The following is a 259,533-nucleotide window of genomic DNA, read 5'->3' as shown; positions in this document are numbered from 1 at the left end:
CTGTCTCAATAGACATTCAGCTTCTGCATGGTGTCCCTTCTACAGATATTTCCATGGTCACTGTACAGCAGAATTGACATCCATTATGTCCCCATTCTGCTAAACCTACAGAAATAAAAGCATCAGCAGCTTCCCATCTCATCCTTTTACATTTGAACTGCATGCTTACTGAACCTGTAAATGGAATCTATTATTCCATTTACCTCAGTTCTGTGAAACAGCCTTCTCCATGAAGTATGACCTCAAGCTCTTCACAGAAAATATCAGCAGATTAATTTGTTCTTGATCTCCAGTTCATACAACTTTTATTTGCACTTGTTGATTTCTTTTGTGTGGGCAGTGAATTTTCCCTGCAAAGAACTTTAATGTTTTGTAAGATACATCACCTTTTATTAGCAGAAGTGACAAACTAAATTAACTTAAAAACCAGAACTATTGTTACTTAATAATAATAAAAGTTGATGCCCTACAAAACAAAAACAAAACAAAAAAAAAATTGCAGGGAAAAGTCATTTTATATAATAGTATTAATATTGCTGGAGAGATAAGAAATCAGAATATACTAATGCTAATTAAAAAAATAAAATAAAAAATTTCTCTTTAGTCATTGCTAAACTGATTAAAGTTTTTCTCTTCCCTCCTTTATTTATTCTTTCCTTAAAAGTAAGCTTTAACAATTGAACACCTTATGAAGAATTTAAAAAAACACCTCTTTATATGGTTGTTTAATTGCCTGTTGAAATTAAAGCAGCTCTGTTTCACACTTTTCTCAACTTGCTTGTTTTATTACCATATTGATGCAAAACATTCTGATATATTAATATTTATTAATCAGTATTTTTCATGAATCATATATTTTTGGTTATAAACCAAGAAAAAAAAGTGTGTACCTTGGATGTCACATGGTATCCAAGGTACAAGATGCCTCATTAAGGTGGATCACATATTGCCCACACCAGTTGTCATACCTTTTGTTGAATTCATTCACACTGTCTACACTTCCGCCAAAACACTCCTTTGCACCTCCACTGTATCTGCATCACATTGGAAACTAGGACAAAATCTGTGCACAGTAGTCCAGTTTAAGTCATATAAAGGCCTTGTAAAGTGGCAATGACTTATTTTTACATGCAATGTTTCTTTGAGCATTGCAGTTATCCTCAGTTATTTTTGCTAAGTGCTCCTGCCCCCCCCCCCCAAACTTCAACTTCCTCTGTTAAACCTCCAAAACCCTAGTCAGTTTCTTCTAGCATTATCCTGTAATATATATAATACTCCAAAGTGAATATCTCATTATACCAAAGTGCATAACTTTATGTTTATTAACAGTGAACTGATAGCCATATTATATGTCCATGTCCCTAGTTCCAGCCTAGTTAAATAAATCTTGCAAGTGCAGGTCAGTTGTATTCCTGATTGTACTGCCTAACTCTGCATCATCAGCAAACAGTTGTATATCTCCTGTCAACATTTTCCTGTTGTCATTAATGTAAAGAATGAATTACAGTTGTCACCACTCCTCACCTTAAATCTTGTAGATTCACCCCCATACACCGTGAATTCAATTATAAACATATTACAAGCAAACAATTTAAAATCCATTTCCAATATATAAACCCATATACTCCAAATTGTGCATCAACTTTCCATTCTTTATTATATAGGATTCTTTAGTAGTCCAAAAGTATCATGGTGTATCTGCTGCACTTGTCTAACTCAATTGTAACAATGTTACAAATGTGAGCAAGTTATAGACATACCTTCCTTTAGGAAACCATGCTGTTCATTGCCAAGTTTAGATTCTCTATCACCTCATTTCTGTGTGCAAACTCATGCCATTTCAGCTGAACCCTCTTTTAGTATTATTAATATTACAGGCAACTCCAAGGAGTCGATAGACTCATCGAGGGAGGCCTTAACATTATGTCAAGAACAACTATTCGACATTTGCACAGTATCTATCATACCTCGCCTTGAACTCATTCACAGTCATGGCACCCACAACAGACTCTGCCAGCTTATTCCACTCATTCACCACTCTCCAAGTAAAAAACATAGCTCTAACACCCTTCCTAACCACACTCTTGCCCAGCTTCCATGTATGGCCCCTAGTCCTCCTGCCACCAGTCCTATTCTCAAAAATATCTTCTGAATTAATCTTATAGAAACCCTTCAGTAATTTAAATGTCTCAATCATATCACCCCTTTTCTGCCTATCAACCAATTTCTGCAACCCACAAATCTTCAACCTGTTCTCATAAGGTTCATTCCATAGACCTTGGTCACTTGTCTTTGGATCCTCTCCACCTCCTCCCCATCAAGAAGAAACCCTGGCACCCATATCTGAGCAGTAGTCTAGTGGGGTATTATCAAGGCTCAATACAGATAACCTGTTTGTCTCTGCTTGTTAAAGTATTTTTCAGCAACCAAGTGATTTGATGAGCTGATTTAGCCACTTTTGTGATGTGTCAACTAAACTTCAACTCCCTATCCACAACACTCCCAAATCCCTAACCTCGTCAGTCTCCTGGAGTATGGTTCTACCAATGTGATATACTGCTGCTAATCTTTTCACCCCATAATGCATAACCTTATACTTTGCCACATTAAATTGACATCCATTCTCCTTAGCCCAGTCCTCCAAATCATCCTGCAAAATGTTGACATCATGTGCACTCACTATTGCTCTGCCTAACTTTGCATCATCAGCAAACAAATGAACACTTCCTCTCAGATCCTTTCCTATATCGTTAATGAACAAATTGAACAGTAGTGGTCCAAGAACAGAACCCTGTGGCACACCACTAGTCACAGGCCATCTTTTGGACTCTACTCCTGAATAAACTACTCTCTGATATCTCTCCATCAACTACCCTCCCATCCATCTCACCAACCCTATATCCATCCCCATATGCTCCAGTTTACTGATTAGAATTCCATGTGGTATCCTGTCCTTAGCAAGGTCCAGTAGAATCACTGTAAACCCATTACCCTTATCCAGTTCAGCCATCACTGTGTTATAATTCGTGAGCAAGTTACTGAGGCATGATCTACCCTTCACAAAACCATGCTGTCCCCCAATACAGTATCCCATTTTCATCTATCCAATCCTGTATTTTCCTCTTGACTATTTTCTCCAAGACCTTGACAACGATTCCTGATATGCTGATGGGTCGGTAATTTACAACAGCAGTCTTTGAACCTCCTTTATGCAGTATCTGTGCTTATATGTCCTTTTAGTCGCTTTTCTTGTGCAATAGCTCTAGTGACTTACTCCTCATACTGTACACTTTCCAGTGTAGAGGTAGCAGTGATTAATACCTGCTACATGTTCCCACAAGGGTGGGGCTGTAGGGCTCTAGCCTGGGGGGGCCCATCTTGTCAGGTCGGCCAAGTGAGACAAAAGACAAAGAGAAACTTTATAAAATATGAATGAATATGTGCTGGGAGGGGGACTACTAGCTTTTGCAATCATTTCGAACCCATTATCCATCTTTTCAGACTTATGGTTACTCTTCTAAACTTCCCATTCAAAGGGATTTACTTTAGTTTTTGTTCGCCCGTCTCACTTTCTCCTTCAACACAACACAATTAAAGGCTTGAAAAAATATTTCAGATCTTATAAAGGTATATAGAGGCCTGTGTAGCTCAGTGGAAGTGGTGCTTGCATTCTCTGTGCTTGGTCGCTCGAAATTTGACTTAAGTTCAAGTCTAGTCGCCAACCAGAGGAACTTTTTCAAAGCCTTTCTTCGACCGATTCCCGAGTTTGTCGATCACGGGCAAGCGGGTTTTTCATTCCGTGAACTCAAGAAAATCGACTGTAGTACCCACATTATTTCAGACAATGACATATCTTGTTAGGGTTAGGTACCAAGAGATGGCAGCACTTGTTTGCCAGCCTCTTCATCAGTGGCTGCTATAATTAGTGATAGACATGGGCCAGCTATCTCTGATTGGCTACTGGTGGAGATTGAATTGACCACTCAGTCTCCAAAAAGCTAGATAGGGTGTAAAGGTCTCGCCTACTCCCTATTAGGGAATAAAAGGCGTTAGCTGATATTTTTTTTTTTTTTTTTTGATAAAGGTATGCTAATGACAATGTTTGGCACAAAATATTAGCAAATATTGACAATAAGAACATTATTATACAAAGTAAAGGAATATCTCTTGAGGTTGAGTCCGCACTTATAAGAGAATTAGTGCAAGAGATACAACACTTACGTGACTCATTGGAAAGTGTTGCCCAAGAAGCAAAAGTAGTTGCTGAAGCAATCTGTGTGTAATCTCAATTTTGCGAAAATCGAGAAACTACTGTAGAACCTGAACAAGATTTTAAAATTTTCGTAATTTATCCAGTATTGGATTTCATTATGAATGATTTAAAAACAAGGTTTGAAGCAGCAGATAATATATGTGAATTACTCATCGATTTTAAATTTCCACAAATTGGATGATGGTCAACTTATCGCAAAAGCAGCAAAACTTGTGAAAAAGTTCTGTGAGAAGAGTTACTGAATGAAATTCTTCACCTTAAAAGTATTCATAAGATAGTTTTTGGCACAGAAACAAGTCTGGTGAGACTTCTGAACACAATTTATGACAAAAACCTGCGAGGTATATTTGCCAATATCTACCTTGCCATTAAACTATTTTGCACAATACTGGTTACTGTTTCTTCAGCTGAGAGATCATTCAGCAGACTGGCCAATTCATTGAAAACATGGCAAAGAAGCACAAGTAAGAAGCATCAAGAAAGACTTAATCAACTAGCAATTTTGTACATCGAAAATGATTTGGCTAAGCGATTTGATTTTACTGGCATTATATATAAATTTGCGTCGAAAAAAGCTAGAAAATATACTTTGAAGTAATTTTGAATATTATTATTAGTTTGTATTATGTAGATGGGGGTAGTTTTGTAAAGAAATATTACTTTTGTGTTATCATTTGAACTAATTGATCCTAAACCATGGAGACTGTATAGCAATGCCTTGTCATTAACCTGAGCGACAGGTAGGGGCCCGCCAAAAATCCTAGCCTGGAGGCCCGCTTCAGGATGTAGAGGCAATGACCTGCTAACATTATTACCACCACTCCAGAAATATTTATAGATAAATCGGTATTTATACCATGCATATACAATAGAATCATCAATCACTGTACATTCTTTCCACTGCTGAGATTCAAATTATACTGCCAGGCCAAAGGCATAGACATTTCAGCTGAACCTTCTTTTAGTATCTGTGCTTATATATCCTTTTAGTCTCTATTCTTATGCAATAGCTCTATTGACTTACTCCTCATACTGTACACCTTTCCAGTGTAGAGGTAGTATTGATTAATACTACCTCTACAGCTAACAGCTATTAACTATTGGTTAATAGTCGTTGATAGCAAAATAAATACTAATTAGTTGAACCATCTCCTATATCTGCCACCCACATGCTGTCTGCATTCAGTAGTTCTTTCACATTCATTCTTTCTTTTGCAGTATATAATGATAGAATTCTTTTGCATTATCTTTACTTGCAGAGCCAGATTCTTTTCATACTCAGATTTACTTTCCACATAATACTAGTAACTCCTCTGGCCTGTGCCTTATAATTTTCATAGCTGATCATCTGTATGCATATGGTGGTCCTTACACATCATGTTTTTCTTAAGAAGTTCTTGCTTCATAAGATTTCATGTTATTTTATTTTCACCCTATTTAATCTTTGAACTCTAGGGACATTTCCAATATTGTATTAAGTATTTTTTAATGTTTCCCATGTGCTACCAATAGTTTTCTCATCAAGTAACCAATGCCATAAGACTGAACCTAGTATTCCCCTCAGTTGGTAATCATACTTTCCTGCTTTGTAGTTTAGCATGTAACCTTTTCTGAATGGAACAAAGGTAGGACAGTCATGTCTATATAAATTAAAGATTCCTAGAAATTATATACTTGGTTTAATCCTTTATCCAAGTGTAGGCAAACAAATTTCGTGCCTGAAGTATTTTCAGGACTTGGGCAACTCATATATAGAGGCTAATGACTTCACATCACTTGCCTTGGTATCCCATAATGCAAAGCACATATCCTTGCTGACACATATATTGCTATGCATTATATGTGGCCCAGACCAGTTTTGACTTTTAACCCCTTAACATACAAAGATGTCTGGGACACGTCTTTTGTTTATTGCACCAAAATTGATTTTGAATTTTGGTTTCACATATAAATACAACCGAATATAGACGCTAGACAATCTTGTGCCTATTTCCTTTCAGCTGAGAAAAGTTGCCAATGGCGTATATCAGCTATTTCGTTTGCGTTTGCACAAATTCATCATTATTTTTCAAATAATGATGAATTTGATCCAGCAAATCACCCTCGCCCAAAAAATTGGCAGAAAAACGACCACTTTCTGATTTTTAATTGGTACGTTAAGAGGTTAATGAGGTCACATCACTGGGAACCAGACCCAGAGGTGATATTAAGGTTGAAGTAATGCAGAAGTCATATTTTCATATGAGTAGACAAAAGGTGTTGCACCTTATTATTAAAATACTCTGGATTAGAGATAGTTGTTGGAAGTTTTTCCACTTGGTTATACTCTCTAAATTAAAGATACCAAAAAATTATACACTTGCTTCAATCCTTTCTATATATACTAGTTGCTCCAGTCCTGAAAATACTTCAGGTGCAAACTTCATTTGCTTAAACTGGTTTAAAGGATTAAGCCAAGTATCAGTGACCAGCAGTATGAATTCCACTACTCGCAACCTTCGGCTGATCTTTTTGCCTTCACCGCCTGCCTCTGGACTCAAGCCAAAATTCATGTGGTTGTCCTCGACATTTCAAAGGTATTTGGTCACGTTTGTCACAGGGACCTACTTAACAAAACTGCCATCCTATGGCCTGCCTTCCTCACTCTGCAACTAGATAGTCAAATGTATCACTCGTCGCACACTAAGTGTCATGGTGGGTGATCTACTCTCCTTACATTTCAGCACCAACAGAGGAGTCCCCCCAGGGTTATGTTCTTTCGCACTCTTCCTCTTGTACATAAATGACCTGCTCTCACAAATTTTTCCAATCCTATCCATAGCTTTACCGATGGCAGTACACTCCATTCCTCCCTTTCATTTGACAAACCTATAGTTCTCAAGTATAGAATCTTCATGATCTCCATGAACAACCTTGTAAACTCCAATGGCACTAAAACAGTCCCGTCTGATCTCTCGAAAGAAAGCGCTCATATCCCTTCCCCTTACCTTCAGTAATACTGAAATATTCAAGCATGATCAGATTTCTCTACTAGGGCTGATCTGCACCTTTGATGTTTCCTGGCACAACCACATTTCACCGATAACTACTACAGCCAACAAAAAACTTGATGTATTTTTTCACACAAGACACTTCACATCTTCACAGCTGCAAACTCTATACAAAGCCTCAAAATCCACTCTAAGATTCTATCCAGAAGAGAGCAATCCAGTTAATTAATGATCTCACATACCCACTTCAATCCCTCTTGTTTCTGCCTTATGTGTCTTCTACAGATATTTTCATAAACAATGCTCTGTTGAATTGGCCACTATTATTCCTCCACTCTCCTCCAAAATCATCAAAACAAGAGCCACTGCTAACCAACACCCTTTTACCGTCCATCTTGAAACACAACAAACCAACTTCACTGCCTCCTCTCTCCATCTTCATGAAAAATCTGTTACAATAGTCTAGTTCTATAACAGATTTGGCATGAAATCTGTTGGAGCAACTATTTATTCTTGTCAAAAAACCTTGAAGACTCGCAATGGACGCCTTTAGGAACATAATATCATAGGCATGAAATAAACAGCTGAGTCTTATATTTCTCATTTTTATACGTTGAATGCCACTTTCCTTCAAAATACAGTCCACAGAGATGATGAATAAGCCTGTAGAGATAGTGTGTGCCCTTATCTTAAACCTGATGTCACATCAACCCACCTTCCTGTACTTCTTTCAATTCTGTCAGTGATACAGACTGTATATTGCCATGCACAATGTCCCATTTTACCTTCCTGTACTTCCTTCACTTTGCAACCTCATTTACAAAACAGGAGTATGGCCTAAAGATTTCACAGAGAGTATTCTTATAACAATTGAAAAGAAAAGCAATCCTGCTAAGTGCAATGACTACAGAACTATAAGCATACTCTCACATGCCTCCAAAGTACTGCTAAGAATATTAAATCAAAGACTGTATAATAGATTGGAGTATTTTCTGGGGGATGATCAATTTGGATTTAGAAAAGATGGAGGAACCAGAGATGCAATTGGAGTAATGAGAACCATATGCGAAAAGAATATAGAAGTAAATAAAGAAGTTTATATTTGTTTCATCGACCTTGAAAAAGTATTTGACATGGTGAAATGGGAAAATCTGATGGAAATATTACGCAAAATAGGTTTAGATTGGAGAGACCGAAGGTTCATAGTTGAGTTATATATGAACCAGACGGACATAATAAAGACAAAAGTAGGAAAAACTAAAGAATGTGTGATTAGCAGAGATATAAGACAGGGATGATGCCTGTCACCGACACTCTTCAATATATTTGCAGAAGAAATGATAAAAAAAGCATTTTATGAAGAGGAAAGAGGAATCACTACTGGAGGAAGAACAATACAAAATATTAGCTTTGCAGATGATCAAGTGCAATATTAGCTAATACCGAAGATGAACTACAGCACCTAATGCAAAAATTTGAAAATATATGCAAGAAATATGGTATGAATTAACGCAAAGAAAATAAAAGTGATGAGAGTCTCCAGGAAACCAGAAAGTATCAAGGTGATGATGAATGAAGAAAGTGTAGAGCAAGTGAGACAATACAAATACCTTGGTAGTATAATACAAGAAAATGGAAAATGTGACATGGAAATAAAAGAAAGAATTAACAAAGGAAAATATGCCTTTTATAGCAAGAAAAATTTGTTTATTAATAAAATGAATAAAAATCTAAAGAAAAGGCTTATTAAGTGCTATATTTGGAGTATGACCTTATATGGGTCAGAAACATGGACAATTAGGAAGAAAGAAGCTAAAATGTTGGAGGCATTTGAAACGTGGTTATGGAGAAGAATGGAGAAAATAAAGTGGACTGAAAAAATCACCAATGAAGAAGTAGTACAAAGAGTTGAAGAAGAAAGGAATTTACTAAAGACTACAAGAAGAAGAAAGCATAACTAGATAGGACATATATTAAGAGGAGACAGCCTACTGAAAAGAATGATAGAAGGGAAAATTGAAGGAAAGCGACCAAGAGGAAGAAGACGACTAATGATGCTTGATGATATAATGGGAACAAGAAGATATCAGGAAATGAAGAAGGAAGCAAGAGACAGAGGAAATTGGCGGAAGAGAATCTGTTGAGTTATACCATTGGGCCTGTCAAGAGACAGAACACTAATGATGATGATGACTTCCTTCAATTCTGTCAGTCTATATACAGACTGTATATTGCCATGAACAATGTCCCATTTAACTATATAATTATATAATGATAGTGTGTGTGTTTTGAAAAGCTTTTTCATTGGCACCATTCCAGATATCTACAAAACCAAAGTGATGATTCTTGTTATGTAGGCTGTTATGCTGTTATATTATTCTGGGAGAATGATATGAACTGAAGTAAAATAGACACCAAATTTAATTCGTGACAACTAGATATAGTAGGAACGCTTGATTTTTTAATAACATCAATGAAATTACGAATATATCTTTAAAAACCAGGTTGTATTCTTTGAATTACTTCGAAACTTGAAAACAAAATTTTAAAATAATAAGCTAATGCCTTTTTATTCCCTTATAGGAAGTAGGCGAGGCCTTTTAACCCTATCTAGCTTTTGGACAGTGAGTGGGCAGTTCAATCTCCACCGGTAGCCAATCAGAGATAGCTGACTCATGATTATCACTAATTGTAAGCCGACACCGATGAAGAGACAGGCAAGCAACCCTAACCGGATATGTTACTGTCTGAATTAAAATGTGTTCTGCGGTTGATTTTCTTGAGTTTATGGGATGAAAATCCCAAGCTTCCAAGAGGAAAAAATCCGTGCCCGTGCCACAGATAGACTAACTTCTGAACCGGTCGAAGAAAGGCTTAGAAAAAGTTCCTCTAGTCGGCGACTAGACTTGAACATAAGTCTAACTACGGAATTTTCCAAATTCATCCAGTCTTCTTTTCAGGTATACTCCTGAGGATTAATTTGAGAGTTTTCGTGTGAAAAAATGCTATCCGACCCATTTTCTGTTAATATTCTTTTCATCAAATTCCATTTTTCTTTTTGGTTAAAAAAATCACCTGATAAACAGGATAACTGGAGCGTTATTATTCGCTAAATCTTTAACTGGGGAATGTGAAGCTCATCTGAGCAAGCAGAGGCATAACTAGGGGAGGCAGGAGAGGACGGTCCACCCTGGGCGGCACTTTGAATCTTTTTGAACTTTTGCAGGTAATTCTAAAATACAGTCTCGAGAACTCATTTCCAAATATTGTAATACTATTGCGAATTTTCCTCGCAATTGCTGTAACTGTTGCTAGTTTGCGAGAAGAGTTTTTCTAAACAAAATTTATTAAGAATTACCTACATTGTTATGAAATAGACTTCGCCAATGTCATCGACAATTTGCTAACATAAAAGCAAGAAAAATAACATTTTAGAATGTTGAAATTAAAGTTTTACTTCAAAAATAAACATAGTGTTTTAATTTATTTCCCTATACGTAGTTTTTTTTTTACTTTTTATAGTATTTTTGGTGTGTATTGAGAGGGGCGGAAAACTCAGGGACCGCCCTGGGCAGCAAATGCTCTACTTACACCACTGTGAACAAGAATATCTAAGAAATTATTATAGCCAGAATTTAAAATCACGTCTTTAAATGTTTGCAAATACGAACATTTTTCAATTAAACGTTTTATTGTTCCTTTTCCACAACAATATCAGAATGTTATGCAGTCTCTTCTTATTTTCTAATTAAAAAAAAAAAAAAAGCACTGGATCCATCTCTCATTTAGAATAAATAGTGTTTTTTTTTTTAATGAAAATTAACTATTATTTAGATATTGGTCAAGTGTATGTGAATAACTAATTTAATTACCAACTGATTTCGCTAGCTTATGCTGTCTGCTTCTTCAGGGTACAATCATGAAAGCAAAGAAACAAAAATTACAAGCTATACGTTAACTGACAATTCTATTTCAATAACAAAATAGTAGTGCGCGTGAAACAATACGCGTGTAGCAGATACATGAATGAATATTTTATATAAAATATCAAATTTCAAATATAGATCCTCTGATATTTTATATAAAATATCAAAGGATCTACTCCTAAATGGCTACCCTAGAGGACTTGTTAACAAAATTCTCTTCTCTGATATACCACAAAACAACGTGATGACACCTAATATATAACCACTATAACTATTCCATACGTTGGTACCATCTAAGGGAACACATCGGCTATGTTAGAAACAACAGACAAGATATTTCTGGCCTTTGTTCCCACTTCTCTATAACCAACAACATTATTGAATGGAATAAAAGTCTTATGACATATATAGAAGAAAACTACCGTTCCAGAATCTTCAAATAAGCTGCTATAGTCCTCATTCCACAAATAACCTCAACAGGAACCAGGGTTCGAGCCTGCCAGATATTTGGAAGACTTTAATCAGATCACTAAACACACAGGAAACGAACTTCAGTGCAAACTACAAAATGCATCTCAACTAGTAAATCATGTATCCGCGACACGCATAGTGTTTCACGTGCACTACTATTTTGTTATTGAAATAGAATTGTCAGTTAACGTATAGCTTGTAATTTTCATTTCTTTGCTTTCATGATTGTACCCTGAAGAAGCCGACAGCATAAGCCGGCGAAACTAGTTGGCAATTAAATAAGTTATTCAGCTACACTTGACCAATATCTAAATAATAGTTAATTTTCATTAATCTTTGTAATCAAGAATTAAAAATTTCTAGTGTTTTTTTTTTTTTTTTCGTTTTAAGATAGTCCATTCTACATTAACACCCGGTTCACTTTTTGAGCATGTTTAGTTTAAGTTATGAAATATCTGACTAGTTGTCAATTTTTGAATGCTCACCCAGAAGAAGCATTACCTGCCTGCATATTATTGTACAGTATCAAAATATTGCAAACAGAAGAAATTTCTGTATATATACATAAAAAAGCTTCACTTGACAGCTTGTAGCAACAATATACCAGGTTCTCATTGACGCTTCCAGCAATTGCTATTATTGTTTGTTTCTTTCAAACAGTTTCCAAATAATTCATTATTATTATTATTGTTTTTGTTGTTAAGTACTCCATGAAGTCAAAAGACTCATCGTGGGAGACCTACTCAATCCATTAACTCAATACCTATCGTCCATCTCCTTACAAATTCACAGATAGGGTGCTCACAACCACCTCTGCCAATTCATTCCCCTCATTCACTACTCTCAAAGTAAAGAGGCTAGTTTGCACAACCTTACTAGCCACACTCTTATACAGCTTCCAAGCGTGACCCGCGTCCCCCCCACATACTCACCATGCAATGAAAAAGTTCTGTGTCAATCTTAGAGAATCCCCTTAGTAACTTAGGTTTAATAATATTCCTCTCCTCAACCTGGCAGCTAAACTCTGTAACTCCCACACTCTCAATCTATCCTCATAGGGTACATTCTACAGACTGGTCACTAGCTTGGTCATTCGTCTCTGAATCCTCTTCACCGCAAAGAAACGCAGGTGATCACATCTATGGACAGTAGTCAACATGTAGCCGAATCATAACCTTATCAAGAAGGACAGTAGCACTTGTTACTATCCCAATGTTCACTTGTCAACAGTGACTTCCCGTACATAAGCACTGAGAAACAGCAGGGAAGCACCCCTAAGGAAAAAATAAAAAATTTGTACTTCGTTTGTGTTTATAAATAATAACAATGCTTACAACATTATATAAATGCAATACAACATGTTAAAGGTTACAGCTTATGTTTCGACAGTGATTGAATAGTTAATAATTGGAATTGTTCAATTAACGCTTTAGAACGTCAGGGGTCGCCAACCTTCTTTGACCATCGACCCCTTCAAGAGTTTCTTGACTTTTTATAGAACCCCCCCCCCCCTCTATTTTACTATTACGTAGTTATAATAGGACAAGCAAAAAAGATGCTTATGTTATGCGAGTTTTTAGATTGTTTATTTTATAGTTACAGTGTTTATTGTATGTATAATATAATATATATTCAAAAGATATATTTCGGTGATTACACCACATTTTTTTATTATTCAGTTATATAAAACACTGAAATAATAGTTCCCTACAAATTTCGTAAATCGTACGATTTATATCTTCAGGGGGTAAATAGTATAACTTAAAGTTTAAACAAGAGAATTAATAAATACAAATCATAACCGTCTGGCTATTCATAAAATTCAAATAACAGAATGCAGATATATATAACGTTATTGACGTTGAACAATATTGGACGATGTCACGTGTTCTTGTTCTCGTTCATACAGTCCGAGCTCAGATTGAGGTAGATTTTTTATTAGAGCTGACCACACTTGATGGAGAATTAAACCTTGATTTTTATTACATTGGATTGGGTTTTTAGCATATTAGCAGCTTCTTTAAATGTTCTTATATAGCTGTTGTTTTCTATGTATGACATCGTCGTTTTTTGCCATAGTACATCGTGTCCAGTGGAAGTGGCATGGAAAGCAAGACCCATTTTTTGTTCTCTTTTGTATTGTACGTCTTTTTGGTGTTCAGCCATGCGTATTTCTCCAGATCTTCCTATCTGTCCTACGTAGCAAATCCCACAAGAGCAATGAATTTTGTAGACTCCTGTTTTTTTTTTTATAATAAAAAATCTACCTTAATCTGAGCTCGGACTGTATGAACGAGAACAAGAACACGTGACATCGTCCAGTATTGTTCAAGTCAATAACGTTATATATCTGCATTCTGTTATTTGAGTTTTATGAATAGCCAGACGGTTATGATTTGTATTTATTAATTCTCTTGTTTAAACTTTAAGTTATACTATTTATCCCCTGAAGATGTAAATCCTACGATTTACGAAACTTGTCGGGAACTATTATTTCAGTGTTTTATATAACTGAATAATAAAAAAATGTGATGTAATCACCGAAATATATCTTTTGAACCAATTAGTCACAGAAGTCTACGCCTGTGGTGAGTGCTTTTGGCATAAAGTTATACAACTAGAGAAACTACGCATTAAACATCTCAACTTCATTAATCGTCTAATTTTCCTCATCCGATGCAGAGATAACGAAGTCATCGCGAAATTCATCAAAATCAAACGCATATTCCACACAAACAAGGCCTCCAGAATTTATCATAAAATGGAACTAGCTTTTCTTAGAGAAAGAATTACAGTCACTACAGCTGAATTAGCATTAATTAGTAATAACACTTTTTCTCCTCATAATGAACTGGCCACATCTTTTCCATCCTACCTATGGAACAACATCGATAGTGTTACATTTAACAAAGGAATAGCGATCTCAGAACAGAAGAAACATACATTAATTCATAAGTTCAACGTACTCCTTCAGAAGAAGGAAATACATAAAAAAAACAACTAGATCATTCAAAAGTGGTTATTAATCTTTCTTCGAGAGTCCTAACAAAAGAGGAGAATAATCTTTTACTTAAGGGTTTTAACTTCGCCTTAACCCCACGTTTCCTACCAAAAATTGATATCATAGCACAAATAGAAAAAGAAATTAGAAATCCATCGGACAACACGGCAGATCTTATCCGTATAGAAAGTACAGCTTTACTATTAAAAAGCAGATTACCTCGTAGGAATTTACCTTATAATGAATACGTTTGCCTTAAACAGTTAAAGGATGACAAAAATATTGTCATAATAAAAGCGGATAAAGGCAACGCAACTGTCGTTTTAAATGCTACAGAATATGATAATAAAATGAAATGTCTCCTGGAAGATACCAACACCTACAAATCCATAGACAGAGACCCGACTTGGCCTACACACAAAAAAACAAACGATCTAATAAAAAAAGTGCCTCTCTGTACGGAAGAACTTAAAAAATACTTACAATCAAAACATCCTTTGATACGAAGAATATATGGTGTTCCAAAGATCCATAAGATAGACACACCTTTAAGACCAATAGTAGATGGAAGAGATTCACCGACTTCCAACTTGGCGAAATACCTCACCAACATGATTTCACAACATATAGGGAAAACATCTTCCTTCATAAAAAATAGTAAACATTTCATACAAAAAGTTAAAGATATACATATTGGTCTAACAGACATCTTAACAAGTCTCGACATTATCAGCTTGTTTACAAACGTCCCGAGACAAGAAATTTTGAATCTCCTAGAAGACCTATTCCCTCTGGACATCTTGAATCTTCTTAAACATTGTATAAACAATACTTTTTTCACCTATAAAGATAGAATCTGGGAACAAAAAGAAGGACTGGCCATGGGTTCATCATTATCACTGGTATTAGCAAACTTATTTATGAAAAAATTTGAAAACAATGCTCTTAAGAATTGCCATAAAAAACCAAAAATATGGATACACTATGTGGACGATATTTTCATCATATTCAGTGGAACAACAGATGAACTAATCAATTTCAAAGATTATCTCAACAATTTGCACAACACCATAAAATTCACTTTAGAACAAGAAAAAAATAATAAACTTCCTTTTCTGGATATTCTATTAGAAGTTAATGAAGAAAGTAAATTCTCCTTCTCAGTATATAGGAAGCCGACAAACACTGGAAGATTTCTAAATGCAACCTCACACCACCATCCTTCACAAAAAATAAGCTTAATTAAAACTCTTCGAGACAGAGCACACAATATCTCCAGCACACAAGAAAGATGTAATGAAGAACTAAAATACTTAACACAAATCCTCCAACAGAATGGATATGAAACAAAAACCATCAAGAGAATCCTTAAAATGCCTCCAGCTAACAACACAATAAAACAGGATTACAAAAATGCAATCTCGCTTCCTTATATCAAAAATGTTACAGATAAGCTAGCTAAATTAATGAACAAATACAACATAAAAGTAGCCTTCCTTCCTATGGAAAAAATCTCAAGATTCCTACATCCACCAAAACCACCTCATCATCCTCTTAAAAAACCAGGAGTCTACAAAATCCATTGCTCTTGCGGGATTTGCTACATAGGACAGACAGGAAGATCTGGAGAAATACGCATGGCTGAACACCAAAAAGACGTACAATACAAAAGAGAAAAAAAAACGGGTCTTGCTTTCCATGCCACTTCCACTGGACACGATGTACTCTGGCAAAAAACGACAATGTCATACATAGAAAACAACAGTTATATAAGAAAATTTAAAGAAGCTGCTAATATGCTTAAAAACCCAACCCCATGTAATAAAAATCAAGGTTTAATTCTCCATCAAGTGTGGTCAGCTCTAATAAAAAATCTACCTCAATCTGAGCTCGGAGACTGTATGAATGAGAAGAAGAACACGTGACATCGTCCAATATTGTTCAACGTCAATAACGTTATATATATCTGCATTCTGTTATTTGAGTTTTATGAATAGCCAGACGGTTATGATTTGTATTTATTAATTCTCTTGTTTAAACTTTAAGTTATACTATTTACCCACTGAAGATGTAAATCCTACGATTTACAAAACTTGTCGGGAACTATTATTTCAGTCTTTTATATAACTGAATAATAAAAAAATGTGGTGTAATCACCGAAATATATCTTTTGAACCAATTAGCCACAGAAGTCTACGCATGCAATAGTATATATTATTATATTGACTTTACGTCAAAGGGATACGTTTTTTGTTTTTGGCGACCTTCTTAATATTACATATTTGATAGGAGGGATAAATTATATATAAAATATAAAAATTAATTTAGATAACAAAATAACAATAATACAATCTTCCCTATATACTGTGTGATTATAAAATAACGTCAAGTGTTCAGAGCCCTCTAGCGAGTAATGTATTGGACGAAACACACCAATATTCGGTAGACGTACACAGTGGAACATGGGGATTCTATTTAATGGAAAAAAAGGTACCAAAAGTCGCCAACAGGGGAACGTTTGGCGCTGCCAAATTAATTTTAGTAGGTGTGACTAATGAATGACTAAATGGCAAATGAGAGACAGCACACACCAATTTCATGATGTTTATTGTTAATTACGAATGAGGTTCAATATGACCACCATTCTGATGTTCCAGGAACTGCATACGGTGCACGACATTTTCCACAGTGGCTCGCAACATATCGGAATTGATTTGTCTCACGTGTAACGTTATTCGATCTTTCAAATTTGGAATATCGGGTACATGTCCTTGATACACAATGATTTTAAGAAATTCCCACAGCCCAAAGTCACAAAGATTGAGATCAGGCGATCTCGGTGGCCATGGCGTAGGAAATGCATGACTAATGATTCCTTCTGTCAGAGAAATGCTGTCGCAAAACACGCTGTACCTGAAATCCGATGTGGGGTGGTGCACCATCTTGCATGAAGATGGTCGAATCGAGATATCCTCTTTGCTGCAGTTGTGGAACCACAAAGTTCTGTAGCATATTGGCATACCTGCTAGCATTGACAGAACAGGTCACTGGTCCATTTTGGCGATTTTCCTCGTAAAAGTATGGACTGATGATAAAAGATGCCGTAAATCCGCACCACACTGTGACTTTGGGCGAGTGGATAGGCATCTACGGACACACGTGCGGATTAATAGCAGCCCAAATGTGACAGTTGCGTGTGTTAATATCGCCGTTCAAATAAAAGTGCGCTTCATCACTCCATAAAATCTGCCACGGCCATGCATCATCCACTTCCATGCGCGCTAAGAATCTCAAAGATATGACGATTCGTGTGGTTGCATCACCAGGGTGCAATTCTTGAACATGACTGATTTTATAGGGGTAAAACTTCAACATCTGATTTAGGATTTTACACACCATTGTGTATGCGATATCCGTTTGCTGGGATACTGCTCGTGCACTGCTAGTACCTTGCACATTCGTCATCTCCTGTTCCACAATAGCAGTTGCAACTTGTTTAACTTGTTGGTGATTGATTGGTCTGCATCCCCTGCCTACCTACACTGCTAGAGTTCCAGTAGTTTCAAATCACGGAATCAGTTTTCGTAAGTTTGTTCTAATCGGTCCTTTTCCTAAATTTTTCATATGCCGAATATCACGAAGACAAGCACTGACATTATTGTTCCACTGATAATAAGGTTTGACTAACAAAGCACACTCACATAAGGTAAGAGATATCGAAAAACAGTTCGTCTACGAATGATAAGAAATCTCACAGGCTTTCATTTTATTGCATGATCGCTCACAAGAAACGCGATAATGCAAATTAATGCATTTTACTCTGTAAACAGCGCCAAAATTTCCCCTGTTGGCGACTTTTGGTACTATTTTTTTTTTTCGTTAAATCGAATCCCCATGTTCCACTGTGTACGTATACCGAATATTGGTGTGTTTCGTCCAATACATTACTCGCTAGAGGGCTCTGAACACTTGACGTTATTTTATAATCACCCGGTATATGAAAATAAGCCTTTTATTAACTTAGTATACAATTTACTAATGCTGTCAATGTGAAGGGTATGCCTCGTGACTCTTGACAAGATTAGCAATGTTGGGTTCAAAATTAGTAAGTTTCAGCCTTAAATCGCCATGGAATTCTATATCTAGCTTATTTCTTTGTTTTGTTAAAATGGAATTAACATGGCTGAAACCAGCTTCAACCATGTATGAGCTTGGAAATGCAAGCAAAAAGGGGTGTACCACTTCAGAAAGTTTTGGAAATTTTTCCACAACATTTATATTCGTTCAAAAGTAACTTAAAGTCATATTTTTAAAAAAGCGTCTTAGCGTCAAGATAACTGACAATTCAATAAGTTCATATTGTAAGTTACATTCGATATTTTCAATAACTGCAGAAAATGGCATGATAACCCAATCTGGAATGTGAATGTTTTCAAAATCTGCAAAGCTCAATTTAAAATCATCGCTCAAATTTTGAAGATATTTTGTATATATTTCTAAGTCTTCATCTTTTACTTCCAATTGCCGTAGATTCGAAAAGTACTGAAAATCTTTTTGGAAACAATGATGATTTAAATAAGGCTAATTTAGCTTAGAAGCCCAAAAGAATCGTCCGAGCTTAAATAATCGTGACATCTTTACCCTGTAGACAGGTCTGTACGTCGTTAAATTTTGAAAATAAGTCCGCCAAGTAGAAAATATGATTCTTATTTCTCTTCAGTTCATCACTCAAAAACAAATTAACATCTTTAAGAAACTCTAGGGTTGAGTCGAATATTTCAACAAATCTTTGTAGACTTGCACCTCTAGACAACCATCTTACTTTTGTTTGCAAGAGTAATTGGTTTGATCTTCATCATTTTTTTCACAAAGTTTGGCAAAAAATCGCGATTTATGAGGATGAGCTCTGATTTGATTAATAGATTTAATACAAACTCTTAGAGTATCATGCAGTTCGTCACTGAGAATTTTTGCCTCCAAATGGTTTCAGTGCAACACAGAGTAAATAGTACGCACACTTTGAAGTTTTTCTTTCAGAACGGCAGCATTGTTACTAAAAGTTTTTTTTCACAAAGAAGACACATGGGCCTCATTTCGTTCCTTAATGAAGGAATATATCCAAGTTTCAAATATTGTAAAGAATATTGTCTGCATTTCTTTTTAGAATCTGAAGCTGCCATTGTGGTTACTGGGGTTGTAACAAAATAATTAAAATTGAAGTCAGTAAGCAAAAGTCTAAATAATATACCTACTCGCGTATTTCTATAGGATGAACAAAACTACCAGCCCTACTCAACTCTTCAACATAGAGAAGTTTAGTTCGTGAATGAATAACGATTGAACTATATCTATGCTGATGAATTTTAGAACATTAACTCTCACTTGTATGTCGATACGCAAAAATGAAACTGGGATCGAATACGTGTAAGTATAAGTAAATAAGTAACCGCGCACGTGTTGCAATCTCGCTCCTGCTGCGCCGGCCGGGCAGGAACCACCGACATCCGTTTATTGGAGGTAATCCATTCAGGATGGAGGTAATCCAAGTTAATCGAATTAAATATTACCCATACAATGATGTCTTATATTTTTCTATCGACCCCCAATCGACTCCTGAGCCTGAATCTGCCCCTAACAATGTTATATCGACCCCCAGGGGTCGATATCGACCACTTTGGTGACCACTGCTTTAGAACGTGATAATTCGACGCTGCTCTTTTGGGCAGTGTATCGTATGCTTGCGCGCGTTATTTCTGTGAGATACGAAACTTTTATTATTAGAGCGTGTCCGTGGTGAAGGTGAACTATTTTTTTTGCAAATCTTATTTTATTCTGTTAAAATAACATATAATTATTTATTTATTATAGATACAAGGCTGAATTATGACGAATGTCACTGTTGAAAATATGAAAAGAATTAAAAAAAAAATCAGCAAACGCCTTTTTATTCCCGTATATGGGGATTAGGTCAGGCCATTTAGCCCTATCTAACTTTTGGAGACTGAGTGGGCAGTTCAATCTCCACTGGTACCAATCAGAGATAGATGGCCCAAGGCTATCACTAATTAAGCGGTACACAGTGAAGAAAGACGGCTCAAATGTGCCGCCATCTCGTGGTCTCTAACCCTAACACAATATATTTAATGTCTGAAATAATGTGGGTTCTACGGTCAATTTTCTTGAGTTTACAGGACGAAAAACCCGAGTTTCCGGGAGGAAAAACCCGCTTGCCCGTACCAGAGATCGACTAACTCGGGAACCTGTCGAAAAAAAGGCTTAGAAAAATTTTCTCTAGTCGCCGACTAGACTTGAAACCAAGTCTTCCTTCGTGCGGCCAAATGCTGTGGTGTGCAAACGTCACATCCACTGAGTTTATTTGTATCAACAACAGCAGCTGTGTACATTTAAAAATAAATATATATACAGCTATTTACAATTTGTACATATGCTGCTAATTCTATTTGGCATTTTCATTTACTCGTTACAATATACTTATGACACCTGTTTTACAATCACTGTTTAAATAAGATACAACATGTCACATGCTCAATTTCTATTTTCCTTATTGTCCTATTGAATTGTTTGAGCTGTTATTTTGTTGGTATATGTTACATAGTGATTTCAGTCTATTTATAAGTTCCATTATCAGATCAGTCTATTCACGTTTATATATACATATATATATACATATACATCCACATACATATATATACCTACATATACATCCATATATATGTTAGTATTGACAATTTCCATATGTACAATTCGTTATACATATATTTTCATTCTATATCTTTGTTCACATATTTTGGATGATTATTTTATTAACTTCATTTAAATGCACATCTTATTCTTAAAATACATACATTGCTTATGTTTTTATTTACATTTATATCTGCATATCTTTTGGTAGTATCTCTATACCTCATGCAGATTTTTTTTTTTTCGTAGGCACTCTTATTTTTTACAAAATGAATTCCATATTGCTTTAACATTATATTGTTTGCGTAACTTAAGAGGTAAACTGTAATTTCTTATATACAAAAGTTTTCTGAACTGCAGAATTAGTTACAGGTCTATAAATGGATAACATATCCTATTAACATTTTGGGTTATTATCATGTTATGAACTTATGTTATCTGCATTTCTTACAATTGACATTTCTACCATCCTTGTGTCTGTATATACAATAACATATACATATTTCTGGTAATATATCTTAATCTACATATTTATTACTCGAATAGTACTGACTTATCTTAAGGAGTAATTGCTATTTACATTTACATTTTTTCTTTTTTTTTTTCCCTTACACAATTAGATATACACATATATAACATTCTTATCCCTTATATATAGGAGTACCTATATATTATTATTAATATTTTTATTATTTTTTAAAACTTTTATTTATTTATTTATTTTAATTATTTTTTATATATATATATTTTTTTTCAATTTATTTATTTTTATTTTATTTATTTTTATTAGATTTGATATCTTGTTGTCATTATTCCTCTCATTGTGGCGAATGCGCCTACGTTAACAGCACCTTTGTCTGGGATTATGCTTTTTGTTCAGATAATGGGTTATCATTTTTGTTTACCACTAACTACGGGGGTTCCATTATCGGTATAAGTTTTATTTTTCCTTCTTCTTCTTCTTCTTCTTCTCCTTCTTCAATTAGGCCGAGTTTCCTCCATTGCTGTGTTGTTATGCTTTTGGTTTGTGTAGTGTTTATGATAATTTCCTTTAAATAATTGTTAATTTTTGCTATTATTATTATTATTATTATTATTATTATTATTATTATTATTATTATTATTATTTTAACGGTGTCTCCATGGAGTCAAAAGACTCATCGCGGGAGACCCGACATTGACACACTAACCATTATTTACACAATACCTGTCATACCTCTCCTTAAATTCATTCACAGTTGAAGCATTCACAACCAGTTCTGGCAAAGCATTCCACCCATTCACAATCCTCAAAGTAAAAAATCTAGTCCTAACACCCTTGTTAACCACACTCTTACACAATCTCCAGGGATGGCCCCTCGTTCTCTCACATCCTGCATTGGTCTTAAGAATATCATCAGTATCAATCCTGTAAAATCCCTTTAACAATTTAAATACCTCTATCATATCTCCTCTCCTACGTCTATCAGCTAGTTTTTGGAGCCCACAGATCATCAATCTATCCTCATAGGGAACATCCCACAGACCTGCAACAATCTTTGTAACCCGCCTTTGAATCGTCTCTACCACTTCCGCATCACCAAGAAATCCTGGTGACCAGATCTGTGCACAATAGTCCAAATGCGGCCTTATTAATGCCTTATAAAGTGGAACAATAACTTCCCTATCCCTGCTTGTTAGTGTGTTCCTCAACAACCATGTAATTTGATGTGATGTTTTGGCAATCTTAGCAATATGCCCTTTAAACTTAAGTTCTCTGTCCACAATAACTCCCAAGTCTCTTGTCTCATCAACTTCCTGCAGTTCAGTTCCGTTAATATAGTAAACAGCATGCGATGTCATCCTCCCGAAGTGCATCACCTTATACTTAGCCACGTTGAACTGACAGCCATTTACCTCAGTCCATAGCGTCAGCCTATTTAAGTCATCCTGTAAAATATCCACATCATTTGAATTGATTATCGCTCTTCCCAATTTTGCATCATCAGCAAACAAGTGGATATTTCCATTCAAGGTATTTCCAATATCATTGATGTACAAATTAAACAATAGAGGACCAAGAACTGAGCCCTGAGGTACACCACTAGTCACTTGCCTTTTCCTGGACTCAGCTCCTCCGTAAACCACTCTTTGATATCTGTCCGCCAGCCATCCTTTAATCCAAATCACGATCTTCGGATCCAAACCCATTTGCTCTAATTTATGTAACAGAGTTCCATGTGGAATCCTGTCAGAAGCTTTTGCAAAGTCAAGCAGTATCACGGAGTAAGGATTTCCTTTATCCAACTCCACTGTCACTTTATTATAGAACGTAAGCAAATTACTTAGGCAAGACCTACCTTTCACAAAACCATGTTGCCCCTTATAAAGTATCATATTGCTGTCCACCCAGTCCTGAATTCTAATTTTAACTAATTTCTCCAAAATCTTAACCACCACTCCAGATATATTGATTGGTCTATAATTTGCAACATCAGTCTTACAGCCTCCCTTGTGCAATGGAACTATTTTCCCCTCTTTCCACTCTATTGGCACTTTACCAGAACTGAGGATTAAATTAAACATCCTGGTTAGAGGAGTTGCTAATTCTCTTGCACATTCTCGTAACACATGGGCCGATATGCCATCTAACCCAATGGCAGTGTTAGCATTAAGGTTCTTTAATATATTAAGCACCTCAATTTCATCTATCTCTATATTCTCATCAGTCAATGGCACATCTGACACTGCACTATCACTACGAAGATGGTACACTTTTGCGAAATGATCACTAAGCAACTCAACTATTTGATTAGCTTCAGTAATTTCCTTACCATCAACACTTTTTAAAGTAATCTTTCCATGGATATTCTTCCTTTTACTAGCCACATAGCGAAAGAACTCTTTAGAGTTTCTTTTGGATTCATCAGCTAGCTTCCTCTCATAATTAGCTTTGGCTTTCCTTACCATACAGGTTACTCTCTTTGCCTGTACCTTATATTGCTCATTGGAACGCTCATCACCTTTTTCTTTATATGTCTTCCACAACCTTTTCTTTATCTGCAACTCTTGTTTAATAGTATTAGTCATCCATTTTACTCCTACTTGATTTCTCATTCTGACTCTGGGAATACAGTCTGATACAGCTTTCTTCAAATACTCATTGAGAATCTCCCACGCACCATCAACATCTCTCCCCTTGAATTTCTCATGCCATAATACAGCTGAAAGCTGACTTCTCAGCTTGCCATAATCACCAGCCTTGTAATTCCACATATACCCATTCTTAATAGAATATTCAGTACATCTTTCAATCTCCCAGGTCAAGACCACATGATCGCTTTCCCCAAGTAGACACATTGTAACTAAATTACTTATTGATATGTTCTCCGATGTTATGACCAGATCTAACACTCTAAAATCTCTTGTCCCTTCCATCACATTCTGTCTCAGGTAATTATTTCTTAACAATTGCATAAACTCCATTTCCTTTGTTCCTTGTGACCATTCCTTCCCCCAATCTATGTCCCCAAGTTAAAATCCCCCATAATTTGCCAATACATGCTATCTACATTCTCCCTTATTCCCCTTGGATTATAGCAACAACCAATTACATATTTCGCCTTGTTAATCTCTATCTCACACCAAACAGCCTCTAATGAACTGCCCTCTACATACCTGTCACAGTGAGGTACTTCTATCTTTTTTGGCTTTAATGTTTCGTCTATCATTAATAAAACCCCTCCCCCCATTCTGTCATCTCTGTCCTGCCTGAAAATACTGTACCCCTTACATTCAATCCCAATAACTATATCATTCTTGGTTAACCAAGTTTCGCTAACTCCTATAATTTTTGGCCATGTTGTACTAAGAAATGACAAAAATTCTTCACACTTATTCCTAATACTTCGAGCATTGGTATACATAAACTGCAATACACCCTTCCTCCCATAATATCCCTGTGTGCGAATTACCCCACTCTGTCTACTGTTAACATTCTGCGAACAATTAATCCCAGTTTCACAACGATTAATGACCTTAGTACTATTTACAGCTAACTCTATCACCTGCCTCCCTAGCAAATCCCATTTCCCTGTTTATGACCCTTTACTCTGTCCTTTATCAATAAATGTTCTAAATGCCAAGCTCCTAATCCATTTAAGTGCAAACCATCTCTCTTAAAATACTCCTTCCTTTTATCAAACTCATCCCAGACATTCATAAAATGAATATTCAGTTTCATTTCTTTGCAAAACCTTTTACACAATCTGGACACCATTCCATTTACTATAATTGCTCTTCTGTTCATTTCATCACGATCAAATCGTGGTAGCACACTCATGATCTTTCCACTCTCACTCTTTGCATTCATTGCAATCATTAAATTCTTCAAATCCCATCTTACAGAAAATCTTTCGCTACGTAGATCATTCGTCCCTATAAGTGCAATAATCTTACTCACTCTATCTTTCTGCAATTTCACAGCCCTAGTTATATCCTTAATCTTTGACCCTGGATAACACGCTTTAATTACTCTACCATCCTTCACACCCTTAATTATAGAATTCCCATACAGCACAACATCTTTTTTGCTTCTTCTTAACTTGACATCGTTTACTCCCACCGATGCTTGTTTTTGTTCCTGAACCTCTCTCACATTCTTTAGTATATCACTCAGCAATATTTGTGTATCTATTTCTGCACTATTTATTCCATGCACATATTCACTTCTGTCATTCTCATACTTTGTCATTCTTAATCCCCCCATACTTCTTATTCTATAAAAAATATTAGAACATATTGGAATTCTAAAAGATAGATTATACAATTTGGCCTGATCAAAATTATAAAATATATTACAGTCATTTAAAAATGTCCGTTCATTTGTTTCAGGAGAACTTGCACAACACAGTCTACTCCACATGCTACTATCCGATACATTGGGATATGGCTGTATAAAACATGTATGTTCCCTATGTGACTGATGGTAGCTAACTGCGAAGTCTTGATGATCACTTAAACTTGGGATATTAGTCAAACCAGATGTATCATCATATATTACATTAAAACTTCTGCGATCATACGAGTCACTTAATACAGGCAAAACATTTGATATATTAGAAGATGTGGAATGGACTGCACAGTCTTTCGTTTCTACTTTGACATCAGATTCAAGAGGGGATACTATAGAAACACAAGACGTTAAGTAATCTGGATTGACATAACCAGCAACCACAGAAGAAATGGCTGACTCAGATGACATACCCAAGTTTGTGACTGGCAGGTGAGAATCAACCGTAGTATGTCTGGTCTGGTGTCTCTTCCGTGTATTTTGTCACATCTGTGGGACTATATTGCATACATTGTTATCATTATGATTATTAGTTCTGTTTTTTTTTTCATTTTTTGTTCTTCCAACCAAAATAATGTGTTTTCAGAGAATGGTTGTGTCTTATGTAGGAATTTCTGTATGGTGTTCCATACTGTGGACGTTTTGCTACAGAACATCATAATATGATATATTGTTTCTCGGTCGGGACAGAAATAACACTTCGCTGGGCCTTGTAATGGTATTTTGTTGGCTACACACCACATTTTTGTGGGGAGACAGGCATGATGTACTTTATAGAAGAATGTTTTGTATTTTGGTGATATTGGAAGTCGGAAAACTTTGCTAAGCACCGAACTTAGCCTAATTTCTCCTTTTCTTATTTCCCTGTGTTGGGGAGGTGAGAATGTCACTTGACTTAATGTTTTATATAGTTTTCTTGGTTTGATTGTCAGTAAGGTTTCGGTATCTGAGTGTTTCATTATATATGTGTACCCTTCGGCTATTTCTTTGAACATTCTCGGGCTTGGTTTTTTTATATCTGGAAGTGAGCTTATAAACCTATGCGGCAAACACTTTTGTAAGAATGTTGCCGTATAGGCATGATAGGTTTTTGTGTGTGCTTGGGCTGCTGTTATTGCCCTGCCGATGAGAGTTTTCAGATGGATGTTTAGCAATGGTAAACCACCAGCTTTAACTTCATGGAAGAGTGTTGATCTGCGCATGGGTTCATACTGAGAGCCCCAGATGTATGTAGCGCAGAGCCTGTGTATTTTTTCGGCCCACCTTCCGTGATACGGGGTGTTGTGTATCTTGTACCACAGGCGAGATGTTAGGTAGATGTTGCAAACCCGGGCCCTTCCTCGGACGGACAGCTGTCTAGGGCGCTTTGCATTAATTTTCTTCTTTATGCCGTCATGGAGTTCTTTCCACTGTTCTTCGTGTGATTCTGAGCTTCGGATGTTGACGCCCAGAACCGGTATGTAATTATTCACATGTATTCCTGAAGGAATCCTTGGTTGGTTTTCCCACTTTCCAATTATTTTGCAGTGGGATTTTGCTAGATTCACATTCAGTGCTGAGGCTATACTGAAGTATTTTATTATTTTGAGTGTTCTATAAAAGGATTTTTGTGTTCCTAGTGTTAAAGTGACGTCATCAGCATATGCCAATATTTTGGCGTCACTTTCTCCGTGTATATGTGTTCCTTTGATATTGTTGTTTGTGTTAATGACTATAATGAGTGGTTCTAGGGCTAGAACAAATAGAGCCATGGATAGTGGGTCTCATTGCCGGATGAAACATTTTATTGGGAAAGAGGCTAAGAGAGAGATTTTTATTAATGATCAGCCTACTTTCCGCGTTTCTGTACAAAAGCTTAATCGATTCTTTCCAGTTTACTCCAACTCCTATTCGGTCTAGTGTTTCAAACAGGTATTGGTGGCTAACTGTGTCAAATGCCTTTTGAATATCTAGCCCCATTACAATACATGGATTTTCTGTGAGGCTGTAATAATCGCAAATGCATTGGAGGTGCATTATAGTGTCAAGAATATTTCTTCCTTTCACTGAACATGATTGTGCTGGTGAGATAAGTTTATGGAGGTGCTTTTGCATTCGGTTTGTAAGTATTTTAGATATTATTTTGTAATCAGTATTCAGTAGGGTTATGCCTCTCCAGTTTTTTATGTCTTGTAACTTCTGTTGATCCCCAACCTTTGGTAGTAGTACAATGTGTCCTGTGTTGAATTTTGCTGGCGTTGTCTGTGTTGTAATCATCGTGTTGATCATTTTAATAAAAATATGTTCAAATTTTGGGATATATTCTTTATAGAATTCGCCTGTTAGTCCATCTTCACCTGGTGATTTGTTATCCGGGAGCTGTTTCACTATAAGGCGGCCTCCTGCTGGGTGATTTTGGGGAGGAGTGATAGGAATCTTTCTCTTTCTTCCTGACTGCTGGGTTTTTCTTGAAATAGTGAAGAAAAGTATTTTTGAACACCACGAATTATTTCGGAGTCTTTGTTTAGAGTTTGGCCTTCGTATGTTATAGTTTTTATTCTGTTTTGCATTCCGTTGTTTCTCAAACAGCCATGCTGTCGAGGTCTTCCCTTCATCATTTTCAATTATTTTGAGACCAGCACGTAGTCACGCTCCTTCTATTTCCTGAAACTGTTTCACTGTTATGCGGTTTTTAATTTCTTCTATTTCTGTTCTGATGTTTTCATTATTTCTGTCATGGTGGTGATACAATTTTGATAATTTCTTCGTGTCAGCGTTCTGTTTGTTCCTTTGTTGCTGCTTTTTTATTCTACTAATTTTGATTGCTGTTTGTTTTGTCATGTGTTTAAATTTCTCCAGGCTGTTACAGCATTTTCTATGGATTCTATTTCCTCAACTATTTTCTCTATGTTATTGTTGAATTCATCGTCATCTTTAAGGTGTTTATTAAACTTCCATAGGGGGAAATTTCTGTTTGTAAACTTATCAGCTGTTTCTGTTTGTTGATGTTGTAGTTCAGCCATCACCATATGGTGATCGCTGAACATGACAGGTGTGTGTTGTACAGTTTGACCTTTATATTTCTGAATGTTTGAGTGATATGCGGTCTATTCTAAAGTCGTTTCCGGGTGCAAAATATGTGAATTCCTTCTTTTGGGGATGCAAGATTCTGAAGGCATCTGATAGGCCACAGTGGGTGAAAACTCTTGTAAAATTTTTCTGCGGAAGTAAGTTTGGGTTTCTTGATCCTTTTGTGGTTGTTCTGTAAAGTTCATATCTCTTGCTATTATTGGGTTATTTTTTTGTTGAATATAGTGTCGCACTTCCTCCCAGAAGGTGGTCTTATGATTATGTGTGGCTGGTCCATATATGTTAATTATGTTGTGTATTTTTTTCTGCCAAAAGCTCGACCTCCGGAACTCTATGCCTGATTACGACATTATGGGATAATATTTGGAGGTTATCCGATTTTTTTTATTAGTGTAGTAACTCCACCTATTCCATTAGTCTGAGCCTCATCAGCAACAATATGGTACATTGTTTGTAACTTGTATTTGAAGCTGTTTGATGGGTCAGTGTTGTTGTGTAGTCTAGTGTCTTGTATCATAAGTATATCGGGTCTGTGTAGAAAGATTAAATTAACTGTTAGTTGAATCAATGTTTTATTATTTAGCCCGTTTACATTTAGTGCAATGATTTTTAGATTGTGAGTCATAGTTAGAAAGTTGAAAGTTTTCTAGAGCCTTTTCTTTCCAGACTCTTAGCTAATTATTTTGCTTTGGGTTTTGACTTCCGGCTTTTGGTGATGTTAGGCGTAAACTTCATTTTTGCTCTCTTTACTGGGATCTGTTTAGTATTCCATTCTGATTTCTCTACTTCGTTTTCTAAATCCGTTTTACTTTTTTCTGTAATTTGTGTTACCGAGATGGTTTGAGTTATTTCAGTGTTTGAAAGTTCTTCATCTTCAACCGGGCAATTATTATTTAATTCTTCATTTGTGTTATTCGGAGTGATTTTTTTTTCTCTGTAGTTTCAGGTTTTGTTACTTTTTTTGAATCTAAAACTGACCTTTGGCTGTTAGTCCCCTCGCCCGCCTGGAAAATCCCTTCCTTTGCCTTTAGCAGAGAGTTATTCTCATTACATTCCTCGTGCCCGTAGGTGTTAAGCCCTGGGGTGCTGCCTTCATTGACCCGATTCTCTTCCTCATATTCAATAGTTGAAGTTATTTCCTGGAAGTATTCTGCTTTTTCGAGCTCATCGCATGTGTTCGGTGGACTACCCGAAGGGCGCGTGGCCAACATGGAGGCAGATGTCTGCCCTGGACATTGTTTAATATCGTGTCCGATTCTCTGGCATCGCTCACATTTCGATGCTGTGCATTCTCTTCTTAGATGACTTACCTGCCTGCATCTGAAGCATACAGGAGGTCTTCCTGGAATGATCACTAAGCCTGGCATTTTAGAAACTTTTATAATGTACGGGATATTTTCTATTCTGGCATCGTCATTCAATGTAATAGTCAATCTTTTTTTGTTGGATAATACATACGCCCATTCTTTATCTTTTATATTGGATACATTTTCAGTACATTCTATTTTACCAAATGATTCAAAGTGCATGCCAACTAATCTATTAGATATTTGGGTGTGTGGGGGGTAACCAATGAATTAAAATATCTAATTTTCTAGATCTCACAATGGGGATAATTTCACATGTATGGTTATTAAAATTAAGTGATTTTAATTTGCAAATTTTTCTTTCAAAGAAACATGTTTAAATGAAATTATGAAAATATAACTGAACTTTAAGGAGCCAAGGTGCCATACATCGGAACCTCTTACCTTGCCTTTCAAACTTTTGATGATATCCAGTTCTGTATATGGGGCGCCAGAAGGATCACACTTTAGGATGCAGGCCTTGCTCCAATCTAGTTCATCTGGGAGATTCAACGATGAGAGAACATCTGAATTGAAATCCTTCATTGTACTGGCAGCAGGTGACTGAAAGACGGTCGCTGATGCCTGTTCCATTGTGTTATGTAGATTTGTTACTGTAGAGACTGGGGGTGTATCCTTCAGAGATCCAGTAGCCTTTGTACTTGAAGAGGTATTGCAAGATGAAACATTTCCTTCCGGTAGTTGTTGAAAGCTAGTAGCCTTAACAGGTAAGCTTGTATTAGCAATTAAAGATTTTTCCGCGATCGACGACATGCTGTATGAAAGCAGACGGTACGTTAAGGGCAACGTGCCCGCACTGGTAAAGGCTTAAGCAGCACTAATCCTCTTACGCTCGAACACTAAGGAGCACACAAAAACACGTCTGCTCTGATCTGAGTCCAAAACGCTCTACACACCACATCCACTGAGCTACACAGGCTCAGAAAAGAATTATATTTTTTCAATTATCGTTTCACGAAACAAATACACTGGTTGGTCGATTGGTAGAGCCTCTGCTACCAATGGCTCAGTTAAGTAAGTTTGAGCGCGGTTAGTAGTTGGAAGGTGGCCAATTGTTCGATGCTGTTGGCACACTCTCCCTCGATGAGTCTTTGGACTCCCTGGCGGTGTCAAATAATAATAATAATAATGACCTAACGCAGTGTCAGAATTATTGCGTTTGGCGAAATAAAGCGAGACTCGCCGATATTCGTTTGCGCTTGTGATTGCACGTTACAAGGTCATTCCGACACTGCTTGGTTGGGCAGTGTATAAACTTTTATTATTGGTGTTTGTTCGTAGTGAGGGTGAAATATTTTTAATAAAGCAATTTTTTAATATGTAAATCTAATTATTAATAAATTAGTTACTGATTAGAAAAAAAAATTAATTATTATTAAAAAATTTTTTTTTGTATATGCAGCATCCCCACTTAAAATTTTAACCAGCCGCCACTGCTTGTCAATGTGTTCTTCGACATCCAAGTAAATCTCTGAGCTATTTTGTCAACTCTTGCAATATGTCCTCTGAATTTCAAATTTTTATTCACCATCACCAGTAGATCCTGTTATGAAGACCTTGCCTACACCCTATAAGGGAAAAGGCATTAGCAGATTTTTTTACTCCCAGTACAGAGCCCTGAGGCACTCCACGAATCACTGTAACATTTGATTCTACTCCATCATGAACCATCCTCTAATGTCTATCTATCAGCATGTCTCCTTTCCATGCCACCAACCTCATATCCATTCCCATTTGCTTCACTTATATCATATTCCTATCCACGCATTCCTGAGTTTTACTTTAACCACTCCTTCAGAAATATTAATTGATGATTAATTTGCTACTTCTGTCTTAGATCCACCTTTATGTAATGGAACTATCTTACCCCTTTTTCCCACTCCCTTGAAACCTTGCTAGAGTTGAGACATAGATTAAACAACTTCATTAGTGGCACTTTCAGTTCACTTGCTTATTCTTGTAGCACATGAGTAGACATATTCCAGGCCCACTGCAGTATTCGCATTCATATTTTTCAATAAACTGAGTTCCTCTAGTTCATCTACCTGAATACTCACATCAGTCTATGTCACTTCAGTAACTGTAAAGTAACCATCCGGATGATATACCCTTGCCAAGTGATCACTAGGTAATGGAAGTATTTCTTCTGCCTCTGTTACTTTCCTACCATCAGCGCTCAGTAAAGTATCTCTCCATAATCATTCTTTTTCTTACTTGATACCTAGCGAAAAGACTGTTTGAAATTTACTTTAGCCTACTTAGCTCCGATCACATTGTTGTTTGTATTCCTTCCAGAATGCTATTTTTTGTAACTCCTGATTTTTATTGCTAGTCATCATTATTATTATTATGTGACACCTGCAGGGAGTCCAAAGACCCATCGAGGGAGGGCATATACTCTACAGCTGTCCGTCTCTACCACTCAACCCACCAACTACAGTGAACTGCATCATCTACATTAACACCATTTACTGCCCACAACCACCACTAGCATTTTCACAGACAATCACAAACATTCATGCCCACAGTGGGATTCAAACCGTCGGCAGTTGGCTGGAGAGCGGATACGCTAACCACTTGGCCTACTAGGTCATGCACTTAATCCCTACTTTGTTTATCTCCGTAACCCTTGGTATGATAATGTTTTGCTCTCTTTAACCACTTCCCATACACTGACATTCATTCCTTGTTGTTTCATATGCTGTAAGTGGCCTTTTAAGTTCATTCCTTGTTGTTTCATATGCTGTAAGTGGCCTTTTAAGTTTGCCATCATCGCCAGCTTTGTGGTTCCGTACAAAACTTTCTAAACTGAAATTAAAACGTGTTGAGCAATCTTGGAACCAAGACTGCATGGTCATTTTCCCCAATCAAAGATGCAGCTAATACTGTAGTTATAGATAGATTTTCTACACTCTGAAACCTCTGGTCCCTTTCATCACATTCTATTTCAATTAATTAACCCTTAGTAACTGTATAAATTCCATTTCCATTTTGCTATGCGCCTTATCCTCCTTCCAATCTATATCGCCATAATTTAAGTCTGTCTTGATAATTGCTTGACCTGCACTCATTGTGCTAATCTGCTGATTCATGTCGGTGACCTCTTCTTCTGGACCCTCCCCAGTTCTATAGCAGCAACCATTAATATATATTTTTCCTATTAACCTCTATCCCACACCAGACAGCCTCAAATGAACCATTTCCATCAGATGAACAATCTTCCTTAACTTTTAGTTTTGTTGGTTGAAATTCTTCAGCTATCATTATTAATAGCGCTCCTCCTGGAAATATCTTCTCTGAAAATACAATATCCATTAAATTCTATCCCTGTAACTATATTGCCTGATAACCAAGTCGAGCTGAGCAATGCAAAAACATTTCTCCTTTATTTCTATTACTTCGGGCATTCGTCGTGAACATGCATTTCAACATCCCCTTTGGCTCACAGTTAGCCTTGGATGATATCATTACCTGCCCATTCAGATTCTAAATCAGGGATACTGCACCCATCTCTTCACAATCATTCCTGCACTCATACTTATCTATATCAGGTGTGGTTATTTCCACACAGTCATTCTTGCACTCACATTTATTAGTCCCAGGAGTGGCCAAGCACATGCTTATTTGCTTACCCCTGATATATTTACTTTCTCTGGTTTTTCACTTCCTGGACAACACTTTCTCCAAGCACACCACCTCCAAAACCATTTAAGTCAGTCCCTCAGATATGTACCCATCCATACGTCCAACAAATTTACTCCGCACACCTGAAAACTGCACACCATCCCTCTTACATAAACTTCTCATTAAGCAATTGGTAATCATGTCCCTTCCCAATTCCATCCTATCATATCGATGCAGCAGACTAGCATTCATTACTTTCTTACTCCTAATTTTTGATTTTTTTAATGACTCTTTCATATCGGCACTCATTGCATAATTATCACCATTTAAATCGATTGTGCCTCCCCAAACAATTAACTTTTTTTTTTGCTTCTTTCTCCTGCAAATTTACAGCTTTACTAAGATTCTTTATATTCGCACCTGGAAAACGGGTTTCCGTCACTTTCTCATTAAGTATTCGATGTATCATCGAATCCGCATTAAATGTTATTTCTTTCCAATCACTTTGTAGCACTTTATGTTTTTTTTTTTTTTTTTTCGTTCACTCTTTCTTTCATACTCAGTCCTGTACACACGCCAATTGTTTCTCTAGTCGCTCGAGCTAACGAACGACTAGATTTTAACATTTTCAACTACTCTCTTTAAACTGTCATTCGTATTTCCTACACTATCATTCACGCTTCAGATACATTCTCCACAATCCTGCCTTATATCCATAATATCAGTCACTTCATTCTTTCACTCCCAAACGCCTCCACAGCACAATTAGAAGAACGACGGTACGTTTCGCCTTTTATTTTTTTGGAAAAGGCCTAAGTTCGATTCTCGTCATGACAGGAGGAATCTTTATATGACGTTTTCAATTGAAGGTGAGTTAGCCGATCTCATACGGGGGTAGCAGGGTGTTTTCTTCCGGAAACTCGGATTTTTCATCCCGCATACAGACAAATCGGCCCCTCAGAACACACGCAATTTACAGACAAAAAATATTAACTGTGTGATGGGCAGTAGATGGCGCTGAAGGTGATGATTGGTAGTAGAGTTTCGGTGTAGTGGTGGAGACAGAGAGTTGTACAATAGGTGTCCTCCCGCGATGAGTCTTCGGACTCCTTGGAGGTGTCACGAATAATAATAATAATAATAAAAAACACGACTCGCATTTCTTACACTTGCTTCCGAAACAATTCTGACAAATATTCTCCTCATTCTCGCTTTCATACCACAAGCCATACGCTCTCAGCAACGAATACATTAAACACACGATCCATCGCCCAAAATCCCCAACGTTGATGTCAACATCGATGATCGGGTGGCCATTTTTCACATACCATCAGTACTATAACGAAGAACGTTTTTGATAATAGTCAAGACTAAACAACACGACCTAATAACACAGTCAAAAATAAACAAAATATTATATTAAACAACACCGCCGATATCTACTAAAAATAATGAATTATCTGATCCACACGCATATGGTTGGAATATGGAATATCGCCTTGTCCCCCCCCCCCCAGTAATAAAGCTCGTGGGAGGATAGAATACAGTATTGTGTTTGGGTTAGCGAACAACCATGGCAGCAGTTGTCAGCCGTCTCTTTCTGGGCGCTGTTTATAAGAAATTATTATTATTATTATTATTATTTTAAGGGTGTCTCCATGGAGTCAAAAGACTCATCGCGGGAGACCTGACATTGACACACTAGCCATTATTTACACAATACCTGTCATACTTCTTAAATTCATTCACAGTTGAAGCTGTGAATGAATTTAATATATACTATAATACAAGTACTTAAATATTTTAAGTACTTGTATTATAGATATTTATGTATTATATATATGAGATCGGATAACTCAACTTCATTTTAAAAAGCCCATATAAAGGTATTATTTCTGAGAAAATTCCAGCCCATATAAAGATTCTCCTCATTAAGAAGAGAATCGAACGCAGGTTCGTTTCCAATTGCGCTACATTACAGCACAGCAACTAACTTCAGTGATGCCTGTTCAAATAATTGTAACATTTGATTACGAAGAACAGCAATAAGGAAATTAATATCTTGATTGGCACAAATGTTTTGTTTGAAGAAGTGTATTTCTAAGGAAACTATAGTAGTTAATATTGGTTTTTTTATATATACATGTAAATGACCGAAACTACAGCTTATTATTATTTTTTAATTTTTCATATTTGTATATTAATATCGAATTAGGAAATGCAAAGTAAGAGTAGTACTGTCCCCTATCTTTCATTAAGTAGGCATATATAGTATGTGTATACTATATATTTATTTATTTGTCATTGGTAATTATAAATTTATACAAACAACTTGATAATCATTTTGATTACAACTGAGAACCTCAAAGCGGATATGCTGCCTATTGAAGGTCTGGGAATGACGTCACTAAACGGCAGGTGACGGTGTCCACTGAATGTGAGAGCGGCAAGCTTTTAGCTTGCGAAAAAATGGCTGCCAAAGAAGGCGATCAGCGGAGTACAGAGGTTGTAAGAGGTCAGATATTCGAAGTTGCCCCGCGTTACACAACATTGGCTTATATAGGCGAAGGTGCATATGGCATGGTTGTGTAAGTATATCAAAATAGTTTTGTCTTTTGAAGTATTTACCATTCGGTGTTCCCAAATTGTGTGCATGATTTTTCACCTTTGCCACAAATTGCAATAATTTGAATACGAGGACATAATATTTATATACACGGTCTATATCACTTGCATCTCGTTTCTCAGTGTATACTATACTCACACATACCATTAACACTTTAATAATAATGTAATAGATAACATTGCGAACAATCGTGGATACAGAATTAAGCGTAATACATACTTGCTTTATAAATTATGTATATGTATATTTCTTACATAAATATTCATCACCGAAGATGACAATGTAATGTAGGAGGGTAACAAGTGTTAAACAAAGCTTTTCCATCGAAATGTTAGGAGCGACATTACATACGGTAATAATAATTTGTGATTACAATGATGTGGCGCTGTCGCCGGTAACCCTGGCTCTACATAACATTTCGTCATCTAAAGATGTTGATTCTTATCATACCGGAATTAACACTCCCCAATCGTAATGTCCAGATATCAAATGTAAAAAAAAGAATTTTTTAGTTATCCGATAATTTCTGTATAACTGGTACTTTTTTTTTTAAAAATTATATTGAAATTAGTCGCATAACGTAAACGAAATCAATAATGACAAGACGTCTTTAATAACTATGTCATGATGGGCAGTAAGGTTGTCATTATTTAAATTGGGTACCTGGAAATTATCACTTTCATAACTAAAAAAAGAGGTAGACTGGTCTTTTGTGATGAATAGTAGGATTCTAGATGTCACAATAATATATAAATATGCATGATTGAAAACAGAAATTCTTCTCTCTTTCATTCCTGAATGTAATTTATTTTATTGATGACATCAGCAGTTTGTTGTTTAAATAAGGAGTAATCTTCACTGTATTTCTCATATTATGTTCAGTAGCAGATTATGCTCCTTTGAGTCTCTAGGCACAATTTTGTTATAAGTCCCTTTATGTAAGAGTGTTTTTTTTTATATTAAAAAGACAATAAAATCCTTAAATAAATAATTACAAGTTTTTTTCTTTATTTATAAGTATTTATTTAATTTGTCTAGTTAGTATTACAACTTACAATGTTACCTTTTATGCTTTATAATGTTACCATAATTTAACATATTAGCTATATTATTTTCTGTAAACATTACAGATAAATCGTTTAAATGAGTCTGCCCTAAACTATTTCTTAAATAATTTTTTATTCTTTTAAAATATATTAGAAAATAAATCAATAATAAATATAAATGTTCACTAAATTTTTAGAAGGATATTATCTTTTCTGCTATGTAATTTTTGAGGCCCCTTGGATGAGGCCCTAGGCTTGCACCTAGTGTGCCTATTGGATAATTCACCACTCCTGAAACCTGACTTGTTCATTATATCTACAGGTTTTCTTTCTTCTTAATACTTATCCATACATAGTGTTGATGTGCTATAAGTTTACAGCTCTTGTATGTCAAGTTGATATATTAAAATAAATAAATAAATAAAAATATAAATGCATTTTACAAAATATGAGATGTTTGCTTCTGGTGCTAAGGACTCTGATTTACATGCATGCACGCACACACAGACACAAAATAAAACAATTAAAACAAATTAAAACTAATTTAAACAATGACAACCTTCAAAAGACATATTTCGGTGATTACACCACATTTTTTTATTATTCAGTTCTATAAAACACTGAAATAATAGTTCCCGACAAGTTTCGTAAATCGTAGGATTTACATCTTCAGGGGGTAAATAGTATAACTTAAAGTTTAAACAAGAGAATTAATAAATACAAATCATAACCGTCTGGCTATTCATAAAACTCAAATAACAGAATGCAGATATATAACGTTATTCACGTTGAACAATACTGGATGATGTCATGTGCTTGTTCTCGTTCATACAGTCCGAGCTCAGATTGAGGTAGATTTTTTATTAGAGCTGACCACACTTGATGGAGAATTAAACCTTGATTTTTATTGCATTGGGTTGGGTTTTTTAGCATATTAGCAGCTTCTTTAAATTTTCTTATATAACTGTTGTTTTCTATGTATGACATTGTCGTTTTTTGCCAGAGTACATCGTGTCCAGTGGAAGTGGCATGGAAAGCAAGATCCGTTTTTTGTTCTCTTTTGTATTATACGTCTTTTTGGTGTTCAGCCATGCGTATTTCTCCAGATCTTCCTGTCTGTCCTACATAGCAAATCCCGCAAGAGCAATGGATTTTGTAGACTCCTGGTTTTTTAAGAGGATGATGAGGTGGTTTTGGTGGATGTAGGAATCTTGAGATTTTCTCCATAGGAAGGAAGGCTACTTTTATGTTGTGTTTGTTCATTAATTTGCCTACTTGTCTGTAACATTTTTGATATAAGGAAGTGAGATTGCATTTTTGTAATCCTGTTTTATTGTGTTGTTAGCTGGAGGCATTTTAAGGATTCTCTTGATGGTTTTTGTTTCATATCCATTCTGTTGGAGGATTTGTGTTAAGTATTTTAGTTCTTCATTACATCTTTCTTGTGTGCTGGAGATATTGTATGCTCTGTCTCGAGGAGTTTTAATTAAGCTTATTTTTTGTGAAGGATGGAGGTGTGAGGTTGCATTTAGAAATCTTCCAGTTTTTGTAGGCTTCCTATATGAGAAGAAGAGTTTACTTTCTTCATTAACTTCTAATAGAATATCCAGAAAAGGAAGTTTTTTATTTTTTTCTTGTTCTAAAGTGAATTTTATGGTGTTGTGCAAATTGTTGAGATGATCTTTGAAATTGATAAGTTCATCTGTTGTTCCACTGAATATGATGAAAATATCGTCCACATAGTGTAGCCATATTTTTGGTTTTTTATGGTAATTCTTAAGAGTATTGTTTTCAAATTTTTCCATAATTTACGCCTGCAATGACAACCTTATTAAGCATTCTGCCAGAATGCTTAATAAGGTTGTCATTGTTTAAATTGGGTACCTGGAATTATCACTTTCATAAGTAAAATATGGGTGGACTGTTCTTCTGTGATGAATAGTGGGACTCCACAACTCCCAATACGTATTCAATTTGCAGCAAGTAAATACTAGCTATCCATAGTACTATGTACTAATGATACATTAGTACATAATGTATCCACTAAAAGTGTAAAACTTTTACAAAAGTACTTTATTTACATTTTTCAATATTTATTTTTTACTTTATATGCTATTTCTTTCTTAATGTCCTGAGCTCACCCAATAAAATGTGTATATTAAGTCTCTTTCTACATTTTGCTATAAACTATGGATTTATAATATCTTCTATTTCACTATATTTTTTATGAAAAATTTATGCTTTACAGCTCTATACTTTAATATCTTATTATGCACCCACTGAGAGTTCACTTATGATGATTCTAACTTTCTGACACATCCTGTAGTTTTTGTCTCCATTTCAACTGGAAGTTCTTTGAACTTTTGGAATTTTAAGCATGATCATCTTTTATGGCAACCAACAGCTACAGAGCAAGTGAAACTTAATCAGCACAGTAATAAAAGAAAATTAGGGCCTCTGAATACTTAGACCCAGTCATAGGCCTGATTCGTCAGCTATGCCATCCCAGATAAAATTGGGGGGGGTGTGCTGAGATGGTGCTGTACCTCCCAATAAAAGGTCTTACAGCTGTTGTATCATTATACGAAATAAATAAAAAATCCTCAGCGTTTTTAGCATGTTTAAAATAATGGGTGGCTGCATTCCAATCTTATGGAGTACTTGACACTCGTAATATCCACACTGCATGTTAATCCATACATCTAGACAACTCTCTCTACTGATAAACATGCAGTTGTTTGCTGTGGGGGGGTGGGTGGAAAAGTTGTAACAGTATTTATTGCAAGACTGTGTATATGGCCTGACTAAGGTATACAGCAGAACCATAACCACCCGTTTCAACTTGTGAAGGTCCTCTTCAACTGAGAGTGGTGGGGAACAGGAACCTGAAGTTTAGGGGTTGTATTGTTAAAATTGTGATGACATCAAAATGATATCAGAACACTTAAACTTCAGATTCCTCTCCTCAATTACTCCCAGATCCCTCTCTGCTCCTCTACCTTCTTCAAAATTTCCATATCAGTATACACTGTATCATATCATTGTGTATGAAATTTCAAAATTAATTTACAATTTTGCAACACTGAACTGTTAGCTTTACTAACACAGAATGTTCAGGTCTTCTTAAAAGCTACAGCATCTGCTCTTCTACTCATAGTTCTCTCCAACTTGGCATCATCTACAAACAATGGTATATCTCCAGTTAAACTTGTCCCATTATCATTAACATACAAGTTAAACAGAAATGACCTCAAAACAGACCAACTGACACATCACTGGTGAATGTCTTTTTCAATGATACCATGCACAGCTTGCTAATATCTGTCCGACAGCCAATCACCTATATAACTCGCTAAGCTGTTATCTAACTCCACTTGTTCTAATTTAGTTGTCAACTTGTCATGTAATAGTCTCTCGAAAGACTTTGTGAACAGTTTCCTCCTTGAAGAGTTTATAAAGATGCATATAAAAACTTTTCTGAGATCATGGAACTTAACTCAGTAGTTTATTTTACCTTTCTTTCTTTCTTTCCTTCCTAGCTTTCGTATAGTTGGCTAGCCTTCCAGTTACTCAGCAATAGCTATTCTAAAAACCTCACTACTAATGACAAGTTGAGATTCAAAGCAAAACTTTAGTGACAACATGGCTGCCATTGCTGCAGTTTCTGCATGGTGTAATAGTATAGCATAAGAATACTAATATAACCAAACATACAATAATATACATCCCCATCCCAATGGCTTTAAGGCCTTTAAGGCCCACAACCTTCCAAGCATGCTTGGATTTCGTAACCGAAATACAAGGATAGAATGGTCACTCCTATGCCTCAAGATATTCTTGGCTGTATCCCTGTGTGTTCGCGGGGCCGGTTTGCCTGCTTGCGGGATGAAAAATACCAGCTAAACTGGCGGAAAAAACCCTACTGCCCGCGCCCAAGACCGGCTAACTTGGCTATGGCTGAGGAAGATCCTTCAGCTCCTCACGTCTCTGACGGGAATCGAACCTAGGACACTCCTTCCCCAGGCATATGGTTGCGAAGCGCAAAGCCACTAGGCTAACCGCGCGGACACAATAATATACATGCAACATTATTTCTATGCAAATTTCCTAAGGATTGTAACATTAAGGTAAGTAAATTGATGACTGAAATATATTTTAAATCTTCTCATGTATCACCTCCACTTAACTACATATACGGCTCTGGTAATACTACATGTACAACTGCATTAATAAATGCAAATACACATATTTAATCGTATAACAAAAACACATTCTTCATTAATGAAATTTTCACTCAGTATGTATAATACTGTAAAAAAAAACATAAGTAATTCATAATTATGTGAAATTTTTACACCTATCCTTTCCTGTTTACGGAAAGCCTACCAACACTGAAAGGTATATCCATCATCTCTCACTAGACTGCCTAGAAATATAATATTATCAAAACTTTAGCAGTTGGAGCTAGAACTGTTTACTCTATGCTAGTCGCTCTACAGAAATCAATTGCATCTGAGACACCTTTTTTAGCCAAAATGAATAGTATTTTCTGAACATTCCTTCCCCCTCTCTCTCTCTCTCTCTCCCTCAGTCTAGAACACAAAAAATGCATTGCTTTTCTCTACATTAATGGCACCTCAGAAAAAAATTTTGCATGTTCTAAAAGGCATGACATATAGACCTTTTTCAAGCTATACCAAATAGCCATCCTCATCTGATCAAAAAAGATCCTCATCATCTAGATCAGTGACTTTTAATTTTTTTTCAGGAAATCACAACATATGTTAAAGTATTAATTAAAAAAACTTGAATCACCTTCCAATATTTTGGCAATGTTACGTTGTCGTCTTCTGGGAACATAAAACTATGATATGTGTATGCAGGCACTAACAACGAGCAAATGAGGCTGAAGAAGGCAACTGGCTTTGGTCCTAGAATCCTAAAGGTGCCCCCTAGTGGGCTAAATTGGGTTGTCTTAGCTGATGTTCTAAGGTAAACTTCCCAAATTTGGGGCTGGCTCGTGCACCCAAATTTGTTGAGATTTGGGAAGTTTTTTAGAGCTGAGGCTGATTCCAAGAACAATCTTTCATATTTGTATTTGCTATGGTAGTAAAGTGGCTTTCTTCTAGTGTATTCTGTGATGGGTATCTAGTGCATGGTCCGCAAGTCCTGAGTGGCTGTATTGGTGAAACCGGATGTAGTCTTTGTGTTTGAATATCCTGATATTAGCTGTCCTGCCTGTTTGGCCATAGTAGGACAGTTTACAGCTGCAAGGGACCTGGTATACTCCAGGTGGGTCTAGGGGAAAGTGACTGGTCTTTGGTGGAGTGGATAAGGGATGCCAATTTCTTATGTGATTTGTAACTGGTAGTCAGGTCATATTTTTTTTTAGGATTTTTGTGAACTTTTCAGACATGCCCTGGATATACGGAATGGTGATAGATTTAGTGTAATCTCTGTTAAGAAAGGGAGGGGGTGGTGGTTAACTGTTTTTAATATTTTCTGGATTTTTTGGGAGGTTGTAGCAATTGGCTAAGAAGGTTTCAAGGATATGGTTAAGTTCAGTAGTTAGGACATTGTTGTCTGAACAGATTAATTTAGCCCTGTTATATAGGGTTTTTATAATCCCATATTATTGTGAGGGTGTGTGTGAATGTATCTACCTGTATGTGTTGGTTTTCTGTAAACAGAGAAAGCCAGGGATCCATCAGGCTGGCATGTAATCAGAGTGTCTAGAAAAAGGAGACTGTTTGTTTGCTTTCTTTTTCCAAGGTGAACTGGATTCTGGGGTGTTGATTGTTTAAGTGTGTTAAGAAGTTGTGGAGTGTGTGTCTAAGCCATGTGGCCAAATAGCGAACACATCATCCACGTGGCATAGCCAGACAGTGGGTTTTTGTTGGGCTGAGTTTAAGATTTTTTTTCTTTCAAAAGTCTCCATATAGAAGTTTGCCAGGGGTGGAGAACCCATGGCTGTACTCTCTATATGTTAATTTTCCCTGGCAAACGAAATAGCCTGAGTTCATGGTGAAGTGAAATAGGGCTGAGATATCAGAAGGAAATTTGGCTTGGATGGGATCTAAGGTATCTTTGAGTGGGACATTTGTGAATAAGGAGGAGACATCAAAACTGACCATTATGTCAGTGTGTTGGAGTGTGAGGTTCTCTATACTGGCTTTAAAGTGGGCTGAGTTTTTAATGTGTGAGCACTTTGGCTAAATGTTTGGCTAATTTGTATGTGGGGTAATCAATGCCATCCACAATGGGATTTAATGGCACATTCTGCTTATGGATTTTTGGTAGTCCATGTATTTGGGAGAAGGGGGTCTAGAGTTGAAAGGCTTTAGTCTGCTAGTCACTTCCTCAGGCCAAGAAGTAACCTTCTTAAGGGCCTTTGGAGAGTTCTGATTTGGGAGTTGGTGCGATCATAAAGTGCCTGCATGCACGTATCATAGTTTTATGTTCCCAGAAGATGGCAATGTAACATTGGCGAGGTATTAGAAGGTAAAAAATTAATCGCGTAACCAACATATAAGTTTATCTACAGGAATCTAGATCAGTGATGAGCAACCTTTATTCTTCCATGGGCCACAATTGAAAACCTAATATTCCATACAGGCTGCAATCAACACAGTATTAAATACTTGAACATATTAATTAAAAATTTTTAATTTATGGGATGGAATTTGTTATTTTCGACATAGATTTACAATGAAAAGTTTTTTTTAAAATTTGATTTTACTTTTTATTAGTAATACTTTCAATGTATACGTACATAATTTTTTTAATCGAAAGAAATTAAATAGCTGCTGAAATTTAATTAATGAGATATTTGGCTCTATTTCTCATCAATGAGCTTTTCAATATTGGGAGATATGTTTGAAATTGCAGCTCTAATACAGTTTTTTAGTTGTTCATCATCAAGGTGATTTGACGATCATTTTTGAAGAGTTGTTCACGCAGTTAAGTACTATCAAATAAACTCATTATTTGCCTGGAATTGGTAGCCAGCAACGGAAATTTATCACTGAAAGTAGCTCTTATAAAAGTCAATAAGACTAACATTTTGAGACTTATTTCTTAGTTCAGTGTTGCTTTGCAAATCAATTATTTCCATTGGAAATTCTTCAGTAACCATTTCAATGTCTATATTAAAGGGTGATGAGAAAATATCAAAATTAGTTTCATTTTCGTGTAAGTTTTTGAACTGCGAACTGAATTTTTCTTGTAGTCTCTGCATATATATATATTTTTTTGTTTCAGGTGGATTTTCTTTTCTCAAAATTGGAAAATGAGCCATATTATTAGATTCCAGTTGCTGATTCCAAATTTTTAGTTTATTTTCAAAAGCTTTTATTTTATCGAACATTTCATTAATAAGTTTGTTCGTCCTTGAAGATTTACATTTAATTCGTTCAGATGTTGAGTAATGTCAATGCAAAAGTTGCACATCCAGTTCTTGTCATTAAATTCTAGAAATGGGTTGTCTTTCATCTCCAAGAATAACTGAATTTCTCTCTTCAAATCATACACACGCTTAAGCATTGTGCTGCAACTTAACCATTGAATCTCAGTGTTAAAAATGATATTGCCATATTTGCTTTCCATATCTCCCAAAAAATTCCTTAAATTCATGATGATTCAGTCCTCGAGATCTAATAAAATTTAAAATTTTAATGATCGGTGGAACAACATTGGACATTTTCCAAACTTTTGCACTCAAATTTTGGTGCAAAATGCAGTGAGAAATAATTATTTCATGTGCTGTTAATCTTTTTATGGATAATAATCTTTGGATAACAATCCCGACAGACCAACATTCTACTAGACATGGCTCATGCTCCATCTCTTGTTATACTGACGATCTTTTCTATTGGGATATTTAATTGATTAAGAACAGTTTTCAGTTCCCTGTATATATCTTTTTCGGTAGTAGTAGTAATTCTCTTCAGTTGAACTAAAGATGCACATTCTTCGGTGATGTTAAAACTAGAATCTGTTCTTCTCAAAAAGACATCAAGTTATGCTGTATCACTAATATCACAACTTTCATTCAAATTCGAAGAAATCCATTCTAACTTAGAAATATGTTCCTGCAAAATTTGTTCAATGTTTTGCAAAAGATCGTCAATCCTCCTTTTGATTGTAAATCGCGACAAGCTGATTTTCAAAATTATATCTTTTTTAATCAGGAAAAGCAGCATCTGCTACCGCTGGTAAGCATTCTTTACTATTTCTCCATCAGAGAATGATTTCCTTCTTTTTTCCAAAATTTGACTAACAATATAGCTGGCACGAACTGCAGTATCTTGTAATTAATGAAACAGTTCTGAATACATTTTGCTGTTGTTTAAGATTTTTTTGCAGTTGAGATTCACTTTGTCTTTGCAAATTGTCAAATTTTGAAGAATGTTTAGTTTTATAATGCCTCTTGATGTTATATTCCTTGAGAACAGATATCTTTTCACAACATATCAAGCAAACAGCATTGTCTTTTATGCAAGTATGTCCATCTTTCATTAAACTGACAATTTTCACCCCTCAACTTTGCATTTTCTAGATTTTGAACTCATTGATTAATCACAGGGTTCTGTTTGTCAAAAAAAAAAAAAAAAAAAAAAAAATTGTAAAGATGCAATTTTTTAAAAGAAAAAATTATGTCACCATTTTATCAATAAGTTTATTCAAGAATAATGCACATACTTTCATATATTGTTAAAGTACACCTGCTCGTGCAGAACTGAAAATGCAAAGGCAAATGGCACAATATTGGGAACTATTGTTGCAAGCAAATATTTTTCACGTGACCTCTTAATGTGTGCTTCATATTGATAATACATTGTGCCTTTTGCTAAAATTTTTACACTTCAGTTAAATGAAGTGCAATGTTTTGACGGGCTGCAGGTTAGTATTTGGAGGGAAGCATGCAGGCCTTGGTTGCTCAGTGCTGATCTAGATCATTAGACAGATAGACAGATAGACAAATAAAATGAACAGCTAATATCCATCTGGAGGAACATAAACTATATCCATTACCTGTTGTTATGCAGTAGTAACAGATTATGATATGGATCATGAGAGTCAGTGGAAATAAAACTCCCAATGCTTGTTATACAAAAGGAGATTTAAATCTGAGAGTATTTCTAGATTGTCACAGTATTACAACACTCATTAAATCTTAACAAATTCACCTATCTGACTACCACAAATCTAGAAATCATTATTGTAACACTTTCAGCTAGTGGGACCATGTACAGTCTTAGCATATTTCTCTGTGCTCATGAAGATGCTTTAGTGGCCAAGGCAAATTATCATCATCAATTTCCTGATATTTGAGAATACATATCAGGAAACTGATGATGATATTTCTAATATCAGTACTCATAGTAGCCTGCACCCTCCTCTCAAGGAGGGTGCAGGCTACTATGAGTACAAATGATTAAGTTTCCATTATTACTAATCTCCTACCAACAATATTCCTCCAAATTAGTCTATTGTCAGCACTCCAGTATTGTCATATCCAACATTTCAGTTTGTAAGACACTTCTGACTGAATTACTCTGCCTAGATCTTGGCCTTCCTCTTAGTCTTCATGTCTTTTCAGAACTCTCATATCTGTGGTCTCCAGTCTTTGATCAAATATTTTATTTCTAACCCAACTCTCAGATCTGTAATTTAAAACTGATTTGAACACTGTCTTTTATATGTTAGTTTAGTGTTTTGACTAATTTCTCTCTTATTCCATATATAGTCAAACTTGGTTATAACAAGCACCATGGGACGGACAAAATTCCCTCATTATAACCACTACTCACTATATCAGTGTTGAGTTAAATTTACTTCCTATTTTTTTTTAAATCCTCAATAACTTGATAAAAAATAGAAATAAATATCAAAGGGGAAAAAATAATATAACTACATACCTAGATATTTGTATGTATTCATTATGTGTTATTCATCTGTTGTTCATTATCTATATGGATCCCATTATGAAGAAAAGTGGTGTTAAATTTGATATCAAAATTGTTGATATTAATCTTAGCTTTACTTTATGCAGAAATCCAGTGCAAGTCTGCAAGATTCCCTAACTAAATTGAATAACTGTTATAATAAGTTTGCTAAGAAAATCAGCAATAAAAAGACAATGAAAATAGATCGAAACATTGAAAACATCAACTATATCCTGAATGATGAACCCATAGAACAAGTAAAACATTTAAGCTATTTAGGCACATTTTTTAGTGAAGATAGTAAATTAAATATAGAAATAGACAACAGAATTAGTAAAGCTGGTATGGTGAGAAGTCAACTGAATAAATTTATATGGAATAAGAGAAAGATTAGTCAAAACACTAAATGAACTATACACAAAACAGTGTTCAAACCAGTTTTAACTTATGGATCTGAGAGATGTGTAAGAAATAAAACCATATCTGTGTAATACATTCATTATAAAAGCGAGGAGTTGTATGGGAATATGCATAAATCCCATATAATCACTTGATCAGAGACCTCTGATATGAGGTTTTTGAGAAAGATTAGTGGAGTGAACAGATGGCACCAATGCATCCAGATGTCGGCATCCAGGAATGTGTTAGTAGAGCTAATCTCAGGTGGTATGATCACTTAAATAGAATCAGAGAGGAAAGATTAACAAGACAAGTATTCTTTGCCAGGTTGGCAGAAAAAAGACCCAAAGAAAGCCAATATGTAGATGAATTGATACAGTAAAAAGTACCTTAAAAGTCAGAAATATAAGATCTGATAATATTGGAGTCTTGACAAATAACGGATTCGTGTGTTAGAGTAAATAGTTTTACTCTAACATGGTAGTTGTTGCCATAATTTACATAATGTATTCTGATCACCGTGTAAGCATGAAGTAAAGGATTCACATAATGTAAATAACAGATTAATTTGAAGGAAAATTATTGATCAGAAGTTAGTAATTGTGTAGTACTTTTCCATGTAGTACCATCATAATTATTCTGTACACCCTCTGAGGGTACATATCAGGAATTTGATGATGATATTTGCATGAATATGCTTGTATAAAACTATAATGCACGTAATATTAAACTCTATTTATTTGTCCATAATTTTAAAACCATACACTTTATACTAAACAGTTTATTTCTCCGTAATTAAAAATAATACCAATTAATAATAAACACAATTTCAATTAGTCTTTTTAAAAGCTGACATAACATTGTTGTCAGTTTTTAAATTGATCCGACCAACCATTGTTACATACATAATCTTTGCATTCAACTTGCTTATTAAATTTTTTAGCTTTGCCTTTAAGATTTGACCATCTGTTGAGAATCCAGCACTTCTTTGTGGAGTCAGCCATTGAAGCAATGCTTCATTGACATTTGTAAGCTCGCACTTTCTAAATTTTTTTTTTGTTTCTGTTATGTTGTTTTCCAGTGGCAACATTTAAACATCTTTATTCTGTCACAATGTCACAAAGAAATCTTTCTTTTAGTAGACATGTTTCTGAAGGAAGAATTCATTTATAACTGATTTTACAATCATGGCAGTGTTTGGGTAAAGTGAGGAAGGAGGGCTGGAGGCTAGACACTGGAAAGGAAGGTAGAGTGGGGATGGTTCCCAAGGACATGAGCTTATAAATTAGTCTGTAATCTGATGCAGGTGGTCATAAAAACTAAGTCACTTGTTTCATTTTGTCTGTTCCAGAAATTGGGTATTCCAGAAACTACCTGAGCAATTGGAATGTTTGCATAATTACCAAAATTTGTATGGTATATCCGTGCAATACATTCATTATAAAAGTGAGCAGTTGTATGGGAATATGCTGAAATCCCATATAATTGGAGCATAGTGAAAAGCTTCTCTCTCTAGGCACCTAGTTCTATGCTTTTTCCAGATCTAGAAAAGTTAAGTATAGATCATTGTTATATTCACGTTTTCTCAACTATTCATTGTGAAGTGAAACTCTGATCACAACAATCTCCATTTGACCTGAACCTAGGTTGGTCTTCTCCAAGTTTTTCTTCCACAATTTTTCTCAGCCACTTCAAGTATTATTGCATAAATCTTACTTGGAACACTTAGTGAAATTCCTCTGTAATTTTAATATTCAGCTTTATTCCCCTTTTTATAGATGAGAACTATGAAAGATCTGCTCCAATCATGTGGAATATGGCCATCTGAATTACAATTGGGTGCAAAGTATACACTTGGTGGGGAACTTTAAAGGAGGTAGAGGAGATGAAAGATCTGGGAGTGGTAGTGGACAATGACCTGAAATTCATGGGCAACATTCCACAAGTTGTGTAGTCATCACATCGGATAATGGCAATGATGCAGAGGATCCTGATATGCAGAAATTAAGAGGTTAATTCCATTGTATAAGGCCTCCTCTGGATTATTGTGCCAAATTTATTATTATTAAGAGAAATCTCCAGGAAGTCAGAGACTGATCGAGGGAGGCACACACTATATGCACCAGTTATCATACTTATTCTTGAATTCATTCACACTGCTTGCACTCACAACATCCAATGGCAATCCATTCCAGTCATGCACCACCCTATGAGAGAAAAATCTAGCCTTCACCCCTTTTTAGTGGCATTCATTCTCATCTTCCAAGGATGCCCTCTTGTCCTTTCCCCAGTATCCATAAATTGAAAAACTCCATCAGTTGAAATCCCATATGATCTTTTCAGAAGTTGGTAAGTTTCAATCATGTCACCCCTCTTTCTCCTGTTTGCTAGTAGCTGCAGTCTACAAATTCTCAATCTATCTTCATAATCAGTATTCCAATATATCAGAATCATAACAGAAATCAGGAGACCAGTCCTGCACACAGTAGTCCAAGTGAGGTCTTATCAAGGTCTTGTAAAGAAGCAAAATGACCTCCTATAAAAGTAGCTATACAAAAGTGATGGGAAGACTGCAGCATTACAATTATCTTTTGAGTTGTATTTGCAATTTTTGCTACTTGGCCCCTGAACTTCAACTTCCTATCTACTAACACTCCAAGATCTATAGCCTCATCAGTTTCTGTTAGCATAATCCCACCAATACAATGCGACATTGGATATAATTTGGTCACCGGATTTTCATGGTGACGAAAATATGTTCGAAAGGGTCCAGAGAAAATTTATACATGTGGTCAGTGGAGTGTGAAGACATATTGAAAAAATATAAATTGCAAAGCCTCATGAATAGGAGGAGGAGTGAAGATATGATTAAGGCATATAAGTTAGTCAAGGGTTTGAAGCTTTTTCTACCTCAAGTATTGAATATATGTTCCTTTTTTGCATTCCTCTTGTATATTTTATACTACCATTCTGTCATGTCTTGTTTTGTGTAACACTGTTCAAAATAATTACTAGAGACATCTAGAATATCTTTATCTTCAATTTCCACATGACCTTGATCATCTTTGATTCCTTTTACAGTGCTCTTTCCTCCATTTCTAAGTTTTTTTGTTTTTTTTTCAATAGCTTCCAGAATATTTGTCACCTTCCTTGCTGCAGTCTTCCCATCACTTTTGTATAGCTACTTTTATACATAGCTCTCCTATGTATAAAAATATATGTATATTTTTTTTAGGGCATCTGCCAACTTATTTTCATGAACTTTTGTTATGCTTTTTTCTTTTTTAGGACAGGGCAAAGTATTGTCATAATAATTAATTAGCTAAATATATTTAGTTAGTAATTATTATATTTAGATGTGTTTTGATGGATTTAGATGGATTTTACACCATCACAATTCCAGACAATTGGCTTATATTTTGAAGTAGAAAACACATCTTTCCACCGTTTTGGAACTTGTCCTGTTTTAAACTGGTGTTACATTGGTGTGCCAAGGTACCTGTTACCACCTTACCGGCCGTTATGGATCAAATACGCAACCGCATAGCTTCGTATCCATCATATATTTCATTGTTATAACAATGGTATTACAATTTTAATAAGCACTTCGCATCCATGATAACGTGAACGTCTATAGACGTCTTGGCCGGTAGCGTGGTTAACTCACTGGAACATTTCTTTAAGATGCTTTGATATGTGACTGAGTCTTACTGCTTTATTAACATTGGGTTTACTTAACTCCTTATATATAATGTGTGATGATTAAGTTTCCAGAATGGTCTCATGTTGTCATGCCTATGAGAGTCAAGCAGAACCATGTCTATGCTATTGCCTTGAGTCATATCAAAATCATCAAGCCAATAGTGACAATCTGTGGTAGAGTTTGCACTTTCGTGTTTGTTGCTTTGCTACATGGCCCTGAACTTCAACTTCCTATCTACTAATACTCCAAGATCCCTAGCCTCATCAGTTTCTGTTAGCGTAATCCCACCAATATAATGCGACATTGGATATAATTTGGTCACCGGATTTTCATGGTGACGAAAATATGTTTGAAATTCCAACTAAATGATATCACACTTATGAGGATGAAATAATACCTTGATGAATTACTCATTGAATACTCGTTGAACACTGTTATATTCTCTGGAAGTCACTGATATATTCAATGAAGGTTTTGACTGATTATTCAGTTAGCTGTATAGTTGGATCAGCCATCATGGCAATGCCTCTGCACATTATACAATAGCTATCCTCGAACTTCTAGCTAAAAAAAACATCAATCACAATATTGAACCATCCTCTGCTGCCTAGACTTAGTTCCTTGTGAATCTTCCCAAAACTGGAGAATACTTTGAAAGGTTGCAGATTTTCTGACATCTAACATCATATGGGCAATAATAAAAACCACTCCAGAAGATGAGTCCCAAAAATGTTTTGTCCAATGGTAGTGTTGTCTAAGTGCTGCTGCACAAGAGGAGTACTTCAAAGTTTCTAGTAGCCACTAGTTTACAGATAAGCAAATATAGTCTATATGTGTGCATTCAGGGAATTTGTCACACCTTGTACCTTCTATGCACAATCAGTCCCTCTTTTACCATATTCTTTGGACTCAGGCATGACTGCATGATGTCACACTTATGAGGATGAAATACCTTGATGAATTACTGATTAAATACTTCAGTTATATTCTCTGGAAGTCACTGATATACCACTTTCATCTAACATCATCCATCCACAATCATTCTTTCTTCTATTTGTTACATATCAAAAGAACTCTCTAGGATTTTTCTTAGCATGATTAGCCATTTGCTGCTCATACTGCACCTTCCTTTCCAGCCTGGTTATTTTCCTAGCTTGCCCTATATAGTTGAATGCAACTGATTATTGCCATTCTTTCTTCTATTTGTTACATATCAAAAGAACTCTCTAGGATTTTTCTTAGCATGATTGGCCATTTGCTGCTCATACTGCACCTTCCTTTCCAACCTGGTTATTTTCCTAGCTTGCCCTATATAGTTGAATGCAACTGATTATTGCCATTTCCTTTATGCTACTTGCATAATATCTTCTAGATTACATGCTCTCACTCTTCATCCATTTTACACATACTTCATTTAAACTCCTGACCTTCTGAATTCATTCAGATATTATTACTGTTAAGTTAGGTTAGGTGACTTCCAGAACACATGATTAGTGCTCAAGCAACATTAACTCCTTTTCTGCCTAATTCTGCATTTCATGCTATAGCTTCAAGCTGTCTCTTAAATTTTTCATAATCACTGGCTTTGTAGTCCACATATATCCTTTCCTCACAGAAGTCTTTGTATGGTTTGTGACCATCCTGTTGATCACTTTGTGGTCTCTCTTTCACCATTCATTATCATATCCTCTGATGATATGATTATATTTAAGATATGAACTCTGTGTGTCCTCTTTTACATACCATATAAGATAATTTTTCCCAAAAAGATACAATTCAAGATAAATTTAGTTTAATTCTTTATCCAAGTGTAAGCAAACAAAGTTTGCACTTGAAAATATCTTCAGGACTGAGGTAAGGTGGTGCAACTCCAAGCAAAGGTAGACCAAGCTCTCATCACTCCTCGTCTCAGTGATGAGAGCTTGGTCCACCTTTGCTCGGAGTTGCCTGGTGTTGCACCACCTTACCTCACTCCTGAAGATATTTTCAGGTGCAAACTTTGTTTACTTACACTTGGATAAAGGATTAAACTAAATTTATTATAGTCTAACCAAGTGCAAAATAAACTTCCAATACAATTCAAGAAATTTGTTTTCTTTATTTCCAGATGATATCTTTTCATTCTTAAATTTTTATAATCACCTCCATTGATTACCATTATTTTGTTCACTAAGCTAGTTTGCCTATACATTTCTTTGTCACCATTTTCCACATTTCCTAGTCTATGACAACATCCAACTAAATATTTCATTATGCCATTTTTTACTTCACATCATACTGCCTCAAAACTTTTGGCACTCTTTCTCCCTTGCATGGGCATAATGCTCTTGCTATCATCAGCTGTGCTCCTCCTTTCTTGTTCTTTCTGTCATCATGAAAAACATCATACCTTCCATTCCCATCAAGATACATCCTAATCCAATCATGTTTCACTTGTTCCAACAATTTGCAGGCAAATATACTCATCAGTCCAACTGCTTCACTTATTTTCTGATAAGGGAAACAAAATTGTTTGATAATTTAAATAAATATTGTAATTTGTTTTTGGATCTGTAATAACCACTCCTACCATATCCTCTTTCAGTTGTGACTTTTCCACACCCATCCTTATATTTTTTCCTCAGTCTCAACTACTTCCATTGTATCCCATTTCTCTCCTGACTATTGTCTTACATTCACTTCCACACTACTGATTTTGTATATAAAATCAGTAATGTCAAAAAGTTATTTTGTAGAAACCATAGCAGAATTATGTCAAGATAATTTATAGAAAAAAAATTGCTTTATTTTATGCAGTCTGTTTCACTCAGGAAATTTTAATAATAATAATAATTTATTTTATTTTATTTTATTTCTTTGTCCCTTCTGTGGTCAGTAAGATTCCAGTCACTTATTTCTGTTATGTCATTCATTCAGTATGTTTATTTCATTTTGTTTTTATTTAGTCTACATTGATTTTATATTATGTTGCTTTCTGATATCTTCAGTGTTTATTTATCCAATTATATATTTGGTTTAATCCTTTATCCGAGTGTAAGCAAACCAAGTTTGTGCCTGAAGTATTTTCAGGACTGGGGCAACTCGTGGTAAAGGTGGAATAAGTTCTGATCACTTGCCTTAGTATCTCCCATAATGCAAAGCACATCTCCTTGCAGACATATATAATACTATGCATTAAGGGATGGGTCACTACCCAGACTGGTTTCAAACTTTATTGAAGTCTCATCAGTATCACCACCCAGAGGTGGTGATACTAAGGTGGAAGTAATGCAGAAGTCATATCACCATATACCAGTTGCCAAAAGGTGTCAACACCTTATTATTAAAATTCTCTGGATTAGAGATAAAGATAGTTGATGGAAGTTTTTTCACTTGGCTATGTTACAAGTTATATTGGTTTAATCCTTTATCCAAGTGTAAGCAAACCAAGTTTGCACCTGAAGTATTTTCAAGACTGGGGCAACTCGTGGTGTTGAATAACTATGAACATGCTTGTAGAACAACTATGGTGTTCTACAAAATAAATATTTGGCACTTCTGATTTTATATGCAAAATCAGTAGTGTGGAAGTGAATGTAAGACAATAGTCAGGATCTTTATTTATCCGGTTTAGTTTTTTTTTTCTTTTCACTTACTATTTACATTGATATCTATGATATTTTGTAGTACTTTGTCTTATTTTCTACTTCATACTGCCTCAAAACTTTTGGCACTCTTTCTTGATTAATAATTAATCTAATAACTGATTTATATATTTATGCATTTGTTTCAATGTCGATTTCCACTTTCCATGTGTATATTTTTAATTCTTTTTATTCTATTTTATTTATTTATTTATTTTATTTTTTCTGTCAATCTGTCCATGAAAGATTGGAAATGAAGAGCACATTTTACTATTTGTAGATGGGATAAAGGTTATATAATTATAAGCCCTGCTGTACAATGGTACTTTTTTATTAGAAAAAAAAAAAAGAAGAAAAAACTTGATATAAGCTGAATAGTGGTCTCCCGCTGGCAGTGGAGTGGAATTTGAACCTGCAGTCTGTATTTGAAAAGCAGAAATATTAACCAATCAGTCAATTAAGCTGGTTTGCTTGAATCAGCCTGATTCTTTTTGTTGCTTTTAATCACTGTTTTCTTACTTTTCTATATTCCAGTTAAGAGTTTGCTGTAATATGTAGGCATTCATTGTTCTGTTGTCTATCTTATTTAATACTTATTTGCTTTTCCGGTTCTTGGTAGATGCTCATGCATTTTGATATTGATATGTTTCTGAACTACATTACTTCTTATGAAAATATAACTTTTCATAAAAATTACCATCTAAATTTTCATAAGAATAGACATAGATGTTAATTTTTGCAAGTCAACTTCATGTTTTGGATGTGAAAATAACAAAAATAATAGCATTAATTTTTTTTTTTTTTTAAATACAATAAATATTTATTCTCCTTCAAAGAAATTGTACATGCAAGTAGATAAACAAAAATAACATCATATACAAGTGAAGGGAAGGATGCTAGCAGTGCATGGAAGATGGTTAAGGGATGGTTAATGGAAGCAATGTCAGACTGTGTATCCAAGGTCAAGAGGATATAAATAAAGTAGGCATTAGTTGGATGAGCAGTATCATTAAATAGGCTGCAAAAAAAGGGTATGTCATCCAGGTGGTGAAGATATTGTAGTGACAGATATGATAGAAACTGATGTTTGAATAATGATTGATGAATTGCAAGTACCTAGGACATTGCAGAATCCTAATGGAGATATGGCTATTCGATCAGATGGAATGTTATCTCATGTATTATTAGAACTGTCCCTTATTTATGTATTCATTTATTTTGTATGGGATTCTCCTCTTTCCTCCCCCATCCCTTAGGACAGGTTGAACCTTCCTAATGAGGGATTAAGTATGTTTTTTTTTTTTTTTATGTAGATCCATGTGTAGGCACAGTTTATAGCAAAACTGACAAATTAAATCTGAAAATAGATAATAGTTATGCAAACATTTAGTTCTGCAGAACTAAATTTCTAAACTAAGTTCTAAATCAGCAAACAAATGGATATTTCTTTTCAGATGATTTCCTGTATCATTTATGTACAAATTAAACAGTTGTTGTACAAGCACAGAACCTTGAGGCACACCACTAGTTGCCTGCTTTCTTCTATATACTTCTATATTCATGCCTGCTCCTCCACATACTAGTCTTTGGCATCTATCCATATCACCAGCTTTGTATCCATCACCATTTGCTCTAATGCATAACAGAGTTCCATGTGGTAGATGCCTTTGCAAAATCCAGCAGTATCACCATGTAGCTATTCCTTTATTTAACTTACCTGTCACCCTCTTATAAAAAGTGAATAAATGAATAATGTAGGACCCTTACCATTCACCATGGAGTGTTCATATTCTTATCTACCCATTCTTGAATTCTGTCTTTGACATCTTCCCCAATACTTTTACCATTAGTTACTAGGATATAATGCTACTTCTCTCATGAAACCTTCTTAATGCAATGGAACTATTTTGCCTTTCTTCCTCACCCACAGCTCTTTAACTTCTCCTATCAACAGTTTTCCTCCAAATTAGTCTAGTACTTGTCAGCACTCTAATATTATCATATCTATCATGTTGGAGGTTTAATGGAATATTATCAGCGTTGGGAAAGGATTAAAACTAATTTTAATGTTTCCAATATTTTGTCTCAGTCACCGAGACATCCATCTGATTTTTCAGGGATTACAAATAACTTTTGTAACAACACACTCAAATACAATACAATACTAAGTGAAACATGTGAGTGACTCTAAAGTCCTATCTAGGTGGTGCGCCCTCTATGGGCATTTGTAGGTAGCATAGATGTAATGTGGGATCTCTGATAATTAATGTTTTCCAAATTTTGGGAAGTTTTATGCAACCGTATTTGTTTAAATTCGATTGATTTCTGAGTGCCACTGCAGATTCTAAAAACAGTCTTTCTTTAATAGAAAGGGGGATGGAAAATCCCGTCACTGATGAGACCTCAAAAAAGGTTGAAACTGGTCTGGGTAGTGACCTCTTCTCATAATGTAAAACAATATAAATATATATATACATCTCTTAGGAGCTGGGTTTTACATTATGAGAGAATATTAAAGTTAGTGACGGAGCTTGTTCCACCTTTGCATGGAGTTGCCCTGGTGTTGTACTACCCAAGTGATCATTTACACTTGGGCCCGCCGATAGTTTTTTTGGCATGAAACTCTATGGATTTCGATCCGAGTTTTGTACCCAGCTATAAAATAAAACGGGATTTTCCATCCCCCTTTCTATTAACAAATTCGCCCGTAAAATAGCCTTTCGGTTTATTATCTTAGTAATTAACAGTCTTTTTTTTTGAATTTACTATGGTGGAGCATGGTGTTTTTCTCCACCAGATCCTGTGGGTTGTATCCAGAACATGGTCTGCAAGGCCAGATTGACCATAGTCGTGATTGCAGATGTATGATTTATGTTCTTTTAAATGGAATGTGTAAACATTCCATTTTATTGGTGTTAATAGCCTGGGTCACCAATATGGACACCTTTGACGTACAGATGGTGCAGCAAGTTAAACTCTTATCTTTCTATTGGTTTTAAATTTTAAGCTACCCAGAAAGCAAGGCAAGATGTGTGCTGAGACAACGGCACCCAGAAATCAATGGCTATGATTGTTTACTGTGTTCAACTAATCCAACTGAATGTTGTCATTTGTCATGAGTTGCTGTTTTTGTTTTCTGAGTTTCATCTGTTTTTTGTGTGTGTGGTATGAACTGATGTGTTTAGGACACTGATATAAGCAAGTAATTTCCATAAATAATTTATAATTTTTTTACAAATTAATTATAAATTATAAATAATTTATAATTTATAACTTTTTTGCTCATATTTACAATGGGAAACAGTGTTGATGATCTACTGAATGTTCTGTTTTCTGTCATTGCATTCGCAGATTGTATGATTGATTATAGTCGAAGGAGGAATTTATGTATAAATAACTAAAATGAGTTATTTCAGCCTTTCTTTGGTTCAATTCAGAAAATAATTTCCCAAGTGATTACATTTTTTGATTTCTATTATCCATGTCTCACTTTAGTATTTGCCAATGATAATCTAATCTCACTATGAAGCATAAACCCTTTGTGCTTCTCACATAGGGTGCGTGTGAAGCATAGCTATTGTTCATTTGACCTTCATGCTTTCCATATTTAAAATTATAGTAATTGATAAAATAAAGTATTTAAAGTTATCCTACAATTAATTGCATTGGATCAGTTAAGATGAGCGCTGATGCAGTGCACTCTTTATACTTTCATACATCAATAAAAATGTAATCATATGGTAAAATTGACATGAATTTTATAGTGGAGTTGTACAAGCCATACAACAGCGCACACACCCAGCCTAGATAGCCATGTGACACCACTGATATTATATATATATATATATATATATATATATATATATATATATATATATTTATAAAAGGATTGAATGACTAGAACTGAGAGAAATGAAAACAAAGTTTATTAGTATTATCACAACTAGTTTCAGCTTGTATCAACCTTCGTCAGGTGCACATTAAAAAAAGAAATAACCAGTAAACATAGAGGAAATAACTATAAACAACACATATTTTTTAGTGTATTTGTATTTTAACATTGAAATGTTGAAATGCGCAGACTCATTTGTTTTTTAATGTGCACCTGACGAAGGCTGACACAAGCTGTGAAACTAGTTGTGCTAGTACTAATAAACTTTGTTTTCATTTCTCTCGGTTCTAGTCATTCACTCCTTTTATAAAAATGTATAACAACTGAGTAAATCGATCTTCATATAAAGGTATCCATTGTTTAACGTGCCAAAATTAATTGCAGCAATCCCTTGATATATGCAGCAATAGTTTTGATTAACGCACCTTTAATCCTGCAGAGTTCACAGCTGATCTGACAGATACATACAAAATGTTTAATATAAATATTCTTACACAATTCGGTGTATAGCTTGGAAGTCATGAGTAGCTTTGCTGCAATTAATTTTGGCACGTTAAACAATGGATACCTTTGTTTAACGTGCGATATTCTGCACTGTTTTTTGCTGTCAGTTCGGTTTAACACGTTATGTAAAGGTTTGTGATATTTGAAAGTAAATTGCATCTGAGAGACACCGTGACCTCTGATGTCAGTATAGTATGGTTTAGTTTTTTTTTTTTTTTTTATTATTATTCTTGGTTCAATGATTTCTAGATTGTAACTGAAAATAAATAAACCATTCATGTATTACTGAAATAGAGAGCCAAAGGCTTATTTATCATACATCTCCTCTAGGAGATGTGCTTTATATTATGGAAAATACTGAGGAAAGTGATCTGGAGCTTACTCCAACTTTACTACGAGTTGCCCATAAGGTTGCTTATGCTTGCATCCACCGAAACTTTTACTTTCTATATATTCAGCACGAAACTCTTGTAGTTTCTATATTCGGCTATGAAATAATGTTGGATTCAATATCCACTTAATTTGTACCATCATGTATTATATTTGCAGTGTTTTTTCTGTATGTTTTATTGCTATAAGAAAAAAAACTGTTCAAACGACTCTTGATAACTTTTTTTGATAAAAAAATTGCAGTAAATAATGTAGGTACATGTATTTATTAAACATTTACTTTGCATTCATTTTTTATCTTTCTTAAAAGAGTACCATATAAAATGAATTATTAATACAGTAATCGATCATGGACGAATTGTAATTTTTACCATTGATTTGATTAACGCGATTTCGATATACACGGTAAAATCGAGGGATTAATTAACCGCGTTAATTGAGGGATACTTGTATATGTGTATATATATATGTGTGTGTGTGTGTGTGTGTATATATATATATATATATATATATAAAAATAAAGAGAGAGAGAAGATTAAAATGTTATATCTATTTTCTTATATGTTTTTTGATATGTAGATCTGCTTATGACAATGTCACAGAGCAGAAGGTGGCTATTAAGAAGATTTCACCATTTGAACATCAGACATATTGTCAAAGGACATTACGAGAGATAAAAATTTTAACAAGATTCAAACATGAAAATGTAAGTTTTTTTTTTTTTGGATTATGGATGTTATTGGTTAAAGAAATTTTTTTCATTTTAGGATCTCAGATACTGTAAATTAACATTTTCCAACATTGTCTATAAATACACATTATATGGAACTGATAAGTTTTGTAGCTCTTAAAAAAATAAACATGTGGCACACAAGATATTTACATGGTGATATTTTTAGCAGCAAAATTTTTATATAGTTGCCAAGGATTCAGGAAAACAAATTTATTTCTACACAGAATAATTTTATTTATTTTTATTGTTTATATATGTATTTGTATATTTATATATGAGGGAAGTCCTGCTTGTTCTGTAGGTTGATTTGACTCTGGAAGAGGGGTTAACCTGTTTGTTATTACTTTTGTAATAATTTTGTACAGATTAGAGAGAATACTAATTGGTCTATAGTTCTTTGTCTCTTTTTTAAAATAACAGTATCAGAGTAGCATTTTTCCAGTTTTCTGGTATCTTTCCTTCTTTTAGGCAAAGATTTAGTAAGTTTGTGACATGGTGAATTATGTTGTTTCCTCCCCATTTAATTAATACTATGTGAATTAGGTCTTCATCAGGACATTTTTCATTTGTTTTAATGCTTGTTTTATTTCATCTGAAGTGAATGGTGAATGAATTCCACGATGGGGAAGAGTTATATTTGATTTATCTATTGAAGAATCCCTATAGAGTTCTTTATAAAATTCTTCTAGTCTGCTTAGGATTTGTTCTTGGTTCCTTATTGTAGTTCCATTCTTATCTTTTATTGCAGTTATTTGACTTGACTTTTACCAACTGATAAATGTTTTCTTAGTATTTTCACATTTTTATTGTTTTCAATTGTTTCTTTTATTTTTGTAGTGTTATTAGATCTTATTTCGGTGTAGTGGTTGAGATGAGTCTTCGGACTCCTTGGAGGTGTCAGGAATAATAATAATTTCATTTCTCATCTTTTCCCTTATTGTTTGGCATACTTCTGCATATTCTATTTTAGAAGTTAAGTTTTTGTCTTGTTTCATATTTTGTTTCCTTTTTTAGTAGTTGTAAGATTTCCTCTGAAAGTTTATAGTCTTTTTGTTGTTTGTTGCTTCTGAATTCATTGGCAGCTGAGATTATTACTTCTGTTAGGATTTTGCTGATTTTATTTGTCTTCTTCAAATATGTTTAAGTCTAGTTTTGATTGAGTTTTTCTTTGTAATCTTTCTTGTTTTTAATAAGTTTTAAGTCAAAACTTCTTGATTTTTTGTTGTTTAGCCATTTTATTCTTTAATCTTTAAAGGTACCTATGGCATAACTAAATAATAATTCATTTATTATTAATAATAAAATTTTATTCTTTCCAATTTGAGCTTATTTTAATTTTGACTCTCATCAGTCGGTGGTCACTTCCCGTGTTTACTTGATTTAGTACTGAGGTATCTTGGACTATTTCTTTATTATTCTACAGTATATAATCTATTTCATTTTTTATTTCTCCATTTGGACCTCTCCATGTCCATTTTTGTTTGGGGACTTTCTTAAAAAAATGTATTCATAATGTAAAGCAGGATTCTGTAAAGGCTTTAACACAATTGATCATATTCATGCAGTAAAACAAATAATAAAAAACCAATTGCTTCTCTGTTTAGCCTTTATTGATTATGAAAAAGCATTTGATTTCATCAAAACTAATACAATAATAAAAGCACAGAAGAATCAGGGAGTTCCTAGAAAATATATGGACCTCCTCCAGGAAATATACACACTGCAACACAACAATCCAACTTCACATGAGTAGCAATAAAATATCAATTGAAAAAGCATCCGACAAGGAGACTCTCTATCGCCCAAAATCTTTGCAGCAGTCCTTCAAGAAATATTTAATAATATAAACTGGACAAACCTTGTATAAAAATTAATAACAAACTTAACACACCTAGGATATGCAGATGATATCATAATTTTTGCAAACATTACAGAATACCTTAATGATAGAAGACCTATATCATGAAAGCAGAAAAGTTTGTCTAAAAATAAACAGAGAAAAAAACTAAAATCATGTTTAATCATTTTGTAATACCAAAAAACAATAATAGAAAACAATTTCTTGGAAAGAGTCTCTTCATATACATATTTAGGTCATCTCATTGATCTAAACCGTGGACTCCAAAAAGGAAATAAATAGAAGATTTCAACTTGTCTGTAGTGCATTCAGAAAATTAAAAAGCATTTGTCAAAACAATGATGTCCCACTCTGTTTAAAAAGGAAGACATTTAACTAGTGTATACTTCCAGTCATCACATATCATTGTGAAACTTAGTCTCTAACAAAAGCACTGACAAATAAACTAGTAACAACTCAAAAAAATACAGAGGCTGATTGCCTTTTAATGTGCTAAGCATCGCATTAAAAGATAAGAAGCGAAATATCTGGATAAGAAGCCAGACTTGCATCACTGACATCATTCTTCACCATAAGCAACTACAATGGAAATGGGCTAGACATTATCTAGAAGAGAAGATGAGCTATGGACCACCATACTAACAAACTGGATTCCAAAAGAAGGGAAACGAGGCTGAGGACATCTTAAAAGAAGGTGGAGTGATGAAATTTCAAATTTTGTTGGGAAAAAAATGGCCAACCATTGCCAAGAACAGATAACGGTGGAAGGAACTGGAGGAGACCTTTGTCCAGCAGTGGGCAGAAAATGGCTGAAAAGAAGAAGAAGAATGCAAGGGATATTAAAGCAACTGATATAACCACAAGAAAGAACTTACTAGTAACATAGCTATGAAGGTAACTTATGTTCTTATGTCCTCGTTTGTTCTTTCTTGTGGTTATGTTAGTTGCGTTATCATTTTTGTTCTAGGTATTTATCATAACTTTCCAGACTCCCCCCCCCCCCCCCAAATGAAAAATGAAACCATTTCTCGTATTTTGCTATGTTTGACAGTATATAAGTATAATGTCAAAGGACATTATATAAATTCAGCCAAAATTCTTTCATTTTCCAGCAGAATGATTTCATTATAAAAATGAAATTATTCTGATGGAAAAGTTTTCTACATTTTCCTCTATTTCTTGATCATGTGAGATATATTATACAGTATATATCAGGAATGTACATTCAGGATGTGCTAAGCGTGTGGTGTACACCCACAAAATAGAAATATCACCAACAGTATATTTTTGCATTTATTCATGTTAAAGACTCCCGTAATTGTTTCCTGGTCATGCATGATTCCTAAAATTAAACACAATATATTAATGCTCATGAAGAGAACACTTTTCGATGCATAAATATTTCATCACGTTCGCCTTAATAGCCTGGGTGTGCAGTGACAAATACGGACACTTTTGTGTCCTTTGAACAAACATACATATGATGCATTGGGTCAAATTCTTAGCGTTCCAGTGGCTTTGAACCATCCAGAAGGCGAGGAAGTGTGTATGTGTGCTGAGTCAAAAGCACTTAGAAATCAGTGGTTGTGATTTGTTATTATGTGAAGCAATACAATTGAACATTGTGATTTGTCATGAGTTGCTGTTTTGTTTTCTGAGTTTCATCTGATTTGAATGCATGAAGTGTGAACTGATGTGTTTAAAACACTAATATAGACATGTTTTTCATATATAACTTTCTGTAATAATTTATAACTTTTTTTGTCCATATTTACAATGTGAAACAGTGTTCATAAAGTTGCTTAAGACTATATAACTGAGAAGAGACCTCTATATAGCCTTTAAAGGAATGTGGAGAACTGACCAGTGCTTCTAACCTGATGTCCAATCCTCACCTTCTCATAGTGCACCCTGTTAGGTATCTATCTGGATATTGAACAAACAAGGATGGACTGGCAACTTTGGAATTAGCTGACCAAATTGTATTCTTATTGGCTTAAAGCACAATGTAAAATGACGGTATACAACAGGACAGAATTTCATTCCGGCTGGAGCGTCACCTAGTTAAACAAGGCCTCTGTTGTTTTTGCAAGGGAACCAGGGTGAACAGCGAAAAGTCAGCTACTGGAACAAATCCTGAAACACATCCCAACTCAACATCATCAGAATTCAAGATGGGTACTATCGACATAAGAAGCCTGAATGGCAAATAAATGGAACTAGCAGGAGAATTGGATGAGTACCAGATTGACATAGTAGGGGTGACTGAAACAAAAAAGACAAAAACTGGTGAGATCTTTCCGAGCAATAAATACAAAATGTTATATTCAGGCAATGACAATCAAGGAAAAGAAGGAGTAGCCATAGTATTCAAGACAAAATATGAGGCTAATCTTCTTGAATGGCAGGCAGTCTCAAGTAGAGTGATATGGGCAAATATCAGAATGGGAAACTGGACAATGAGACTTATTTGTGCTTGTGGTCCCACAGAAGGTTCTACTAAGGTAGAACCCTCTGTGGCATGTAGATGAATTTTTTGAGGCTTTAGAGAAGCAACTGACACAATGAAAAAGGAAAAGTTGGTCCTTGTTGGGTGCAGGACACTAGATTGTACAGAGGATTTCAAATTGGAAGTGATCATTTAATCTTGAGCAGGATAAAATTGAATTTCATATTGAAAAGAGCACATGTAGGAAAGTTTTAAAGTAAATAAAAGTTGAGCAGGTCTCAGATGTGAACTGTAGACTAAAATACACAAACATTATTCAAGAATAACTGAAAGAGTTTGAGAACAGGAACCAGACTTTGGAGATTCAGTGGCAAATCGTGAAGAAAACATTGATTGATTTAGCCAGAGAGGCATGTAATGAGGTTGTTCAAGGATAGAAAAATCAGAACTCCATGGTGGACACAGGAAGTTAAAGAGGCAGTGAAGAAAAAGAAGAAAACATATCAAAAGTTCCTGGTGAATAAGTCAACTTGTGCTCTTAGAGAATACAGAGACAAATGTAAGAAAGCTAAATACTGTGTAAAACTAGCTAAAAAAATTACATAGGAAGACTTTGGTAAAAATAAATGCCAGACTGGCTGGCTGAGTGATTAGAGTATTCGCTCTCCAGCTGAAAGGCTGCGGGCATGGATGTTAGTGATTGTCTCTGGAAATACTAGTGGTGGTTGTCAGCGGTAGATGGCGTTGGTGTAGTTGCGGTCAGTTGGGGGATTCAGTGGTGTAGACAGAGTTGTAGAACAACCTTTGTACTCCCTGAAGGTGTCAAATAATAATAATAAATATCAGGGAGGTGGCAAGATATTCAGGAGGCTTTTTAAAAAAAGCTCAGAAATGGAGGAAAAAGTATTGTAAAAGGAATCAGATGATTGATGTGACATGAAAACTGAAGATAATGATATTCTAGATGTCTGGAGTAATTACTTTGAAAAACTGCTAAAAGAAAAACAAGCAGCATCAGCATGATAGTAGAAAACTCCCAATAAGAATGCAGCCAGGAATACATATCAGTATTTGAAGTAGAAAAAATCATGAGAAACCAAAATGTGGAAAAGCAGCTTGAGTAGATGAAATTTAACCAGAAATGCTCAAATATGGAGGTATAGAATTTTTCAGTAGCTGTGTTGCATACAGAAGGCCGAAATCCAGATGATTGGAGTAGAGCTCTCATAGTACCCACATAGAAAAAGGGAAATAAAACTGAAATCAAGAATTACAGACTATTCCCCACTGAGTGTTACTGGTAAAATGTATGCAAGTATACTTTTTACCAGAAACAGCTAACAAAAATTGTGGAAGGGAAGTTTGGTGAAGAACTAGCTGGATTCAGGCCAAATAGAGGCTCTCAGGATCAGATTTTCACTTTATGACAAATAGCTGAGAAATCATGGGAATATAACAAAGATATGTTTATAAGTATTGTAGACACTTATAAACATATGACAAGGTACTAGAAAAAGCTATTCATATGACAGGGTGCTATGAAAAAAGCTATTCAAAGCTATACAGTTATATGGTGTCAATGGGGCATTATATCAAGCAATACTTCGTCTTTATTTGAGGATTCTCATATCTCTGGTCTCTAATTTTTAGGCCTGTTTTTTTCCTAACCCAGCTTTCAGATCTATAAGTTAAAATTAGTTTGAACACTGTATTTGAATCCATATAAATTTATTCAGTTGACTTCCTACCATACCGGCTTTGTTGATTCTGTTGTGTATTTCCATATTAAATTTACCATCTTCACTGAAAATTGTGCCTAAGGTAGCTGAAATGTTTTACTATGGGTTCCCCATTCCAATGCAGTTGACATCTTCAATGTTTCTGCATATTTTCATTGTCTTTGTTGTATTATTGCTGACCTTAATACCATATCTGTCATCAGTTATTCAATTCAGACTTGTACTGGATTTATTTAAAAGTATAACATCATCTGCATAAAGTAAAGAGCTGAGATTAACATCTTCAATTTTGATATCTTATATTTTGAAACCTTGGAGATTCAGTGTCAACCCTGAAGAAAACATCGATCAATTCAGCCAGAGAAGCATGTAGTGAGGTTGTTTGCAAGGATATAAAAATTGGAACTCATGATGGACACAGGAAGTTAAAGAGGCAGTTAAGGAATAGAAATAAGCATATGAAAAGTTCCTGGCAAATAAGGCACCTTGTGATCTTAGGGAATACAGACACAAAGGTAAGAAAGCTAAACATAGTGTAAAACTAAATCAACAAAGTCATGGTAAGACTTTGATAAAAACATAGAAAATAAATATCAGGAAGGTGGCAAGGTGCCTTTAGAAAGAAATGAAAGAAGTAGTGAGAGCGCAATGGTAAAAAACACTCAATAGGCATGCAGTCAGGAAAACACATCCATACTTTAAGTAGAAAAAGCCATCAAAAGTCTGAAATGTGGAAAGGCAGTGGGAGTAGATGATATGCAACCAGTACTCGGATATAGAGGTATAGAAGCCTTGCAGTGGCTACACTGCATAGTTCAGACCTGGACAAAGGGATGAATTCCAGACGATTGGTGTAGAGCTCTCACGGTACCCATATAAAAAGGGAAATAAAGTTGAACGTGAGAATTAGAGATATTCCTACTGAGTGTTACTTGTAAGATTTATACAAGTATACTTCAGAAACGGTTCAGAAGGATTATAGAGGGAGGCTTAGTAAAGAACAAGCTACATTCAGGCCAAATAGAGGCTGTCAGGATCAGATTTTCACTTTACATTGAATAGTTGAGAAATCATGGGAATATAACAAAGATCTGTATTTAAGTTTTGTAGACCTGCAAAAGACATATGACCAGGTGGCAGAGAAAAGCTATTCAAAACGCTACAGTTATATGATATCAGTGGGGCATTATATGAAGCAATACTTAGTCTTTATTTGAGTTGTATACTGCTCAAAACAATTAGGGGATATTTTGGTTTTCTTGTAAATTATAAAGTTATAAAAATAATTTACAAATGTAACACATTTATTTTAAAATATTCTTAATATACAACAGTGTAGAACACACAACTGCATACAAAATCATGTTAAGACTTGTTGAAATGTGTCTTAGCGTTATTAGTATGTTGGGGGTATAAAAGCGTGGCTTGTTGCACTCACTTTCACAGTGCATAATTATCATTTCAATTCTAAACTTGTGTTACCTACCACCTATTATTTTGTTAAAAATGGCAGAGGAACATGATATCCCAGAATCCATGGCTTGGAGAGTCATGGATTCTGGGATATCATGGTCAATTAGAAGCTGGTCAATTAGAAGCTGGACAAAAGCAGCAAGTTGTTGCTCAAGCATGTCGTGTATCTCAAATCGTAATTTCGCAACTTTGGAATCGCTTTCTGGAGATGGGAAATGTTCGAAAATGTCTTCATGCCCAAGGTTTATATGCTTGAAGACCAATGGTTTGCATTCCACTTACTGCAAATCACAAAAGAGCCTGAAGAATTTATGCACAGTAACACCACAATTGGACAAATGAGGATTGGGCTCATGCACTATTAAGTGACGATTCTGGGTTCAGTCTGCAACCAGATAACCAACGTATCTTGAAATGGCTTGAAAGTGGAACAAGAAATAATACACAATTTGTTTGTGAAAGACCCCAACATCAAGGTGGGAGTTTGGTATGGGTTGGAATAAGTATAAGTGGCCATATTGATCTCTATTTTATTAGAAACAGTTCCTTAATAGCCCAAAGGTATCGTGATGAGATTTTGGAATCTATAGTTCGTCCATATGCTGCTGCAATTGGCCAAGAATTTATTTTTATAGATGACAGTGCTCATCCACACCGTGCAAGTTTGGTACAAGAGTGGTTTGAGGAAGAAGTTATTGAACAAATGGATTGGCCTGCCTTTTCACTGGATTGTAATCCAATCGAACATGCCTGGGATGCTTTAGGTAGGTGCGTTTCTGCTCGACTAGTGCTACTACGATCACTTCAAGAGCTCGAAATTGTTCTTACAGAAGAGTGGGGAAATATCCCACAAGAACTGTTTGATCAACTTATCTGGTCCACACATTCTGGTCCACACATTGTTAATAGAGACCATGCCCCTATTAAAAATTAACGAACATGTTTTTGGCTATTCTTGTTGTTATGCTTATTAAAATTATCATCATCATCATCATCATCATCAAATTCCTGCCATGTACCCTCAAGGGGTGTACAGGATATGACAGTACTACATGAAAAAATTACATCATTACTAACTTCCTATCTACAATTTTCCTCCAAATCAGTCTGTTACTTGTCAAGACTCCAACATTATCAGATCTTATATCTCTATCGTCTAAGGCACTTTGTACCGTATCAATCCACCTATATCTTGGTCTTCCTCTGGGTCGTTTTCCTGCCAACCTGGCAGAGAACACTTGTTTTGCTAATCTTTCCTCTCCCATTCTATTTAAGTGACCATACCACCTGAGATTAGCTCTGCAAACGCATTCCTGGATGCTGACAATGTCAAGTTCTTTCCTAATATCCTCATTTTTAATATGATATTGCCATTGATGCCATCTGTTCACGCCTCTAATCTTTCTCAGGACTCTCATATCTGCGGTCTCTAGTCTTTGGTCAAGTGTTTTACTTCTGACCCAGCTCTCAGATCCATAAGTTAAAACTGGTTTGAACACTGTCTTGTATACAGCTAATTTAGTGTTCCGACTAATTTCTTTCTTATTCCATATGAATTTATTCAATTGACTTCCCACGATACCAGCTTTGCTGATTCTGTTGTCTATTTCTATATTTAGTTTACCATCTTCAGTAAAAATTGTGCCTAAGTAGCTGAAATGTTTTACTTGTTCCACAGGTTCTCCATTCACAACACAGTTGACATTTTCAATGATTCTGCCTATTTTCATTGTCTTTGTCTTTTTATTGCTGACCTTCATACCATATCTATTACAACAGCTATTCAATTTAGTCGGGGAATCTTGCAGACTTGTAGCGGATTTATTTAGAAGTATAACATCATCCGCATAAAGCAAAGAGCTGACATTAACATCTCCAATTTTGATATCTGGTTTAATACCACATTCCTTCATAATGTGATCCATATAGATAATGAATAACAGAGGGGATAATGTACATCCTTGTCTCACACCAGATTTAACATTAAACCATCTTCCTGTACTTCCTTCAATTCTAACTGCTGACTCACAACTCAAATAAAGACTAAGTATTGCTTGATATAATGCCCCATTGACACCATATGACTGCAGCGTATTGAATAGCTTCTCTCTTGGCACCTTGTCATATGCCTTTTCCAAATCGACAAAACTTAAATTATTAAAATTATTTCACACTAAAATGTATAATTTGTTAAATTTGTAATAAATATCGATTATTTAAACAATATCTCATCAATTACACCCTATCAATAAGTAAGAAATATTTATTCATGTATAAAGTATCCAATAATTATAAATTTACAGAAATTTATAATTATCTGACAGAAACTAAAATATCCCCTAATTGTTTTGAGCAGTGTAAGTCAGCAGTTAGAACTGAAGGAAGTACAGGAAGATCGTTTGATGTTAAATCTTGTGTCAGACGACGATATACATTAGCCCCCTCTGTTATTCATTATCTATATGGATCACATTATTGGAGGAAAGTGGTATTGAACCTGATATCAAAATTGGAGATGTTAACCTAGCTCTTTACTTTATGCAGATGATGCTATACTTCTAAATAAATCCGATAGAAGTCTGCAAGATTCACTGACTAAATTGAATGACTGTTGTAATAGATTTGGTATGAAGGTCAGCATTAAAAAGACAAAGACAATGAAAATAGGCAGAAATGTTGAAAATATCAACTGCATTGTGAATCGAGAACCTATAGAACAAGTAAAACATTTCAGCTACTTAGGCATGATTTTTAGTGAGGATGGTAAATTAAATATGGAAATAGACAACAGAATCAACAAAGCCGGTATGGTAGGAAGTCAACTAAATAAATTTATATGGAATAAGAGAAATTAGTTGAAACACTAAATTAGCTGTATACAAGACAGTGTTCAAGCCAATTTTAATTTATGGATCTGAGAGCTGGTTAGCTTGACACTTGACAAAAGACTAGAGACCACAGATATAATAGTCCTGAGAAAGATTAGGGGTGTGAACAGATGTCATCAATCGCAATATCATATTAAAAACGAGGATATTAGGAAATAACTTGACATTGTTGGCATCCAGGAATGTGTTAGCAGAGCTAATCTTAGATGGTTATTTAAGCAGAATGGGAGAGGAAAGATTTGCAAAACAAGTGTTCTCTGCCAGGTTGGCAGGAAAAAGATCCAGAGGAAGACCAAGATAGATATAGGTGGATTGATACAGTAAAATGTGCCTTAGAAGACAGAAATATATGATCTGATAATGCTGTAGTCTTGACAGATAACAGATTGATTTGGAAAAAAAATTTTGCTAGGAAGTTAGTAATGATGTAAGTGTTTTACATAGTACTATCATAATACCCTGTATACCCCCTTGAGGGAATATATCAGGAATATATCAGGAATTTGATAATGATGAGCAGAACTGATCGGAGGTGGTATAGTCACTTCACTAGAATCAAAGGTGACAGGAAAGGTTAGCGAAACAGGTGTATTTAATGCCAAAATGGCAGGAGAAATACTGAAAGGATGATTGACATCTGTGTGTGTATTGATGCAGTTAGTAGTGCCTTAGAAAACTCTTATGTCAGAACTGACAAATAACAGATTAATTTGGAAGAAAACTGTTCATAAGAAACAATAATAATTTAAGCATAATCATGTAGCGCTGTTATAATACCCTGTACACACACACACATTGAGGATACATATCAGAAATGTTAGTTGACAAAATGGAAAATGGAAATATTATATAAATTAAAATGATCTGAAATGAAACAGTCATTTGCTATAGAGAAAAATGGAAAGATCACGTACTGAGAATGAATAGAAGCAGAATACATAAACAAATTCTAAATTATCACCCAAAAGGTACTCAATGCAGAAGAAGATCCTTAAAAAGATGGAATTGAATCCAGAACAGGCCACTTGGCCTATAAGCCTGAAAAAGAAGGAGAAAATAGCAGATCATTTAAATTGGTAACATGTACTTCTCTCAATAAGTATCTCTGGTCTTCTAGTTCTTGCCATGTAGGAAATGTATAAAATTGTTTGGATAGAGGAATTTAAAACAAAAAAATGCACCCTTTGTAATGATACAATTATTGCAGTTGACTCACTGTAGCAGACTAAATGAATCATGGTAATATAGTGGATAATTTGCTATGACAAATTTCTTTTAGCATACATTGTATCTGTGGAGTATTGGTCAGGAATTTTCAGTACTTTATTACAGTTAACTAATTAAAACAGTGTTCGCTATTAGTGAGGATTGACTGTATGGCAATATTATTCATCATGCATATCAAGGATTTAGGCTTAGCATAGCCTGTTCCAGCTTAGAAGTCATCGTTGAATCGTTTAAGACGACATCCTGGTTTTCTTTTTCCTAATGGCTTGTACTTTAAAGCTTGTTTTGATAATCTTTCTGTTTTCATTCTTTGAACGTGTTCCATCCATTTATGTTTATATTTTTAAATTTTTTCTATTACTGGTTCTTGATTTAATTCTTTCATAATTTCTTCATTTCTTTTGTGACCAAATAGGGTATACTTTGCAGTTTTTCTCATAAACTTAATTTCTGCTGTTGTTAATCTTTGTTTGTCTTTTTTGTTTTATTGTCCAGATTTCGCTTCCATACATTAAGACTGGTAGGGCTAATGTATTGTATACTTTTAGTCTGGTTTGTTTTTGAACTAGGTTTGGTTTAGATATAGAGTTAATCACAGCTGTTGTTTTTAAATATTTAGCAATATTTATGTTTATATCTTTTTCATTTTCATATGTGATCATACATCCTAGGTAGTTAAATGAATTCACCTGTTCTATGTTATCTCTTACTATTTTAGTTCTTGCTGGATATTGTCCTTTAAAGGCCATAGTTTTTGATATTTCTGTTGATATTATCATACCATAATCTTTGGCTATCTCATTTAGATCTAAAATAGCTTTCTGTAAGTTATCTTCAGAATTTGTAATTATTATTTGGTTGTCGGCAAAAAGGAGAGTGTTTAGGTTCACATTAAGAGAAAGTTTAATACCTTGATGGAAATTTTTATTCCATTTTATTATTATTTCATTTAGGTAAATATTAAAAAGAGTTGCTGAGAGGGGACATCCCTGTCAGACCCCTTGGTTTATCTCTCTCTCGTATATGATAGCTCATGATTTAATCTTATTTGTATTTGATTATTTTCATATATACTTATGATAGCTTTTAGGATATTATTATTATTATATAGGCAATATTATTATTATATAGGCAATATTATTATTATTGTTATTACATGACACATCCAATATAATGATGTTATATTTGAAGCTAGAATTGTTTTTGACTTGATACTATAGATAGTTTATTATCTTTTGCAGCATATAATTTTGTATCATTTCAAATTGTGTGCCTGTAAATGTCATACAATTCTTTAAATTTTATTTTAAATTTATTTAACTTAATTTAAATTCTTTAAATCAAAATCTAATTAAGTGCTTACGTGTTTTGTGAAATCTGTCTAAAGTATGCTGCAAGTTATTCTGAATTATAAATTTTTATTAAGTATTCTACCTGTGAATATTCCATTCCAGAAATGTTTCATAAAACGCTTTCTGCACCACATACAAAATGATGTGTTAATGTTTTTTCCTAGTGTGAATAATAATATGTTTTTCTTTTTTTCAGATAATAGATATTAGAGACATTATTAGGGCTCCAACAATAGAACAGATGAAAGATGTGTATCCATTTTTATTTACTTAAACAATATTACACTATTTATTACATTAAATTTCTTTCTTACAAATGCATATTTTAAAATTTGAATGTTTTTATATATCTGAAATGTTGTTATTCAACATATCTTTTTCAGATTGTCTAGTTATCCTCCCTGTAGTACTGATATCAATATATTATATAAACGTCCTTGAGTTGAATGTGAATAAAAATGTTTGATATATTAAAAACTAAAATAATTAAAAAATAAAATCAGACATCCAATTTACAAAAAAAAACAAAAAACAAAAAGTAGTTTGTACTCATGGTGCAATGAAATAATTATAATTCAACACAGGTTTAATGGTTCCAATATTTCATCTTCTTGGATACAGTATAAAAATTGTGATAAAATAAAAACACACAGACCATAATTTGATGTTAGACTAGAAGTCTAAAACTAAGGGGGGTGGAATCTCATAGCCAGCCTTGACTATTGAGTGGGAAGTCTAAGAACTGCTGTTTGACAAATCTAAAGTTGCACACAGTGATATTTGTTAAGATTTGGTTGTTTTTTTAAATCTGCTGTTTTAAATTTTCTGCTGCTGATTCTAAAAAACTTCTTTCAAGTATGTATTTGCTGCAGTGAAGCATAATAGTTTTTTCCCATTTAATTCTGTGCAGGGTGTCCAAGGCAAAGTCAGCTAGACCTTGAAAGAGAGCAGAGGAAATTGTTCCATAGGGCAGTGGATAAGTGCAGCAAGCTTCACAAGGTTTGAAAGCAATCTGGAGATTATATTTCTTTAAAGTACGGACTATTTTTTCTGAATAATTACATCATCGAGATCAGTTTCCTGATATGCACCATCACACGTTCATTGACAAGCACGCGACATCGCGTGACGCGAGTCCTCACCGAGCGGCCGATCACGCGTTATCGCGTGGACATCACTATCGAGTTTCTAAACTAAATAAAAAAATAAAAAAAATTTGGCCACCACACGAAATTCCAATTTTCAGCTTGGCAACGAACGTGTTAAGGGGTGTACAGGCTACTATGACAGTAATACATGATTAAGTTTACATATTCTGTGGCAGGTATCCAGAGCATGGTCTGCAAGCCTAGAGTGGCTGTATTGTTGAAACCGGATGTAGTCTTTATGTTCTGATATCCTGACATTTGCTGTCCTGCCTGTTTGGCCAAAGTAGGACAGTTTACAGCTGCAAGGGATCTGGTATACTCCAGGTAGATCTAGGGGAAGTGGCTGGTCTTCGGTGGAGTGGATAAGCGATGCCAATTTCTTATATGGTTTGTATCAAGAAGTCAGGTCATATTTTTTTAAGATTTTGGTTAACTTTTCAGAGGTGCTTCAGATATAGGGAATGGTGATGGATTTAGTATAATCTTTGTTATGAGAGGGAGGGGGTTGTGGTTAACTGGTTTTAATATTATTTGAATTTTTTGGGGATTATAGCCATTGGCTAAGAAAGTGTTAAGGATGTGATTTAGTTCAGTGGTTAGGGCATTGTCATCTGAACAGATTAATTTTGCCCTGCTATATAGTTTTATAACCCCATATTATTGTGAGGTGGGGGGGGGTTGCTGGTGAATGTATCTGCCTGTATGGGTAGGTTTTCTGTAAACAGAGAAAGCCAAGGATCCATCAGACTGGTGAGTGATTAGTGTGTCTAGGAATGGGAGACTGTTGTTTTCTTCATTTTCCAAGGTGAACTGGATTCTGGGGTCTTGATTGTTTAAGTGTATTAGGAAGTTGTGGAGTGTGTGTGTCTAAGCTATGTGTCCAAATAGCAAACACATCATCAACGTAGCATAGCCAAACAGTGGATTTTTGTGGGGCTGAGTTTAAGGCTTTCTCTTCAAAAGTCTCCATAAAGAAGTTGGCCAGGAGTGGGGAGAGTGGTGAACCCATGGCTGTCCCCTCTATTTGTTTGTAGAATTTTCCTTGCCAAACGAAATAGCCTGAGTTGAGTTCTTTGTGAACTGGAATAGGGCTGCGATATTGGGAGGAAATTTGGCTTGGATGAGCTCTAAGGTTTCTTTAAGTGGGACATTTGTGAATAGGGAGGAGACATCAAAACAGACCATTACATCAGTGTAATGGTCTGTTTTGGAGCGAGAGGTTTTCTATACTGGCTTTGAAGTAGGCTGAGTTTTTTTGTGTGATGGTGTGTGAGCGCTTTGGCTAAATGTTTGACTAATATTTATGTGGGGGAATCAATACCATCCATTATGGGACATAATGGCACATTTTGTTTATGTATTTTTGGAAGTCCGTATATTCGAGGGGGGGGGGTCTAGAGTTAAAAGGTTTTAGTTTATTAATAACTTCCACAGGCCAAGAAGTGACCTTCTTAAGGAACCTTTGGAGTGTTCCGATTTTGGAGCTGGTAGGATCATATTCAGTAAGGAGGTAGGTAGCCTGATCTAACAATAAAGCATTAAGCTTACATGTATAGTCGGTTTGGTTGAGAATCACAATGGCATTTTCCTTATCTGCTTTGGTGATTACTATTTCTTTGTTTTTCTTCATTTTCTGTAGAGCTTTATATTCTCCTTTGGATAGGTTGGTGTTTGTTGGTTTGCTTTGGTGAGAACACCGGCTACATCCAGTCTGATATTGTTGAAGATGTGGTTTGGAAGGTTGTGGATACCATGTTCTATCTGAATCATTATTTCTTTGGTTGGTATTTTCTTAGGAGTTATGGTGAAATTGTGGCCACGAGACAGTGCCTTGAGTGTCTCAGGCTTCAAGGATTTGCAAGACAGGTTGATTACAGTGTTGAGTGCTTGTTGAAGTTCGGAGGTAGAGTCCTTTTTCAAGTTTTAAAATTTTTTGATGTGCCAGCTTCGTATTTTTTCAAATTCCTTCTCTGCCAAAGCACACGAGACGTTGTAGAGAATCATCCAAAGGTCATAGTACAGCTTGGTGGAAAGCTCCTCCTCTAACTCCTGAATAGTTTTGTTCATGTTGGCCAGAAGAACACGTGTAGCAGCAATTTGTTCTCGTAGTAGGGCGAAGCTAGTATGGTTATAAATGTGGAGAGCCTTCTATGAAGAGAAATGGTGCTTTAATTTCACACAATTTGGGATTACCTTATTATTCCGGCAGCATTAAGAAGGTCAAACGATTTATCATCATCATCAAATGCCTCTTTAACTTCCTGTGTCCACCAGGGAGTTCTGATTTTTCTATCTTTGCAGACAACCTCACCACATGCCTCTCTGGCTGAATCAATCGGGGTTTTCTTCAAAGCTTGCCACTGAATCTCCAAGGTTTGGTTCCTCTTCTCAAACTCTTTTATTTTTTCTTCAATAATCTTTGCGTATTTTAGTCTACAGTTTACATCTGAGAGCTGCTCAACTTTTATTCTCTTTAAAAATTTCTTACATGTTATTCTTTTCAATATGAAATTCAATTTTATCCTGCTCAAGACTAAATAGTGATCACTTCCAATTTCAAATCCTCTGTACACTCTGGTGTCCTGCACCAGGGAGAAAACATCGCTATCAACAATAACATAGTCAATGAGACTTTTCTTATTCCTTGCCTCTTCTCTCCATGTGAATTTGTGCACATTTTTATGTTGAAACATGTTGTTAGTAATAACCAGTCCATATCCTGAGCAGAAATCCAACAGGTATTTGCCATTATTATTAGCTTTGCTCTTTTCTCAATTTTCCCAAAATATTTTTGTATGTCTGACAATCATTTCCTACTCTGCTATTTAGATCCCCAACAAAGACCAACTTTTCCATTTTCATTGTGTCAGTTGCCTTTTCTAAAGCATCAAAAAATTCCTCCACCTCTACCTTAGTAGAACCTTCTGTGGGACCATAGGCACAAATAAGTCTCATTGTCCAATTCCCCATTTTGATATTTGCCCACATCGCTCTACTTGAGACTGACTGCCATTCAAGAAGATTAGCCTCGTATTTTGTGTTGAATACTATGGTTACTCCTTCTTTTCCTTGATTGTCATTGCTGAATATAACATTTTGTATTTATTGCTCAGAAAGATCTCACCAGTTTTTGTCTTTTTTGTTTCAGTCACCCCTATTATGTAGATCTGCTAGTTATCTAATTCCTCAGCTAGCTCCATTTCTTTGCCTTTCAGGCTTCTTATGTTGATAGTACCGATCTTTCAGATTTGTTCCAGTATCTGACTTTTCGCTGTTCGCCCCGGTTCCCTGCCGAAAATAATGGGGGCCTTGTGTAACCAGGCGATGCCCCAGCTGGCATGAAATTTTATCATGTTGTACTATCATTTTGTATATTGGCCAATAAGAATACAATTTGGTCGGCTAAATCTCAAATTGCCAGCCCATCCTTGTTCGTTCACCATCCAGGTAGATACCCAACAGGGTGCCTCACGAGAGGTGAGGATTAGACATTAGGTCAGAAGGCCTGGTCGATTCTCCGCATTCCTTTAAAGGCTATGTGGAGGTCTCCTCTCAGTTTTACAGCTTTGACCCTTAAGCATCCCCATATGATTTAGTTGTCTCAATATCTTCAGCTTTAGTTTGCAGTATTGGTGGGCCTTGCGTGCGATAAAATCTCCGTGGATGATAATAATTCTTGTAGATAGGCTTATACGTTGGTAACACATGATTAAATTATTTCAGGAATTTACAATGAATACTGGAATATTAATTAAAAGAAACTTTAATGAACACTTCCTATATTTCGGCAGTGTCACATCACCATCTTCATGGGAACATACAACTATGACATGTTCATGCAGGCACTACAAAGAACCAATGAGGCCGAAGAGAGAAAACTGACATTGTTCCTAGAGTCCTAAAGGTATCCCCCTATCGGGCTATATTGGGTTGTCTTGGCTGTTGGGCAGAAGTTTTCAAGATGCAGGCTTCCCAAATTTGGGGGTGTGGGTCTCTTGCACCCAGATTTGTTGAGGTTTGGAAAGTTATTTTTAGAGCTGAGGCTGATTCCAGCGTATTCTGTGGCAGGTATCCAGAGCATGGTCTGCTAGCCTAGAGTGGAAACCGGATGTAATTTTTATGTTCCAATATCCTGACATTTGCTGTCCTGCCTGTTTGGCCAAAGTAGGACAGTTTACAGCTGCAAGGGACCTGGTATACTCCAAGTAGGTCTAGGGGAAGTGGCTGGTCTTTGGTGGAGCAGATAAGAGATGCCAATTTCTTAATGTCACATTATAGACAAACTGGAAGATCTGCCTGCATCCATCTTGAAGACAATAGGGTAGCTAGGCGTTTAGCATCCTTTTATAGTGTGACAGTTTCGATGTTTGATAAAATCTCTTGTCATTGCTTCCATTCTGATGCTGGCATCCACCTACCTCAGTACCAAAACAATTCTATGCCACTGTTTGAAGAACCCAAGAAAAATACACTGCTCAAAACAATTAGGGGATATTCTTGTTAAAATTATTTCACGCTGAAATGTATAATTTGTTAAATTCGTAATAAATATCGATTATTTAAACAATATCTCATCAATTACACCCTATCCATAAGTAAGAAATATTTATTCATGTATAAGGTACCCTGTTGTTATAATTATTTGCAGAAATTTATAATTATCCGACAGAAACTAAAATATCCCCTAATTGTTTTTGCAGTGTATATCTGACACCATAAGTATAATCAGCCAGGTCTAGCTGACCATTCCTTGGATATCTTGCACGGAATCAAATGGAAAAAAAAAAAAAAAAAACTCGTGCTTCTCCCCCCACCTACCTGGAATGGAGATTTAAAAAAACTAACCTGATCTAAATAAATAATAAATATGGCTGTGTTAAACATGCCAAGATTTGTGAAACATTAATTCTTAGACCTCCCACCCAACAGCCATGGTTGGCTACCAGTACTCATAGAGGGTGCCCCCCCCCCCCCCCCCCCCACACACAGTCCATTTTTCACTTATTGTTTGTGTGTGTGCATGCTATTACAATTTTATATTGTATCCCAGATGATTGTCCCTGTGACTAAAATGAAATAGTGGAACCATTAAACTTGTGTTTTCATTCCTTTAAAACATGAAAATGGGAACCAAAGATAAAACTGATTGATACTGTAGTCAATAATGGTTTGGTTGCTGAATGATATAGCATTATACCAGTGATTCTCAACCTTTTTTTCGTCACGGTACACTTTTAATAATTTTAAAATTTGGCGGCACACTAACAATAAGATAAATTTAAAAGAATTTTACTTGGTTAATTAATTCATGTACCTATAATATATTTTGTAAAAATAGCATACAATAATAATTTGCAATAAAATATAAAATGAAATTGCATTACAAAGTAAACAAAATGTTTATTTAATGATAAATTACATTTAATGCGAAATTTGAGCATGTTTTTTTTTGATAACTTCATTTATATTTGGGTGTATAAATGATAATGCTACTCTCATTTCATGATCCAGATTTAAAAGTCTGGATCTTTTTTTTTCATTTTTATATCGGTCAAAGCCGAAAATCCGAATTCGCACAAATAAGATGTGGAAAATTGTAATAACACACTTAAAGCTTTTTGTGATATTGTTGGATAATCGTATCTAAGATTAATCCAGAACGTATTCGCAGTAGCAGCACACTTAAAAAATCTCGCGGCACACCAAAGTGCCGCGGCACAGTGGTTGAGAATTACTGCATTATACAGTATCACTCAATGTGGATTATTTACATCAACTGATAAATTAAACTGATATTCATGTCATAGGATTTAGTTACTCGGATGACTAGATTGCTAAAAAATATGTCTTCCTTGTGTATTGTAGATATGTTTCAAAATTAAAATAAGGGAAAAAAGTCCCCCCCCTCCACCACCTGTTTTTTATATTGAAATATTCTGAAGCAGCAAAACTTTACAAACTGTATAGAGATAAATGCTATGTTTAACCTGCTATTATAAAAACCATAGGAAATATATATGACTTAATGACGGCACAGTTTTAGTGTAAACAAAGTATTAAATGATAAATTAATTTGTGTATATTCATATGCAATGTGCGAGTTCATTAAAGGTGTTAGACAAGGTGTAACACATGTATAGGACGCTTGCATGCATATCTGCACCTGAGTAAACGGGAAGTAATTAAAATTACTTTACCTTACTTATCATTTAGTGAAGGAATACAATTTTATTTATTCTTTCGTATATCCTTAATTATGGAAACACTCTTCATTTGGCATTAAAACTCATTAAAGACAGAATAAATCGAACAAGGGGTGATTAAGGGTCAAAGCTGTATAACTGAGAGGAGACCTCCACATAGCCTTTAAAGGAATGCGGAGAACCGACCAGGGCTTCTGACCTAATGTCTAATCCTTACCTTCTCGTGGTGCACCCTGTTGGGTATCTACTTGGATAATGAATGAACGAGGATGGGCTGCCAATTTGGGATTTAGCCGACCAAATTGTATTCTTATTGGCTAAACCAAAATAAAAAATGATGGTACAACGTGACAAAATTTCATGCCGGCTGGGGCGTCGCCCGGATAAACAAGGCCCCCGTTGTTTTCGCCAGGGAACCAGGGCGAACAGCGAAAAGTCAGCTACTGGAAGAAATCTGAAAACACACCCCAACTCAACATCACTAGAGTTAAAGATCGGTACTATCAACATAAGAATCCTTAATGGCAAAGAAATGGAGCTAGCTGAGGAGTTAGATAAGTACCAGACATCCAACTTTGCCAGAAGATTAAAAGAAAGTCAAAGGAAGAACAAAATTCAGAAATGTGTGACTCGTTAAACAGATCGACATAATAGGGGTGACTGAAACAAAAAAGACAAAAACTGGTGAGATCTTTCTGAGCAATAAATACAAAATGTTATATTCAGGAAATGACAATCAAGGAAAAGAAGGAGTAGCCATAGTATTCAACACAAAATACGAGGCTAATCTTCTTGAATGGCAGTCAGTCTCAAGTAGAGTAATGTAGGCAAATATGAGAATGGGGAACTGGACAAAGAGACTTATTTGTGACTATGGTCCCACAGAAGGTTCTGCTAAGGTAGAAGTGGAAGAATTTTTTGATGCTTTAGAAAAGGCAACTGACACAATGAAAATGGAAAAGTTGGTCTTTGTTGGGGATCTAAATAGCAGAGTAGGAAATGATTGTCGGACATACAAAAATATTTTGGGAAAATTTGGAGAAAAGAGCAAAGCTAATAATAATGGCAAATATCTGTTGGATTTCTGCTCAGGACATGGACTGGTTATTACTAACAACATGTTCCAACATAAAAATGTGCACAAATTCACATGGAGAGAAGAGGCAAGGAATAAGAAAAGTCTCATTGACTATGTTATTGTTGATAGCGATGTTTTCTCCCTGGTGCAGGACACCAGAGTGTACAGAGGATTTGAAATTGGAAGTGATCACTATTTAGTCTTGAGCAGGATAAAATTGAATTTCATATTGAAAAGAATAACATGTAAGAAATTTTTAAAGAGAATAAAAGTTGAGCAGCTCTCAGATGTAAACTGTAGACTAAAATACACAAACATTATTGAAGAAAAAAATGAAAGAGTTTGAGAACAGGAATCAAATCTTGGAGATTCAATGCAAGCCTTGAAGAAAGCCCTGATTGATTTAGCTAGAGAGGCATGTGGTGAAATTGTCTGCAAGGATAGAAAAATTAGAACTCCATGGTGAACACAGGAAGTTAGAGGCAGTGAAGGAAAAGAAGAAAGCATATCAAAAGTTCCTGGCAAATAAGTCAGCTTGTGCTCTTAGAGAATACAGAGACAAATGCAAGAATGCTAAACACTGTGTAAAACTAGCTAAATAAAAGTCATGGGAGGACTTTGGCAAGAATATAGAAAATAAATATCAAGAAGGTGGCAAAATATTCTGGAGGTTGTTGAAGAAGCTTAGGAATAGAGGAAAGAGTGCTGTAAAAGGAATTAGAGATGATAAAGGTGAAATGAAAACAGGAGAAAAAGATATCCTTGAAGTATGGAGTAATTACTTTGAAAAACTGCTAAATGAAACAAGCAGTGATGACAGCACAGTGGTAAAAAACACTGACCAGGCATGCAGGCAGGAATACATATCCATACTTGAAGTAGAAAAATCCATCAAAGGCTTAAAATGTGGAAAGGCAGCAGGAGTAGATGATATTCGACAAGAAATGCTGAAGTATTGTGGTATAAAAGTCTTACAGTGGCACTGCATAGTTCAGAAAGCCTGGGCAGAGGGATGAATTCCCGATGATTGGAGTAGACCTCTCATAGTATCCATATATAAAAAGGGAAATAAAACTGAATGTGAGCATTACAGAGGTATTTCCCTACTAAGTAATCCTGGCAAGATCTATGCAAGTATACTTGAGAAACGATTGAGAAGAATTGTGGAAGAAAAACTGGGTGAAGAACAAGCTGGATTCAGGCCAAATAGAGGGTGTCAGGATCAGATCTTCACTTTACGACAAATAGTCGAGAAAGCATGGGAATATATCAAAGATCTGTATTTAAGTTTTGCTAGTTTGGAAAAGGCATATGACAAGATGCCAAGAGAGCAGCTATTCAATACGCTACAGTTATATGGTGTCAGTGGGGCATTATATCAAGCAATATTAGTCTTTATTTGAGTTGTGAGTCAGCAGTTAGAATTGAAGGAAGTACACGAAGATGGTTTAATTTTAAATCTGGTGTGAGACAAGGACATGCATTATCCCCTCTGTTATTCATTATCTATATGGATCACATTATGAAGGAAAGTGGTATTAAACACAATATCAGAATTGGAGATGTTAATGTCAGCTGCTTGCTTTATGCAGATGATGTTATACTTCTAAATAAATCTGCTACAAGTCTGCAAGATTCTCTGACTAAATTGAATAACTGTTATAATAGATATGGTGTGAAGGTCAGCAATAAAAAGACAAAGACAATGAAAATAAGCAGAATCATTGAAAATGTCATCTGTGTTGTGAATGGAGAACCAGTGGACCAAGTAAAACATTTCAGCTACTTAGGCAAGATTTTTAGTGAAGATGGTAAATTCACTATAGAATATGGATTTCTGTTCAGGATATGGACTAGTTATTACTAATGCTACATTTCAATATAAAAATGTGCACAAATTCACATGGAGAGAGGATGTAAGAAATAAGAAAAGCCTGACTATATTATTGTTGACAGCAGTGTTTTCCACCTGGTTCAGGACACAAGAATATATATAGAGGATTTGAAGTTGGAAGGGATCACCATTTAGTTTTGAGCAGGATAAAATTGAATATCTTACTGAAAAGAAGAGTGTAAGAAAGTGGTTTTAAAACAAATCAAAGTTGAGCAGCATTCAGAAGTGAACTGTAGACTTACACAAACATTATTCAAGAAAAAATGAAATATCTTGAAAATTCATTGGTAAACCCTGAAGAAAAAATTGACTGATTCAGTCAGAGGCATTTAATGAGGTTGTCTGCAAGGATAGAAAAATCAGAGCCCCCATGGTGGACTCAGAATGTTAAGAGGTATCTAAGGAAAAGAAGCATACCTAGTAAGTAAGTCTGCTTGTAGAGAATACAGAGAAAAATGTAAGAGAGAAAAGTGCTGTGTAAAAATAACTAAATAAAAGTCATGGGCAGACTGGTAAGAATATAGAAGATAAATATCAGGAAGATGAAAAATATAATGGAGACTACTGAAAAAGCTTAGAAATGGTAGAAAGAGTAATGTAAAAGGAATCAGATATGATAAAGGTCTCATGATAACTAAAGATAGATATTCTAGTTTTTGGAGTAAATACTTTGAAAGATTGCTAAATGAAACAAGCAGTAAGAAAACAGTAAAACATTTTGAAGAGGAATGCAAACAGGAGTACATATCAATATTTGAGGTAGAAAACGCCATCAAAAATGTGAAATATGGAAAGGTGGCTGGAATAGATGATATTTGAGCAGAAACGCTCAGATATGGAGGTGTAAAAGTTTAATAGTGGCTGCACTGCATAATTTAGGAATGGTCAGAGGGTCTAATTGTAGATGATTGGAGTAGAGCTCCCATAGTACCCATCTATATAAAGAGAAGTAAAATTGCATGTGAGAATTAGGTGTTTCCCAACTGAGTGTTCTGGTAATATTTATGCAAGTATTCATGAGAAATGGCTAATTATAATTGTGGAATGAAAGGTTGGAGAAGAACAAGCTGGATTCAGGCCAAATAGAGGTTGTCAGAATCAGATTTTCACATTGAGATAAATAGTTGCAAAATCATATGAGTATAGCAAGGATCTGTATTTAAGTTTTGCTGATCTGTAAAAGGCATATGACATGGTAATAAGAGCAATCTGTTCAAATGCCACAGTTATATGGTGTAAATGGGATATTATATTGAGTGATATGTAGTTTATATTTGGGTTGCAAGTCAGCAGTTAGAACTGAATGATGTACAGTAAGATGATTTGATGTTAAATTAGACAAGGGTGCAAATTATCTTAGCTGTTATTCATCTATGTGGATCTGATTATGAAGGAAAGTGGTATTAATCCTGATATGGAAATTGGAGGAAGGTTAATCTTAGCTCTTTACTTTATATAGACGTTGTTATACTTTTAAATAAATCTAGTACAAGTGTGCAGTATTCTCTAACTAAACCAAATAACTGCTGTAATAGATTTGCTATGAAGATGAGCAAGAAAAAGAAAATTAGCAGAAATTGTAAAAACATCCCTGCATCCCGAATGGAGCACCAATAGAACAACTGAAACATTTCAGATATTTAAGTACAATTTTTTGTGAAGATGGTAAATTTAAAATGAAAATAGACAAACTGGTATGGTAGGAAGTCAACTGAATAAATTTATATAGAATAAAATAGAATTGGGTTAGGAATAAAATACTTAATGAAAGGCTGGAGACTACAGATGTAAGATTTCTGAGAAAGACTAGGGGAGTGAACAGATGACATAATTGGAAGTATATTAAAATTGAGAATAATAAGAAAGAACTTGACATTGTTAGCATCCAGGAATGTGTTAGCAGAGCTAATCTCAGGCAGTATGGTCACTTAAACAGAAGAGGAGCAGAAAGATTAGCAAAACATTTATTATTATTATTATTACTCTAAGACCCCCCATTGTGTCATAGAATAATCTAGGTGGTCCCTTTGTCATACACACCTTTCATCATACCACCTTAAACACATTCAAATTCTGAATGGCAAGGCATTCCAATCATTCACAACTGTGCATACAAAAAAAAACCTGCTGCTCAGTCCCTTGTTCACAGCTTCCAGGGATGACCTCATGTTCTTCCCCCTGATCTCCCACCATCTTATGAAAAACCTCCTCAACATTGATCCTGTAACAAGCCCTTGTCCCTATCATATCACTCCTCTTCCTCCATCCACTAGACTCTGTAAATTGCATCTTCTCAACCTTTCATCATATCAACACATTCCAGAGATCAGATTACCTTAGTTAGTCACCTCTGGACCCTTTCCAACATCTTTTTATCCTTTTGAAAACCAGGTAATCAAATCTGTGCACAGTAGTCCATGTGTGGCTTAATCAGAGCCTTATACAATGGAATAAAAACCTTACTTCTACAAGTCGGTGTCCTCTGCATCATTCCTAGAATTCTTTGTGTTGTCCTCACAATTTTGGCAATGTGTCCTCTAAATTTTAGATCCTCATCCGCCATCATCCCAAGATCTCTTATTTCCTCCACAATATATCCCCACCAAGCATAAATTCTACATCCCATTTTTGTTTCCCAAATTTTAAAACCTTACATTTTGCAACATTGAACTGGTATCCCCAATCCCATGCCCATTCAATCATTTCAAGTCTTATTGTAACTCCACAAAATCTTCCCCAATATCATTAACATACAGGTTGAATAGCAATAGCCCTAAAACAGAACCCTGAAGTACACCACTAGTGACTTTCCTCTTCTAGGATATTGTTCCCCCATGCACAACTTGCTAATACCTATCAGATAGCCAATCGCTAATCCAATGCGCTAGTCTAATATCCAACCCCCATCCCCTCTAGTTTGACTATCATCTTATGCAGTAATCTACAAAAGTCTTTGCAAAAACTAAGTTATCTTATTGTAATAAGTACTGTAAGTAGATTACTAAAACATAACCTCCCTTTAGCAAATCCATGCTGTCCATCAAAGATAATACCATTATTGTCAACCCAATTCTGGATCCTGGTTCTCACCAGCCTATCCAACACTTTAACCACAACTGCCACACAGAGAGGCCTATAATTTGATGCTTGAGTTCTGTCACCTCCCTTATGAAGCAGCACAATGATTGACCCAACGTGATACTCAGATTAAACAAATAGGTCAAGGCAGAAGGCAACTCCGTAGCACATTCCTTCAAAATACATGTTGATATATCATCAGGTTACACAGCCTCATTAACATCAAGTTTGCTCAATTACCCATATACGGTTACTCACTTACAGTCAGTCTCTTCTCCTCATCATCCACTGCTCTCAGACTCTCCATGATGTCACATTCACAAGAATGAAAGACCTTTATGAACTGCTCAATAAATATCTCAACTATATCCTATGCAGCAGTTGTTCTTATACCATTTCTCAAATCAGTGTCATCCTTCCATAATCTTTTTTTTTCTTGTACAAATCCTCCAAATATTGAATATGTAGAGGATTTGTACAAGAAAGATAATAATATTGAAGGAGAATTTGAAAGGAGAGAATTTGTTGAAGAATCCATAATAATGAAATGTGAAGAGACATCATCAATGGAATAGCTGCTAAAAGGAAAAGCTCCTGCTATCAGTGAAATTATTGAGAGTAGCTAGAGATGAAGCAGTGAATATATTGAATGAAATTTGTCAACAGGTTCGGAAGAAAATATACTGGTCTAGAGATTGGGAAAACATCAGTATTCATCCCAATTCCGATATAAAAAAAAAAAAAATTAAAAATCAAATCCCTGAGATTGTAAGAATTATAGAATCAAATCATCGCTTTAAGTTTACATGCAAGCAAAGTTATGCTGAAAGTGATCCAACAAAGGTTGAAGCCATATGTGAATAGAGAAATGCCATAAGAACAGGCAGGCTTTAGGAGAGGTAGAGGAACTAGAGACCAAATAGCAGAATTGAGATGGGTTATGGAAAGAACAAGAGAATTTCAGAAGGAAGTATCCATCTGTTTTATTGATTATAGGAAAGCTTTTGATTGCATGGATCATACAAGTTGTGATCATACAATTTCACGGATCTCCTCTGAAATTCTTATCATCTACCCTAATCTTAACAATAATGATGGTCTAAAAATCCCAAGAATATGGAAGGCACATATTCTAACCACATAATCTTTCTCCCTAAGAGTTAATTATAAATAGGACTATAGTTAATCCAGGATCTTAAATCTAATATAACATTTCTCATGTTAAATTAGGACATCATTTTGCTGTAATAAAACTATTTATGAGGAAAATAATTTTTTATTTTCCTCATAAATAAATAGAATCTAGCTTTGAAAAGTCTTAAATAGAATATAGCTTTGATGTAGTTATTTTATTTTATTTCATTTATTTTAATTTAATTTAATCTAATTTTTCACTAGAGGTCAGGCCATTAGAATAACCGTTAATCAAATCATTGTCTCTTTAGCATACTGTGTGAAATGTAATATAGCTTATCTCCAGTGGTGAGCTATAAGAAGCTCGCACGAGCCCTTTGTTAAATTTTTCTCAAATTTGCAAGCCTCTTATTGTTCTTGTTTACTTTTTTATTTTTTCAAAAAAAAAAAAAAAAATTTTTTTTGAAACATATTAAGCAACAAACTCATATGGTAACCTAACAAAAATTAGTCTGTTCTACAGGGTATAGATTATTTGGAATTATTGTTTCAATTCCTTTATAACGAATGTGCCCAAGTTTGAAAATAAAATAAAACGCATGTATTATCTTTACTACTTCTCCTTTCTGGTAGCCAATCGTATGGTAAAACCAGTAGCCAATTCAAATGTTTTATAAAAGATTATAAAAGATTTCATTCTTATTATATTTTGATAGTCGAAAAATGTTTTTCTTATGTAATAAGAAAAACATTTTAAGATACAACTGTGTTAATTTAAGATAAATTAACACAGTTGATTGTGTGCAAATATTTCACGTTTAGATCATGAAATATTTGATTAAAAATGATAGCCTTTAGTGGTTGATTGTCCTCATACTTTTTGATTGGAATTTGTATGCAAGCTGTATTAATAAAAGTTTTCGTGTGAAATACGACTTTTTTTTTTTTTTTTTTTGCTCGACGATGCGAGCCCTTTGTTGAAATTTTCATAACTCACCACTGCTTGTCTGTGTATATATATATATATATATATATATATATATATATATATGTATATGTGTGTGTATACTCCAGATGATGACCTTAATATGAAGGTTGAACTTTGGGAAATTAAAATTATTGTTTCTTACACAGTTGTAGAGTCCATAATTTGTCTAAAATGAAAAAAAAAAGTAATTGACATACTTTGGTCATATTATGCGAGCTAATGAACCATTGGAAAAGGCAGTTATGCTGGGGAAGATTGAGGGGATGAGAAGAAGGGGAAGGCCACAAAAGAGTTGGATGGACAACATAAAAGAACTTACCAACTTGAATTTACAATTACTTAAAGGACAAGAGGCTGAGTAGGATGGAGAGCCTTTGTTCACAGGATCACCAAGAGTCGAAAACTACTAGATGGCACATAACAACAACATATCAAAAGAACTCCATAGGATTCTTTTTGACTTCATTAGCTAACTGCTGCTGCTTATACTTCACTTTTGTTACCCTTACCAACCAAGTCACCCTCCTTGCCTGGTCTTTGTAATCCTCGTGTAATTGGTTATTACCAATAAACTCTTACGAAAAAAACTCTTACGCTGCCTCCACAATGCCTTTTTCCTCTATATTGCATGCTTAATCTCTTCATTCATCCATTTCACACCTACCTTGTTAACCTTCTGACCCTTGGAATACATTTAGACATTGCTTCTACTATACAGTTCTTGCATATCACCCAAGCTGCATTGATCTCCTTTCTAGCCAACTCCTCATTTCATGCTACACCTGCAAACTATCTCCTGAGCTTCTCATAATCACCAGCCTTGTGGTTCCACATATACCCTTTCCTTACAGAGGTCCTCACTCCTGGCAACCACCCAGGTAATCACTTCATGGTCACTCTCAGCAACTGGAGGGTGATTTGACACTTCATTTATAATAACATCCTCTGATGAGATGATTAAATCCAAGACCCTCAATCCTGGTGTATTTTCTGTTACATATCGCCTGAGGTAGTTTTCACTTAAAACTCATTTTCTTTACTTCCAGTTGCTATCTCATCATCCCAGTCTATGTTGCCATAATTAAAATCACCCATAATGATCATCCTTTTCTTATTTGCTTGTCTAATTTGATTATACATTTCATGGTTACTAACCTTCCACATTACCAGCTCTGTAACAACATCTGACTAAGTATTTCATTCTATTCACCTCTGTCTCACACCATATTGCCTCAAAACCACTGGCACTATTTCCTTGCATCTCTACCTTGTATTGACATAACTCTTTCTCTGTCATCAATAGCATTTCACCTCCCTTTTTACCCTTTCTATCTTCATGAAAAACACATCATACCCTTCCATCTCTATTCCTGTCAGGATGTCATCCTCATCCAACCATGTCTCACTTATTCCAACAGTTCTTGGGTGAACAGACATAATTAATGCAACCATTTCATTTCATTTGCCTTGTTTCTTACACTTCTAGTATTTGTATACAAACATAACAGCTCATTCCTAGATCTTTAGCAAGTTTCACCGATACCACTTATTAGATATAACTTCTCCATCCTTAACTTGAGTCATTTCTTTTTCTCCTTATTCATCTTAGAGCCTTCTTCAAATCCAACTGTTTTCCCTTGATTCCAGGTCATCCTCTTTCCTTTTTGTCTACACACACATTCACATCCTCTTAGAGCATCATCCTTTCTCACGCTGTGTTCCCCTGTCCACCCTGAGCCTCCCCTTTTGTCTTGCACACTTGTTCTTTCATTCTCTATACTCATGTCACCTCTTCATTCATAACCACCACTTCAGTCTTTCCTTTCTTACTTTCCTGCTCTTTCAGATCTTTTCTTGCTTGATTAAATTCATTCTCTGCACTCATTTCTCTACCTCCAGCAATAGTCTCTCCAAATGACTTGCACCAAAACTATTCAGATACAGTCCATCACTCTTATACTGTTCAATTCATCCTTCAAACTCATTCCACACATTAACAAACTGCACTCCTTTCTCCTCATACATTTCCACTAATATATCTTTACAATCTTTGCTCTCCACCTCATTTCATCATGGTCATACCTGGGCAGCACACTGACTGCCTTTCCTAACACTAGTATCTTTTATCCTTCTCAATAACCTCCTGATATCCAATCTTACATGTTCCTTGTTCCCAGTCAAGTCATTTGTCCCTATTACCACTACCAATTCTTTCACTCTATTCATTTGACCTCCAGGAAAACAAACCTTGTGCATTTTCTTGTTTACCACACCTCTAATAATTGAATCCCCATACAACACCACTAGTGGATCTTTTGTTACCTCTTTCATACCGATGTCATTCGTTTTCATCATTTTCACTTCCATATATATCTTGAATTCTCTTAATTTCACTCTACATCTGTTTCATCTCTTGTCCCATCTTAATCAACTCAGCTTTCAAATCTTGTCACAGCTTCGCTCTCATTCACTCTCTCAATTTTTATTGCCAGCTATACATGCTTTTTCACTGTCAATGCCACTCATCATCTTTCCTTTAATTGCACTCTGTTTTTTAACTTCCACTACATTTGTATCGCCTTTCTTACCATCAATTCTTTAGTTCATCAAATTGCTTGTTTGCTTTTTCAGAACTTTTTTATCCTTTTTTTTTTTTGCTCTTTTACACTGTCCCTCTTTTCTATCAGATGAGCACTCATCCTCCTCATGGCATTCTCACTACTAACACTTTCAGTTAACAATACATTACCACTCTTAATACATTACCACCTTAAATATCCATATTTTATCTACATCATTGAACGAATACATATAGCACGCCTCACATTTCATGAAACAATTGAAATTAAAATTAAATTCCTGCAAAGACAAAGCCGCCATCTTTCCTTCACCTGTTACTATACTAAGCTCTAAGTTTAATGGTTTCATAAACAAACAAGCCCACACACTAGAAACACTGCAAACGTACAACTTTTACAGCAACTCTTCACACTCATAAACACAAACTTATTTACAATTAATTATTCCAAAAAACTTATGTAAAAAGGTAACCTTCTTTACACATACCTTCCAGTGAAATGCCACCGCTTTTCCAAGTTGGTAGGAAAGAGAGACCAAGATTTAGGATGATAGAGTAAAGTATGGCTTGGAAGTCACAAATATAAGATCTGATAATATTGGAGTCTTGATAGATAAGAAATTAATTTGGAGGAAAATTATCAATCAGAAGTTAGTAATGATGTAACTTTTTTATGGTGCACTGTCATACTGTCCTCTACATCCTATGAGGATACTTGTCAGGAATTTGATATTGGTGATGATAATATACTTAAATATTCATTTATTTACCCCCCCCCCCCCCCCACACACACTTATTTGCTGAATATTTTATGTATTCTTAGTTAGCATTTTTTGCATATCTTTTACATCGTGTACTGCTTAAATGTTAAACATGGTGCAATTAAGCCTTAGTAGTCCATGCTATAAATATAGCATCTGACTGTGTCTTTTATGTGTTATAGAAGTTGTGATTTGAGATATTATGTGGATTGCCTTTCATGAACACTTGAAGTGACCTTAATTTTGACAAAACAACAATTTCCAGAATCACAATGGAATGTGATTCTGGAAATTGATGCATGATTCTGGAGAATCATGCTACCTTGACCATTGTCTAGTTAAACAAAATTCCTTCTGTTATCAAGGAACTAGTAATGAAAACGTAGCTACTGGAACAACTCTAACTCATTATCAGCAGTATTAAAGATAGTGCCATCAGCATAAAAAAGTATCAGCCTAAATGAAGTTTAATGGGCAGGAGTATTAGAAACTTACCATGTCAACATAATTGGTGCATTACTGAGACAAAGAAAACTAAAACAACTAAGATTCTGCCAAATAAAGAACTTATATTCAGGAAATCAGGATCAGGGAAGGGAGAATTATTTAGAGCATTCAACACCAATCGCAAAGATAAACTTCTTGAACTGTAAACTGTTTCAAACATAGTGATATTGGAAAATTTCTAAAATGAGAAACAGAAAACAAGACTAATATTCAGTCAACTCTCACTATAGCAAGCACTTCTATAACTGTTTCTGTGGTCCATATGAGATTGTTATAGTGAGAGAGCTATATTTAGGCCTTTGAAGAAAGACAAAGTTTCAGTTATTGGAGAAGGCATCTTGCTTAAAGGAAAAAAAAAAAAAGGAAAAGCTGATTCTTGTGAAAATCTAAATAGTAAAGCAGAAATGAATACCAGACATCAAGGAATGTTTTGGGAAAATTTGGAGAAAAAGGGCAAGCTAAAAATAATATTAAGTACAGGGTGTTCGGGATAAATTTGACAGTTTCGTAAGGAAAAAGAAAATCTTCTTTGTATCTATTAAATTTAATGAATTGACAAAAAAACATTACAGGCAGAGTTAATTACAATACTATCAACAAGATTTACTCAAAATAACCACCATTAGCATCGATCACAGCTTCAATTCTGCTTCGGAACCTCGAACAAGCTGATGCTACAGTCTCCCTGGGAAGGGCCGCAAAAACTGTTTTAATTTTATCCATTAACTGGGCTTTTGTATTACTGGAAGTGCGATTGGTGTCTTTTTCAACTGCGCCCCATACAAAATAATCCATGGGGTTAAGGTCTGGGGAGTTTGGAGGCCAAACATTTGGACTGGTGAAGTCGTAGAAATTTTCAGACAACCATTTTTGACTTTTCCCAGAGGTGTGGCAAGGGGCCGAATCCTGCTGCCATACATACGGCCTACCATTGCCTACCCTTGTTATTCAGGGCTTGACTACAGTTAGCAACTCCACGAACAAAGCCCGAATTCCAATGCCAGGGTTCTTCAACACCTGTTCCTGCAGATTTGCGAGGAATTCTGCTGTACGAACGCAATCAGATCGTCTGCTAGGGATCTTTCTTCTTGCTACATCCTCGTAGTCACCATTGCAAGTCTCTAGTTCATGCCTGATTGTTTTTACTGTATTCAGGGAGCATTGGGCAGCAGTCGTAATATCCTTATTTTGATGGCGGGCACGAATCATCATGATACAAGTTATTCTCTTCCATGATTCAGGTGGGTTCCAGCTATCCATCCTTTCTGACATCTTGTATGTGAATGAAGAAGGGTCCAAACTTTTAAATGAAGTGTGTGTTAATACATGTAACTTACGGAAAAATATAATTAATTATAAATATGTCAAATTTATCCCGAACACCCTGTATATGCTGGATTTCTGTTTAGTATGTGGTTTAGTAATTATTAACACCATGTTTCAACATAAAGATGGGCCCAAATCATGGAAAGATGATACAAGAAATAAGAAAAGATTTATTGACTAGATGGTGATATTGATATTGTCATCTGATCCACTGGATACAAGATTGTACTGATGATTTGAAGTAGGAACTTGTTAACATTTAATTTTGAGTTAGATAAAAATGAATATTATTATTATATCATGAACAAATGAGTTAAACAGCAAGAGCACAAGACCACATCACTGGATACACAGCTTGTTTGCATCATTCAGAGAGCCAATCTTCAATCTGGCTAATCTGTTATCCTTTCTCACCCTCTCCAGCTTGTACACCAATCTGTCATGAGACCATCAAATGCCTTTTTTAAGTCTGAGAATATCATTGAATATGAGTCTCTTAGCATATTCATCACCTTATTGTGAAATTCAAGTAGATGGCTAAAACATGACCTACCTTTTACCAACTTATGCCTACCATCATAAAGAGTTCTATATCCATGAACCCATTTCTGTATTCTTTTCCATACCAATCTCTCCAATATTGACAACAACTGCAGATACAGACTAGTCTATAATTGAAATCATATATATAAGAAAGTTTTAAAAAAAAATTCAAAGCCAAAGATTCAAGCCTGTGCTTGAATGGAGCCAACTTGCATGCTAACATGCCATGGTGCAGCAATTATAACCAAAAATAATTTTGGTTATAATCAACTTTGCTGTTATAACCAAAAATCTGTCTTCATGCTCTGTGTAGAGCCAGGGTGACCTCTTAGCAAACATCAGGAACACATTCCATTGGTTTGAAACACTGCCCAGAGCCTGGATACAATGCTATGTTAGATTCATAACTGTCTGGCAATATCAGAGAAGCCTTCTTCATGCTTTCCAATAATTCTTCCCTATTTGAAATTGTTTCTTTGAGACATTACAAGACATTCAAGTTTACAACTTTATTCTATCATGAAAAAGAGCTTCCTTCAAATGCAATTTGCTTGGATGTGATCCCCTTTGCGCAAGAGCTGAAAATTTAAATGTGTACCCACTCTCTACTCAAAATTGTGATTTATACAAATTATCAGAAGCTGATTTGTCTGAATTTGCAGTTCTCATCTTCAGAAATAGCGTTCATCCTTAGGTTTTGGACACCAGTGTATATGCAATGTAGCATGTAAAAATGAATTGTGAATTCTTGAATAAACACTTTATACATTTCTGTTTATTTTTATTTTTTATCATCGATAACATCACAGCCATTTTTTAAAAATTAAAATAACTATAGCTCTTGATATTCAGTATCAGATCCATGTTCAGAAGTATTTTTTTTTTATTCAAAAATACTTCTGTTAAAAAATATAAGACTTATAGATAAACTGACCATAGATTTTTAAATTCTTACGTATGTTCTTACAATATTGCCTACCGGTTTCGCTAGTAACTGACTAGCTTTTTCAAGTCTTGCACAGTACAAAAAATTGATAAATGCAAAAAAGGTTTAAGAATACAGAAAATGTTAGTACCTGGTAACTAAGGTACTAACGTTTTCTGTATTCTTAAACCTTTTTTGCATTTATCAATTTCTTGTACTGTGCAAGCCCCTTGAAAAAGCTAGTCAGTTACTAGCGAAACCGGTAGGCAATATTGTACGAACATACGTACGAATTTTAAAATCTATGGTCAGTTTATCTATAAGTCATATTTTTTACCATTTTACGACCAAAAATATGTATAATTTAAATACTTCTGTTGTAAGTTTCTAGATTTATGTGCATTCCTCCTTATTCAACTGCATACATATTTAGTATTTACTATATATGACTTTATTATCCAGATTTTGTAATAATGAAACTTTTCTTTAACTTAATCAGTTATATTGTACAGTGTTTAATGGAAACTGATCTTTACAAATTATTGAAGACTCAAAAACTGAGTAATGATCATATCTGCTATTTTCTCTATCAAATCTTAAGAGGACTAAAGTATATTCATTCAGCAAATGTACTTCACCGAGACCTCAAGCCAAGCAATCTTCTTCTAAATACTACTTGTGATTTAAAGGTGAGTATTACACCTCTAAATTGTGAAATTTATTGTATATGTAACTGTCCAACTGATTGTTGAAATTTGCAGTGTCATGAAATATGTGTATTTTCTGGAATATTGTTTCATTCGTTTGTTTTGTATGGTTCCATACGATAAATTGTTTTTTTGTGCACGTAATTACCTTCTTATTTAATTAGAGAAAACAAAAAGTTTGTTTTTCTTCCTAAGGCCACCTGGCCTGTATCCATTTTTGATCAATTGATTTCTATTTCTTATTCTCTTTGGTCTGTAATTAATTATCTTCTTGGAATTCTTTTTTATGGCATTGGCATAGATTACTAGTTCCTAATCTTTTTTGGATCATGCCCCCCAACCTCAACGCTTCAAAGATTTTGATGCCTCCTCTAGCATAAGTCAACCAAGTTCTGAAAAAGTATAATGTAAATAGGTACTTCAAATAAAAAAGCAACATAGGTAAAACTATTTTTAATTTGACTTTCTTCAATGAATATAAATTTTATGTTACATTTTGTATATTATAAAACATCAATCGAACTCAATTTGGGAATATAAAATCCACGTTAATGTGATCCTTGAGCTTGATGTCTGCTGCAAAGAATTTTTATTTGAGGTACTAATTTAGTCAATTTCAATCTCAAATCTCCACGGTTTGTGATATCCAGGTGATTTATTTTTTTCAGTAACAAGTCATTTAGCACTAAAGCCACATTCAACTAAATATGATGACAGGAAGTCGTCTACAACAAAAACGGCACTGTTTACTTTTCAGACGTGACAGATGCTGTGATTTAACTTAACACACTTATGCCGGCAAGTATTTATGCTGACTGCTGTACTAGTGTTGCCAACTTTTTTTCTCAAAAAGTCAGGGTTGCAACATTGATAATATATCTCTAACAATGGTGACTTTTTCTAATATCAGTGATGAGATGATGAATGCAACATCATTTTCTAATTGCCCCCTCAAAATATTCGAATTGCTTCGCTGTGTTGATCATCTAGGCCAGTGTTTCCCCAACACTGGCCTAGATGATCTTCCTGTTTATTTTTGTATTCTTCTTTCTATTATTGGTGTTCTAGTTTACTTTTTTCAAAGTTCTTTCCTTGACTCTCACTATATCAAACACCTATAACAGTCTACGAAAGTCTTGACCAAAGTTCCATTTACACAGTGCTGTTCTAAAGAAAAAAATCACTATAGAGCCTCCATAGCTCATTTGGGTTCAATACTGGATGGAAAGATCTGGGTTTGAATCCCATCTGGAACATGAAGAAGACCCTTCATCAGGATTTTTTAATAGATGGTCTCATATGGAGTTGGCAGGGTTTTCTTCCTGGAAACTTGGGTTTTTCATCTCTCTCTCTCTCCAGACAAGCAAACTAGCCAGGATGCAGATTGGATTTACTGCCCTATCAGAGCATTAATTAGTTTTAAAATGAGCCAAGTTTTTTGGCTATGACAGACCAATGAACCTGACATGGCAAGGAAGGGACAGGAATTCACTATAGCCAACTATCCACTATTACAAACTATTTTTATGGTCCATACAAGTTTGCTATGGGGCAAGTCAGATGTATCTGCTATAATAAACTATTCTTGCAGTTCCTGTAAGTTTTGCTGTAGTAGGCTTGGATGTTATATTAAGCAGTGATATTCCTTTTTAATACTTCTTTCATGCAATCATGGTTAGCTAATATATATTTATTTTGTTAATTCCTTTGACCATATTTAATAAACTCTGTTGATATTTGGTCTTGTCCTGGTGTTTGTAGTTGTCATGTTTTTTTTTTTTTTGTTGTTATTCTATTTCAAGTTAATTGCTCTTCAGTTCTAGTCTGCAATATTTAAGTCCTCCATTTGCATTCTATTGGCATTTCTAGGTATATTCAGAAGTTCTTCAAAATATTCTGTTCAGTATTTTTCCCATTAAATCCCTTCTTTATTTTTACAGAATGTTGTTCTTTGTTGATAACCTTTCTTTAGTTTCAGAGTAAAATTATCTTGATTTTGTTTGTGAATTCATCTAGTTTTTGTCTTTTGTTTTATGTAGTCAATAGCACTCTTTCTGTTTTTCTTTGTTCATTTTTTGTTGAATTTATTTTTTGCTATGGTTTCCCCTCCCCCCTCTACAGCTTTTCAGTATTCATAGCAGTATTATCTTCTTGTTGTTGGTTATCAGTTGTTTCTTCTTCTTAGCAGAACATTTAGGTCTAATGTTCCCATCATTTCTCCATCTGTCTCTATCAGAGGCTGAATAGGCAAGAGTGTTTATTCAGCTGTCTCATCCAGTTTTCACATCCATCCTTCTTCTGGTCTTCCTGTAGATCTTTTCTTGTCAGATTTATTTATAAGTGCTTGTATGATCACTTGGCCATCCCTTAAAACATGGCCAAACCATTCAATTCTTTTCTTATAAATGATAGAATGTTGGGTCTGTGAAAAAGGTTTTGTAGTTTCTCATTATGTCTTTGTACATAAATTTCAGTATGTCATCATCATCAAATTCCTGCCATGTACCCTCAAGGGGTGTACAGGATATGATAGTAATACATAAAAAATTTACATCATTACTAACTTCCTATCTACAATTTTCTTCCAAATCAGTCAGTTACTAGTCAAGACTTCAACATTATCAGATCTTATATTTCTATCGTCTAAGGCACTTTGTACCATATCAATCCACCTATATCTTGATCTTCCTCTGGGTCGTTTTCCTGCCAACTTGGCAGAGAACACTTGTTTTGCTAATCTTTCCTCGCCCATTCTGTTTAAGTGACCATACCACCTATGATTAGCTCTGCTAATGCATTCCTGGATGCTGACAATGTCAAGTTCTTTCGTAATATTCTCGTTTGTAATATGATATTGCCATTGATGCCATCTGTTCACGCCTCTAATCTTTCTCAGGACTCTCATATCTGCAGTCTCTAGTCTTTGGTCAAGTGTTTTACTTCTGACCCAGCTCTCAGATCCATAAGTTAAAACTGGTTTGGACACTGTCTTGTATACAGCTAATTTAGTGTTCCGAATAATTTCTCTCATATTCCATATGAATTTATTCAATTGACTTCTTACCATACTAGCTTTGTTGATTCTGTTGTCTATTTCCATATTTAATTTACCATCTTCACTAAAAATCGTGCCTAAGTAGCTGAAATATTTTACTTGTTCCACAGGTTCTCCATTCACAACACAGTTGATATTTTCAATGATTCTGCCTATTTTCATTATCTTTGTCTTTTTATTGCTGACCTTCATACCATATCTATTACAACAGTTATTCAATTTAGTGAGAGAATCTTGCAGACTTGTAGGGGATTTATTTAGAAGTATAACGTCATCCGCATAAAGCAAAGAGCTGACATTAACATCTCCAATTTTGATATCATGTTTAATACCACTTTCCTTCATAATGTGATCCATATAGATAATGAATAACAGAGGGGATAATGTACATCCTTGTCTCACACCAGATTTAACATTAAACCATCTTCCTGTACTTCCTTCAATTCTAACTGCTGACTTACAACTCAAATAAAGACTAAATATTGCTTGATATAATGCCCCATTGACACCATATAACTGTAGCATATTGAATAGCTTCTCTCTTGGCACCTTTTGATATCCACTCACTCAAAGATAGAGTTATCCTCAAACAAGTTGGATCAGTTCCTGATGGTTCTTGAAAACTGAAAGTCTTAGTTTGAAAGGTGCTATTATCAGGTAATGAGCAGTATCTGAAGAGCTCCTCTGAAGGTGTTGCTTATATGTCTTTTGCCTATTGATTATCATTACATGGTCTATTTAGTTGCTTACTTTTCCATCTGCTGAGAACCAGGTTTGTTTATCTATGGATCTTTCTTCTGGTATAAAGTATGTGCCACTAACTGTAAGTCCTCTGGAGGATATGAAATTAATAGCTGTAATCCTTTTGTAGGTAATTCACTGAGTAGATTTAATAGAATAGTAAATAACCTAGTTTTAATTCAGATGTTTTTTTATTAACACTACATGTATTTCCTTGGCATGTTTCACTATCTGTATGGCTGTTTTTGTTTGTAACCAACAAAAAATTAAGCATTTCCCAACATTTGCTATTTCTATAAATTGAAAAGACTGGGTTGGTAGTTTAATCCCATGTTTCATTAGGCATGTTACAATTAATTAATGATTTGCAATTGTCATGAAGGATCATTGCTTTGTAATTCTCTTCTAAGTAAGGTATGGAGGATGCTTGTTAATTTATTGTGTGATGCTCTTTGAGAATGCACATTGAATCCACTTGTTTCTTTCCTTTTGTTTACCATCGATTATGTATTCTTTGTTATGGATTTCGAATCTTCTCCCAGTTTGATCTATGTACATCTTTCTACAAGAACATGAAATCTTTGTATACTCCAGGATGTTTATAAAATGGAATTTTGTCTTTAGGGTAATGTAGGACACTTCATAAGGTGTTAACTGGTTTGAAGGCTATTCTAATGTTCACTGATTTTACTGTGCCTTTGTAATTAATTCCTAAGTTATCAAAGGATGGTTCATCACAAAAGAAAAGCTTCTTTACTACCTTTGTTTGAGTAGCCATTTTGGAGGAACTGATTAAATAGGATTTGTAGTTCTTTCTTTTAATTTCCTCATATTTTAGCTTATTTACTGCTCTATTTTTTAAGGCAGTGTTTCTCAAACTTCAGATATCCGCATACCCCTTCATATATTTTCATTATTACCAAGTGTCCGCACAGTTAGCCTAGTGGCTTTGCGCTTCGCAACCATATGCCTGGGGAAGGAGTGTCCTAGGTTCGATTCCCGTCAACGATGTGAGGATCTCAAGGATCTTCATCAGCCATAGCCAAGTTAGCTGGTCTTTGGCGTGGAAAGCAGGTTTTTTTTCCGCCAGTTTATCTGGTGTTTTTCATCCTGCAAGCAGGCAAACCGGTCTGAGGGCACACACTGATTACAGTCTGGAATACTGACCCAGCCATAGGTCTGATTCGTCAGCCTATGCCAGTTCCGGAGCCCGAATAAAAAAACTGCAAACGGTGTGACTTACCAAGAAGCTCCTACTCGCTATCACTACTTTAGGCATCGAGAACAATTTCCTTGTGTGCATCGTCAAAGTCATCTACCCAAATAGCTTCATCTTCTTTCCTATTATTTCAAGCAAAAATTACCAGTAATTTACAAGATTTGAGATACGTAAGGCAGCTATGAAGAAGTGCATATGATTGGTGTGGTATTAACAAAAGATTGCGCGAACCAAAGACAAATTAGCATTTCATCAGTTGAGTCGAAATGCTAATTCTCTTCAACCAAATTCCATAATATCTTAAACACATTCACTATATGAATAACTAACTCTTATTTAGAAGTATTGGTCAAGTGTTAATAAACTATTTAATAACCAACTAGTTTTGCCAGCTATTGCTGTCAGCTTCTTCAGGGTACAAATAAGGTAGGCAAAGTAAATTACAAGCTAGATGTTAACTGACAATTCTAATTCAATAACAAAATAGTACTGAGCATGAAACGATACATGTGTCACGGATACATGATTTACTTGTTGAGAAACAATTTGTAGTTTGCACTGAAGTTCATTTCACGTGTGTTTAGTGATCTGATTAAGGTCTTCCATATATCAGGTAGGATTAAACCTTGGTTCTTGTTGAGGTTTTTTGTGGAACGGGCGACTGTAGCTGCTTCTTTGAAGATTCTGGAACAGTAGTTTTCTTCTATATAAGGCATATAACTTTTATTCCATTCAATAATGTGGTTGGATGTAGAGAAGTGGGAAGAAAGGCCAGATATATCTTGTCTGTTGTTTCTTACATAATCGATGTGTTCCCTTTGTCTCATTTTGAAGCTTCTAGACATCTGACCAATGTAACTAAGACCATAGGAACAAGGAATGTTGTAAACTCCAGCATACTTGAAGAAGCCGACAGCAATAGCGGAACTAGTTGGTTATTAAGTAGTTTATTAACACTTGACCAGTACTGCTAAATAACAGTTAGTTATTCATTAATTTCGGTGGTCAAGAATTATAACAATTTCACATTCACTATATATTTCTAAGTTTTAATGCGTTCATGACCGGGTGGTGTCAAGCAAAACCATATGTTGCCCTGGCAACATATGGTTTTGCTCGAGTTTATACATCAGTTTCTGTTGGAGGGGAGATGTCATTGATTGGTTAGTGCTGCTTTTATCCTAGATGTCTCTAATTGCACTATTTGTTGAGAAATATAATGATTCCATGCATTAATGATGCATAGCTGAAAATTGCCACGTACCCCCTGAAGACTTTTCGCGTACCCCCTGGGGTACATGTACCACACTTTGAGAAACGTTGTTTTAAGGTATTTGTTGTACCTAATTTTTGTTGACTGTGATGGAATGAGCTTGCCTGTAGGTCTGTGTGGGTTTCTTTCCTGTAGACTTTTAATGATAATTCCCCAGAGATGTTTATAAGGATGTCTAGGAATGGTAATTTTCTGTCCTATTCTACATCTAATGTGAATTTGATTTTTAGATGTCAATTATTCAGAAAATATACAAAATCTTTGTCTTTGTGGGTGTGTTTCCAAATTATAAAGAAGATGCCATCGACATCCCCCTAGATGTGGTTTTAAGGTCGCCTCTGCTATAGCACAGGAACCTTAAAGATCAGGGATGATAAAGATGAGAGACAATCAAAGACAATAAAGGTGACCCCATTACAAGACCATATATTTGGTAGTAAAATTTTCTTTCCAAGTAAAGAATGAAGATTTGAGGCAATGATGGAAGAGATGTGATGTATGTCTGGAGGAAATATATTTTCAAGGATATCTATCAATTCTTCCATGGAGACGTTGATAAATAACAAAACAATTCTTTCTTTTAAGGTTAAACAGTGGTCAGCATTGTTTCATAGTGAAGAATTTATGGAAACACATCATGTGTTAGAATAATTACTTTACTTAACATTAAGAAAACATTTGACTTTTCAACGTCTGTATTGAGGTCATCATCAGGAAAACATACATATGCACAGGATACGAACTACTTGAATTTCACTATACAAAAATAAGATGAATCAAAATGTTTGTTAATCATTTACTCTAGCCTGACCTCTGGTAAAAAAATAAAAATAAATAAAATTTATTTATTTATTTACTGGAGAAAAAGATATCAAGGATATCTTTTTCTTCAGTTTTCACCTTTATCGTCTCTAATTCCTTTTACAGCACTCTTTCTTCCATTTCTGAGCTTCTTCGACAACCTCCAGAATATCTTTCCATCTTCTTGATATTTATTTTCTATGTTCTTACCAAAGTCTTCCCATGACTTTTGTTTAGCTAGTTTTACACAGTGTTTAGCTTTCTTAGATCTGTCGCTGTTATTCTCTACTGACTTATTTTCCAGGAACTTCTGATATGTTTTCTTCTTTTCCTTCACTGTCTCTTTAACTTCCTGTATCCACTATGCACTTCTGATTTTTCTATTCTTGTAGACAACCTCACCACATGCCTCTCTTGCTGAATCAATCAATGTTTTCTTTAGGATTTGCCATTGAATCTCCAAGGTTTGGTTCCTGTTCTCAAACTCTTTCATTTTTTCTTGAATAATGTTTGTGTATTTTAGTCTGAGAGCTGCTCAACTTATTATTATTATTATTAAGACAGACCTCTAAGGAGTTAGAGACTCATTGAGGGGGGGGGGGCACATGCTACACACACCAGCTATCATACTTATTCTTGAATTCATTCACACTGCTTGCACCCACAACATCCAATGGCAATCCAATCCAATCATGCACCACCCTCTGAGAGAAAAATCTAGCCCTCAACCCCTTCTTAGTAGCCATCATTCTCAGCTTCCAAGGATGCTCTCTTGTCATTTCCCCACCCTCCATAATTTGAAAAATTCCATGAGTTGCTGGAAAATGTGACTGCATTCTACAAATTCTCAGTCTATCTTCATAATCAGTATTCCACAATCCTGATATAATTTTTACATTCTCCTTTGTACTCTCTCCAGTATATCAGAATCACAATAGAAACCAGGAGAACAGACCTGCACACAATAGTCCAAGTGAGGTCTTATCAAGGCCTTATAAAGAGGCAAAATGACATCCTTATCTTTACATGTGAATGTTTGTTTCATCATTGCCATTATCTTTTGAGGCAATCTTTGCCATATGGCCTCTGAACTTCAACTTCCTATCTATTAATGCTCTAAGATCCCTAGCCTCATCACTTTCTTCTAGCATAATCCCACCAATGTAATACGAAATTGGATATCTAATCACACCGAAGTGAATGACTTTACATTTACTCATATTGAACTGACACCCATTTTCCCATGCCCATAATTCCAGCCAATCCAAATTATTCTGCAAATACTGCATATCAGCAGCATTCCTGATTACCCTAAGCATCATCAGCAAGTAGCTGAATGTTGTTTGTCAAATCCTTCCCAATATCATTAATGTGCAGATTGAATAACAGCGGGGGGGGGGTCAAACATTGATCCTTGTGGTACTCCACTTGTTATTTTATTTTATTTATTTTATTTTATTTTTTAATCTTTGTACTGGTTATGGGCAGTACTATGCTTACATCATGTCCAGACTTGATATAGGCCTAAGCCTTTACAAGTGTTTTACCCTATGCCTGTTGTTAGATCCTAAATGAAGGAATCTTGGAAAGAAATCATTCATTTAGGGTCTAACATATAAAAATTGCAAACATAGAGAAATACCTGCACATCAGGTTTGTAATTAAAAGTGAAACTTCCTCACTTTATGTAAAAATTTGTGTTCTTTATTTAAGCTATTGTGATTAATTTAAGATTTCATTTTGTATGTCTTTAAAAGGAGGGATAATGTGAATTAAATTTAAGCCTTTCTAAGCTATGTAAAATCTATTGTGAGTCATCATAAAGCTGTTAAGTATTAATTCCTGGAAGGCCTCAAGCTACACGCGTACAGCGTAATGCTGGCGGGTATAGCTTACTCAGAAAATCACGTAACCATGTATTCCATGAATCCTAGTATATCAGCATCATAGAAACGAAGGATAAGCCAAAGGATGAAATTAGTAAGGATCGCGTGCAAAAAAAGGGGCTGATAAAGAGGGCGCTCTAGAGGAGTATAAAAGGGGTTGAGCTTGGAACACAGGGCATTCTCTTGATCTCTTGGTGTATCGTTTTCCTGTTGGGTGGTTCGGAAGTTGACGGGCTGTTTTGCGTAAAAAAAAAAAAAAAAAAAAAAGGGGGGGGGGTGAAATCGGTGATGTCGAGCAGTGAGCATTCGTAAATATGAAGTTGGATTCTATGCAAAGCTGAAGGAAAAATTTCCAGTCTTAGCAGAATCAAGCCGTCACTGAAAAGCCCCATTGAGTTGTTCCTGAAACGCAAAGGTTTTGAGTCCGTTTCCGGCAGAAAGAATGAAGAGGGCGTAACCCCTACGTTGGCGTGTAGACAGCCAAACAGATGAGAAATATCCAGACAAACATGTGGTGCAGAACGATGCAAAAAAATGTCGGTAAGGTGCAATTGCTCTAAATTTTATGTGAATGTTCATTAGAAGAAAGAAAATTGCTTACGATTTTGAATTTTAGAACTTTATTCTAAAGAACTCTGTGAACAGTCTCTACTTAGAAAGTTAACCTCGTTTGTGAGTAAGAAGAATTGTTTAGAAGAGATCTTTTGTAATTTGTATGTGATAGGATTAACTTGATGCGATAAGAAAAGTAGAATTTAGTATCTCAGTAACATTTGAATGGTTGTTAGCTTTGTTCTTACGAGTAATACTATTGAAGGGAATTTGCTTAACTTTATGCTGTACATCTCGTGTAAAAGTATCATGGTGTATCCATTCCCCTTGTCTAGTTCAATGGTAACATTGTTATAGAATGTGAGCAAGTTGTTAAAACATGACCTTCCCTTAATAAACCCATGTTGTTCATTGCAAAGTAGAGATTCACTGTCAGCCCATTTCTGAATGCAAGCCCTAAGCAATTTTTCCAAAATCTTCACCACCACTCAGGAGTGGTGGTGAAGATTCTGTTTCTGAGAATAAAACATTTCTGTTCTGAGACTTCAAAGGAATAGCCAGTTCATCTGAACACTCTTTTAGAACATATGCTGATATCCCATCAGGCCCTATTGCTGAATTCTTATTCAATTTGTGCAACAGCTCTAATACCTCATCCTCATACATTTTTTCATCCAGTGAAGAGGTAGCAGTTGCTTAGTGTTGCGTACACCAGGTGGATAGCTTTTAAAAAAATGGGCACTCATTAGCTGAACAACCTCTTCTGCATCTGTAACCTTCACACCATCTGGATTTAGAAGAGTTATCCTTTCATATTCATTCCTTCTCTTACTTGCAGCATATTGATAAATTCTTGTGGGTTGTCTTTAGCATGCAGAGCCAGTTTCTTTTCATACTTAGACTTTGCTTTGCGTACAACACTTGTGACTATTCTAGCTTGCTGCTTGTAACGTTCTTGACTGACATCATCCTTATGCACACGGTATTTCTTCCACATCCACTTCCTTTTCTTATGAATCTCTTGTTTGATAAGATTACACATCCATTTGACTCCTGCCCTATTTATTCTTTGAACTCTTGGGACACATTCTGATATCGCATCATTTATGTATTGTTTAAATGCTTACCATGCACTGTCGATATTCTTTCCATCCAGCAACCAATCCCATTCCTCTGAACTCAGTATACTCCTCTGTTGGTCATAATTTCCTGCTTTGTAATTCAGCATGTAACCTTTTCTGAATGGAATATTCATAAACTTAGTCACTTCCCAAGTGAGTACTTGCATGATCACTGTCACTAACAGGGGCAGAATAGTTACGTCTTTAACTGACACGTCCTCTGACACTATAATCAAATCTAACACTCTTTGCCCTCAAGTTCTTTCTGTCACATGCTGCTTGAGGAAGTTGTCCCTCAACAGCTCAATAAATGCATTTTCATTCTTCTCATGAGATTTTACTGTTACCCAATCAATATTTGGATAATTAAAGTCTCCCATTATGATTACTCTTTTCACACTCATTTTTTCTATTTGATGATGCATTTTTTCATCTCTAGCAACTGATCCATCAGGTCTGTAACAACACCCTACTATGTAATTGATGTTGTTAGATTCCACCTCACACCAGATGGCTTCGAACTCACTGCCACATGAAATCATAGGTCTCAACTTTAATTGGATTCACGTCATCTTATATCATTAACATCATGCCCCCTCCTCTCCTGTCCTCTCTATCCTTCCTAAAAATACTGTACCCTTGACATTCGATTCAGTTAGTATGTCTGATTCTGATAGCCAGTTCTCACTAATACCTACAATCTGAGGTCGCAACATATTGACTAAGGCAACAAACTCTATTCCTTTTGTTTCTGATACTCCTAGCATTTGTGTACAGACAATAATCTACCTGCTTGTTCTTTTGTATAGTCTTGTCTGCAGTCTGCCTGACACAATTGGACAACTTGCAGATCTCTATTCTTTTCTAATGCCTTATACAAGCAGACATCTTTGCACACATTTGATGGGTCCAAACTGGACGAACGCAAAGCCAAAATCATTCTCTCCTCGTCAACATTTCCATGACAAAACCCATTCCTGTCATTAACACAGTTATATGACACTGTTGCTCTTACACTCACATTCAAACCATTTCTCCTTTTTTAATTTAGTTTCCCTGACTCTCTCTGTGTTAGGTCAATACCAGTTAGTTTTTCTAGACTCCTGATACCAAACACATTCAGGTGTAGGCTGCCCTCTTTACAAATCCAATCTTCCTTCAAACTCACTCCACACATCCAAAAACTCCCATCCATTCCTTCTACACAGCCTACGCATCGAATCATTTGCTATCATAGCCCTCCTTTTTAATTCATTTATATCATAGCTGAGTAAAATACTGATGATTTTCACTTTCTCACTCTTCATTCTCGCCTCTTCCAACAACACTTTCATATTCTCTATCATACTGAACTTATCACTAATTAAGTCATTAGTACCTACTACAACTACGATTTCGTTTACTTTTCTTTTCTGTTTTTAGTATTGCTTCCTTTATATTCTTAATTTTCGCTCCAGGAAAACTGGAAGTTATAACTCGCTCATCAATAGCATGTTTTATTATACAGCCACCATACCAAATAACTTCTTTCATTTTATTAACAATGTCACTGACCTGATTTTCGTTATTTCCTGATTTATATGTTTCCATGCTTTGTTATTTCTTATTTTCCTGTTTAAAATTTCTATTTCTCCCTCTATTCTTTTAAATGCCTCTTGACTTTTTGCAATTCCCGCATAGTCTCTCTGATGATCTGCTTCAATTTTGATATTCGGGAGGTTAATTCATTTTCATTAACCTCTTTCACATCACTAATAACCTCATTAATGGGGCTAACCTCCTTGTTCTTGCCTGCTGTGCTTTTTTTTAGCATTACATTTCTTGCCCTTTTTTGGTGCCATTTTAAATACTAATTATTGAAATATCTTAATAAAAATATGTGGTAAAATACTAAATACATTAAAATCTATACTAGTATTATACTATAAAACACTAATTTTCTAAGAGAAAAATGCAATAAAATAGACAAAAATCACCAATTTTACAGGCGCACTAAATTCACCACAATTTTATTTGGTTTAAAACTTTCTTACATGTTCTTCTTTTCAATATTGAATTCAACTTTATCCAGCTCAGACTAAATGGTGATTGGTTCCAATTTCAAATCCTCTGAATCGTCCTGCACCAGCGAGAAAACATCACTATCAATAATAATATAGTCCACAAGACTTTTCTTATTCCTTGCCTCTTTTCTCCATGTGAATTTGTGCACATTTTTATGTTGGAACATTGTGTTAGCAATAACCAGTCCATGTCCTGAGCAGAAATCCAACAGGTATTTGCCATTATTATTAGCTTTGCACTTTTCTCCAAATTTTCCCAAAATATTTTTGTATGTCTGACAATCATTTCCTTCTCTGCTATTTAGATTCCCAACAAGGGCCAACTTTTCCTCTTTCATTGTGTCAGTTGCTTTCTCTAAAGCCTTAAAAAATTCTTCTACTTAGGACATGCTGTGCTTTTGCACTTTTCTCTTTTGCACTTTTGCACTTTTAGTAGATCCTTCTGTGGGACCATAGACATAAATAAGTCTCATTGTCCAGTTCCCCATTCTCATATTTGCCCACATCACTCTACTTGATATTGCCTGGCCTGCAATTCAAGAAGATTAACCTCATATTTAGTGTTGAATACTATATCTGCTCTTTCTTTTCCTTGATTGTCATTACCTGAATATAACATTTTGTTTATTGCTCAGATCTCACCAGCTTTTGTCTTTTTTGTTTCAGTCACCCATATTATGTCGATCTGATACTTATCCAATTCCTCAGCTAACTCCATTTCTTTGCCATTTGGGCTTCTTATGTTGATAGTACCAATCTTGGACTCTGTTGATGTTGAGTTTAGGGTGTGTTTCAGGATTTGTTCCAGTAGCTAACTTTTTGCTGTTCACCTTGGTACCCTGGCAAAAACAATGGGGGCATTGTTCAACTGGGCGACACCCCAGCCAGCATGAAATTCTGTCATGTTATACCATCATTTTATTTGTGGTTTAAGCCAATAAGCATATAGTTTGGTTGGCTCAATCTCAAATTTGCCAGCTGATCCTCGTTTGTTCAGTATCCAGGTAGATACCTAACAGGGTGCACCACGAGAAGGTGAGGATTGTATATTAGGTCAGAAGTCTTGGTCAGTACTCCGCATTCATTTAAAGGCTATGGGAGGTCTCTTCTCAGTTATACAGTTTTGACCCTTAAACCCCCCCCCCCCCCCCGAATGTTACTTTCTTAATGTTAAGTAAAGTAATTATTCTAACGTGTGTGTTGTGTCACCAAAAATTCTTTACTATGAAATAACAAAACAGTTAACATCATAACAGCCTTCAAACCAGTTAACACCTTGCAAAGCTTCCTAAGTTCCCCTAAAGACAGAGTTCCATTGTATAAACATCATGGAGCATACAAAATTCTGCGTTCTTGTAGAAAAATATACATTGATCATACTGGGATAAGTTTTAAAATCCATAACAAAGAACATATAAGTGATTTTGAAAACAAAACGGAAAAAACAAAGTGGACTCGCATCCTCAAAGAATGATACTCGCATCCTCAAAGAATAATGAAAAAAAATACAACATGGTAAATTGGCAAGCATCTTCCATACCTTTCGAGCAAATGACCTCAGAGGTCATTCACTTGAAAGGCACACGAAATAGAAACTAAGGAATGAACCTTCACAGCATTGGGAAATCATTAATTAATGTATAACATTCAAGACCCCTCCTGTGTCAGCAATTACAAAGTTTACATAACAATATAAATACTTCATGTGACATTCTTAATGATACACATGAATAAACTATCATTCCAGTCTTTTTAACTTATAGAAATAGTGGTTGATGACGTTTATATATATTTTTTTTCTAGGTGGGGGTGGAGTTGATATGGGTTTATTTCTGTTAAACAATCTCCTGAATATACTGTCAGCGATATAGACAGCTCAACTTGTTGAGGAAGTGCATCTAGTTTTAATGAAAAAAGTTGAGTTAAAACCTGGTTATTACTCAGCTCGAATCCCGGTGTCATTACTAATGTCATGCAGATTATCTGGCCCAATTGTTTATATTTCTATATTTTATTTCTGGGGTGCTTAAGGGTCAAAGCTGTATAACTGAGAAGAGACCTCCACATAGCCTTCAAAGGAATGCGGAGAACTGACCAGGGCTTCTGACCTAATGTCCAATTCTCACCTTCTCGTGGTGCACCCTGTTGGGTATCGTTAGGTTTGTTCAGTATCTACCTGGATACTGAACAAATGACGATGGGCTGGCAATTTGGGATTTAGCTGACCAAATTGTATTCTTGTTGGATTAAATCAAAATATAGAATGATTGTACAACATGACAGAATTTCATGCTGGCTGGGGCATCGCCTGGTTAAACAAGGCCCCCATTGTTTTCACCAGGGAACTGGGACAAACAGTGAAAAGTCAGGTACTGGAACAAATCCTAAAATACATCCCAACTCAACATCACCAGAGTTTAAAATCGCTACTGTCAACATAAGAAGCCTGAATGCCAAAGAAATGGAGCTGGCTGAGGAATTAGTTAAGTACCAGATCGAAATAATAGGGGTGACAAACAAAAAACATAAAAACTGGTGAGATCTTTCTGAGCAATAAATACAAAATGTTATATTCAGGCAATGACAAACAAGGAAAATAAGGAGTAGCCATAATATTCAACACTAAATATGAGGCTAATCTAATTGAATGGCAGTCAGTCTCAAGTAGAGTAATGTGGGCAAATATTAGAATGGAGAACTGGACAATGAGACTCATTTGTGCCTATGGTCCCACAGAAGGTTCTACTAAGGTAGAAGTGGAGGAATTTTTTGAGGCTTTAGAGAAAGCAACTGACACAATGAAAAAGGAAAAGTTGGTCCTTGTTGGGGATCTAAATAGCAGAGTAGGAAATGATTGTCGGACATACAAAAATATTTTGGGAAAATTTGGAGAAAAGAGCACAGCTAATAATAATGGCAAATATCTGTTGATTTCTGCCCAGGACATGGACTGGTTATTACTAACATAATGTTCCAACATAAAAATGTGCACAAATTCACATGGAAAGAAGATGCAAGGAATAAAAAAAGTCTCATTGACTATGTTATTGTTGATAGTGATATTTTCTCACTGGTGCAGGACACTAGAGTGTGCAAAGGATTTGAAAATGGAAAGGATCAGCTTTAATCTTGAACAGGATAAAACTGAATTTCATATTGAAAAGAAGAACATGTAAGAAAGTTTTAAAGAAAATAAAATATGAGCAGCTCTCAGATATCAAATGTAGACTAAAATACACAAACATTATCAAGAAAAAATGAAAAAGTTTGAGAACAGGAACCAAACCTTGGAGATATAGTGGCAAGCCCTGAAGAAAACGCTGATTGATTCAGCCATTTGGTGAGGTTATCTGCAAGAATAGACAAATGAGAACTCCATGGTGGACCCAGAGAGTTAAGGAGGCAGCGAAGGAAAAGTAGAAAGCATATCAAAAGTTACTGGCAAATAAGTCAGCTTACATTCTTAGAGAATACACAGACAAATGTAAGAAAGCTAAACACTGTGTAAAACTATGTAAACAAAAGTCATGGGAAGACTTTGGTAAGAACACAGAAAATAAATATTAAGAAGTTGGCAAGATATTCTGGAAGTTGTTGAAGAAGCTCAGAAATGGAGGAAAGAGTGCTGTAAAAAGAAATAGAGATGATAAATGTGACAAAAAAAACAGGAGAAAAAGATATCTTTGAGGTATGGATAATTACTTAGAAAAAATGCTAAATGAAATAAGCAGTGACTACAGCATAGTGATAAAAAAACACTGACCACGCATGAAGTCAGGAATACCTATCCATGCTTGAAGTAGAAAAAGCCATCAAAGGCCTGAAATGTGGAAAGGCAGCAGGAGTACATGATATTCGACCAGAAATGCTCAAGTGTGCAGTTATAAAAGTCTTACAGTGGCTGCACTGCATAGTTCAGAAAGCCTGGACAGAGGGATGAATTCCTGATGATTGGAGTAGAGCTCTCATAGTACCCATATATAAAAAGGGAAATAAAACTGAATGTGAGAATTACAGAGGTATTTCCCTGCTGAGTGTTCCTGGTAAGATATATGCAAGTATACTTGAGAAACGGTTGAGAAGAATTGTAGAAGAAAAGCTGGGTGAAGAACAAGCTGGATTCTGGCTAAATAGAGGCTGTCAGAATCAGATTTTCACTTTATGACAAATATCTGAGAAATCATGGGTATATAACAAAGATCTGTATTTAAATTTTGTAGATCTGGGAAAGGCATATGACAAAGTGCTAAGAGAGAAGCTATTTGATACGCAACAGTTATATGGTGTCAATGGGGCATTATATCAAGCAATACTTAGTCTTTATTTGTGTAGTAAGTCAGCAGTTAGAATTGAAGGAAGAACAGGAAGGTGGTTTTCATGTTAACTCTGGTATCAGACAAGGATGTACATTATCCCCTATGTTATTCATTATCTATATGGATCACATTATGAAGGAAAGTTATATTAAATCTGATATCAAAATTCATCATCATAAAATTCCTGCCATGTACCCTCAATGGGTGTACAGGATATGATAGTATTACATGAAAAATTTACATCATTACTTACTTCCCATCTGCTATTTTCCTCCAAATCAGTCTGTTACTTGTCAAGACTCCAATATAATCAGATCTTATATTTCTATTGTCCAAGGCACTTTCTAACGTATCAATCCACCTATATCTTGGTCTTCCACTGGGTCTTTTTCCTGCCAACCTGGCAGAGAACACTTGTTTTGCTAATCTTTCCTCGATCATTCTGTTTAAGTTACCATACCACCTGAGATTAGCTCTGCTGACGCATTCCTGGATGTTGACAACTTCAAGTTGTTTTCTAATATCATCATTCTTAATATGATATTGCCATTGATGGCATCTGTTAATCCCTAATCTTTCTCACGACTCTCATATCTTCGGTCTCTAGTCTTTGGTCGAGTGTTTTACTTCTGACCCAGCATTGAGATCCATTAGTCAAAACTGGTTAGAACACTGTCTTGTATACAGTTAATTTAGTGTTCCGACTAATTTCTCTCTTATTATATATCAATTTATTCAATTGACTTCCTACCACACTAGCTTTGTTGATTCTGTTGTCTATTTCCATATTTAATTTACCATCTTCACTAAAAATCGTGCCTAAGTAGCTGAAATGTTTTATTTGTTCCACAGGTTCTCCGTTCACAATGCAGGTGACATTTTCAATGATTCTACCTATTTTCATTGTCTTCGTATTTTTATTGCTGACCTTCATACCATAGCTATTACAACAGTTATTCAATTTAGTCAGAGAATCTTGCAGACTTGGAGCGGATTTGTTTAGAAGTATAACATCGTCTGCATAAAGCAAAGAGCTGAGATTAACATCTCCAATTTTGATATCATGTTTAATACCACTTTCCTTCATAATGTGATCAATATAGATAATGACTAACAGAGGGGATAATGTACATCCTTGTCTGACACCAGATTTAACATTATACCACCTCCCTGTACTTCTTTCATTTCTAACTGCTGACTTACAACTCAAATAAAGACTAAGTATTGCTTGATATAATGCCCCATTGACACCATATAACTGTTGCGTATCGAATAGCTTCTCTCTTAGCACTTTGTCATATGCCTTTCCCAGATCTACAAAATTTAAATACAGATCTTTGTTATATACCCATGATTTCTCAGATATTTGTCAAAAGTGAAAATCTGATTCTGACAGCCTCTATTTGGCCAGAATCCAGCTTGTTCTTCACCCAGCTTTTCTTCTACAATTGTTCTCAACCGTTTCTCAAGTATACTTGCATATATCTTACCAGGAACACTCAGCAGGGAAATACCTCTGTAGTTCTCACATTCAGTTTTATTTTCCTTTTTATATATGGGTACTATGAGAGCTCTACTCCAGTTGTCGGGAATTTGTCCCTCTGTCCAGACTTTCTGAACTATGCAGTGCAGCCACTGTAAGACTTTTATACCACCATACTTCAGCATTTCTGGTTGAATATCATCTACTCCTGCTGCCTTTCCACATTTCAAGCTTTTGATGGCTTTTCTTCTTCAAGTATGGATATGTATTCCTGACTGTATGCCTGTTGAGTGTTTTTTACCACTGTGCTATCACTGCTTGTTTCATTTAGCAATTTTTCAAAGTAAGTACTCCATACTTCAAGGATGTCTTTTTCTCCCATTTTCATATCACCTTGATCATCTCTAACACCTCTTGCAGCACTCCTTCCTCCATTGGAGATGTTAATTGCAACTCTTGCTTTTTAGATGATGTCATACTTCTAAATAATCTGCTACAAGTCTGCAAGATTCCCTGACTAAATTGGATGAATGTTGTAATAGGTTTGTTATGAAGGTCAGCAATAATAAGACAAAGACTATGAAAATAGATAGATGCATTGAAAATATCAACTGCGTTGTGAATGGAGAACCTATAGAACTAGTAAAACATTTCAGCTACTTAAGCACAATTTTTAGTGAAGATGGTAAATTAAATATATTTAAATAGACAATAGAATCAACAAATCTCATATGGTGGTAAGTCAAATGAATAAATTTATATGGAATAAGAGTGAAATCAGTCAAAACACTAAATTAGCTGTATACAAGACAGTGTTTAAAGCAGTTTTGACTTATGGATCTGAGACCTGAGTCAGAAGTAAAACACTGACCATAGACTATGGACCGCAGATATGACAGTCCTGAGAAAGATTGGGGAATTAACACAGCTAATCTCAGGTAGTATGATCACTTAAACAGAATGGGCGAGGAAAGATTAGCAAAACTGCTACGTTGACAGGAAAAGGACTTAGGGGAAGACCAAGACATAGGTGAATTGATACAGTAAAAATTGCCTTAGAAGATAGAAATATAAGATCTGATAATGTTTGGGACTTGACAGGTAATAGACTGATTTTTTGAAAAATTGTAGATAGGAAGTTAATAATGATGTAAAAAGGAACTTGCAACAAAGACACGTGCACGCAGGCACTACATACAGTAAATGAGGACGAAGCAGGAAGCTATCGTTTCTCCTAAAAGTCCTGATGGTTCCCCCTAGCGGGCTATATAAGTATTCTTGACCATTGGGCTGAAGGTCTCATGATGTATGTCTCCCAAATTTGGGGCAGTCTCATGCAATCAAATTTGTTGAGGTTTGGCATGTTTCTTAGGGCTGAGGCTGATTCCATGAAAAGTCTTTCAAACTTGAACTTGCTACGGTGTATTACTGTGGCTTTCTTGCACACCATGCTCTGGATAGACGCCACAGAATATGGTGGAAGAAAGCCACAATAATACACCATAGCAAGTTCAAGTAAACGGATGTAGTCTTTGTGTTCTGAAATTCTGATATTCGCTGTCCTGCCTGTTTGGCCAAAGTAGGACAGCTCAGCTGCAAGGGACCTGGTATACACCAGGTAGGTTTAGGGGAAGTGGTTGGTCTTTAGTGGAGCGGATAAAGGATGCCTATTTTCTATATGGTCTGTAATAAGAGGTCAAGTCATGTTTTCTTAAGATTTTGGTAATTTTTTCCGAAGTGCCTCAGATGTTGGGAATGGTGATGGATTTCGAGTAATCCTTGTTGTGAAGGGCGGGAGGGTTATGATTTACTAATTTCAATATTTTTTGGAAAATATGACTTAACCTCTTGTTGCAAACCATATAGAAAATTGGCATCCCTTATCTGCTCCACTAAAGACCAACCACTTCCCCTAGACCTACGTGGTGTATACCAGGCCTCTTGCAGCTGTCAAACTTTGGCCAAACAGGCAGGACAGCAAATATCAGAATTTCAGAACACAAGGACTACATCTGTTTTCACCAATATAGCCACTCTGGTCTTGCAGACCATGTTCTGGATACACTCCACAGAATACAGTGGAAGAAAGCCACAATAATACACCTTAGCAAGTTCAAGTTTGAAAGACTTTTCATGGAATCAGCCTCAGCCCTAAGAAACATGCCAAACCTCAACAAATTTGGTTGCATGAGACTGCCCCAAATTTGGGAGACATGTGTCATGAGACCTTCAGCCCAACGGTCAAGAATACCTACATAGCCCACTAGGGGGAACCATCAGGACTTTTATGAGAAACGATAGCTTCCTGCTTCGTCCTCATTTACTGTATGTAGTGCCTGCGTGCAGAATATTCTGTTACAAAAATTTTTTAAAACTAGGTTTCATGTTGTTCCTGATTTCAAACAATAACAATTCCCAATAAATTGTTGAGAAATTATGGAATATAATCAGGTTCTGTACTTTTTTGTAGATCTGGAAAATGCATATGACAAGGTGCTCAGAGAAAAGCTTTTCAAAACTCTACAAATTATGAGTAAATGATACATAGCAATATATACTCTGTTGTAGGTCATCAGTTAGAATTGAAGGAAATAAAGGAAGATGGTTTGATATAAAGTCATGAGTAAGCCAAGGATGCACTTTATTGTCATTATGAAAGAAAATGGCATTAAACCTGATATTAGAATGGGACATATCAACTTAGCTCTTTGTTTTATGCAGATGATGTGGTACTCCTTAACACATCATTACAAATGTCAAGGATTCTCTAAATTGAATAATGTTATATTGTGGTCTGCTTTTACTTTTCTTTTTCATAGTTATTTTATTTTATTGTGTTCTCCTTCTTATATCACTTATCTTATTCACAGTTAAATCTATCCACACAATTTGGCCGATTCTTAGAATGATTACGTATATTAAATAAATTGACAAAGGATTGACTTCTGAATAGAGTCCAATCCTCAGCAATAACGTCTGGAGTTACTTCCTATTCAGGTTCTGGCAATATTTATTTGATCAAGCTGTGCCAGCCAGATCCATAGGTTAGAAATTCCTTTCCACCAAGAAGTAACCCTCAGAAAACATACTAAGTAAATCAATCTATTAATTACTCCTCATATCAATTTTTTATCTATCTCTCTTAAAACACTCTAGATTTTAGTCGTGGTCTCTGTCATATAATTCACTCCTGCTCAGATTCAAATATTAGCAAGCGGTGCATTGGATTCAAATCAAGGCACAAAACAGATTAAGATAATCAAGATACATTTATTCAATTCTAAAGATTACACATTTACAATAAAAACACTCAATAGGAATAGAGTTATCCCAAGTTATAAGGTTAGACATAACAACTGTAATTCACATATCACATCTAAGAATAGGCTCATTTCATTACACAAGATTCTAGCTAGCATCCTTTAAATATCTCTACTATCTTACATATGTTCTTAAAACATTCACATCGATAATTCTATAGATCATTACTTATAACAAATTAACTACTACTCATTCACACAAATACTGAGGAAACAGCCATCAGGTTCTAAACACTGGTTTCTAAAATCTCACTATAGTCCTTCCTACAAGTTTAGAGTTATATAACCTAACATCTCGTTTCTTCCATAACACATTATTCCATTCTTTCTTAACAAAGGAATTATAAAGGGGTTTTACATTACCACATTCCTGTAACTTATTTTGTCTATCCTTTCGTTATAATTTCCCTCTGAATGTTCGATCTCATCCTTGGCGATTAACTCACGGGTTAGGTTTGGCCTTCATTGTTCTGTCCTTTCATCGCATTCTCGACTGGAAACAGCATGGATTGAATCAATCCACGTGGACGTATGTGGCGGCTAGTTTCTTCAGGCTTACTAGGAAAAGTACCTAATATTTCTTCGTCTATTCCTTCCACCCAACATCGCGAAATGACAGCAGAGAATAGCTGCCCGCTATCGACTACATCTCGAACTGGAACTCTTCCTGACTCTACCAGAAATTCTCCAGCAACTCCAGATGAACTGCCGGACACTTTCTTTTTTTGCGCCCAGCTCCTATTTCATTTCTATCTTCCTGGAATACTCTGTATGATTGCCATGTCTTCCTGGAAAAACACGTGTGCGTGCCATTCGCACGTAAGCAATTTGCTGTCGGCTATACAATTTATCCGAAGTTGTCGTTAATGGACTTAGATTCTTCGTTATTATGCTCTAACATATATCTTATAGAGAAACTTCTTACATTATAATCTTTTTACAAAAAAATGACATCTTTCACCTTTAATTAATATTACAAAGTTTGTATTAGTATAATTCTTTAAACAAAATTGGTATTTTCACTTATTTACAAGCATTTCCCCTTTTAGTTTTTTTTTTCTTGTTAAATTCTGAATGAGATATTTCTTAGTAAAAATATTTTCATTCAAAATTCAACAATAACACTTGTAACAAATTTGGCATGAAAATCAGCAAAATAAGATAAATTAGCCGAAACCTTAAACTAGCAGTATGTAAGACAATGTTCAAACCAGTTTTATGTTATGGATCTATGATTTGGGTTAAAAATAAAGCACTTGATCAGAGATTAGAGGAGACCACATATATGAGAGTTCTGAGAAAAATTATGAAGTGAGTAGATGGCATCAATGGCAGGATTATATTAAAAATGAAGACATTAGGAAGGAACTTGACTTTACTAGAACAGGAACTACAACATGCCAAATAAATCAACCTTGAGAATACACGTATATAAATATTAAAAAAAAAATATATATATAAACACACACACGCACGCACGCACACACTTACATTCATCACATTCATCACATCACTTGTTATACATACATTATATGGAATGCAGTATTCCAATTTGTCTTGGAATATTGCATCGTTCATTGTTTGGAAATAACGTTTGGATCATGGGATGCACTTAATTACCAAAAACGTCCAAATAATTACTTGCAGCATTTTGGCCATGAAGAGTAATAATGGGGCCAACAGAATACCATGATATAGCTGCCCATCACAGAAATGCCTCTATGTTTTACTGTTGGAATCACACATTCCAGATTGTAGGCTTCCTTGGGTGTTCTCCAAATGTAAACTCGTCCTGATGGAAAACAGCATGAAGGTCTACTCATCTGACCATATCACACGTTTTTTCCAGCTTTATAATGTCCAGGTTTGATAGTCATATACCGTCATTTATGCATATGAGAATTCTTTTCGGTAATCATTTGCAGCTCTATGTGAATATTGGCGTTATGAAGCTCATGTTGGACAGTTTTGTTAAAACAGGTTCTGCAAGATGAATATTCAGTTCTTCTGTTACCTATGATGCAGTAGTTCTGTGATTTTTTTTGAAACAATCCTTCTCTATTCAACGATATCTTTCTGCCATTTTTGATTTTTGCCCACTGTTTCTCTTCGATGATGTTGTCTTGCCATGATCTGTGTATGCCAACATAACCTTAGAAATTCTCAATCTCAATACACCTAATAATGTGGCAGTTTTTTCACTGATGTTCCAGTTAAACATGCACCAAAAATGGGACACAAGTCTCCCATTTTTTGATTTTTTAACATAAATTATCACTCAGTACAGTCAGTAATGCCTTGTATGAGAACTGCGGAGTGTAAACAAAACAAGACCATTCAGTGCTGCCACCACAAGTGTTTTCAGTGTAGCCAACACAAGAAAATTTCTATTCCTAAATATATTAGTGTTTCCATTATTTTGTCAGTTAAGTTGACTTTAGAAATTAGAAATTTTTAGATCACAATTCTAATCAAGATTGGATCAATTGTGAAGAGCTATAACATTCTTCAAAGAGTCTTACAAATTTGCAAGGACTGACATAGAGAATTTTTGGGTTGTTCCATAGGATCCTGTGGCTTGTAGAAACTATGTTCCACAAGACCAGATTACCAAATTAAATTAAGACATTTACATTATGGAGACATGATAAACCAGTTATTTGTGTACATGAATAGAAAGTGTCTGTAAAGTATGCTGAATTTTTCAGACCAAGACCAGATTTTTGAGATATGCTGTCTGTTATACAGTTCTCATTCTATCAAAAAATGATTGACTTCAAACTGGGAAAAATGGACAAGTTTTGTTATAGCAGTTTTTAATAAAATGAAAGTTTTGTTAAAACTTGCAGAGGAAGCAATGAGCAGAACCCAGACATTTCACTGGTTTTCCATTTCAAAAATTGAGCAACACCTAAAGTACATGCTGAATGTTATTTTGGCATTCATAGACATTTGCCTTGCTGATTTATTCCTAAGGATGAAACTGTTAACTACATTTTTCTTCAGTTATTTTGCAGCATGTGTTGGAAGGTACAATGGAATATCTAGATGCTCAGAAAAATAGTGTGTGAAGTATGTAGGGATTGGTTTCTCTATTCTGGTAGCATTCACATTACCAAACTCATTACAAACTGCTTTGTTTGTAGGAATTTCTGTTAAAAAAAAAAGAAAAGAAAAACAGCATGACTATTGTTCTGCACCCTCCTTATTCTACAAATTTGGGTAATCCTGTGACTTTTTCCCATGTTACTACTGAAGCCAAGAGAATGACATCATTGTGATCTGAGGTGGCTAATGCAGGCACTTGATCAAGTTCAGAATACTTGCCTTTGGAAAATTATTTCAACAGTGATGCAAATGATGGACTTGCTGTATCATACTGAAAGGCATGAGGACATCTTGGAATAATGGATAAATGATGCCATCTTAGACAAAATAATACATATTCATCTAGAACATTTTGATCTCTCTCTTTCATGTATAGTTGTAAATTTTAGAAATATCTACCAACTTAATGGACAAAATTCCAGTAATTATATGTATGGCTATCAGAATTATTTATCTGTTTAAAGAAAATGTTAGAAAGAGACATTTCATAAATACACTTCATGTTAAATTATGGATGACATAATGATGTTGGTGTGTGTGTGTCCTTTCCATTCACACTTTGATTGTACCTCCCATTTTGGAATAGATGACTGATTTTGTAGTTGGACTACATCTGTAATTACAAAAATTTTGTCCATTCATTCTAAATACTAGATGTTATTAGATGTTATCCATGACCTCCCTAGAGTCATGGAATGCAGCAGTCAAGTTCCACTTTGGACACCACAAACTGTTGTGTACTCCCTGTTCAAATCAATTACTATCTGAACTCCCATTATTTTTTCAGGCAGTGCATATCATGCATCCATCACTCTTCTTGCAGAAGATTTCACACTCTTGCTCGTCATAATGTCATTGTTCTTGTCCCCCCCCCCCCGTTTTGCTGGGGGGGGGGACAGGAACAATGACTCTTAAATATCTTTCAACAGCTTAAATGCCTCAATCTTGTCACCTCTTCATTTTCTATCTACCAACTCTGCAAATTATGTGCCCTGAGTTTATCCTCGTAGCCAGAGTTCCCCAATCCTGCTTATTCAGTATCAACAATGCCCCTAGGTTGTTAAAACCTTGGTTCAAATCCTGCCAAGGATTCATAACCTTTATAAGAGCTTTTCAACTAAAGGTGGATAAACCAATCTCATGTGGTGGTGGCAGGGTTCTTCCTCCTGGAAACTGGGATTTTTCATCCCTTAAAACAGCCAGAAGAAATGCACAATTTACAGACATACTCTCTCTTCATAGCCTTAGTTGCTTTGGTCATAAAAACAACCAACCAACCCCAATCCTGAAATCATTTTTGTCAACCATATTTCTAGTTTCTTTCATCCTTTCAAATCCTGGTGGTCGGATATGAGCAGTAATATGATCTGATTAGGATCTTATATAAACAAGTAAAATTTTTTTTTTTTTTTTTTTTTAAATTCACTGATACACAGATGTGTGCAGCACACTATCATTTTACACTTTAAGTCAAATGATCCGTTATCAGGTAAGCTGACTTTTCCTATACCTAATTTTACTGGGATAGGACTGTTAATTTTGTACCCATAGTGCTTATATATTCTGTCATTGCATTTGGCCAGTTTTGCAGCCATTAAAGTACTTATTGGAAAGACATAATGCAGCATCTCCTTAGAAAGTTATTAGTGTCAGTCCATGATAGGATAATTTATTAAGCTGAATGCCTTCTTTTTTGGATAGTATCAAGCATTTTTAGGGAGATTTTAGGTTTTTATAAACCATGAACACCACCAATAGATTACTTCTTTTTTTTCTTAATCTGTTCTTTGCACATGTTGCAAAACCTATAAATGCATCAGCACTAATTTGTGTGTGAATCTGATATAAAAATAAGTGGTATAAAATATGTTGAAAGTTTATTTTTTCACTTGGTTAGAGTATAATATAATAAAATTAGTTTAATCCTTTATCCAAGTGTGAGCAAACAAAGTTTGCGCCTGAAGTATCTTCAGGACTAGGGTAAGGTGATACAACACCAGGGCAACTTGTTGCAAAGGTGGAGAAAGCTACCAACACTCCTATCTCAGTATCTCCTATAATGCAAAACACATCTCCTTGCGGATATGTCTAATGTTATGCATTAAAGGAAGGCCACTGCCCAGACTAGTTTCGACCTTTATTGAGGTCGAATGGGAGTTCATGTCTCTCATCATCGGCCTTTGGAGAATAAAGCATGCTGAGGCCTGGCTCCCACTGAAGAGACCTCAATAAAGGTCGAAACAACACCAGGGATACAACACCAGGGCAACTCGTTGCAAAGGTGGAGAAAGCTACCACTAGGGCCTGGCTCCCACTGAAGAGACCTCAATAAAGGTCGAAACTAGTCTGGGCAGTGGCCTTCCTTTAATGCATAACATTAGACATATCCGCAAGGAGATGTGTTTTGCATTATAGGAGATACTGAGATAGGAGTGTTGGTAGCTTTCTCCACCTTTGCAACGAGTTTCCCTGGTGTTGTATCACCTTACCCTAGTCCTGAAGATACTTCAGGCGCAAACTTTGTTTGCTCACACTTGGATAAAGGATTAAACTAATTTTATTATGGTATAAAATATATACAATATTTTGTATGTTTATATGGTTTTTATACCATATAAACATACCAAATATTGTATTGATACTGACATTCAAACAGAATATCAGTACAGTATGAATACTCCAATCATATTCTTTGTATATATATATAAGGGGAGGAAATGACATACACTGCATTGATTGCATAATTATTCAACTTGAATTATATCAAAATTATCAACTACTGTTTGGAAAGAAGACTGGTTCGTTCTTTTATTTCACATTTCATTGCTAGGATATAACAGCCTACTTGGGAAAAAAAAGTGAGATCTTGTCCATTAGTGGAAGGTTTGGTTTGGTTTCCTACAGTGGGATTTCTTTTAAAATAGTATTAATGCTATGGGGTTTCAGATTCAAACTGGGAATTGTGGCTTTTGAATAGTAGCTTGTTTTATTGAGTGAAGTATTTGTAATGTATTAGATGGATAGAGGATTGATTGTATTTTAATATTTCTATAATTTTGTCTGTTTCTTCAGTGTGTGTGCATGTGTGTGGGAGAGAGAGAGAGAGAGAGAGAGAGAGAGAGATTTTGTTTGTTATAGAATGTTTTTAACCACGCTTATTATTTTCTGATTTAGATATGTGACTTCGGTTTAGCACGAGTTGCTGACCCAGATCATGATCATACAGGTTTTCTTACAGAATATGTAGCAACACGGTGGTACAGAGCTCCTGAAATAATGCTTAATAGTAAGGGCTACACAAAGTCAAGTATCCTTTTACTTGTACAGTTGACTGGTGCTGTAGTGATTAATAATTTTTATAACATCATAAACAGTCTTGGTGGTGTTATAATTTTTTTTAAAATTCTAATTAATAATAGTCATTAGTTAACATACACTTCCTAGTTTTTTCAGTTTATTATTTCATATTTTTGAAGTGTATTTTAAAAATTAATTTTCATTAGGAAAGAGAATATGAAAGTTATAGAAAAATTATTAATTCTATCTTTATTACAATATTAATAAAAAAAAAAGTGTAAATCGTACAAAATCATTAATAAACATAAACTGTTATATTATAAATATTTGTCTTCTATGATAAATTCCATGATGTGCTACTAGTTTGCTAATGTTATAACCAGGCATTAAATCACATAGCTTGGTGTAGCATGCAGTGTGTGTCACCTTTTGACTTTCCATTATGTGCCTCATAAAGTATGTGATTTATACAGATGCAATGAGAAAGAGTTGCAGAAAGATGCAAAAATGAAGCATGATGAAATAAAGATCGAGTCTGCTATCTGGGTATGATAGGACAGAATTGGGAAGGATATTGATTGCTAAGGAGTCACTTGAAAGATGGTTCGAGAAGAATGGTGTGCAGGGTTTAGAATCGGTACACAATAAATAACGGAAAAAACTCACGTAGAAAGATTATTTATTAATATAATTTTCGCCTGTGTGTCACAGGCATCTTCAGTACATTAAGCTCAAAATTAAACACGAACTGACAATTCCAAAAAGCGCCACCTAAGTAGCTGGTGTAAGATAACTAAAAAGGTCAATAACTTTCCTAAAAAATTAATACAATAAAAAGTTAGGAAAGATTAGCTGATTTGTAAAGTACTATCTCCCATAAAGCGGATAGACATAAGCCGTCGGATCTGTTTAAGTTAGGAGAATGAAGTAGAGTTTCACATGTTTCTTTATAAAGGCATTCCACGAGAAACTGACTTTTGTGAAGAACTCTTGTCTTTCTCTAATGAACTCTGTGTCTAGTGAAGATGGCATGTTCAGAAAGTCCAGACTTTTCAGGTTTAAAGTATTCAATATAAGATTGGTGTTCTTCTAGCCGAATAGAGGCAGATCTTCCTGTTTGTCCAAAATAAGATAATCCACAAGAGCACGGAATCTGGTAGACACCTGGGTGATTAAGATGTGGAAGCTTGTCCTTAGGAGAAGTGAGAAAGGTGGAGATTTTTCTAAATGGTCGAAAGGCAACAAGAATATTCAGTGGTTTTAAAACTTTTGCTATACGTTCACTGATGCCTTGTACATAAGGGATAGTAATGCGCGTTATTTCCTCTGTGTTTGAAGAGGAAGACATATTAAAACTACTCAAAGTTCTTTTAATGAAGCAATTCTTATAACCATTAGATAGAAATGAAGAAGTTATGTATTGTAGTTCTTCCTGTAAAAGATCGTCTGTAGAACAAAAGGAGTGGGCCCGATGAACCAGTGTTTTAATAGTTCCTGCCTTTTGACTGGGATGGTGATGAGATTCTGCATGGATATAATGGCCTGTATGTGTCTTCTTTCTATAAACTGAGAAATGTAGGTTACCATCTGGTTGGCGAAGAATTAGAAGATTTAAAAAGGCTAACTGCTTATTTGATTTTACTTCTAGGGTAAACTTGATCCTACGATGAAATGCGTTTAACTTAGTGAGAAATTGTGGAAGTTCATCAGAAGAGCCATTCCATACAGCAAAAATGTCATCGACATATCTGAACCAATGCGTAGGTCTGGCAGAAATATTGTCAAAGATACGTTGTTCAAAATGTTCCATAAAGAAATTGGAGATAGCAGGAGAAAGAGGATTACCCATTGCTGTTCCTTCAATTTGTTGATACAACTTATTTTTAAAGGAAAAATAACCAGAATTTATTACAAAATCAAATACGCTTACAATGTCCGAAGGAAATTCCTGTTGTAGTAATTCAATACTTTCCGAAAGAGGCACATTTGTAAATAAAGAAACAACATCTAAACTGATCATGATATCAGAAACGTCCAAATGAAGATCTGAAATTTTATTTTTGAAATCCAAAGTATTTTTTATATAAGTATCAGTTCTTCTAGTTGAAGAGGAGAGTAAATTAGATAAAAATTTTGAGATTTTGTAAGTGGGGCAACCTATACAATCTATGACTGGTCTCAACGGAATGCCTGGGTTATGAACTTTCGGAAGACCATACAATCTAGGTGGATGACCGAAGAAGGTTTTAAGTTTATTCTTTTGATCTTCATTCCATGTAGATACATTATCTATAAGAGAATTAAGTCTCTTTAATTGACTCCGGGTAGGATCCGATGTAAGAGGCCTATAAGTTGAATAGTCACGAAGTAAAAGAGACATTTTTCTCTTATATTCCTTCCTATCTTGAATCACTATAGCCTTCCCCTTATCAGCTTTCGTAATTATTAAATTATTGTTATTCTTCAGTGATTTCAATGCTTTAAACTCAGAGTAAGAAAGATTAGGACGAGGAGGCTTGTCATGAAAAATAATTTGTGCACATTCAAAACGTAATCTGTTGCTGTTTTTTGGGATAAGGATCGAATACCCCTGTCTATGTTATGAAAAAAATCCATAATTGGCACCTTATTCGGCGTAATAACAGCGAAATCATATCCTTTTGATAAAACAAAACGTTCACAGTCTGTTAGTGGACGTCCGGAAACATTTATGACTACTTTATCTATATCAATAGTATTATTACTGGATCTAGGTAAGCTACATGGAATGAAGATCAAAAGAAAAAACTTAAAACCTTCTTCGGTCGTCCACCTAGATTGTATGGTCTTCCGAAAGTTCATAAACCAGGCATTCCATTGAGACCAGTCGTAGATTGTATAGGTTGCCCACTTACAAAATCTCAAAATTTTTATCTAATTTACTCTCCTCTTCAACTAGAAGAACTGATACTTATATAAAAAATACTTTGGATTTCAAAAATAAAATTTCAGATCTTCATTTGGACGTTTCTGATATCATGATCAGTTTAGATGTTGTTTCTTTATTTACAAATGTGCCTCTTTCGGAAAGTATTGAATTACTACAACAGGAATTTCCTTCGGACATTGTAAGCGTATTTGATTTTGTAATAAATTCTGGTTATTTTTCCTTTAAAAATAAGTTGTATCAACAAATTGAAGGAACAGCAATGGGTAATCCTCTTTCTCCTGCTATCTCCAATTTCTTTATGGAACATTTTGAACAACGTATCTTTGACAATATTTCTGCCAGACCTATGCATTGGTTCAGATATGTTGATGACATTTTTGCATGGAATGGCTCTTCTGATGAACTTCAACAATTTCTCACTGAGTTAAACGCATTTCATCCTAGGATCAAGTTTACCCTAGAAGTAGAATCAAATAAGCAGTTAGCCTTTTTAAATCTTCTAATTCTTCGCCAACCAGATGGTAACCTACATTTCTCAGTTTATAGAAAGAAGATGCATACTGGCCATTATATCCATGCGGAATCTCATCACCATCCCAGTCAAAAGGCAGGAACTATTAAAACACTGGTTCATCGGGCCCACTCCTTTTGTTCTACAGACGATCTTTTACAGAAAGAACTACAATACATAACTTCTTCCTTTCTATCTAATGGTTATAAGAATTGCTTCATTAAAAGAACTTTGAGTAGTTTTAATATGTCTTCCTCTTCGAACACAGAGGAAATAACGCGCATTACTATCTCTTATGTACAAGGCATCAGTGAACGTATAGCAAAAGTTTTAAAACCACTGAATATTCTTGTTGCCTTTCGACCGTTTAGAAAAATCTCCACCTTTTTCACTTCTAAGGACAAGCTTCCACATCTTAATCACCCAGGTGTCTACCAGATTCTGTGCTCTTGTGGATTATCTTATTTCGGACAAACAGGAAGATCTGCCTCTATTCTGCTAGAAGAATACCAATCTTATATTGAATACTTTAAACCTGAAAAGTCTGGACTTTCTGAACATGCCATCTTCACTAGACACAGAGTTCATTGGAGAAAGACAAGAGTTCTTCACAAAAGTCAGTTTCTCATGGAACGCCTTTATAAAGAAACATGTGAAACTCTACTTCATTCTCCTAACTTAAACAGATCCGACGGCTTACGTCTATCCCCTTTATGGGAGTAGTACTTTACAAATCAGCTAATCTTTCCTGACTTTTTATTGTATTAATTTTTTAGGAAAGTTATTGACCTTTTTAGTTATCTTAACACCAGCTACTTAGGTGGCGCCTTTTGAAATTGTCAGTTAGTGTTTAATTTTGAGCTTAATGTACTGAAGATGCCTGTGACACACAGGCGAAAATTATACTAATAAATAATCTTTCTACGTGAGTTTTTTCCGTTATTTATTGTGTACCGATATGTCTATTCATGGTTTACCTCTTTTAAAACGTGTGTGTGTGTGTGTGTCTTATGGACCGCATTTGAATGGTTTTGGATTTTGTTATTTGGAGTGAGAACTTGAAAGTGCAAATTCAGGGAAACTAGAGATTTTTTTTGGGGGGGGGGGGAGAATCCAGTCAAGTTTGTATCTAGCTGCCCCTGAGACAAATGAGTGATCATCAAGAATGATCAAATGATCAATAAAGATTTGGTACAGTTTCTTACATTTTGAATCTGAATGAGTTGGTAATGGCATTGTGCAAGGGTTGCATTGGACCCAAGAGGATGCGGAAATGCATGTACACAAATGCTAGAGGTATCAGAAATAAAAGAGAAGAGTTTTTTTGCATTGGTCAGTTCATGTATCTCTATTATTTTCTGGTTGACTGAAAAATGATAGTTACAGGGATAGAATGCAAGGGTATTATATTGTTCAGAGAAGATAAAGGGAATAGGACAGGAGGTGGGGTATTATAAATGGTAGCTGAGGAACTTCAACCAACAAAAAGTAACAGTTAAAGAGGATTTAGATCTGAGGAAGATGGTTCATTTCATCTGGCATAAGATAGAGGCCAGCAGGTCAAAACATATTGCTGCTATAGATCAGGGATTCCAGAGTAAGATATGGATGCCATGCATTGGCAGATTAGCACAATGAGTGCATGCCAAGTAATTATATGAGGGACTTAGATTGAAAGGAGGAAGATGCAAAGAGAATTTATATAGTTAATAATGAATAATTACCTAAAATAGCATATATCATGAAAAGACTAGGGATTTGAGAATGTTGTAATAGCATCAGAAATATAAATATGGTGTGACTTGTCTTGTTCTGGGAAGTTGCTCAACATGTTGAATTCTCAGTCATAAAGAATTTTTGTGGAACTGCAAAGCTGGTGATTATGACAAACTTAGGTGGCAGCTTGGAGTAGTGCCATGGCATAAGAAGCTACAAGAAGAGAATGTGAATAGTGCATGGGAAGTGGTCAGGAATGGTTGAGAAAGGCATTATTGGACTGCATACCTAAGGTCAGGAGGATAAGCCGAGTAGTGATATAAAGCAGGAGCTGCACTTAGGGAGTATAAAGAAAAAAGTGATCAGCATGCTCTTACCATAAGCAAGAAGGGTAACTAGTATGACAAGGAAGGCTAAATCAGATTATGAGAGAAAATTAGCTAAGTAGGCTGAAGTAGATTCAAAAGGGGAAGAATGATTATGGTAGGATAATTTTACTGTGCTGATGTTAGGAAAGTGACAGAAGCAGAAGAAATAGTTGTGCTACTAAGTGATCACTTGGCAATGGTGTATCATCTAGGTGGAGACTTTTCAGTTACTGATGTGACAGATTGAGGTAGAAAAACTAGAGATGCTTAGCATATTGAAAAATATCAATGTAAATATGGTGTGACTGGATAGCATGCTGGCCCAAGAACATGCAAGAGAACTGCAGTGCCTCATACAAAGTTATTATTAAACAACTTATCCACAGGATATCCACTGTAAGTGTCAGCTCTGGCAAGGTTCCATGAGAGGGAAAGAGGATAAGATGGTTCCATTACATAAAGGTGACTCCATACAAAAGTAGCAAATTGCAGACGAATTAATATCTCAGAGGTGGTGGTGGTTAAAGTATTGGGAAAGTTGGTTCCAGGTAAAATTCAGGAATGGCTGGATAGAAATATATGGTGGGCTTTCTGAAAGGTAGGTCCTGTCTTGGTAATTTATTCACATTTTATAATAAAATGATGGCAGAATTAGATAAAGAAAATGGTTTTGCCATGATACTGCTGGACTTTTCAAAGGTATTTGGCAGAATACCATGTGGAAAACTATTATATAAGTTAGAGCAAATGAGAACGGATGTGAAGTTTCTGGCTTGGATAGGGGTTACTGCCTGACATACACCAGGAAATAGTATATGGCAGAATGAAATCTAAGAGAATGAGGATAATGGTGGACAGAGTTAAAGTTCAGAGAGAGAATATTGCAAGCGTTGATAAAAGCTCAAAGGATTACTTGAATGGTGAAAAACATAATAATTAGTAAAGATAAGGAGGTTATTATCCTTCTTTATAAGACTGTGGTTTGGCTTCATTTACAACTATGGTGCAAGATTTGGTCATCTTGGTTTTTTATGGATCAGGAGGTGGTATAGAGTATTCAGAGATGAGTGACTAATCTGGTGACAGGTCTGTAGCATGCTCCCTGTAAACATAGGTTGAAGGTGTGTGGATTGAAAACTTTAATTGATAGGTGGAAAAGAGGGCCATGATAGAAACTTATGCATTATTAACAGAGTTCTGTGAGTTGACACAAAAGAAAATTTTCACTACATGATAATAGAGAGAACTAGGGGGTCACCCTAGGAATTTGTGTAAGAATGTGGCTTGGAGAGTAGTGAATGAGTGGAATGACGTGCCAGAATTAGTTTTGAGTGCCCTGGCATTGAATGAGTTTAATGAGAGGTATGATAGGTACTTGTTGTGAATAACGGTTAACCTGGGTCTCCTGCAGTGATCATCTCTCCATGGATATACTCATCATGAAATTCCTGACAAGTACCCTCAGAGGGTGTACAGGATATTATGATGGTATTACATGAAAAAGTTACATCATTATTAATTTCCTATCAACAATTTTCCTCCACATTAATCTGTTATCTGTTAAAACTCTAATATTGTCATATCTTATATTTCAGTTTTCTAAGACTGTCTGCACACAAGTTATTCCAGGACTCTGGTTTATGGGAATTTATACAAATTTGGTGTTTTGAATCCTTGCAAAACTTTGTATCATTCCAAGTTTAATTTAAATCAGAACATTGCAGGGATACTAAGGATAAAACTTGTTAGAATTATATTTCAAGAATTCTGCTCTGGCTGTATTGAATTTAATAAAATATAGGAGTTAAAATATACAGGGTGTCCATGTGGTTTGCAAATCATTTCATGGATTTTCATTTTGCAAAAATGATTTGACCTGATACGAATAATTGCACATTGGTAGAATGGAATTTAGTGACATTTGTTTTTTTTAGGATTTCTATTGAAGAGTGTCAAATCATCGTGGTTTTGATTTCATTTTCATTATAAAATATTACCACCAGAAACATTTAATATTTTTATTGTAAATTTTTTGCTAAGTTCATAGCCATTTTCAATATACTGTTATAGGAAAACACACACACAAAAAAAGAACAATTTATAATGAATGTTTAGTTTCTTGATCATCTAACTAGAGTAATTATTTGGACAATAGATCAAGTGTTAACTAATAAATATTTATTAAACCTACTAGTTTCACCAAACTTTAACTGTTGGCATCTTCAGGGTACAAGCACTTAGATTAAAAAACATTACACAAATATGAATAACTGTAAAATTCTAACGATTATAGTTACAAACTAAAATAGCATTGAGCGTGAGTGATACACGTATCGCATGTACATGATTAACTAGTTGTTGCTAAGGAACGTTCTGTAGTTTGCATTGAAGTTCATTTCCTGTGTGATAAGAGATCTAATTAGGTGTTCCATATCTCTGGGAGTATTAAACCCTGGTTCCTGTTAAAGTTATCAACAGAGTGAGCGACTGTAGCTGCTTCTTTAAACATTTGGGATGCTGGTCTTCTTCTATGTAAGGCGAACAGCTTTTATCCCACTCAATGACATGGTTAGTTATAGAAAAATGAGATAACAGGCCTGATATGTCTTGTCTGTTGTTTTTGATGTAACCAATGTGCTCCTTCTATCTAATTTCGAGGCTTCTTGATGTCTGCTCGATGTAACTTGTACCACATGAGCATGGAATATTGTAAGCTCCAGCATATTTATAGAAAGGATGGTTATCTTGAGGAATCTTAGTAGTTTGCAAATTGTTTTTATAGGTTTGAATGTCACTCTTATTTTGTGTGGTTTGAGGAGACCAGGAAGCTTGTTGGATATGCCACTCACATACATACGGAATTGCAATAGTTTGATATATTGAGTATCCTCTCGCTCTCTTTGTGGTGGTTCAGAGAAAAGGATTTTGTTGATGAGTCTTCGTGGGTAGCTGTTCAAGTACAGATTATTAGATATCAATGTTAACTTGTCTTGAAGATCCTTGTTATCTGTTGTGATGCAGACAGCTCTTTTCTTTAACATGTGTACTATGCTGAGTTTGTGAGAAATATGGTGAGAGGCGCTGAAATGTAGATAGTGACCTGTATTTGTAGATTTCCTGTAAACTGCTAGTTTATATGACCATTAATTTGCTTCTTAATTGAGATGTCTAAGAATGGCAGTTGTTTGTTTCTTTGAAGTTCCAGAGTAAATTTAATAGAATGATGAATGGAATTGATCTTATTGAGGAGGTCAAGCTATCTACATTTCAGCTCCTCACACCATATTTCTCATAAACTCAGCGTAGTACATATGTTAAAGAAAAGAGCTGTCCGCATCACAACAGAGGATCTTCAAGACGAGTTAACATTGATATCTAATATTCTGTACTTGAATGGCTACCCACGAAGACTCGTCAACAAAATCCTTTTCTCTGAACCACCACAAAGAGAGCGAGAGGATGCTCAATATATCAAAACTATCACAATTCTGTATGTGAGTGGCATCTCCAACAAGCTTGCTAGTCTCCTCAAACCACACAAATAAGAGTGACATTCAAACCTATAAAAACAATTTGTAAACTACTAAGATCTCCAAAAGATAACCATCCTTTCTATAAATATGCTGGAGTTTCCTATATGCCATGCTCATGTGGTTCAAGTTACATCGAGCAGACATCAAGAAGCCTCGAAATTAGACAGAAGAAGCACATTGGTTAAGTCAAAAACAACAGACAAGACATATCAGGCCTGTCATCTCATTTTTCTATAACTAACCATGTCATTGAGTGGGATAAAAGCTGTTCCACTTACATAGAAGAAGACTACCACTCCTGAATGTTTAAAGAAGCAGCTACAGTCGCTCGCTCTGTTGATAACCTTAACAGGAACCAGGGTTTAATACTCCCAGAGATATAGAAAGCCCTAATTAGATCTCTTAACACACAGGAAATGAACTTCAATGCAAACTACAGAACGTTCCTTAGCAACAACTAGTTAATCATGTACACGCGATACGTTTATCACTCACATTCAATGCTATTTTAGTTTGTAACTATAATTGTTAGAATTTTACAGTTATTCATATTTGTGTAATGTTTTTTAACCTAAGTGCTTGTACCTTGAAGATGCCAACAGCTAAAGTTTGGTGAAACTAGTAGGTTTAATAAATATTTATTAGTTAACACTTGATCTATTCCAAAGAACAATTTAATTGAAAGCACATGATATTATGTGCAATATCAGATGCAGGAAAATGACATAATATCACGTGCCTTCAATTAAATTGTTCTTTTTTGAGATTTCCTATAACTGTAAATTGACAAGCTATGAAACTTAGTCAAAAATATTTCAATAAAAATATTAAATGTGTTTCTGATATTAATATTTTATAATGAATTCTTCCACTTATGTCTCAATTTTCAGATGAATTTGGTTTGCTTTTGAATTTGGCAAAATAAGCATAATGAAATTTTATGCCTGGAATTCATATGCTAAATAGAAGTCAGAGTTTAATAGACTGCATAATGACATGCTCATCTGATTTTTACAAAAGCATGACCGCAGAATGTTCTGAATAATATAATTATGTCACAAGACGTCATAATGATTCTCACAAAAATAACAAAAATATGAACACTCACAAATTCAGTGTGATACAAGGAGTTTTGCTAATGCTAGCAGAAGAGTTGGGATAAAAAAAAAGAAAAAAAAAAGGGGGAGAGTTCAAGTGCATTAGCAGGACAGGGGTGCAGAGGGCAGTTCATCTGGTGTGAGATCGAGGCCAACAGGATGAAATATATAGTTGACTAGCTATAAGCCAGTGGGTATAAAAGGAGACATATTAGCACAAGTGCAGGTTGAGTAATTATTATGAGGGATTTCAACTATGGAGACATATTGGAAGGGAATGGTCACAGGGAGAGAAGGAAATGGAATTTATACAGCTGTTAAGAGATAATCACCTGACACAGCATGTAATGAATATTTAGAGAGTGCTGAATCTGGTCATTGCATCAGAAAACTTGAGAAAAGTGGTCATGTGGTCTTCAGCTGGGAGATTGCAGACATGCAGAATTTTTTTTGTTAAGAAGGTGTATATGTGGAATTATGAAGTAGTGATTATGACAAGCTGAGGAGCAGTTTTCAGTGCTTAAATTTTCTTAATACATGACATTTGCTTAATACATGACAGTTTTCAGTACTGTCATGTATTAAGCAAATATGAGCAAGACATGTTGGTTGTGTATGAGAGGTGGTCAAGGGGTATTCTGCAGCTCCTGCATAATAAATATTATTAAGCAGGAGCTGCAGAATAAGAAAAAGTTGTGGAAAGAAAACTAACTCCACACATCCAGAACTCTCAACCAGGTCTTTCTATGTAGCAAAGAAAGGGTGATCAGCATGCCTATGACCAGTACAAGACACAGGCAAGAAGGGTGACATGTATGGTAAGAATGCTTGCTGACGAGGTTAAGAGAAATCGTAAAGAGCTCTCACTTGTGGCAAGTAAAAGGTAGAATGATTATGCAAGGATGACTTTAACAAGTGTTTATGGTAAGGAGGTAGCACAAGCAAACCAAATAGTTAAATTACTAAGTGATCATTTTGTGAGGGTGGGTCATCTAGGTGGTGATATTGATGAGGAAATAGGTTGATGAATTGGAAGTATTTAGGGTATTGCAGAACCTTAATGTGAACGTAGTCATAGGATTAGATGGCATATTAGACTGTGTATTATGAAAATGTGCAAGGGAATTGGCACCTCCTCTGACCAAGTTGTTTAATTTAGGCCTCAGTTTTAATAGCTCTTCAGTAAGTATTTTTATGGGCATGCTCAGTTCAACTGGCCACCACCATTTTCCTGAAACCTTGGCAAGAGTATTGTTAGTTTCAAACTTATTGTGAAACTAAGCTGTTATTTCAAACCTCTTTCATTCCATTATGTCTGTTCTTAGGAATCATGCTATTTTGCCAAAGAATTTCCTCCTATTCAAGAAAGACATCAATAGAATTTCTTCTTTCTCCCTAGTCATTGTGTGTACACATTGCACAGTGTACCATTGGTGTTTTTGGCTCAACTGACTAAACCTTAATGTTTTCATAAAAGTTGTTATAGCAAATGTGTGGGGACCAAAGAAATAGTTTGTTATAGTTGAAAGTTACTTGAACGAATTTCCATTAATACTGCATTATTGCTATGGTACTTTGGATGGGACTTCTTTATTATGTGTTTTATTCATTCAGTACACTAGTAAGTGAATTTGCTATGGTTGCTGTGGTTAAAATTGACTTAAATTTATGTTCATGTGAAATGGCAGTGTTTAGTATAATTGCTACCCAATTTATAACACACAAATATTGTTTTCTGTGAGAACTATCATATTGAGTCATACTGTAAATTATATAAATTTATGAAATTCAAGTATAAGAAGAAAATCAATTTTTGATAATTAAAATTCTTGTCCTTAACTAAAGCAGTTGATATCTGGTCTGTTGGTTGCATTCTTGCAGAAATGGTGTCTAATCGGCCAATATTTCCTGGAAAGCATTGTAAGAAACTAATATCTATTCAAGTTATTCCTTTCTTTTGCTATTTGTTAAAAATGAAAAAAAAAAAATATATTCATCAATTTTTTAGACAGATTTTTTTAGATAGATAGTCCAGGGCCTAAAATAATTTCATTGATTTTATTTATACTTAAGTTACCAGCCTAGTTGACTAAATGGTTAACATGTCTGTCACCCAGCAAACAGCCTGTGAGTTGAGAAGCAGATATGTAAAAATCTGGACATGAAGGTTTGGAAATGTCTTTAGGTTGGAGATGTCTTTAGGTCTAGAGACCAAACATGGAATTTTTTCCATGTTTGGTCTCTAGAGGGTTTCTGAATTATGTAAAAATAAAATATAAATAAATAAAATAAAATAATAAATGAAAATGAAAATAAGTAAATAGTAATAAACCATAGTGCACCCATGGTAATAATGCACTGCATGATATGTTTAGAACCTTTTGCGAATGGAGGTCACATAAAAAAAAAGTTTAGTTTAGTATAAAAATCTTTTCCAATATGTATGTAATAAAATATTACTAAAATAGTATCAAATTGTCACTTGCTTACAAAGTTAAACAGCTGAAAGTTTGTACTTGGAAACATTTGAAAGTTAGTCTGTTAGTAAGACTTACATTTTTATGCATTGAATCAAATTGTGTGAATGAGATTTGTTTATAAAAATAGGATGGGAGAGATATTTCTTTATAATGAATTACTTATAGTTTTGCCATAATATAGCAAATAACTTTTTTTTTTCCCGTATGAAAAACGTTTTTCTTTTAATGTGAAAGACTTCAGAAATATCTGGTTTTGAGTTCCAAAAATCCCATTTTCACATAGCAATATTATAGTATTCTTTTTAATCCATGCATGCTCCACTGCACGCCACACTTTAGGTTTTCGTTTTAGTCATGATCCAAGAAAAATGAGTTGCGATTACATGTAGTTATGATGATTTACTTGAAAACCGTAAATCTACTTTTACTGTTTCCAAGTAAAAAAAGATTTAGTTATTTATTTCTGTATAATTACATGTAATGTATGGTAGTGAGAATTAAAGAATATATTACTTTGTGTTGTCAAAGTAGCATTTAGTTTTTTTTTGTTGTTGTTGTTTTTGGACATCTATAACAAGATTTACAAAGACTTTTTTTTTTTTTTTTTTTGACTAGTAGATTTAAGTTGTATTTCTGGAGTCCTGGTTATATATAACCAGGAAGCCAATAAAAGATTAAATTTTGGTTAATTAAGGGTATTCTCAAATGTATAGTGTCAATATTAAGTGGTTACTGTATTAAGTATGGATTAATATTGTCGAAATTTATCTGTTGATTAATTACATTTTTGTATGCATTATTACATATTTTATGTGCTAATGCCATATAAGTTTTCTATTTTTATTTTATTCCATCTTCAGTAAACTTTTTAAAGTAATCAGACCTGAATGTGGACTTCATAGTTTGGTTATAGAATAATATTCATATTTAGAGATCAGTATGAAAACAAAAATCTTTGCATATTAGACAATGAGCTTGCTAAATTTAGCTGTTTGAAAGCTTTGCAAAAGTGAAGTTCCTTTAGGACAGCTTTGATAAGATAGAACTTTGGTCAGATATTTTGTTATAGCAAGTGAATTTACTGTAACAGTGTTCACTGTAATAAGAATTGACTATAATACTAATTTTCTTCTTATGATATGTGAGTGCATGTGATATAATGAGAAATTTCATTGGAAATGCCACAATTGCTGTTACACTAATAAATGAAATGTATTAAGATTTTTTTATTATTATCTTTCCTCTGTTACAGATTTAGATCAGTTAAATCACATCCTCAGTATTTTGGGATCCCCTACACAGGAAGATCTTAACTGTATTATTAATGAAAAAGTAAGAAAATCATCTTATTTTATTGTATCATTTCTAGTATAATTGTGGATTATCTTAATTTCCATATTTAGCTACCCCACATGAAATGTAATTAGTTGTTTGTTGCTTTTTTAGGAGTATATACATTTATTAGATTGATTCGTTTTGTCCATCCATATACAAGCTATTCTATAACTCTGCTGAACTGATATTATTGAAATTTGGTATTAAAAATTCATACAAAAATTTGTCCATTCCCAAATTTTTATTTTGATCAGACCATTCATTATAAATTGTAATAATTCTCATTCTAGCGAGATGGAATTTAATTTGGGATATACAATATGTGTGGGTGCTTATGATTCAAAGTTAGATGACTGGTAGAAGACTACATAGATTGATGTTGAAATCTTAATGGAGTGAAACAGCACTGAGAAAGGATTTAAAAATACTATACGAAGGCAACACAAAACTAAGTGAAACATTTAGATGAAAGACTAGTGTCTTAACTAGGTGGGTCCTAACTCCATGAGATCTTTCATTCATGTATTTCACATAATTTTGTGTTGCCTTTGTGTATATGTTACATGTCTCATATATCTGCTCCTTGAAGATGTCTATGTGACTGAAAAGAAATATTGAAAGAATTAAATAGTATTTTTAATCCTTTCCCAATGCTGGGAAAGGTTTAAAAAACCTTAAGCCTCCCAGCAATTAAGCCTTAACACATGGACTACATAGACTGCATGGAATTTGAAGAACTGACCAGAGTTTCAGATCTCATTCTTCAGTTTCCTATGGTCAGACCTTTTAATAGGTATCCTCCTGGATATGGAATAAACAAGGATGGGCTGGCAGTTTGGAAATGAACTGATCAATTTTTATTTTGTACTAGCTCTTAAACTATCAACAAAAATGATGATAGAGCATGATCAAATTTCATGCTGGGTGAGGCATTGCATAGTTAAATGAGGATCCTCACTGTTTTTGCCATAGAACTAAGGTGAATATTAAAAAGTTAGCTATAAGAAGAAAATTCATCCTCAGCAGAATTAGAAATGGTGACCATCACTGCAAGAGGTATCAGGAGAAAAGAAGCACAACTAGCAGGATTAAAAAGAAAAAAAAGATAATACTAAATAACTTTAAGATGTTAAAATCAGCCCACAATGATCTGAAAAGAGTAGACATAATATTGATTATCAAGAAGTTTCAAGTAAAGTGATGTAGATAAATGTCAGAATTGGAAACTGAGATTTGTTTGTTCCTCTAGTTCCACAGAAGGTTCTAATTGGAAAACAGTAGAGGAATATTTCTAGTTATTAGAGACAATATATGACCCAAGGAAAAGCTAATAATAATGGTGAGTACTTGCTGGATTTCTTCAGGATGATTGCTTATTTCTACCTTATTCCAGTGGATCCTGAAGCTGCTTCAGGATATAGTAGAATAAAAAGTAATATTACAGTGAAAAGATGTAAAATATTATTGGAGAAAAAAATGAGAGTTCGTAAACAAGAATCAAAATTTTTTTAAGTGACTCTTTCGTGAGAAGTTTGTAAGCCTATAGTATGTTAGTATCATGAGTGGGTATGTTTTTTTTTACTTCTGCTTTCATTAATTTTTTTGTATTTTTATTGAATTTTTATATAGTCTGGACATTGTACTCTAGAGACCAAACATGGAAAACTTTCAAGCCCCTTCAGGTCTCTACTAAGTGATGCCAGTAGTCTCACACTGGGTGATAAGATTCATTTCCCACCTAATGACTATTACAAACATCCATTTGCAAGGCAGGCTTTTAAGCATACAGCCTTTGATTGGGGGGGAGCTAATATGCTGCTAATGACTCAGGTAACCTCAAGAAATACAAAGAAATGTAAGAAAGCTTAATTTTGTTTAAGAGTAGCTAAACAAAAGTTCTGGGAAGTACAAGAATATAAGTCTAGTAGCAAGGCTTATACGTTGGTCATACATAACTGGTAATTAGCTTACGGAATTAACAACGCATATAAAGTATATTAATCAAAGACAACTTTAATGAATAACTTCCGTATTTCGGCAACGTCACGTTGCCATCTTCAGGAACATAAAAATATGGTATGTGCACGCAGGCACTCACAAAAGCCCATTTGCTTTTGTGAGTGCCTGCGTGTTTAACAACGCATATAAATATACTTTATATGCGTTGTTAATTCCGTAAGCTAATTACCAGTTAAGAAATATAAGATAAATATGAAGGTGGCAAAATGTTCTGGAAATTACTGAAAAAGCTTAGAAATAGAGAAAAGGTTACTGTAAAAGAAATCAGTAATGATGATTGTGGAATAAAGATATTTTGGTTGTCTCGAGTAAATACTTTGAAAGATTGTTGAATGAGATGAGCAGTGACACAACAGTAATAGAAAATGTTTGAGAGATAATGATTTGTACTCCAAATGTTTGGAATACATATCCATACTTGAAGTAGAAAAAGCCATCAGAAATGTGAAATGGAAAGGCAACTAGAGTAGATGATATTTGACTAGATGACTAAATGTTCATACATATACAGGCTAGAGGTATCCAAAAAGACACACACATATCTCAGCATCTATAAGATTTATTAAAATAAATTTTTGTTATTATACAGAGTAACTCACTAAGTTTTTATAAAGGTTAGTAAAGTTCAATGTGGGTACTCTTGAAGCTCGACAGAATGTCAAAATGATACTTGAGCTCTTGTCAAGTATCATTTTGTTTCATTGTTTCAATGTTTTCCAGCATCTGAGGCATTATTAGAGCAACTGCTGCAACAATACACCGTTTCAAATCGTCCAAATCTCGAACTTTTCTATGGTACACAGTCTTTAACACTTTGACTGCCACGTGCAACAAGTGCGCCTCACACATACACTTACTGCTAGAGCCATGTGATATGTATCTGTTTCATAGGTTAACTTGTTATTATTCCCAGTGGCCTGTGAAGATGGAAAAAAAAATTAGTATTGCGACAGTTAATGTGCTAATAAAGCCCCATGCAAAAAATTTCAGTGGAATCATATGAGTAAATTTATGTGGCCATACGGTTGGACCTCCTCTTCTGATCCAGCGACATTCTTATGTCATTTTTGCACATGTCCACTAGTGACTTGAAAGTGTGACAAAACAAATCTTGGAGAGATTTCCTATCGAATGAGCTTTAGTTTGAGAAAATGTAATGAGAGGGTCTCACATTATAAACTGTTATTTTTGGATATCTCTAGCCCATACACCCTGTATAAATGCTTAAGTAAGTATAAAAAGTTTAAATCAGTTACACTATTTAATTCAGAAGACATGGAAGGTCAATTTCTGTATCACTTGGGGTATCAGGAAACAGATATGTAGCATCAATTTGTACAGGATACTAGGACTATACTACGTGATTAAGTTTACATTATCACTAATCTCTTATCAACAATCTTCCATCAGATTACTCTATTACTTTTCAGCACTCCAATATTGTCATATCTAATATTTCAGTCTTCTAGATGATTTCAGATTGAATCAATCCACCTAGATCTTGATTTTCATTTGGACCTTTTTCCACCATCTTGGCATTGAACACTTGGTAATCTTTTCTCCTCCATTCTGTTTAGGTGACCAATCCTACCTTAAATGTTAAAAATGTTATATTCCTTCCTAATTTCCTCATTTTTGATATGATTTTGCTATTGATGCCATCTGTTCACTTCTCTGATTTTTCTCAGAATTCTCATCTTGGTGGTTCATCCTTGACCAAGTGCTTTATTTCTAATTCAGCTCTCAGATCGATAATTAAAAAAAAAACAGAAAAAAAAAACTGGTTTGAACACTGTCTTTTATACTGCTAGTTTAGTGTTTTGGCTAATTTCTATCTTATTCCATATAAATATAAATATCCTACTCCCCACCATACAATTTTGTTTATTCTTGTCTATTTTTATTATTATTATCACATAACACCTCTAGGGAGTTGAAAGACTCATTGAGGGAGGGCACCTACTCTACAACTCTCTGTCTTCACCACTCCACCAACCCCAACTACTTTCATCATCTACATCAGTGATGGCGAACCTTTTTACCCAGCTGTGTCAAACATCTTTTTTTTTTTAAATATTGACGTTGATGTGCCACTTGCATACATGCATTATATATTTAACTACATAATCATAGATGGTGACTTATACATATCATATGAGGCTATTTATTTAATAGGACATTGATATAAAATCTATGAATTCATATTATACAATTAATTTAATAAAGTGAAATTACAAGCTTACATTACATTTAATAACTTTTCTGTTGCTGATTACTGCTAGAATGTTGCTTTATAGAAGGGCTATAGACAGGCAGTGCTCAAATCATTACTCAATCTATTTCTCCCTTTCGATTTGATATTATTTAAGGCAGAAAATAGAGTTTCACAAGAGTATGTAGAAGAGAAAATTGTTAGAAGTGCTTTAGCTCTAACTACAAAATAAAATAGAAATAGGCTAACTATAAAATATAATTCGTTCAATGAACCGAAATCTACCTTCGCCTTAACTGAGAGCGATCTTACACGATTTATCGCAGTTTTTTCATCAGAATGCCAATATTTTTCAACATCCAAGGTGTGTCACCTGAAACTCTCAAGTGTGTCAGTGCTGACACACATATCATAGGTTCGCTATCGCTGATCTACATCAACGGCATCTACCGCCAACCACCACCACCACTAGTATTTTCACAGACGATTTCATACATCCATGCCCATGGCAGGATTCGAACCTGCAGCCTTTTGGCTGGAGAGCAGATACACTAACCACTCGGCCAACCAGGCAGGCAATTTCCATGTATTTCCATGTTTTATTTGCCTTCTTCACTGAAAACTTAGCAAAATAGCTGAAGTATATTGCTTGTTCTATAGGTTGCTCTTCCTTGAGAATGAAATTGAAGTTTTTTTTTTTTTTTTTCCCCTTCTGTTTCTGCCTATTTTCATAATTTCATAATATTGCTGATTTTTTTTTTTTCCCTTCTGTTTCTGCCTATTTTCATAATTTCATAATATTGCTGATTTTTTTTTTTTTTTGCCAAATTTGTTGCAATTGTTATTCAATTTAGTTAGAGAATCCTAAAAGCTTGTACTGGATTTGTTTAGGAGCAACATCATTTGCAGGAAGCTAAGTTTGGTGTCTCTGATTCTAAATATCAAGTTAATTCCACTTTCTTTTATAATACCTCCATATAGATGAGGAATAAGAGTAGAGATAATGTGCACTCCTGTCTTACATGTGATTTTACATCAAACCATCTGCCTGCATTTCCTTCAATTCTAACTGCTGACATACAACTTAAATGTACCCTATATAATTATAGTGTTTTAAAATGCTATTCTCTGGACACCTTGTTGTATGCCTTTTCCAGATCTACAAAACTTAAATCCTTGATTCCCATGATTGCTCAGTTATTTGTCATAAAGTGAAAATCTTATCTTGATAACCAAGTATCTCTTCCACAGTTTTCCTCAGCCTCATTTCAAGTATGTTTGCATAAATCTTGCCTGAAACAGTTAGCAGAGAAATTCCTCTGTAATTCTCACATTCAGTTATTCCCTTCTTTTATAGATGGGAACTATTAGAGCTCTACTCCAATCATTTGGTATTTGACCTTCTGATGAGGCCCTCTGAATTATGCAGTTTAGCCACCATGAAACTTAAATACCTCCATATTTCAGCATTTCTGCTTGAATATCATCTTTTCTAGCTGCCTTCCCATATTTCATGCCTTTGATAGGTAGTTCTATCTTAAGTATTGATCTATACTTTCTCAGGTTTCAAATGTGAGGAATAGGCATTAAAAGATAACACAATAACAATGGAAAAGTGGATATTGCAGTTCATGTATGCTAATGCAAAGAATCATCATGATAAAGGATGAGGAGGTTTTTGCAATGGTTAGAATGATGTAGTTAAAAATTTATAATTTTTGATGAGACTGAGTTGTTGAAAAGGGATATTATAATCTCAGAGAGGATATAGAGAAGAGAGTATGTGTGTGCATGTGGGAGAATTATAATAATAATCCCCCCCCTCACACACACACATTCTTTTCTCCATATCTGTTATATCTATATTCTTATCTTCTCTATATCTGTATTATTATTTAATAATAATAATTATTATTATTAAGAGAGAATTGCTAATGATAACAGAAGAAATGCAACCAGCAAAAGTACAAATTCAGCAAGAAGATAATGGAATTGATGGAGACAGTACAGCAATCCCTCGATTAATGCGCCCCTGATTAGTGCATCATTTTTTTCGATACCCAAATTTGATTAGTGTGCCTCTAAAATTTGAAATAATTTAGTTACCGATTTGAAACATTTTACAAAGTTATTTTTTAATGACATACTACACTATTTCCATGTACACTATGTTCCAAATTTACCGCCAAAATTTATGTCGTCTGCTTTACATGACATTTTGCTGATCATATCACGTGCAATTGTTTTCCTTACTTTTTTATTTTAAATTATTTTCCTAACCTTTAATCATGAGTAAAAGAATTAGTGAGCAAAAAATAGAGTGTGAAAATGATTCGAAAAGTAATCTCATTGGAAGAAAAACTTGAAATAATAAAGAAAATGAACAAGGTGAGTCCAGAGCAGAGATAGGACAAGAACACAAAAATGGGTGAATCAACAGGAAGATCCTGAAGAATATGAAGAAAACTTAATCACTGACAAGCCCAAATAGGTTTCACAAAAACAATTTAAATATAGTTTTTGTGCATTTGAAGTTTTTAAGCAGCAATGCTTAGAAACTGACCCTGGTGAAGAGAGAACCAGTAAAATTTGCAGAATAGGCAATGGGGCCATACCGTCAGTTGTATGAAAAAAAGAAACAATGCCTGCCAAACTACGTTAGCTCAATTCTTTGTTAAGAAGCAGAATAATAAATTTATATTCTGAATATGTTTTATTGTCTTTCAGCTTCAAATTCCTTTAACTAGGCCCTGAGACACCGTAATTCTTTTATAAAAAAAATTACTGGTCAAAAAAGAAATCTGAGGAACGAATTATACATTTTCCTAGGTTATTATATTCGATTAGTGTGTTTTCGATTAATGCACCTGTTTTAAAGAACACATTAGGCACACTAATCCAGGGATTGCTGTATGTTGAAAGCTGTTTACAGTGAATAAAAGCCAACAGGCAAAATATATATATCTAGCTGTTCCTATAGGACATGAGAATCAAAAGGAGATAGGAATGACATGCATGTAATCATTACCAGAGACTTCACTTCTAGGTATATATATTGGAAGAAGGAAATGAAATTTATGCAGCTATTAGATGATAATTGCTTAAAACAACAAATGATGGAAGGGACTGAGGATTACAGAGCATCACAGACACAAGATAACTACTTTTTCAACAGTTGGTGATCATGTCCTGTTAACCTGAGAGGCGATTAAACTGAAATTATCAGTTAAGAAGAGCTGTATGTCAAAGTTGATGCTCATAAAATCAGAGGGCAATTTAGAGCATTGTCATAAACTGCTAAAGAAGGATGTGTGAAATGGTCAAGCAGTATTTGAGGAAGCACTATCACACCAAATATCGACAATTCAAGAAGATCAATCAGCTGGCAGTTAAATTAGTCACTGATTGCATTATCAAGCAGGAACTGCAAAACAGAAAATGTTCTTGAGTGAATATAAAGGGATAAATGTCATCATGAAATTCATGTGCACTACAGAAGCATAAGTAAGAAAGGAAAGGAAGACAAAATCCATAAATTAAAGATGCCAAGAAATTATATTCTTGATTTCATCCTTTATCAAAGTGTAAGCAAACAAAGTCCGCCTGTGAAGTCATTCACTTCACTACTGGGATACTTGTATATAGAGGTATATCGATGATGCGTAATGCAACACACATATCCTTGTGGACTTGGGTGGATATGTATGTTGCATTATAGGATAAATACTGAGGCAATTGATGTGAAGTCATGAAGTGGCTTTGCATGCAAACTTTGCTTACACTTGGATAAAGGATGAAACCAAGAATCCTTGTGGACTTGGGTGGATATGTATGTTGCATTATAGGATACTGAGGCAATTGATGTGAAGTCATGAAGTGGCTTTGCATGCAAACTTTGCTTACACTTGGATAAAGGATGAAACCAAGAATATAATTTCTTGGCATCTTTAATTTATTGTATAACCAAGTGAAAAAACTTTCAAAGGAAGACAAAATCATATTTTGAGAGGAAATTAGCCAAACAGGTCAAAGGAAACCCCAAAAGACTTTTTGCTAGTGGGCTAAAAAAAAAGGAAAAATGATTACAGAAGGACAGATTTAATGAATACAGATGGAAGTCAAGTGATAGAAACAGAAGAAATATTTGAATTAATGAGCGATCACTTTGTGAATGATTTGTTAATTGTTATTTTGGGATTATAGCTGAAGCAACTAAAGTTGAACAGCTGAAGCAAAAAAAAATTCTGTCACCTCTTTATGATGCTAACTCACCTTCAGTTGAAAAAAGCCCATAAAATTGTCAGTGAATATCAATGGTAATTCAAGGACTGGTATGAGAATAGAGGTGTAAATTTAGGATATTAAGAACTCTGAATACAGTCATGGTATTGATGGGATAATGGCCTTTATAATACAAGAAAGGGCAAGAGAAATGCCAGTACTCTTACCATACTATTTAAGTTTCTGTACTTGCAGGATTTAAGGGAGTGGAAGGAATCCAAATAGTTCCAGTACATAAAGGCACCTTCAGAACAAAAAGTAGCAATTATAGACTGATCAGTATCTCAGAAGCAGGTGTGGGAAAGTTGGTTCAAGGCAGAATTTGGAAATAGTGGACAGGAATATGATACTCCATGAGGAGAGCATAGCTTTGTGGAGGGCAGGTCATGCCTTAGTGATTTACTTGCTTTCTTTCCATAATAAACTATAAGCTGAGTTGGATGAAGGAAATGGCTACATCATGGTTTGCTGGACTTTTCAAAGAATATTACATTCATTCATTCATTACATAAATGAATCAGAATAGTATGAAGCTGTTAACATGGATTCAGGGTGGCTGATCAATAAATCCATTATTGCCACATATAAAGCATTTTTCATGCTGCTAATTTCTTATATACCATGTTGCATTTGAAAAAAGTAACTTTTTTTAATGGATTAAATACATACAAAACCTAGAATAAATGTTGAAATATTAGCCAGCTTTAACAGCATCACTATTAAACATGATATTCTGTTGATATATCACATGCTTGCTTGCTTCATTGCTAATCTGTGCTGTGCAATGTTCATCATAACCAAGTTTTCTCTCAGTTTCCTTTTATAAAAGCTGGATGAATCTAGTTTTGGATGAGAACCTTTGTGTTTGCTACATTTATGCCATCTCTGAAGCTTCTTTAAACATGAATATAGATACTGAGGTCAATATGTGGCATTTTTTTTATTTCCCATTCCACTTGATTTATTTCATTTGTAGAATGACCCAACCTTATTTGTATACTCTCTCTCTTTTTCAACATCCTTGACATGTTCTTTCATGCAGTTTTTCCCCTAAAGGTATTTTGAGTTATTTTGAAAGGTATTTTGAGGTCATGCTGCACTAACACAGCTTTATGTGATATAGTTCGACATGTTTTGATATACAGTAAAGTAATTTTTGTAACCACCCCCCCAACTATTTGTGTATCTGTCAGGGATGCTATTGATTGTTTCAAGATTGTATCCATTTTTTATACAAATCCCTCTTAGGTAAGCCATTTCTCGTTCCTTCTTATTTCTCTCAGTTTCTGTGGTACTCATTTCTAGGCAGGATGATGGTGAGAAGTAGCATGTAGATGTTGAATTTTTTTTTGTACACTTGCAAATATTAATCCATTTTGTTTGGTGAGTGAGATTATTATGTCAGGGAATGGAAGTGAATTTCTAACAGGAAACTTATTTTAAGGTTAAGTTGTTCAGGTAAGTGTTGAATTCCTCAATTAAGTTTTTCTTTAGTATACTTGTTCAGATGAGGAAAATATCCTCGATATAATGTAGCCATATTTTTGGCTTAGGATGGAATTTTTCACTGGCCATCTCTTCAAAGGACTTCATATACATGTTTGCCATATGTAGTGAAATGGGCATACCTTTGGTTATGCCTTCCTTTTGCTAATAGTACTCATTTTTGAATTGAAAAAATTGTAGGCTAAGTTTGAAAATATTGGTGTCTGTAGGAAATAAGTCTTGTAGCAACAATAAAGTTTCTTCTTTGAGCATGTTGATGAATAGGTTTGCTAAGGTCAAAATATATTAATATGTTTATAGATTCTAAGATTATGTCCTTCAGTGGAGTCTTGAGGATTGAATACATACAAAACCTAGAATAATCAAGTTATTCCAGGTTTTGTATTTTTGATGAAAGAAGTTTTTTACCTAAATGAAGTGTTAAAAGCTAAGCTAAATATTTTGCAAGGCATTGGAGAATGTTTTGCATCTACAATAGATTGAAATGAAAAATTCTATCTGTGGATTTTAGGTTGTCCTTAAATCTCTGTGACAACAGGATGTTGCGAATGTCCTGTGTGAAATGATTTGCTTTGTTATGGTTATTTTGGTCTGAATATACTGAATAAGCACTCGTGGACCAACAGGGCCATAAGGAGCAATCACCTTGATTGTAAGGGAAGTGGCACTCCCATGGACCCTAGCTGGATCTATCCTCTTCTTCTACTTTGAGGAAGATCCACTCACTTTAATCTTTCCTATAAGGCCTTATCAGTCAACTCTTCTTATTTTATGACCCTTATGTTATTAGAGTACTCGAGGGCCATGTGGTCTTTCCATTTCTGGCCTTACAACTGTGTCCCCTCTATAAACATTTACTATTATTCTACTATAATCTACTCTCTCCCCTTCAATATACACTATTCCTCTTATGGGTTTAAATATCGAAGAAGGCTAGTCCAGAAGCCTTAAGGTAGCAGCCCTACCACTGAACTATTCCATTGTCAGGCTAGTCCCCTGACATGGAGAACATAATTTTACTTGTAAGCTGACAGAAAAAGATAATCGGATTGAATCTATGGAAAACAACCCTGGAATGGGAAAGGTAAAACAAAAATGGAAACGACAAAATATAATACACATAGAAAATTGGAATGTAAGAGGAATAGCATATAAAGAAATAGAATTAGACCAACTATTTAATGAAAGAAATTTTACAATAGCAGTAATCACTGAAACAAAAAAGAAATTAAAAGGAACTATGAGAACCAAAAATTTTAAAGTGATATACAGTGGAGTTGACAGAGACCAAAGAGCACAAGCAGGAGTCATGATTTGGATTCATAACTGACTTTCAAAACAGTTAAAACATTATAAATTATGGAATGAAAGAATAATAGAAGCTAGAATAAAAATAGAACAATATTTGGTTTAACAATATTGTTTAACAATAATTGGTTTATATGCCCCAGAAGAAGGAAGAGAACAGAATAATATTGATTTTTATAATCAGCTACAAAACATATATAATAAAATAAATAAAAATGATTACATAATTTTAGCAGGAGACTTAAATGCAAGAATTGGAAACACGAAAATTAATAATAATATAGGAATACATGGAGAACATACTCTAAACAGGAATGGTAAAAAATTGATTGACTTTGTAGTTTATAATAAACTAAAAATATGAATTCCTTCTATAAACATAAAGACATACATAAATATACTTGGGCAGCAAGAGGATGGAAATCAATATTAGATTATTTTATGTTAAATGAAAAGACATCAAAATTTTCACTAGATGTTAAACTTCGCAGAGGATATGAAATAAGCAGTGATCACTTCTTTGTTAAAATAAAATTAAGATTACCACCTAAATGGCTACAAGTAACAAAAACAGAAAGAAAATTTGAAACATTTGTTTATAAAACTAGACTATTGAATGACACAAATGTACAATGGCTATATGAACAAAGAATTAACCAATATCTAGATAAAATAAAACAAAATGAAGAAATAAAAATAGAATGGCATAATATAAAAATGATACTAAATGCAGCAACAAATGAAAGCTTAGGAAAGACCAAAAAATTCAATAAAAGGAAAAAACTGAAGATCTGGGATGATTCAATCAAAGAAGTAATCAAAAAGAAAAAAGAAGCATATCACAAATGGTTAAGCAGTAAAAGATTAGAAGATGAAATAGAATATAAAAGAATAAGAGCCATAACTAAAAGAGAAGTCAGAAAAAGACATAGAGAATCATGGAACAAATTTGTTTCTAATTTAGAACATGATTTATATAAAATAAGACCCAATGTATATAAGATTTTGAAACACTTATATGCAGATACCAAAGAAAACATAAAATTAAACACTGAATTGAAATTAGAAGAATTTCTAAATTTCTACACAGAATTGTGGACAGACAAATATTTTAAAAAAGACAACTAGCAAACAATTAATAAAAATGAAAAGGAAATAACTAAAGAAGAATTAGAAATCAGCCTGAAAGAAACAAGAAACGGAAAATCACCTGGAGAAGATAAGCTAGGTTCAGAACTATATAAATACGCAGGAACAAGACTCAAAGAAAGACTCTTATTATTTTTAAATAAAATTTATTCAACTGATATCCCCCCAGTAGAATGGCAAAAAGCAATTGTGATTCCTATCTTTAAAAATGGTAATAGAGATGACCCTAAAAACTATAAATGTATCAGTATACTAAATTCCTGTTACAAAATATATAGCAGAATCTTAAATAGCAAACTAATGAAATATTCCGAAAACTTTATTTTAGAAGTACAGAATGGATTTAGAAAAGGATGATCATGTATAGACCCAGCCTTTTGCCTAAAATTAATAATAGTGAAAAGAAGATAATACAATTTAGAAACACATATTGCATTTATTGACTTTGAAAAAGCATTTGACAAAGTTAAAAGAAACATTATTTAACATATTAAAAGAAAGAAAAATACCAAATAATATCCTAAAAGCTATCACAAGTATATATGAAAATAATCAAATACAAATAAGATTAAATCACGAGCTATCATATACGAGAGAGATAAACCAAGGGGTCCAACAGGGATGTCCCCTCTCAGCAACTCTTTTTAATATTTACTTAAATGAAATAATAAATGGAATAAAAATTTCCATCAAGGTATTAAACTTTCTCCTACAGTGAACTTAAACACTCTCCTTTTTGCCGACGACCAAATAATAATTACAAATTCTGAAGATAACTTACGTAAAGCTATTTTAGATCTAAATGAGATAGCCAAAGATTATGGTATGATAATATCAACAGAAAAATCTAAAACTATGGCCTTTAAAGGATAAGATCCAGCAAGAACTAAGATAGTAATAGATAACATGATCATAGAACAGGTGAATTCATTTAACTACCTAGGATGTATGATCACATATGAAAATGAAAAAGATATAAACATAAATATTGCTAAATATTTAAAAACAACAGCTGTGATTAACTCTATATCTAAACCAAACCTAGTTCAAAAACAAACCAGACTAAAAGTATACAATACATTAGCCCTACCAGTCTTAATGTGTGGAAGCGAAATCTGGACAATAAAACAAAAAAGACAAACAAAGATTAACAACAGCAGAAATTAAGTTTATGAGAAAAACTGCAAAGTATACCCTATTTGGTCACAAAAGAAACGAAGAAATTATGAAAGAATTAAACCAAGAATCAGTAATAGAAAAAATTAAAAAATATAAACATAAATGGATGGAACATGTTCAAAGAATGAGAACAGAAAGATTACCAAAACAAGCCTTAAAGGTCAAGCCATTAGGAAAAAGAAAACCATGACGTCCTCTTAAACGATTCAACGATGACTTCGAAGGCTGGAACAGGCCATGTTAGGCCTAAATCCTTGATACGCATGATGATGGTTATTTTGCAGCTTCCCTGAAGAGATTAAAGATCAGTTAACACGAACAACATCCTGTTGTCTGATCGAACTAGAAATCCTTATTCAAAGAGGTATAAAAATTTCAAAGTGTCAGTACTACATGATTCAGGTTAAATTTCAGATGACCAAAGTAGAAATCTCATAGTACTTCTCTATGAAAAGGGAAGTGAAGTAGGATTCCAGAATAACAATAGGATTTTCCACCTGAGTTTTCTGGGTAGGATTTATGCAGTAATACTTGAGAAAAGGCTAAGAAAAATTGTAAAAGAGAAACCTAGTAAAGAGTAAACAAGATAAATGCAAATTGTTGTTATCTCGTTTATACCCAAAGATAAACAGTGTATTGAATTTTTTTTTATTATTTTTTTTTATTTTATTTTATTTTTTTTTTATAAATAACGAAACCTGTGGGGCGATCATCATTAAAAGAAACACATGTATAAACCACAGTGAAAATTATTTAATTGTAAATATTTCATCCTAAGTATCTTAGGACATCATCAGTACAGTATTTAAACAAAAATTAGGAATAACATACAGTTAGGGCGCATGATTACAATAGAATCTCATGAAAACGTGCATAACGTGCTAAAGTAGTACAACAAAAAAAAAAAAAAAAAAAAAAAAAAACAATTATTTAACACAATTTTGTATGATAATTTCCCATACTTTAGGAATAGTAAGAACGTCGTTGCGGTTTAGGTTTGGTCTGTGTAGTAGGGCTTCAGAACTTTCTTTGTATAAACGTTCATGTTTAAATAAAGATCTATGTAAAAGTTTAGCCTTTTCCCAATGGATCCTATGGTTTGGATTTTCAATTCCGTGTTGAGAGAGGCCAGTTTTCTGCGGTTTAAGAAGACGAATGTGGTCTTGATGTTCTGAGATGCGTTTCTGAACAGACCTACCTGTCTGTCCAAAGTAAGATAATTTGCATGAGCATGGAATCTCATAAACACCAGGTAACATCAAGGGTGAGAGTTTGTCCTTAGGAGAAGGTAACAAGTTATAAATTTGGTTGATAGGTTTTGGTTGATAAATTTGACCTTTCCAGGTGAAGTAACCTGATGCAATAACAAACTTGAACAATTCAATTATATCAGATGGAAATTTTTGAGTAAGTAATTCTATTGTTTCTTTATGGGGAATGTTAGTGAAGAGGGAGACAATGTCGAAGCTGATTAACAAGTCAGTTTTTGATAGTTGAATGTCTTTAATTTTTGTGTTTATATATACACACACACACACACACACACACAAATTAAAGTCGGAATTGAAAGCTATTATTTCCTTAAAACGTAACAAAAATTTAATCATTACTAGAGCTGATAAAGGAAATACCACTGTGGTTCTTGATACCAATTCATATGACCGAAAAATTAATTTACTTCTTCGAGATCGTAATACTTACTCCAAATTGGATTTTGATCCTACGAATCGTCAACTCAAAAAATTAAATAAGCTACTTAATGAAACTTCCTCCTTAGATGAAGAAACTATCAAAAAACTTAAGACATACCATGCAAGACCTCCTAGAATTTATGGCTTACCTAAGCTACACAAAACTAATGTTCCACTTAGACCTGTCGTAGACTGTATCGGCTGTCCAACGTACAAGTTATCAAGATTCTTATCTAACCTTCTCCGCCCTCACATAGGCCACTCAGTCTCTTCAATCCAAAAAAAAAAATTCCACTGAGTTTCACACAAAAATTAAAGACATTCAACTATCAAAAACTGACTTGTTAATCAGCTTCGACATTGTCTCCCTCTTCACTAACATTCCCCATAAAGAAACAATAGAATTACTTACTCAAAAATTTCCATCTGATATAGTTGAATTGTCCAAGTTTGTTATTGCATCAGGTTACTTCACCTGGAAAGGTCAAATTTACAAGCAAGAGGAAGGAACAGCAATGGGATCTCCTTTATCACCAAACCTAGCAAATTTGTTTCTAGAACACCTTGAGGAAAAAATATTCACTTTTGAACCCAAACCAAAAATTTGGCTAAGATATGTCGATGACGTATTTGCAGTATGGAATCATCCCGAACCTGAATTACAACTGTTTCTAGATAAAATTAACCTTCTTCATCATCGCATCAACTTTACGTTAGAAAAAGAATCTCCACAGGGTATCTCTTTTTTGGATTTACACATCAAAAGAAAAGAAGACGGTTCCATCGCCACTTCCGTCTTTCGCAAGCCTACATTCTCAGGTCGCTACATTCACAATTCTTCTGCTCATCATCCATCTCAGAAATCTGGCATTATTAAATCACTAGTTTCCAGAGCACACAAATTCTGCTCCTCTGAAGAATCTTTAAACCAGGAATTAGAAGTTATCAAAAATACAGCCATCCTAAATGGATATAATCCCAAAACAACTCAAAAAATCATCAGTCACTTCTGCATACATCAAACCAGACAGGAAGAAGTGCATAGGATTCCCATACCTTACGTTAAAGGCATCTCAGAACGTCTTTCTAAAATTATGAAGAAATACAATTTTGCCACTACTTACAAACCTATCAACCAAATTTACAACTTGTTACCTTCTAAGGACAAACTCTCACCGTTGATGTTACCTGGTGTTTATGAGATTCCATGCTCATGCAAATTATCTTACTTTGGACAGACAGGTAGGTCTGTTCAGAAACGCATCTCGGAACATCAAGACCACATTCGTCTTCTTAAACCGCAGAAATCTGGCCTCTCTCAATACGAAATTGAAAATCCAAACCATAGGATCCATTGGGAAAAGGCTAAACTTTTACATAGATCTTTATTTAAACATGAACGTTTATACAAAGAAAGTTCTGAAGCCTTACTACACAGACCAAACCTAAACCGCAACGACGTTCTTACTATTCCTAAAGTATGGGAAATTATCATACAAAATTGTGTTAAATAATTAACGTTTTTTTTTTTTTTTTTTTTTTTTTTTGTTGTACTACTTTAGCACGTTATGCACGTTTTCATGAGATTCTATTGTAATCATGCGCCCTAACTGTATGTTATTCCTAATTTTTGTTTAAATACTGTACTGATGATGTCCTAAGATACTTAGGATGAAATATTTACAATTAAATAATTTTCACTGTGGTTTATACGTGTTTCTTTTAATGAAAGTGTATTGAATAGTCTATGGAGGCTATCAAAAATGCTCAGAAATGGAAGAAAGAGTACTGTACAAGGAATTAGAGATAATAAAGGAAACATGAAAACTGAGGATGAAGATATTCTTGATGTATGGAGTAATTATTTTCAAAGGTTGAAAGATTTAGTGGCAAGCCCTGAAGAAAACACCGATTGATTCAGCCAGAGAGGAATGTGGTGAGGTTGTCTGTAAGGATAGAAAAATCAGAACTCCATGGTGGACACAGGAAGTTAAAGAGATGGTGAAAGAAAAGAAGAAAGCATATCAAAAGTTCTTGGTAAATAAGTCAGCTTGTGCTCTTAGAGAATATACAGACAAATGTAAGAAAGCTAAACACTGTGTAAAACTAGCTAAACAAAAGTCATGGGAGGATTTTGGTAAGAACATAGAAAATAAATATCAAGGAGGTGGCAAGATATTCTGGAGGTTGTTGAAGAAGCTCAGAAATTAAGGAAAGAGTGCTGTAAAAAGAATTAGAGATGATAAAGGTGACATAAAAACAAGAGAAAAAGATATGGAGTAATTACTTCGAAAAATTGCTAAATGAAACAAGCAGTGATGACAGTATATAGTGGTAAAAAACACTGACCAGGCATGCAGTCAAGAATACATATCTATACTTAAAGATATCAAAAAAAGCCTGAAATGTGGAAAGGCAGCAGGAGTAGATGATATTCATCCAGAAATGCTCAAGAATGGAGGTATAAAAGACTTACAGTGGCTGCACTGCATAGTTCAGAAAGCCTGAACTATGCCTGAACAGGTGATTGGAGTAAACTCTCATAGTACCCATATATAAAAAGAGAAATAAAACTGAATGTGAGAATTACAGAGGTAATTTTCTTCTGCATGTTCCTGGTAAGATATATGCAAGTATACTTGAGAAACGGTTGAGAAGGATTGTGGAAGAGAAGCTTGGTGAAGTACAAGCTGGATTCAGGCGAAATAGAGGCTGTCAGTATCGCATTTTCACTTTATGACAGATAGGTGAGAAATCATGGGAATATAACAAAGATCTGTATTTAAGTTTTGTTGATCTGGAAAAGGCATATGACAAGGTGCCAAGAATTAGAAACTATTCGAAATGTTACAGTTCTATGATGTCAATTGGACATTATATCAAGCAATACTTAGTCTTTATTTGAGTTGTAAGTAAGCAGTTAGAATTGAAGGAAGGAAGATGGTTTAATGTTAAATCTGGTGTCAGACAAGGATGTACATTATCCCCTCTGTTATTCATTATCTACATAGATCACATTATGAAGGAAAGTGGTATTAAACCTGATATCAAAATTAGAGATGTTAATCTCAGCTCTTTGCTTTTTGCGGACGGTGTTATACTTCTAAATAAATCTGCGACAAGTCTGCAAGATTTCCTGACTAAATTGAATAACTGTTGTAATAGATATGGTATGAAGGTCAGCAATAACAAGACAATGAAAATAGGCAGAAGCATTGAAAATATCAACTGCATTGTGAATATAGAACAGGTAAAACATGTCAGCTACTTACTCACAATTTTTAGTGAAGATGGTAAATTAAATATGGAAATAGACAACAGAATCGACAAAGCTTGCATAGGATGTCAACTGAATAAATTTATATGAAATAAGAGAGAAATTAGTGAAAGCACTAAATTAGCCGTATAGAAGACAGTGTTTAAACCAATTTTAACTTATGGATCTGAGAGCTGGGTTAGAAGTAAAACACTGACCAATGACTAGAGACTGCAGATATGAGAGTCCTGAGAAAGATTAGGGGCAGGAACAGATGGCATCAATTGCAATATTTTATTAAAAAGGAGGATATTAGGAAAGAACTTAGCATTGTTCGCATTCAGGAATATGTTAGCAGAGCTAATCTTAAATGGTATGGTCAGTTGAACACAATGCGAGAAGAAAGATTAGGAAATCAAGTGTTTTTGGTCAATTGGATAAATTTTAATTTGGTATTTTTCTTTATCTATATTATTTTTATATAAAAACTTTGATGGAGCTAAACGGCCTCGCCTACTCTCTATGTGGGAATAAAAAGGCGTTAGCTGAAAAACTTTGACATGATATTAAAAAGCCAAAACAGTACTAATTAATTTATTTTGAAGGTCCTGAAAAAGTAGACCACAAGGTTCATGATATTAGCAAATTTTGCAATCTTTAGTCTAAATATTCTAACCCATAAGCTTCAGAAATATGTAAACTGATGCATTATCCTTTGCAATGAAAAAAGTGATTTTTTTTAATCAGCTTATAACAATATAAAAAAGTAGGTTTGAATTTGGTTTCTATATGAAAGTATTATTGTAATGCAAATATATATTTGCTTAATCTGTTTAAATCATTTAAACTGAAGTTTCTCAAATATAGGCAAGGACATATCTTCAGTCATTACCTTATAAACCAAAAGTTCCATGGACAAAATTGTATCCTGGTGCTGATGCCAAAGGTAATGTAGAATTGCAAGACTTTGAAGTTCTATTTACGTTTGAGTACTAAAACTATATATGATTTCAGCTACCTCTTCCATCCTTTAGCTTTTTTATTTTAATCATTGGTCTTGTACAAGCTAACCAGAATCTACGTGGGATGCCAACTGCAACAACTTACAAATTAAATTACTGAATTCATTCCTTTATAGCACATGTAACTAATTATTAAATGCATTCAAGTTGCTTTTATGTTTTGTGAAGAGAAAACTGGAGTATCCATAAGAAAACCATAGTCTAAGACCAACCAACTTGGTGTTGGAAGGGAAAGAATGAACAGCTGTTGAACTGTGTGCTGAGTAATTACTACTGTGATGTCATGTGTAATATAAGAATTCACTAGTACATTGTGTGGGCTTGTGTTTATTTTATTTTTTAAATTGAATACTTTGCTTATTATTATTTTTTCACACAAACTCATTAACAATAATACCTGTTCAACCATACTAAATTAGATAATCATTATACATAAATTTTATCTAATTCTTTCTTAAATGAATTCTGTAACTGTTGCTGAAAGCTATTCCTTATGATTTTAACACTGAAATCAGGGAATAAACTTGGTATATTTGTTCGAAATAGCTTTTACAATATCTTTTTATTATGTCCCCTAGTAGAGTATGGTTCTACTAGAGATTCCATATTAAACAAAGCTTATAAGTTTGGAATCTGTTGCCAAGTGCAGCCAATTCCACATTATAAGCATCACTTAAATCTTACTTTAACTTTAATAGAATTTTCTCTTGAACATGATTGATTCTCTTGGTATTCATTAAACACCTGTTTGATTAAAGTTGCTAGCTATAATCCAAAAACTATCTGACTACAGGCATGTAATATCATAACTTCTTTTCTGTATTTACATATAGAAAAGAAGGTATGGTAATGATATGATAAATATGTATTATATATTTTTATGAAAATTGTAAAAGATTTTTTTTTAATAACACATTTATTATTATTACATGAGCAACTCCATGGAGTCTGAAGACTTATAATGAGAGACCTACACTAGCCATTATTTGCACAGTGCCAGTCAACTGTCCTTAAACTCATTCATGGATAAAACACTTATGACTGCCTCTGCCAATCTTTTCCACTCATTCTCTATTCTCCCAAGCCACAAAAACGTAGTCCTCTTGCTAACCACACTGTTATGTGACTTTCAGGGCTAATCCTGGTTATCTTCCATCCATTCGTATATTGAAATTTTGCGTCTTCCCTATAAAATCCCTTCACTAATTTATGTTTCAATCATATCCTCTCTTTTGCTTCACTACCAATGTAACCCACATATTTTCATAGGGAGCACTTCACAAAGCAATCATCATTTTGGTTACTTGCTTCTGAATCCTTTCCACAGCCTTCACAACTCAAAGAAACTCAAGTGACCAAATCTGTTCATAGCACTCATTCAGATATGATCTTATCAAAGCTTAATAAGGAGAGATAATTACTTTCTTATCCCTGCTTTTTAGCATGTTTTTTTAACATTAAAGTATCGTATTTGGCAGCGTATAAGACGAACCCCCTTTTTTGTGCGCATTTTTTAGGAAAAAAACTTTATCACTGAATATTATAATGAATTTACAGTATTTCAAATATAAAGTAATAAGTAGGACTACTTTCAACAATTACCTAATGTAACTGAGAAAGAGTATCCACCTTTTAATCTTCTTCGTCAAAACCCAGAAATTTATCGTCGGTTATGTTTACTGTGAATTTCCCTTTTTTAGATCCTCTTCCTGATTCCATCAAGTTCTTATCATTTTCTCAGTTGGGGGTGGCCTGAAATGCCTCTCTGCAGCCCTGTTTCCATGTTCTTTAGCATACGCAATCACATGTAGCTTGTATGCAATATTGTTCCACTGCCGACATTTTTCAGCCATAATTTGCCAAAACATTTAGAGAAAATTTAACGGCAGAAACTTATCACCGTTCACAACAACCGCGACGACAATTGGAAAGTTTAAACGAAGGAACACAGGAACACAGCTGTGATCGTTGATGACAGCGCATGCACATCCACTGAATTCTACGTAACTGGAATGCTCTCACACACCACAAGGAAGCAAGAAAGAAATCGCGTAACTTGGAACAGAGAAAATTTCCAGAAATGAAAGTAATAAAATACTGAGTATCAGCGTATGAGATGCATCCCATTTTTCAGGCCTATTTTCAAAGAAAAAATGTGTGTCTTATACGCCAGCAAATACGGTAATCTGTTTTGCTTGCTTTTTGCAATGGTCTCTGAACATCAACTCTGTTAACCATCACTGCTAAATCCTTAGCCTCAACAATTTCATCTGTATAATACACTGCTTGTAATGAAATGTGAAGGATATTAAGGAATGAGCAATTGAATTTTAGAACAGATGGAAGTACTATACATCACATTTTTATTTTAAGGAATATAATTGAACAGAGTATCATTATACCTAATGATATTGTGATACCTCTCATAATACCTAAATTTAGAGATTTTTCCAGAGCTTTTGATAGTATTGCTAGAGAGGCATTCTGGATAATTAGGAGCTACAGAATTTTTGATCGGTACGTTGAATAATTGGTATGAGATAAGGACACTAGTGAGATAGGGATGTGTAATGTATGGACTGTTTTTTTAACGGTCACTGATTGAATTATGCATAAGAAAAGATATAAAATGGAATCTTACACAATTTGAAGATCTGAACTGTGTGATGACCTAATCATCAAATCACTGTGATATACATATATAATCAGAAACATTGTAAGATAGCCGAACTTAAAATTGGACCATGTCTCTTAGATTAGATAAAAATTAGAAAGAAATTAAATTTGACTAACATATAATTAAAAAAAATAAAGTTAAGAATTTTACACATCATGAAATTTCTGCCATGTACCCTCACACAAGGGTTGTACAGGATATGATAGTACTACATGAAAAATTTACATCATTACTAACTTCCTATCTACAATTTTCCTCCAAATCAGTCTGTTACCTGTCACGACTCCAACATTATCAGATCTTATATTTCTAATGTCTAAGGCAATTTTTACTGTATCAATCCACCTATAACTTGGTCTTCCTCCGGGTCTTTTTCCTGCCAACCTGGCAGAGGACACTTGTTTTGCTAATCTTTCCTTGCCCATTCTGTTTAAGTGACCATTCCACCTGAGATTAGCTCTGCTAACGCATTCCTGGATGCTGACAATGTCAAGTTCTTTCCTAATATCCTCGTTTTTAATATGATATTGCCATTGATGCCATCTGTGCACGCCTCTAATCTTTCTCAGGACTCTCATATCTGCGATCTCTAGTCTTTGGTCAAGTGTTTTACTTCTGACCCAGCTCTCAGATCTATAACTTAAAATTGGTTTGAACATTGTCTGGTATTTAGCTAATTTAGTGTTTGACTGATTTCTCTCTTATTCCATATAAATTTATTCATTTGACTACCTACCATACCAGCTTTGTTGATTCTGTTGTCTATTTCCATATTTAATTTACCATCTTCACTAAAAATCGTACCTAAGTAGCTGAAATGTTTCACTTGTTCTATTATGCAGTTTATATATTGCTGATTTGGTATCTTCATACCAAATCTATTACAACAGTTATTCAGTTTCGTCAGGGAATCTTGTAGACTTGTCGCTGATTTATTTAGAAGTATAACATTGTCCGCATAAAGCAAAGAGCTTACATTAACATCTCCAATTTTGATATCAGGTTTAATACCACTTTCCTTCATAATGTGATCCATATAGATAATGAATAACATGTAATGAATGTACATCCTTGTCTGACACCAGATTTAACATTAAACCACCTTTTGTACTTCCTTCAATTCTAACTGCTGACTTGCAACTCAAATAAAGACTAAGTATTGCTTGATATAATGCCCCATTGACACCATAGAATTGTAGCGTATTGAATAGCTTCTCTCTTGGCACCTTGTCATATGCCTTTTCCAGATCTACAAAACTTAAATACAGATCTTAGTTGAGAAATCATGGGAATATAACAATCTGTCGTAAAGTGAAAATGCGATCCTGACAGCCTCTATTTGTCCTAAATTCAGTTTGTTCTTCGCCAAGCTTCTCTTCCACAACCCTTCTCAACCCTTTTATACACCCATGAGATAATATTCAGTTAATATTGACTCCTGTGGGATAAATTGCTATAATAAATTCTTAATCAGAAACATTAAAGCCCTCTAGGTATAATGCTATGTTAAAAAGAAATTCATTATAGTAAACTATGCACTATAACAAACAAATTGGAACTGACATATATACACTTTATTCTAACCATAGCAAACACCATTGCAACAAACTACTGAAAAGTCCCATGTTACTATTCTTAAAATAAACCATAGCCAACTCTTCTTAACAAATCTTATTATCCCTACAAGTTTGCTATGGTGAGAGTCAATTGTAACAAAAAAATTGACAAAAGCAAAGAAAATACTGGTTTCAAAAGACATTGATAATATATATGGATATATATTGATAATATATTATAATATAAAATATTATAATGAAAATATTATAATGGTACAACATGACAAAATTTCATTCCGGCTGGGGCGTCACCCGGTTAAACAAGGCCCCCGTTGTTTTCGCCAGGGAACCAGGGCGAACAGCGAAAAGTCAGCTACTGGAACAAATCTGAAAACAAACCCCAACTCAACATCACCAGAGTTAAAGATCGGTACTATCAACATAAGAAGCCTGAATGGCAAAGAAATGGAGCTTGCTGAGGAATTAGATAAGTACCAGATTGACATAATATGGGTGACTGAAACAAAAAAGACCAAAACTGGTGAGATCTTTCTGAGCAATAAATACAAAATGTTATATTCAGGAAATGACAAACAAGGAAAAGAAGGAGTAGCCATAGTATTCAACACAAAATACGAGGCTAATCTTCTTGAATGGCAGTCAGTCTCAAATAGAGTAATGTGGGCAAATATGAGAATGGGGAACTGGACAATGAGACTTATTTGTGCCTATGGTCCCACAGAAGTTTCTACTAAGGTAGAAGTGGAGGAATTTTTTGATGCTTTAGAAAAAGCAACTGACACAATGAAAAAGGAAAAGTTGGTCCTTGTTGGTGATCTGAATAGCAGAGTAGGAAATGATTGTGAGACATATAAAAATATTTTGGGAAAATTTGGAGAAAAGAGCAAAGCTAATAATAATGGCAAATACCTGTTAGATTTTTGCTCGGGACATGGACTGGTTATTACTAACACCATGTTCCAACATAAAAATGTGCACAAATCCACATTGAGAGAAGAGACAAGGAATGAGAAAGTCTCATTGACTATGTTATTGTTGATAGTGATGTTTTCTCCCTGGTGCAGGACACCAGAGTGTACAGAGGATTTGAAATTGGAAGCGATCACTATTTAGTCTTGAGCAGGATAAAATTGAATTTCATATTGAAAAGAATAACATGTAAGAAAGTTTTAAAGCGAATAAAAGTTGAGCAGCTCTCAGATGTGAACTGTAGACTAAAATACAGAAAGTTTATTGAAAACAAAATGAAAGAGTTTGAGAACCTTGGAGATTCAGTGGCAAACTCTGAAGGAAAAATTGATTGATTCTGCCAGAGAGGCATCTGGTGAGGTTGTCTGCAAGGATAAAAAAAAATCAGAACTCCCTGGTGGACACAGGAAGTTAAAGAGGCAGTGAAGGAAAAGAAGAAAGCATATCAAAAGTTCCAGTCAAATAAGTCAGCTTGTGCTCTTAGAGAATACAAAGACAAATGCAAGAATGCTAAACACTGTAAAACTAGCTAAACAAAAGTCATGGGAGGACTTTGGCAAGAATATAGAAAATAAATACCAAGAAGGTGGCAAAATATTCTGGAGGTTGTTGAAGAAGCTTAGGAATGGAGGAAAGAGTGCTGTAAAAGGAGTTAGAGATGATAAAGGTGACATGAAAACGGGAGAAAAAGATATCCTTGAAGTATGGAGTAATTACTTTGAAAAACTGCTAAATGAAACAAGCAGTGATGACAGCACAGTGGTAAAAAACACTGACCAGGCATGCAGTCAGGAATACATATTCATACTTGAAGTAAACAAAGCCATTAAAGGCTTAAAATGTGGAAAGTCAGCAGGAGTGGATGATATTTGACCAGAAATGCTGAAGTATGGTGGTATAAAAGTCTTACAGTGGCTTCACTGTATAGTTCAGAAAGCCTGGACAGAGGGATATATTCCCGATGATTGGAGTAGAGCCCTCATAGTACCCATATATAAAAAGGGAAATAAAACTGAATGTGAGAATTACAGAGGTATTTCCCTACTGAGTGTTCCTGGGAAGATCTATGCAAGTATACTTGAGAAACAGTTGAGAAGAATTGTGGAAGAAAAGCTTGGTGAAGAACAAGCTGTATTCAGGCCAAATAGAGGCTGTCAGGATCAGATCTTCACTTTACGACAAATAGTCGATAAAGCATGGGAATATAACAGAGATCTGTATTTAAGTTTTGTCGATTTGGAAAAGGCATATGACAAGGTACCAAGAGAGAAGCTATTCAATATGCTACAGTTATATGGTGTCAATAGGGCATTATATCAAGCAATACTTAGTCTTTATTTGAGTTGTAAGTCAGCAGCTAGAATTGAAGGAAGTACAGGAAAATGGTTTAAGGTTAAATCTGGTGTGAGACAAGGATGTACATTATGCCCTCTGTTATTCATTATCTATATGGATCACATTATGAAGGAAAGTGGTATTAAAAATGATATCAAAATTGGAGATGTTAATGTCAGCTTTTTGCTTTATGCGGATGATGTTATACTTCTAAATAAATCCGCTACAAGTCTGCAAGATTCTCTGCCTAAATTGAACAATGAAAATAGGCAGAATCATTGAAAATGTCAACCGTGTTGTGAATGGAGAACCTGTGGAAAAAGTGAAACATTTCATTTACTTAGGCACAATTTTTATTGAAGATGGTAAATTAAATATAGAAATAGACAACAGAATCAACAAAGCTGGTATGGTAGGAAGTCAATTGAATAAATTCATATGGAATAAGAGAGAAATCAGTCAAAGCACTAAATTAGCTAAATACCAGACAATGTTCAAACCAATTTTAAGTTATGGATCTGAGAGCTGGGTCAGAAGTAAAACACTTGACCAAAGACTAGAGATAGCAGATATGAGAGTCCTGAGAAACATTAGAGGCGTGAACAGATGGCATCAATGGCAATATCATATTAAAAATGAGGATATTAGGTAAGAACTTAACATTGTCAACATCCAGAAATGCATTAGCAGAGCTAATCTCAGGTGGTATGGTCAACTAAACAGAATGGGCGAAGGAAGATTAGCAAAATAAGTATTCTCTGCCAGGTTGGCAGGAAAACGACCCAGAGGAAGACCAAGATATAGGTGGATTGATACGGTACAATGTGCCTTAGACGATAGAAATATAAGATCTGATAATGTTGGAGTCTTGACAAGTAAGAGACTGATTTGGAGGAAAATTGTAGATAGGAAGTTAGTAATGATGTAATTTTTTTCATGTAGTACTATCATATCCTGTACACCCCTTGAGGGTACATGGCAGGAATTTGATGATGATGATAATGAAACCAAAATATAGACCTTTGATGACAAAGTGAAGGCACTGTTGTATATGGATCAGAGTTCATGAAAATTGACAAAGAAACAGGAAACCAAATTAAATAGTTTTCAGAGTGATTTACTTAAATTTATTCAAAACATTTTGGCCACAACATGACAAATTTGAACTTATACAACAAATTGATAAAGCAAAAAACTATTGCCAGTGGGGGGGGGGGAAGAACAGATGGAAGTGGATTGGCCATGTATTGAAAATGGACATAAGAGAAATTTCAGTGATAGTTTTAATGTGGATCCCAGAAGGAAAAAGAGGAAAGTCTCGGCTAACTTAGTAAAAAATTAGAGAAAAACCAAAAAAAAAAGATGGCTGGAAGGGACAGTTTTGAGAGAGGCAGAATTAGAGATGATTGATTAGAGAAAGAAAGAATAGATGGAAGTGGATTTGCCATGTATTGAAAATGGACATAAGAGAAATTTCAGTGATAGTTTTAATGTGGATCCCAGAAGGAAAAAGAGGAAAGTCTCGGCTAACTTAGTAAAAAATTTGGGAAAAACCAACAAAGATGGCTGGAAGGGACAGTTTTGAGAGAGGCAGAATTAGAGATGACTGGAGAAAATGGGCCTAGTCCTTTCATGTCACAAGACACAAAGAGACTGGGTAATATACATCTTTTAATCTTTTTCATTAAATAATATGAAGTACCCCTCCAAGTTATTCCCAGTATCACTAATGTGTTAATTAAATAGTAGCACCCAAGGAGAGTAGAGCACTGCATCATACCACTAGTACCTCCTGCCTTTTCTTCGATTTTACTCCACATGTACAGCATAAATGCCCATCAACTATACTCTTGTTGCTAGTTTCTCATCCAGTCCCATTTGTTCCAGTTTACACAATAATTAGGGTTCTTGTATTCTGTGGAATGCGCCTTTTCAAAGTATGGTATAATTATTTCTGTATTGTAGAAAGTGAGTAAATTACAGTACTAAGACAAGACCTCCTCTTTACAAAGCCACAGTCTCCCCATTCCTGAATTTATCCCAACCAACTTTTCTGATAGCCTAACTACTCCTATGATACTGATCAGTCATTAACTTTTTCTCTCTGTCTTGGGAGCCCCCTTTTCATAATGTAACTGTATTCTTTGGGACTCTGTTATTGCTGAGACTTCAACAATAACAGATCTGGATTGAAGATGCTTACATTTCTCTTGTATAATACATATGCTGATATTCCATCCAGTTCCATGTCTGTATTTGTGATTTCTTAATCTTCTAAACTCCTGCAGCTCATCTATCCCTATTCTTATATCTCACTCCCTGTTTCATCACATGCTGCATTATCTCCACATGGTTGTTAAATCTTGCATGTGATCACTCAGGTGAATAGAGAAATTCAACTATTTCTTTTGCTTCTGTCATCACTCAACCATCTGTTATTGTAAAACAACAGATGGTCATTTGTCGTGACGTTCTTTTTTCATGTTATGTTCTAAATCCGCCATCTTGGTTCAAGTCACTCTTATCAATATAACAACTAATTACAAATTGATCACCGATCCAAAATTAGGGAAATTTATAATTATACTGCGCCACCCTATTTTTAGATTAGTCTATATAAAATAGTAGGTTCAATTCTTAATTAAGTTAGCAGTCTCCTCATTTATTTAGGCCGAATTATTTACTACTCCATTTGGGGTTCCTGCAAGATTCGAATTTTTTATGAACGGTGCAATAAAAGGGAATTCAGGCAAACACAATATTTAGATTAACAAAATAAAACATTTAATATATGATATATAACAAATGCAAGAATTCTACTTTTAAATGAAACAATACAAATAACTTAATACATCTTGCTAAGTCACTCATTACAATTCAATGTTCTAAACTTTAACATACAATTCACTGCTTCAAAACTATAAATTCTCTTAACTCAAGTTAATAAAACAAACTTCTCATTTGATCAGTTTACACACATCTATCAGTAGTACTTAATGTTTAAATTCACAGCAGGCACTAATCAAGGTAGGCATTGTTCCAAGCAATCTTATTTCGGACCTTGAACTTCTAAGATACGCTATAGTTAATGTTAGAATGAATGAACATGTATGACTACTCTTACCAGATACAATCTTCAATACATCAATTTATTGTGAGCACACTTATGAATTAACTCATTTGAGCTAGCGGAACACATTAAATAAAATTCTCCAACGCTTTAACTGAACTACTGTTAATCGCGCTTCACTACTCTAAACAACAGCGATAAGGTACTGATATCCTTCCTTGTTTACTTTCCTGCAGTTAGTTAAATTCATTATAATTCTTCTCAGGGCAACATAGAATTAAGACGTAATCCTAGACTAACTGGAACTAATCAGAATTTCCCATTGAATGTCCAGTTCTTTATTTATCCGATTACGACATCAATTTTCCTCTATAATAACAGCTGATTTCACTTGCAGCTGAGTATAAGATTCACTACGTTTCTTGCTTACTTCTAAACACTGTGCTCTTGAATTTCTGCCCTAAAGAATTTACAATTTTCTTTCACTTCCTTGCTTGTATCCTACCTTCCTTCAGGCTCTGCAAAACTCTTACTTATCTCTCATTAAAATTCCCATTCTCTCCTTTTTGGTTCCAAGGTCATGCACTCTTCGACTCGTGCTTGTTTATTTCATGCGTTTCCATGACAACGCATGAACGCAAACATTTCGCTAATGTAATACAACGCTCTACTCTTACATAAGTGATTACATAACATTAAATTTTCACAAATAAGAATAAACAGAATATTTGAGCTACTTAATCAGCTCTTTCATTACGTATACAATTATTTATAATAACACTTTTCGTTACTTTACATATATATTTCAGTTATCATAAATTTCTACACATATTATTATTTAATAAATTAATAGTAGGTTAAGTTTAGAATAAATATTTAAATAGTAATCCTTAATTAAGGAACAATAAATAATTCTTATACAAATTATGATTAATATATAATAAGTAATGTTAAATGTGAATGAAAAAAATAAATTACACAACATAGTTTCATTCACAATTTAACATAGGCTCACCCTTCCTTTTAAAAAAAAAATTTTTGTTATAAGAAAAAAAATTTTTTTTTTTTATACTAGGCTCCTTCACGGAAGGACTGGATTACATATTTCCTTTCCGATTCCTCAAGTAGTACCTAGTTTGACTGAAACTTGGTTCCTTATTATGTTTAATGTATTTATTCTCTTTTACATTCTCATTAAATTTCTCATTACTATCATTATCAATTTTTTTGTGTCTTCTATGTCTGTAGTATGGGATTTTCTCTTCTGAATTAAATTCACGTTTTCTATCACCAGAATCAAGTTAATCAAACCAGAATCCAGAAACCAACCATTACTACATGAGTGATTACATAACGTTAAATTTTTACAAATAAGAATAAACAGAATATTTGAGCTACTTAATCAGCTCTTTCATTACGTACTGAATTAATTATAATAATACTTTTCGTTACATCATATATATATTTTAGTTATCATAAATTCTACAGATATTATTGTTTAATAATTTAATAGTAGGTTAAGTTTAGAATAAATATTTAAATATTAATCCTTAATTAAGGAACAATAAATAATTTTTATACAAATCATGATTAATATATAATAAGCAATGTTAAATGTGAATGAAAAAAATAAATTACACAACATAGTTTCATTCACAATTTAACATCATCTCATCCTTCCTCAGTATATTTTGATCTTTTTCTGATGAAAGGTCATTGGGTGTATTAAATGTTGAGGGATATATACCAAGACTGACTCAGCAAGAATTTGAGAAAAAGTAAGAAGTCAAGAGATTGGCATTTTTATGTGGTGATAATGCAACAGAACTATCCAAGTGTAACCGGTGTGTGAACAATGTTAGATAGAAGTTGACAGCTTTAGCAAGAGACCAGGAAGCATGACCACCATTTGGATATAATACAAGCTTCTTGCATTTAGCTCTCTTAAATTTCATGGTTTCAGGTGTAATGATGATTTTCTTACTGCTCTTCTTGGCTTTGGTGTAAATAGTAAAGGAAGATAGATATTTGGTGAAAGCCAGCTACATCTTTAATTATTCCCTAGGACAGAAATTTAAAGTGGAATGGAAATAAAGATTTCCAAACCGATAAGAATTATTTTGGTGATATGTTCAACATCATTATTTGAGTCACATAACTGGATCCAGCCAAGGGAATAAAGCGTATGAAGAACCCCAGTTGGCATTCTTATGAGTTAGCAATATGTGGATGAGAGTTGCTGTGTGAGTATTGTCCAATGGGAGAAGAAATCTGCACTAAATTGTGGTCTGAATTAGCTAGAGGACAAATAGTGTTCACAGTGTACTTAGTAAGATCATTGGTTATAGAAAATGTCCCATCATTTCTATTTGCTTGATCTGTACAGTAGGAAGAGGCTAGCCAGTTGGTGTTGTAAACATTAAAATTCCCAAGAAAGATGACCTCACTGTGAAAGTTAGACTAATGAAAACTAATATTCAAAGAAAGAGATGAAAACTAACAAGTTAGAATGGTTTTCAGAGGTTTTTAGAATGGTTTTTGGCCAGAGAGGTTTCCAATCAGTGAATGTTAAAAACAGGTTTGGTTAGAAAGTTAAAAAGACTGACCTATTCCACACACTTTGAGACAAAATGACTCAAAGAGTGGCATTGAGAAAGCTGAGATGAGCATTACTTAAGAATTTGAATTTCTTGAAGCAAAAACAGGTGATATTTTGAAAACTGGAGATGGAAATGAACATTGTTGAGATTGGAAATTAGACCTTTTAATTGTGAAATGGATTTGGAAGGTTCTCTGAGCTTAATGGATATGCACATTCCTTATGCAGTGTTTGCATTCTGATTTTCACAGTAGCTATTAATAGAGCTTGATTTCTGTATTAGCATTTGTTTTTTGGAGTCAGTGTTTCATGCATCATCATCACCATTTAGGCTTGTTTCTTCTAATTGTTGATGTTGTCATCAAATTTCATTTTGGTGAATGAAGGTGAGATCTTACCCTGGCTTATATGGGGAAAGTGTGCCTTCAGACTTGATATCCATTATGAATTTAATCTGTTGGTCATTGATGTATCACAGGTCACTTTTATGAAGCACTGGAAATTCATTTTATCTTTTTGTTTTTCCATGCACCTGAAGCATTGACATCCTACAAGTTTTATTGCTTTGGGGTTCAAGGTACATTTTTCAGTGGGCTTTTTAATGTTGTCCTCAGGTATCTTGCCTGTTTCTGAGTGGGAATTGAAGATAACAGCACTGTATTTTTTTATCATCATTCAAGTCATGAGCTGTTGACACATTAAGGCTTGCCACTTCCATGGAAGATACTTATTGTCATAGAGTTGATTATAAATTCAATTGTACTTACTCTCCATTAATTCAGTTTTGATGGAGAAAGTCTTAGTGAGAGTGATGTGGTGCTGTTCCAGATTGTCAGTGCACTCTACTTCTTCTGCAGCTTTTCCCAATTAAGTAGGGTCGCTGTTTGTGGTGAGTCCCCTCCACAACTTCCTGTCTTGGACTGTAGCCACATCCAAGTTCTTCATTCTGAAGTCCTCCTACACCATCTTTTCTTTGGCTGTCAGTGCTTCCTCCTCCCCTACACATCCATCTGCATGACCTTTCTTCCCACATACTCTTCCTCCCTCCTCATCACATGACCAAACCATCTCAACCTTGCCTCCTGTATCTTTGCTCCTAAGTTCGTAACTTTTACCATTCCCCTTACATAGTTATTTCTCAGATGATTCTTTCAGGTCACACCACACATCCACCTAAGCATTCTCATCTCCACTACTTTCATCCTGCTGATGTTATTTTTCCTCAGGGCCACAGTTTCCATAGCGTACGTCATAGCTGGTCTCACTATTGTCCTGTAGATTTTGCCTTTTAGATTGATCGGTACCCTCTTATCGCATAGCACTCCAGCCATTTCTCTCCAGTTCCTCCATCCTGTTTTTATCCTGCATCCCACTTCCTTCTCAGCTTCACCATCCTCTTTCATTGTTGAACCTAAGTATATAAAGTCACTGACCTTCCTGATGACATTTCCTTCCAGCTCCAGATCTGTCTTCTGGCTGCCATCCGCTTTGCAACACATATACTCGGTCTTACTTCTGCTCAGTCTCATACCTCTCTCTCAGTACTTTCCTTCAACTTTCCAGTTTAGTTGCCACTTCTCTTGATTCTGCCACCAGCACGATGTCATCTGCATACAACATAGTCCAAGGTGTGTCTTCTCTCACCTTCTCTGTCACCACTTCCATCACAGTATTAAACAGGAATGGACTTAATGCTGACCCTTGATGCAAGCCAACTGTCACTGGAAGACTTTCTGTCTCTCCCAGGCAGGTTCGAACTCTTGTCTCCACATTTCTGTACATTTCTGCACCAACCTGACATATTTCTCTGGTACCTTCTTCTCCCTCAGACCAGACACCTCCAGACTTCTTGCATTGGCACTCTATCATACGTTCTCCAGATCAATAAATACCAGTAGCTCCCGTTGCTTCTCTCAAAACTTTTCCATCATCTGTCGTCGATCGACCAGGCATGAAGCCAAATTGCTCCTTTGCAATCTCCACCTCCTTCCTCAGCTCAGTCTTCCATCAAGAACCCTCTCTAGGATTTTCATTGTGTGGGACAGCAACTTTATTCCTCTGTAATTCTTACAGTCTTGTGCATCCCCTTTACTCTTGTAGATGGGGACAAGAGTACTCCTCGGGTATATTTTCCTGTTGACAAACTTTTATTAACAGGTCAATTCCCTCTTCCCACAGTACCTTCTATACTTTTACTGGGATACTGTCAGGGCCCACCGATTTTCCATTCTTCATCCTCTTTATGGCTTCTTTCACTTCTACTCTACTAATGTTCTGCACCATCCCCTCATAAGGCTCCCCATCTTCTCTGTGACTCCTTGTATTTTCTTCATTCAAAAGCCCTTCAAAGTATATTCTCCATCTGTTTCTTATATTCACATCCCTCCTTAATACTCTTCCTCCAGAGTCTTTGATCTGCCTCACATGTACGATGTCCTTTGATGCCTTATTTCTACATTTTGCCAATCGATAAATCTTTCTCTGTCCTTCCTTTGTTTCTAATTGATCATAAAGGTCTTGATATGCCATGGCCTTTGCCTGTGCAACAACTCCCTTGGCTTCTCGCTTTTTCTCTCTGTATTCCTCTCTGTCCTCTTCCACTCTTGACTCGTCCCACTTCTGCTTTGCCTTCCTCTTAGCCGTCACTGCTTCTTGTATATTATTTTTCCACCACAACCCTCCTTCTGCTCTCTAATCTTTCCGGATGTTTCATCAAGCACCTCAATTGCACAGCTTAGAATTACTTTTGAATTATGTCTCCACTAGTCTTGTACACTTTCTAGTCCATCTGAAATCCTCTCTAACACCTTCTCCCTAAAATGGTTCCTCACACTCTCTTCTTTTAAGCAAAACCACTTAATTTTCTTCCTCTCATGGCTTCCAAAGGTTCTTATCTTCGACTTTATTTTAAAGTCTGCACAGAGCAGCCGGTGTTGCTGCGCCACTCGATCTGTTGGGATTACTTTACAATTTGTTACTGCCTTAAGATGTTTTCTTCTAGTCAAAATGTAGTCAATCTGTGAACTATTGTTGCCACTTCTAAATGTTATCAAATGCTCTTCCCTCTTGCAGAAAAAGGAGTTCACAATTGCCAGATAATTGCCACTTAATTTTCTTCATCTCATTGCTTCAAAAGGTTCTTATCTTCTACTTTATTTTAAAGTTTGCACAGAGCAGCCGGTGTTGCTGTGCCACTTGATCTGTTGGAATTACTTTACAATTTGTTACTGCCTTAAGATGTTTTCTTCTAGTCAAAATGTAGTCAATCTGTGAACTATTGTTCCCTCTTACAGAAAAAGGAGTTCACAATTGCCAGATCACACGCTACTGCAAAGTCCAAAATCCTCTCTCCCTCCTGGTTCATCATTTCCACTCCATGGCCACCATGCACCCTTTCACAGTCCCTATTCTGTCTCCCTATGTGTCCATTCAAGTCTCCTCCAACAATCACCATCTCGTTTTCTTCCAGTTCCCTCATTTCTTCATCTAGCACATTCCAGAATTCACCTTTCTCTTCTGCTGTACAGCTGATTTGTGGGGCGTATACACATACGACCAGTTGCTCTTCTCCATGACCCAGTTTCATTCGCATGATCCTGTCGTTCCTCCTACCCACTTCCAGCACTTCGGCCTTCATTCTGCCACACACCACAATTCCGACACCATTTTCTTTCCTCTTTATTCGCTCCAGAGTAGAACAATTGTCAGTGCACTCTCTGATGTTTAAAAACTTTAACTGATGAAAGCCACAGATGAAAGACTAGTTGAGGTTGATAAGAAGTTTTTATATCACTTTGTTAATCTTTGCACAACAAGCATGCATTCAGTAAACAAAAATTGCACATATGATTGTGTTTTGTTTCTGTAATGCCCAGCTTATTGCTGTGGATTTCATAGCTTTGTTGTTGTCTGTACTGGTCGTATGCATTGGCAAGACTTAAAATAAAGGCTATTATTGGACTTTGTGCAGTAGGCATAGCTAGTGTAGTATAAAATGGCTAATATAAAACTGAGGAAATCTTTTTTAGAGATATTCAAATTACTTCTAGATTTGTATGGACCTCTTTAGTTCTTAGAATCTGTTGCTATAATTTTGATGTAGAAGTTACTTTTAAGGATGGTGAAATGAGAGAGAGAAATTATGTTGGAGGTTTAATGGACTTTTTTACAGCACTCACAAAGAATTAAAATAGAATTTAATAATTCCTATATTTCGTCCTAGTCACTAGGACATCTACGGGGATTACAAAGACAATTAATGTAACATGCACACAAAAACTTACAATACTAAGCCCAACCACGTGGGTGACAATAAAGTCCTATCTAGGTGGAGCGCCCTCTTGAACAGTGGTTTGAACTTGTTAAGGATAAGGAAGAGAGACTTAGAGATATATTTCATTCTGCAAATAATAAACAGGTAAACTCTTTTCAGTATAATGAAACTCATTCTTCTAACATTGTGGCTACAGATAAAGTGAGAGAAGGAAAGTTTCAAAAATATAAAGGTGCTAAGAAAAAAAACAGTTTAAGGAAACTTCTGTGAATTTCACTAAAGATATTCCAGAATCTGATTCCAAAGTAAAATCACATGATTTGGGAAAATTAGAGGAACTGAAAACATTTCTTAGTGAAGAAATAGAAAGACAACAGAGACCACTAGTAAAAGGACAGGAACTTCTATTTAAGATGATATCTGATTTAACAATATCCAATAATCTTACAGATAATCACTCTTACTCTTGTAAATCTAATGGTATTGATAGGAATAAAACATCTCAAAGGAGATATATTCAAAATGCTTTAGATGTAATAAACCTGGTCATTTTGCTAAAGACTGTTATGTTAAGGATAAATATTGTTTTCAACATAAGAAATCAGAGATTAAAAGTAAATCTGGAAATAATTATTCCAATATTATATTGGCAAGAACAGAAATGTCAAACTACTCATTAGACATGGGTAAAGCTAAAGACAGCTCTAACCCTAAAAGAAAGTTTGATGTATCATTAGCTCCTTATGCTAATGGAGGTAATCCTTTGACAGTTCTACAAGAATTTATTGAAGATGTGCCTTGTGAAATATTACTTGACACAGGTGCACATATTTCACTCATTTCTTATAGTTTGTTCAACAGAATTAAATCTCTAATTCCAAATGACATTTCAGTTGTAAGTTGTCAAATTAAATTAAAGGGTATATTTGAATCAGAAAATTTAGCTGATAAGCAAATCAATGTTTTTATTTCAATTCTTTGTTTTCCCATTGAAAGTTTGTCATCCATTAATACTTCTTCCAGAATCATCAAATCCAAATGTACAAGTAATATTTGGAATTGATTTTCTGAAATGTCATGGTTTTGCCTGTAATTTTGTTGATAATACAGTGTCCTTGTGTGGACTAGAATGCCATTTAGACAGGAAATCAGGTGACAATGGAAAATTAGAGCAATCTCCTGAAGTTTTTAGACACCCTGATGATAATGATCAAGTATTTAATATTAAGACTCTAAAGAATAAAGAACCTAGTTCACAAATTTGGGAAAAAGATGAGATTGTCCGAGCTCAGAAAGATGCTCCTGTGCTTGAAACTATTTATGAAGCAGTATTGAAGGGTGAAACTCAACTGGATACATTTATAAACTTGGAAAATTTATATTTAGATAAAGATGGGTTACTCTTATCTAGACAAATGGAAGATGTAAGGTTGTAAGTGAAAATATTGGCACCAACTCAAATGATTCCTTGGATTATAATAAATTTAGTTTAATCCTTTCAACATAGATTCCTTGGATTATGTACACTTTCCATGATTCTGACTTGGCAGGACACCAAGGATTTTCTAGAACTCGGGAAAAGATAAAGGATTGTTACATCTGGAAAGGTATGAAGAGTGACATACTCACATATGCCAAATCATGCCATAAGTGCCAAATAAGATCCCCTTTCAGAGGAAAAGCTCCACAATTGTAGTGGACCTACCACAATTGATGTGGTAGGTTCACTGCCAATTACTAAAAAAGGCAATATTTACATTCTAGTAGCCATAGACATATTAACTAGATTTCCTGAAGCAGTCTCAATGAAGATCAAACTGCAAAAACTATTGCAAGAAAGTTCTTGAATATGATAATTTGTAGATATGGAACTCCTCAGACTTTACTTTCAGATCAAAGAGCAAATTTTACATCTGAACTGTTGTTACAGTTATGTAAATTACTTAACGTTAGGAAGATTTTTACTACACCTTACCACCCACAGTGTAACGGTATGTGTGAAAGGCTGAATAAAAATATTATTATTATTACGGGCGACTCCAAGGAGTCCATAGACTCATCGAGGGAGGCCCAACATCATGTCAAGACCAACTATTCAACATTCACACAGTATCTATCATACTTCACCTTGAACTCATTTACAGTCATGGCACCCACAACAGGCTCTGGCAGCTTATTCCACTCATTTACCACTCTCCAAGTAAAAACCTAGCTCTAACATCCTTGCTAACCACACTCTTACCATGCTTCCATAGATGGCCCCTAGTCCTCCCACTACCACTCCTATTCTCAAAAATATCTTCTGAATTAATCTTATAGAAACCCTTCAGTAATTTGAATGTCTCACCCCTTTTCCGCCTATCAACCAATTTCTGCATCCCACAAATCTTCAACCTGTTCTCATAAGGTTCATTCCATAGTCCTGCTATCATCTTGGTCACTTGTGTCTGGATCCTCTCCACTTCCTCCTCCCCATCAAGAAGAAACCCTGGCGCCCATATCTGGGCACAGTAGTCTAGATGGGGTCTTATCAAGGCTCGATACAGAGGAACAATAACCTGTTTGTCTCTGCTCGTTAAAGTGTTTTTCAGCAACCAAGTGATTTGATGAGCTGATTTTGCCACTTTTGCGATGTGTCCCCTAAACTTCAACTCCATATCCACCAACACTCCCAAATCCCTGGCCTCGTCAATCTCCTGGAGTATACAGTTCCAACAATGTGATATACTGCTGCTAATCCTTTCACCCCAAAATGCAAAACCTTACATTTTTCCACATTAAATTGACATGCATCTCCTTAGCCCAGTGCTCCAAACTATCCAGATCACCCTGCAAAATTTTGACATCCTGAGCATTCCCTATTGCTCTACCCAAGTTTGCATCATCTGCAAACAAATGCACAGTTCCTCTCAGATCCTTCCCTGGTCCAAGAACAGAACCCTGCGGCACACCACTAGTCACAGGCCGTCTTTTGGACTCTACTCCTGAATAAACCACTCTCTGATATCTCTCCATCAACCACCCTCCTATCCATCTCACCAACCCTATATCCATTCTCATGTGCTGCAGTTTACTGATTAGAATTCCATGTGGTATCCTATCAAAGGCTTTAGCAAGATCCAGTAGAATCACTGTAAACCCGTTACCCTTATCCAGTTCAGCTGTCACTGTGTTGTAGAACGTGAGCATGTTACTGAGGCATGATCTACCCTTCACAAAACCATGCTGTCCCCCATACAGTATCCCATTTTCATCTATCCAATCTTGTATTTTCCTCTTGACTATTTTCTCCAAGACCTTGACAACGATTCCTGATATGTTGATCAGTCGGTAATTTTCAACAGCAGTCTTGGAACCTCCTTTATGCAGTGGAACTATTTTCCCCTCTTTCCACCTCCTTGGGACTAACCCAGAACCGAGACTCAAATTAAACAAAATGGTCAAGGGCACTGACAATTCTTTAGCCGCTTCTCATACAACAAGCTGGTATGCCATCCAATCCCGCAGATGAATTGACATTGAGGTTTTGTAGTAGACTATTCACCTCCACTGCATTCACCACAATTCCCGTATAAGCTGTTGGTTCTTCCATTTCTGCAATGTCACCACCTGGATGATATACTCTTGCAAAGCGCTCGCTCAGTAATTGTACTATATCAACTGATTCGGTTACCTCCCTACCATCGGCATTCTTTAAAATCAATCTGCTGTATACATTTTTTCTTTTACTTGCAGCATATCGAAAAAACTGTTTGGGATTATCTTTAGCCTGCATGGCTAATGTTCTTTCATAATCCACTTTTGCTTTTCTTACCACACTTGTTACCCTTCTGGTCTGGGCTTGATACCGTTCATGTGCCTGCAGGTCACCTTTCTCCTTAAATTCCCTCCACAGTTGTCTCTTTTTTTTGCAGCTCAAGCTTAATGGTATTATTCATCCATTTAATCCCTACTTGATTTATTATTCGGACTCTAGGTATACAATCAGCCATTGCCACCTGCAAACACTTCTTAACCGCCTCCCGTGCACTATCAAGATCCAGCCCTTGCAGTTTTATATGCCATGGCACTGAACCAATCAAACTCCTAAGCTTCCATTGAACAGGGTACATGTGGAATTACTGGGCTTACCAGCCCGGTAATTCCACATGTACCCTGTCTTAATTGTAAATTCTGCACCTTTAGCCACCTCCCAAGTCAAGACCCTATGATTACTCTCACCAATTGGTGGCAACCTGATCATATTCGTTACAGCCAAATTCTCAGATGCAATTACTAGGTCAAGCACTCTCTGACTCCTAGTATTTTCCATTACATGCTGTTGCAGATAGTTATCCCTTAATAACTGCATAAAATCCAATTCCTTCCTCCTCCTTCCAATCAATGTTACCATAGTTGAAATCTCCCATAATAATTATCCTCCTGCCACTCATTTCTTCTATTTGCTTATGCATACTATCTTCACCATCTATTCCATCACCTGGTCTATAGCAGCACCCAATTGTATATTTTGTTCTGCTATCCCCAATCTCACACCAAATAGCCTCAAATGTGCTCTTTTCTCTATCCTGCAGTTCAACTTCTATTCTCCTTGGCTGCAGCTCATCGGCTATCATCAATAACACTCCTTCCCCCATTTTATTCTCCACGTCACTCCTGAACACACTATACCCCTCACATTCAATCCCACTAGCTATATCATCTTCAGTCAGCCATGTTTCACTAATGCCAATAACCTGTGGTCTGGAAGTGCCAACCAAGGCCAAAAATTCTTCCTTCTTGTTCTTAATACTCCTAGCATTAGTATACATGAATTGCAGAAGCCCGTTAGTCCCATTCCTACTTTGATGCCTTATACTAACTATCCCATTCTGATTTGTGTCCTTACTCGCTCAGGCATATTATACTCATTCATACACTCAACTGCCTCCCTAAGGCCTGCATATCTACTCCCCCCCCCTTAATAAATATAGTTTCCCTGATTCTGCACATCCACTTCATTCAAGAACACTTTTTCAAGTCTCCTTACACCGAAACCATTCAAATGCAAACCATCCATCTTATATAAATCCTCTCGCCTGTTGAACTCGCTCCACACGTCCACAAATTCCACACCACTCATCCTGCATAATCCGCGCATAAAGTCATTAGCAATTATGGCCCTCCTTCTAAACACTTCACTGTCATACCGTGGCAACAGACTAACCATCCTACCTCTCTCACTATTCTCTTTTGCTACCTCAAACAATTCCTTCAGGTCCTCTTTCATAGCCATTTTATCTCCTTTCAAATCATTCATACCTGCCACCAGTATAATTTCTTTCACCCTTTGCTTTTGCTCCCTAATAGACTCGCTTACTTCCTTAATGGTCACACCAAGTTGGTGCGATTTTGTCAAACTCTCAACTTTCACACCTCGTACTAAAGAATCTCCATACAGCACTCGCTCCTTCATTTAATTTATGTTCACAATCATACTCTTATTTTTCTTATCGTACTTTTGCCGTTTATTGGCTGGTACACTCAGTAGACATTTGTGCATATGCTCCAGCTGCCGCTTTGCCCTATGTATTGCTCTGCTCAACCGTGCAATCTCACTCATTCATCTATCTCATCTTTTTTATTATCTGTTAAACAATTCATTTGTTCTGTATTATTACCTTCAATCTCACTTTCAACGCCGCCCTCACAGCTCTCTGGTACTACCTCACAATTTCTTATCATATCACGATTTTCTACATTCTGACTTTCAACAACAATATCACACTCACGACCTGAAACACACTTTAATTCCTCATTTTCCGTACACTTTCTGCACACCTGCACTCTACTATCATCATCATATAACCAGACTCCAACCGCTCTCTGCAAAGCATGCATCTCGCAGATAGTACATTGAATAATCTCCTTTATGTTACAATTTTTGAACAAAGATGGCGAACTGGCAGCCATTATTTTCTTTCTTACCAGAGCCATGTGCATGCTATCTATCGTATCTTATCAAATTAATAATTGAAATAACACTGAAAACACACAAACAGGCACACTAAGATACGAAAAGCAAACAAAACTACTTAAGATTCAAGCAAAATTGTCAATGATAACTTAAAACAACATATAAAGCAAATACTTTCCAATCTGGCAAACACTAAAATGAATGATTCGGACACTTATCTTTCTCAAGCATTATTTGCATGCAAATCTGCTTTTCATTCTGCTATCAAAGAAAAACCATCTTTTGCTTTATATGGCTTTGATCCAATCTTTCCTAATAAACTTGTTTTAGTCATTCCTAATACAGGATATAATGATATAAATGAGTATCTGGAGAGACAGTTGTAGATAAATTTTCCACTACTCACAGATTACTAGGTAAAATAAGTAAATTAAATTCACAGAAAACTAGGCAGTATATAAATCATTTTAGAAAGTATAACTCGTTTGCACCAGGAGATTTAGTATTATTTGATGATAAATCTAGTATAAAACGGGTTGGAAAATTAGGAAGGAAAGCTTTAGGTCCATATAGAATTTTAAAGAAATTTTCTTCTATGAATTTTAGGATTCAAGATGTCAAAAATCTTAGTAAAATTATAAACGTACACTCTGATAGGTTAAAAAGGTACTTTTTAGGGAGTAGAAATTTGGTTATATTAGGAGACAATATGAATAGAATATTGAAAGATGAGTGTTGTTTTCCTAGTATTAATTGTGCATCTCATTCACAATCAAATAGTAGGAAAGGGAATAGTTTTAAAGCTTGTAATTCAAATACACAGCAAAGGAGAAAATTAAATTTGGGTAAAACAAAACCTAATGCAGGAAATTTTAGAAATCCCAAGACACATAATTCAGATAATGTACAATGTAAGAGTGGTGATAATCAAATAGACTCTAACATGGATGAAGTAGCAGCAGAATATCATAGGTTAGTTAACTTAGAGTTAAATAAACCAGAGGAATATGAAAATACCTCCAATTTGGTTAATAAGGATAAAGAATCTCAGAAACCTGTAGAATTTGATTCTGTAGATTTAGGGCATAATTCAAATAATTTAAATGAGATATTTGAAATATATAGAAATGAGATTTGTAAGTATAGTAAATTGGAAGAAGAAAATTCCGAATTATCTCTAGCTTCAGATGATTCTGAAACTAGTGATTCTGAGAATGTAAATAATGATGAGCAAGAATCATGTTATTTTTTAAGAGCTAGGAATAAGCATTAAAAGTTTTCTTAGATATATGTTAAATATTTAAAATTTTTTTTTACAAAAAAAAATTTTCAGAGAAAGATGAAACTGATGTAAAAATAATCATAATTTAAAATTCTATAATGCTAAATAGTCTACGGCGACAGATGGATCTGTACTCTCCTAGCAGGACTCACAGACTATTTAGCGACACAAACCTACCGAGGATTTGCGAATCAAGAATATAGGCTCTTAAAAATATGCCAGTTAAACGAAGGCATAAGTAGGGCTAAATGTGAAGTTCTTACTAAGATCCTGAATTACCATCAAATAGATGTAATTGTAGTACAGGAAACTCACACCAAGGACGATTTAGATCTACTAACGAGAGGGACAATATATGGTTACAAGATGATTAACTGCATAAGCCATCCCAAATATGGTGCAACATATGTAAAAAGTGACATTTCTAATTATAAGATCTGTGAACCAAGTACCAGCAAGGATATATAGTGTATCTATTATAATATCTGGTTATACTATAACCAACGTGTATAAACCTCCCTTAGCTAAATGGCCTGATCAAGTACTTTCCCAGCAACAACATCCAAGCATAATCCTGGGAGATTTTAATAGTCATCACTCTCTTTGGGGCTATAGAAAGAATGACCTAAATGGTACCCTACTAGTGAACTGGATGGAAAATCAAAACCTCTATCTGATCTTTGATGCCAAAGATAAACCGTGCTTTCTCTCCTCTAGATGGGAAAGAGGACATAACCCTGATTTGTACTTCTGTACTGCAGACAATTATGGCAGCCAAATTCCCCTAGGAAAATATTAGACAGTTTTCCATCGACCTATAATCTATAAAGTAGGCCTAAATATTCCAGTCATAAGAACAATATTAAAACCTAGGTGGAACTTTCTCAAAGCTGACTGGGATTCTTTTAAGAAACAGGTTGACACTGTAATAAGATTCATAAAGGCCACTGTAAACAATTACAATACATTTGTTGGCATTGTTATTGATACTGCCAAACGAACCATTCCAAGAGGTTTTAGGAGAGAATATATATCCCAGGCTGGAATAGTGACAGTGAAAAACTGTATAAAGAATTTTCTACTAATAATAATCCTAAAGTAGCTACTGAGCTACTGAAGTCTCTTGACAATGCTAGAAAAGACAAATGGATTAAAAACAATGAACAATTATAATTTTACTCATTCCAGTCATAAAGCTTGGTCCTTGGATTAGGAAGCTTGACCTTAATACAAGCACTTCTGGTAAACTGCCCACCATAGATCCAAAACACATCGCAAAGCATATAGTCTCAATGACTAAATATCCTCAAGATAAAGTAGCTACAAGAGAGGTGAAACAAAAACTAAAAAAATCTCAAAACAGATCTTCCACCATCATCACTATTTCAGGCTTTCACTTCCCAGGAACTTACCCAGGCAGTTAACTCATTGAGGACTGGGATGGCGGCTGGACTCGATAACATCTACCCTGAATTCATTAAGAACTGTGGACCAAAAACTATTCAATGGCTTACTGCTATGTACAATAATATCCTGGACTCTGGCATACTTCCATCAATTTTTAAAAGATCTAAAATCATTGCTGTCTTAAAACCTGGCAAAGACCCTACAATTGCTTCCAACTACCATCCTATTGCCTTGTTAGTATCTGCCTGAAACTTATCGAAAGAATGCTATATAACAGAATTTCTTCAAGTATACATAACAGAACTCCACAGGAACAGGCTGACTTCAAACCTAACAGAAGTTGTTGTGATCAAGTACTGGCCTTGACAACCTTTATAGAGAACGGTTATGAAAAACAATTGAAAACAATAGCAGTATTCGTGGACCTCTCTGCTGCCTATGACAGTGTGGAGAGAGGGTCTTATCTTAAAATTTCTAGAAACTATCCCATCACCAAAACTAGCCAACCTAATTAATCAAATACTTGCAGACAGATGGAGACAGAGATACAAGTATCTCTCAATGAATCCCAAAGTAAATTCTTTAAGATTAAAAATGGCCTACCTCAAGGGTCAGTTCTTGCCACATTGCTCTTTAACTTATATATTAGTGATATCCCAGAGACAGCATCATGGTGAATTCATGTATGCTGACGATATTGCCATTGCAACTCAACATTCAACATTCCAAAAAGCTGAGAACACCTTAACTGAAGATCTCTGGCTGTACTTGATAAATACTTTAGACGATGGCAATTACAGCCTAACCTGAACCAAATTGAAGTAGCATCCTTTCATTTAAGTAATATCCAGGCCAACTATATCCCAAAAGTTTACTTCAGAAATAAACAGGTGAAATTTAACAATCATCCAAAATACCTAGGAGTTACCCTAGACAGAAGTTTGACATTTAAATATCATCTAGAAATTATTGCTGGGAAATTAAAAACTCGTAATAATATAATGCATAAACTTGCTGGTACTTCTTGGGGTGCTGATGCCAACACACTACGTACTACCGCACTGTCTTTGGTCTATTCCACAGCAGAGTATTGTGCTCCTGTGTGGCTTAACAGCGCACACGCTTCTTTAGTCAATGCCCAGCTGAATCAAACTATGAGGATAATCTCTGGAGCTTTAAGATCTACTCCTGGCTACTGGCTCCCAACTCTTAGTAATATAGCCTCTTCCTTGCTCTGCAGGACCCAAGCCTTAAGCAAGCTATGGACAAAAATAATTGGAAACAGTTCCTTGCCTATCCATCAAGACATTTCCTTCCATACTTCACAAAGACTGAAATCCAGGCACCCTGCCTGGAGGAGTGCAATACAAATAAATGACCAGAACTTCGACCTATGCGAGTCATGGGGAGAGTATTGGTTTCAACATACCTCCAATCTTCAAATACCCATCTCAAATCCAACATCTCGTCTGGAGGGCTTAAATTTCCCTAGACATGTATGGATCACTTTAAATCGAATCAGAACAGGACATGAGAGATGTAAGCATCTCTTGCATAAATGGAACTGGTCCGATACTCCAAACTGTGAATGTAGAAGAGGGATCCAGACTATCAATCACATTGTGCTTGAGTGCCCTATCTACTCATTCTTGCGTTCTAAAGAGGACTTTTTTAAACTGACCACAGAATCCCTGGAGTGGATCCGGGATTTAAGGATTAAGCTCTGACTCCTGATTCTTAATTTTGATGTTTAATCATTTCAACCTAGTGTACTCCTTTTAATATGATTTTTACAATTGTTTTTATGCTGTTTTATGTAATTTGCATGTTTTATTCTGAGACCTGTACATCATATGCTAAATAAAAAATTTTAAATTCTGAACATTTTTACGTATTATTTATGTTAGTATGTTTATTAGTTTCAGTTTCATAACACGCATTTTCGGCACTTGCGATGTGCCCATTATTGATGTTATTTTGTTAAAATGAAATATAAAGCAGTTAAAAAAAATTGACGTACTGACCAGATTTGAATAGTTGTGTTACCTTAAACAATTCAAATCATAAAACACAACACTTAAAATATTAATTGTTGTGTTTTATGAAGACATTCTCTTGTCGCTGACGGAGACAACGTGTGAGCCATTATATTTAGTTTCTCGCTTGCCATTTTCATGGAGTGCACATGCTCGCCGAGACGTTTGATGTGTGATTGACAGCTGACAAGGAGAGCGTTCGGTATCAGGGTAATGGAGAGTAAACAAGAAGAGTGTTCGGAGAGAAAATTAGAACAGAGGCTAGCAGACATTTAGATTCGGAGGAAATTGAGTTTTTTTTTTTTATGTGACAGTCGGAGGAAAATGAATAGTATATTCCGAAAAAGGAATCGTGGAACTATGAGGTTTCAAAGTGGAATAAGTATTGCTAAATAAAAGAAAATATTGGTATAGTTTTAAAAAGGAATATTCGAGGAAACGCTAATTGGAAGATTAATAGTAGATTCCGAAAAGGGAATCGTAGAAGTGTGAATTCTTTTAAAGTGGAAGAGTTAAGACTGTCAATAAGCATTAGTGAATAAAAGAAGAAATTGCTATTTACGTTCTAAAGGAATGTTCAAGAAAACTCTGATTAGGAAGTTTCATCTGTATTAAGGTTGCCGGATCTAGCTGTTATTTCTACTAAAAAGAAGACAGAATTAAGTCAGGAAGAATTAATGTGCACTACATAAGTGATGAGAAAGGATCCTATGAAAATGAAGAATAAAGTCATACATCTTCGGAAAAGAGCTTTGACAGAGAGAGAAACTGGCTGTGAACATTTTGTCATTGTGAAAACAAAGTGTTTACTCTAGTTTTAAGTGTAAGTTTATTTTTAAAAGGCCTTGGATCCTATTAATTCTGTAATTAGTTATAGTTATGTAAAGTTGTTTGAAGTATATATATGTATTGTTTGTGTTTTATTAAATGTGTTTATTTTGTATTTTGGTCTTGAGTCAGTGATGTTTTGGATTCTGAAAGCAATAGTAAAATAGAGGTCATTGCACCAATCGGAGTGAACCCTTGTGCATATAATATATAGGTACACTCGGAAATAAAAAAAAAAAAAATTGTTGAACAGAGATCATCTCTATGACAGGATTAATATTAAAAAATAATTAAAAATCCTATATTTAAACAATCACACAGCTGGTAGGATTAATATTATGATAATATCCTCTATATAAACATCTTTAAATTAACAATACCATCTGAGATTAGCAGAGCTAATCTCAAATGGCACTGTCACTTAAACAGAATGGAAGAGGTCTGATTAACAAAACAACTGTTCTTTGCCATGTTGGTAGGAAAAAGACCCAGATGATCGGTGGATCGATATAGTAAAAATATGCCTTAGAAAACAGAAATATAAGATCTGATAATGTTGGAGTCTCGAAAGAAATAGATTAATTTGGAGGAAAATTGTTGATCAAAAGTTCGTAATGGTGTAACTTTGTCTAACATTTTCATGTAGTACTATCATAACATCCTGTAACCTCGCTTCCTGAGGGTACATATTAGGAATTTGATGATATATATATATATATATATATATATATATACACAATTACACACACACACACAGTAAGAAGGATTAGCAGATTTAAATAATATTATCTCCCACAAAGAGGATAGATGTAGACCTGAGAATCTCTTTAAGTTAGGACATGGAAGGACATTTGCCATCACTAACGACCTTACACAACTTGTTCAGGTGCCAACCAGAATACCAGATAACCCGAACCACTCCCCAAACACTCTAGATCTCTTCCTCACAAATGACCCTTCTTAAATACACTGTGAAAGCAGTGCCCCCCCCCCCCCCCAGGTAATTCTGACCACATTCTAGTGTTCATCTCCTCCCCCATGCAACAGTGCTTACACAGCCACTCTCATACAAGAGTAGTTTGGCATTATAGGATAGCCTATAATGCCAAATGGGACAGCCTCCGCAACTTCTATGCCATTTCCACAGTTGGACTATTGTTTCTGGTCTTCCAACCCAAATATGCATCGAACTTATCAACAAACTAATCCTCACCAGAATGGAAACATATAATCCCCACACTACTCTGAACTGCCATTCCCTAACTAAACCTTGGTTCTCCAAAAAATGTGCCAAGGCTGTACAAATGAAAAAAAGCAGTACCGTAACTGGCTTAAATCAAGAACCCCATCCTCCTTTAGAGCTTATATTGAAGCCTGAAATAGATGCAAAAAAACAATCGATGCTACCAAAACACTGCGAAATAGCAAAAAGCAAGAAACTAGCAGCTTGTCCAAACGGCCACCGAGCCTTTTGGTCTCTCGCCAAAGCAATTGACCGTAACTTCTGCCCAACACTATTCCACCCTATCATACCCAGAATGGCTTTATTGCATCATCATCACTCACAGAAAATGCCAATCTTCTGGTTTCACACTTTGCTTCCAATGCATGCATAACTGACAATGGTAAATGCCCCAACAGATGCCCAACATACAATGCCCCCTATATCCTTTTGACAGGAAGAGATCAGAAAAATACTCCAAATTAGCACAAAAAAGTCTCCAGGCCCTGATGGTATTTCTCCAATTGTCCAGAAAGTTTGTGCACCTGAACTGACTCCTATCCTATGTCGCCTATATATACTCTCTTACTCCACTAGTATGTATCCAGCAACCTGGAAACTGCTTATATTTAATCCATTCCCAAGGGTAACAAGTCACTGCCATCCAACTTCTCCCCTATCTCACTTACCTCAGTCCTGTCTAAAGTAATGGAAAAAATCACTTCCCAACTCCTACACTACCTTGAAGGCACCCACTTAATAAACGACTACCAGTATGGATTCCATCTCTGCCGATCAACAGGAGATATGCTCTCATATGTCACCCATCTCTGGACAAATGCCAAGGAGAAGTTTGGTGCATCTCAAGTTGTTACATTTGATATCTCCAAAGCTTTTTGACCGAGTCTGGCACAAAGGCTTACTAAGCAAACTACCATCATTTGGTCTGTCCCAGGACTTCTGTAGTTGGATTGCCAGCTTTCTGTCTGGACGCACACTGTGTGATGGTGGATGGTTCCTAATCCTTTCATCATTCAACTAATGCTGCGGTTTCACAAGGTTCTGTCCTCTCACCAAACCCTCTTCCTGCTATATATCAATGACTACTTCAGTTGTCCTCCAATCCAATTCACAGTTTTGCAAACAACAACACATTGCACTCCTCCCTTTCATTTGATAAACCTTATCCTACACAACTCACCTCAATCTACAGAACATCAACCACCACCGCCCTCAATTCTGATCTCCAAGCCATCCTCCAATGGGATTCCGATAACCTCATCAATTTCAGTGCTAATAAAACCCAGTTCTGTCTTATTTCTCATAAAAAAAGAACCATTATTTCCCAGTATTCTTTTTGACGATATCCAAATTTCCAGACAATTTGAGATTTCTCATCTTGGAATTATCTTGACATCAAACCTCTCCTGGCATAAATACATCATAATTATTGCATCCTCAGCCTCAAAAAACTAGAATTTCTCTTTCGCTCAAGATGTTACTTCACCCCTGAACAGCTGTTAACATTATACAAATCACAAATCTGCCCAGCTATTGAATACTGCTCTCACATATGGGGTGGTGCCCCTAAAAGCTCTCTTAAAATGCCTTGACTCAATACAGAGGAGAGCAATTAGACTTATTAATGACCCATCTCTTACCAACTCACTCCCCCCACTTTCGTACAGACGTTTGGTTTCTGCAATATGTATATTCTACAAATATATCCATCGGAAATGCTCATCTGAAATAACATCAATAATTCCCCCACTTAATACTAAGCTCGTTGGAACATGTGCCAAGGCTGTTGCTGCTCATTGGAACATGTGCAGTTGCTGCTCAACATCCTTTCACAGTGCACCTTGAAACAAACAGAACAAGTTTCTTTTCCTCTTCCTTCATCCCTGCAGCTGCTGTATTGTGGAACAGTGTTCCCCCTGTTGTGTTTTCCAAGGAATACAATATACAGTCATTTAAATCAAATGTAAACAAGTTCCTCCTTTCCCAACCCACTACCCATACTTGGTACTAATGTACTATAGGTTGATCAACCAACCTCTCATGCATGGGATTCAACATAAAAAAAAAAAAAAAAAGGAAGTGAAGTGAAGTTTCACACATTTTTTTATTTATGTATATCGTAAGTTAGGAAATTATTGACTGTTTTTAGTTACCTTACATTAACTACTAAGGTGGTACTTTTTAGAATTCTTTATTGTTTATTTGCCATTCTGTGATTCTGTACTGAAGATGCATATGATACTTAGGTGAAAATTTTCCATGAAATAAGTTTTTTGCATGAGTTTTCCTTTGATTTTATATTTATTTTTATTATGCATCTCATGATATTCCATTATTGAAACCAAAAGGTCCTCATTCTAGTGAGAATTATTTATGTGATTAGTTCAGTATGGATGTTTGGATCAGGCGACCAACAGTAATCTAACTATGGAAGAAGCATAAAAATTCCAAAGGTCATCCTAGTCATCTTTATTTGCGAAATAGGCTGCAGGGCTGAGATTGGCTTGGAGGAGAATGATTGTAAAAAAAAAAAAATGACTTGAATAAGGTTATTTGTCAGAGTTACCCAGTAGGAAAGCAGATATCCATGGTGTATTTGGAGGTAGTATTGATTAAATAATGATCAGAGTGTTGGAAGAATGTGAGAATTGTCTGGTATTCAGGTTAGTAGGCTAACTGTTTATAAATCATGACTGATGTCAAATAATTTACTGTATTTTTCCATGTATAAGATGAACTCTACTTTTTCGAACCCAAAATTAAGACATCAATATTTTACATATAAAACAGAAAACATTTGATATTTTTTTAAATATTCAAAGTATAATTAGTAATTAGGTAATATTTTTAAGATACATACTAAGAAATTATGCATCACTCCCAGTTCCAGGCATATAATTTTCTTCAATTTTCTTTATCACTATTAGTTCTAGACATATCACTTTCTTCAATCTCTACTGCATCACTGTTGTCTTCTGAGTCACTGTCTATATATATATGGGATCATCCTCAGTTCCATCAATGGCATTGCTGATTCCACATTTCTTGAAGGGACTTCACAACTACCTCTTACTTGACTCCATTCCATGAATTTAGGACCCATTAATGAATTAGGCCTCAGTAATGGTTGGTTTTTTCACTCTTCTTGTCGATGTCAAGTTATTACCTGCTTTTTGCATCCATTTTTTCCATTCTTGTTTCATCAGAGCTTTGAAGGGCTTGTTGATAGAAATATCTATGGCTATAGCTGACCTGTAAGTCCACCAGGGATAACTGCTAGCTGTGTTCACAAATCCACTGCAACCCGTTTTGTCTTTTCTTTTAAATATGCTCAGAAATGATCAAACATGAGCAGAGCTGGCCTCTTCAAGAGCCCTCCAGGTCTTCTGGACCAAATCGTTGCAAACCAAATAGCCATGATCTCTTCATTCATTCAGCCATTCTCATGAACTTGGACAAGAATGCCAGTTTGGTATGCTCTCTTTAGAATACGCTTTCCTCTTAAAAATGAGCACAGGAGGCAGTTTGGTACCATCTGCACAGCATGAAAGGACAGCAGTATAGTGTGTCCTTTCATGACCACTTGTTTTGATTGCCGCTGTTTTGACCCCTTTCATATCAACAGTTCAATTGGAAGTTCAACAGTTCAATTGGCACATCAAACTTGAGAGGCATGACATCCATGTTTGCAATCTGAGTTGGTTCAAAAGCATATTTTTTCCGAAGTTTTATGACATAGGAGTAAAACTGTTGGATTTTATCCTCATAAGCTGGTGGCATTTTCTGGGCTAACTTGGTTCATGTTCTCATGGCCAACCCTTCTCTCCTCATGAAATTGAAGCACTATTTTGCCTTTCCTGTGAAATCAACAATGTTAATTTCTCTTGCAAACCTTTTTGCCTCATATTGAATAAGCTTGATTGACACACACATATCCCACTCTGGTGCTGCTCCATAATCCAAGTCTTAAGCCTGTGCCCCAAGTTTGGCCATTTTGCTGCTTTTCCTCTTAAGGCTCTCTTCTTTTTTGGCATCTTGAGTAGTTGTTGTTCCTGTTTTCTCCACTGTTTAATCATACACTCAGTGGGAGGAGATCCAAACTGTCTCTCTGAAGCTTTATTTCCATGTTCTTTTGCATAATCGATGACTTTTAACTTGAATTTTGAAGAATATGACAATTTTTTATTTTCAGACATTTTTATGGGCTAGTGCTCAAAACATTGTTAATGCATTAACTTACCCCGCCAACAAGTTGCAGAGTATGAATGCTTTCAGAGTTCTGATTGGTTTATTCAGAATCAGCCATTAATGACATCAATCGACAGAGTTAACAAAGGCTAGTGATTGGCGGAAGCTTGTTCGTGGAGAGAAGGTACTGGCAGTTTTGCCACGACAACTGTGGGTTCTCAACTGGTTACCCCCAGTGTATAAGTTGACCCCCAATTTTTGTTCTAAAAATTTTAGAAAAAAGTATCGTCTTATACGCAGAAAAAATGTGAAGTTAGAGAATTACTTCTAGTTTGTGTTATGGGTTTGAAGTCTAGTATGACAGTCTTACAGTTTGGATAATTAGTTTGTATGTAATCACCTTTTAGCAATAAGCAGTCATAACGGGTTTCAATAAGTTCATAAAGTCATAAAAGAACTTTTCTGTTCTTTCCCCTTCCACATGGGAAGGGGAAAGAACAGAAAAGGGCAGCATGGTTGTCAGAATTAGGGGAACAGTAAAGGCAGCCAAAGAAAATCCTGAGCCAGAGCAGATCAAAAACCAGAGACTACAGGCCTCTGGCAAGGATTTCATAAAAGCACGTCCCTCCATTTTTGTGGAACACATCATACAAGATGTTGTTAGGAATTAATTGAGGTGGGTTGTATTTGTGGAGGTTGCCAATTGGGATTAAATTTGAATAGCAGATTGGATTTTGCTGTATGTAGTGTATATCATTTAATGTTTGTATTGATATTTCGGATGTTGGTGAAACGAATGTTGAAGTGTTTTTTCTTCTTCTCTTCCACTCGTGGGTTGAGTTCCTCAAAGATGAATTTTTGCTATTTATTTCTGTCTTCTGCTGTCTTTTTATGAAGTTCTATTATGGAGTTTAAGTGGGTGCTTTCTTTAATGTTGTCAATCCATTTCTTTCTTGGTCTTCCTCTGCTGGGCTGTCCTTCAATTTTACCATTTAATATGTTTGGTAGTCTTTCTGGATCTATTCTTGAAACATGTCCAAACTAGCATAGTTGGCTCTTTTTTAGTGCTGTAATTATTGTTTCTTTAAAGTTAAGTTCTTCTCTGACTTTTTCATTTGTTTTTCTTTCTGTCCAGTTTGTTCTATTGATTTTTCTTAGACATTTCATTTCAAAAGCATTGAGTTTATAAGTTTCGTTTTTTCTTAAGATCTAGCATTCTTAGCCATAGAGTACTGTGGGAATTATCATTGTTTTATATATCTTTAATTTGAGTTCTTTGCATTTAATCTTTTATTGTTCCATATTTTTGTAGTCTACCCATGTTATCCATCCATTATTGATTCTGTGTGTGATGGTTTCGAAATAGTCTAGATCTTCAGTGATCATTGATCCGAGGTAATTGAACTGCTTTACTTGTTCTATATTATTGTTTCCTATTTTCATTTGGGTTTCTTCCCTTTTTCTTCCTATTACCATTAGTTTTGTGTTTACTAAAATTGATTTTTATATCATATTTGTTACTTGTTTGATGCAGCTTGGTCAAGATATTTTCTAATTTTTCTTGGCCATCTGTAGTGATAACTATGTCATCAGCATACTTTCAATGTGTTATATTTCTTCCATTTACAGTTATGCCTTCACACATCTGTAGTACTTCGTCTACTACTACTTTTAGGTACAGGTTGAATAAATATGGTGACAATGGACTGCCTTGCATAACTCCCTTTTTAATTGCTATTTGATCTGTTTCTATGTTTTTGCAATTCACTATTGCTTGTGTTTCTGAATAGTAATTCTTGATACAATTTAATAGGTATTTGTCGAACCCTCTGTTTTCTAGAATTTTAATGAGTTTGCTTCTGTTTATTGAGTCAGAAGCTTGTTTGAAGTCGATAAAACAGCAATTTAGTTTTTTATTTTTGTCTCTCATAAGATCTGCTAATCTGTTTAATGTGAAAATTGCATCTATTGTGCTTCTGCTATTTCTAAATCCCATTTGCTCTTCTTCCATCTTTTCTTCGTATGAATGTTTAATTCTGTTTTGAAGAATCCTGATGAATATTTTATAGCAATGACTTAGAAGGGTGATAGGTCTATAGTTAATGCAAGATCTTACATCTCCTTTTTTGTGGATGGGAATGATCTGGCCTGTTCTCCATTCTGCTGGTAAATTTCCTTGCTTTAGTATTTTGTTGAACAGTTCTCTTAGGTAATTTATAATGCTTTCTTCCCCTTTTTCTAGAAGTTCTTTTTGAATGTTGTTTGTTCCTGGTGCTTTATTATTTTTCATTGTTTGATTGCTCTATGTATTTCTTCATTCAGTATGTCTTTTGTGTCAGAAGTTTCTTGGCATCTAGATCAGTCTTTTCTTCATCTGCAAATGTTTCTTTAAAATGATTAGTCCATATTTATTTTATTGTTTCACGGCTACTTGTGGTTCTATCTTTTTGCGATATTGAAACCGGTTTGGGTGAGTATGTTCTAGTTATTTCTTTAACTATTTCATGAATGGTCTTGGAGTCATGTTTTTTGTATGCTTCTTCACATATTCCTGCTTTTTCTTCTAAATATGTGATTTTTGCTAATCTGCATTTTTCATCTATTTCTTTTTTCAAATTTTTGTGTAATATTCTATTTTCTTCATTATCTTCTTTTGACAGGTTAGTTTTGGATATTCTTTTTTTCTCCCATAAGTCCAATATCTCTGGTGTAAGCCAATCTTTATTTACTCTTGTCCAGTAGCCCAGATGTTTTGTTGCTGCTTCTTTAATAATTTCTTTACCTTTTTTTTCCAAGACTCCGAGACTGTATCTAAAGCAAGATTATTTACTTTTTCTTTTAATGTTCTCTGATAGTTAGATCTTGTCAAGCTATCATTCAGTTTTGAGATGTCTATCTTCTTTTGTTTTTGGTGGTTTATTCTCTTTCTTTTGAAACTGATTTTTAGTTTAGCTGATAGTAGTTCATGGTCTGTATCCATGTCAATCTTTTTTAATGTTTTGACATTTTGGAAGGAATGTTTCCATTTCTTACATTTCTTATTAATGATTATATGGTTTATACAGTTTTTAATTTCATTGTTTGGTGATGTCCAGGTGTATTTGTGTTGTGGCCTGAAGTGTTTTTTATTGGAAGAAATTTTGGTATTACTTTGGGAAGTCTATTGGTATATTTTTATTATTTTTTTAATAATAAAAATATACCAAGTTTTTTGTTATTTTTTTATGTGAGATTATTTTACATTTGCAGTAGTGTTAATATTTGTATGGCTGTCTTTTATGGTTGGAGTTGATGCAGGAAACTTAGAGCAGAAGCATGCAGCTGAGGTGAAGAACTTGTGGACATAATTCCCGTACAGCAAATATCCAGACCCCAGTTGAAGTGTGGCCTTGGATGGTATCCCCCTGCATGCTACTATACTTGGCATAATCTGGCAGAGTATGCAACAGCAGGGCTATTCGTCAGATCAGAAAGTCTCCAAGAACATGTTATTGGGTTAACTCCTGTGCACTATCTAGCAGCCAACCTGTAGAAAACTCCTTTACTGCTGTGTCCTGAAATGGAGGAGATACTGACTTCCTAGCTTAATAATAACAGTGTATTGAGCACTCACACTGCCTGTGGGAAGAAAAGGGAGGGAGGAAGAGAAACCAGATATCTTACTCTGGAGATGAAACATGGCAATAGCTACATCATCACCTCCAAAATCCAGGACAGATATTTCACCAGATAATGAAAAACATTAACTACCTAGAGTTCTAATTAGTATTTCCTCCAGCTAAGGAAGATATGCTTTTAAAATGGCAGTGCTCACCTTGGCAACATTCCGTTTATGGAAACAGGCCATACCATGAGAAAGTGAGGTTCACTTTGCTGGGAAGGGGCTATATATCACACAATTCATAGTCCATAATGGTGTAGTGGATGTTTTTGTATTTGGCATTTCACTAAAGTCTGTTAAAATAACTTGAATTTGTTTGTTATAAATGCTGAAAAGATATTGAAAAGTTAATAATAATAAGTGAATAATAGAGCAATGATATTTATTTTTATTAGTATTTCATACGAGTATATGAAATACCATTAGAACATGTGTGTGTTCTATTTTTAAAATTGCTCTTTTTATATTTTTCTTTGATATGTAGCATTAGACCTTCTGGACAAGATGCTAACTTTCAATCCCCATAAAAGAATAACTGTGGAAGAGGCATTGGCTCATCCTTACTTAGAACAGTATTATGATCCTGCTGATGAGGTATATATGTTTTAGATATTCTCACATACAAAAATTAGTACACATGCATGATGATGTAATTATTATTTTTTATTTCATTTATTTTTTTTAAGTGACAATCCCATATACAAAATATTCTTGTAAGCTGTGTAGCATATTAGTGCTATGAGTGGACTAAGAATTAAGTAATCAGGTAGTCCTGCTTGAGAGAGTACACATGGAATTTTTTCAAGCCACTTCAATTCTCTAAGTAAGATTAGCAATAGTTTACCACTAGATGGTAAAAATCACCTAAACGACATACACAAACATTTAGTCATATTTTAACCTAAACTCTGTAGGTTGGAGAATCAAGCCTATCCTCTTGGCTAATTCTCTCTTCCGATTTTTCTGTTAATGCAGGTGTCGCTCAGGGATCTTTCATCTTGCCCACCCTCTTCCAGATTTATGTAAATGACCTTCTCTCATTGACTACATGCTCTACTCATAGTTTTGCTGATATAGAGTAAGTAACTTTTCTCTTCTGATCAGTTACTTACTCTATATAAATCCCAAATCCAGTCAACCCTTGGAATGCTGCTCTCATGTTTGAGGTGGTTCACCTAAGACCTCCATAAAAATTCTTGATGCTGTTCAAGCCGATTAATGATGCATCTCTTATCGACTCTCTTCAGCCACTTTCTCATGAACGATCAGTTTTCACATTGTGTCTGTTCTACAGATATTTCTATGGCTGCTGTTCAGGAGTTCAACATCCATTTATAGTCAGACAGCATACTCACAGAACCTGCATCTCCCATCCATCTTTTATTCCATTCACCTAAATTCTGCAGAGCAGTTTCCTCCATGAAGCATTTCCAAAGGATCACAACCTCCAGCTCTTTTAGAAGAATATCAACAGATTGCTCTGCTCCTGACCACATACACAGCACATATTTGCTATGTGTTGTGCTGTTTTTTGTGTGTGGGATTAATATAAAGAAATGTGTGTGTGTGTTTGTGTATATATATATATATATATATATATATATATATATATATATTCTAGTACTGTTCAGCTTCCATATCATAAAAATAGTTAGTTTTTTTTTTCTGTAGATTATAGTATCTTGCTAACACGTTTAATAAGATAACTTAACGGTAAATTCTAGGATTCACTAAATTTGGGTATGTAGCTTCTTATTAAAATGTAAAGCACTAAGAGTTAATTAAGAAATCTTCTTTGCAAGAATTCATATTTGGTAATTATTTTCCTAAATAGTAAATGCTGGACCAGCAAGAGCACAATATGATTTCACATTATGTTTTTCGTAACCTACAAAGTGTTTGAGCACTTGCTTTAAAGCCTGCAGTCCTAATTGTTAGAAATATACATTTTTTTCTGAATTTCTGATAATTTGCATAAAAATGTATTTTTTAGTAATTGAAAAGTGTGACTTAACAATAGCACTTAAAGATTTTCAGTTATTTGTTTTAAATTTTGAATTTCCCTGATATTAGAAGAAATAAGAAATTTCATCAAAAATAGAAAAACACATTTTCAAGCATCAAAATTATGATATAACAAAACTATCACTAAAGGTTTGTAATACATTCCTCTAATTCCTTGAAGTGCCCCTGTAGCGCAATTGGAAGAACGACGGTACAACGCGTCCTTCGATTGGAAAAGGCCTGAGTTCGATTCCCATCATGACGGGAGGAATCTTTATATGGACTTTTTCAATTGAAGGTGAGTTAGCCGATCTCATACAGAGGTAGCAGGGTTTTTTCTCCTAGAAACTCGGGTTTTTCATCCCACATACAGACAAATCAGCCCTTCAGAACACATGCAATTTATAAACAAAAAATACTTGTGGTGGTGGTGGTGGGCGGTAGATGGTGCTGATGTAGTTGATTGGTAGTAGAGGTTCGGTAGTGGTGGAGACGGAGAGTTGTACAGTAGGTGTCCTCCCGCAATGACTCTTTGGACTCCTTGGAGGTGTCACAAATAATAATAATAATGTGAGAAAAATTTTCCTCAGAAATTCTCCATAACACTAATTCACTGACATTTATATTTAGGCAAATGTAGCCAATTTTTTCATGAACAGTATGGACTGAATACAAAAACAACATCCACATTGTTTTTCAGAAAAAGTTTTGCAACATTGTGATTTACATTCAGTAAGTTCAAAATCAGGCCATTCAGTTGTGTATGTATGATTACATATGTGAACTGTATATGCTGTTGTCAATGCCCGTTGAGTTAGTTTTATTGATATTGACATATGAACATAGCTATCTCTCCCTTCCAGTAAGATTGTACCACCATAAAAAGCAAGAACATCTCGTTTAACAACTGTATTGATTGGGAGGTAATCTTCCCTTTCTTTTTGTGCAAAACACTGCTTGACTTTTTGCTGTAAATAGCTTGAATTAGTTTAATTATGCTGTCTGATGAATCCACACTCCTGCTTGTCCCAATTCTCATTTTATTATGAAAGGTATTGATATGGATCCCCCCTTTTACTGCTATAAGGCTTTCTACTAGATTTTGGTATGGTGACACGGTTTTTTCCCTGTGTTCTTCCTGAAGGTTATTAGGAAGGTTAGTCACCATCAGACAATTCAACCTTCCTCACATTTTGCATTCAAATTTATCCCACATGTCTTCAATGGGGTTGAGATTAGGATTATGTTATTTTTTCAACATCCATCTCATCAAGTGATTCCTGCACAGACCTCACTTTGTGAATGGGGGCATTGTCATGTTAATACAACAAAGGGCCTTCACTAAACTGCTGTCATAAAATTGGAAGCACAGCATTGTCTAGAATGTCATTATAGGCTGCAGCATTAAAATTCCTCATTGCTGAAATTAGGGGTCCTAGCACGAACTGATAAACAGTTCCAGACCATGATGCTTCCCCCACTAAATTTTACATTCAGACTGGTAGAATTCTTCCAGTATCCACCAAACTCGGACTCATCTGTCAGACTGCCAGGTGGTAAAATGTGATTCATCAATCCAGAGCACTTGTTTTCACTGCTCAAAAGTCTGATAGCAGCAGGCTTTACACCACTGTACCTAACTCTTGGTATTGTCCTAGCTGATATTAAGTTTGTGTGCAGCTGCATGGTTAGTGAAACTCATTCTTCAGCTCCAGATGAATAGCTCTGGTACTGACATTGCTTGTCTAGGCATTTTGGAACTTCGTAGTGAGTGTTTCAGCTGAGGACAGTCAATTTTTTTTTCGCACCACAAATTTTGGCACTTAGGATGATTTTATGTGGCCTACTTGGTCAAGATTGTGTTGTTTTTGTTCCTAGGCATATAGACTTCATAATAACATCACTTACAGTTGATCAGGACAGAAATTTCCTGAACTGTGTTGGTATCTTATGAAGTGCCACGTCAAAGATCACCAAGCCCTTCAGTATGGCCAATTTTACTGTTAATGTTTGTCCATGAAGCTTGTAAGACTGTGTGCTCTTTTTTATATCTGCGTGAACCATGGTTGTGATGCCATCATCATCAAATTCCTGATATATACACTCAAGGGATGTACAGAATATGATAGTACTATATGAAAAATTTACATCATTATTAACTTCCTATCTACAATTTTCCTCCAAATCATTCTGTTACCTACAACATTATCAAATCTTATATTTCTATCTTTTAAAGCACTTTTTACTGTATCAATCCACCTATATCTTGGTCTTCCTCTGGGTCTTTTTCCTGCCAACCTGGCAGAAAACACATGTTTTGCTAATCTTTCCTCTCCCATTCTGTTAAAGTGACCATACCACTTGAGATTAGCTCTGCTAACCTGGATGCTGACAATGGCAAATTCTTTCCTAATATCATCGTTTTTAATATGACATTGCCATTGATGGCATCTGATGCCCCTAATCTTTCTCAGGACTCTCATATCTGTAGTCTTTGGTCAAGTGTTTTACTTCTGACCCAGCTTAAGTAAAGTTGGGTCAAAGCTTTACTTAAAGCTGTAAGATCCATAACTGTAAGATCCATAAGATAAAACTTGCTTGAATACTGTCTTGTATACAGCTAATTTAGTCTTTTGGCTAATTTCTCTCTATTATATATTTCTCTCTATTATATTTATATTCCATATAAATTTATTCAGTTGACTGCCTATCATACCAGCTTTGTTGATTCTGTTGTTAGTTTCATATTTAATTTACCATCTTCACTAAAAATCGTGCCTAAGTAGCTGAAATGTTTCACTTGTTCTATAATGCAGTTGATATTTTCAGTACTTATGCTTATTTTTATTGTCTCTGTCTTTTTAATGCTGACCTTCATACCATATCTATTACAATAGTTATTCAATTTAGTCAGGAAATCTTGCAGACTTCTAGCGAATTTATTTAGAAGCAACGTCGTCCACATAAAGCAAAGAGCTGAGATTAACATCTCCAATTTTGATATCAGGTTTAATACTACTTTCCTTCATAATGTGATCCATGTAGATAATGAATAACAGAGGGGATAATGTACATCCTTGTTCTGACAGCAGATTTAACATTAAACCATCTTCCTATACTTCCTTCAATTCTAACTGCTGACTTACAACTCAAATAAAGACTAAGTATTGCTTGATATAATGCTCCACTGACACCACATGACTGTAGCGTTTTGAATAGCTCGTCTCTTGGCACCTAGTTTTACACAGTGTTTAGCATTCTTGCATTTGTCTCTGTATTCTCTAAGAGCACAAGCTGACTTATTTGCCAGGAACCTTTGATATGCTTTCTTCTTTTCCTTCACTACCTCTTTAACTTCCTGTATCCACCAGGGAGTTGTGATTTTTTTATCCTTGCAGACAACCTCACCACATGCCTCTCTGGCTGAATCAGTCAGTGTTTTCTTCAGGGCTTGCCACTGAATCTCCAAGGTTTGGTTCCTGTTCTCAAACTCTTTCATTTTTCTTCAATAATCTTTGTGTATTTTAGTCTACAGTTCACATCTGAGAGCTGCTCAACTTTTATTTGCTTTAAAACTTTCTTACATGTTATTCTTTTCAACATGAAATTCAATTTTATCCTGCTCAGGATTAAATGGTGATCAATTCCAAATCCTCTGTACACTGGTATCCTGCACCAGGGAGAAAACATCATTATCAACAATAAGACTTTTCAGTCAATGAGACTTTTCTTATTCCTTGCCTCTTCTCTCCATGTGAATTTGTGCACATTTTTATGTTGGAACATGGTGTTAGTTCATGTCCATGTCCTGAGCAGAAAGGAGGGGGGGGGTGCTTAAGGGTCAAAGTTATATAACTAAGAGGAGACCTTCGCATAGCTTTTAAAGGAATGCGGAGAACCTATCAGGGCTTCTGACCTAATGTCCAATCCTCACCTTCTCGTGGAGCACCCTGTTAGGTAACTGCCTGGATACTGAGCGAATGAGGATGCGCTGGCAGTTTGGGATTTAGTTGACCAAATTGTATTCTTTATTGCATTAAACCAAAATAAAAAATGATGGTATAACATGGCAGAATTTCATGCCGGCTGGGGCATTGCCGGTTAAACAAGGCCCACGTTGTTTTTGTTAGGGAACCAGGGCGAACAGCGAAAAGTCAGCTACTGGAACAAATCTGAAAACACACCCAACTCAACATCACCAAAGTTAAAGATCGGTACTATGAACATAAGAAGCCTGAATGGCAAAGAAATGGAGCTAGCTGAGGAATTAGATAAGTACCAGATCGACATAATAGGGGTGACTGAAACAAAAAAAGACAAAAACTGGTGAGATCTTTCTGAGCAATAAATACAAAATGTTATATTCAGTCATTGACAATCAAGGAAAAGGAGTAGCCATAGTATTCAACACTCAATATGAGGCTAATCTTCTTGAATGGCAGGCAGTCTCAAGTAGAGCGATGTGGGCAAATATGAGAATGGGGAACTGGACAATGAGACTTATTTGTGCCTATGGTCCCACAGAAGGTTCTACTAAGGTAGAAGTGGAGGAATTTTTTGAGATTTCAGAGAAAGCAACTGACACAATGAAAAAGGAAAAGTTGGATCTTGTTATGAATCTAAATAGCAGAGTAGGAAATGATTGTCAGATGTACAAAAATATTTTGGGAAAATTTGGAGAAAAGAGCAAAGCTAATCTTCTTCTTCTTCTTCTGTAGCTTTTCCCACTTAAGTAGGGTCGCTGTTTGTGGTGAGTCTTCTCCACAACTTCCTGTCTTGGGCTGTAACCACATCCAAGTTCTTCATCCTCAAGTCCTCCTCCACCATCTCCCTCCATCTCTTCTTTGGCCATCCGTGCTTCCTCTTCCCCTGCACATCCATCTGCATGACCTTTCTTCCCACATACTCTACCTCCCTCATCTCATGACCAGACCATATCAACCTTGCCTCCTGTATCTTTGCTCGTAAGTTCGTAACTTTCCCTGTTCGCCTTACGTAGTCATTTCTCAGATGATCCTTTCTTGTTACATTGCACATCCTAAGCATTCACCACCTAAGCATTCTCATCTCCACTACCTCCATCCTGCTGATGTTATTTTTCCTCAGGGCCACAGTTTCCAAAGCATATGTCATAGTTGGTCTCACTATTGTCCTATAGATTTTGCCTTTTAGATTGATTGGCACCCTCTTATCGCATAGCACTCCAGCCATCTCTCTCCAGTTCCTCCATCCTGCTTGTATCCTGCATCCCACTTCCTTCTCAGCCTCACCATCCTCTTTCATTGTTGAACCTAAGTATCTAAAGTCACTGACCTTCCTGATGACATTTCCTTCCAGCTCCAGATCTGTCTCCTAGCTGCCATCCACTTTGTAACACATATACTCGGTCTTACTTCTGCTCAGTCTCATACCTCTCTCTCTTCTAGTACTTTCCTCCAACTTTCCAGTTTGGCTGCCACTTCTTCTCTTGATTCTGCACACAGCATGATGTCATCTGCATACAACATAGTCCAAGGCGCATCTTCTCTCACTTCCTCCGTCACCACATCCATTACAATAATAAACAAGAACGGACTTAATGCAGACCCCTGATGCAAGCCAACTGTCACTGGAAAACTTTCTGTCACTCCCAGGCAGGTTCGAACACTTGTCTTCACATTTCTGTACATCTCCTGCATCAACTTGACATATTTCTCTGGTACCTTCATCTCCCTCAGACACCTTTAGACTTTGTGCCTTGGCACTCTATCATATGCTTTCTCCAGATCAATAAATACCAGATATAGCTCCAGTTGCTTCTCTCGAAACTTTTCCATCATCTGTCGTAACCCAAAGATAGCATCTGTGGCTGATCGATCAAGCATGAAGCCAAATTGCTTCTTTGCAATCTCCATCTCCTTCCTCAGTCTTTCATCAAGAACCCTTTCTAGGATTTTCATTGTGTGGGACATCAGCTTTATTCCTCTGTAATTCTTACAGTCTTGTGCATCCTGTTTATCCTTGTAAACATGGGGACAAGAGTACTTTTCCTCCATTCCTCAGGTATATTTTCCTGTTGGCAAACTTTCTTGAACAGGTCCCACAGCAGGTCAATTCTTTCTTCCCCCAGAGCCTTCCATGTCTCCACTGGAATCCTGTCTTTGCCCACCAATTTTCTATTCTTCATCCTCTTCATGTCTTCCTTCATTTCCACTCTACTGATGTTCTGCACCATCCCCTCAGAAGGCTGCCTGTCTTCTCTGTGAGGCCTCGCATTTTTCTCATTCAAAAGTCCCTCAAAGTATATTCTCCATTTGTTTCTTATGTTCACATCCCTCAATAATATTTTTCCTTCAGTGTCTTTGATCTGCCTCACATGTATGATGTCCTTTGAAGCCTAATTTCTATATTTTGCCAATTGATAAATCTTTCTCTGTCCTTCCTTTGTTTCTAATTTATCATAAAGTTCTTGATATGCCATGAGCTTCGCCTGTGCAACAACTCTCTTGGCTTCTCGCTTTTTCTCTCTGTATTCCTCTCTGTCCTCTTCCACTCTTGACTTGTCTCACTTCTGCTTTGCCTTCCTCTTAGCCGTCACCGCTAAGATATACATCATTATTCCACCACCAACCCTCATTCTGCTCTGTAATCTTTCCAGATGTTTCACCAAGCACCTCAATTGCACAGCTTAGAATTACTTTTGAATTATGTCTCCACCAGTCTTGTACACTTTCTAGTCCATCTGAAATCCTCTCTAACACCGTCTCCCTAAAACGGTTCCTCACACTCTCTTCTTTTATGCAAAACCACTTAATTTTCTTCCTCTCATGGCTTGCAAAGGTTCTTATCTTTGACTTTATTTTAAAGTCTGCGCAGAGCAGCCGGTGTTGCTGCGCCACTCGATCTGTTGGGATTACTTTACAATTTGTTACTGCCTTAAGATGTTTTCTTCTAGTCAAAATGTAGTCAATCTGTGAACTATTGTTGCCACTTCTAAATGTTATCAAATGCTCTTCCCTCTTGCAGAAAAAGGAGTTCACAATTGCCAGATAATTGCTACTTAATTTTCTTCCTCTCATGGCTTCCAAAGGTTCTTATCTTTGACTTTATTTTAAAGTCTGTGCAGAGCAGCCGGTGTTGCTGTGCCACTTGATCTGTTGGAATTACTTCACAATTTGTTACTGCCTTAAGATGTTTTCTTCTAGTCAAAATGTAGTCAATCTGTGAACTATTGTAGCCACTTTTAAATGTTATCAAATGCTCTTCCCTCTTACAGAAGAAGGAGTTCACAATTGCCAGATCAAATACTACTGCAAAGTGCAAAATCCTCTCTCCTTCCTGGTTCATCATTTCCACTCCATGGCCACCATGCACCCTTTCACAGTCACTATTCTGTCTCCCTATATGTGTCCGTTCAAGTCTCCTCCAACAATCACCATCTCATTTTCTTCCAGTTCCCTCATTTCTTCATCTAGCATGTTCCAGAATTCATCTTTCTCTTCTGCTGTACAGCCTTCTTGTGGGTCGTATACACATAAGAGCAAAGCTAATAATAATGGCAAAAATCTGGTTGTGATGTATATAGCCATATCCAGTTGTGAGCTATGGAAATTTTAACAAAGGGCTCGCATCGTTTAGCAGGAAAAAAACCGTATTTCACACAAACATTTTATTAATACAGCTTGTGTACAAATGCCAATCAAAATGTATGAGGGGATAATGATCCCTGTAAAGGCTATCATTTTTAAACAAATATTTCATGATCTAAACATGAAATATTTGCACACAGTCATCTGTGTTAATTTATCTTACATAAGAAAAACATTTTTTAACTATCAAAATATAATAAAAACTTTTCAGACCATCCTTGTAGTTTTGATGAATTACTCTTGCTCCATGTATTTCCAGTTGATTATTTTACTAGTGAGTGCAGAAAAGCATACACTCATGTTTCATTATTTATTACAGTAGAGTATTGTGTATAGCACTTTTATGTTATAATTTGTAAAATGTATTATTTCACTATAAACAAAGAGTAAAATTGTAGTCTCCATAGCTTAGTCAGTATAGCCAAAGCCCTTTGGTCGGAAAGACCTAGGTTCGATTCCCATCAGTGACGTTGAGGAACCTTTATCTGGTCTTCGATAAAGGTGAGTTAGCAAGTCTCATACGGAGGTAGGGGGGTTTATCAACCGGAAACTCTGGTTTTTCGTTCCCCCTGGAACAAACAAACTGGCCCATGAACATGTGCAACTACAGACATAGGACACAATGGGAGGAATAGGGCTAACCATCTTATCCTCAATAGTAGTGGTTAAATTAGAAAAATCCTCGAAAACTGCGAGGTAAAAGAGGAGGGAAGGAATAATAAGAAGAAACAAAGAGTAAAATTAGTTAAAAATTATAACAAAACAGGCATACACATTTTAGAATTAAGATGTGTTAATTATTTACATATCCTTGTGGTTCATGTGATGATTTTCAACTTATGATGGGATTGCCCCAAACAGAATCCGTGTTAGTTGAACAGACTGACTGTGATTTCGTGTACTAATCTCTGATTGTATATGCATTTGAGCGTAATACGGACGACAAACAAGAATATAATTTATTATATATAATATATTGAAGAAAATAATCTTTTTTCCTCTTCTTTTTTAACATTACTTTTTTAACATTATAGCCAGTTGCAGAAGAACCATTTAGATTTGAAATGGAACTTGATGATCTTCCTAAAGAGAAGCTGAAAGAACTTGTCTTTCAAGAGACAGTACTGTTTAAGGAACGTTTAGAAGAGCATTGCCAGCAATAACTGAAAGAAAATGGAAAGCCAGGTAAAGCAGGTACTCAAGTTTTGATAACTATACCTATATATTCCTCTGTTGTGTAAGAAAATTACATCATGATAGCAAGAGTTAGCATGGTTAACCAGTCTGCTTGTCTAGACATGTAGAGCATTAACCATAAATATTAATCTTTCACAGATGGACCACTTAAACCTGTTTTCATTATTAACTTAGATTATTTTTGATAAAGAATCTATTCCTGTTTTAGACTGATAGTTGTTAGTTATTTTTTTATGTCGTTATATTTGGTCTTTGTCATTATATTTTAAAGTCAATAAAATTTTCATCTGAATCATCTCTTTCAATTTTAATATCAGTGAATTTAATAATAGTGAATTTATTTAAGAATTCTGTAGCAACATTTATCATTTGAACACTACTACAGAATTAAAATTAATAACTTAACATGTGTATAACCAACAGTAATAAACTTTAATGAATTAAAGGTACAAATATTTCATACTGAAAGTAACAGTACATCAAGGAATACAAAGTACAGAACAGTCGGTGGATTACCAATTAAAATTGTTGCCACATATCAGAAAATTACTATTAATAAAATATTATTAAATAATTCTTAAAAACTATTTCATTGATGGTTACATAAGATAAGAATCTCCCAAACTTTTGGGAGGGAGAGAGAGAGAGACAGTAATTTTGATTCAAATTCGGCCGATGTAAAAGGGCAACTTTCTTTGAAAAGGCGTTCATATTTAAACTTGCATCTGTGGAGAAGACAAGCTTTATCCCACTAGATATTATGTTTAGTGTCAATACTATGTTGTGCTAGACCAGGCTTATGAGGTTTCATGTATTCGATATAATACTGATGTTCCTTCATTCTTTTTTCCACAGAACGACCTGTTTGTCCAAAGTATGCTAAATTACATTCACACAGTATCTGGTAAACACCTGCTAATGATAGAGGTGCCAGTTTGTCTTTTGTACATGGCAACGAGTGAGAAATTTATGTGGGAATAAGATGATACTTCTTCAAAATTCTGCCAATAGGTTCTGAGAATATAAGGGATTGGAACTCTGTGGTCTGTTGAAGAATCCTGAGGTGTTGGAACATAAGAGTCAATTATCTGCTGAATTTGATTAGGGTTGTAACCATTAGACTCTATTAACTTTCTTTATAGTGAAAAGTTCTTGTTATAAGTGTAAGGGAGGAGGAGCACACTTTATGTGCTCTATTAATTAAAGATTTGAAAACACTGATTTTTTGAGAGGTCTGATGTTGTTATGTACCATCTCTTTATATGGTTTGCATATTCTTTAACTATATTACCTTTATATCTTTTTCTAATCTTGTTAGTTATATATACCCTACTCACTCATACAAATTTCCCTTTCTTTAAACAAGCTAAATTTAGGCCGTTCTTAATCAATTAATTAATGATTAGGGCTTTGTCCAAGTATGGGACGCTGCTCTTAAACGTATCCTCTGAGACAGTTCACCTGATACATATTGACAAATATATATTTTAACTGTGCCAGCCAATACTGAGGATAGACGAGGCTCTTATCCAAGGTGGCTCTCTCTCAGAGTGATACACAGTAATAAACTTACAGCAATAAATAAACTAATTCCTGTTCTCTTTATCTTAGCATGCAGTCGTGGCTCTAGATATCAAATTATACTCGTGGGTCCCTCCTGCTAGGTTCGATGGTAATTTTATGAGTGGCTATTTGAATTCATATAACAAGCTGGACACAGGCAAATGCTATGAAACATATTTATTAAACCAAGAAATTACACATGAGAAAACATAAATGCATGGTTAACTATATTGTGTTGCTAGCAAGACTTCAATCTCAATATTAACATTACAATACATGAACAAATTACTTGGACCACTTCTATGTATAACTTAACAAACTTCTAGCTTATGTAGCCTATCCTTTATCACTCATGTGGTCACTTGTTATATTTCTCAACATATCACAATCATCTCTTATACAAATCCCTTCTAGGGAAACATTTCTCTAACAGGGACAGGTCAATGCTAAATTAGGGATGGTTCCTAAAGTTCCATACAATAAATCCATTACACAAAGTATCCTAAAGATTTCGTACATAAATCTTCAACTGGAAAACAGAATATGACAATCTACATTACCGTTCATAGAATGACTTTCAGTTCTTTCCTCAGCCTTGTCTGGACATCAAGGCTCCTTTAAGGTCTACACTTCTCCGGGTCACACAAGATAGCTGCACAGCCAGATTCTCTGAATTGGAAAGGCTATGTGCTGCTCAGGACTTATTGTAAGGAACTTTAGGAACCATCCCTAATTTAGCATTGACCTGTCCCTGTTAGAGAAATGTTTCCCTAGAAGGGATTTGTATAAAAGATGATTGTGATATGTTGAGAAATATAACAAGTGACCACGTGAGTGATAAAGGATAGGCTACATAAACTAGAAGTTTGTTAAATTATACATAGAAGTGGTCCAAGTAATTTGTTCATGCATTGTAATGTTAATATTGAAATTGAGGACTTGCTAGCAACGCAGTATAGTTAACCATGCATTTATGTTTTCTCATGTATAATTTCTTGATTTAATAAATATGTTTCATAGCACTTGCCTGTGTCCAGCTTGTTATATGAATTCAAATAGTCATTCATAAAATTACCATCGAACCTAGCAGGAGGGACCCATGAGTATAATTTGATATCTAGAGCCACGACTGCATGCTAAGATAAAGAGAACAGGAATTAGTTTATTTATTGTTGGAAGTTTATTATTGTGTATCACTCTGAGAGAGCCACCTTGGATAAGAGCCTCGTCTATCCTCAGTATTGGCTGGTGCAGTAAAAATATAAATTTGTCAATATGTATCAGGTGAACTGTCTCAGAGGATATGTTTAAGAGCAGCGTTCCATACTTGGATAAAGCCCTAATCATAAATCAGATTACACGTGACTAAACTTAAGAACGGCCTAAATTTAGCTTGTTTAAAGAAAGGGAAATTTGTATGAGTAAGTAGGGTATATATAACTAACAAGGTTAGATAAAGATATAAAGGTAATATAGTTAAAGAATATGCAAACCATATAAAGAGTTAGTACATAACAAATGGCGCAGTCAGCCGGTAGGATGTGATTTGATTCCGAAAACAAAAGTTAGTAAATCGATCAATCACAGTGAGTTGGTCTTTGAATTCATATCAGGCAGTCAAGAGATTATAAGGAAAAATAGAATATTAGAATAATTCTGTAACATTTATTGTAAGCCAAGATACTAACATGTCTCTACCTACAAGTTCTAATATGGATAACGAAGAATTTTTTAGATCCATAAATCCACAGCAGGTATTCCCACAATTTTCTGGGGAAGACACTGATGATGTGGTTGCCTTCTTTGAATACATCGAAGAACTAAGAAAGATTGGCTGCTGGAGTGATTTCCAGCTACTCATATTGCTACACAGCAAATTAGTGGGGAAGGCCAAGACATACTTCTACGCATCCCCGACCCTGAAGGAAACACTTGACTACAATAGATTTAAAGAGATTTTACTCTCACAATTTTCCAAAGTTAAGAATGTGGGACCTAACCTATGGAAGCTCCAAAAGATGGCACAAGGAGATAGAGAATCTGACTTCCATGACAGAATACTGACTCTCTCAAATACCTTGAACGTCCCAGGTGAAGATAAACACCACTTGGATTGGGCTGTCTTCCAGCACTTTAGGATGGGTCTAAAAAGGGAGTTGAGAGAAACAGCTTTTGGAAGAGGGATATCCAACCTGAAGGAGTGCTATGCAGCAGTAAAAGAAAGAGAACTGCTCAGAGACATATGTCCCGCAGTTAATGTTGGATCCCTCAACGTGATTAAAGAAAAAAGAGATAGCAATAGAGACCCTAGTATCGTAAAGGAATGTCAGGAAAGGAAAGAGAGACCGAAGGCACAGAAGGAAAGTGAGGAAAACAGAGCAGAGTCAATTTGTCAGGTCACTGCTAACAATCCCAACCTGAGCGAAGTTTGCCAGTTGGTTAAACAAGAGGCGGAAAAACTACATCAACCTATGATGGAACGCCTCGATGCTGTGCTTGGGCAACTAATGACAAAATCTGCAAAATCCCAGGAAAATAGTATCACTAAGGATGAGAGAACAAATGAACTAATTCATAGAGAGGGAGAAAAGTTACAAAAGCCTGTACTAGACAAGATGGACTCTATAATGCAAAAATTAGCTGAGTTATCCACTCGAGAAACCACATATGCTCCTTTGTCCTTGGACGGAGAATATGACAGGGGTAATCAAAAAGAAATCCCTAGGTGCTACAAGTGTAACAAACTGGGGCATATTGCATGAAAATGCTATGTCAGACAAGGGAATCTGAAAGGAGACTACTAGAAAGGGTATAGATCTCACATCTGCACCAGAGACATAGGGAAAGGAAATCAGAAAGGTCAGGAACAATTCCCTGGAATCTATGTAGAAGGAAGAGTTTGCAATAGGAGATTTAGAGCTTTGGTGGATACCGGTTCCCAAGTCTCTTTCATCTCAGAGAGCCTCCTGAGGAAACTGGAACCACATGCACAGAACAAAGTAAATTATCTAAAGAGACCCATAAACCTAGTTGGAATATCCCCCGTAGTTGTTCACGTAAAAGAATCTGTAAGAATAAAAGCCAGATTACCTGAGTTTGGTACGTATGCTTGGAATCAATTCCTGGTATTACCACGAAATTCTCCCCCGCATCCAAGGTTGATCTAGGAGATGACTTCTTGAAGAAGTATAAATTTACATGTGATTATAATAAAAAGGAAATAAGCTTTCTAGGAAGAAAGAGAAATGTAGAAAAACTGAATAGGGAAGGGTCACAAACCACGAGCGAAGGAGGCGCTCCTATGAAGAGGCAATCCCAGAGAATAAGTAAGGGAAGACTTTCAGACAGAGACCCTAAACGTGTTACATGCAACACAACTATACCAGGCAAGGCCACCTGTTCGAAGGATCCTGACACTATTGATCAGATAGATGAAGTGACACTCACTGATAAAAAGGGCACTTGTGGATATGAGAATGAGAGAAGCATGGAGACTAGGGCAAATAACCTCAAGGATAAAGAATGCACCCCAACTAATTCTCTCAAGCGAAAAAGGGGTGTCAGGCATGAGAAAAAAGAGGGGCAACGCAATCATGACCACATGGATTGCAAGAATAAGGAAGTTAAGAAAGCTGTAGAGCATACCTTGCCTGAACATAATTTAGATGCTAGAAAAACAAAATGCAAGAAGATTAATCTTAGAGAACAGGAAGAAGAAGGCTGTAAAAGAATTTTACAGAAGAAAAATTTTTCTTAGATGGGAAGGACCTGTGTTGTGTCCTGAATAATCAAAAAAATAAGTAGGACAAAACATTCATTTATTCAGGAACAACTGACCTTGATTGTAGTTAGAGAATGTGGTGTTTTGACAATGAATGCCGTGTATATATGTATAAATAACACTAAGATAGAAGTGAAGAAATATTTAATATGAAAAACATGTGAGACTTACCTGTTTTACAGGAAGTCTAATAGAGAAATCTATCATCATCATCATCAATCATCATCAAATTCCTGCCATGTACCCTCAAGGGGTGTACAAGATATGATAGTACTACATGAAAACAATTACATCATTACTAACTTCCTATCTACAATTTTCCTCCAAATCAGTCTGTTACTTGTCAAGACTCCAACATTACCAGATCTCATATTTCTATCGCCTAAGGCAGTTTGTACCATATCAATCCACCTATATCTTGGTCTTCCTCTGGGTCATTTTGCTGCCAACCTGGCAGAGAACACTTGTTTTGCTAATCTTCGCCTATTCTGTTTAAGTGACCATACCACCTGAGATTAGCTCTGCTAATGTTCCTGGATACTCACAATGTCAAGTTCTTTCCTAATATCCTCGTTTTTAATATGATATTGCCATTGATGCCATCTGATCACACCTGTAATCTTTCTCAGGACTCTCATATCTGCGGTCTCTAGTCTTTGGTCAAGTGTTTTACTTCTGACCCAGCTTTCAGATCCATAAGTTAAAACTGGTTTGAACACTGTCTTGTATACAGCTAATTTAGTGTTCCAACTAATTTCTCTCTTATTCCATATGAATTTATTCAATTGACTGCCTACCATACCAGCTTTGTTGATTCTGTTGTCTATTTCCATATTTAATTTACCATCTTCACTAAAAATCGTGCCTGTGGAACAAGAAATGTTTTACTTGTTCCACAGGTTCTCCATTCATAACACAGTTGACATTTTCAATGATTCTGCCTATTTTCATTGTCTTTGTCTTTTTATTGCTTACCATATCTATTACAACAGTTATTCAATTTAGTCAGAGAATCTTGAAGACTTGTAGCGGATTTATTTAGAAGTATAACATCATCCACATAAGGCAAAGAGCTGACATTAACATCTCCAATTTTGATATCATGTTTAATACTTTCCTTCATAATGTGATCCATATAGATAATGAATAACAGAGGGGATAATGTACATCCTTGTCTCACACCAGATTTAACATTAAACCATATTCCTGTACTTCCTTCAATTCTAACTGCTGACTTACAACTCAAATAAAGACTAAGTATTGCTTGATATAATGCCCCATTGACACCATATAACTGTAGCGTATTGAATAGCTTCTCTCTTGGCACCTTGTCATATGCCTTTTCCAAATCAACAAAACTTAAATACAGATATTTGTTATATTCCCATGATTTCTCAACTATCTGTCGTAAAGTGAAGATCTGATCCTGACAATCTCTATTTGACCTGAATCCAGCTTGTTCTTCACCAAGCTTTTCTTCCACAATTCTTCTCAACTGTTTCTCAAGTATACTTGCATAGATTTTACCAGGAACACTGAGTAGGGAAATACCTCTGTAATTCTCACATTCAGTTTTATTTCCCTTTTTATATATGGGTACTATGAGAGCTCTACTCCAATCATCGGGAATTCGTCCCTCTGTCCAGGCTTTCTGAACTATGCACCCTGTAAGACTCTTATACCATCATACTTCAGGATTTCTGGTCGAATATCATCTACTCCTACTGCCTTTCCACATTTCAAGCCTTTGATGGCTTTTTCTACTTCAAGTATGGATATGTATTCCTGACTGCATGCCTGGTCAGTTGTTTTTTATCACTGTGCTGTCATCACTGCTTGTTTCATTTAGCAAATTTTCAAAGTAATTACTCCATACTTCAAGGATATCTTTTTCTCCCATTTTCATTTCACCTTTATCATCTCTAACTCCTTTTGCAGCACTCTTTCCTCCATTCCTAAGCTTCTTCAACAACCTCCAGAATATCTTACCACCTTCTTGATATTTATTTTTTGTGTTCTTGCCAAAGTCTTCCCATGACTTTTGTTTAGCTAGTTTTACACAGTGTTTAGCATTCTTGCATTTGTCTTCTCTAAGAGCACAAGCTGACTTATTTGACAGGAACTTGCGATATGCTTTCTTCTTTTCTTTCACTGCCTCTTTAACTTCCTGTGTCCACCGGGGAGTTCTGATTTTTTTATCCTTGCAGACAACCTCACCACAGGCCTCACTGGCTGAATCAATCAATGTTTTCTTCAGAGTTTGCCACTAAATCTCCAAGGTTTGATTCCTGTTCTCAAACTCTTTCATTTTTTCTTCAATAATCTTTGTGTATTTTAGTCTACAGTTCACATCTGAGAGCTGCTCAACTTTTATTTGCTTCAAAACTTTCTTACGTTATTCTTTTCAATATGAAATTCAATTTCATCCTGCTCAAGATTAATAGTGATCGCTTCCAATTTCAAATCCTCTGTTCACTCTTGTGTCCTGCACCAGGGAGAAAACATCACTGTCAACAATAACATAGTCAATGAGACTTTTCTTATTCCTTGCCTCTTCTCTCCATGTGAATTTGTGCACATTTTTATGTTGGATCATGGTGTTAGTAATAACCAGTCCATGTCCTGAGCAGAAATCCAACAGATATTTGCCATTATTATTAGCTATGCTCTTTTCTCCAAATTTTCCCAAAATATTTTTGTATGTCTCACAATCATTTCGTACGCTGCTATTTAGATCCCCAACAAGGACCAACTTTTCCTTTTTCATTGTGTCAGTTGCTTTTTCTAAAGCCTCAAAAAATTCCTCCACTTCTACCTTAGTAGAACCTTCTGTGGGACCATAGGCACAAATAAGTCTCATTGTCCAGTTCCCCATTCTCATATTTGCCCACATCACTCTACTTGAGACTGCCTGCCATTCAAGAAGATTAGCCTCATATTTTGTGTTGAATACTATGGCTACTCCTTCTTTTCTTTGATTGTCATTGCCTGAATATAACATTTTGTGTTTATTGCTCAGAAAGATCTCACCCATTTTGGTCTTTTTTGTTTCAGTCACCCCTATTATGTCGACCTGGTACTTATCTAATTCCTCAATAGCTCCATTTCTTTGCCATTCAGGCTTCTTACATTGATGGTACCAATCTTTAACTCTGGTGATGTTGAGTTGGGGTTTGTTTTCAGATTTGTTCCAGTAGCTGACTTTTCGCTGTTCGCCCTGGTTTCCTGGCGAAAACAATAGGGGCCTTGTTTAACCAGGCGACGCCCCAGCCGGCATGAAATTTTGTCATGTTGTACCATCATTTTTTATATTGGTTTAACCAATAAGAATACAATTTGGTCGGCTAAATTCCAAATTGCCAGCCCATCCTCGTTCGTTCAGTATCCAAGTAGATACCCAACAGGGTGCACCACGAGAAGGTGAGGATTGGACATTAGGTCAGGAGCTCTGGTCGGTTCTCCGCATTCCTTTAAAGGCTATGTGGAGGTCTCCTCTCAGTTATACAGCTTTGACCCTTAAGCACCCCGAGAAATCTATTTAGGGTATTAATTTATTTAAAGCAATTTGTTCATGTATTATAAGAAAGCAAAGTGTATAAGCTAAGGGCCAAGGGTCACATTTAGCCGTCCAGAATAACGTATGGCCGGAGGGAAAGTGAAGTTATACGAAAAGGAAGCTAGAACGCTTTCTAAGAAAACACGACACGCGCATGTGGAGGTGTGCGGTGCGTGTTTTCTTAGAAAGCATTCCTTTTCGCATAATTTCACTTTCCTTCTGGCCATACGTTATTCTGAACGGCTAAATGTGACCCTTGGACCCTAGCTTATACACTTTGCTTTCTTATAATACAGGAACAAATTGCTTTAAATAAATTAATACCCTAAATAAATTTTTCTATTAGACTTCCTGCAAAACAGGTTAAGTCTAACATATTTTTCATATTAAATATTTCTTCACTTCTATCTTAGTGTTATTTATACATATATACATGCCGTTCATTGTCAAAACACCACATTCTCTACCTACAATCAAGGACAGTTGTTCCTGAATAAATTAATGTTTTGTCCTTGGTACATAACAATGTGCAGACCTTTAATCAATGTATCTGCCAGTAAAGGTAGGTTTTCGATAGACACTTGTTGATAAAGTACCAGAGGATGTGCGTGTAAGGAGCATGTCCAAGAATGGTAAACTATCAGTCTTTTCTTTTTCCATGATGAACTGAATCCGTGGGTGAAGGCTATTTATTTGTTGTAGGAATGTGGTAAGTTCCTCTTCAGCATGTGGCCAAATAGCAAAGACATCATCGACATAACCAAACCAAAGAGAGGGTTGGGGATGAATGAATGAGAACAAGGTCTTCCAGATGGTTCAAAAAATAGTTTGCCAAAGGTGGAGACACAGGGCTACCCAAGGCAGTACCTTCAACTTGTTTGTAGATCTTGTTTTTTCAGCTGAAATATCCTGAATGTATAACAAATTCAAAAATCTTTGCAGTATCTGGAGGGTAATCATCATATAGTAAGTTGACAGTGTCAGCTACTGGAACATTGGTAAAGAGGGAAATAATATCTAAACTGACTAACAAGTCAGACTCTTTGATTTGAACATTCTTGATTTGTTCAAGAAATTGTGTCAAATTTTTGATGAATGATCTTGAATGTCAAATATGCGCAGTTAATGAACGTGACAAAAATTTAGCAGTTCGATTAGTGGTAGAGTTAACACAATTCACGATGGGTCTTACTGGATAACCTTCTTTATGGATTTTTAGGAGGCCATATAAACGAATTGTTCTTCCAAAATGAGTGCACAGTTTATTCACAGTGTTTTGATTCCAACTGATAACTTCATCAAACAACTTATTTAATTCTTTAATTTGCAAATTTGTAGGATTATGATTGATTTTTTGATAGGTGGAGGTATCTTATAAAAGGCAGGTTACTTTTCTTTCATAGTCAGCCTTATTCATGACCACTACAGCTTTTGAAATGGATATTTCACTATTTTTTCTTAATGAAGTTAGCGCATGAATTTCTGTTTTATTTTTAACTTTTCTGTTTCTGTTTAACTGTTTGTTCTACACTCGATAAATTACATGGCGGTAATTTGCTTTTAAAAAGTGAGGAGCAACTTCAAATCGTAGTTTATATTAGCATCTTTACTAGAAACAATTTTAATTGGTAAGCCCCTGACTGTTCTGTACTTTGTATTCTTCCATTCCTTTAACTGTTTGTTCTACACTGATGATGTACTGTTACTTTCAGTATGGAATATTTGTACCTTTAATTCATTAAAGTTTATTACTGTTGGTTATATACGTGTTAAGTTATTAATTTTAATTATGCCACAGGTACCTTTAAAGATTAGACTACTACAGAATTATTTTTATCATGTTTTGTCTAGAATGGCCATATCAGTCATTTCGCTGACATGGCCATTTTTCAGTGATAATAAATATGATAGACATAAATATGTATAACAATGTTCATCTGTTATGCCAGTTTTTTTCTAAATGGTAGTGATATTTACAGATAATTTGAAAAATAATATTTGTAATCTTAAGATACCATTTTTGTTACTTGTTTTGACTCTAGGTTGAATTGCTTAAGGGCTCTGTATAGATGGTAAAACTATGTATGCTAGAACACCCTGAACTCGAACTTTTTTTTTTTTTTTCCCCCCCTAAGACATGAACTCATCATTACTAACAGCACCATGTTTAACATAAACTTCTTTATAAATTCACATGGAGCGATTATGTATACATACATTCAAGGAGAAGGGCATAATATTGATCACATTATTGTTGTTATTGGCATCTTTGGACTTGTCCAGAATATGAGAATGTATCTGTTTAGATGCTGAATGAATGAGAATGGGGAAACTGATAATTTGGGAGACTTAACAAACCAAATTGTCAGCTTCCAATTTCCTTCAACCATCTAATCAGATATGCTCTTTGTGAAAAGTTAGCTTTTGGAACAATCTTAGCAGAATTCGAGATAGGCAGCAACAGCAGTATGTCGAACATCAATAGAAAAAAAAGTGAGCTAGCAAAAGACTTACAGAAATAACATATCATTGTAATTGTTACCAAGTGAAGAAGGTGAAATAAGTGAGATTCTTCAAGTTCCATAATGTCCAAATATAATATTCGATCTGTAGGGAAGAAAAGAGGGGCTGGCTATAGTATTCACCATTAAACTTGAAGATTAACTTCTTGAATGAAAGCTAATGTAATTAGAGTGATGTGAGTTAGTTTCAGGCACTAAAGACTAGAGGAATTTTTCAATTTAGTGGAAACTAGCAGAATAGGAAATGAATCCCAGTTGTGTATTCATGTGCAAAAGTAAGAGGAAGCGAGGACTCTGAACTATGTAATTTTTAATTGACTTCTCATTATGTTATATAAATTATTCAAGTTTGCTGAATTACTGCATAAACAAGGATTAGTTTAGATGTAACTAGTTTATTAAGTGTATTTATATTAGGTTATAAATTAGTCTAATTTTTATTTTTCTTGGCATGGGCAGGAAACCAAAGGAAAAAAATGGAGGCAGTTAATTCCGAAGAATTAGCATTTGGGCGGGAAAGTCTGACTGCTTATAATAATTGTCACATACAGGGTTATGCCAACCATGTGAAGTGCAAAGAAAGTGCAAAGGTAATATTAGGTTTAATTGTAAACACTGCTTAGAAATAGCTGAACTAAAGCAAATATTGCAGATTGGTTTGGTTTAATTGGAATTATGGCTGAAGCATCTTAGTCTATAAGGCATGTATGTTACGTCTGTTAATTGAGTGTTCTCTGGCCAGTTTGCCTCAGGATTAATCTGAGTTTTGGTGATGATAAACCTTACCATCTTTATATGAGACTAGCTAACTCATCTTCAATTGCAAGTACCCTTTTAAAAGCTTTTTTGCACCTTAGACAGGATTCAGACCCAGGTTTGTCCATCTGGAGCAAATGTTGTAGATAATAACTAGTAAATCTAAAATAGTGCAGTGTAATTGGAGAGGGGGGGGGTGTACTGAAAGTTTTTCAGGTATTGAATTAGCATTTTTTTATGTGATTCTCATCTATAAAAAGTTGCATGGGCTAAGGATTTTTTAATTTTATTTTTAATATAATATTTTATTTATTTTTCCCCACATAATCTGAAACTCTACTCTAGGAACTTTTTGAAGCCACTTCAGACCTCTAGTAACTGAACAGTGGTAATCTCACGCTAGATGGAAATTTTCATCTGCCACTTAATGATATGCATCCATGCTCCCTGAGAATTTTAATTTTCACCTGTTGGTTGGAGGAGAGCAAATATGCTCATCACTCTGCTAACCAGACCTGTGATGGCAGATCCTATAAATGTGTGAAATTGTTTAACTGAAGAGAATTAGAGGAGGGATAGGAGATATAGTGGTTCAGTTTTCCAGCATTTCAATAGATTGAATAGAAGGTAATTTAGCATAGGACAAGTGCTATGGAATTGAAGACAACAAATTGGGGAGATGTCATTTTGGCCATTGTTAAGATGAAAAGAAGTGGCTTTTGATAGAAAAATCCAATGGCCAGATTCCTATGTTTAACATGGATCCTGCTTTTCATGATGGCAGAGTGCAATCTGTTGTGATTCTGTGGTTAGCAGAGGTAAGGAATATTTTATGTAGTTAGATCATAAGAATGTTATTTTTGTATTTTTTTAAAATTTATTTTTATTGTTTGTTTAGTTATTTATTTTATTTTTTTATTTGGCTCCCACCCTTGAAAGGTTTATTTGTAAACCTGTAATACATTCATACCATGGGCAAGCTAAGGATTTTTTTTCCTTTCTGTTTTGTTGATTTTATATATTTTTTGTATTTTTTACTTATTTATTTTTACATGGTCTGGAAACCTATAGAGACCAAACATGGAGCTTTTTCAAGCTAATTCAGGCCTCCAATAGGCAGAGCAGTGGTCTCACACTAGGTGATGAAATTTATTCTCCCCACTAAAAATAGTCACAAATATCCATGCACATCATCATCGACAGCTTTTTTCATCCACTGCTGGACAAATGCCTCTCCATGCTTTTTCAATTTTAGCCAGTCTTGTGTATTTCTCCACCATAAATGTCCATAACATCTTGTTATCTCATCATCGCATGTTACCACTGGTTTACCTGTTTTCCAATAACCATTTCTTGAGTTCCATCTCTTGTCAGACATTCTCATCACATGTCCTGCCCTGCACCATTCGTTGCCTTTTATTACTAAGGCAATGTCCATTGCCTTTGTTTGCTTCCTTATCCAAGTATTAGTCTTTTTTATGTAACCAGGTTATTTCCAAAATGGCTCTTTCCATGTTTTTTTGTGTTGTTTTCAGTTTCTCTAATTGTTTTTTAGTCAGACTCCACGTTTCACTATCATAGGTCATTGTTGGGAGTATACACACTGGCTGTAGAGCTTTCTTTTTAGGTAGGCTGTTAAATTGCTTTTAAATATCTCTTTCTATACTGGTTAAAAACTTTCCATCTTGCTGTTATTCTATGCCCTCTGTCCAAAAAGAAACTGAACCTTTAGAAAATAGAAGAAACTAGTGGCACCACCCAGTGTATCTTTTTGTTGTCGAAAGCAGCAACCTTCATTAGTGTTGTGTCAACTGTTTATGACATTTGTTTCATTAGAAGCTGAGTTATAGTGCCAAGAGTGACAGTGTGTGTGTTTTGAAAAACAGTCAGAAAATGAGTTTCAAACAGAGAGCTGTGATTGTCTTTTGTGTTAAAAGTTTTACTGAAATGGATCAAATGCTTCAAAAAACACACGCTGATGAATGCTTATCCTGTACTCGAGTTTATGAGTGGTTTAATTGATTTCAAAGTGGTCATGAGACGCTAGAGGACGACGAAAAGCCGGGCATTCCAAAAACTGGACTGAACAAAGTTAACATCCAAAAAGTGCTTGATTTCATCAAAGAAAACCTGAAATCATCTGTAAGATTGATTGAAGATGAATTGGGGATTCCAAAATCAACTGTGCACAACATTTTGATCGAGAGTTTGGGCCTTCGTAAATTGAATTTGCGATTTGTTCCTCCACAAGACAACAAAAAATGTATTGAATTGAACACTTTAAGGACCTTATTAAAACTGCTCGTAAGGACTCAAACTTCCTTGAAACGATCGTTACTGTCACGAAACTTGGTGTTTTGAGTATGAGCCCGAAACAAAGCTCCAGAGTGCTGAGTAGAGACCACCAGAAGAGGGACATCCGAACAAAAGTCATTTGGAGAAGTCAAAAGTAAAGACAGTGCTAATTTGTTTCTATGATTCCAATGGCATTATCCACAAAGAATTCATTCCGCCTGGCCAAACGGTCAATGGTGAGTTTTATCTCGAAGTTTTGAAGCAATTGATAGCGAGAATTCATCACGTACGGCATGAATATCGTGATGCAGGCAGCTGGTCACTTTTGCACAATAATGCACGATCTCATCGTTCGAACATTGTGAGACAGTTTTTGAGCAAAAACTAAGTTTGTGTGTTGGATCACTCATCGTATTCACCTGATTTAGCACCCTGTGACTTCTTTCTCTTTTCCCCGCCTTCATTTGCCGATGAAAGGAAAGTGATATAACACCATTAAAAAGTTCAAACGGTAGTAACCACGACCCTCAACAGTATCCCAAAAACTGATATAAAAAACTCATTTAAGGAATTAATTGACCATGCCAAACGCTGTATCGAAGCTGAGGGAGAGTATATTGATTGAAATGAATTATTTGAATAATTATAATTGGCCTGTATTTTATTTTCTATCAAAAGTTCGGTTTCTTTTTGGAGAGAGGATGTAGCTGAAATTTCATTATCAAGTTTGTGAATGTTCGTAATTAGTTAATGTATGAATTCATTATTTCAGTGTCTTTGATTTATTTCAATTTGTTTTTGTTATGAAGTATTTCCACTATACAGCACGATTCAAACCTTCAGCCTGTTGGTTGCGAGCAGATGCAGCAGCCACTTGGCCAACCATATGCATGTTTGCATGGAGCTATATATATATATATACATAAAATCTAATAAGATAATCAGTTTTATCTGAATGGAAAATGATAGTCATATATTGCTAGTAGCACAAGTGATTTAAAACTGCATTTTATTTTAAAGACCACAGGATTTTTTTTGTCACTTATAATAGCAACTAATCAGAAACAAAAGATAAAAAAGGAAGTATGGCATCTCCGTCAGGCTATTAGTTGCTAATTGGATATTAAATAGACTATGTGTTGTGATTATTTATGGGATCAGTTTGTTAATAATCTGATAGTTTTTGGTGGTGTTGGTACTTAGTTGATCCAGGTGCCATATATTAGTGGATTCATGGAATTAATACCAAAAATCAGCAATATTTCTCAGAGATTAGCAATGAAATCAAAGACGTTTATGACAGTTGACTTGGAAGTAGCATATTAATAGGAAGAATGTTTGAATTAATGGAAGAAGTTGACATTAAAATGTATTTGAATGGCAGTATGTTCTTTATATATCAGTGCACAAAGCTTAAAGAATATCATTGTGATTTTTAAATTATTAATTGGAGAAATGCTGCAGGTTATAGTTTTTTTTTTTTTTTTAGTTGTGGCTTAACTAAGCATTGTTGATATCGAAATGCATAATGGTTATTATGTTAGAAAAGATTGTATAGGAGGAAAAGGAGGGGTTGTTATGCTTATTAGAAAAAAAATGGTATATAAATAGTTCACACAGTTAAAGTTTTGACTCAAAAATGCCAATTTGCATTCTTAAGAATAGTTATGCAGTTTTGTTAATGATATGAATATGCTTAATCATGGATATGATTATAATGAAAAGATGATTGTGGGTTAATGAGAGTTCAGTTTTTATTTTGCTCTCCTGAAGAAGTGTACTATAATGCTCAAAAAACTAGTCGAGATGTAAACTTAATAAAGTTTAAATCTCCAAGTGTTTGATAAATAGTCTCCATGTGGAATACATACTGGTCATTAACATTCAACATGATCCCCATCCACAGAGGTCTCTGAAGCAAGATATTCTATTTTTATTAAAATGAGAGAGATGACTTGCTGTTGCATTTACTGAAATCTGCAAGTATTTTCTGACTTACTGTTTAGACTCAAATTAGGTTAAAACATATCTAGGTGGTAACTCATCTAAATATACTATAATGCAGGGGTAAAAAAGTAGGAGGCTGGGTAAGAGACATGTATTGGTTATATGTTTTCCATTGCACTGTATGAATATTGAAGATTATTTTGTATGAGATCAATGACAGATTGAATTCTTCCCACTTGGAGCTGGAGTTCAAGATAATGTAGCGCTTAATAAGCACGTAGTCTATACGGTTGAGGAAGCAGTTCTAAAATTATGAGCCTATTACTTAGAGATAAGGAATAGTAGATAATGAGTAGGAGAAAGAAATAGCTGATAATACATTGGCTTCTAAGACCTAAGGATGAACATGTTTCTGAAGATTACAACTGCAGAATTAGATGAATCAGCTTGTGGCAATTTGTATAACTGATGATTTCAAGTAGAAAGTGGGTATACATTCAGTTTTCAAATTGTGTGCAAAGGGGTCATGTAGTAGCACCCAACAGGATAAAGGGTAAAAGGCTGCAGTAAGCAAATTGTGTATGAAGGAATTTCTTTTTGTGAAGGAATAAAGTTGCAAACTTGAAAGTCTTGTAATGTCTCAAAAACATCATCTAGATCAGGCATGGCCAACTTCATTCTATAAGAGGGCCAATATATGATGAGTGGTAGCGTCACGGGCTGCACACTTTTAGACAGAACTTAAATAAAAATAAACTCTGCATTTTTTTTCAAGGCAATAGTTATATGTATTGAATTACTATATTTGTTAAATCATTTTACTACTGGGAGAACAATATAAAATACTTGATTGATTTAAATATAAGTTGTTAAATTAAATTTAATTACATATTTCTGTAACCAGAGCAGAGCAAGTGACTTTCAATGATGCATTACTCTTGAGTGCATAGAAATCTACCACTCCCACTACTACAACTCGCACAGAGAAGCAGTAGATTTTGCAAATTGAGTAATCTTTTAAAGCTATTTTGATTCTGTGATGAGAATATAAATTTTTTCCGTCATCAGAAATAATGAATATAACTAGTATATCAATCAGAAAATCTGTGGTCGAAACCAATAGCTAAATTAATAATACATATAATTTAATATAGTTTTTATCCTGCTGCGGGCCGCACAAAATCACGTTATGGACCTGTTGTTGGCCACCTATGATCTAGATCAGTGTTTCTCAAACTTCAGATATCCGCGGATCCCTGCTTAAATTTTCATTATTACCAAGTAGCGTCACGGATTGCACACTTTTAGTCAGAACTTAAATAAAAATAAACTCTGAATTTTTTTCAAGGCAATAGTTATATGTATTGAATTACTATATTATATGTATTTATATGTATTGAATTACTATATTATATGTATTTATATGTATTGAATTACTATATGTAATTCAATACATATACCCCTAATTAATTAATTAAAAAAATTAATTAATCAATTAAAAATAAATAAATTAATTAAAACGAATAAATTAATTAAAATTAATAAATTAATTTAAAATATTAAAAAATTAAATATCTATTTTATTTGAATTTATATGTTCATGTTGTTGGATTCTGATTATGTAGATATTAGAGTAATTATTATTTGCTTCAGAATCCAACATGATCTTCCATCACAAAGGCTACATTTGTAAATATTATTTAATGTAAATAACTTAAAATTATAATTTGATATCATGTAATTACCTTAATTATATCTAATATTTAATTGTTTAATCAAAGATATGTGTTAATAGTAATAATATTCTGTATTAAATATTATTAAGCTATTTTATTTATTGTTATGTCAATATTATAAGAACTTGTATTTGTAATTTAACTACGCATTTATTGAAATGCAAATATTCTATTTATTCTTGTTTGTGAAAGTTTAACGTTATGTAATAACTGAATGTAGTGGTATAACCTTATGTAACGTTAGCAAAAATGTTTACGTTTATTTGTTGTCATGGAAACGCGTGAAATAAATGAGCGCGAGTGGAACAGAGCGAAGGCTGGAAAAAGAATAATAAAAAAATATAAGAGGTAACAAGAGAGAGTTGGGACGGAAACTTGGAAGTGAAAGGAAGCAAGGGCATAAACTAGAAAAGTAGAAGTAAATGAAAGGTTGTTAAGGGCAGAAGTTAAGAGGATAATTTTTATAAGTGAGCAAGGATGAAGTGAATTTTATAGTTAGCTGAAAGTGAAGCCAGCAGTAATAATAAAAGGGAAATTGATGCTGTAATCGGATAATATAAAAAGCCGGACGTTCAAGGAAGAATTCTGAATAAACCCAGTTGGTCTAGAATTGCGGCTTATTTCCGATTTGCCCTAAGGAGAACCGCACAGTGTTTTAATTAGTTTATGAGTGGTAACAAGGATAGTTGAAGTACCCTGCAGTCGATGTCTGGATTTCTGAAGCGCGATTGATAGTGTTTTAATTATAACTGTGGATAAGTCTTGTAGATGTGTTCTTAAGTGAAATAAAAATAATTTAAAAGTTTGCTCACAACATATTTGATGTACTAGGAACTATTTCCGGTAAGGACTATCTTAGTGTATTATTTCAATGCTTGAAGAATTGAGTGTTAATTACGCTACGCTTAACCTAACCTCAACTGTGGAAACTCTTCGTGATTGAGAGTTGAAGTTAAGAATTGTTAGAGAGATATTTTCAACTATTAGTGCCTGCGATATTTTGAACTTATAGCATGACTGAGAAGTGTGTGAAAACTGATTAGATAGGAAGTTCTATTATATTTATATATGTGTAGGAACTTTGTAACTCAGAAGCTGAGAAAGTGTATGTGAAGGCTTGGAAGGTTGAACTAATGTGATTGACTTGGCTTAATGTTTGACTTGTTTTTATTGTTTAAATTAGAAGTAGAATTTATGTATGTGTTATATAGCTTATATTAAATGTTTGTTTTTGTTAATCAAAAGTTGTATTTTGCCTGAATCTCTTTTACTGCACCATTCATAAAATATTCGAACCAAAGCGGGTAAATTAAGTAAGTCAAATGTACTCGGTCAGTATATATATTAAGGAGAAATAGTTGAGGGTTGATTTTTCTTCAATTCTTGAACTAATTCAGATATAGAGTGGCGCAGTCTTTAAATATAAATTTTCTCTATATTTGAATTAGAAACCAACTAGCAACTATTTTTAGGTTAAGAACATCGTAGTAAATAACATGTCGGATCCAAGGTACAGATTAAGACGAAGTAGGATCCAACAATGCAAACAAACAATATGATTTATTTTTAATAGAACAAACTTTATAATGATACTATAAAGTTTTACTTACTTGAAATAATTTATCATCAATGAGAGGAGTAAAATTGCTTATGGTGAGATAAAATTTCAGCAAAATTTGGCTCTATAGTTGTTAATTTCAATCTCAGATGCGGTTCGACATCTATAATGTGATTCCTCTTCTTTGTCTTAATATCTACAAGGGCCGAAAATCCAACTTCGCACAGATATGAACTTGGAAATAGAAAAATGAACCTTAGAGCTTTATTTGTTAATTCAGGAAATTCATTCTGTATTTGTAGCCAAAATGATAATAACGTATTCTCGCTGTATTCATTTTTTAGGAAACCATCAGAAGCTGGTTCTAAAAGTTGTTCTTCTTCTATTAACGATAGACCCTTTGGCATAAATTGATTTTTATTGAAAGGGTATCTTATCCACTCAATATTAATGTCCAATTCAGGGAAATACTTTTCTAGATGCATTTGTAAGCTTCTTAAATGCTGCATGATAGTAATTTTCACATCATCATCATCATCAATTTGTTCATTTGAACTTGCGAACAATTCATGAAGCGATGGAAACGCATCAAATTCTCCATTACCAACCCGCTTTTGCCATAACTTCGTTTTTCCCAACGTGGCATTCTCTTTATCTTGGACATGAAATATAGAAATTTCCTTGCCTTGTAAAGATAATTAAGACTGATTAATACAGTAAATATATCTGCCAGGTATGCTAATTGACTGAGCCATTTCCAATTATGTAAATGCTTTTTCAATTCAAACTTTTCATCAAGAAAAACTTGTAGTTCATTCCGAAGTTCAAATAAACGAGTAAGGACTTTTCCACGAGAAAGCCAACGAACATCGGTATGGAAAAGAAGTTGTGTATAGTTGCTTCCCATTTCTTTGCAAAGTCGAGAGAAAAGTCTGGCGTTTAGAGGACGGCGTTTAATATAATTTATAATTTTTACAGCTTCATCAAGAACTTTTCTTAGGTCTGTAGACATCATATGTGTAGCCAAAGCCTCCCTGTGTATGCAGCAGCGTGTCGACTTTGTATTTGGTGCAACAGCTTGAATCCTTGAAACAAGCCCTTTTTTTAGATCCGACCATGGATTTTGCTCCGTCCATGCTTATTCCAACATAACTTTTTCAATCAAGCTTGTTTTGATGCATAAAGGTATATATACTGGTGAATATTTCTTCTCCTGTTATATGTTCTGGCAATATAAAAGGTCGTCATGAAATTTTTGATTTTTTTCGTACCTAACAAACACTAGAAGATTTGCAAAATTTGTAATGTCGGTGAATTCATCTACCTGCAATGCATAATAACGACTCTTACGTATATCGGATAACAATGTTTGTTTTACATTTTCAGCCATTTCAGTGATTCTTCGACGAATGGTACTATTTGAAAGGCAAATCCGATCAAAAGATCTTTTTGCATTCTCTCCAATTATAATTTCCGCTATTATTTTTGCTGCAGGCTTGACCAAAGTTTCACCAATTGTTTCTGCTGCACCACTTTTTGCTGTTAATAGCGACACACGATATGAAGCTTCTAAAGCCTTCATGTTTTTACCTCCTGACACGATCGACATCACTTTTTGAGATTCTTTTAAATTTTTTAGTTTATTTTAAAAAAAATTCAACAGGTTTGTCCTTGCATTCATTATGTTTCTATTCAAAATGCCGATTTAAATTACACGGTTTCATGCTTTCATTTGTTAAAGTTTCACCACAAATTACACATAATGGAATAGGTTCCTCTTCATTTCCCATTCATGAAAATCCACATTTGAAGTAATTTATATCGTACTTACGAAGTTTTCTCATCTTCTTCCTAGTTGGTTGTTTAGAGATGTCAGACGACACACACTTATCAATTTCACTTGATCCAGATACAATATCAACATTTTCTTGTTGCTGACAGCTACTTGTATCTACTATGTTCCTCTCTTTTGCACATTTCAAAAATCCAATCTTTAACCAGTGATCCATACTTCATCATCAAATTCCTGCCATGTAAAATCAAGGGGTGTACAGGATATGATAGTACTACTTGAAAAAAATTACATCATTATTAATTTCCTATCTACAATTTTCCTCCAAATCAGTCTGTTACTTGTCAAGACTCCAACATTATCAGATCTTATATTTCTATCGTCTAAAGCACTTTATACCATATCAATCCACCTATATCTTGGTCTTCCTCTGGGTCGTTTTGCTGCTAATCTTGCAGAGAACACTTGTTTTGCTAATCTTTCCTCGCCCATTCTGTTTAAGTGACCATACCACCTGAGATTAGCTCTGCTAACACATTCCTGGATGCTGACAATATCAAGTTCTTTCCTAATATCCTCGTTTTTAATATGATATTGCCATTGATGCCATCTGTTCACACCTATAATCTTTCTCAGGACTCTCATAACTGTGGTCTCTAGTCTTTGGTCAAGTGTTTTATTTCTGACCCAGCTCTCAGATCCATAAGTTAAAACTGGTTTGAACACTGTCTTGTATACAGCTAATTTAGTGTTCCGACTAATTTCTCTCTTATTCCATATGAATTTATTCAATTGACTTCCCACCATACCAGCTTTGCTGATTCTGTTGTCTATTTCTATATTTAATTTACCATTTTCAGTGAAAATCGTGCCTAAATAGCTGAAATGTTTTTCTTGTTCCACAGGTTCTCCATTCACAACACAGTTGACATTTTCAATGATTCTGCCTATTTTCATTGTCTTTGTCTTTTTATTGCTGACCTTCATACCATATCTATTACAACAGCTATTCAATTTAGTCAGAGAATCTTGCAGACTTTGTAGCAGATTTATTTAGAAGTATAACATCGTCTGCATAAAGCAAAGAGCTGACATTAACATCTCCAATTTTGATATCAGGTTTAATACCACTTTCCTTCATAATGTGATCCATATAGATAATGAATAACAGAGGGGATAATGTACATCCTTGTCTCACACCAGATTTAACATTAAACCATATTCCTGTACTTCCTTCAATTTTAACTGCTGACTTACAACTCAAATAAAGACTACGTATTGCTTGATATAATGCCCCATTGACACCATATAACTGTAGCGTATTGAATAGCTTCTCTCTTGGCACCTTGTCATATGCCTTTTCCAAATCGACAAAACTTAAATACAGATCTTTGTTATATTCCCATGATTTCTCAACTATCTGTCGTAAAGTGAAGATCTGATCCTGACAATCTCTATTTGACCTGAATCCAGCTTGTTCTTCACCAAGCTTTTCTTCCACAATTCTTCTCAACCGTTTCTCAAGTATACTTGCATAGATTTTACCAGGAACACTGAGTAGGGAAATACCTCTGTAATTCTCACATTCAGTTTTATTTCCCTTTTTATATATGGGTACTATGAGAGCTCTATTCCAATCATCGGGAATTCGTCCCTCTGTCCAGGCTTTCTGAACTTTGCAGTGCAGCCACTGTAAGACTTTTATACCACCATACTTCAGCATTTCTGGTCGAATATCATCTACTCCTGCTGCCTTTCCACATTTCAAGCCTTTGATGGCTTTTTCTACTTCAAGTATGGATATGTATTCCTGACTGCATGCCTGGTCAGTGTTTTTTACCACTGTGCTGTCATCACTGCTTGTTTCATTTAGCAGTTTTTCAAAGTAATTACTCCATACTTCAAGGATATCTTTTTCTCCCGTTTTCATGTCACCTTTATCATCTCTAATTCCTTTTACAGCACTCTTTCCTCCATTCTTAAGCTTCTTTAACAACCTCCAGAATATTTTGCCACCTTCTTGATATTTATTTTCTATATTCTTGCCAAAGTCCTCCCATGACTTTTGTTTAGCTAGTTTTACACAGTGTTTAGCATTCTTGCATTTGTCTCTATATTCTCTAAGACCACAAGCTGACTTATTTGACAGGAACTTTTGATATGCTTTCTTCTTTTCCTTCACTGTGTCTTTAACTTCCTGTGTCCACCAGGGAGTTCTGATTTTTTTATCTTTACAGGCAACCTCACCACATGCCTCTCTGGCAGAATCAATCAGTGTTTTCTTTAGAGTTTGCCACTGAATCTCCAAGGTTTGATTCCTGTTCTCAAACTCTTTCATTTTTTCTTCAATGATCTTTGTGTATTTTAGTCTACAGTTCACATCTGAGAGCTGCTCAACTTTTATTCACTTTAAAACTTTCTTACATGTTATTCTTTTCAATATTAAATTCAATTTTATCCTGCTCAAGATTAAATAGTGATCACTTCCAATTTCAAATCCTCTGTACACTCTGGTGTCCTGCACCAGGGAGAAAACATCACTATAACAATAACATAGTTAATGAGACTTGTCTTATTCCTAGCCTCTTCTCTCCATGTGAATTTGTGCACATTTTTATGTTGGAACATGGTGTTAGTAATAACCAGTCCATGTCCTGAGCAGAAATCCAACAGATATTTGCCATTATTATTAGCTTTGCTCTTTTCTCCAAATTTTTCCAAAATATATTTGTATGTCTCACAATCATTTCCTACTCTGCTATTTAGATCCCCAACAAGGACCAACTTTTCATTTTTCATTGTGTCAGTTGCTTTTTCTAAAGCCTCAAAAAATTCCTCCACTTCTACCTTAGTAGAACCTTCTGTGGGACCATAGGCACAAATAAGTCTCATTGTCCAGTTCCCCATTCTCATATTTGCCCACATTACTCTACTTGAGACTGACTGCTATTCAAGAAGATTAGCCTCGTATTTTGTGTTGAATACTATGGCTACTTCTTCTTTTCCTTGATTGTCATTACCTGAATATAACATTTTGTATTTATTGCTCAGAAAGATCTCACCAGTTTTGGTCTTTTTTGTTTCAGTCATCCCTATTATGTCGATCTGGTACTTATCTAATTCCTCAGCTAGCTCCATTTCTTTGCCATTCAGGCTTCTTACGTTGATAGTACCAATCTTTAACTCTGGTGATGTTGAGTTGGGGTTTGTTTTCAGATTTGTTCCAGTAGCTGACTTTTCGCTGTTCGCCCTGGTTCCCTGGCAAAATCAATGGGGGCCTTGTTTAACCGGGCGATGCCCCAGCCGGCATGAAATTCTGTCATGTTGTACCATCATTTTTTATTTTGGTTTAAGCAATAAGAATACAGTTTGGTCGGCTAAATCCCAAATTGCCAGCCCATCCTCGTTCATTCAGTATCCAAGTAGATACCTAACAGGGTGCACCACGAGAAGGTGAGGATTGGACATTAGGTCAGAAGCCCTGGTTGGTTCACCGCATTCCTTTAAAGGCTATGTGGAGGTCTCCTCTCAGTTTTACAGCTTTGACCCTTAAGCACCCCTCCATACTTAAGAATGGAGATCTTAAGAATGATCCATACTTAAGAATTTGAAAGCTAAAAAAAATCCGTATTTAACGAACAGTCTTTCAGCAAATGGCTAGTGAAAGCAGATCTAGAAACAGACAGCAATGGTAGGTCAGTAGAGATAAAGCAGCTATGAAGACGTTCATATGATTGGTGTGGTATTAACAAAAGATCGCACTACTAATTGACAAAGGCAAGCTGACAGTTCAGTTGAAATGCTAATTCTCTTCAACCGAATTCCTTATATAATATCTGAAACACATTCACTATATATTTCTTAGTTTTAACACGTTCACCCAAACAAAACCATATGTTGCCTTTGCACCATATGGTTTTGATTGTGTACTATACAGCATTTTATGTGGGAGGGGTCATGCGATTCATTAGTTAGTGCCATTTTTACCCAGTTGTCTCTAATTGCACTGTTTGTTGAGAAACATATCACACAGCCTGCAGATGTCTCTGTACCTTATTCAGTGATACAATAGGAATGTTTTAAGATCTCAAACTTAAATTTTATTCCATGCATTAATGATGCATAACCGAAAATTGCCACGGACCCCCTGAAGACCTTTCGCAGAATCCCGGGGTTCCGCGTACCACACTTTGAGAAATGCTGATCTAGATGATTTAATGCTGGGATGAATTATTGGAAAGCTTGAAGAAGGCTGCAGGATTACTGATATTGCCAAAGTTTGGAATCTCTCATAGAATACATTTGGGATGCAATAGAGAGATGCATTGCTGCTTGAAAATTCCTCCCAGAAAACAAACAAGGCCTCCTCCTTGCTCTGAAGGAAGAGTGGGCCAATTTTCCTCAAGAACTCCTAAGCATGATATGATGTTGTGAGAGCTGCATCGCAGGTCGGGATGGACATATTAGATACTGAAATGTTTCTTCGCATAGTTTTCGGTGAGCACTATATAATATTAATTCCTTAACTACGTCCTTAGGAAATTTGTAACTATTACCAAAAACATGCAGCAGTTTAATTTGTATGAAATTTATAATACATTTTTTGTGTAATATGATTTATTAGTATGCTGGCAATAAATTTATGTCCAGATTTGGTTGTATTCATGAAAATGTTTTCGTATACAGGTAAAATATAGTTCATCCTTAGCTTTTGGATACCAGTGTACTTCGGGTAGTGAATTTTTGTATATTAGAGTGAATAAGAGCTAGAATTTCATAATAACATTAATTATTTGTAGACCATATTAATTATCTAGAGTCTCTATGTAATAATGATTATTTGATTGTGAAATGTAAATTAAGACTAAAGAGGAAAGTGATAATGCTGAACAACTGTTTTGTCTTGAAACAAAATTAGCTGACTTCAGTTTATATCATTGTGCTGAATATGTGCATAAAATTCTTTTTTTTTAGGAGTCAAAATTGCATGGTGGTGTTCTATTCACATTTCATATGAACTTGTATAGTGCATGAATTTACTTTCACTTTGACAATTCTTCCACTTTATCAGTTATCACTGGCTTCTTTAAGAACCTACAAAAATAATATACTGGAATTCCACCCTCTTTTATGCAATTGTTTGCTTTAATGCAAGAAATGTTCTGATGGAATTGTTTGCCATCTTAACCCAAGTTAAGAGGAAAGAGATCCAAATGGGAATTCAGAAAATGGATGTGTAATGATTTATTTTCCCATTGTATGTATGTATGGCTTTAGCATGTCTTCTACAAGATATCTGTGATTGTTGCTTTTAACAGTTGCTAAACATTAGATGTAACATCTTTGAAAGCTTTCTCCATTGCTTTTTTTAGTATAATATCTGATAACATCGAAAAGACTGTCTTTCATTAGAGCGTGCTTATTTGTGGTCCAGTAATAACATCTTGTTTAATTTTTGCAGCATTTGGGAATTTGCATCCTTTAAATACTGAAAATCATTACTATTTTTATTTAATCTTTTAAGAAATTTTTCATCAAACGAGTTTAATATGAAACGGTGACAAGAAAACTGTGTTACATTTCACAAAGGGAGGATATGAAATGCTTTTTTCTTTAACCAACCATGGGTCGTGGAACAAAATTAATATCATTTTGATAGTCAGCATGTAAATTATGTTATGAATTGCCTACTTTTATATAACAGCAAATTTCAATATTGAACAGTGGTATTACAGAAACTTATTATTATTATTATTATCCAGGGCTCCATGGAGTCAAAATACTCATCGTTGGAGGTCGATTTTAGGAAATACAAAGTCTATCATACCACTCCTTGAACCCATTAACCGTCCCCACTCCATCCACTCTCTCAGGCAATGCATTCCAAGGTTCGACCACCCTCCACGCAAAGAAACCACTCCTCACCCTCTTGCACACAGCTTCCTTTTGTAACTTCCAGCGATGACAAGGGATGGCCCCCTTGTCATCGCTCCTTTCCACCGTTCCACCAAGTGAAAGAACTTTCCAATGTCTACCCTGTAACTGCCTCTCAACAGTTTAAAATTCTCGATCATATCACCTCTCCTTCTTCTATCCACGAAACTCTGCAGTCCACATTCCCTCAGTCGATCCTCATAACTCATATTGTACAGTCCTGAAACCATCTTTGTTATCTGCCTCTGCACCTTTGCCACAGTCAATTTATCCCCTTCAAATCCTGGGGACCAAATCTGAGAACAATAGTCTAAGTGTGGTCTGATCAGGGCCTTACACAACAGAATGATAACTCTTTTATCTCTGCAGGTCAGCGTCCTTCTCAGTATTGCAGCAATCCTCTGAATTACCCTCACCATCTTTGCAATATGCTCCCTGAATTTCAGTTTTCTATCAATCATCACCCCCAGATCTCTTGTCTCCCCTACCTCCTCCAGTACAGCTACTCCAATCGAGTATGCATCCTCCCATTGATGGATCCCAAACCTCAAGACTTTATATTTTGTTGCATTGAACCGACAACCCCATTTATTTGCCCATCTGTCTAGTTTATTCAAATCCTCTTGCAGGTTTTGAATTACCTTATGTAGTAATTAATTTAGAATAGTTAAATTTTCAGAATTGAGGAATATTAGAGGTTTGTATTTAGTTCCAAGTGATAGTTGAATGGTGGTTTTTATAAAGAACTGAAAGTGGAGATCTAAATTATATGAAACAGACATTTAATCAGGTAAATCAAATAATATATATTAAAATTTGAACCAATATAATAATAACTAAAGTATTGATATGCTTAGTTTAAGAAAAATTTAATTTCATTGGTTGAATATCTGGATTCCCACTTCATCACTATAATAACAGTCAAAGGGAGTGTGTGGGGAGGGGGATGAAGCAGCAGAACTACAAATCAGAGTTGTTAAAATAAATAATTCACCTAAATACACAGATGGTAGTAATTCTACAGATAACGTCTGTGTTTTAACTATGAATCAGCTTAGTTCAAAATTGTAGTGACCTAGGCCTGATTTGACTCATCCTGTACACAAGGACATAGCATATGGAAATTGTTGTATAGCATTAAGGAAGATATGTTTTATGAAGAGAGATTTTATACTCCTAATAAATCCAGTACATATGCAAGATTCCTTAACCAAATTCAAATAACTGCTTTAATAAATATGGAGAGAAAATCAGCAGTAAAAAGACCACACTATGAAAATAGGCTGGAACGTGGAAAACTTCAGCTGCATTTTGAATGGAGAATCTATAGAAAAAGTAAAACATTTCAGCTATTGAGGCACAATTTTTAGTGAAGATGACAAACTAAATATCACAATTAGCAAAGCTGGTATGGTGGGGATTCACCATCAACCCTCAAGAGGTGTTTAGGCTACTATGTCAGCACTACATGATTAAGTTTACTTATTAATCAGTTATCAGCAATTTTCCTTCAAAGTAGTCTATTACTTGTCAGCACTCCAAGACCATCATATCTAACATTTTGTTCTTCTAAGGCACTTCTGACTGAATCAATTAACCTAAATCTCAGTCTTCCTTTGTGTCTTTTTCAGGAAAAACCTGTTTTACTAATCTTTCTTTCCCATTCTGTTTTAAGTGATCATACCACCTTAGATTAGCCCTGCTCATACATTCTTGAATGGGAAACAATGTAAAATTCTTTCCTTAATGTCTTCATTTTTAAAATGATTCTAACATTGATGACATCTGTTCACTCCCCTAATTTTTCTTGGAACTCTCATATCTGTGGTCTCTAAATTTTGATTCATGTGCTTTATTTCTAACCCAACTGAGATCCCTAACTTAAAATTGGTTTGAACACTGTCTTATATACTGCTAGTTTGGTGTTTTGGCTGATTTCTCTCTTATTCCATATAAATTTATTCAGCTGGCTCCCATCCATACCAGCTTTGCTTATTCTGTTGTCTATTTCCAAATTTAATTAGCCATCTTCACTAAAAACTGTGCCAAAATAGCTAAAATGTTTTACTTGTTCTATAGGTTTTCCATTGAGAATGCGGCTGAAGTTTTCTATCTTCTTGCCTATTTTCATAGCTTTGGTCATTTTATTGCTGATTTTCATACCAATGCTGTTATGCAATTTAGAAAACCCTGGAGACTTGCACTTCGATTTCTTTAAGAGTACAGCATCATCTGCATAAAGCAAAGAGCTAAGATGTTGAAAGTTTATTTTTCACTTGGTTAGACTATAATAAATTTAGTTTAATCCTTTATCCAAGTGTGAGCAAACATCCGCAAGGAGATGTGTTTTGCATTATGGGAGATACTGAGATAGGAGTGATGTAACTTGGTCCACCTTTGCTACGAGTTGCCCAGTGTTGTACTACCTTACCCCAGTCCTGAAGATATTTTCAGGTGCACTTTGTTTGCTCACACTTGGATAAAGGATTAAACTAAGTTTATTATAGTCTAACCAAGTGAAAAATAAACTTTCAACATCTTTCTCTAAATCCAGAGTAATTTAATAAAACGTTGGCACACTGTTTGGCAACTCCTATAGGTAAAGATGACCTGCCATTGCTTCTGCCTGGTATCTCCACCTCTGAACCTGGCTCCCACTGAAGAGACCTCAATAATGGTCGAAACTAGTCTAGGTAGTGGCCCTTCCCTTAATGCATAACATTATACATATTTGTAAGGAGATGTGTTTTGCATTATGGGAGATACTGAGATAGGAGTGATGTTAGCTTGGTCTACCTTTGCTACGAGTTGCCCGGTGTTGTACTACCTTACCCAAGTCCTGAAGATATTTTCAGGCGCAAACTTTGTTTGCTCACACTGGGATAAAGGATTAAACTAAATTTATTATAAACAAAGAACTAAGTTTGATATACGATTCTAATATCAGGTTTAATGCCACTTTCTTTCATAATACATATACACTATCGACTAATAATTGTCCAGACACTTTAGCAATTTACAGTTGATACCTGCAGGCGAACCCTAATATCGGATTTGTCCATCTTTGACTTTGATCACCTCCTGAACCCTTTGCACAATGCTGAAAAAGGGAGGCTTTTCAGCAATATGCAGCAGACATCAGGTAGAATTTGTCTCCATTCCTTCATCAAAGCAGCACTGAGTTCAGTGACAGATAGAGGATGTGCTGCTCTGGACCTCACTCACCACTCAATTCGTCCTGACCTCTGTGCATGCCAGGACAGTTGTTTAACACCCATCTCTTCATACCATTCCATAACAGTTGCAGCTTTGTGGCATGGTTGTCTTGATAGTAACATCCCTATCCCAATGGCTTTAACAGGCCTTTAAGGCCCAACCTTCCAAGCATGCTTGGATTTGATAGTAACATGGGTTCGTTATATAAAAACTCCAGCATAGGCAGCACCTGATTATCCAGAATATCAAAGTACTGAGCTGATTTCACGGAACTACGGAGAATGACTGGTGTCCCACTCCAAACAAGCTGAATTCATGCCACACTATTACTCCTCCACAACCAAACATTACTGTGGTAAAAAGCATTCATCAGGCTGCTTCCACATCCACACCCTGCCATCAGACTGAAACCGTATATCATCGGTGGATAACGGTACTCCAGAGTACTGTTATCCACTGGTGAATTGTCCAGTTCACATGCTCTTTGCACCAGGCCAGATGAGTTGCCTTCTTTGTTGCTGTGATGTTTGACTTGTGAGCCGCTGCTCTTCTGTGGAAACCCAGTAATTGGAGTTTCTTTTGCGCTCTGAATGGTCTGTGCCAATTCTAGCTGGTTTTTGCCTGCCACCCGATTTAACACACCCTCCTGTCCCTGTCAGTCATTTTCGGTGGCAGCCCTGGGTGTTTTCCTGCACTAGTGATACCAGAATATCTCAATTTGTTGATGACATTATCAACTGCTGATTTTGGATGCTCCAGTTAAGCGGCAATGGTACATGCCACCAGTGTGATAGCCCACGATGACACTTTCAAAGTCACTGAGTTCATGTTGTGTTGCCATACCACCTGTATTCAACTGCTACGATGAAATATTGCTTCCTACTATCTGTACACTGGTTTTTATGTTATTAACAAACCTTGAATGTTCCATAACTTCAAATAAACAGGGGTTTTTGGACAATTATTGGTAGATAGTGTTGATGATGAATAAGATTGGAGATAATGTGCATCCTTTTCTTATCCCTGAATTTACACCAAACCATCTCCATGTGTTTCCTTCACTTTTAACTGCTGACCTATAACTTAAATATAAACTATCTGTTGCTCTGTATACTGTTCCATTTAGCCCATATAATTGTAGTGTTTTGAAAAGTTTTTTGCTGTGCATCTTGTCCTATGCCTTTTCCAGATCTACGAAACTTAAGTACAGATCTTTGTTATACTTCCATGATTTCTCAACTATTTGTTGTAGAGATCTGATCTTGATAACCTCTATTTGGCCTGAACTGAACTTGTTCTTCTCCAGTTTTCTCTTCAACAATTCTGTTAACTCTTTTTAAGTATGCTGGCATCTTACCTGGAACATTTAGTAGAGAAATTCCTCTGTTATTCTCACATCGAGCTTTATTCCTTTTATATATAAATGAGAACTTTGAGAGCTCTACTCCAATCATATGCACTTCAATAATTATGTAGTGGAGCCACTGCAAAACTTTTATACCTCCATATTTGAGTATTTTTAGTCAATCATCTACTCCAGCTGCCATTCCACATTTCAAGTTTTCGAACTTTTTCTACCTCAAGTATTGATGTTCTCCTGTTTGCATCCTTTTTTGAAAACATAAAAAAAAATGAATAAATAAAAAATATCTTCTATGTTTTTATTGAATTATTCCTATGACTTGCTTAACCTCTTTTACATACAGCTTACATTTTTTTTTGTGTATTTTTCTAGTACATCTGCAGACATTTGCATGGAACTTTTGGTATGCTTTCTTTTCCAGGACTGCATCTTTAATTTCTTGTCCATCAAAGTGTTCTTATTTTTCTATCCTTGCACACAACTTCACTAAAGCCTCCATAGCTGAATCAATCAGAGTTTTCTTCTCAGTTTGCTATCAAAACTCCAAGGTTTGGGTCTTGTTTTTGAACCATTTCATTTTTTTCTTCAATAATGTTTATATAGTTGAGTCTACAACTCTGGTGGATTCAGCTAAGCAATCATGTCAAGATACTAATTCACCAACACAGCTGATTAGTTAGGTTTCATGTTATGGTTGCACATGCATTAAGTAGTGGGACCAGTAAAAAAAATAAAATAAAATAAAACATTGCAGATACTTTGTGATTCTCGTATTATAGAAATTTTTAAAGGTGTGATTATACTGACTAATTCTGTTCAATGTCTTTTTATTATAGGTGTACATTTGGTTGCAGTCCAGCTTTGCCACCAAGCCAGTAGAAGATAGTGTTACTTCTATCAGGGTCAGTGAATCGCTGCAGATTTATGTATATCATTATATGCATTAAGTCCTGCAGTACAGCCACCTTTGGCCTGGTGCCATTTGTGTATTTCTATCAAGAACACTTGATAAAAAGGATAAAATTTTTTGCTACAAATATATTCTGTACTTCAGCACTCCATTTAAGTATTGTGAACTTTAGATGTGATGGCTGAGCCATCATGGCATGTTCTCATGATTCATCTGTTTTCATGTTGATGGACAATATCCTCTTCATTGTTTTACATTAGAAAAGAACTGTGGAGAGGTAGGAGGAGAGAAAGAGAGTGAGAAAGAAATATAATTTAAAGTACTAAATATGGAAAAAACAAATTAAAAGAGTGTGTTTGTGTACATACATATATAAATACTATTTTTTTTTTGTTTCTGTTTTTGTTCCCTTTTAGTAGATAATGAGAAAATTGTAGTCAACTTTGCCAAGATATTACTATATATTTATAGACTTATCATACAGCTTTGAAACAGTAAGTATTATATTTGTATTATGAAATGTTTACTATACTTGCACGTTATCTTTGTTAGATTGGAAATATTTAAATAAATATTTCATTCCATTTATTTGGCCTTATACCATTTAATTTGTTAAGTTTTTATGGGGGGGAAATTAAGAAAATACTCTTATGCCTATTCCCATTCCCAGTCTATTTCCATTCTGTACGAATAGGCAAAGAATTCAACTTCAAAATCTTACCTTTAGTATTTTACAGGGGAATGACATAGGATTATTTATAACAGTTTTTTTTTATTTTTATTTTTTAAGAAAATGATAACTGATTTGTTCTAAAATCAGATTAGCTATAATAATAATTTTGCTTGTTATATATATATATATATATATATATATATGCAGTTTATGAGTAGATCTTGATATAGTACAAGGTAAATAAATCATTTTATGACCCATGCCATTGTTTTTAGTATGGGATGCTATTGCCATATTTCCTATATATGTATACTGTCTTTGTTAGCCCCATTATTGTTGTCTGTGATATATATTTAGTTCAATAATTGTTACTGCACAGATTTGACCATGATCTTGCTGTGGTTGAACATATAAATAATGAATAGTCATTCAGATGAGGTTGTGAGCTTGGTAATATTTATTTCTTGATGATGTATTAATCTTGCTAATGACATAGATATATTTTGTCCATATTAAGTCTCCTTTATTTTACTTCTGTTTTGGTATTTACTAAGGTTTGAAATAGATGATATTAATTTTTTATTTGATTACTGTATGTTAAATAATTGGAGATTATTTAGCATAAAAAATGCAGCACTATATTTGTGTAATATTTGTCAGCAATAATAAACTAATATAACAGAATAATATTATGAAGTTTTGCAAACTTTGTCTTGGAATGATAATTTCTTGTAGAGAGGGATACTTGTAATTCCTATAATATTTCATTCCTCTGATATAAATCATGATAAACGATTGGCATATATATATTTTTAATTGCTTTTTCTCACCACATTTTATGTGCTCTGAAGGTATTTCTAATCTAATATCGCTATTAGATTTTTTTTTTTGTCTGTTTATATGCATATAAGCTCTTGCAGAATATATGAATTTTAATGATATATGGGTTTTTGATCTTTACTTAAATTTAATAATTTTAATAACAGTTTAGACACCAAGTATTAGTTTTATAAATTAATTTAAAATTGCAGTTAAATTAAATTAATTTGTTTAATAATTAATTATACCTGTCTAATTTTAAGACCATTTTGGATTCCCCAAATTGAGCAGAATGATTTAAAATCATACAAAATTTTTATTCTACAAATGAGATAAAAAGTGCCTATAATTGTCCAGAAAGTTTCTGCATCCAATAATTTTGGTGATAAATGATATCATATTACAGGATGCTTTTTTTTTTTTTTTAACCTGAACTGATGAGATATATCAGCCTGGCTTCAGTTCTAAAACAATGCTGTAGCATCTTGTAACAATTATAGCAAGGTATAATTAGGCTGTTAAGGAATCTGTTGTCTTGGAACAAACATGTGCATTTTTTTTCAAGGGTACATTTTTTATGATTCTCAGATCATATTTCTATCAGTTTATAAGTTCTTCATTGTTATTGCAACCTGGGGTGATAGCTATGTCCAAAAGTAATGCTATTCATGTACATCTAGTATGATACCATCACCTCCACCTTACTAATTGAATGCCTGAAACATCTTGAGAAAGTATCAACTTTAGTCTGGAGTGGTTTCTGGATTTTTTAATCCTTATGCCACCTGTACTACTAAAATGTCTCATATAAGTTTTCAATCTTTTGCAGGTGTGATTAATATATATATATATATAAATCATGATTTTTTCTAGTTGCTTCCAAAGTTAATCACTGGCATTTATGTTTTCATCTTGGATTGCTTTCTCAAATTATTTTATAGTCAAAAGATATAGAATGCTGAGCAACAGCTGAGCCCATGGGTAGATAGAAAAAGCCTTATATGCTGTTTTTACTCATGACATTCTTTAAATGTTCCTCTATACTTTATCCCATGAACATAGGACTGTGAAATTAGCTGAAAGTTTCATTTATCCTTTCTTTTTGTTGGTAAAAATTATGGAAGTTATCACAGTATTGTGTTACTTGCATGTGAGCTTCACATATGGTAAACTTAGTTTCCATATGTACACTTTCTCTAGTTCAGAATTTTTAGCTCTGATTATGTTATAAATTTTATTCATAGTTCTTTATGTCACTGAAGGAACTTAACCAGCTGTTCTAATAAGGTGATAGAAAGCTGTTAAAACAATAGTTTTGCATATCATTAATTGCCTTAAAGAGGTTACTTGTAATGGCTGTGTGAAACAGTGAGATATAAGATTTTATTCTGCTGTAATAGTTATTTCAAATGAAATAAATGACTATTCAAGGCTAATGTTATTCTATTCAATATATTTGCATATTAATTATTTAAAATTTCGTTTTTATATGAAAAAAAAACTCATAAATGATGACATCAGTATTGAATTGTGTAAGGGTTAGTTAAGATTATGATTATTATAAATAACCGTATTTCAATATTTGATATTTCATTTTTCATCCAAAACACTAGTTCTTATAATGTACATGAAATGAGCTAAGATGTATATATGTGTACTTTTTTTTTTCCCCTCTCTTTTTGTGCAAAATTTAATTTTTAGTAATGGGAAATGTCACACAAATTTCAAACTTTTACTCACATAGCTTAATGTTGTTTTTAGGAAAAAACACATCTAGGAATAATAATAAACTAACATATTTATTTATTTATTTGTTAAATTATTAGGCTAGTATTTTGCTCTAGTCATTGAGACATTTTCATGGGCACAAAGGTACTCGTGCATACAGGCACACCACTAGGAAGGCAAAGCCCAATTGTAAAATTGAATCTAAATCTGTTACAGCACTACAAAATTCTCCAAATTTAAACAAATACAGCTGCATCACACCCAAAATCTGGAAGATGATAATTTTCAGATCTTCAGTGGAACAAGCAGGAACATCTCATTGCCATTCTCATAGAGGAACTAAATGCTAGAGGAATTAAATGCTAGCTAGGACTTTAGGACCCACCTTTTACACCTTGTTTGCCTTCCTGCTGGTGTGCCTGCAGGCTTAAGTGGAGTACATATCTTTGTACACATGAAGATGCCTTAGTGGCCAAGACCAAGTATTGGCTTAATAATTTAACAACTAAATAAATCTAAACCTAATCTAAACTTGGGCCTGGCTCCCACTGAAGAGACCTCAATAAAGGTCGAAACCGGTCTGGGTAGTGGCCCTTCCCTTAATGCATAACAATAGACATATCCGCAAGGAGATGTGTTTTGCATTATAGGAGATACTAGGATAGGAGTGTTGGTAGCTTGCTCCACCTTTGCAACGAGTTGCCCTGGTGTGTACCACCTTAACCCAGTCCTGAAGATACTTTCAGGCGCAAACTTTGTTTGCTCACACTTGGATAAAGGATTAAACTAAATTTATTATAAATAAATCTAGTTAGTTTATTATTATTTCTAGATGTGTTTTCTCCTATAAACAACATGAGTGTTAATCAATATCTTAAACATCCATTCTAGATTGGATGTATAAGATATTGATTAACAAATAAAAGTAAATAAAAATTTTCACTTTTTAACTTGGGTTTAGATTTATATATTATACAGTAAGACCCTCTGGAAGTGAAGCATATTCTTGTTTAAAGAATCATTTCTGTTTCTTAGTCTCTTAATTTTATTAAGATATTATACTTATTTTCTTTTATATTAATTCAACAATTTGATTTTCTAGTATGTTTTCCCAAAGTAAATTTATATCTAATTGTGTTTGCAACTATTAATAAATCGACATTTCTCTGAACTTTTACTTGGCATAAAATCAGTGTCACATATCATCAATAATATATAAGAAATAAATGTATTTTTTGTACTAGTGAAATATAAAAGATGTCACAAAACAGAATCACCTATATGAATTTTGTTTTGCATTGACAATAAGTGATACCTCTGAGAATTTATCAGAATGTAAAAATTAGTTGTTTGCTAATTTATATTAAAATAAATGGCATGTCTTGTTACATTCTGTTTAATTCATACATAAATAAATATAGCTAATAAAGAATATATATAAACTTCATCTTCACTTATCAGAATAGTGGTATTATGCACTTTTAGCAGAATTTTAACCTGTAATGACTTTAGTTTTTATGTTTTTTGCAGTTCCAAATGATTTTACTATAGTTATTTTGTATAGTCCCTACCGGAACTATACAAAATGCAGATTCTAGCTGACTGACAGTGATTTGAGATAACTTTTATAGCTAGATGCCTTTATTAATGCTAGCTGCATGTGAGCTAGGGAAATAGTTTTTATTATTATTTAATACCCCTGTTTGAAAATTGTGCATGTTTTGTATTTGCATGTAAAAATTAGATGTGCAAGGAGAATCTGAGCAGAAAGCTTTGCCACCATAGCTTAGAGCATCTGACTTATAACTGAGGAGAAAATGCATCTGAAAATTTTTCATTAAATAATTTGCAAGAAGAAGAATTGAACATATATTTTTCCATGTGTCAGCAGCTAGTAAATGTACTGCATTGGACAAGCTGTGAGCCCATTGTAAATAATGCTTAAACTGCTGTTGACTCCCATCAGTTTCTCTTTCTTATTACATCATGCATTTATAAGTTTTATAAGCTATATATATATATATATATATATAGAAATAATTTCTTTTGGATTCATAACTTAAGTAGAAAATTCTTATTGTGTTTGACATAATTTCGGTATTAAGGAATCAGCATAGTTATTAATTAATTAGCATAGAAACGGTAAATTTAGTTTAATCCTTTATCCAAGTGTATGCAAACAAAGTTTGCACCTGAAAATATCTTCAGGACTGGGGTAAGGTAGTGCAACACCAGGCAACTCTGATCAAAGGTGGACCAAGTTCTCATCACTCCTTGTCTCAGTATCTCCCATAATGCAAAGCACATCTCCTTGCGGGTATACTCCTATGCATTAAGGGAAGGGACTCTACCCATTACCCATACCAGTCCACAAGGAGATGTGCTTTGCATTATGGGGGATACTGAGACAAGGAGTGATGAGAGCTTGGTTCACCTTTGATCGGAGTTTCCTGGTGTTGCACTACCTTATCATAGTCCTGAAGATATTTTCAGGTGCAAACTTTGTTTGCATACACTTGGATAAAGGATTAAACTAAATTTATTATAGTCTAACCAAGTGAAAAATAAACTTCCAGCACAGAAATGGAAGAAAGCTTATCTGGGTTTTGTGTAGGAGTGAGGAAATAAAAGGTGTGTTGGCTGTGAAATTAACATAAGAATAGGGATAAAAAGGAAAGTTTCCAGGTGCTGGAGGTGGGAATGGGAAAGATGAAGAGTGTTTGGGGATGGAGTGTATTTAACAGAAAAAGTTATAGTATATATTTTTCTTTCTCCTCTCATTAATTATTCTTTATTCTCGGAATGGAGCATCTCTCTCTCTCTGAGGGAAAAAAAAAAAACTTTTTTTTTTTTTTTCCTGATTACATATTCTGATTTTTATATTAATTCCTTTATGCCATTCTTCTGTTAGCATATATCTATTTTATCTCCAGGTTAACTTTCATTTATCTTTATGGCGATTAAATTGAGGTGTATTAGACAGATTCATCTGACATGAAAAGCTTTACTACAACTTCAGTAACATAAGTAATTTTCTCAGCTAATAGCTCTTGGGTTTTGAAATTCTCTTGAGCAGACTTCCAAATTAGTTTGCAAATATTATTTTAGTATTCAGATGAAATACCTTTTCAGTATCTTCATGCAATCTAAATAGTAAACATTTATTTGTAACTTCTGAAATTTTTGTGTATTTTGAAATGTGCAAGATTTGCAATTTATGTATATTTTTTTTTTTTATTCACTATTAAATCTTGATAATCTAGCTTATGGTGATTCTTAACTGATGATAGTAGAATAACCTTTAAGCAATATTTCTCTCAGTGTGTACATTCTTTGTGTACATTGGTGTGTGTGTGTGTGTGTGAGAGAGAGAGAGAGAGAGAGAGAGAGCAAGACAGAGAGAGGGAGTTTTTATCTGTTTTCCTAAAATATTTTCCAAAAAAAAAAAAAATATCGTTTGTGGAATGAAAAGCAAACAAAAATTATAGATTTAAATCCATAGTGAAGTACTATTTTACTATAGTAGAATTTGCTAAATGGTTTTATACTATTCAGGGGTACCATGTATATTATGTTCATATAAATATATTTTCAAATATATAAATAAATAAAATATAAATATCAAAATATATTTAGATAATGCCAATTAGCACAAGAATTATTCTCTGTGATCTTTCTAATAATATCACTTTATATTCTGTTGACAACTTTTGTGTGTGTGTGTAAGCAAATAGCAATAAATTAAAATGAAAATTGTTTTATATTTTACAGAAGTACAGCAATATTTTTCTCCATTAATGGAATTGCTGTGAATGAACCACTATTCTGTGATTATAGATATAATCATAGTAAAGGCTTTCTTACATATCATTGTGATTGCTTTAAAGTAAATTTCATTTATTAGAAGTAGATTTACACTATAAACTGGAATGATCACCAGAATTATTGTATAACAGTACAAGCTATTAGTATCACATGAGTTAACAGTAACAGAAAAATGTAGATTTGTTATTTCAGGCAGTCATGGCATAGATTGGGGATAGAAAGTGAAAATGATTTGGTAAATAGTAATTAGCATTAATTTTTACATTAATAAGCAACTGAAATACTCCACTGTTACCCACATATTTGTGATGCTTTATTAACTGTGTTATACCCACATGTGTTATCATCATCATCAAATTCCTGCCATGTACCCTCAAGGGGTGTACAGGATATGACAGTACTACATGAAAAAATTACATCATTATTAACTTCCTATCTACAATTTTCCTCCAAATCAGTCTGTTACTTGTCAAGACTCCAACATTATCAGATCTTATATTTCTATCATCTAAGGCACTTTGTACCATATCAATCGACCTATATCTTGGTCTTCCTCTGGGTCGTTTTGCTGCCAACCTGGCAGAGAACACTTGTTTTGTTAATCTTTCCTCTCCCATTCTATTTAAGTGACCATACCATCTGAGATTAGCTCTGCTAACGCATTCCTGGATGCTGACAATGTCAAGTTCTTTCCTAATATCCTCGTTTTTAATATAATATTGCCATTGATGCCATCTGTTCATGCCTCTAATCTTTCTCAGGACTCTAATATCTGCGGTCTCTAGTCTTTGGTCAAATGTTTTACTTCTGACCCAGCTCTCAGATCCATAAGTTAATACTGGTTTGAACACTGTCTTGTATACAGCTAATTTAGTGTTTCGACTAATTTCGCTCTTATTCCATATGAATTTATTCAATTGACTTCCCACCATACCAGCTTTGCTGATTCTGTTGTCTATTTCTATATTTAATTTACCATCTTTAGTAAAAATCGTGCCTAAGTAGCTGAAATGTTTTACTTGTTCCACAGGTTCTCCATTCACAACACAGTTGACAATTTCAATGATTCTGCCTATTTTCATTGTCTTTGTCTTTTTATTGCTGACCTTCATACCATATCTATTACAACAGCAATTGAATTTAGTCAGAGAATCTTGCAGACTTGTAGCGGATTTATTTAGAAGTATAACATCATCCGCATAAAGCAAAGAGCTGACATTAACATCTCCAATTTTGATATCAGGTTTAATACCACTTTCCTTCATAATGTGATCCATATAGATAATGAATAACGGAGGGGATAATGTACATCCTTGTCTCACACCAGATTTAACATTAAACCATCTTCCTGTACTTCCTTCAATTCTAACTGCTGACTTAAAACTCAAATAAAGACTAAGTATTGCTTGATATAATGCCCCATTGACACCATATAACTGCAGCGTATTGAATAGCTTCTCTCTTGGCACCTTGTCATATGCCTTTTCCAAATCGACAAAACTTAAATACAGATCTTTGTTATATTCCCATTCTTTCTCAACTATTTGTCGTAAAGTGAAGATCTGATCCTGACAGTCTCTATTTGGCCTGAATCCAGCTTTCTTTTTTTCCACAATTCTTCTCAACCGTTTCTCAAGTATACTTGCATAGATCTTGCCAGGAACACTCAGTAGGGAAATACCTCTGTAATTCTCACATTCAGTTTTATTTCCCTTTTTATATATGGGTACTATGAGAGCTCTACTCCAATCATCGGGAATTCGTCCCTCTGTCCAGGCTTTCTGAACTTTGCAGTGCAGCCACTGTACGACTTTTATACCACCATACTTCAGCATTTCTGGTCGAATATCATCTACTCCTGCTGCCTTTCCACATTTCAAGCCTTTGATGGCTTTTTCTACTTCAAGCATGGATATGTATTCCTGACTGCATGCCTGGTCAGTTGTTTTTTATCACTGTGCTGTCATCACTGCTTGTTTCATTTAGCAGTTTTTCAAAGTAATTACTCCATACTTCAAGGATATCTTTTTCTCCTGTTTTCATGTCACCTTTATCATCTCTAACTCCTTTTACAGCACTCTTTCCTCCATTCCTAAGCTTCTTCAACAACCTCCAGAATATTTTGCCACCTTCTTGATATTTATTTTCCATATTCTTGCCAAAGTCCTCCCATGACTTTTATTTAGCTAGTTTTACACACTGTTTAGCTTTCTTACATTTGTCTCTATATTCTGTAAGAGTAAAAGCTGACCTATTTGCCAGGAACTTTTGATATGCTTTCTTCTTTTCCTTCACTGCCTCTTTAACTTGTGTCCACCAGGGAGTTCTGATTTTTTTATCCTTGCACACAACCTCACCACATGCCTCTCTGGCAGAATCAATCAATGTTTTCTTCAGAGTTTGCCACTGAATCTCCAAGGTTTGATTCCTGTTCTCAAACTCTTTCATTTTTTCTTCAATAATCTTTGTGTATTTTAGTCTACAGTTCACATGTGAGAGCTGCTCAACTTTTATTCGCTTTAAAACTTTCTTACATGTTATTCTTTTCAATATGAAATTCAATTTTATCCTGCTCAAGACGAAATAGTGATCACTTCCAATTTAAAATCCTCTGTACACTCTGGTGTCCTGCACCAGGGAGAAAACATCACTATCAACAATAACATAGTCAATGAGACTTTTCTTATTCCTAGCCTCTTCTCTCCATGTGAATTTGTGCACATTTTTATGTTGGAACATGGTGTTAGTAATAACCAGTCCATGTCCTGAGCAGAAATCCAACAGATATTTGCCATTATTATTAGCTTTGCTCTTTTCTCCACATTTTCCCAAAATATTTTTGTATGTCTCACAATCAATTCGTACGCTGCTATTTAGATCCCCAACAAGGACCAACTTTTCCTTTTTCATTGTGTCAGTTGCTTTTTCTAAACCCTCAGAAAATTCCTCCACTTCTACCTTAGTAGAACCTTCTGTGGTACCATAGGCACAAATAAGTCTCATTGTCCAGTTCCCCATTCTCATATTTGCCCACATTACTCTACTTGAGACTGACTGCCATTCAAGAAGATTAGCCTTGTATTTTGTGTTGAATACTATGGCTACTCCTTCTTTTCCTTGATTGTCATTGCCTGAATATAACATTTTGTATTTATTGCTCCCAAAGATCTCACCAGTTTTGGTCTTTTTTTTGTTTCAGTCACCCCCATTATGTCGATCTTTTACTTATCTAATTCCTCAGCTAGCTCCATTTCTTTGCCATTCAGGCTTCTTACGTTGATAGTACCGATCTTTAACTCTGGTGATGTTGAGTTGGGGTTTGTTTTCAGATTTGTTCCAGTAGCTGACTTTTCGCTGTTCGCCCTGGTTCCCTGGCGAAAACAACAGGGGGCCTTGTTTAACCGGGCGACGTCCCAGCTGGCATGAAATTTTGTCATGTTGTACCATCATTTTTTATTTTGGTTTAACCAATAGGAATACAATTTGGTCGGCTAAATCCCAAATTGCCAGCCCATCCTCATTCGTTCAGTATTAAAGTAGATACCGAACAGGGTGCACCACGAGAAGGTGAGGATTGGACATTAGGTCAGAAGCTCTGGTCGGTTCTCCGCATTCCTTTAAAGGCTATGTGGTGGTCTCCTCTCGGTTATACAGCTTTGACCCTTAAGCACCCCATGTTATTAGGCATATATTGGCCTTGGCTCAGATTTTTAAATAGTATTTGAAAAAATTGTAAATATTTTAAATAAATTTGCTCTGAATTAAAACCAGGTTGATGCTATTATCTATTAACTTTAATTTGTAATCATTAAATTAATAATGCAGTAATGCAATGTGAGGGAAAAATTTTTCTTGTCAGAAAAAAAAAAATCCAATAATATTTCTGGTACCATGTATAAAATAAAAAGTTCGATTCAAAATATAAATTAATTATTACATATTGAGATAGTAATTCAAAGGATGAAAAATTGTTACCTTATTTTAAATAAGGAAGTCTTTAAGTAAAAGACTTCCTTTTACTTAAAAGTAAAAGGAAGTCTGATTGGTAAATTTTAGTAAGGATCCCAAGTACTAAATTTCATCAACATCTGTCTAGCCAAAAATGCCTATAATATAATCTTAATAGGCACCAAGCATTGTTGCTACACACATCTAGAAATAGATCCAGAAATTGTGTGATAGTGCAGTCTGTTCATGATATCAGCATGGTTTCAGTGTTAATTTTTTTTTATTTTTATGGTGAACAACAAAAAGAAAGAGAGAAAAAATAACCAAGGTTGAATGTATTAAATTTCCAACATTTATCACAAAAGTTAAAACAAAACTTGATGTTTGATCAGACTTTAAATTAAGCACATTGCATAAAGATGCAAATAGTGAATCATAGTAGATGTTCATGTTTAAAATGTTGAATTTTATTTATATAAAATATAATCATGTTATTAATTGATTAAATGAACTTTTTTAAAGTAAGAAAATAGAACATTACTCTTTTAACACATTCACACTTTTGCAGCTCACTAGCTGAATCTTGTCATTCCTTTTCTACATTTGGTACTTAATAGAATGACAAGATTCATTCTACATTATATCATTCTGCAAGATACTAGCAAGTTGACATGTTCCATATACTGTTACTTTCAGTATATTTTATCTGCATTTAATCCAGGTACTGATTGAGAGGAAGGTAGGGAGATTCCACTTCACAGCTTTGACCAGTTCTCCAGACCTAGTTGTTAATTTTTAAAAAGAGAATTTCGTTTCCAAGATCCAATTTCTTAAACAGAAAATGTGATTTTGCCACTTTCTTGTATCAGTTCATTTCTGTGGTTCAACAAGAGGAAGGTGGGGGGGATTCCTCTTCACAGCTTTGACCAGTTCTTCAGACCTGGTTGTTAATTTTTAAAAAGAGAGTCTCTTTCCCAAGATCTAATTTCTTAAACAGAAAACTTATACAGTTTACTTAACAACACAACAATGTGATTTTGCCACTTTCTTGTATCAGTTCATTTCTGTGGTTCAACTGAAAATCATTTCAATAGATAACAATAACACTAAAGTGTGATTCATTCACATCATTCATTTGAAACCTGTAGATAAAATATAGCTGTATAAATGAAGAAATCAGACCAATAGTTTGTTCCAGTAAAAGAATTAGAAATAAAAATGTATGTATCATTTTACAAGAAAAAGAAGAGATTATTTCGAAACTATCATTCATGTGCTGAGAACTGGTTGTTAAAATTTTTACTGCCAACTTCTGCATCTGAATGATGGCCTCAAAATAATCTGTTTGTTTTTTTGCAAAATTATATTTGAAATTTTTTAAAAATATTTAGAATTTATTTTTATTTATTTATTTATTTTTTTGAATTCTGCATCAATAAATTGCTATTGCTTATAGAAAGCATTTTTTCACTTTGGATCCCCTGTGCTACTTTAAGCCAAAGAAGATCATATACAAATACACTTAATTAAGTGTATTTGTATATGTAAATGTAATTGCTGAGGAAGTGATTACTCTGTGCAGTTAGTTATACTGCTAAGAGTATAATCATTTCCTTTAATGGATTTGAATCTGTGATAAGTTTAGTTTTAGTAGGTTGAAATTTGGTGTTTTGGTGTAATGTATGACCTCTTCAATAAAATCCATACAAATAATTAGTAAATATAATGTTAGGCAATTATAGACACTCAGTATGTAATCTTATTTTCTCACTTTGATGATGGTGACTTAGTGATGATGGCTTCATCAAAGAATGTCTTGGAATTATATATGGAGTGTCTCATATTAAATACAAGGAAAGTAAAAACTATTATTTCATTGTTAATATTTCCATCTTTTCAGTGATGTTGGTGTTAAGTGAATTAATGTTGAAATATTTTATTGAAACACTTCCTCTAGAAAAGGGAAGCAGGAATTCCAACAACAACAACAACAAAAAAATTTGCTGCAAATGCATTTTTCCATCTGTCTCTCAGTAATTGCTTGCATTGGCTGAGGAATAGTTTATACTGAATTTCCTTGGAACTTTTGTGCATCACATTTTCTTCTGCAATATTTTGGTGTATGATATGGAAGAGAAGATCAAACATGAGCATAAATTATTTATTTATTTAAATATCACTATGTCAGCAGTTACCATAGTACAACTTTCATCATTAGAAGCATATAGACAAGCTTGGATTTCATTGTATCTTCATATAATGAAGTCACTCTACTCCTTTGTATGTTCAGTGATTAAATGTGGGTTTGATACACATTTCGAAGAATTTTTTTTTTTTTTTTTTTTTTGCTTAATTCTAAGAAATTCTAGTAAACATCAGTTGATGATGTAAGTTTAGTTTGCAAGTAGACAAACTTAATTTGCTAACAATCGTCGTCATCCGGTAGCATCCTCTAGCAAGAGGGTTGCAGCAGATGAGCAGCTCTTCTCCATTTCTCTCTGTCTGTCGCTTCCATCATTCTTAAACCAGTCCATTCCACAATGTCATTAAACCACTCTCTAGTGGTCTTCCACGTCTTCTCTTCTCCTCAACTTTCCCTTGTAATATAGTTCTTGTCAGGTGTCCCGAAGAACCTCTCAGAAGATGTCCTGCAAATCTAGTCTTTCTTTGCATAATATTCTTTAACAGTGTTCTTTCCATCCCAACTCGTCTTAAAACTTCTTGATTTGATATTCTTTCTGTATAGCTAATCTTTTCCATCTTCTATAACACCACATTTCCAATGCATTAATTCTTTCCATATCTCTCTTTCTTAGTGTCCATGACTCACTTCCATAACTTGCAATACTCCAAACTGTTGCTTTAACTATTCCAATTCTAATGCCTATTTTAGTGTTCTTGTTTATTAAAATTCTCTTCATTTCCATAAATGCCGATTTAGCTTTGCCTATTCTATTTCTAATGTCCAACTCTGAAGTTCCTTTCTCTGAGATCCAGCTACCTAAATATTGAAATCTTTCCACTTCTAAAATCTTTCCTCCACATCTTATTTTTACATCATCTCTTATTTTTCTACCCATTATCATTATCTTGGTCTTTTTTGTGTTAATTCTTAGTCCATACTCTTTACAAGAGTTTTCAATTCTTTGAATAATTTGTTGTAACCCATTTTCACTTTCTGCCATCACTACTACATCATCTGCATATCTTAAGTTATTAACGATTCTTCCGTTTATTTTTATTCCTTCTTCTACATCCTCAAGTGCCTCTCTAAACATTTGTTCACTATAAAAGTTAAACAATAATGTTGATAACTTGCATCCTTGTCTGACTCCTCTCTCCACCGGGAATTCTCCTGTTTCCTCTCCATTTACGCACACTGACGCTATTTGTGACCAGTATAATCTCTTTAAAATTTCCAAATCATAAGAGTCAATATCAGTATTTTCTAGAATGTCAAAAAGCCTTTCATGTTTCACTGTATCAAATGCCTTTTCAAAATCTAGAAATCCCAAAAACAACTTTCCACCATGGTTTAGTGTTTTCTCCCCAATAATTCTTAGACAAGTAATAGCCTCTCTAGTTCCTCTGTTGGTTCTGAATCCAAACTGTTCCTCATTCATTTCTTTTTCTATTTTATTCCTAATTCTCTCTAAAATTATTCGCACCAGAATTTTTGCTGTGTGAGTTATAAGACTTATCATTCTAAAATTGTTACAGTCTAAAACTCCCATCTTTTTTGGAATGGGGATAAAAATTGATCTTCTAAACTCCTCTGGTAATTCTTGTCCTTCATAAATTCCGTTAATAATTTGCCATAACACTTCCATACCTTTTTCACCTATATTCCTTATAAGTTCTATCTGTATACCATCTATTCCAGGGGATTTTCCTTCTTTCATCTTTTGAATTGCTAGATTCAATTCCTCTCTCATGATGCACAGTCTCTGCCCACTATGTTCTTTCCTTTGATTTTCTCCTCTTTCCCTGTCTTCGTAAAGTTTACTTACATATTCTTCCCATCTCTGTAATATCTTCTCTTTTTCTATCAGAATTTCACCTCTTTCATTCTTGATTGCTCCAGTCCTTAGCATCTTGCTCTTTCCTGTCATCATATTAATGTTTTTATAAACACCTTTTATGTCCTTTCTTTCTGCCTTTGCTGTTGTATCTTTACTTATTTCATCTAACCACTCTTCCTTTTTCCTTCTTATCTCTCTTTGTATCTTCCTACTCAAGTCTTTATACTGCTTTTTTTTCTCCTCTGTTTTACTATTAACTAATGTTCTTCTTTGTATTATTTTCCTCAAAATATTTTCCGTCATTCATGGTTTCTTTCTTTTCTCTCTTTCCTCCTCTTTTTTAGCTAAATGTAATTCTGTAGCAGTAATTATGCTAACAATAGAAAAGAAAAATGAATATTATATAAAGATATATGTAAAATCGATACTCATTAATATCCCTGAACTTTTAGCTATAATGTGTTAATTTTAAGTTGTTTTAAATGTTTTATGATACTTCAGAGCCTCATGTCTGCAATATTACATTGATTAATATACTAAAAGATATTACTATGCCATGTTTTGAACATAAGATATCACTATGCTCTTCATGAAACTGAACATTAGATATAAATGAGATTAAAAGATATGACATCCAATGGATGTTGTATTATATAAGGGGGAAAATGCTAGGTTTTTAAGATTGAAGTTTTTAAAATTACACTTTTACTACAAAGGTTAAAAGGAGGAGGAGTCATTTGTACTTTTTTTTTGTATACATTTTAAGAGATTTAGCAAAAACATTCACAGATTTTTGTGGTGTTAGATATGGTAATTCTGATTGTTATCAATCCTTGTGGTAGGTGTATAACAGAAAAATATAATGGATATACCTCTAGAAATCCATGTTTTGATTATTCTTAGCATTTGAGAGGAAATTAGTGTGTAATTAAAAAAAAAAAAGTTAAGTCTAAATAGTTAAGAAAAGTTCACTATCTGGTTCACAGCTTATTGATATGTCAAAACAGGGGATTAGTTTTAGCTTTTTCTAGAATGAGTTTGAATGTGGGTTGCTGATATTAACCAGAATACATTCACGATTTTTTATTTATTTATTTTTTTATTTTCAATATATAGCAAATATGTCTTCCACATAGTGAAATCATTTTGTGGGGTTAAGGAAAGTTGAAAATAATGTCTATTTGCTCAAAATAATATGCAAGAAGAGGAAAAATATACATGATTATTCCCATTTAGAATTTATCTTGCTAAGTAAAAAAAAAAAACACACATGCCAGAATGAGACATCAAGATTAATATTTGGTTGTACCTGAGTATCATTCTCATAATGTAATAATTTGTATTGCAGGCTTTTACTGTATATAGTTGATTTTCACTATAACATACTACTGAAAATACCCAGAGATACAATGCTAGGCTAAAAGAAATTCATATAGCAAACTATTCGCTATAACAAACTTGTGGGTTCTATGTGTTGTTGTAGTGAGAGTCAGCATATTTTCTCTGTAAATATATTTGAATGGTATTTGATTTAGAATTAGAATGCTTCAATATTTCTCAAGGAGAATCTTACAAAAATTTAGATATTGCTTGATTTTTTTTTCTGTCATTAGAAAAAGATTTATAGATTTTTTACATTTTTATTTTATTTTAAAGCAAAACAACAGTTCTACAATTTCATCAAAATTAGAAATTGTAGAACTGATGCTGTATCTTTAATTAGAATTAGTTTAATATGTTTGCATTTAAATCAAATTACAGCAAAACAGATTCTGAACTAGAGATGAATATACTATATATTATTATTATTATTCAGGCCTCCATGGAATCAAGAGACTCATTGTGGAAGGTCCTTCTTAGGAAACACAAAGTCTATCATACCACTCATTGACCATTCTTGCTCTCACCACTCTCTCTGGCAATGCATTCCACATTTCAACAACCCTTCATGCAAAGAAACCACTCCTCACCCTCTTGCTTATAGCTTCCTTTCATAACTTCCAGGGATGGCCCCTTCCCACTGTTCCACCAAGCAAAAAACTTCCCAATGTCTACCCTGTCACTGCCTCTCAACAGTTTCAAGTCTTGATCATATCACCTCAACTTCTATCCACCAAACTCTGAAGTCCACAGTCCCTCAGCTGATCCTCATAACTGACATTGTACAGTCCTGAAACCATCTTTGTTACTGCCTCTGTACCCTTTCCATAGTTAATTTATCTCTTTGAAATCCTGGCAGCCAAATTTGAGAACAATAGTCTAAGTGTGGTCTGATCAGGTTCTTATACAATGGAATGATAACTCTTTTATCTCTGCAGGTCAGTGTCCTTCTCAGTATTGCAGCAATCCTCTGGGTTACCTTCATCACCCCTGCAACATGCTCCCTGAATTTCAGTTTTCTATCAATCATCATCCCCAGATCTCTTGTCTCCCCTACTTCCTTCAGTGCAGCCTCCCATCGATGGATCCCAAACTTCAAGACTTTACATTTTGCTGCATTAAGCTGACACCCCCATTCATTTCCCCATCTGTCTAGTTTATTCAAATCCTCTTGCAGGGCTACCACTATTACTGATAACTCTTCCCAGCTTAACATCATCTGCAAACAACTGAATACCCCCTTGCAATCCATTGACAATGTCATTGATATAAAGGCTGAACAATATAGGTCCCAGTACTGAGCCCTGTAATATGATTACCTTTATTATAAAAGGCAATCATATTATTAAAGCATGAGCACCCCTTAACAAATCCATGTTGATTCTCACAGATAACATCACCCTCATCCTCCTAATGCTGTATATAGTCCTCACTAATTTCCCCAAGACCTTAACAGCTACTGATGACACACAAACTGGCCTATAATTAGACATTTCCAGACTGCTACCGCCCTTGTGCAATGGCACTATCTTACCTTCCTTCCATTCCTTGAGTACTTTTCCCACAGCCAGACTTTTAGTGAAGAGCTAAGTCAATGGAGCTGTCAGTTCTTTAGCACATTCTCTCAAAACCCATGTGAAATACCAACCTACAGCGTTACTGACATCCAGAGTACTCGGTATTTGGAACACACACTATCCTCTTGCACCTCTAAACCCTGAACCTGCCCTATTCCTCTAGTATTAAAACCTTCTTCTCCAGGACGAAATACTCCAATAAAGTGCTCATTGAACAACTCCATTATGTCCTCTGCATCAGTCACTCTGTTCCCATTTTTATCTCGCAATGTCATTCTTCCACAATCATTTCTCCTCCTACTGGCCACATGGCTAAAAAATTCCCTAGGATTTTCTTTGCATCTTAGTGCCAAACTCTTCTCATATTCCAGTTTTGCCAACAAAGTAAAGTGGATGACAATCCACTTTACACCAAATTATGTCCTCTTCTTCACTTGTCGAATACAGCTTACTATTGCTGCTAACAAATATTCCTTCACAATTTCCCAAGCACTAATGATATCCTGGCCTTCCAATTCTGCCCTCCATATAGTAATCTTTTGAAATAATAATATTGATACAAACACTTAAAATTTGTAGCTTTTAACTAGTTAAAATTAAAACATAGTGCATTTGACATACAGTTATTTAAAGAATATAAAGAAGCATAAAGTATAGCATGCTAAAGACATAGTATGCAAATTGCCTGAGAGCATTGGGACATGGTACAATGTAGTCGTATTGTTTTTGTAGAGTTCCAAGTGCACTTTTAAAAATTTTGATCATCTTTCACTGTTGAAAACAACTAAAGTTGTCACCTTTAGTCATAATTGCTGTCATAATTTGTAATATAAACACCCAATTAAACTTTTAGGAACGTTGGACCTGCTTAAGGAACAATATTAACATTAGAGAATATGTTTATTAAACATTTGAAAAGGGGGAGCAGTTTGGCCTTCCAGTAATAATGCTGGTGGATCTCAACATAAATAAAATATCCAAAATAGTAAGTGATGTTACTGAATGCCAATAAGATAGTTTTCTCATAAAAGGTTATTGTATTAATGAAGTATATTATTTCATTAACTTGGGATTGAATCCATAAATTGCATATGCCACTTTCTGGATTTTTATCCCTAAGCCCCGCCCCTTTTTATATATATTAACCTCATCTGCCACAAGTGCCATCTGTCATCACAAAAGTTTAATTCCTCTGTCCTTTTTCCTGTATGGAAACATCCTCACTTTTTTTTTTTAATGTTTGATTAATATAAAGCATCTGCCACATCTCCTGTTTGAATTTTGCTTAAGAATCTAATTTCATATTGATAATTGAATTTTACTGAGCACGCAGGTTCGCGCGTGCACACACACTATTTATGATTTAGTACTAGCAAATCAGTTTATATCAAAATAGATTCCTAGATGCCTAATAATGAATATATATTGTTTTCACGCTTTGCTGATTTTATACCCAAATAAAATACTAACTTTTCATTATAAAAAAAAAAAAAAATTTAGAATTCATTAAGACATGGCTACATAAGTGAGAAATGTCATTTGTTAATTTTGTAACAGAATAAACAAAAAAAAAAAAAAAATTAACGTTTTGTAATGGGTCCTGGAACTCTGGAAAAATATAATAACAATTTAATTTATAACTAGAAAATTCCTTAGTGTTTCAACATGCTTTATAATATTGTCATCTTCAGGAGGAAACTTAGAAAAACTCTTAAAACTACATGTAATATATAAGCATTATATAGATATCAAAACAATATTAAACATTTTTGAACCAATTATTATCTCATCATTGAAAGCTTTGTCACATGTTCACACTGTGCAGTTCATATCCATTTCATCCTAGGAATGAAATAAAGATGCCAATAAATTATGTTCTTGGTTTTATCCTTTATCCAAGTG

General features: G+C 34.9%; 1 protein-coding gene across 2 annotated transcripts; it reads left to right on the top strand.

Moving 5' to 3' along the window:
- The first annotated feature begins 36,712 nt into the window (after positions 1-36,712).
- On the top strand, positions 36,713-240,247 carry rl (Mitogen-activated protein kinase rl). Of its 2 annotated transcripts, none has more exons than XM_090400971.1 (11): positions 36,713-36,842; positions 60,964-61,090; positions 74,300-74,355; positions 96,766-96,955; positions 125,086-125,218; positions 137,211-137,282; positions 139,095-139,174; positions 158,646-158,724; positions 196,386-196,495; positions 206,568-206,718; positions 239,586-240,247. In XM_090400971.1, exons 1-10 carry the CDS (start codon positions 36,724-36,726, stop codon positions 206,694-206,696), a joined length of 1,095 nt encoding a protein of 364 aa, XP_090257097.1. In that variant the 5' UTR covers positions 36,713-36,723; the 3' UTR covers positions 206,697-206,718; positions 239,586-240,247. The 2 variants fall into 2 exon arrangements, with proteins under 2 accessions (XP_090257097.1, XP_090257096.1); XM_090400970.1 differs by having other exon boundaries at positions 206,568-206,727.
- The last annotated feature ends 19,286 nt before the right edge of the window (positions 240,248-259,533 follow it).

This window comes from Typopeltis vanoorti, chromosome 11 (assembly GCF_054136105.1).
Source record: "Typopeltis vanoorti isolate ZY-2024b chromosome 11, IOZ_Tvanoo_1.0, whole genome shotgun sequence".
Classification (NCBI taxonomy): Eukaryota; Metazoa; Arthropoda; class Arachnida; order Uropygi; family Thelyphonidae; genus Typopeltis; species Typopeltis vanoorti.
The sequence above is the reverse complement of the archived record's forward strand: the minus strand, read 5'-3'. Positions and strand labels throughout refer to the sequence as shown.

What these genes read in the sequence shown, in the direction of transcription:
- rl (XM_090400971.1), top strand. Translation starts at nt 36,724, where the DNA reads ATGGCTGCCAAAGAAGGCGATCAGCGGAGTACAGAGGTTGTAAGAGGT. An exon ending in CAAGATTCAAACATGAAAAT is followed by an intron (nt 61,091 to 74,299) that starts GTAAGTTTTTTT and finishes TCTTTTTTTCAG; the next exon opens with ATAATAGATATTAGAGACAT. An exon ending in ATTATGATCCTGCTGATGAG is followed by an intron (nt 196,496 to 206,567) that starts GTATATATGTTT and finishes TTAACATTATAG; the next exon opens with CCAGTTGCAGAAGAACCATT.